The sequence below is a fragment of the Thermobia domestica genome, chromosome 1 (assembly GCF_964235325.1).
Source record: "Thermobia domestica chromosome 1, izTheDome1.hap1.1, whole genome shotgun sequence".
Lineage (NCBI taxonomy): Eukaryota > Metazoa > Arthropoda > Insecta > Zygentoma > Lepismatidae > Thermobia > Thermobia domestica.
Window position 1 is genome coordinate 121,772,190 of NC_137454.1, and position 288,358 is coordinate 122,060,547.

Here is a 288,358-nt window from a genome sequence, read left to right on the forward strand (position 1 = left end):
CTGGACACCGCTGTTCCACTGCGCCTGACGTAGTATGGAGACCGACCTAACACACCACCACCAGCGGTCCGGCGCTGCGGGAGCCACGACACCACTGCCAACCCATACATCTGACGTCTTGCCAACTACAGGTGTTTTCGTTTTTCTGATCACCATCTGTGTATATATATATATATATATATATATATATATATATATATATATATATATATATATATATATATATATATAGTGGCGGATCCAAGGAGGGGCTATAGGGGCTAAAGCCCCCTCTTGACGCTCAGGTATACACTGGATAAAATGAGCTTCAATCTTGCTTTACACTGGACAAAACGGCAAAATATGGTTTAGCCCCTCCCTTGATCATATCCTGGATCCGCCCATATATATATATATATATTGCTGTTCTTCATTCGGAGGATAATTTAAGTAAATTGTTTGTGTAAAAATTTAATTATATTGGTCAATTCTGAAATTAGTCAGAACTTAAATAGAAATTATACTGTCCAAATATTTGACATAAAGAAACGCATTTCTAGTTCCATATAATTTATACAACGTTTATACATTGTAACACTCGGTTGTGTCAGCAATGATGATGGAGAAAATCTGCGCGGACTCGCTGTTCTAATATTCATGTTAAATAATGTTAAAATCAGAGGATTGAGAAGGCCAGGGAGGTGTTCATATTTATTCTAACGTTCCTGAAACTATGCCTGCACTGCCGTAGTCTGGCTGTGTGTATCGACAAACTATCACCTTGGAAGACTATCGTTATTAAAGAACATCTGTGCCATAGATACATTGGACATCTAAAATGTTCTCATAATCACTGGCAGTAATTCGTCCTTTAAGAATACGACCACCGTAATGCCATGAAATTGCAGAACACATAAGCCCGAAGGTGCTGCCACGTTTTAACGGTAATATGTAGACAATTAGGAACATATGCATTTTAAGTAGACTTCCATACGTCAGGACGGTCTGGGATTCAGATCTGTGTCCTGGATATTTGGGTTAGTCAGTGGAAGGCCGGGAAATTTCGCTCTGTTCGTTGAAGCGATTGGCTACGCTGGGCCGCTGAGTCGCAAGTTGCACATTGTCGTTAACAAGCTATCGTTTACTTTCTGGGTTTAGTTGTATGTATTAAACGAGGTATTGCACCCATTAATTAAGGTAGTTTTTTAGAAATATATGTATTTTTTAAGTAATGAAAATAAGTAAAACCATTTTTGGAATTTAAAGTTCGTCTTTTTTATTTCCCTCCCCCAATTTTAAAAAATCTTTGAAATGGGTGTCCAGAAGTTATGGCATGCCTTATTTTAGGGCGTCTGTCATACATAAACCAGACTTCTTATTAGAAATGTAGAAAGATGACTCGTACAATCACATTACAATCACAAATCACAATCACATTACTCTCTTCTAATGATTTGCGGTCCATGTTTTATGCTGCCGGTACAATGATTTTAGCTCTACCGCGTTGGCAGCATTAATAAGAAATTTGGAAATCGTTATTCGACTGTGTATGTTGAGTAGATAGCTTTGTACTCGAACTGTGGTTGTAGAAAATAGGTCATTCTAGATACAGATTGAGTTCTGCCACTAATGACGTGTAAACTATACAATAATCCTTTTTAATGTTCGGCAATTCCTCTCATAAATAATTTCGGGCAATCGCTTTGTTCAGGCCTATTGTTGTTGTTCATGTTATCAATAATATTTTTGCCTTGGAACGAATTTAGAGAATTAGTTTTTGTGAGATATACGAGGGTTGTAAATAAAGTACTGGCGAGGCGAGTATACACACGATCGTGGGCGCAAAGAATATGGAAATGGATAATTCAAATTATCGTCAAGGTGCCAAAAACAGTCGGTGAAGCCAGTAGTTGTAAAGTTGTGCAAGGTTAAGGTGGCCAGTGTCGTGTGAAATGCCCTAAAATACAACATTCTTGAATGAAAATCCAAATAGTCTGAAGTAAAAGTGCACGTCAATGTCTTGAAGAAGCGCAGGAAGCATGTAGCAATCATATATCTCGGAAGATTGCACGATGTATCTGATCCGACCGGCAGGATTCAGCAAATTGGATCCGTAGCGAGGCGTAAGTCTTACTGAAGTTCACAGTCATTGGACTGTCAAAGAAGTATCCGTAGAAAATGAACTTAGTCATCGAAGCGTATGGCACATTCTGAAGGAGGAATTGCAACGCTTGTTGTTATGGCAGCTACAGAGACAGAATTCCTATCCAGGCGATATTGGAACATGTGCGGTTTTGACTCATATCCACGATTGAAAAAAAAAACCCTCCAAAGCATCAAGTTTGTAGATATTCCATTGTTTCTTCCGGCCCACCACTGAGATCAACAAACAGCACATTGAGAACAGCAAGCGACAGCTACCACAAATGTGAGAAATAGTGTAAGAAAATGCAAAAAATACTCGTATATCGAAGTAATTTTGTATTGTCATTGTATGATCAATAACATGTTTGTATTATGTTGCCTGTATAGCCCTCGTGGGGCGCTAAAGTTTCATTGAAAAGGATTCATCTCCCCGCGACGAGGTAGTTAAGTTGATGCTGTTCTACTACGATTACTACAGTAAAAGCTCTTTATTCGTGGGGTATATGTTCCATAAATATGCCGCGAATACAGAAACCGTGAATACGAAATGGTAATTTATATGGGATTATAGGGGATACGTTCCTAGGTGACAAATTAAAAAACAAATACTTATATTTAAAAAACAATTTACTGTAATTGAAGTTTTTGACCATATTGATTAATTATTATTTTCAAGCTTAGGCAATGGTTTGAAGAATTTTGTAATTTTTTCTTGCTGGGCAGTTGTTAAAAGCTCCTTCAATTCAGACTGATATTCAGCAGTGGCATTAGCAATTTGCCTCTTAAAAATAAGACTTCGTCCCATAGACGGATCAATTTTCATAAAGAAATCACAAAGCTCATTTGCCATTCTTAAACCTTCACTAAGATTTTTCAAATTAAATGTCACGTTTCCAGTGCTTGTTGAAGCCTCTTCTTCAATGGGCTGTGAATTTAACATTTCCTCCAAGTCGGTTTTAGTCAAATCTTCATCTTGCGATTCAAGCAATTCCTGAATGTCATTGATTCTATCTGTTCGAACCCATCTCGCCATATTCCATTTGTAATTTCGGCTATGTCTGCAATCAAAGTTTGGATTTGCACACATTCTTCATTTTCCGCAGTCAGAGCAGGCCACAGTTTTTTCCAGCATGACTTCAATGTGTGTGGCTTCAGTTCTTCCAATGATTCTTTTATGTTTACGATGCATTTTGCTATGTCAAATTTCTTCCAGCATTCCATAACATTCATATCAGGATTACATTCCATATTATCCAATACGATTTTGAAGGTTCGTCTAATGTAATAGAGCTTAAAGACCTGGATTATTCCTTGGTCCATAGGTTGAAGCAAAGCCGTCGTGTTGGGAGGTAAAAATGTCACTTTTATATTTGGATGCATAGTTTCAAGTTCGCGAGGATGACCTGGTGCATTGTCCAAAACTAGAACTGCTTTAAAGTCTAAGTTCTATTTTTTTAAATAAGTTTCAACTTCAGAAACAAATCAATTCCGGAACCAGTCACAAAAAATAGCGCTGTTAACCCACGCTTTCTTATTAGCACGCCAAAATACTGGCAGGTCGACCTTGTTTTGATTTTTTAAAGCACGAGGATTTAACGATCTGTTGTAACACGACCGATTATTGATCGCCCGTTTTACATTTTTTTAAATATTTTTTTTTTACTTTTAGTGGTACCGTAAATTTTTCTTCTTTCCGTCCGGATAGCGACTGTTTCTTGTTAGGTTCTCCGCAAATTATGCGTGCGAATCGGATCAGAAGCGAAAATACGAAACATTTTCGAAGGTAGCTTGGGGACTGAGCGCGAGAGTAGTGTTAGACCGACGCTATGATTTCTAACAGGACGGAGGAAGAAATATCATCAACGCTATTCCATCGGCGTAAAGAAAACTGAAACAATGCCAAAATCTAGTGATTCTTGTGACTTCAATAATACAATTTCAAAGATTATATCGTGCACCTATTGAGGTAAGATTCTGGTAATCAATTTGAGCCAAGCACTGGAGATTCTTTAATGAAGAAAACTGGTCTGTTGGACACACCATGTTGGGCTATGCTTTGTGGAATTTAGAAAGTACAACGATTCGCCTTAAGAAACAGTAAAAATTGATATTGAGGATTCCTTCCCTGTGATAAAAGTTAAAAGGTTCGGGCTACAAATTAACATAATAGAAATTATAGGGGCTTGGCTTGTAAAGGTATATTTATCTGTGAGAGTGTTATGTCATGTTAAGAGTGTAAAATGCCTGGGAAAATGTTATACAATTTTAACATGGGTTTCTAATTCGGTGTGCTTCCTCCCTTAAGCATTTCAAACAATAATATATATATATATATATATATATATATATATATATATATATATATATATATATATATATATATATAATGATATATCATTGTAATTATCGATATGTATAAACGTATTTATGTTTACTTTTCCTATTTTTTTCCAGTTTTATGTAATAAAATCATATATATCTTGTATTTTAATCCATTTTATTTGACTTATAAAAATACTAGATACTGCCTTTACCTCTGATGTGGTTCAAAGGTTCTAGATTTAACTGATGTTTCTAATAATCTTGTTCTATCGTTAGTTAATGACAATGTGCTCCGAAAAAAAAAATCGTTTACTTTGTTGATATCTACATGTGTTGGTAACTGTTTTATTTAGGTACCCACTGGAATTCAAAATCAATTACTTAACCACGAACACGAGGAAGGAAGGTCTCAAAGAAATTTCTCGACTTCGTCAATATTTACAACACATTGGAAACTTATATTTCCTTTTTTTATTTCAAAATTCAAAATTACTTTTTTTTTTAAATTTCATTTTGTGGTACTAACTCCCCTCTTCAATTCTTCTTGAGGCAGCACGGTCAGTTTTTCTTTAATATTTTGGTTATCGAAATTCAGTTTTATTATATATATATATCTTTTTTTTTTTTTTGGTTTCTAAATTTCTAATTATCCTTAGGTAGCTAGATTATAGTTACCTTAGCGACGAAACAAATCTCGATAGGAGAAAAGAAGGGGGAGGTTAGTCACACATAAATTGGCGACCGTAGACAGGACGCGTTTCCTTAGCAACGGTGCTTGTTACTATGATAACGGGCACCTTGCTTAAAATAAACCGAGAATTAAATCTCTGAGAAATGTGTTGTAAATTTCTGCGTCGTTAGAGAATTCGTAACCTTTTAAAGTAATATGTTAATTTTTACATCTACGTAAAAAATGTGAGACTGGTGGATACTATATTGCGACTGCGTCATGGGTATAGCTCGAAATGCCTGGGGAGGTGCACTTATGTAAGAGAAAGTAAAAGGTTAGGTTTACAAACCAATTTAGTATTAAGTTTTTTCATTGTGTATATTAAATAGATAGATGGTTGCAAATGAAAATAATATGTCGGGAAATGGGGAAACTCACGATAGTGAAGGAAGGAGGTACGCATGCTGTAACGTCCCGTACAACGAAGAAAGTACAATAGACAGAGGAAGAGTAGTGGAATGTATAGACTGTAGGCGTTGGTATCATTTCCTCTGTTTGACTTCTCCGAACACAACCAGTATCATTGCGATCCTAGAGGATAGTGATTTTGGTTGGCTATGTGAAGCCTGTAGTAGGAAGAAGTCACTTGAGAAAAGTATAGAGGGTCGTACAGACGGCTTAGAGGACCAAGTGAGTCCCACTGCAGCGTCGACTCCTATCCATAGTCAAGGTTCTAAGCAGAACGGAAATGACATGGACATTTTTATGGCTAGAATAACGCAAATGTTGGCTGCTACCAACGCAGCGATTGCCTCTTCTAATGAGCAACTAAGACGAGACATTAGTACTGTCAGTGCTAATCTTAATACCAAATGCGATTCGATCACGATCTCTCTCCAGACACTTTCTTCTCAGCTTGAGGCTGTAAAGATTGAAACACGTGAAGAACTTACAAAGGAGATAACGAATGTAAATAATAAATTTGCAGTAGTTGATTCACGTATAGATATATGTACCGGTAGTATCTCTTCTTTGGAAGAGAATATACAAAAGGTAGAGAACCAGTTAAGCGCTCACGATTTCCTGTTACAGGCCGTACCCGGCAGGTTTTCCAAACATGATGAGAAACTTCAACAACATGATGAATCGATTACTAGTTTACGAATACATGTGGCTGAATCCGATGATAGGAATAAAGTTGCATTTGCTAATTTGAATACTAAAATTCATGCTCTTGAACTCAAAGTCAAAACAAGCAACCCAGAGAGGGTTGGAGAATCGGGAATTCCCCATAAGCGAGCACATTTCAGTGTGAGCGAACCTAACGTCTCTTCTGCAGAGGACTCACCTCTCTCTCTGAATCTTAGTGATTCTACAAATGTAAATATACCTGTCAATACTAAAATCAGTACTCTTACTTTAACGGAAGTTAGTCCCAGAATGACTCCGTTGCCCTACTGTAAACCAGTGTGGCCAACTAGTCACCCTACTGTTCCTCACTATCAAGCTCCAGTATTAGAGAATTATAGCGTGAATACTTCGGTATTCAGTTTTGGGAATTCTTCAAATTGTGGTCCGGTTTATCCTACGTCTACGGCTTCATACGCTGGCTATCCTGCCTCCAGTCAGGTAGTCTACAGTGAAGGTATCCCTCGATCATATCCGTATGGCACAGGAGGAAAATACCCAGGTTACTCTGTAAGATTGGAGGATTTAGATAAGTTTCCTGTTTTTAGTGGGGATATTTCTCCTGGGGTTCCCAGGCGATTTTTACGTCAATTAGAACGTTACTTGGAAATGTATCCACTGACAGATGCTGAACGAATTCAGACAATAGAAAAATGTTTACTACGTTACGCCGAAGCCTGGTTTCAATCTGTAAAGTATAAGATTAAAACCTATGATGACTTCGTAAGATTATTCAAGGAGATGTATTGTAACGACCGTATCGAACGTTCCCAGAAAAGAACTCTTCAGTCCCAACGATATGATAAGAATAAACATTCATCACTGTTAGATTTCGCTTGGAACCTAGTGGAAATGTATTTTTCAATTACTGATAATCCGAACCCGGCTGAGATTATTGATATCGTATTGAACTGCCTTCCACCTGAGGAAGCACGTTCTATATCTACTCATCTTTGTACTGATATTAACGAATTGTTATCAAGAATTGCAGCACTCTCGCCTCAGAAAACAAGTTTCAAAAATAGGCCCCAACCAAGACGATATTATGCTAGACAGGCTAAAGTTATGAAATCGCCATCTTCAACTGTAGAAACTAGCTGTCAAACGGATTTCCTGACTTACACTCAAGCTGGTTTGAGATACCCTAGCAATTTCAGTTTTGACCAGAATAATTATGAAAGTCGTAATAATAGTGGATCGAGGCCGGCCCCGAACTTCAATAGGGGTAATGGTCGTTTCAATTCGTACCGAGGAAGGCCTAGAAGAAGTGGAACACCATTTGACCGGCGAAATGTCAATCATCAAACCGAACAAAGTACTGGTGAGAGTAACAATAGGTCGAATGGACGAGGTTCGACATCAAACCTCAGAGGGGAAAGGCGAGAAGAGCCCAAAATTACCATCATGACTAGTGAAAGCGAAACCCCAATTAAGTCGTCAAACTAATAACGCAGTCTCTTTTGATCATGGGGGAAGATGACTGCGATGAACGAAAGATTCCCATTGATAATACTAACAATAATAACGTAGATCAGAAGCTGGAAAAAGATGTACACTTTTCGGAAAACCAACCTTCGATTTAATTTGGATTCGTTTGTTGAATTTAAAGTAAATTTCGTGGTGGAAGAAGAGCCCAAAGTCGATAAAGAAGAATATTTCTCAACATCATTGCCCAGGGAAAAGGAATTTTGTAGCCGACACATTGAGTCGGTACCCACCCGAAGTTTTCGTTGAGTCCGAGACTCACTATGTCAATTTCCTTTTTGTAAAAGACTTTGCGGATATAAATTTGGACGATTTCAAAATTAAGCAGGAACAGGATGAACTTTGTATGAAATTAAAAGCACAATTAGCGTCTGGTAATACAGACAAAATCGCATGTCAAACGGGTTTATTGTATGTCAAAAATCCTCGTACTCTACGATGGCTTTTGGTGATCCCTCTAGCCTGTGTCAATGACATAATTCAGATTGTACACTCGAAAGGACACTTTGGAGTGCGGAAATGTTGGATATTGTGTCGCTCCGTCTTTTATTGGAGAAAACAAAAATGGACCATCAGAAGATACGTCCGTGATTGTGTAGATTGTGCCCAGACTAAATTTGCAACGCGAGCTGTGGCGAAGGAAGAATGTCACATTGAGTCTAGCGCTTCGCATATCAAGTTAGGTATGGACATAGTAGGGAATTTGCCCCCTAGCCAAGGATATTACTACATACTATCCACGATAGACATTTATTCTCGATTTATCAGCTTTCTACCGTTGAAGACTGCCCATGCAAAGGAAATAATTACAACTTTAGAAAGGAGATATTTCCATATGGTCCCGTATCCTGCTGAGATAGTGACTGATCGTGGAGCACAATTTGAGTCCAAGAGATGGAAGGAGTACTGTACGAATCACGGCATTAAACATATCTTGACATCAAGTTATACTCCGAATTCAAACGGCTTGACCGAACGAAGTCACAGGGAATTAAATCGATTCATTAGATTGGAGTGCCACAATGACCATACTACTTGGACGAAACATCTGGTTAGAGTTCAGGAATTACTGAACCATTCATACTGTGATAGTATAGGATGTGCACCAGCTGAACTCTTCTTCAATTACTCAGCGGTAGAGACGTTCAGGAAATCATTCCCTTGGCCACCTGGATTAGATGAAGTAGATGACAGAAAGATACATTGAAGTACACTCTGGGGAGAGGAAACATAAATCCGTACCGAAAGCTGGCGTAGAAATTGAACTGAAGGAAGGCCAACTCGTAATGTTGAGAACTCACTTCCTATCTTCAGCTCAACAATATAAGATAAATAAATGGATGAAGTGTTATGCTGGACCATATTTCATCAAGAAGATACTCAAGAACTGTGCCGTCTTACATACTTTAAATGGAGAAGGCATAGGAACTCAGAATTTCCGGAATCTGAAGCTTTTCAACTGTTCCGCAGAAAAACGTGAAGAACTATTAAAGGACTATCTACTCTAATTGTATATGTATTTCAGGAGAACTCGTCCCACTGCTAATCTTCTGGCGCAACATGTTACCTTAGGATTTTTTTTGGGAGAGTGTATCGAAGCATTACTTTAAGAATAAAAGTAAAATATTACTTTTATTTTTAAAGGAGGCCGGTAGATGTAACACGACCGATTATTGATCGCCCGTTTTACATTTTTTTAAATATTTTTTTTTACTTTTAGTGGTACCGTAAATTTTTCTTCTTTCCGTCCGGATAGCGACTGTTTCTTGTTAGGTTCTCCGCAAATTATGCGTGCGAATCGGATCAGAGGCGAAAATACGAAACATTTTCGAAGGTAGCTTGGGGACTGCGCGCGAGAGTAGTGTTAGACCGACGCTATGATTTCTAACAGGACGGAGGAAGAAATATCATCAACGCTATTCCATCGGCGTAAAGAAAACTGAAACAATGCCAAAATCTAGTGATTCTTGTGACTTCAATAATACAATTTCAAAGATTATATCGTGCACCTATTGAGGTAAGATTCTGGTAATCAATTTGAGCCAAGCACTGGAGATTCTTTAATGAAGAAAACTGGTCTGTTGGACACACCATGTTGGGCTATGCTTTGTGGAATTTAGAAAGTACAACGATTCGCCTTAAGAAACAGTAAAAATTGATATTGAGGATTCCTTCCCTGTGATAAAAGTTAAAAGGTTCGGGCTACAAATTAACATAATAGAAATTATAGGGGCTTGGCTTGTAAAGGTATATTTATCTGTGAGAGTGTTATGTCATGTTAAGAGTGTAAAATGCCTGGGAAAATGTTATACAATTTTAACATGGGTTTCTAATTCGGTGTGCTCCCTCCCTTAAGCATTTCAAAGGGCTCCCCGCGATGTAGTCGTTAATCTTGTCTATTATCACCAGTCTTCACATTATTTGATCAGAATCATAGGCGTCTCTGGCGGGGGGGGGGGGACGAGGGGGTCGCGTCCCCCCCAATATTTTGAAGTACAAAATATTCAATATTTCATTCTAATTTAATTTATTTACTAACGACAGAATAACAAATAAACTTTCTGCTATGTCCCCCCCAAATTTTACATGCCAGAGACGCCAGTGATCAGAATGAAGGGTGTAACATAATATTTTTTTCCTTCCTGGAGCACATTGTTCGAAGTGAGTAACATGATGTTTTGATCAGAGGTTGGCAGTGGTTATTGTTTTGAATAGGTGTTATAGTATTGGTTTTCTTATACATATCAGGACATACGTGTGTGTATTTTCAACTAGTGAGCTTGCATTCTCTCACGTGCCAAAGCAAATGTGTTATTTTGTTTATAGATGTTCCAATTATAAATTTTCGCCTTAGATTTGGTTAGTAACATAAAGTTAATAAAATCGAAATAGCAAAGAATACGAATACGTAATATGTCGGATTGTTTGGACAAACAAATTACAGTAGTCCCTTTCTTAAACGTCCTACGGTTAGTGCACTTCCGTTCACCGTCCTAGTAAATATAGAGAGTCGAAGAAATTGAAGATGGCAATTCTGTTGTTTTTCCTCTTTTTCAATAAAGTAGTTACCTAAGTTTGGAGAGGTTCTGTTTAGGCATAGGCCTGACGACCTATTTAAGACGGAAACTTGATTCCGTTATAACTGTAGTGCACTGTATAAATCATGACTGGAAATTTTCACTTATATTTTTATTAGCTAACATTATATCTTTGTGTATGTATTATGCAAAGTTTATAGACCTGTGGAACTAAGTATCTCCCATAAACATTACTTCATTGCATAGAAGGCGAGGGAAGTAGATAATATCTCGGGATCATATTTTTTTTTCTAATATAAAATTTATGGTAATTCTATAGTAGTTACGATCGTGTCCTGGGTTTATTTATTTTACGAATTTAACATTCCCCTTTATTTTCTCTCTCTTTACCTAGGATGCAACTACACTAGATTTAAGAGGTCTATATTTCTTTTATAAGAAGATTTTGATTTATATAAATACCGATACATCATACATTCACTCATTCATTTATTTATAGTCTCATATTTACTTATAACAATATTAGCTATTTTTTGTGCAGAAGTTAAGTTTATCCTAGTTACATCGTACATGTGAAGGTGCGAGTTTCTTCCTTAGTCGTCGTCGTCATATCGTGTCAACGTACTACTCTCTAATCTTCCTGTCAGTCCTAACACCCATTATTGCCTGTGGTTTGTCTTTAATATATCCAGAGTTCAAGTAGAGTGGATTGCCTGTTTTAATCTCCTTCGATGCTTTGATAACTGGTTTATGCGTACGAGATGAGCTCCGGAAATGAATATAGTTATAAGATATTGTCTGAGTCTAGTACATAAACATTATCACACTCATCAAAACATCACTACACAAACACACATACCGCATCATATGTATATCACACTAACATCTAAAGTTAATCCTCATTCGATACATACATACATACACTTTAATACAATTATATAAACGTTAAACAAGAATTACATAGGATTACACACATTACATGGATATTTTTTTTTCTTTCCACGAATATTCACCTTTAGCAAAGAAAACGTATTAGAGAAGATTTTTTTTTTACCAGCAGTTTTGCGTAAAGAACTTCGAGATCCCGGCCTGCCTAGCAGGGTATAATTCCTTAAAACTTATTCTCTTTTAATCCCCGTTTTGTTTTGTCCCTGCCCTAATTTTGTTTCGTCTTAATAAATTAATAACTTTCTTCCCATTAATTTGGAACTAAATTATATTAGTACGCGAACGTAAAAATTATTAAAAGGAAGGATTTAAAATTAAATAACTTAAATTCTGAATATTCAGCCACTCATTTAAGAATTAAGAAATATTCAGGTAATAGTCTGGCCAGAGAAATCGATTTTTTTTTATTTTATGATTGGAAAGAGTGTTTTATTATGCTTACAAATATTGTTACATGTCAGGTTGACTTTGTGGTTTGTGAAACTAACTATATGTTCAATGGAGTATGATGTTTATTTCAGTAGAAAGCTGTATGTAATCGGTGTCAGATAGGGTCGGCCTGAGATCTTGTGTTTATGATAATTTATTAAATGTTGCATTTGTATGAAGATGGAAATTAGATTTCTAGAGCGCTTCATAAATGGCAGGTTCTTTAGAAACTCCATATGTTTATAGTCACGGATGATAAAACATAAATGCTAAGTAGTATTTCATACATTTATGAATACGAAGAAATAATTGTAAAATAATTATGCCTCCGTGGAGATGGGGTCTTTATAAGTTTTTTTTATATTATCTTCGTTGTACTTAGAATATTGTAAAGATAGATCGTGATCTGGTGAGTTTCTCGAATTCCCTACCACGTTGTTTTGTTCTCTCGACTATAGCCATCCCTCTGTAGATAATATATATATATGTAAATTAAATGAAACTTTACAACTTTGTAAAGCTAGGTCCCTTCTCTGATACTGCAATTATTAAACTTTATCAGCTTTGAATTAACGAACTGTTTTGTAACTGGTAACGAAACGCAATGCTTTCATACCATAAGCCCAAGTCATTCTGTCTGTAACTAAAGGAAAGTTGTGGAATGAAATCGAAATGGGAAGGTTCACATGTATTTCATACGAAGGATAAAATTATTCGTAAAATATCACTATTAAACCAGAGAGAAGAAATGACTATTTTGGTTTTAAAGTTAATCACGGCAAGGCAATGTCATAATATTTCAGTTCTTGTTCATGGAAGATAAGTAAGGTGAACTGCGGAACTACTTAGCCATCTTTGGATATCTTCAACTTTTACTCTCTTTTGCCTTACCTCAGTGCACATGTACTTAAAGTACGAGAAGTGGAAAGTTTGACTAAGTTCTTTATAACATAATAAGTTTCAAGCTATTTCAAATCCTAAAGTATTTAATTTTAGATATACAATGATATCTTCTTCAGTGATGTGACGATATGTTAACTCGGCTTCAGACGTACAGTCATTCGTTTTAAAGTCTTTCCGTTTCGGTGAGGATATAGTTGACCACTTTCATCGCTTTTGTGCCCCTGAAGTGAGAATAAATTGATAGTGGAAGGTGTTTCTAGTAGTAACAAAATATTTTCAAGTCTTACGTTTCAACGGCGAATGAAAAAAAAAAATATTGCAACGTATTACCGTTATTGTCAGGAGATTCTATGATTCAATATGATTCTACATCCTAAATATCATACTGGACAAACAAAATAAAATTACACGATGTGGACAAATTAAAACTACCTATTTTAATTATAAAACAAACTATATTCTGATCCACGTTACTGTATGTTATTTTTTTTCTTTCCTTTTTCGTTGTATTAAAGTTTGTAAGCAATTTAATTATTTTGAGTACTAAACAGCGAAAACATAATATAAAGTAGAAAATTGAGAATTGGGACAAAGTGATTTTAAATATATATATATTGAGGAGATGAAGAAAAATATGTGAAGAATTTCAAAACGTATTCCGAGAACGTATATAAACATTTAAATTTCGTACTTAAAGCTATATAAACTTTAATATTCTAGTTAATGTTCGAGTTACGAACAATAATATATATATATATATATATATATATATATATATATATATATATATATATATATATATATATAATGATATATCATTATAATTATCGATATGTATAAACGTATTTATGTTTACTTTTCCTATTTTTTTCCAGTTTTATGTAATAAAATCATATATATCTTGTATTTTAATCCATTTTATTTGACTTATAAAAATACTAGATACTGCCTTTACCTCTGATGTGGTTCAAAGGTTCTAGATTTAACTGATGTTTCTAATAATCTTGTTCTATCGTTAGTTAATGACAATGTGCTCCGAAAAAAAAAATCGTTTACTTTGTTGATATCTACATGTGTTGGTAACTGTTTTATTTAGGTACCCACTGGAATTCAAAATCAATTACTTAACCACGAACACGAGGAAGGAAGGTCTCAAAGAAATTTCTCGACTTCGTCAATATTTACAACACATTGGAAACTTATATTTCCTTTTTTTTATTTCAAAATTCAAAATTACTTTTTTTTTTTTAATTTCATTTTGTGGTACTAACTCCCCTCTTCAATTCTTCTTGAGGCAGCACGGTCAGTTTTTCTTTAATATTTTGGTTATCGAAATTCAGTTTTATTATATATATATATATCTTTTTTTTTTTTTGGTTTCTAAATTTCTAATTATCCTTAGGTAGCTAGATTATAGTTACCTTAGCGACGAAACAAATCTCGATAGGAGAAAAGAAGGGTTAGGTTAGTCACACTGTAAAGCATCAGTGGTTTAATGATACAATCTCCAGATGTATTAGAACATAGCAGCAGTGTAACTCTATCCTTTGCTGCCTTAAATCCAGGAGCAGACTTTTCGCTTTTAGAAATGAGTGTTTTGTTTGGCATTCTCTTCCAAAACAGCGCAGTTTCGTCTGCATTAAATACTTGCTCAGGTTTGTATCCTCCATCAGATACTAAGTTTGCAAATTCTTCTGGATATCGTTCTGCTGCAGCAGTGTCTGCAGATGCAGCTTCTCCAACGATTTTAATGTTATGCAACGATTGTCTCACCTTAAATTTATTGAACCAACCTTCCGATGCTTGAAATCCTCCATCCGTACATTCACCACTAAAACTAGCATCAGGTTCTTTAAAATGAGCGTAAAGACGCTTTGCTTTCTCCCGGACCATTGGACCACTCAGGGGCACCCTTTTTTGGTTGCGGTCTTCGATCCATAATGACAACGCAACTTCCAAATTTTCTATTGCTGGATCACGAACAATTTTCGCTGACAGTGAAGTTGAAGCTACAGACGACCTTATTTTATCTTCGGATTTTTTTTTATCGATCGTACAGTTGATTCGTTGACATTGAATGAGTGTGATATGGATGCAAACAACTCTCCAAGGCGTAAACGATCAAGCATTTCTATTTTCACTTTAAGCGGTAACAGTTTTTTTTTTTTTTTTTTTGTCGAAACTCGTTTCTCATGTTTTTAGTTGACATTACTGTATAAATTAGGAAGACAGCGGTAGTTACGTGTTACTCGATCACAATTTTTGTAACGAATGGAAAGACGAAACAATAAAACACGCAAAGCGGCTCTTACCAAAGGACGAAACGCCTAATAATGTGGCGGCATTTAAAAGTATACTTTATTCATTGAGTAATAAGGTTGCTTTCATTCTGTTTGTTTACATTCTCAAAAGCACCGATCGCGGCGAAGGCGGCTTATGTCAAAGTCCGAACCAAAACACCGGCGATATCATTTAACAACATACTTTAGGCAAAGTTGTAATAAGGTGTATTTTACATTTTATTAGTCCATTTGACGGCGTTTACAAAGGATATTGGGTTGGATACCTATTGGAATCCTTTTTATTATTATGTATGTACGTACTGATTAGATCCGCGAATAAAGAAATCTTTAGCCGCGAATATAGTAATTTTTTTAATTCGCGAATAGTGAAAACGCGAATGAAGGAAGCGCGAATAAGGAACTTTTACTGTATATACTTTAAATAAGCACGTAAAAACAAAGTATTCCGAGCGTGATTGTAATAAGTTAGAACGGAAATATTGACTCTTAATAGGAAACGAGCTATTAATGTCTAGCTTTCTGACGTCATATTTTCTACGTTTTCAAGAATATAAAATGATGCAAATAAAATGTTCAAATGTCTTCCTTTTTTCTCTAAATCATGAGCTGAAGAAATAACAAGATTGAAAAACTTTTTTTCTTTTCTTAACAAGAAAACTAATTCTCTAAAATTCTTTAAGAAACAACTAACTGCCAGCTTATATCATGACCATGGACATCCGAAGGAAGGAAGATTGTATCCCCTTTCCTGGAAGTCAGTTAATCATAATTTTTAATTGAGTTTCCGGAATCGAAGAATATTTCCTTAACTTAATTCTTCAATGTTTTCCTTATTTCCTGATGTTTTGAACTTTTGTTATACAGGAAGCTCGCAGTTTAACATAATTTTATGTCAAGGTCTTGGAATGCTCTTTGACACATGTAATTTCTAAAGAGTTGTGATGTTTATAATAACTGAGCGTTAGGAAATAGTTCATCAGTTTATTAAGTTGGTAATAAAATATGTGCCACTAGTGCATCATTTTCAACAACCAAAACAAATAAATGACTAAACAAGTAAGACTACTCAAAATAACCACACACTCTCTTTCCATCTCTTGTTCAACAATTGCATTCCATGATGAAGTAAGTCTGGAGTCTGAGATGCGAGAAAAGTCCTCAATCGCACGTTTCACCACCCGATCATTAGGGAAAGTCTACCCTCACAAGATGTGATCGAGATGCCGGAAGATGTGGTAGTCGGTGGAAGAGACGTCAGGTGTATATGGCGGGTGAGGAAAGGTTTCAAACTACGACGCCCTTCGAGCGGCATTTGTACGTGCATTGTCATGCAATGTGAGGAAATCGTCTTTTGAATATTTATGAATGCTTGTGGGCAAGTTGCGGTTATATTTCAAGGAAAAATAAAATAAAATCGTTCAGTTCAACGTACCACAATTATGCCCTTTAGGCTAAGGAAGACGATGATTAAAGCAAGTGAATGATGATGGAATAATTCGCGGAATGAGAATGTGGGAGGAAAGGGAGTACAGCGAGAAAACCCATGGACACGATGTTGTTCACCACAAACTTACTTGGTTGGGGATAGAACCAGAGACCCCACGAACTAGAAGTGAGCGCTCTACCACTGAACCACCGTGCCTCCCTACATTTCAAGTTTAGAGTTGCAATGATTAGAAGTGATGGATCCGCCATAGATTATCATATCAGCAACATCTAGGGATTTTCGAAACCTTCCTGGAAGTAGTCAGACCCGTGACCACCAATCCCGATGACCCAGTGGTTCGGATAGACTCGTGACCGGGTATGACTCTGATAGACTCGTAACCCGGTGCGACCAGCGGAAGATGAAACTGCCATTGAGCGACATAGACAATATCTATAAGATTATTAACGTATTTGTAACAATCACAATTCTCTATTCTCAGTGAATGATAATTTTCTTTCTTTCTTTTTTGTGTATCTGAGTGTGTCAAAGCATTGCACTGAAAGATAACTTCAAGATCTATCAGAGTAGAAACGAATGAAAATCACAGAAAAAAAACAAAACTATATGGTTTCCCTATAAAAGATCATCAAAATTTAATTTGAACGGACTTCTAAAACTTATAGCATAGAACATTGTTCAGTAATTACCGGACAATACGTATGCATACGATCGAATGGAAATTTCGCACACTACGCCCGATGAAAAATTGGTCATTGAACAATGACAGACTTAATGGTCTCTGTACGGTGAGTATCCATCGTAGAGAAAATTTTTGTTTGAAATATAATCACCGGTTTCTCTAAGGAGACACCCTGAAGATTGCAGTTTCTTTTTCAAGATTAAAATAGGAAAATTAAGATATATCGTATTATGACCACAATATTATTTGTGCCTATTTTTTATTATTAATAATTTCTATTATACTGTTTTTGCGCGCTGATAATTTAAAAGTGTGTATTTTTATAATTTTATGTAATAATAATAATAATAATAATAATAATAATAATAATAATAATAATAATAATAATAATAATAATAATAATAATAATAATAATAATAATAATTTATTGACTAAAATTTGTGATAAGATTTGAAAGAAAATGCAGATTTTGTTTTTTATTAGGCTCGATAAAAAAAAACGTATCTCTATAATTCTTCCGGTGAGCAATTAACGTTTCTGTGTCATTATCTGCTGTTTATTTTTAGCTAATCCATGGAACACACAAAAAAGACCACAGACTTTGTATTCTTTTTTAATTTTCATTCATTATTCCCTTATCTCTATGATACAACGCTGATTTCACATTCGGGTGGCTGTCGGTTCAACTTCTGTGTACAGGCAATCCTGATTCCTCCTGATATCTTTTTTCGCTCCTCTAGCTGAAGCTGAGCCTTAGATGGCAAAAGGCAATAAAGAAATTTTAAAAGCATCAAAAAGACGTACAACTACGAACTCGACCACCTACGAAAAATAATTCGGTTACTCATTACGAATGACTCATAGAAAGTTGCTCCATAATCTTTATGGTTCCATGGTATACACAAAATACATTTCCTGCTTCATAAGTTACTTCTTCCTTCAAATAAAACGGAAAAACCATGCAAGAAATATAGGATTGATTCATTATATGACGCTAACGTTTCCGCTGTTGGATAAACATGTATTGGTGGTACAACTTAAAACTATGATAAGCCATCGTTTATCTTATCATCTTGCTCTCGATTCTCCCTTCAAAATGGTTGTTTGCAATGTAAACCTTATTTTTTCCCTCTTCGGGAGGTTTCACAAGAAATCGACAGCTAGTTCCAAGATTCTCCGTTGATGGTGTGATATTAGAATATTTAAGTTTGTCAATTAATCATTTCAGTCTCAGTTGCGAAGTGAATTTCATTGAAGCATCATGGAGAAAATTTTGTTCTGTTTGATTTGTATAGTAATAGTGGGGGTTAAATCCCAACAAAAATGTAAGTACATTGAAGACATTATAGAAGAAATGTAATTGTATTCTATTAACGACCAACAAAATTAATGAGGTTATTTCCAAAATGTACTACACCGACTTTTGATAACAGGATAAGCTTAAAGAAAGAAAAGTAACCACAGTGAATTATGTTTAGTGAACTTTATTTAAATTATTTTTTTTTTAAATTTATTTCACCTAGATTTCAAAAAGTATAGAAATTGTGGGCCCTCTCTTCTGGTCTAGTAGCTAGCGCGTGTGCCTTTCGTGCATGTGGTTCTTTATTTGATTACCGGTGGATGAACATTTTTTTTTTTAATAAATACATGACAGTGGTCCAGATTCCATTGTAACCTGTAAATCATCATCTCATATAACCTGGTGTTGCAAAGGAAACTAAAATGGAACAGTATATTTTGACTTGATAAATGGCTATAGTGCAGTTTGAGTTTATAAATGAATACAATACGAATATATTATGATAGAAATCAAAATAGATGTCGCACATTTTGGAATGAAATTGCAGGAGGAAAAAAAAAAGATACTATAATTCTTAAGCATATAAGTTTGTACTTCTTAATTTTAATATTTTGATCTTGTCGGAGTGTACATCCTTTCTACAAGTTGTCTCACATTTCGTTGTATAAATTTGCACCCACAGCAGGCCGGTAGCCAGCCCAAAAATGTAGGGGGGCGGTTGAAGTTAGTGAAGCCCGATCCAACCATATTATAGTTTATCACCATAGTATAGTTCATTTTACAAGACTACCGTGAAAATTTTAGGGGGCCAGCAAAAATTTGGGGGAACCCGGCCCCCTAGACCCCCTGGATATAGGCCTGCCCCCAGTACGGCTTATCTTAATGTATTGCCCGAAAGTAGATTTTAACTCACCCTAAAGTGACTAAGTGACACTACCAAATCAACAGAACAGTGATATCGTAGTCAGTGTTTACCCTTGCGTTCAAAACAAAAACGGATACTTGGCAATTAAGGGCATTTACTATCCCCCACCTTTTTGAATTTATTCAATTATTTAAATACAACAAAGTATATCAAATAATACCCTTAATAGAGAAACTTAGCGCTTTTATAAAACACACATAAAAGGAGAAAATATTCTTTTGGTGGGATAAATTGAAGAAACTAGACTACGACTAAAAAAGTATTGAGCACTCCAATTGGTTCACTAGTCCATTATAATCTATTGCGCTCAATGCGTTTATAGTCTTAGTCCAGGTTCTTCATTTTACCCTCCTCCTCAAAATGTATAATATTATATATATATTCTTGTTTATTCTGCATTTTTTAAAAGCTTTGCTGCAGTGGTTCCATGTAGTGTAGTCCCTAATATTCTCATGTTTGGTGTAACAGCTTTTTAGGCCAGTCATTCTGAGTGAGATTTTCCTGGTTTTCTCTCATTCGCACCAGGAAAATGCCGGAACGATACCTAACATACTGATCTCAGGCCACTTCCTTCCTTCTTTTCCCATTCCTTTCTTCCTCCCCAATTATCCGGACAGTAAGATCGCCGAGGAACATCATCCTTTATATGTGATGGGCTTACATGGCCATAGATGCCGAAAGCCAAGAACTATAATTCCTATTCCTAATCTAAAAGCACTGCTTTTAAAAGTGTTTTTTTTTTTATATTTATTATTTTTTTACTTTTCGTTATGTTTTCACTTTCAGTTAGTTCTTGGGGTCGGGGTGATTCGGTGATAAAGCGTTCACCTCTGGCGCGTGAGGTCCCTGGTTCAATCACAGGTCCTACCAAGTTTGTTTTGTGGTGACCAAACATCTTGTACACAGGTTTTCTCGGGGTTATCCAGTTTTCCTCTCACTTTCAGTATTCCACCATCATCATCCATTTAACCATTATCACCTCTCCCTTAGACTCAGCACATAATCGTAAGAAGTTAAAAAAATCACTTCTTGGAAGCCTATAGTAGTTTTGAAATGTGAAACTTAATTCGCGAATGGAGCTCCTTCGTAGCTAAACGGTTAGTGTACGCACGTTTGGCGTGGAAGACCCGGGTTCGATTCGCGGCGGGAGCTCATGTGGTTCGGATTCCACGTTAATCAGTAGGTCCCGTCTCATACAGTCTCGCTGTTGAAAGGGACATTAAACTCAAAATCAACTCAACTCAATTAATTCGCGAATGTCTTGTGGGTGTTATACTGTACATGCCTACTTCAGAGCATTTTTGGTTGCATAGCAGAACAGGATATATGTACATTAGTAACTAACTCCATGGTTATGGAGCCTGGAAGCAGTGTTGCCACGAGACGAGACGAGACGAGACTTCAGGGTGTCTCGTCTCATCTCATGCAAAGCATGTCACGTCTCGTGTCTCGTCTCGAAAAAATGTGCTCGTCCCGTCTCGTGTCTCGTCTCGAGAGGTTCTGTCCCGTCTCGTCTCGTTTGTCTCGTCTTGACTCGTAAAAATATAGCAGCATACCATGGGAACGAAAGTAAAATGTAGCAGGCTGCACCATGCTAATCAAGATACAACTAAGTTATTACCCAGAGCACACAAGACAAGAAATGTCACGGTAGCTACACCGTGAAGACTTCACCTCTGGTGTATGTGGTAGTCGGTTCGATCTCGGTTAGTGCCATGTGAGCTTTGTGGTGGACAAACATTGAATGTGTGTGGGGACCGCGGTGGCTCAGTGGTAGAGCGTTCACCTCTGGTGCTTGAGGTCTCGGGTTCGATCCCAGCCCCGCCAAGTGAACTTTGTGGTGGACAAACACCATGTGCGTGGGTTTTCTCGGGGTTTCCCCGTTTCCTCCCACTTTCTTCATTCCACTTTTTCATTCATTACTCATCATCACCGTCTCCTTTAGCCTAACCGGCATAACCGTGGGACGTAAAACTCAAAGATTTCATTTCATTTTTCGAATGTGTGTGTTTTCTCGAAGTTGTCTAGTATCCTACTACTTTCTTCATTCCACTAATTTCCCCATCATCATCCATTCGGCCAAAGTTGCCTAAAGGTCTTAAAAATAAATTCAAATAAGCTCACAAGGCAAGGACAAATAGTTTACAAGATAATATATCTCTGATGTTAGTTGTCTGAGGCTTCTCGACCTTGGCTTTTTTTTTTTTTTTTTTTACATTCTGAAACTGCACAGTTCGATGTAAAGGTGTCACCATCCCCGACACTACCGTATACTATCAACCCACTTGCTTTATAGTGTCTGTATATATATCTCAGAGAGAGAGAGATGGAAAGATACCGTATTTATCCGTGTGTATGCCGTGCACCTTTCCTGCACAAAAACGAAGTCAAAAAACAGGGTGCGCGGCATACACGAGGAAATGTAGAATTGACTGAGCCACCAAGCATTTAAAATCACGGGGAGTTTTTATTAGCCTAATACTGGAATATTGTGAGTAATTTTACAAGAGTAGAAAAGTTTTAATATAAAATGACAAGTTGCAGCTCATCTTTCCTCTTTGCATCAACCGGCCTTTCAAGAACTACTTGCGGTGACTGTACACTGAATGGATGGCAACTGCAGTACACAAAACTACGCCAACTGGCCGAATTAAGAAACCTGCACTCCGCCTTTTGTGCGAATGGATTATTGAAGCATGGAATTCAATTCCAGAGGATCTTGTCGTCCGCAGCTTTAAAAAATGCTGCATTTCCAATGCCAGCGATGGGAGCGAAGACTTTATTTAGTCCGATGGTGATACGTGCTCCAGCTCCTCGGCGACGAAGAAAGCTAGGCACGGGAGTGATTTCTGTTAATGATCACAGTATTGTTGGATTGTCTCTGTGTATAACAATTTTAATGATTAAAAGTAGGATGAAAAATACATTGTACACCTTGTCTCAAAAAGGTTGAGCGCATTCTTTATTGGTGTTTTGAGGCAAAAATTTTCTAAGTCCAGCTTCGGGTATCTTCGGGAAAAAGTAAGCCAGGTTCGAACCTCCAAGCCAGCCTTTGCAATCGGGAAAAAGTTTGCAGATTTGTTTTTCTTCTTTTAAATATAATAAGACTTGTTACCAAGTGTTTAAAAAAGCAACATTGATTGAAATACTTAATGATACAATATTTCGAAACCCCTTTTTTTTTTAATGTCAGCACATGCTTGTTTGTCATTTAGCTCTCCATACGTAATGGAACATTTAAATACGTTAAAGAATCTTTCCATATGTAAAAGAATGCTCAAAGTTAAGAAATAGAACATAATTATCGCCTGAGTACTAAAATAAAAGTCAAAGTAGAACAGAAACAGCGTTTGTAATGGATATGAATGTCATAATTATCTTGAGATCCGTTATACATCGCTAGAAGCATAATTCTAGAAGTCCTTGTGTTAGCTCATTGGTAAGCTGTCGGATTTCAAATCTTAAGGTTGAGAGTTCGAATCCCGTCTAGGTTAGCCCTTTTTTTCAAATTATATTTTCCGCAATGCATGAAAAATTATATAAAATAATTACATTAGAATACATAAGTTGTGTATATATAACATAATCATTGCAGAATATAGTAATTATTATGTTTAAAATATAACATCTGAGATAATTTTCACAGTAGTTCGGTATTATATATGAGGATGTAAATACAACTTAAGAAACTCGTTCAATAGCAATAAATAAGTCATGTAGTGTATTTATTTGCATCTATTTGTCATACAGATGTAACTTCTCATTATTCTCATTACAGCATGTCATTTACATTCGTGAAATACAATATATTCCTACGGATATAGAAAGTGTATAAACAGAGTATCCAAAGTCGTATCCTGCTTCAAGACACATAACTTTTCCCGATCCCCTTAACGTCACGGGAAGAAACACAAACTCTCTTTAGAACGGAATGTCGTTACTTAGAGTCTCATTCGAATACGTTGAATATGCTTTTGTATATTCATCTCTCTCTCTCTCTCTCTCTTTCGCTTTGTTTATGTGTGTGTGTGTGTGTTGCGGAATATCCCAAGTTGAATACAACATTTGCCAAGTATATGAGCATCATTGTCATCGAATACCAGAAATTGAAAGTCGTGTTTCTTCAGGTTGGGTTTGCGTGTTCATGTTAGCTCACTGGTAGAGTACGGACTTGCCAATAAAGAGGTCTTGAGTTCAAAGCCTACAGCTAATTATCATTCTTTTGTTAGTAGGATTGCACAGAAATCGGATACAAGGAGTGGTTTACTTCTAGAAATATTTTCAGAAGCGTTTAGGTAGCCCTGAAAAGGGCTGTTTTCGGGAGTTAAGGCGGGGACATTAATATTGTGTCCAAGACCCTTCTGAATTTATTACACGCTCCATTCTTCTGGGCATAGAATCTATTACATGGGTGACAAATCTATCTCCTTCCCCTACCTCCAGCCATGCTTCGGCAACAAGATGCCACAGGTCATCCTGAGTTCTTGGTGGATCTGCCTCAGGCCAACTTTCCCTTAGAGTACGCTTCACTTCTGCCCACATATTTTCCATGAGATTGAGGTCTGCTCCACGAGCGGCCAGTCGATTAAATCAATCTCAGGGTGCCCTGCGAACCATTCCTGAATCACACGGGAAGTATGTATTGGCGACTGGTATTGCTGGAACTGAATTACACCATCAGGCTGAAATACTCGTACAGATAGCACCATGATATTACTGATAATGTCTAAGTACTGAGCATTGTCCAGATGTCCTTCAATTCTATGAAGCTGTCCTGCTCCGCGACTGGAAATCCAACCCCAACATAAAATAGATACATGGCCACTGCGATTGCAAGCAGCCACATAGCCATGGTCATATCGGGTGCCTCTCGGACGATACACAAAACGGCGTCCCTCCTTTGATGTTGTGAATATGGATTCATCTGAGAAAACTACGTTTTCCCAATTGAGACCCACATTCGCCTGTGCAAACGCGAGACGGTAAATTTTGTGGTCGTCTGAGAGTTTTTCCTTCACGGCAGCAACACGGCCACGTAACCCAGCATGACGAAGCCTTCGCAGAGCTGTATGCTTTCTACCAGGAAAGAGAGAAACTTCCCTTAGCTGTCTAGACGTCCTTAGTGGGTCTAACCGGGCTTCGTTTACTAATCTCGCATCTTGGGCTTCGGTCGACACATGCGGACGACGAGGAGATCGTAAATTATCAGTCTGACCTGTAGCACCATATTTCCGAATCCATCGCCTTCCTGTAGAGGCCGGGACACCTACTCGCCTGCTAGCTGCAGTTGCAGAATAACCTTCCAACTCCCATAAAGTAATTACTGCTGTACGTCTATCCATAGTTACCAATGTTCTGAGCTGTGAGAAGGAAGCAATAGGTAAAAGCTAGTACCTGACGTGTGATTGGTTACTTGCACGACACGCCTATTGTGGGGAACAGCGTTGCCAGATCTAGCATCATTATGCTAGATCTAGCATAATTTGCATGTCTCTAGCATCTAGCATCTTGCTTTTAGCATCCTGCCCAAATCTAGCACAATTTCAGCAAGTTTATCAGAAAGCCGTAAAACCTGGAGATGAGAAAGAAGTTGGTCGTGGGAAGAAAAAGAACGGCAGAAATGTATCCTCTTCCATTGATTCATACAGTCGGTAAACCATACAGGCAGTCTTATTTTCCGAAGTAAGTTCGAAACGTCTTTGGGATTTTTTGTGGCTCCACCCAGGGTTTTCTAATCCTTTAACTCCGAGGCATGGGTGGAGCTATGGGGGCCATTCTCCCCCCAACTTTTTGACAACTTCACCATCTTTATTTCTGACTTCATGATCATATTTATTCCTGAAATGTCAGCTCCGAGACCGACCAAAAATCTGCCGCCCCCCCCCCAGCAGACGATTCCCAACTCCCCTTATGCTGCGAAGTAATTTTCTTTCAAAATATGTAAACAAAAACTTTGCATTCATTTATACGATATATACGCCATTGAGTCTGGCAACGACTGCATTAATTTAGCTGAGTTAAAATTTTGGTGCGTGAAGTATTGCATTCTTGCTCTCTGTGTATTTTAAGTTACGTTATCGTATCTCAACTTTTTTTTTAAACTCCTGAATTAGTAATTATGAGGATCTAGCATAATTTGACCGAATCTAGCATAAGTTCGATCAGGTTTTGGAATAATTCCGAGCTGTGAGTCTGGTGGGGAACGACTTGGTCAACGACTCGCGAAAGAAATCTGAAAATGGTGTGCCGTAATAATAATATCAAAAACAGTTTTTATAAAGGAATATTAATACATACGAAAAGCTGTTTAAAGAATGAATTGTTATACTGACTTTACACGTATAAAAACATATACCATATACCAAACAGATTGAGCGATATGATGATAGCTTTTTTGAGACAAACTCTTTCGAAGTCCAACTTCGGGTATCTTCGGAAAACAGTAAACTAAAGCTGCTGGTTCGAACCTCCAAAGCCAACCTTAGTAATCGGGAAACGATGTACAGATATGTTTTTCCTTCTGTTAAATATAATAAGACATGTTGAAATGGTATTAAGTGTAGAAAAAAGTAACATTGAAATACTTAATGATACAATATTTCGAGACTATGTATTCACACTCTCGTTTCGTCATTGTGATTTCCATACGGAAAAGAGCATTTACGTATGAGCTCAGTTATATTTCAGAAGCAGCTTCCGAAAAGCGGTCATGTTAGCTCAGTGGTACACCACCGAGCGTTTAAATCGTGAGTTCGATACCCGTTCAGGTGAAATTCTTTTATGATATTCTACTTTCCTCAATGCATGAAAATTATGTAAAATAGTTACATTACAATTCATCAGTTGTATATATCAGTTGAATATATATATTCATATCATCAGTTGTATATATCAGTTGAATATATATATTCATATCATTTCACGACATAAGTAATTCTTATCTTTAAAATATAACATCTGAGGTATTGACAGAACGTCGGTGTGTTATGTGTGAATATTGAATACAAATTTAAAAAATCGTGTAATAGCAATAAATAAGTTATGTAATGTATTTATTTGCAGCTACTTTCATCGCAGATAACTTCCCAATATTCGCATTACAGCATTTAGGTAGAGCATATCGAAAATCGGATCGTGGTCCAAGACAAAAAACTAGCTAGCCCCAAACTGTCACGTAAGAAATTCGCGAATCGCAAAAGTAAAGTGAAGAGATTGAGAGCGGTAATTCCTTAATCGCTCTCTCTCAACTCTCTCTTATCTGCATTTATATACATAAAAGTGTATGTATGTATGTTCCAACATAACTCATGTATGCCTAGGGCAGGGTTTCTCAACCTGGGAGTCGCGGCCCCTAGGGGATCGCGAAAATAGGCGGAAGAGATAAATATAGTTAGAATCTAATACCAGAAATTATTTTTAAATATTATTTTTAATTTTGTTCTGATAGGCATACTTTTGTTTTTTATACACACTGTAAAGAACAATAAAAAATAAGTCTACTGAACATTTTCAAAGGGTGTAGAATTCGTGTTAATATTCGGTTCAAAGTCTTGTCGTCGCGAATTCTGTCGAGAAATTTGAAGCTTAAAATATACAAAACGATAATCATGCCTGTTGTTCTGTATGGTTGCGAAACATGGTCGCTTACTTTGAGGGAAGAACATAGACTGAAAGTATTTGAGAACAAGATCCTTAGACGAATATTCGGACCCAAGAGGAACGGGAATGGGGAATGGCGGAAACTTCATAACGAGGAACTACATAATTTACACGGTTTACCCAACATTGTTAGGGTCGTCAAGTCTATAAGGCTTAGGTGGGCAGGTCATGTAGCTAGAATGGAAGAAAGTAGAAACGCTTTCAAAATCTTGACTGGAAGACCAATCGGAAAACGACCATTAGGAAGACCTAGGCGCAGATGGGAGGACAATATTAAGATGGATTTCGCTGAGATACGATTGCAAAGTAGAAACTGGATCCAATTGGCTAAGGATAGAAGTCAGTGTAGAGCTTTTGTGAACGCGGCATTGAACCTCCGGGTTCCATAGGCCATAGAGTTAGTTAGTTAGTAGAATTGTTTAAAAATGAATTTAAATCAAAGAGGTATGATATAAAACTAATGAGAACTGTATATAGAAATACTAGAAAAATACACATGCAACAAAACCTGCACATTGAAATACAATTAAAATTAAAACCTAATGAGACCCCTAAGCATGGTGTAATTTCACTAGTTCAGCAATGTCCGGTTCAATCTTCATGACGAACATTATCAAGCCATTTTCAACTGATAAGCGATTTCTTATCTTTGTTTTAATGTTTACCATAAAAAACACACTTTCGCACAAGTACGATATAGCAAATGGAATTATTACTTTTAAAGCAGCAATCCCCAGACCAGGATATTCTTCTCTCCTCATCAGGCAGAACTTGTCCAAGTCTTCGTTACAAAAAACCAGTTGCAAAGACTTGTCGCATGATCATTCTATTATTTGGTCAAGAAGTTGTGGGCTTAGATCGGATACGTTAATGGCCTCTTCAATGAAGGAGTTTAACATCCATCTTGAACCAGCACCTTCGTCGTTGGGAATATAGATATTACAGTTACTGTATCCACTGTCAGTGCCGGGCGCCGAAAAAAGGGGCCACACATTTCGGAGGAAGTGTGTTACTCATGTTAGGAAAGTGCATGTGCACATGTGTAAAATAGAAGGAAAAACGTAATAAAATGTGCTCAAAATTAAGGAAAGGTAGGGTTTATTTTGAAAATGTTATTGAGCTTCGTGCCAACCATGGTGGCGCTTCGTAGCTAGTCTGTCGACGTCACTCATATATACGGTGACATCGTACTATACTCTCGCCCCGGGCGCTGATTTTCCATGGCACTGTTCACTATAAACAAAAAAATGGATTCTACTATTATAGAAATAGGTATGTTAAAAATCCCACACAAGCTTATTATAAAACAAATTATAAAAGGGTCGCTGGCAAGAGCGTGCGATAAAAGGGGATCGTGATAGGAATTAGATTGAGAACCACTGGCCTAGAGTAATTTTAACCACATTTCTTATAGTTTCGAAAAGAGTGCTGTCGGGTTACCTATGGTGAATGGGAGGGGGATACATATAAAAGATTGGTAGAAAATGATCGATATTAGATTCATAGTTTTCGGGGTCGCTTAGATAAATAGTGAGACTTTCAATTTCGCTTAACTCCGATTAAGCTCTCATTAGTAGGGATGGGCACGAACGACTTTTCTTTGAAACTCGACTCGACTCGAAACAGACATCTTTGAGGTCTACTCTTGGACTCGGCGCGAAAAATATCTTCCAACTCGACTCGGATTAGAGTCAAGTCGAACCAAAACGAGCAAAATCCTGTGTGTAGTCCTACCTGGACAATACATAGACAATAATTATTCTATCATCAATTATACTACTATTACTACAAATAATAATAATAATAATAATAATAATAATAATAATAATAATAATAATAATAATAATAATAATAATAATAATAATAATAATAATAATAATTATTATTATTATTATTATTATTATTATTATTATTATTATTATTATTATTATTATTATTATTATTATTATTATTATTATTATGACAACACCGTGTACAAACATGAACAATAGATGGTTAGTAAAGGAATACTAAAAGCTAGTTGACTGCCGACGTCGGTAGTCATGAACTCTACAAGGCAAAGACATCGTTCATTACTCTAAGCTGTAACCGTCGGTGGACTACAGATGGTCAACTATTGACCTCTCGCCAGAAATTGGTGGCCCCGCAGCGACGATCCGTGGTGGCCCAAGTTCCATTTTGAAAACTTTACTACCAGCAGCAGAGACGCGATGAAATGCCAACGAACCACAAAATTACTCTCCCAAAATATGTCAAAATGCCTATATGTGTGATTTGTTTATATTTAGGTAAATCAAAAAACACAAAACAAATACCCGGGGTGGACGCAAACTATCAATATTACGATTACTAGGCACGTGTTCTTCTGACTTCCCCACGGAAACGATCATAAAAAGCTTGGTTGTTGAAGGATAAATCATTGACGTCTTAATTTAGCCAATCAAACAAACCCCTACATCTCGAGTTCTAGAAGGTGATACCTTGAACCGTTTCAGATTTATTGCTTCCTGGTGGAGTACTATCCATGAGCAAAATTTGAGCATAATAGCCGACATGCATCTTCGGTGCCTCTTATCTTTAGTACAATTTTAACCAGAGATGGTGTGGGTCAATGAAAATTTGATCCACGACCCACCATGACCCACTATCACCCACCACCCAAATGCCTCATTGGCCCACTCTGATCCATCAACCATCGTGATCCACTCTGACCCACCACCAACTATGAACCACTCTGAACCATTGTGACCAACTCCGACCCACCAAAACCCATCGACATCAACTCTGACCGATGGCCCACGTCCTCCTCTCCATTGGCTAAAGAGGTTACACTTGTAATAAAACAAGACTGTGAAATTATCACTTATCGGAGTTTGAATTTCTACCGTTAATGGCTCAAGCACCTCTCTGTTACAATACTGGTGGGTCTGACCTTTACGATATATAATGGCAAAGTGTTTCTCATCTTCCAAATTAAAATGAATTTAAATTTATCATATATAATTATTTCTTTGTTGCCTTACAGACACATTTCAGTAGAAAATAGGGTGAAATTTGAAAGTTTCAAATCAAGGAAAAGTAGACCAACGTATAAAAAACACACACAGAGAGAGAGAGAGAGAGAAACTAATTTTCTATATAATTAAGCATGCCGTACTAATTGAAAATGCCCATGTAATTAAGTTTAGAATACAAATTTTATGGCCATTTTTCTCTAACTTTATGGCTTGATTGCCTTATGCTCGGAACGCTCCATATATTAAACACCAGCTTCAGCAATTATAAATAGAAAGTAGTGGGTATAAAATTCAAAAAGAACTTTAATTTGCATTACTCAATTTGTTTCTCAACTAATATCAATCGTTTTCGATTATTTTTACAAATCAACCCACTACCAATTTCCAATATATAGAAAATGCACCCCCGTCCCCCCGCTCATAAAAGATAATTTTAAAAAATGCCAGGACATATTCTCTTTATTTTTAATAAAGAGTTATATGCTGAATTTCAGCTCTCAGTTGAACGGCTTGTGAGATACTCAAGTTTTCGCTCATGTGGTTCGGATTCCACGTTAATCAGTAGGTCCACGTCTCATATAGCCTCGCTGCTGAAAGGGACGCTAAACTAAACTCAACTCAACTCAATTTTTCGCAAAAATTCGGACTTCTACTCCCCCTAAGGATATGTATTATAATGAAAGTGACACGCGTATGATAACTTCCCAGTTGGGATTGGAGCCTGATTATATACCAAACGTCAATTTATTTGACTTTGCAATTTGACCGTGATGATTACGCAGACATAGTTACTTTCAATTTTTTATGATACATATCCTTATTTCATATGTTACAGATGATTCAAAAATACTTTTTCAAGCAAAAATACTCCTCTAGAATCTCACAGGCTGCATCCCAAAATCCAACTCCTACTATCCTATGACAATCCAAAAGTGACTGAACTGTTTTTATTAGGAACAAATGACAAAAGAAAAACGGAGATCTTGAAAGTAAAATGTAGAAAAGCTCGGTGCCCCCAATAACTACATATTTCTCCGCCCCTTCATCCCGAACTTAAAAATAAAACTTAATTCGAATATGGTTAATTAGTGAATTTATTACAGTTAAATTCCACTCACTACATGCTACAGCTACAACTATGTAACAAAAAATAACAACTGTGAAACATGTTCTGAATTACTATTAGATTTCTTACGCTATTATTAAACATATTAGAATAGTAAAAGAGGATTGTTCGTGAAATAGTATATTTGCTCTTGATTTATAACTTTTTCATACGGAAAAAAATAAAATATTATTCAAGTTTTAAACTTTGCACTCTGCAAATATGTTGCCCTCTAGGCAATGGGACTAATGTGAAATGTGGACTGTTGTGGACTAATGGGAAATGCTGCACTGTTAGCGGCGCTGAAAACTTACGATTCGATTCTAATATCGAATGATTTCGATATCTTTATGTCGCTACGTAACCACCCTGGGTGCTAATGGGAGCTTAGTTGGACTTGAATTGAAAGTAGAACCATTCACCTAAGCGACCACGAAACTATGGATTCGATACTAATATCGACCCGTTTCTAGCATTTTTGATATGTATCCCGACAGTACTCTTTTTCCAGACTGTAAGAAATATAGTTAAAATTGCTCTAGATATATCAGAATTATGTTGAAATACACACATAAATCCACTTTTATATTCTGTATAAATAGAGAGTGAGCGAGCGAGCGAGCGAGAGAGGGCGACTGAAGGCATCACCACTTCCACATTGCAAAAGCATATATCAGGAATTGAATTGAAAATCTATGTAAAGACTTTCTGCTGTGGCATGCTTCATAAGGACAATTCCAGTCTGCTCACGTGACCTTTGGGGTTCATGAATTTTTTTGTGAGCGTTCCGACTTTGGATTCTCTGTTTATACCTTCTGTTTATGCATCGAATAACTTTTCAAGAACATAAATGACATTCTGTATTATGAATGTTGAGAATTACCCTCTATATGACAAATAGCTGCAAATAAATACACTACATGATTTATTTATTGCTATTGAACGAGTTTCTTAAGTTGTATTTACATCCTCATATATAATACCGAACTACTGTGAAATTTATCTCAGATGTTATATTTTAAACATAATAATTACTATGTTCTGCAATGATTATGTTATATATACACAACTTATGTATTCTAATGTAATTATTTTATATAATTTTTCATGCATTGCGGAAAATATAATTTAAAAAAAAGGATTAACCTAAACGAGATTCGAACTCAAAACCTTATGATTTGAAATCCGACAGCTTACCAATGAACTAACACAAGGACTTCTAGAATTATGCTTCTAGCGATGTATAACGGATCTCAAGATAATTATGACATTCATATCCATTACAAACGCTGTTTCTGTTCTACTTTGACTTTTATTTTAGTACTCAGGCGATAATTATGTTCTATTTCTTAACTTTGAGCATTCTTTTACATATGGAAAGATTCTTTAACGTATTTAAATGTTCCATTACGTATGGAGAGCTAAATGACAAACAAGCATGTGCTGACATTAAAAAAAAAAAAAGGTTTCGAAATATTGTATCATTAAGTATTTCAATCAATGTTGCTTTTTTAAACACTTGGTAACAAGTCTTATTATATTTAAATGAAGAAAAACACATCTGCGAACTTTTTCCCGATTGCAAAGGCTGGCTTGGAGGTTCGAACCTGGCTTACTTTTTCCCGAAGATACCCGAAGCTGGACTTAGAAAATTATTGCCTCAAAACACCAATAAAGAATGCGCTCAACCTTTTTGAGACAAGGTGTACGTCTTGTAATGCTAGTGAAGAACTGATAAAAATATTTCTTTTCATAAAAGCATTTATGAGGACGGGATGACTCAGTGGTAGAGCACTCTGGTGCGTGGGATCACTGCTTCGATTCCAGCTCTCGCCTAGTAGGCTTTGCAACGAACACTGTATGCATGGTTTCTTACGGGTTCTTCTATTTCCTTCCACTTTTTTTACTTCACATTTCGTTCATTATCACCGTCTCCCTTAGCCTCGGAGCATATTCGTAGAACGTTAAACAAACAAAAAAAGTTAACTATAATCTAAATCTTTTGAGGTCTGGTTGAGTTTTTCCTTCTTTCTATTTTGTTCTTTACCGACCAAGTTTAGTGGTTGACGTTATTGGTTCGCAATCGATAGGTTCCGGGTTTGAATCTATTCGCCCTGTCTTGATTTTCCCAGAATTTTCTCTCTCAATTTCACCAGAACGGAAGCTGATATGGTATCTATAAATATATATTTTAGGCGACTTCTTTCCACTTCCTTTCCAAATAGAAGAATATCAAACATCATGAATCATAGAAGTATAGTAGGAAAAAATTCCTCTGTTACTTCAGGAACTAATCTCTTTAAATTAACCAAGCGCTGAATTTAAAAGAAAATACTGTTATTCTTACGGAACATGTGTGATTAACAGGATTCCCTTTTTTTTCTCCCTCTTTCTCTCTTTCGATATGTTGTGTATAATATGAAAATGCATCAAAACTGTTTCTGTACTGATTTTAATCTAAATTCAAGAATATTATCATTTTACCAAAACATCCTATACTAAAAGATGACATGAGTTAGTTAACCCTCTTGTTCGAAATTTTAGAATATTTTTCTCTTCGTGACACAAAAATTGTCAAGAATTGAGTTTAATACGAGAATATCTAGATCCGTCAACCAGTTCCCCGGAACCCACCAGTGAGTTTTGACCCGTAAGTTAAGAATTCCTATTTCAATTTAAACAACATAGAGCTTAATTTGTAGTGTGGATGTTTCAACTTATTTTGAATGTTTGTTGGACAGATACACACTCACACACGTTAAATAATCACTTTTCTTAATAATGTAATATAAATGTAAAGTAAGAAAGTAATTGGTTGACTGTCTTGTCGCTGTAGTTGGCAGCAGTGTAGGACAACCCTTCCAACTGACTAGGGCATCTATTCCCAGAAGAAATATTCAACTTACTAACATTATGAGATGGGAGCCCGTGGAATTATCTCAAAACGTAGTGGTTGATAACCTTGGTTTAGTTCGTTTTGAAACGAATGTTCTTTTCCAGAGCCTTAGAACAAATAACTCAGTTACCCAGAAAGCTATCCAAATCCAAGGTGTTGTTGATGATAATGATTTTTCAGTTTAGCATCCCTTTCAGCAACGAGGCTATATGAGACGCGGACCTACTGATTAACATGGAATCTGAACCACATAAGCTCCCGACGGGAATCAAACCTGGTCTCCCATCCAACTCTATGTATGGTCTGGTTGGTGAAAAGGATATCTGAATGTTTTCCGAACACTAACTTAAATCTAGCCCTAACAGTACAAGAATCTGAACAAACGTAGGCAAAACTAAACGTTTCACAAGATATTAACGAATGAAAATAAGATTTTCTTATTAGTACTCGTATTACTGATGCTATTATTCTCCTAACAAAAATATATAGCTTTAAGTTGCAAATATTTAATACTTTATATAGTGCATGGGTTTTTTTCAAAAGAAATTGACTCAAAAACCATAACTTGTTTCCATTTGTAAAAATGTCAGCTTATTTTCGTAATTACTAACTCGTTCTTTAAATTATATCTAGTATATTGTGTACTGAACAACAATATTTGTCTACTGAAAAATATCAGTATAATCCTTTTAAAACGGCGGCACTATAATATACAACAAAAGCAAATAAGTATGTATCAGTTTTAAAAGCCTTCCTTTTCAGATGCCTAAAATAGACTGGACCAAATACGTACTGGTAAGACCAAGAGTTCGATTCCGAATTGCGATACGTTAGTTTTCATTAGATAAATATCATATAGGTTGATTTTCTTGGACTTTTAATTCCTTTTCTTTTTAATTTATTACTACTTGAACCTGCTCTGTCCTCTCAGAGCATCGTTCTATTATGACTATGAACCTTCTTCCCACTGTGCATGTCTCCTTACTCACACAAGCAAAGGATGGGAGACTCACAAAGGAAGTGCATTGCAATGAATAGATGTTCGAGTGAGTTTGTAGCAAATTTGTAGAAGTAATACGATATCAAGTGGAAATCTTTTTGTAATAAATCCGTATCCGTCTGAGTACGCCTCATTACATCTCTTGAGGCCATTGAAGTTACCAGCTTGCAATAGGTTTTGCCATTTAGATTTAAGCAAAGTGCCTGAAATATCCGTCAACCCGCTATACGTAACTTCTCTACTGGTTGCCTAACACCGTAGTTTCGACCTGCAACAATGTTTATCTTATGGGTTCAAAACGGCCTCTAAAATGTTGAATACAATAATAACGACACGGTTTTTGAAAATTTAAATGAGAACCGGACAATTTACACAAAATTTGGAATTGCCCAGTCGAAACGTCACGTTTTTAGGACTTGTGGTTTTCGAGATCTCATTGTCGAAAGGATTGCGGACAACATATGAACCTAGCATTTTAATGTATAGACTAGCTGAACCTGCGCTCTCTACACAGCGCATCACATATGAGCATGAATCTCCTTGTTATTCCTCACATCTGTACATGTCGGTTTACAGACACAAGAAAAAGACGTCTTGATAAAAATTGGCAAGAGATACCATAAAGGAGAGATTTTGTCGATTACTTTTTCAATATCTCTCACCGTTTGCAAGGTTTCAGCCTACTTCCGGTTGGAGTTTTTTATTCATGTATGATTAGTGTTTTATTTCTTATTGCATGCAGTATTCAATAAGCAAATACATTAGGCACACAATTAAGTATAATGTCAGTGATATATGGTGTTCATTGGGCAAAACACTCCAAACAATAAAGATTCATCTTAGACTGGAGAAATTGTTATAATTCTTTTTCATTATCATTTGGTCATGAAACAAACGCCTGAGAGGTATTCAGCCTCTGTATACAATTATATAGTGTTGGAATGTATAACGTGTAGGATATGATGCTTTAGTTTTTTTCTTTTTTCATTTCAACACTTCCAATGTAGCCGTAAAAATGTAATAAAGAAATAACGGCCATGTTTCTTAAATATTCAATTAAAACTGGACAATCTACACAAAATTTGCAATCGATAAGTGAAAACGTCATCTTTCTAGAGCCTGTAGTTTCCGAGATCTCATTCTCAAAAGATTGGCCATAAGCATATAAACGCCCACAAACGTATAGTTTAAAAGAACTCCAAAGATGGCAGCACAATTCATTTGCATTTTTTTTGGAAAAAACTTATTAAAATACAAAGCCTTTGAACAATAATTAAAAAAAAATAAACTTTATATGAAAAAGGGTCTACTTAAATAATTTATTTAAAGTACACATAGTTTAATATATTTTTTCTGTTGAACGTGAAATCACAAATAGAATAACCGTAAATCAAGAGGTGGAAATCAAAGTTTATAGATTGGAGCTCAGGCGCCTTTGTTGCTACTGTAGCATTTCGATAGATAGATTCTGCTACTTCGAATTTCTAATTGTACCCACTAACTTCAAGTCAGACTAGAGACTTCCCGTTTTTCAAGTATTACACTTACGTGTTTGGCAATTTTATTTTCATAAGTAGAACTTTTGTACAGGATATAAAAAATGGTACAGTATTGTCAAAACGGATATTCGATCTTTTGTTGATCTGAACATGAATAGAACTATATAAATTTGATGAGACATAAATATACAATATAAGATCTGAACTACGATATGTTCAACTCAGAATCGAACTAAGAACTACAGGTGACAGTTAGTCGTGTTTTTGGAGCCAGTGGCCATTTTAAATATATACTTTTCTTATGTAAATTAATTGTAATATGAAGATTAATTTAATTTTAATAAGGTTAATTTAATTTTAAATTATTGTACGGTTCCATTGAGTAATGTTACAGCAAATTAATGCTGCTATAGAATATTATATCGATAAGACAAGATAACAATTTAGTGTTATATAAGAAAACAATTAGGAAATTAGATAACACGGAATTAATTGTGAAAATATCTATATACTTTAATGAGATCCAAGGATGCTGAAGATACAAATATTCAGATTTGTTTTCCTTAACCGAATTTAATGATGACGTATTCCCTTATTCCTAGCTTTGCACATACTGTACTTTAGATTTGAATATACATGGAAAAAAGATACAGCAAACTGCGTCCAAATAAGATATACAAACACAGTATATCAAGATACTTCATATTTAATTATTTTTAATAAGATATTTGTACTCGTAACCTCGTTACCTGTAAACCTCGTTAATATAACTACATCAAGTTCTGTTTGATGCACCTTTTGTATCAAAGACAAATATAAAATCGATTTACTTTGATGCTCGCATAATAAATCATTCCCAAAGAAGGGAATTGTTTTCTTACATAGTCTATTAGAGTTGTAGATTCACATCTGTTACTCTAGTTTTCTCTTTTAATCATTTGATTTTTTTTTTATGTGATCTATCGTAAATTTGAACATTTCATGTCACTTGTTGAATTAATTAACTGATTAAAATTGTTCACAGTCATACTTGTATCGATGTAAAAAAATAAAATAAAATAAATAATAATAATAATCATTAACAATAAAGAAACCCATCGAAAGCTGTTCCAAGGGAAGTACGTATTAAAATTGCTTTAGTTGTTGATTTGGAATTTAACGTTCCGTTTCAGCAATAAGACTACATGAGACACACCATCTATAGCTTAATATGGAATCCGAACCATATGAGTTCTCACTGGACCTCGAATCTGTGTTCCCCAAGCAGAAGGTACATTAAACATATAATCACAATAGAGCACAAATACATGAGTTGTTTTCATGGCATAATTTTACTCTCTTATGCGGTTATATAGTTCGCATTGCCATCTTTTACGCAAGAGACCCAAGTTTGACATTCGGAAGGAGGTTATATGATTCGGATTCCACGTTAAATTGTAGGTTCACAAGCTTGCTGGCATAGTCGTGTGGTGTAAAGCGTTCTGCTGGAGGACGTATAAGTAGCGAGTTCGAGTGTCGCTCAAGGCACGAATGTTATGTATTGTTATTATCACTTAGTCCATTATTATCATTTGTTTCTCATCTCTCTTTTAGTCTGAGGGCAGCAATACTATGTTGGAAAAAAATGTATTTTCGGCGTTGGAAAACAAACACTGAAGAAACACATATATATTTTTTAACTCTATCTATTTTAATCTTCACCAATAAAATATAAAGCAAAGACAAAATTAATAATAATGCTTAACGAACTCTAAAATTTAAGAAACTCGAAAATTCATCATCGATGAAAGAAAACCTCGCTACTGGATGCTGTCTTGTGCGTAGCGAATCCAGTCTGCTTAACCATAGCACTTTCCTGAGATTCTGCTAAGCATTCTCCAATATTTTGGGTTTACCATTGGTTTACCTTAATGGACTCTATGCACTGGATGTATTTTCCATGCAAGTGACGTCAACAGCCCATCTTAGATTTCTCGATTCCACTATCCAATATTATTCACTTTACCTGTTAACCAGCAGCGGGCCAGTAAATAGTTACAAACAATAATACCAAAACCAAATTACATCATTCATAAGAATTCAAAACTCATTGATGTATTAAAAAGTCTGTCTTAAGCAAGAATTAGAACACAGTGCTAAGGTCACAAGTCCAGAAAACTGTTAAAACAGATAACACTTAATATTTCAATGGAACTCACAAATCCGGGGATAAAAATTGAAACACATTATTTGAGTGGCTCGGAGGAACATAAAGATAAGCGCCACTTCCGGCAATACTGAGTAATTGGATGGAAAGGTTGTGAATGAACCACATAATAATATATAGGTAGTTTAAGTTCGAAGTTGTACCTCCATACGGCAAGGAAAACTTGTTTAATATGTGACATTGCATTGCATCGCATCGCATGGAATTGTTGAACTTCCTTTTCTAGCTTTCTCGAAAGTTAGAAAATGGTGCTTAACATTGTGTTTCCCCGAGCCGCCCATTTTTCACTACAATGTTCTCTCTCTCTCTCTCTCTCTCTCTCTCTCTCTCTCTCTCTCTCTCTCTCTGTCTCTGTCTCTCTCTCTTCTCTCTCTCTCTCTCTCTGAGGTTGTATCTCCGGTCACGTATTCTCGTGGATATGGTGCTAGCATTTACGCCTTTGACGCGCAATATCCGGGTTCGATTCTCGGTGGAAGCTCATGTGGTTCGGATTCCATGTTAAATTGTAAGTCTATGTGTCATAAGATCAGGTGGTTAAACGGGACGCTAAAGTCCAAATCAACCAACAAGCAATCAATCCGGCCATTAATTAAATATCTGTTTGTACAAAAGCATTTGGTGATAGCCGTGATTGGTTAGTTTGATGTTGCCACCTCCCTTCACTTTCTATTCAGTAGCTTTCGTAAACGAGACTACACTGAAGTGAAAGAATGTAATTCCGCATATGCTCGGTGTTCCATGTTTAATTATTATAGGAATAAAATTTTGAAAAGAAACCAAACAAAAAAGTTTTAAAAAGTGTATACAGATGGTAACATTGAGGAAAGGTCCAAAAGGTGGTTCCGTTGAAAAAAATATGAAAAAAGTCCAACCAAAACAGTCAAAAGTATTTAGTTAATGTTTCCTTTGCAGGAGAAGCTAATTTGCAGATTTTAAAAGAAAAAAAAATTGTAGGTGCATCTTCTAGAATTCCTAATTTTAATTATTAAGTCATATCTACACTTACGTTGCAAGTTTTTGGGAAATTCTACGAATTCCAAGAACCCAAGCACTTTCTTGGAATCCAAGAAAGCGTTTCCAAGGTATTGTATAACCTATACGTCATTTATTATACAGCTATAGATTGCGTGTTAGTATATAGATAAAATTTATTTTTCGTGTTAAAGAAACTAAAAAAAATGTCTGATTCTGCAAAGTTTACAAACCGAACGAATAAAAGAGAATAGTGTGCTTATGTGTGTCTATGTTCATGTAGAAGCGTATGACAAAGATTTGATAGAAGCCCTTAGATGCGATTAAGACTAGCAATACAAATAGAAAACGGAACTACATGATACAGCACAAACATTTTCTTGAGAAACGATTTTAAAAAGATTTCAACACAAGAATATTACTTCCTCTCCATAATCTAAGCGATAAAAATTTAACAATGAGATATGGTATTTTTCGCTTTTCTTTTACTCTTGAAAGAACTTTAATTATGTAATATCCGCTGAAACAACCTACATCCTGATTCACTTGTATAGGCTGACGTAAAGGGTGTGATATTTTTCTGTTTAACTTTCTACTAAATGCAAACACAAAAGAAGATTAATTTTGAATTTGTATAATAGCGACGGTAATATACTAAATAGTCGTATACCAACGTTCTAAAAATTTTGCTTCTTACGACGTAACGAACTTTCCAACAAATTTAAATAGTAGTTCATAAGATTTTAATAGCATTCTCAGGAGCGAAGCACTATTTATTAAGGTGAACATGAAATAATAAAAATGAACAGAAAATGAAAATCAAAGTAGAAAGAAATAATAACAATAAACACTAACTAACTCTATAACCTATGGAACCCGGAGGTTTAATGCCGCTTTCACGAAAGCTCTAAATCGACTTCTGTCCTTAGCTAACTGGATCCAGTTTCTACTTTGTATTCCTATTTTTGAGAGATTCATCTTAGTATTCCCTCATCCGCGCCTAGGTCTTCGTAACGGTTGTTTTCCGATTAGGTTTCCAGTCAAAATTTGAAAGGGTTTCAACTTGTTTCCATTCTAACTACATGGTCTGCCGTTCACCTGAGCCTCCAAGACATAATAACCCTAAAAATGTTAGGTAAACCGTATAAATTATACAGTACCTCGTTATGAAGTTTCCACCATTCGTCATTCCTGTCCGTCTTAGGTTCGAATATTCGCCTTAGGATTTTATTTTCAAATGCTTTCTTTCTACGTTCTTTCCTTAAAGCAAGCGACCACACAGCACAACAGACAATTATCATTTTATATATTTTAAGCTTCAAATTCTTCGACAGTATTCGCGAAGACAACGGATTTTAGACTAAGTAATAACACGAATTCCTTGCTTTCAGTCGACATTTAATTTTTTCGTGGATTCTATATATGTTAAACTATCTACTTTATCGAAAGTATTGTTTGATATTTCAATGTATCCATAATTTGCAATATTACGGTCGCTTGAACTTCCAAGTATTTAGTTTTCCCTGTATTTACTTCTAAATCCATGTCCCTGGACACGTTTAATAAAACATATCCAATTAGTTCTATTGTTCTCATATCATCCACTATCAGATTTACATACTTAGAATAAACCATAACCTAGAGAGTGCTATTTAGCTCTAGGTCCTAGTTGCTATCTTAGATTTTCTTTATAACGTATTCTAGAACAAAATCTAATAATAAGGGAGATAATACACCTTCTTGTTTAGGCAATTATCGATGTGAAAGCTCGTTGACTCGGACCTTACTTTGGGATTCATTTCAACACATATTGATTAATCTAGCTTTTCCGGTATTCCAAATTCGGCAATAATGTCATATAAAGGTAACAAAGAATGTTCTGTAGCTTTTTCACCTACCACCTTCGAACATCGATATGTCACCTAAAAAGTACCTGGAAGATAAAAAATAGTCCCCATCAATATCGACGACCTTCTGCCAACGTTCTGGAAGGCAACGGATTTCATCGCGATAGAACTTGGTAGGCCATGAAGCGAAGAAGATATCAAGTGCATTTTGCATCTCTACGAGAGATTTGTGCGTTCTCTAAGGTGATTGTCCAAGGAATGGAACAGGTGATAATTGGACAGTTCAATGTCCGGGGAGTATGGCGGATGCAATAATGTTTCCAATCCAAGGCGTAGAATGCTATCCCGGATTATCCTAGCCACGTAGGGATTAACATTGTCCTGTAACAGGAGGACTCCTTTGCGACTCAGAAATGCTGGCTCCAGAGTTTTGAATTTTTCTCGAACACTGCTCTCAACTGCTGACAGCACACATTTGCATTGATGCTCTGACCAACTGATAGCAGTTCCCGATGCATGATGCTGCGAGCAGTCCACCAAATATATAGGAGGAACTTCTTCTACTGCAGTACTGCTGTTTTGGAACCGGTTCATGGAATGCTAGCCAATGATGACGTCACCGTGGAGCTTCGTACAGGAACCACTTCTTATCGCATGTCAACACCATGTTCAGAAATGGCTCCTTCCTCAGAGAAGACAGCAAAGAAATACAGGTGTCTGCTCGCGTTGCCTTCTGGTCCGGAATCAAATCATATGGGACCCATCGACCCAACTTGTAAGCTTCCCAAGTTGATGAGGGTACTGTCGAATGGTTTCTCCACTCACATTGAATTGTAGTCCCAGTTCTTCACATATCTGGCCACTGTTCGCCTCACGCTGCCTGAAGATCTTCATTTTGTACATGTGTTGATCTTCCGGCACGTGGTGTGTCTTCGAGTGTTTCGTCACCGTCCTTAAACTTGCTTAACCACCGCTGCACTGTCCCCGTAGTCACGATACCTTGAACAAAGGCCTGGCATATCTTCCGCCCCGCTACAGCGGCATTTGATCCCAGTTTGAAATCGTACAGCATACACGCCCTTATGACGCTCTGTGGAGGTCCAATATTCACTCTGTCCTTACGCAAATTCACGGTGTAACTGAAGTGCCACAGCCAAGTAGTATGTTGGATATACTCACGCCAACAACTCACCTTCGACTTATCTCCATTCGCATTCAACTCATGGTGTGAAGGCCAATTAAACACAGATATCCACAAAAAGCGACAGAACTTTCTTGATTACTTTTATACAGTGTTTACCTCGTAACAGAGTCGTAGGCCTTTCTAAAATCAATATGTAATTGAGGTACCGGAGTATTGCTTGCTCCTATTTCTTTTCAAGTATTTGACGAATGGTAAATATCTGGTCGATACTTCATCGATTTGGCCCAAATCCTCCTGATAATCTGCAATAAAAATTTCATATGTATATGAGGTCAATTTTACTAACAGTATGTTTGAGAGGAAGAGGTTCTTGTGAATTGGAGCAATGATTTATTCTTTCCACTCTTGTTGCACTTTCTCTTTATTCCAGATGAGGAGAATGAATGTGTGTATCTTGTTCCATAGCTTTTCCCCTCCGTCTAAAGTTAACTCAGTAGAAATTTCGTCTATATCGAGAGATTCGTGTTTCTTTAATTTCTTTATAGTAATTTCTATTTTTGTTCGGTTAGGCTCTGGAATATAGTTCTTCTGTATGCATTTCACTTTCTCCACATACATTATGTTTTCGGCTGCGTGTTGAGCAAACTGTCAAAGAAATATTTCCATGAATTCAAAATACTATTCGTATTCGTAAGAATTGTACCGTCCGCTTTCTTTGATGTATATGCTCAAGGTTAAGAGCCTTTTTTAAATTCGTTGATTTCCTTCTACATGTACCGAATATTTTTGTTTTTACTGTTATCTTTAAGAGCATAATATATGGGACATTAAACTGAAAGATTTCATTTTCATTTCGTACTATTATCTTGAAGTTCAACAATTTTAACTTTCAAAATATCACGTTTTTTTTTTTTTGTTTTAAAAGTTTTTGAAGTTCTCGCTTGATATCAAAGAAATTTTGTGCAGTTCTATCGTTGGAATTTTATAACAAACGCAGTTTCGCCTATTTTCTCTTCTCTCCTAGTTTAGTGCATTCCGGGTAAAACTATGGTTTGTTTCTATGTATTTCTGCGTGCTCTAATTTTTCTTTTACTGAAATTTTAATGCTATACCTAATTTTTACTCAAGTATCCTCAACACTAGCACTAGCAGATCCAGTAGATTCCTAATACTGAACACTCTTACATTCCGAACTTCTTAAAACTGAGAATCTATTCGACACTTCAATCTGATATTTCCTTCTAGCCGGAGGGTCCTCTAATTTGTTTAAATTAAACCTCTCCGTTTTAAGATGCTGATATTCTTTTTTCAATGATAATATCGCTGCTACCAGGTAATGGTCAGTGCCATTCCGTTCCTCTAAACGAACGAACAAGTAATGATATAGTAGGCTGTATTGATTCTATCTACTACAACGTGATCAATTTGATCAAGTGTTTTCCCATCTGGTGAGATTCACGTATATTTATAAATGTTACGGTATGGGAATTTTGTACTCTTCACGATAAGATTTGTAGACAATGCAGAGTTCACGAGTCTAATGCAGCTGTCATTACTTTTCTTATGCATACTTTCGTTCTCTATAATCAGTTTTAAAATATTCTCTCGAACTTACTTTCACATTGAAATTCCCTATTGAAATTTTCATAATATAAGTAATATCGCGCTAGTTGGTCAAATACATGTTTTACTTCTTCGTAAAAACGTTCTTTTATATCGTCACTAGCTGAACCTGCGCTCTCTACACAGCGCATCATTCACATATGAGCATCAATCTGTTTGTTATTCCTCACATTTGTACATGTCCCTTTACAGACACAAGTGAAAGACATCTTGATATGATAAAAATTGGCAAGAGATACCACAAAGGGGAGATTTTGTCCATTACTTTTTCAATATCTCTCACCGTTTACAAGATTTGAGCCTACTTCCGGTTGGAGTTTTTAATTCATATATGATCAGAGTTTTCTTTCTTCTTGCATGCAGTATGTAAAAAGCAAATACATTACACACACAATTAAGTATAATGTCAGTGATATATAGTGTTCATTGGGCAAAATACTCCAAACAATAAAGATACTAGTTACTACTGTTAGAATGGAGAAATGGTTATCCTTGGTTTTTCATTATTCGGCTATGAAACAAACGCCTGAGATGTATTCAACCTCTGTATACAATTATATGGTGTTGGAATGTATAATGTGTAGGATACGATGCTTTAGTTATTTTTTCTTTTTCAATTTCAACACTTCCAGTGTACCCGTAAAAATGCAATAAAGAAATAACGGCCATGTTTTTTAAATATTCAATTAGAACTGGACAATCTACACAAAATTTGCAATCGATCAGTGAAAACGTCATGTTTCTAGAGCCTGTAGTTTCCGAGATCTCATTGTCGAAAGGATTGGCCATAAACATATAAACGCCTACAAACGTATAGTTTAAAAGAACTCCAAAGACGGCAGCACAATTCATTTGCATTGATTTTGGAAAAGGCTTATTTAAATACAAAGGCTTTGAACAATATTTAAAAAAAATAAACTTTATATGAAAAAAGGTCTACTTAAATAATTTATTTAAAGTACACATAGTTTAAAATATTTGTTTCTGTTAAACGTGAAATCACAAATAACCGTAAATCAAAGGTTATAGGTTGGAGCTCAGGCGCGTTTTTTTCTTTTTCTTTTTTCTTTTTTCTTTCTTTTCTTTTTTTCTTTTTTTTGCTATTGTAGCATTTTAATTTTAGTATAAAAAATAAATATAAATAAAATATAAAATAAAATGAGGCATGCACATTTGGAAGAATAATATCGCACCGCCCACTCTGAACAGTAATAAAATAAAGTCTATCCTTAACAAATTCAACTCGTTGTGAACGAGAAATCCTGTTTTATTTCCTCATATTTTGTATTTCCTCGAAATAATGGTAAAGTAAATAAAAAGTAATGATATTAAAATAAAGTATTAATTTGTCATTGTACGAATTAAACTATCTTATTTTTTTTTTTATTAATTGCTAAATCCGTAATGTCGTCAAAAAACGACGAGGAATTGGCATTATGCAGTTCACAAAGTGAACCTTCGTGTTTTATCAGAATAACACAATAACTTAATCTCATACAAACATTATTTTCTTAACTCACGTTGTGACCAAATGCTACTCGGATCAAGTTCGTATTTCATATCTTAAACGTTCTAAGCCGAACACTACTTTTCTTTCGCCATTTTATTTAGAAACAAGAGTGCATGGAAAGAAAATAAAAAATCTGGGCCAATGCTCTGAAACAATATAGACATAATTTGAATTGTCATTTAAATGTTACTTAATAAATGTTCTTGTTTCGCAATTGGCTTTAACATTGTGAATTAAATTAGACCAATATCATCACAAATTATTTGAATAATTATCACACACAGAATTACAATTTGACACGCATTGAAATGAAGTGAAATCTTTGTGTTTAATGTCCCACGATTATGCCTGTTAGGCTAAGGGAGACGGTGATGGAAGTGAGTGATGATGGAAGAATTGGTAGAATGATAAAGTGAGAGGAAACGGGAGAACCCCGAGAAAACTAACAGACACGATGTTGTCCACAACAAACTTACTTGGCCGGGGGATCGACCCAGGGAACTCACGCACCAGAGGTAAGCGCTGAGCCACCGTGCACATTTAAAAAAAAAACAGACAAATAACTCCACACATAAATCAATGCGCAAAAAAAAAAAAAAAAAACAATGATTGTGCATTAATTTAACGTACTTTTATATTTCAAAATGCCAGGTAATAAAAAAGACAAATTGTTACTAAGAAATAGGTTTATTCTCTTGGATGACGAAAGAAAATGTTGCTATCTAGAATGCTTGATACATTTATTTTGTGTGGTGACAGAAAACGTTACCGTCCTCTCCTTCAAGCGTTGCACTTAAACGTTATCGTTCAAATATTCGTGCAGTTATCGAATTTACATTAGATAAACGCTGAAAAAAATTAGCTGGATGCCAAGTGAAGTTCTAATTTTTCAAACGAAGTTGATGTCAGCAAGCCAAATATTGACAGATGATAAACGGAATACGATAAGAATATTGACCATGTGATTTTATCCTTGTCAGTAGTAACATACAAAAAAAAAAAAAAAAAAAAAACCCTAGACCCTCGTTTAGCGTTGTTGAATCAAACTTACATTGCCCAAACTAATATTAGTTATAGTATTATGTGATCGCAAATTTGTTTTACGTTTGTGCTCTGAAATATGTTCAGCAACATGTATGATATACATTGAATATAACTTAACAAACTGCAATTTAACATTACCTAATTTGATCTAACTTAACCAAAACTAATTTAAGAAGCATTGCTACTGGAGCGCAAAAATGACTGCATACGTATTGTTTAGGAGAGATTATACAGTATGTCCGTAAAGTTGCGCAACCCAAAGTTTGATTGTGTGTATCTTTTGAATCAAGAACGATAAAGACCTGAGACTTGAAACAAATGTAAGCATGTTCTCTGCAGATATTTTCGAGATCATAACCAATGTTGGAATTTGTAACGTTTTTGTGTAGTAACGAAAGAAAGTACCGGAAGTATAAAATAAAAAATGTACCGGTACTAAATGCCGTGTAACGTGGGTTCCTGTCACCACGGCATGGCGCGTCCTCAGGTTGCGGATCGAGGAGAAGGCCTCTAGATATAGAGGTTAGCTGCGAATATACTGAATAAGCAGTTACGGACAGACGACTAGGAGTGGTCCTCCAGCTTGGGAGTTTGGGTAAGGCTAACACCCTCATCCTGTAAAAAAAGGTACTTGTTCAGAAACATTCACAAAAGCCTCGGACAAGGACTGATAACTTGGCACGACATCAGCAAAAGAAAATGGACATGAGATTTGGAACATGGAATATTAGAAGTCTATAGGGCAGGCGCGTTAAAATCTGTAACGAGTGAGTTAGAGAAATACAGGATGGACTTAGTAGGAGTTCAGGAAGTTAGGTGGGAAGGAAATGGATCTGAGAATTCCGGAAATTTTACGTTCTTTTACGGGGAAGGAAATAAAAATCACCAGTTAGGAACAGGGTTTTTCGTTCACAAACGAATATTACCAGCAATTAAACGGGTTGAATTTGTTACTGACAGACTTTCTTTTATTACTCTTAAGGGACGGTGGTGTGATATTATTGCTTTAAATGTACATGCTCCAACTGAAGATAAGGGTGACGATATAAAAGATAATTTTTACGAAGAAGTGGAACGGATATTTGACCAACTCCCGCGATACCATATGAAGATTCTATTAGGGGATTTCAATGCGAAGGTAGGACGAGAGGATATTTTCAAACCGATTATAGGGAACGAAAGTTTGCATAAGGAAAGTAATGACAACGGTGTTAGACTCGTGAACTTTGCAACATCCAAAAACCTAATCGTGAAGAGTACAAAATTTCCACATCGCGACGTTCATAAATACACTTGGACATCACCAGACGGAAAAGCACATAATCAAATTGATCACGTTTTAGTAGATAGAAGAAGATAATCTAGCATAATTGACGTCCGGTCGTTTAGAGGGGCTGATTGTGACACTGATCACTACCTGGTAGTAGCGATAATACGGGAGAGATTATCGTTGAATAAAGGTAATATTCAATGTCCGAAAACGGAGAGATTTAATTTAAAGAAATTAGAAGAAAGCCAGGTAAGAGAGGAATACCAGATTGAAGTTTCGAATAGATTCGCGGTTTTAGAAGACTCGGAGTGCACTAGTGTTGAGGATACTTGGATTGAAATTAGAGATAGCGTTAAAAGTTCAGCAATAGAAAAATTGGGACACGCGGAAATACGTAGGAACAAACCATGGTTCGACCAAGAATGCATTAAACTAGCAGAGAAGAGAAAACAGGCAAAATTACGCTGGCTACAAAATCCGAATGAAACAACTACACAAAATTTCGCAGATATCAGGCGGGAAACTTCCAAAACTTTTAGAACAAAGAAACGGGATTTTTTGAAAGCTAAAATTAAGGAACTTGAAGATAATAGTAAAAATAAAAATATTCGGGACATGTATAAGGGGATCAGCGAATTTAAGAAAGGCTATCAACCTCGTGCTTATATATTAAAGAAATCTGACGAAACAGTTCTCACTGATACGGATAGCCTCTTAAATAGATGGAAAGATTTCTTTGACGATTTGCTGAACACGCAGCCAAAAACTAATGTGCGTGGAGAAAAGGAGATACACACCGCAGAACCGTATATTCCAGAACCCAATCGAATAGAAGTGGAAGCCGCTATAAAGAAATTGAAGAAACACAAATCTCCGGGTGTAGATGAAATTCCGGCTGAGTTAATTTTAGCTGGAGGCGAAAAATTGTGGAACAAGATACACAAACTCATTCTCCTTATCTGGAACAAGGAAGAATTGCCACAAGAGTGGAAAGAATCAATCATTGTTCCAATTCACAAGAAAGGCGACAAAACTGACTGTAATAATTATCGAGGCATTTCTCTTCTGTCAACATCCTATAAAATCCTTTCAAATATTCTGTTAGCAAGATTGACCCCATACGCAGATGAAATTATTGGAGATTATCAGTGCGGATTTAGACGAAATCGATCAACTATCGACCAAACATTTACCATTCGCCAAATACTCGAAAAGAAGTGGGAATACAATACCCCGGTACATCAACTATTTATTGATTTTAGAAATGCTTACGACTCGGTTAGGAGAGAAACATTATACAACGTTCTTACAGAACTTGGAATACCGAGAAAGCTAATTAGATTAATTAAGATATGTTTAAGTGAATCCCAAAGTAAAGTCCGGGTAGGAAAATTTTTGTCCACGAGCTTCCACGTCGAAAATGGCCTGAAACAAGGAGATGCGTTGTCGCCATTATTATTTAGCTTTGTGCTGGAATACGCCATAAGGAAAATCAAAGATAGCAACCAGGGCCTAGAGTTGAACGGCATTCACCAGGTTATGGCATATGCTGATGATGTAAATTTAATAGGGGATGATAGGAGAACAGTAGAAATAAATGCAGAGATCTTATTAAACGCTTGCAGGGACATGGGTTTAGAAGTAAATGCAGAGAAAACTAAATACATGGAAGTGCGTCGGGACCGTAATACGGCAAATTGTGGAGGCGTTAAAATATTAAATAATGCTTTTGATAAAGTGGATACTTTCAAATATTTAGGATCAATATTAACAGACGAAAATCATATTCACGAAGAAATTAAATGTCGACTAAAAGCAGGGAATTCGTGTTACTATTCGGTTCAAAATCTCTTGTCGTCGCGAATTCTGTCGAGGAATTTGAAGCTTAAAATATATAAAACTATAATTATGCCTGTTGTTCTGTATGGTTGCGAAACATGGTCGCTTACTCTGAGGGAAGAACATAGACTAAAAGTATTTGAGAACAAGATCCTAAGACGAATATTCGGACCCAAGAGGAACGAGAATGGGGAATGGCGAAAGCTTCATAACGAGGAACTACATAGTTTATACGGTTTACCCAACATTGTTAGGGTCGTCAAGTCTAGGAGGCTTAGGTGGGCGGCTCATGTAGCTAGAATGGGAGAAGGTAGAAACGCTTTCAAAGTCTTGACTGGAAGACCCATCGGAAAACGACCATTAGGAAGACCTAGGCGCAGATGGGAGGACTATATTAAGATGGATCTCGCAGAGATAGGAATACAAAGTAGAAACTGGATGCAATTAGCTAAGGATAGAAGTCAGTGGAGAGCTTTTGTGAACGCGGCACTGAACCTCCGGGTTCCATAGGCCATAGAGTTAGTTAGTTAGTTAGTTAGTTACCGGTACTAAATGAAGAAAATCAATATTCAGTTGCAGAAAACTGATTATCTATATGTGCAGTACACATCAACATTCATCCATTGGTGCAAAAATGTGGCAAAGTTGATGCAGAGTTGCCATGGAAAAGGGTATTTAATGCAAGTCGGTAAAATGGGTGTTTTTTGACAGAAACGCGGCTCCTGCCAACACTGTTCTCGTAAAATTACTGAAACAGGTGTGTTTTAGGTTAATTAATGATAAGCAATGAGAATTTTTACATAATTGGTATAACCTGAGTTTTTATGCAAAAATTTGCGATAACAGAATTACTCACCTACAGATGGCAACCCTGGCAACACTTCCAACGAAACATTTCTAATATTAGGGAAATTTTTAGTGACCACATTATCTCAAAAAATTTGGGCCCTCCCATTCTTCGAACTTAACACCACCTGACTTTTTCTTATGGGAGTTACCTAAAAATGTGGTGTACAAGAATAACCCCAGGACCATTGAGGAACTGAAGACGAACAATAAAACAGAAATTCATTCAATCACTAGGGCCACTCTGGAAAAAATGTGAAGAAACATGGTGAAGCGTGTAAATTTGTTTTTACAAGAACACGATAGCCACTTCAAGCATTTGTTGAAAAGCGCTATTCTCTTTCCACGATGATTCCAGGGTTCTTGTGCTTCTTCTCGGATAAAAATCTGATAAAACATGTCTATGTTGCTTTGTTTAAGCAAGATTTAGAATCTGAAAACTAGAAAACAAACAAACAAACAAAAAATAGTTATATGTATTACCTATCCATGCAATACCTTTAAATCGAAGCAAAAATATGATTTTTCAAGATGGCGGACAAATACTTGAAGTAAATAAGGTACAGCACTTCTAAAGTGATATTTAGTTGAAAATAAATACCACTTTAGATGTATCATTTTTGTTGAAATTCTTGTTTAACTTGTTATTTATTTATGATTCCTTTCTTCTTTTAAGTTACCTTAGTACTGTTATTCTTCTACAATATACTTGAAATACAGACGGTATTTGTCGCGTTTTAGCGTTTCCTTCGATTGTGAATATCCTATTAGCAAATTTTCACTTTTTTGTTAGGACCAATGGTGATAAAATGAAACATAATAGCTAGCAAATATCACAATGGTTCACCATATAAGACAACGTTAAATTGCTTTCTGTATAATCTTCTAAAATGGCAGAATGAACATTATTGTTCGTTTTGAATATAGAATAGACAAACACTCTCTCTGCTAGCATACTCGTATAAACTCTATGTCTGAGAGCATACAGAGTAGAATTAAAATTATGGTAGTTCCACTACTTGGAGTTCAAAATGTTATGGATAGAATTCACATGCTATTTACTAATTTTCAACTTAAAGTTTTAATGAGACTACCACAGATCTTTAACTTCTCTCTCAAGTTTCAAAGTTAATATATATATATATATATATATATATATATATATATATATATATATATATATATATATATATATATATATATATATATATATATATATATATATAGCTTGTACTCTATTGATAGCTTGTACTCCAAATATATTGCTGTATAACTGTAAAAGAAAATTGTGTAAGTAGTACTTCAATGAGAAGTCTGTTATAAACCTATCACTATAGTACCTATCACGTCTGGTTAGACATCCCTCCCTCTTCCGAATTTCACCAAATAGTCTCAAAGGTTTGTGCATCTTTTGTGTACGCTTGTGTACGCAAATCTGATATTTGTAGACAGACCATTTCAAAGTATTCAAACATTAATTTGGGGGGATGGCTGTCTAAAAAGGCCAACCTCCGCATTCGCCGATTGGTGCCAAAACGGTCTCAATCATTAGTGCATCGTTTGTGCATGAAAAAGTTTTGTTTGTGTACAACAGACAGCGTGCTATTTTGGCGTATCTAGTTTAGGCACCGTCTTCCCACCAACGCCGATTGGTGACAAAATGGTATCACTCGTTTGTATATGCAAAAATTTCGTTTGTGCAAACAGGAAGTATATAGTTTAGGCGTCAGCACCCCCTCCCAACAACGCCGATTAGCACCTAAATGGTTTCAATGGTTAGTGAATTGTTTTTGCACGTTTTTTTCGAAAAAAATCTCTTTTGTGTACGAAATCGAGTATGGGAAGTTTTTGCGTATTTCTATTTGGGTACCAGCTTCCCCAAACCTACCGTTTGACCCAAAATGGGTCTTGTTAGGTTTTCGGCTCTTGTACCTAGTCTAGAAAAACTGGATGATAAAACCAAACATACACTATCCACAGCTCTTTGGCATCCGATTAAAAACCAAAGAAAAGAACTTATTAATTTATATATATATATATATATATATATATATATATATATATATATATATATATATATATATATATATATATATATATATATATATATATATGTAGGTACAGGAGGTCGATGGGTAACCGTTAAGATAGTTTTCAAGACGTTGTATTATTGATGCTATTATTTGTGAGGAAGAAAGAGTCTATAGGACTCATAATTTTCGAAACACTGAGGCCTACATAGGTTGATTGTAAGAAATGCTAAAGGTACGAACGAAATTTGATTTGTGAGTCTTTTGGCATTATTAGTCGTATTATGGACAAGAAATAAATAGTTCAGACAATTTTCTATTGATGGAGGAACGGGAAAATAATTCTACAATGACTGAGTAAAGAGGCGTTACTTCAATTCATATTTGATAAGGTCTAGACATTAATATGTGAAGACATGTATTGAGTATCCTTCATATTAGGATATTTCACATTACGATTAAATAGGCATTTTCAAGGTCATTTCTCGAAGACCTACGTAGTCAACAATAGTGGACTAAACTGCATCGATTGCTTCATTGAGTCAGTAACTATTTCTTAACGTATAAAATATTCAGTGAAAAGTGTTTTAAATTCGGATTAAATTTATACAGGAACTCACTGAAAGATTCTTAACAATGACGACGCCAGTTTTAATTAATTGGGTGGGAGTAAGCGGAGGGACACAAAAAATTGGGAAATAGTAAATTTTTGTATACGAAAAGGGTAATTATATATTACTTCACCTGCATCATAATACAATTTGTCTGTGTGTGTGGGGGGGGGGGGGGAAGGCGTCGTGACCGGTATCGGATGCTCGATCTCCTATTCCCCTTTGGTATTGTCACTGATTCTTAACTTTTACGTAATTCGGGGTATCGCTAACGTATTAGGGCGTGAAAAGTGGAAGAGCATCGCGAACGAAACGTGTGTATGAAACTCGTATTATAGTGAGTTCGTATGATAGAGTTCGTGAGTTAGAAGTTCGTATGATAGTGAGCTCAATAGTGAATTAGTTGAGGAATGTAAACGCATAAGGATATTCTAAAATTTAAAATATGAAATAAAAATAAAAATAAGAGAGATTAAAGTAATCTATTGGTTATAATATACAACGCATTCTTGATAATTACACTTACAAAAGCTATGCTCTTGCATGTAATATACATGAACCGCTTACTGCAGAAAGCAAACATGTCCAATATTTACACATTTCCTTTTGTGGGACGATAATGGTTTATAATAGGTCAATGGATCGTTTAGCACCGAAATGGCATTTGTCTGCTCAATAACAATGGGCATCGCGACGTTTCCAATTTTCATGTTATGGTGGAAATATCGTAAAGATAGTTTTCTTCAGTTTTTGTCTCTCCTACAAACATTAAGAAATGTGGACATGTTTGCTTTCTGCAGTAAGCGGTTCACATATTGAAGTATTTTCCAAAAATGATAAATCATATACTCAAAGAATACGTCTGTCGGAAGGCAGTTCCCCTCGAAAAATTTATTCTGCTCTGAGGCAAGCTAGATTAGTCAAACATGTGTATCTCTTCTTTTTATGAATTATAACAGCGTTTTTCTAACTTGGACAATGTAGCACAATTTTTGTTCGTTGATGTAATGTAGTTGGTTCTAGCCAATTTTCCTCAGTCAACTTTTGATAAAAGATCCCAGGAATTCCACAGTTTCCTTGAGAATAACTCTTGAGCCGCCCCTGAAACACATCGAATTGTGCATTAATGGAATCTACGACTAAAATAATAAACTTTTCCTTTTACTAGACTTCGATCCGACTTTTGTTCTCGAATTATGGCTTTTTTTTTTTTTTTTTGCATTTTTCCGACAGACTTTAGGCTGGTCATCACGCCGAAAGGAAGCACCCTGATTCCTTCCTGGATATTTGTGCACCCTGGTTTGTTTACACTTTTTGTCTTACCTTAGTGTCAGGAATCAGCTCCCAAACATTGTCGGTATTGTTTTGAAACACCCTGTATATTTTTAATGAATTGTGCTGCTGATATATGAAAGTAGCAGATATTCTTTATAAGCTTGTTCTAAACATGGCTGTGACTTACTTGCAGAGTATACGCGGTGGGAAGTTAACCAAATGCAAAACAGAGATTTCCAATATTGATTGAAACATACTGAAACTAGGTTATTGAAATTCTTATGTACGAAAGATTAATACATAGAGTACCGGTATTTCTTTTCTGAAATGTACGTATGATTTCACAATTTCTTAGTTTTGATGGTTAAAATGCTAGCACAGGAATTCCCTCTAGTGCAGACATTCCCTCTTTGCATCTTACCGCCATGTTAGGCGACATGGGATTAGGTAAGATGGGAATTCCCATCTCGCCTAAAATGGCGGACTTTCTTATCTTGGAGACATCAGTGTCTGATAAATCGTTAGGCGAGATGGGAGGACACCACCCAGGTATCCGACGCCAAAGGTACGTACATTAACCGGTTAGCCACGAGGAAACTCCTGTTTCAGATTAACAGTATTATATGTTACCGGTAACATTATTAACATGGCCTTATTACGTTTTCTTTAATATTACGGTTAGAGTGCTTGCTGTCGGTGGGCGTGGTTTCAAGTTCATGTGCTGCTGGGGTACAACCACTGGAATGCAAAACTAAGAAATGATTAGGATGCCATTTTAGTACATACCGTTTATTTACTAGTGTTAAATAAATGACGTAAATCAAAACTATTTTGTATCAAAATTTATTCATCATTTTCTGGATTAGTTTGTTTGCTAAGCTATACATTATCGCTAGGAAAGATAATGTGTATTGATGATGCAATCGAGAGCTTTGCTGCTTGCTTTGATGATGTACGTGTGCATATCTTATTTACAAAAGTCTGATACTTGCAGATTCACTTGAACTTTATATTTTGAATATGAGACAGCACATTGCATAAGAATATAATTTGCAGAGATTTTTTTTAAATATTTATTTGTGCAAAAAAATGAAAGAAAAAGGAAAATGAAGAGAAAAATCCTATGTATAGACTATACAAGAATTAATTTATGAATTTTAAAATGGTACATTTATTTCGTTTCTTATACGTAACAAAACCCCATTTTGAAATCCTCTCGCTAAGCCTTTGGTTTGATACCCTACACTTACTAGTATAGCATATGAAATTTTTTTTTTTAGCGCGAATCATGTTGAATTTTTCCTGCCTCTGTTAAGCGCTTTAGGATCTAAACGGGAACTGGTGCTTAAGAACTATAGTGCCCATATTGGTGAACAACAGATGAAGCATCGGTATATCACGTGACAGAACCAGAGACGTACGCAGGGGATGGGTCATGAAGGGTTCGAAACCCCATAATCCCGACTTTTCTGTAAATTTAGTCTAATTTTAGGAGGGATTTTACAATTTTTAATAAATTTATTCTACATTGAATTTGGAGCCACCCCCAAAAAGCTTTGAACCCCTCCTAAAATAAATTTCTGCACATGCACCTAGTCAGGACTATATCTATTACGCAAAAATCACCGCGTGCGTGGGTTTCCTCGGGGTTCTCCCGTTTCCTCCCACTTTCTTCATTCCAGCATTTCATTCATTGCTCATCATCACCGTCTCCTTTAGCCTAACCGGCATAATCGTGGGACGTAAAACTCAAAAATTTCATTTCATTTTTTACTTTCCTCAACAGGAGCACATTTTCCTACCATGTAACCGTAATTGTGAAATTATCAAACGGGCTACTTAAAAAAAGACAGTGTGTAATCTCCAGTAGAGTATTCGACATTGATAAACGAGAGCTCGAGAAGTAAAATTGAAACAGTCTTATTAACAAACAGTAACATCATATCGAATTTTGATACCTGATATCTTCAATATTTGGAATGTAACTTCAACTGAAACAATGATAATGAAAAGAAAAAGAAAGACAGACACAGGTGTTTAAAGTATCTTAGCTATACTACTTTGCAATGGACAAAGGAACTTTTAAATTTAGTACATTTATCAATGCACTGAATCAAAGTACTTTTTGTCTTAAGAAACTTAATGTAACACGTATTACTTTTCCCACTGAACGAACTTTTGAAAACAAAAAAACGTATTAATGACAAAAAACTCAATAATAATAATAATAATAATAATAATAATAATAATAATAATAATAATAATAATAATAATAATAATAATAATAATAATAATAATAATAATAATAATAATAATTGAAGACATCAAAAAAATTCTGAAACACGTAAGCAAAGAGGCCAACTACAACTCTACTAGATCATTGTGAAGTGGCTAACTACAACCCAAGATAATGCAGAGTAAAGACTGCAATGCCAACAGAAAAGTTAAAATATATAGGTCTATATATTTCCATGTACATTGCTATTTTGTACACTTATACTTATTAAAACATTCATTGAAAGTTAATTGTACCCGATTTTCTACCATGTTCGCTGTTTTCTCTTAATTTTTCCTGTGTTTATTTATGAAGTGGCACATATCCACGACCCACAAACATCCACAAAATTATGAAACTCGAGTGTATTTTGGCATTCTTCCCAAGATAACATAGGAAGGACTTGAAACCAAATTACCATATTTCAATTAAAATATTTTTTGTGTCTACTAAAATAATTTAAAAGCAAGAATTTTAGGAATAATAAAAAAAATGGATCAAAAGATTGCGATCTTGGCCAAGAATTAGTTTTTGGATCAGGGACCACAAAAGTTTGGAACGTCTCCTAAATCGGATTTTCGTATTTTTTTACGGAATAAGCACATCATGCTGAGTTAAGTGATAGTTTGGGTTTGGCTACAGTATATGTAGTTCTGCAGATATAAGGCGTACAAGAAAATGTTTCATTGAATGAAATATATTGAAGTTTTCGGATCAAGGGCTACAAAATTTTTGAACGGCCCGTAAATCCAATTTTCATGTTTTTTTTTTTTTTTTTTTTTTTTTTTTTTTTTTTTTACGAAATAAGCACACCATACTGAGTAAATTGTTAGTTTCGGTTACGCTACGCTTTATGTAGTTTTCAAAATATGGGGCGTACAAGAAAGTTTGATTATATGAAATATATTGAATTTTTTGGATCAGGGGCCACAAAATTTTTGAAAGGTCACTAAATCGAATCTTCATATTTTTTTACGGAATAAGCACATCATACTGAGTAAATTGTTAGTTTTGTTTTGGCTACGCTATATGTAGTTCTCAAAATATGGGGCGTACAAGAAAATGTTTAATTGTATGAATATATTGAATTTTTTGGAGCAGGGGCCACAAAATTTTTGAACGGGTCCTTAAATCAAGTTTAATACAGAGTTCAGTGATAGTTTGAGTTTGGCTACACTATATGTAGTTCTCCAGATATAAGGCGTACAAGAAAATGTTTGATTGAATGAAATATATTGAATTTTTTGGATCAGGGATCACAAAATTTTTGAAAGGTCACTAAATCGAATTTTCATATTTTTTACGGAATAAGCACACCATACTGAGTAAATTATTAGTTTTGTTTTGGCTACGCTATATGTAGTTCTCAAAATGTATGGCGTACAAGAAAATGTTTGATTGTGTGCAATATATTGAATTTTTCGGACTAGGGGCCACAAAATCTTTGAACGGTCCTTAAATCGAGTTTTCGTATTTTTTTACGGAGTAAGCACATCATACTGAGTCAATTAGTTGTTTTGGTTTGGCTACACTATATGTAGTTCTCGAGATATAAGGCCTACAAGAAAATTTTTATCTGAAATATACTGGATCTTTTGATCCAAAAAGTGGTTTCTAAAAAAAACGATTCAATTATTTAATATACTGAACTGAGTTTAATAGAATGCAACTGAACAACTAATGTTAATTTTTCCAGTACACACGTTTTATTGTTTGATATATATATAACTTTTGGACTCCTGGTTATAACTTTTAAAAGTATCAACAGTTTCTGGTGCAGCTACAAACATCTTTTTCCTACAACTTCTGACTCATGAAATACTCTTAGAGAAGCATACGTGACTATTTTTAGGAAATAAAATCGTTTTTAAAACCGCATTTAAAGGACAATTTCCGAAATAAAAACAACTTCAAATTATCTTTCAAATCTAACGTTAGGTTTTCAATTCTATAAACTCGTTATTTTATTGGTTGATCACCTGTTATAGACTGGAAGGCTCAACATTGATTTTGAAAATTACTTTTGTTTACTATTTAGTCAAAACATTCATAAAATATCAAGCTCAATATGTATGGATATTATCCCCTTTTAGCAACAAATGTGTCGCTAAACTTGAACTCAGAGCTATGGTTCTATTTTAGGAAAACACTTTTGAAGTAATGTGTATATTTACCTTTCCTCTTGCAGATCGATTGTGCGTAACACCAAATAAACAGCATTTATGTCATCCAGCATTAGATGGTACTGACAGTCAAGTTAATTGTGTTCATGTTGATGACAGGTATGTATTAGTAGATATTACCATAGAAAATCACTAGTATTACGCATTTTATCTCCTTTAATTTCTTGGGTTGGTGCACAAAGTTCTGTCCTTTACGAAATGAAGTGTAATATCTCGTATTAACTCTTGCTTTTGGTATTTCGTGTGCACTGAATAACCTTGTACCTGTTTAATCCATGTCAGGAGGATACATCGACATTAATCCTCACGTTTCTCTGTTGCCGGTAATTGAACATAGAGTGTCAAGTAAAGAAATGCGATCATTTTCAGCATATTATCTTATTTGAGATTTACTAAGGTATGCCTGTCTCGGGAGTCTCTAGAAACGCTTGCGCAGTGTATGGAAATAATGTAATTATTGAAAGGCCTGCCCAAATGTTAGTATGCTCATTTTAAGAAGGGACAGTTCGATATCAACCCCCCAAGTTCTGGTGTGAAATCGGGCTTCGTTAATCCATGAAGATCCACATTAAAGGACATTGGAATTGGTGATACAGATGGACTATAAACTATAGAACCGTCGGCAGACATTTGCATGCCACGAGGAAGGTGCAGAAGCTTAGTGCGTGGTTAGTTGATTAAGTGACCCATTTCAGTGCCTAGGCCCCATGATGCGTGGACCTATCGTTTAAGGTGGAAGCCGAACCACTATAATGCGATCAAATTGCAAGGTTGTCTCACCTGGAATCGAACCCGAGATCCCTTGCACCAGAGGTGCGCGCACTAGTCAGACCAGCAGGAAGGGGGTTTGTGCGCGAGTTTAACGGTAACGTGCAGTCTGCCTGCTTACTTTCCTGCTCAGAAGTGTCATGGTTCACGAAAAATCGTGCCTCTACTTCAACATTACACTCAGAAAACAATTTATCATCCTAGAGAGGGAACACCTTATATGAAAGGTGATTGCATTCACGCAAGGCATAATTGTCCATATCGTGGAACGAAGAAAGCATCATTCACTTTGAACTGCTCTCCAGAAATGTGATGATAAATGCTGCCCTGTTTTGTGAAGCACTGAATCGAATTCAAGAAGCTATTGCGGAGAAATGACCAGCAAGACACCACTCAGTGATTCTCTAGATCGGCAATGCAAGGCTTCGCACAGCAACTGTAACGAAAATGCTCCTTCACCACACTCTGCATACCCCCTTGACATCATCTACCCATGTACTGTCAAACGCAATATATGGCACATCCTTCGCCGACCACGAGACACTGAACATTTGGTCGACCTTCTCTCAGAAACTACGGAATCTTTTGTAGCGATGTTTCGGGCGCGAGGATTTGTCTGTATACTTTATCAAACATATGAATTGGGGGACTAAACAACGTAAATGTATTGTTTTCATTATAAGATTTTATTAAACACACCCTATTATCAACTCCTATGTGAGGAACTGTATAACTTTAACATATTTTATGTAAGATAAAATTTTCAATTGTACAAAATTGAAACCAACCTTGAAACAACTTTAGAGTAGTTCCACTGAATCAAGATCTAGAGATTTAAAAAGGAAGAAAAGAAAAGAAAAGAAAAGATTATTTTACCATTTTGGTGAAGCAACAATATTTTGATCAGACTTGGTCATCCCTTCTATAGGAGAGAGTACAACAACCTTGCTACGTGAAACGTCTTTGCTAGAAATTGGGAAAATTTTCGCAGCTTTATTATTATTATTATTATTATTATTATTATTATTATTATTATTATTTTAAATCAAGAAATGTGTGCTAACGCACAGGGTGGACCATTTATTTTGAAGCTCCCTTGTACGATGAAAATATCATGTGTAATTTCGGAACAGCTATTACTTTTTGCGCGAAGCTAGTCTGCGAGCCGGAACATGGGAGGGGAGTGATAAGTTGCACACAGTGAAAGCACTGTGGTCAGTATGTGTAAGCTCTTAGCCAATTGTTTTCGCGTTGTTGTGGAAACGTCATGCTGTGCGACTTGATTCAGAGCTGCTCGTACGAAAGTTCACAGCTGTTCCGAAAATAATTTACCTATACTACGGTGTTAATTTTCTTTACATAATGGTCGCTTTTCTTTGCTTGTATAACATCATAGCAACTGTTTATAGTTGTCAAGGTCTCGCAATTATATAAATTTAAATAATGTTGCAAACTCTACCAATATTTATCATATCTCCGGGAAGATTTGAGATACCAAATTGCTCTAAACGGTATAATGATCGTTACGTGTATTCAGAGACGGGGAGTACAAGGGTCCACCTGGAGAATGATGCTTAAGAGCCTTGATGAATACCGAGTTGGTCTGAAGTCTGGACTGTTCTTTTGGGATTGAACCCTTAGCTGGAGACTTGGATGGCTAAATCCCTGCCCCCACGAAATGTTAAGTTGTGTATGCACATCTATAGCCAAGTATTATTGCGCTTTCTTTATTTCCTATATTCTGAAAATCTTTGCAATAAATCGTACATGTGCCTTCAAAGCAGCGATTGTTTATATTGAAAGAGATCTGAAATGATACGATTCCAACTTCAAAATTATGAGGAATTTAATTTTCATGAATGGTACATGCAAATGAGTGAATAAATTATAATAAACTTAATTTTATTGCGTAAAATAATAGTCTGTCTTCCTAGATTTGTTTACATGATATATAATGAAGAACGTTGAGTAACCATCCAATTATGGAGGTGAGAAAAAAAGAAAGTAACATTTTGAAAACAGAAAGTTTAGAGAAACAGTTTTAAAACATTTCTGATAAAACACCCCGAGTTTGGTTGACTTCTTAAACACTAATTAAATTGGAACATTACTACAACATATTAGCATTACAGCCTACAATATTTTTTCTATTAACGGCAGTTAGGAATCACCCTCTCAAGATCAAGAAAGAAAAACGGAACGAACCACACGAACCTTTGATGTAAAAATTCGCATATTTATTGACTACACAGACCGCATTTGTTAGTCATGTTTTTGACGCGTTTTGCAATTCTTATAAAATACATGAGTAATGAAGTTCATTTATCAAACCAAATTTTATAGCAGCATTTTTCTAAAGACAGATTTCCCAATTTCATCGATAATTTCATCATTAGAGATTTTTTGCAGAACATCCCTTTCAATGGCCATAAGCATAAATCTGATTCCAGAATATGATTTGACAAGGACGAACGCGTACGAGTTTTAATTAATTTAAGATAACTAAATGCTCGCTCACACGATACTTGAGTAACTGAAAGAGTTATCAAAGAGTGTTTGGAAAGTGGAAATAGTATTTTCTAGGAATTGGAAAGAATGAGATTATGCTTTATTGCTGATCGCTGTGAAATGAAGTGTTAAGAAAATACCAGAAAGCTCATCGTTAATTGGGTTCCAAGTTACGACAATGATTAATTGTAATATCTTTCCGTGACCTGTTTACTTCGGGGGCCCCTTCGTATTAAAGACCCATATGACCTGTGCAATCCATAGGGCTACCTTTTCCTAGGATGAATTATTCCACATAAGACACACATAAATACAATTCAAATTACATTATTTTTAATGTTAGTATTAGTAGCATAACTAAGATCGCGTGCCGCCAATCCCCGCAATATTCGCAAATGGGTCCCCGTGAATATTCGTGCACTATTGTTAGGTATCCCGAATTAGAAACCCCATCTTGCTAGCTTCCTTCCTCTTTATCGATTCGCTTAAAAAAGAAAAAAAAACTATGCATCAGCAATGGAGATCTCCTACCCGAGTTTTGAAAACAAGTAAAATAAATAAAAAATTAAAAAAAAAAGTCATAAGTTAAAAAATAAAGATTTGCAAGAAAGGAATGCTGCGTTTCCATTGTGGTTCACTATTTCCCGTGTACTTTATATATATGATAAAAAGAAATTGTCCCAATCTAATGCCCTATTAATTCCCACAGCTTTGTAACGTGTCTTTGTTTTTCTTGGATAAGAACATGGAGAATACTCCATGAAAATCCTCCTACAGGAAGGAAATGTTAGACATGAAGTTGGAAAACGAAAGTTGTGGCGTTGTTATGAACCGGGTCCCCTGAGCACAGCGATGATGTTAGAAATCGGTCCCATGGCACGAAACCCAAGAATTCGGGCCCCACATGTTTGGACTTAGGTCCCTTCTATTCGATATCAAATATATTGTGCTGTACCTTACTGACATGCAGCATCACAGTATTGTCTTGTAATGTTCATTAAGTGTCTTCACTGTACGCCTTTTCCCATTTTGCCTTATGATTCGTATCCCAGGAAACGTCAATCAAAATTGGTACTTAATGATTTGTTATCGTAAGGCAAAACGAGAATTCCCGTTTCGCTTTACAATAATTTTCATATATTGGTAGCCCTGCTTGAGCAAATATAAATGTAATTAAAATGTTCAACTGAAGGATACTAAGAAACTGGAAAGAAACAAGTTTCATTGAAAAAGAAGGTAACAATGTAATGAATTGGAATTCAGGACTTAGAATTAATGATCAGAGGACTGGCGAACTTTGGCCCACCATGAAAATTTTGACTCATGAATCCGACCATCGTGTGTCACGAATCTGCATTTTTGATGCCCCACTACAATTCACGGGAACAAACACAAAAAAGAAGAAAAAGAAAGAAAGAAAAACGGCATAAAAATGGTCCTACAAGTTCTGGTGTGCGTAAGAGTCTGTTTTCGTACGTATAATTTACATGCAGATAATTATAGCATGAAAATTTCCTGCTTCGACAAAATCTTTTTCAGTATCATATTTTGGTCAATCGGCGATGGCATAAGGCACGAATATTCCCTTCTTGTTTCGACTTGCAGGTTCAAACAAACGTGTTTGCTTCGAATCTGCTGCCACTTTCTCAAATTCACGTTGTCATTTTTCATTTCTCTTTATCGGATTTATTTTTTCCTTTCGTTGTATATAAAAACAGTAGAATCACTTTCAACACTATCTACCTTACCTATACTTTATTTATTTTAATCTCAATGACAATAATTTATTCTGTCTACAGAAATAGAATTGCAACTCCGGAAAAACAACTAAACTCGGATCAGGAGTGAAGAAAAGGTTGGAATAGTGAAAAAAAAAATCCTCGCGGATGCTCACTACTTATGTGTAAAGAAAACGGACAAATTACAATGATAGTTCTTATAACCATGTTTCATTTATTGCGTAATGAAAACAATTTTGCAGAAATTCCGATTCACAAATCAAACAGTCTGAACCCAATGTTCATTAGTGTGCAAAAAATTTCAAGCAAAAAATGTGCGACTATACTTACGTAGATAGAAAAAAAAACCTCTTCTACAACCAAAAGGAAGGGTAGTTTTATTTGGTAAAGTAGACATTTAAAAATATGGTAGCAACGAGGAACTTACAATAGTGATATATACAGGGGTAGCCGGGGAGAGAAATGGGGAGTTGGCCCTCCAAACCATATCCTGCCAAATGGGGTTCGCTTGTTATATGTTTATTAAACTTGTTTAATACCTACAGGCAGGGACGTGAAAAATAATTCATTTCGGGGGAAAAGGTATCCACATTCAATATGAGGACATATTGTACTAAAATTTGTAATATCGTCCCTAAAATTAGAAAAAAATTACAAAAGAGTTTGGATTTCGGGGAGGAGGATTCGCACCCCCACGGCCCACCCCTTGCCTACAGCAAATGAAGAATGTTTGTAATATAAAATTAAGTATTTTTTTTAAATGACAATGCTAATACGTTAAAATATTTTTTTAATGAAATTAATCGTCCACTGTTATACTCTGATTTGTCTAACTGGATGTACAGTTGCGAATTTATTGCTATACTATATATTGTATAATTGTATCGGAGTTTAACCTTATATTCTCTTCAAACATTATTTTCTTTCTTTTATACCCATAAAAACGCTATCTCAAGCAAATTGACTTTCATAAATGACTTTTGCTTCCTTATTAATAGTTTGTAGGTACATTTTGTACAACTTATTATTCTAAATTCACGTACTGCAAAGACCAAAGCCTCAATAAGGTAACATACCTAACACATAATAATAAATGTATATGAATAATAAGTATTTCCAATAATTATCGAAAATACTTATTATTCTTATACATTTTAACCATATTTTATACATTATAATTAAACCAACCCTTCTTTGATTATTAAAAATAGTGCGCATGGAAAAAAATTAAACAAGTCTAGCACTAGAAAATGCTGAAAGCATCTGTCTAGCATTAGCGATTAAGGTCAAATTTTCAAACAAAATATTATTCCTAGAAATATATACTTTCTTCTTTATCATGTTGGCGATTGCTGGGTAGCCAGGAGGCAAGTCCGTTCTTATATTGCCCGCAATCAAATTGTATCTATGAATGTATTTGCAAGCCTACCAATATAAAGTTCGTAAGGCGAAACGGGAAAATGCACATCGAGATTTCCCGTTCCGCCTTACATCTAGTTGGAAAGTAATTACAGGTTTTACATGTAAATTTCATTGCGAAATGAGAAAAGGCGAACAGTGCAGGAATCGTTCGGTTGAATAACATTCGGGCAGGATAATAAGGAAGGAAACTTATTTTTGTGAGCAAAAAGCATGGAGAATATGGAATTAACATCCTTTGGGGCCCGATTTCTTGGGCATCGAGCCCCAGGCCAGATTTACGACATCACTGGTGTACTCAGGGGAAACCGACCCTTTGCAATGAAACTATCCACGTCCAGAAACTCTACTCTTCATTTGTGAATAGAAGGGACCCGACTTTATATTTTCAGGGCCTGCTATCTGGGAATATCAGGCTACGAGCTCGATTTGTGACATCAGCGCTGTGCTCAGGGGACCAGGACTTTTCCATTGCTACTTCCCACGTTCAAGAACTACATATTTCATTGGTGAATAGGGGGAACCCAAGCTCGAAACTTCGGGGCCCGATTTTCTGGGCTTCGGGTCCGTTTTCTGACATCACTGCTGTGCTCAGGGAACCATTATTTATCGTCATCACTCGCGTCCAACAACTCCATGTCTAACACGGTTTCCTTATCATAGGTCAATCAGCTCCATGCTCTTTATATGTTATCGATTGCATATCGCATTATTGAATACATAAATTATGGACGAGATTACATTTTCGAGTTAATAACTTACATGTCTTTTTGAGACTTTTTTATTGTCTTATTGAGTTTTTAACAAACAAGGTTACGGGTTAGGCAGGGCCCCCTTTTCCTAGTGCCCCCCTTCGCTAGCACTGCGTGTCCGTTAGTTACGCCACTGGTACTTTGAACGAGAACGGAGTTTTGAATTAGTTATAACTAATCGAGTATGATTTTGCAGAGGGCAGGGCTCACCCGGAAATTTCCAGGTATCCGAGTGGCCCAGTCCGCCTCTGCGAGTATTGAAAACCATCTATGGGATTGGATGTTATATTTGTAAAAGCTTTTTTTTTTTTTTTTCGAAATAAAATATTTTGAAAGAAATCCATTTTTCAGTGCCTTGTAACTTTGTTCGTATTTATTCTACTACGTCATATAACGGTTATAGTATTCGATGCTGTAGTATATCTTGGACGTGCTTTGCCCCCTCTGTCTCAGTTGCGTTATTACTCCTGTAGAGATTTCTAAAATTTGTATCCGAGAAGATGCTAATGATACTGGAACGTCCTTAGTTTCAAACACTAAATAATAGGTACATTATAAGTTTTTTGTTTAAAATGTCAGGGCAGGGAAGCAAACTGGGCCCCATCTTTTTTCGCTTGATTCTTGTAGTATGTGACGAGACAAACACGATGGTACCAAAATTATCGAAATTGCACCGGGGGAACATGGGTAATTTGGGTAATTTTGTAGCTTAGTATGGAAAATGAAGGGGAGGGAGCAAACTGGGCCCCATCTTTTTTCACTTGATTCTTGTAGTATGTGACGAGACAAACACGACGGTACCAAAATTATCGAAATTGCACCAGTGGAACATGGGTAATTTGGGTAATTTTGTAGCTTAGTATGGAAAAGGAAGGGGAGGGAGCAAACTGGGCCCCATCTTTTTTCACTTGATTCTTGTAGTATGTGACGAGACAAACACGATGGTACCAAAATTATCGAAATTGCACCGGGGAAAATGGGTAATTTGGGTAATTTTGTAGCTTAGTATGGAAAATGAAGGGGAGGGAGCAAACTGGGCCCCATCTTTTTTCGCTTGATTTTTGTAGTATGTGACGAGACAAACACAATGGTAAAAAAATTATCGTAATTGCACCGGGGGAACATGGTAATTTGGGTAATTTTGTAGCTTAGTTTGGAAAATGAAGGGGAGGGAGCAAACTGGGCCCCATCTTTTTTCGATTGATTCTTGTAGTATGTGATGAGACAAACTCAACGGTACCAAAATTATCGAAATTGCACCGGGGGAACACGGGTAATTTGGGTAATTTTGTAGCTTAATATGGAAAATAAAGGGGAGGGAACAAACTGGGCCCCATCTTTTTTCGCTTGATTTTTGTAGTATGTGACGAGACAAACACAATGGTAAAAAAATTATCGTAATTGCACCGGGGGAACATGGGTAATTTGGGTAATTTTGTAGGTTGGTATGGAAAATGAAATGGAGGAAGGAAACTGGGCTCCAACTTTTTTTCGCTTGATTCTTTACTATGTGATAATACAAACACGATGGTACCAAAATTATCGAAATTGTACCGGTGGAACTTGTTTAATTCGGGTAATTTTGTAGTTGAGTATGTAAAATCAAGGGGAGAGAGCAAACTGGGTCTATCTTTTTTCGTTTGGTTCTACTACTATGTGAGAAGTCAAAGACGATGCTTCCAAAGTTATCGAACTTGCCCGAAGTTTTCGAATTATCGAAGTTTTCGTGGGAACATTCGAAATTGTAGTGGGATCAATCGGTCCGCACAACTGTCATACTGGCTGACAGTGAAATTACACAGCAAATGGTTAAACGGAACGGGTGTGGTGCTAGTGAAGTTTGAGATATCTTATTCTCATTAGGAATTTAAATATTTTTCACATGACGGACTCCCTAAATCAAATCTTAATTTCTTTCCTATAACGTAATGAGAACAAGTAAAAGTTAGCATTTAGTGTTCTGGTTTCAAAATCGCTGAAATCCAGGGATCAAATCCTACGATCGTCTATTTGTAGTAAGAACTGTTGTTCCACGAATTAAAAATTATATATCAATTTTACCATCCGACTAAATTTTTCAAATCCCTTCTCAACACATTATTAAATAACATTGCACAATATTATTAAATTATTATATATTGAATAGTATTTCAAAATTCCTGTACAGTTCACACTACATTAGATCAAACATTCCTTTGTGGTATTTTACTTGGGGCGCAGATTATTGCAGCACATTCTGTATTTGGTAACCCTGGTTCAAAGGATGTTTTGCTGTTAGTTCCACTTGCGGCCACGACCCGCTCACCGCTCGCTCTACCTTTAAAAAAGATGGTGCCCAGTTTGTCATATACTACAAGAATCAATCGAAAAAAGATGGGGCCCAGTTTGCTCCCTCCCCTTCATTTTCCATATTAAGCTACAAAATTACCCAAATTACCCATGTTCCCCCGGTGCAATTTCGATAATTTTGGTACCGTCGTGTTTGTCTCGTCACATACTACAAGAATCAATCGAAAAAAGATGGGGCCCAGTTTGCTCCCTCCTCTTCATTTTCCAAACTAAGCTACAAAATTACCCAAATTACCCATGTTCCCCTGGTGCAATTACGATAACTTTTTTACCATTGTGTTTGTCTCGTCACATACTACAAGAGTCAAGCGAAAAAAGATGGGGCCCAGTTTGCTCCCTCCCCTACATTTTCCATACTAAGCTACAAAATTACCCAAATTACCCATGTTCCCCCGGTGCAATTTCGATAATTTTGGTACCGTCGTGTTTGTCTCGTCACATACTACAAGAATCAAGTGAAAAAAGATGGGGCCCAGTTTGCTCCCTCCCCTTCATTTTCCATACTAAGCTACAAAATTACCCAAATTACCCATGTTCCCCCGGTGCAATTTCGATAATTTTGGTACCATCGTGTTTGTCTCGTCACATACTACAAGAATCAAGTGAAAAAAGATGGGGCCCAGTTTGCTCCCTCCCCTTCATTTTCCATACTAAGCTACAGAATTACCCAAATTACCCATGTTCCCCCGGTGCAATTTCGATAATTTTGGTACCATCATGTTTGTCTCGTCACATACTACAAGAATCAAGTGAAAAAAGATGGGGCCCAGTTTGCTCCCTCCCCTTCATTTTCCATACTAAGCTACAAAATTACCCAAATTACCCATGTTCCCCCGGTGCAATTTCGATAATTTTGGTACCATCGTGTTTGTCTCGTCACATACTACAAGAATCAAGTGAAAAAAGATGGGGCCCAGTTTGCTCCCTCCCCTTCATTTTCCATACTAAGCTACAAAATTACCCAAATTACCCATGTTCCCCCGGTGCAATTTCGATAATTTTGGTACCATCGTGTTTGTCTCGTCACATACTACAAGAATCAAGTGAAAAAAGATGGGGCCCAGTTTGCTCCCTCCCCTTCATTTTCCATACTAAGCTACAAAATTACCCAAATTACCCATGTTCCCCCGGTGCAATTTCGATAATTTTGGTACCATCGTGTTTGTCTCGTCACATACTACAAGAATCAAGTGAAAAAAGATGGGGCCCAGTTTGCTCCCTCCCCTTCATTGTCCATACTAAGCTACAAAATTACCCAAATTACCCATGTTCCCCCGGTGCAATTTCGATAATTTTGGTACCATCGTGTTTGTCTCGTCACATACTACAAGAATCAAGTGAAAAAAGATGGGGCCCAGTTTGCTCCCTCCCCTTCATTTTCCATACTAAGCTACAAAATTACCCAAATTACCCATGTTCCCCCGGTGGAATTTCGATAATTTTGGTACCGTCGTGTTTGTCTCGTCACATACTACAAGAATCAAGCGAAAAAAGATGGGGCCCAGTTTGCTTCCCTCTAACCGAAATTTGAAATATGCAGTGTGTCATTTGAGAACTAAGCTTTAATGGTGGGTTGGCAACCTATAATATGGTGATATTAAAAGTACCCTACTGATATATATATATATATATATATATATATATATATATATATATATATATATATATATATATAAAGTAGCCACAAAGTTCCGTTACGCCTGAAAATAAGTAACACAAACAACTAAACGTACGTAAATAACTACACAGAAAGAACTGAATGACATAAACAACAATGCCTTCGAGTTTTATTGAGATAGGAAACATTAAGTGTCCAAAGAATCAGTCTATCCATCGTCATTCTCATGACAAAGGATAAAACCAGGCAGGTTCTGTGCGACATTTTGTGTAGCACTGTAGGTGTAACTTGAGTGAAAGCTTGTTTCACAGCTTCTGTCAGTTCGGCAGTGGTATCGTAACGGTTTTGTGCAACGATGCCCTTTATGAACCCCCATACCACATTATCACAGGTGGTGAGGTCTGACTTCGTGATGACCAGGCACGTTCTTTAATATTTTAACTGGAAGTATCAGCCATCGTTCACACAATCTGAAACAATGGAAAACCTTACATTAGCATTTAAGAGGGATAACGGGAAAACTTACATTAGCATTTATCAAGGCGTGACGGGAAAACTTACATTAGCATTTATTAAGGGGTATTGGGACTTTGTGGCCACCCTGTACTAAGATTTCCATATCTGGCAACAGTTTCCACACAAAGCTAGAGGCAACACTGAGGAACAGCAAACGATTTATAGATGTAGCATATTCTTTTTGTATCACATGTTCTGTATTACGAAATCAAATAATGTCCGCTGTCGATACTTTCATTTTTTTACGTATTATTAGCCTAAAAATGACAAGGGTGTTTCAAGATAAACGATTTATCCTGTATATTCATCAGCATAAATGCGAGGTTTGGAACTTTAATAGTGACAACTGTATATACGCAATGAAAGGAAAACCGTGATTATCACTTACATAATACCACACGTTAGATCAATAGCTATACCTAATTCACGCAAATAAAGATTGCTTTCGAATGCCACGTGCATATGTCATGACGAAAAGAACAATCTTTCGTGTTGTTAGCTGGAAGTCTAAAATAGTAATCTACAACAAGTATTACGATATTTTCGGCATACCTCCCCATTACTTGACCGAACAATGTTCTGTAACAAGAGGGCAATTTTTAGAATGTTTATTTGCTCTGGAGAACCGAGAAATATTCTTCTATACACTAAATTCTTCGGACGTAACTTTTTTGACTGTAATTTTATTCCCAAGAACTGGCTTCATTTCGAATTGGCAGTTTCTGTAATCTTACAGAGATTCTCCGGTCAATACACATCTCCATTAGAGCCTTCAACAGAACATATACTGCTACAGATGTAACTAAGGTTTCCACATCTGACAAAAGTTTGCACCTAACAACACTGGAAGCAACATTGAGGAACAGCAAACGATTTATAGATGTATCCTGCCTGTATCACTTGTTAAGTAAAGTGTAGTCATTATTGAAGTTCTGACTCTCGTGTCATAATCTGTATTATTGACTTATTTACTTACCTTAAAATGTTATAAAATAAGTTATTATTTTTATTATTATTTCTAGCGTGGAATGTGCAATAAAAATAATGAGCAACGGAGCAGATTTTGGTGTGTTTTCTGCAGAGGAATTACTTCTTATGGCCAAAACATACCCGGATAACTCCGATTTGCTGGTGATCAATGAAATTCGTCACAAAGATGTCCCCTTCCGTAAGTGTTTTTAGTAAATACTTATTTCTCTACTATGATTAGGCTTCCAAACTATGCTGTGCATAAGTATGATATGTCTTATAGAACTATGTCCGGCTGATGTCGGAGGTATCAGAGCAAAGTTGGCCAGAGACAACGAGATGCTTTTGGTATAAATTCAGCATCCCAAAAATCAGGGTCACCCAGATTCTCCCCTAGCTTTCTATTCAAACTGAAAGTAGCAGAAATTTACCATTTCGATCCATAGAGCAAAAATTGTAATAAATACGGCTTTTTTAAATTATGGACTATGTTTTCCAAGAATAGGTTCCATCTCTAGACTAAAACTAAAGGAAATAAAAATATACTATCACTTTCGGTTTTCAATTTGGATCTGTATAGAGCCAAAATGGTTTGCTATTCGAGGTGTGTTCAAAAAGTGTCGAATCTTTAGAGGGCAAAAAATTACATTTATTGATTTATAAATTCGAAACACTAATCCCCTTCAAAGTAGTATCCTTCTCCCAGCTCTCCCACCACTGTTGGAAACACTTCTGGAAAGCAGTTTTTGGAATGACGAGAAACAGTGCCGTCGTATTCCGCATGACGTCTTCTCTTGACTCAGGTCGGGTCCCTTTTAGTGGCATTTTCAACTTGGGAAATAACCAAAAGTCTCAGGGAGCCATGTCGGCTGAGTAGGGAGCCTGATGATACACAGGAATGTTGTGTTTGGCGACAACACACAATGATGATGAAAGCTTGAACCAAATTTCGCGGACCCTCTCCTCATGTCCAAATTCTCATTCAAAATTGAATGTATCGATTCGATTGAATGGTTTGCGATTGGGTATCTCCAAGCTTTTGGCAAAATTTGATACAATATCGCTGCTCAACTTTTTCTATCATTTAAAAAAAAGAAAAAAGAAAAAAAGAGAAAAAAACCTGAAATCCGACGACCGCTTATTACATTTCATCACTCATTGACCGATTGCCAGTGACTGACGCTTTCTGTGGACGGGAAAAAAAACCACGACTGCGCATGAGTGTCCCCTCTACTCTACACTGAAGAAAGTATCCCGCGCCTCATTGATTTACGCGGGGGAAAAAATAAGGTTCTATACGTTTTGAATACACCTCGTATACACTCAGAGCCCCAAGAATAGGTTTCATACTCACCCTGATCTCCCATTGGGCCTGTGGTAGTATAAAGTACTATTTCCAGTTTCAACACTGATCACCATTAAGCAAAAACACAGTAATGAATAGCGAGAAGTGGTTTCTTGCCTATGGATTCAGTGTTGCAAAAAGAAAAAAAGAAAAAAAAGTTCTTTCTCCGCCAAGTTTTTGACTTTTAAACTATGCTATGCATTAGAGAAGTAATGTAAATATGTAGCGATATCATACATTCAATCAACAACATCTACATTTACAGGCTAATGTAAACATTTAATAGAAACAAGTATTTCCTTGTACTCTTTATTGCAAAAATCCTGTATTGTATTAGAAATACTTATACACAGTACACTACATTAATATCAATATAGAGGGTGTACTAAAAGTCTGGGGCCATATGCCAGCTCCATTTTAAGTAGAAATACAGAAAAGAACGGAAAGTTGTTGGAAATAGATAGTTTTCAATCTAAAATGGAGGGATTTTTCCAATCGCATCAGCCGTTTAGGCTCCACTCTGATAAGTTGCTTATATTAATTTAAAAAAAAAAAACTTTCAAAAATCCGCCATTTTAGATCGACTTCTGTTTCTCTGATTGAAGTTCTTTGAAACCTAAAGTTACATGTTTAGAGGATATTTATCAAGAATGTGTGGAGCTATGCAAAGAAATCACTAATGAAATTTCAGTCACATGGGGGAAAAAGTAGAGGAATTTCTCACAATAAGTAAATAATTAAATAAGAATTTAAAAAATGACAACAGTAGTCAAAATTGTAAAAAAAAAAAAAAAAAGAATCATATTCATTTTTTAAGTAAAACTATTCAAAAAATAAATGAAACTTTCTGTGAAGAGTCAAAGTACCAAGCAATGAATTAAAAAAGTTATTATTTTTATTTTTTTGTTCATGCAGTACAATACTTACATACGGGGCGTTCAGTGCACATGAGATTTAAGTCCACTTTCTTGTCATTTTGGACATATATTCATCTTTGATATCTGTATCTGAAGCTTGTTTCAGAGCTTAAATATTCATGATCAGATATTGTAAATAACTCTTATAATCTTTTTAAAAAATAACGTTAATTTTTCCATGCTTTTCCTCACAACTTTGGTAATTGGATATGATTTCAAAATGTTCTGAACGGCTTACATGAAGTGCTTTCCCTAATTATTTTGATTTCTGAAGATATTTAATCTTTGACAGTGCACTTCAACTATCACTTAGCAAGCTAAAATTACAATACTTATTTCCCATTAACTATTTAAAATATATGTGATATCGAATTCAACTTCCGCGAGTACTAAACTTTTAACGTATCATCCTAGTCTTCAGTAGTTTCCATCAGCGGCGCAAATCTGTCTTCAACATTGAGGTAACAAGTAATATTTTTTTTTTTTTTTTTTTTTTAGCGTTGTTCAAAACTATTTGTGAACTTGAAAAAACAATCCTGTGGAGGATCAGGGAGCAGAGTTGTCTTCAACATTGGGAGGCGGGCAGGTTTGAGGCCTATTCTGGGGGACATCAATTTCATCTCACTTTCCTTTGTGGCAATCGGACACAAATATAACATTTCCCCCCCCAAAACACATTTCAAATCGGATTATTGGGGAGGACAGTCCCCCAACTCCAAGATTGGAGGGGACATGTCCCCCTCATTTCCTCGGGATTTGCGCCAGTGGTTCAATATATAAGTAGAGAATATAAGAAACAAAAGTCGTCTTTTCTATTCTTAAAAAAAAGTGTTCATCAAATAGCTTGATAATACTGTTTTTATAACTGTACCAGTGTATATAGGGATTACTTGAGAAATACTTAAATTGTGTCTTTAAAAGCATTTTTTTTTTTTTTTTGAAAGTATAAATTTTTTCTTTTCAGAACCTTATGCTTTTCAAATGGTTGCTTTAGTAAAGCAGAGCTCTCAAATTAATTTATTACGTGACGTTCAAGGAAAGAAATTTTGTCATCCAGGATTTGACAAAAAGGGGCAGATGACAGAGGCTGTACTTAAGGTAAAAAAAAAAAAAAAAAAAGTTTACAAAATTGTCTGCTTTTAATGAAATTTTCATTCTTGTGCTTTAGGGTCATAGTTCATCTTCTCGTCATTCTTTCTGATGATGACTGAATTGGTTTACTTCCAATTGTTATGGGAATACTAAAATTTATAAGTGCATACTAAATTATAATCTATTATATTCATAATCAAGTTGCTTCTTGAGTTTTAATTATTTACAAATTATAACTTTAATTTGACTCCATGAAGCTTAAATCGGTACAGCTACATTAATACATCTGTCGTTTACGGAGGCTATTTTTTCAACCTCCATTAAGCCACCAGAGAGAAGTCACATGAAATGAAGAAACAGAGATAATACAAAGCTGTTCATTGAACGTCACACACCCCCAACGCTGATAAATAGGATTTGCCATTCAATCATAACAAGTAGTGAGCGTCAAACCATATCGAATACAATGGAAGCGCCCTCCAAGTATGATCTACAGGTATATGATGTAATACGATTTCTCCTGGCAGAAGGGCATAATACAACCACAATTCAAGGTCGAATTAGTAGGAATTACGGTGGGAACTTTGTTAAATGATGTAATGAAATCACGAACTATGAATTTTTAAGAAAATCATGATTAATTTTTTTTTTCATGAAAGTCATAAAGTTAGTTCTATGGATGAAACTGAACTAAGACTTTTGTAGTATCTTAAAATTTTGTATACGTGCATACATTATTTCTAAAAATCACAAGGACAGGATTTGTAATCTTTCTTAAATCGTTGTAAGCAGAAGCAAGGCGATTGCAAATAGTCAAAAAGCACCTGTGGTAATATAACATGGTGTTTGTCAGTAGATAAAATTAACAATTCAGATAAAGTCATGGAAAATTGAAAGCACAGCTTTGGGTGAATTAGACTTCAAAATACTTCTTATTTTTCCATTATTCGATAACAATATTTTGTCATTAGGACTTTTCTAAGATTTGTAAACTTTAAAATACAATATAATGACCTTTTTAGCAAATTAGAAAGAAAAAAATAGTTGAAACAAACAAGGACAATAATTCATATAAAAAGATCAGGTTTTCAACCGACAAACCATTCTGCACTAAATCTTCGAAATGAAAAAATGAAATCTTTGAGTTTTACGTCCCACGATTATGCCGGTTATGCTAAAGGAGACGGTGATGATGAGTAATGAATGAAATGGTGGAATGAAGAAAGTGGGAGGAAACGGGAGAACCCCGAGAAACCCACGCACACGGTGTTTGTCCACCACAAAGTTCACTTGGCTGGGGCTGGGATCGAACCCGGGACCCCGAGCACCAAAGCTGAACACTCTACCACTGAGCCACCGCGGCCCATACACTAAATCTTCGAGTCGCAATGGAGAAGTCTCTAAGAAGTTTCCACGAGCGCATAAATTTTACATTCAGAAAGAAAGACCACTGATTGGTCAAAGCTAAACTTCAGCCTGCAATAGGTAAAGTATGACAATAGAAAACGTAAACTGTCTATTTGCATGTAACATGAGTTTGGAAGGACTTTAAAGTAACAGGCGGATTTGAATACTTGAATATTTAGCCTATAATCGGGCTGGTATTGAGTAAGTTTATAAATTATTTGTTATGTAATTAAGCTTACATGATGTGTCAAATGTCGAACACAATACTATTAAATGTTTTCAGTTAAATGACTACATTGTTACAAAAGATATCTACTATACTACTGTACTTTCTTTCTACATGTACCAGTTCCTCTGTAAGTCAATTGGTTTTTCAATAAAATATTGTCATTCATGCCAATAAGAGACTGTAACCACCACTTGTTTAATTTGATTCTTTAATTTGATTTACTAATTCATTGTACACACTTAGTTATTAATATGACACTTAATTTCTTTCGTTCTTATGCTAAAGTGATGAATGTCTGCACGAGTACTGCAGAGAGTTTTAAAGAAAGACACGACAACGAGAATAGCCAAGAATAGAATTCTGCAGCGGCAAACGGCTCCGATTAACGCATGAATCATATGGTTTGTAAAAATCATAGACTATGATTTCTGAACTGTCTGACCTTGGAATTTCAGGAAACTCAGTAGCCATTTGGAGAAATAAATCGAATTACATAATGTTGTTATGCTTCTCGGGGGCATCGATTGCATTCGATGTGTTTTGGTATTCTTACTTCACAGTGATTGAATGGTAGAGTCTGTCTGTCGATATGAAGGATGCGCGATGTTTAATAAACTACTTTGTCTTATTTCCGTTTCGTCATATCGTCGTTTTCCTTTAATGGCGTAACGGAGGTCAAAATTATCTCTCATACATTGAACTATTGTCATTTTCTACCAAAAAAAAAAAAAAAACCTTCATAGAACAGATATATGCAATAAAAAATGGTTGTGCTAACTCAACTCAATTTTAACACAGGACAGTGGTTCCAGCGTGACTACCATTATGTGGTGTTAGTTCAACACAGACCCCGCGGTGTTGGCGTTTAACACAGGGGGTGTGTTACGTCTTTAACACACAACCGGTGTTGAGCAGTGTTAAATTCGGATCTGTGTTAGTATTTTCGGTGTTGATTTGACCCATGTCAGGGTTGATAGTGTGGAGAAAAGTGTTGAGTGTTACTTGTGGTGGTGTTGCACCAACACGAAGAAAGTAACAGTATGTAGTGTGTTAATTAATTTGTGTTAATATTACACCATGTCAAGTATCAGTATAACATAGTCCCTGTGTTACTTCAACATCATTTTCTTATTATTTCAATACACAATCTTTGTCATAATTCAAGGTCAAAACCATATATATAATACTATTTTGGTGTTAATTGAACACTTCCTATGTTAAAATTCAAGGTCAGACCACTAGATTAACACCGTTTTTGGTGTTAGTTCGACTCCAATTCTGTGTTGCTACGACACCTATTTCGGTGTTGAAATACTCCGTGTGTGGTGTTGATGTAACCATTTTTCAGTGTTGGAAAACCATGTAGTGTGCATGCTTACGCTTACCGAAGATTCTAGTTTTAAAATAAGAATAGTAAACTACAGAACACATCATACAGAAAATCTTCATAAAAATTTTTGTCGTCCTCCCCAACATTTATTGTGAAGTATTGCTTGATGGTGCGAAACACAACCTTCACCAACATCTTGTTCAAGAAAGATAGGAAACCCTTACCTATATCCTTATAATATATTTGCCTCTTAATCGTGATTCTACTTGTTTTCCGCCATTTTTGAAGCACAGTCCCTGGTGCTGACTGGTGAGCTGTAGTGCAGTGTAGAAGTGACACAGTAATACGATGTTGTTTCTCGCTGTTGACATATTTCTTCAGAAACATTATGTAAAACAACTGAAAATACATCGCGCGGTTTTCATGTTGAAATTTTGCGTACCTGGATTTGTTTAAGTATTTCTTTCTACTGTGTTTGTTTGTAGCTTCAATTCATAAGCCTTTATAATTAGATGCCCAATATATTTGGCAATCACGCAGAAAACAACACAGAAGATTCTACACTTGTGTTAATTTAACACACAGGTTGTGTGTGTCATTCAACTGTCATTCAACTCCAAATGGAGAGTGAGTTGTTCCAGCCAACGGTTTGGTTATATTTTAACACAATCGTGTTAACACATAGGCATGTCGTTGAAATAACACAACGATTTTTTACAGTGTACAATAAGAAGTGTTTGTGACCCATCTTAAACTGAAGCTCGTAATGCATACAAGCTGTGTGCACTCTTATTCCTATTTTACAATATCAACCCAATCCTTCCCTTTGACTTCCCCACAATATTATCAATAATCATTCATGAAAAAGAATAATTTGCACATGCGTCGTTTAACCAATATTGTTTCATAAAATGTAAAACAATTAATTTTGGATTAAGTCGTTCGCAAAGTAGCTTCATAATACAATTTATCGTTGTGCAGGAATTCGAGAAAAAAATCATTCAGTCGACAATTGAGTACAGATGTGACTCTAGCATGACCACTATCGAAAACGAACTGGAAACGGTGCAGAACTTTTTCGGAGATTCATGCAGAGGAGGCGATTGGGTTCCTGGAGACAACAATACCCTCTTACGTAAGTATTAATATAGCTAAAATATTTAGGTAATTTATGTAGGCCGTGTGTCAAAGTCGAATTGATTTCACGTAAAACTCTTCAGATGCACAAAACGTGTACGGCATAAAATGCCTATAAAATCTCTATTAAATATCGTAGTATACAGTCATGGTCATAAGTATTCGTACAGTGCAAACTTTGAAGAAAAGACACTTGTTTCTGCCATTAGGTAAATAATTAGACGCATGTGTTGTGCGAGACATATGCTTCATTCAGCAAAGAATATGCACAAAATAAACGGAAAACAAAACATAGATTGATTTGCTACAACAATGAAAAGAAACAAACAATATGCACTGTGTGCTGGACATAAGTATTCGTACAAAAAACGAAAAGTTCTCTAGTTATGAATGGCAAACCATAAATATCTTCCATTAATACTTCGTATACATGCCTCGCTTTCGAATAACCTCCCTCAATCTGTTGGGCATTGAATGAACAAGAGACGAAGTGGTTTCACGTGTAATATTCTGCCACTCTTGCAAAAGTATCTCTTTCAGTCTAGTTTTATTAGTTATTTCATGTTTTCGTATGCGCGTTTCCAATTCACTCCACAAATGTTCAATGGGGTTCAGGTCTGGGGACTGCGCTCGAGTTTTCAGGGTATGAGGCGTGTGGTATAGTAACCACATACGCACAAACTCGGCGGTATGTTTTGGGTCGTTGTCCTGTTGGAAGTAATAATCTTGTCGAACACCCAATTTATCCACACTCTTCTGCAAATTTCGTTCTAGGATGTCTAAATATACATATTTATCCATTGTTCCGTCAATAAATACAAGCTCTCCAACGCCCGCGGTAGACATACAGCCCCAGACCATCACCCCTCCACCACCATGCTTAACTATCGCTTGTATATTCTGAACCTCAAGCTCAGTATTGGGTCTTCTCCACACTAAAATTCTGTCATCATTGTAGAAAATATTAAATTTACTTTCATCTGTAAACAATACCTTATCCCAAAAGCCTGTACTTTTACTTACATTCTCCTGTGTAAACGTTAAGCGCCATTTCCTGTTTTTCTTATTGCTGAATGATTTTCGTCTCGGTACCCGCGCTCTGTACCCAGCTCGATTGAAAAGTCGCCGAATAGTTCGTGAGGACACTTGTTTCCCGAAGTGTTCATGTACATATGCCGCTATCACTGACGATGACACTTCCGGCGTTTTCTACATAATTCTCAACACTACCCGTGTTTCCCTCGTAGTGAGCTTTTGTTGACGACCCACCCTTTCACTGTTTATGTATATTGTTTTCCCTTTATATCGTTCTACTATACACTGTACAGTCGAACGACTTCTGCCCATTATTTCTGCGATTTGTGAATACGATTTGTTCTGAAATAGTGATAGAATCAGTTTCCTTTCCTCGGGTGTGGTTTCTTTCCTTTTCCGCCCCATTATCTCTTTCTAGGTTACAGCGAATACCGCCTCACACTTCACCTGACACTTCGAGCGTCTCAGTAATGACTATCTAGTCTCTGCCTGCTGGCACTACTGATTTGATGGTACTTCTCTAGTATTATTCTGCGGTGTACGAATACATATGTCCAGGCAAATATCGCTCTGCCCACGCATTTCCTTTATTTGTACATTCCATAGTAAGGATATTTCTACGAATTCGTGTTGCGTCTAGTCTTCCAACTCCAGGGACATGTCTGTGTTGGAGATGTAACTCTCTCATTCACCATTTGCCTGTCAATGCATTGTTAATTCTGGCGCAGGTGCTGTATGAATACTTATGTCCAGTACTGTATATATTGATGATTGAGTGAAAATATCTATTAAACTAACTGGTCTCCGAATTTCGGAAGCTTGTAATATTGTGGCGTCCATAGTTTCTAACACTGAATAAAGAGTGCGATGGTAAAAGTTTTTATTTAACACGTAGATTTGAAATACGTAATAACCTCATGTAGTTCCATTTAAAAAATGATTTTATGTTCGGTTGGTAACACTATCACCTGGTTGTATTGTAGAGTATGTCAAATAATGTCCCTCTGTCGATACGTGTATGGTACGGTGTTTAAGAGTTTTTTTTATTTAGTCTATTAGTTTAAAAGTTACAAAGGGGTATCGAGATAAATGGTCTTGGATGTGGAAACCAGAATAATCCTGCACGTTTCTATTCTCATTCATCTTTTTATTCCTCATCAACCATGGCTTACGTTTCTCCAATCTGACATTCATTCCTATGTTTCCTTCTACTGCTTTCTGCCTAGTATCCCGGTTGCTTTCTGAGTTTAGTCAAGTTCAGTGTTAATTTCATCACTACCGCCATTTTCTCTATAGATTACTACAAAACTTATAATCGATTAGTGATGCTAACAGGATTTTTTCAACCAGTCGAATTCTCTAAGTTTATATATAACACGTAGATTTGAAATTTGTTACATATTGAACAAAGAAAATCCTTGGAATTATTTCCAATATTGGTAAAGGTACTAGATGTGTGTTTTGATTGTATTTTCGTAGTTTTCATTATTGAAGCTTATTTGTTGCACTCGTTATAAAGCTCAAAGTTAAAAGTATTGTTATTATTGAAAAATTCAAATATACAATTTTAACGAATATTAACTGAAATAACGAACTTATGATTTCGATATACCGGTATCTGATATTAAATAAAAACTGTAAGGAATTTCACTCATCAAAGGAAGATTTCACTTCATTTTTGCTTGGTTCACTTCAATGTCACCCAATCCCTCTCCTAAGGGAATACCATTTGAATAGACTATAAGAAGATAGCACACTCACCAAAACCTTCCACCACCTCCACTCACCAAAGTCCGTGAGAAAACTCACTCTTGAAACTCGAGCCCACCATCCCACTACATGTTGCAAAAACCGAAGTTACTCCACACGAACACCAAATAGGCCTATATCCCCAAATTAAACGGAATTCACGGAGCACATAAAACGCGTGTCAAACTTCCTTGTTAGTTCTACAATTCAACAACTCCATATATATTAGAATTTTCTCCATTTACAATTTTTGCGTTTCACCCTTTTTACAGAGAGTCTTTTGTCTTCTAATGACTAAATTGTGTTCAGAGAGTTACAGTCTAACCTGTCCTTCTACAAGACATATGTAACGTTCCTCTTTGAGCGTTACATTTTCTCAAAGAGATTATTCGTAGAAATGTGTAATTAGCTCTTAGTAAATGTTATTTTCTTTTATATTTTCTCAATTCTCGACCCTCATGAAGGATTCAAGATGGTCGACAATTGGACTAGTGTGTGTAGTCGTAGTATGCTACTTTTCTTTTGTATGTCTATGACTTGCGTCGAGCGGATATCTTTCAGCTTCTGAAGATAGCGCTGACTGCTTGAAATAATTTGAAATTTGTGTTTTGTTTAAACAGAGGGATTATTATAAATGTGCATATATAAACATTGGCTTATGTAAATTCTATTTTTATTTAGTCATATATATTTTATTATTAAAGTTGTTTCCATACTACGCTCTGATGCGTAGTAAGGAGCGACCAATCAGAGAGCGAGTTGGATGCAGGCGCACGCTCCCTTTGTCTTAGTTCTTTGTACCGGGAAAAATATGGTGGTGGTGAGAACGGAGGTGTAGTTTTCGTCCTGTCTTTTGACCTGATTACTGCGTGTCATGCAGTGAAATGATTGTTTCCCATCACAAACCTTATAAATAGGAGGTGCTGTGACTCAATAGTGATGGTAGATTAGTGTGCGTGCAGTGAACTACAATAAATTACCTACGAACACTCAGCTCGTGCTCGTGCAGGATATTACTAGGATAGTCTTGATACTCGCTAATCGTTTGCTGTGAGGTAAGTGGAAGTCTAACAGTCCTTTCCCAAGAACTGTCTCTGGGACCAAGCTCGATCATGTATGGCCTCTTCTTTTTGACGTAGCGATTCCCCGTCCTCTGCTTTCCTTAATATGGGACTCCGTCCTTTGTTACTCGTCGTCTGATTCCACCTGCTTTTGTGGGACTTAAATGCATCTTTCAGTGAAGTTCCCGTCTGCGGTCGTTGTTGTGGACGTGAGTGTTTCAGCAACTTTGCAGTGAGATTGTCTACCTGGTGAGGGAATTGGTGGAGTGTATTTGATTGCTATAAATCAAAGAAGGTTGCCATTTGGTCAAGCTGTGCCTATGCCTATGATTACGACCGTCATGTACCGAGATGCCTGTGAGGTCGTTGGAGACCGGTTGCTACCCTAGGACGCTGTCCGAACTGAAGCCCTTTGAACTGGCCTGTGGTGTCGGTGCTGTCCACTTTTAAGCAGCGAAAGGTTGGGTAAGCTTTGGGTCACCGTCCCAGGTAACTATGTTTCATTATCTTTTATCTCATTCTATAAAAGGAATAATGTCGTCCCGGAACTGTGAGGGAATTTGTCCGCCGTTCATGTAATTCGTTCAAGTCGTCTCCATTTACAATATCCAGTGCTATACTATTATCGTCGTGTGTTTATTCTGTGTTTTGAATCGTTTATAAACTAAAGACAATATCTATACATCCATTAATCATTGGTTATTCAGTGCATTTACATACTATATGTATTTCAGTTCTACAATGTCTATAATGTCATTTCAAGTGAATCTTGTCCGTAACATGTCCGAGTAAACGAAAGTGAGTCTCTATCCAGTAAGTCGAATCATACGCCGATGGGGTAGTCTGATATCAACACCATTTCTCTCTTGCTTTAGATGGAATCATTTCCCGAGGTGCGTAGATGTATAATGTATCACTCGTTACCATCTAGCTTATGTTCGTCTAGTAGCGGGCACTCCGTATTGTCTATTTACGACGACTATGTTGGTGAAGTAAAGCTTGATTAGCAACCGCTAGCTCATGTCCGTCCGGTAGCGGACACTCCGTATTAGTTATCACAATATATAAACATATACATACATATATATTTCATGATCTAAGTATTAAGTTGCCACACTGCAAATTTTATGTAAATCCTCGAGTTGTCTTCATGTCATATCTTAGCTATAATGCTATTCACTAGTTTAGCAGGACGCGTCGAAGACGGTGGGCATACGCTAGTACTCACATTTCCGATATGAGGGTGTCAGGGGTAGAGTCTAATTTACTGGTTGGTCTTGTACTTCCTATAATGTTTCTACAGTATTATTATTATTACCGCCGCTGTTAAATGTTAAGTTGTGCCGAGGGAAATATCCCCTTAACAGTTGGTTGCGGAAGTAGTGGAAACGTTATGTGTTTGGGGAGGAAGGTTAGTCGACACAGCCACATGCTTACTCCCTCTGCTGTGAGATGTTTTGTGAACAGTAATGTATCTGAAATTTCCTTCACTTGCTGTGATGCAGCCTACCAAAGATTATGTCCTGATATTTATTTGAAAATGTAAACAACTCTTGTTATTGAGGATACTGTTCAAATATTGCTGTTACTCATCTTTAGTTGTGTTGATGCTAGAAGTTTTCTGAAATCTTTAAGGATCGAATACAGATGATTTTTTTTCCTTTTTCTTTTCTGACAATTGAGTTTAGCTGTCTATGTTTACTAATGCCATTTTCAATATTATACGTTGTTTGCAAGAGAGTTAAATAAATATGATTGCAAGGTATGTGTTGTTGTTTCGAAATGATTTTTTTTATTCTTCCTCCTCCATACCGGTGATGCCATTAGTGTGCAAGAGTCTGGATTTAAGTGACGTTGTGCTTACTGGTCTATAATTGTAGCGTAAGAAAAGAATATATCGGCGACCCAATATTTTTTCTTTTCCTTTCCCCTAACGTCAGCTCTGGATACAATTTAGAGTAAATGTTACGCCTCAAGTTGGCTTCCCGTAGCCTAGGATTATTTCGCCTCAAGTTTGGCGAACCCAGCTGTAGGATTATTTTATTGTCTAAAATGTTACACTATTTGGTTGTTCTCGTGTTATGCGGGAAGAAATGAGTGATACAGACTGTCGCGTTGGCGTTGATGAGATGTGCTGGATAGAGCTCATATATGTTTATGTTCATTAGAGTTACAAGTAAGTAAGTAAGATGTCGGCTGAGTCGAGGAATCTTCCTCCTAATGGAGATGATATTATTTGCGTTTTTTGTAGCGAGCCTCTTGCTGCCGCGGAACAAATTGATTCTGATAAGAAACGTGCTATATCTTGTGACAGGTGTCACGAATGGTTACATTTTGTTTGTGTTAAATTAAAGGATACTTCTAGTGCTTTTGAAACTGTTAGCTCAGATTCTTTCGTTTGGGTTTGTCCTAAATGTGACGCATATACTTCTCCTGAAGTGTCGGAGCGTGAGAATGAATCACCTCCCAAACATTTTTCTTCGCCTAAGTCCACGCAAGGAAGCGAAAAAGGGACAGACCAGGTGAGTGAACTTGCTGAAATGTTCGCTCTTGTATTGAGCAAGTTAGAAGAAAGGAATGCTGATATCAATAATAAAATAAAGGAAAGTAATGAAAAAGCTGAAGCTAACAATGCTAGAATTCAGGCGTGCATTGTTGAAAATGTACATAGCCTTTCCACTACAATTAACAAAATTGATGAAAGAATAGGTTGTGTAGAAAATCTTTGTAGTTCTCTAACTGTTAATCAAAAGGATTTGCAAGCGCAATTAGAAACTGTGAAAACGGAAGTTGAAAATAATAAGTTGTGTATTGACTCTGTGGAATCTCGTGTTGATTCTGTAGAAAAGGAAACAGAATCTCACCATAAAGCATTAAAGGTTGTTTTTGATAAAAATAAAGAAACTTGAAAATGAAAGTGATGAGGTAAAAATTGAACTAAAAGGGTGTAATACTAGTCAATCCAAGCTTTTTTCTGAAGTGTTAACTTTAATCAACAAAGTGGATAAATTAAACCGAAATTTACGTCAGTTGAGTGTGGAAGCCTGAGTAAGGAAGGTGTTCCTTGTAAACGCCCTTGTACTAGTGAAAATTCTCTCGTGTCGTTTTCTGAGTCAAGGGATAATTTGCCTGTTAATACTTTTGTTGGTACGTCTGCTGAATGCAATGTGTTTGTCACTAGTTCTATTAGTCATTTAAGTAAACCTGTGTTTGTGCAATCAGAACCAGATATTAAATATGAGTGGCCAGTTAGCCCTAGTGAAACTAAAGTGGTTGCCAGTGCTCTAAATACTTTTCCAAATGTCAATTCTTCTGTTTATAATAGTAATGTAAGTAATAGTACTCGTACTACTGACACTGTCACATGGTCAATGTCGAGAGGGATCACTTCTCATGTTGGTAATAGCCCACCGGTGTTTAATACCAGCTATTTAAAGCCTAGTTATGATCCTAGTGTTTTTCACACTACTATTGTACCGAATAGTCAAGTACCGCGTAACAATGTTGCCACCTTCAGTGGTATAACACCTAGTTCATTGCCCTTTGCGATTTAGCAGAAAGATTTAAAATCTTTTCCTTCGTATTCTGGGGATATCAAACCTGGAGCCCCAAGGAAGTTTTTAAGGGATCTTGAGAAATGTTTAAGTATGTATTCACTTACTGATGGAGACAAATTACGGGTCGTAGAACATTGTAGGGTGCGAGCTGTGTTTGCTTGGTATAGCTCAGTAGCTCCTGAAATCAAAACTTATCAAGACTTTGTGCGTCTTTTTAAGAATCAGTATGGTTCGCCTCAGATAGAGCGTGCACAGAAGAAGTCTTTGCAATCTTTGCGTTATGATAAGACAAAATTCGCTTCACTGTTAGACTGTTTGGTTTGTAGTTGAAAGTTACTACAATATATGTGAAACCCCGAGTACTTCTTAACTTGTGGAATTAATTTTGAATTGTTTACCGCCTAGGGATATGCGTTTGCTGTCTGTTCAGCAATATAATAGTGTTGATGAATTAATGAGTAAAGTAGCGTTATTATCTGGGATTGAGGATACTTTTATGCATGAAGTTAGGCCTCCGACAAAGAAAGTATTCGCTAAGCAAGCTAAAATTATTAATCGTAATTCAGAACATGTTGACAGTAGCTGTCAAACTGAATTTTTAAGCTATGCTCAGACTGAAAGTAGAAATAATAACAACAATAACAGTAATAGTAATAATTATCAGTATAATAATCGATATCGAGGAAATGGTAGAAACTGTTATCGTGGAAGAAATCGAGGACGTAACGGAAGATATCAAAATAATGATAGGAGACGAGATGAGGCATCTTCCAATCCAAGGGAAGATCAACCTTAATCTACTTCGGAAAACTAAGGTTGCAGTCTTTTCCGAACACGGGGGAAACGACTGATGTATCTCTCCAGTCCCCGTAGATAATGATTCTGAAACTAATGTCAAAACTTATAATGTCTTGGTTGAGTCATTATCTGGAGATGTAAACAATAATGAGAGCAATAATGCTATGTCATTTAACGTAAACTTTGTAGTCGAAGAGGATGAAGAAAAAGAAAAGCCTGACTATTATTTTTCTTCTTCCCCTGTTGTAAAAGGGAACATTGGAGGAGTCCAATTAACTTGTACCATTGACTGTGGATCTGAGTTATGCCTTTTGGACTGGAATATTTGGAAACAGTTAAAATTAAAATTTTCATCTGCTAAATTGCGACCATATACTGGTTTATCATTGGGTGCCTTTGCCGGTACAGAGAAGTTTTCAGTTCAAGGTGTCCAGATATTTAGTTTAAATATTCAGGGTCATTTATTTGATATTCCGTTGTTTGTTATAAAATATCTTCGAACAGACCTTATCTTGGGTTGTCCATTTTTAGACAAATTTAAAGCTGTTGTCGACAGGGAGAGAAAGGAAATCAGATTGCGTGATAATGCTGGTAGTCTTGTCGTGATTTCGACTGATCAACTTAGTATTCTTATGGTAGCTTTGTCTTCAAACAAGGTTGAGATCGGGAGGACTGAATGGCTATCCGATAAGCAGGAATTACTCCCTTCCAAACTTTCGTGTTCTGATGTTAACATTTTAGAGGTTTCTCCTCCAGTAGAAAATTCAGCTGTCCTTTCTGTGTCAGATGTGCATATAGTTCCTGAATCCAATCTTTCAGAAGCTGAAATTCAGGACTGCATCTCATCTCGAGAAGATTTAGATAGCAATGTCAAGCAACGTTTATATAATTTGTTACTCCGATATCGTAATATTTTCTGCGAGTATCCCCGTAGAATACGAACGCCTTTGTACAAGATAGAATTAACCGATGAGGAACCTGTCGTAGGACCGTATTATTCTGTGCCAAAATCCATGGAAATGGAATTTGAGGCAGAATTACAGAATTGGATTGAATTAGGCATAGCCCGTGAACAGACCTCACCGTACCGGAACCCCATGCATTGTGTTCGCAAGTCGTCTGGTGCTGTTAGACCTGTAATTGATTTTCGCCTACTGAACCACCGTGTTCGGGCTCCTAAGGCTCAAGTGGAACCAATAGGTGATATATTGAACCGTGTAGCGAAAGCGCAATACTTTTCAAAGTTTGACTGTTCGTCGGGATATTATGGCGTAGGTCTCCACCCTTCGTCATATCCCTGTACAAGTTTTGTTTATAAAGGACGCCAGTACGTAATGATGGTTTTACCTCAAGGAATCAAGAGTGCGCCCGCCATTTTTCAGAGTGTAATGCATAGTTACTTCGATCAAAGTACTAAAGATTTTGTTACTTTGTTTCTGGATGATATTTTAATCTCTAGTACTTCTCTAGACAAACATTTCGCCTATTTGGAGCGTGTGTTCGAATTTTTTGAGCGTGGAAATTTTTCCCTGAATTTCCGGAAGTGTTGCTTCCTTCTGACGGAAGTGAACTTTCTGGGACATCTCATTAGTGGTCAGACTGTTAAAGTTGACCCACGTCATAATGAGCCAATTTGTTGCTATCCCATCCCGAAAACCAAGAAGAAAATGCGTCAATTTCTAGGATTATTGGGATGGCGACAGCGGTTTATTCCCAATTATTCGACTCTTACTTCTCCGTTGTACGATCTCATTAAAAAGGGTGTTAAGTACAAGCTCACTCCTGAAGTTTTGGACCTCTTTTATAAATTGCGGGAAATCGTCAGTAATCCACCTGCGTTGGGACAACCTGATTTCAATTTGCCGTTCCACATCCATTCGGATGCTTGTTCAGAGAATTTGCTGGTTTTCTGGCACAGTACCCTGACGGGTCTGATCATCCAAATGTTATTGCCTACGTTAGTCGTAGAGTTAAACCGCACGAACTCTCATTGTCTTCTTTTCAGTTGGAATTGCTCTCTGTTTTGTTTCTGTGTGAACGCTTTTCACAATATATTCTTGGAAGAAACACGTATATTCATACAGATAATGCTGCCGTCACTCATTCCTTCTCTATGAAGAACTTAGACACAAGGACGACTCGTATGCTTCTTAAATTACAAAGGTTTGATCTTGTCTTCGAGCATTGCCCTGGGAGTCTAAATTTTGTAGCGGACACATTGAATAGGAATCCACCGGAAGTGCCTTCTAAGTTAGAAGAGTATCATGTCAATTTCTTGTCTGTTCAAGATTCGTCTCTTTTCAACCTAAAGAAAGTCAGGGAAAAGCAGCAGTATGATGATTTTTGTATTAAGTTAAGGTATTTATTGGATAGTTCTCCAGAACATGTCACTTGCTATCAAGGTTTGTTATATTTCAAGCATAGGAATTCGAACCAATGGCTTTTGGTTATTCCTCAAGAATTAGTAAAAGAAATAATTGGAATAGTCCATTCGCGTGGTCATTTTGGGGCTAGGAAATGTATGTTTCTATGTCGTTCTTTATTTTACTGGAAGAAACAGACTGTCAGTTCTACAGTATATCAGAGATTGTCTTGATTATGCTGAGACAAAGTTCGCCAATCAAGTAATACATAAAGAAGAAATTCATATAGAAGCTAGTCGACCTCACGACCGTCTAGCGGTCGATCTCGTGGGGAAACTCCCAGTTAGTAATGGTTATTATTATATTTTGTCTATTATCGATATTTATTCTAGGTTTGTTTGTTTCTTTCCTTTGAAGACTGCTCATGTTATAGGTATAATTTCAGTGTTGGAAAGGAATTATTTTTATTTGTTTCCCTATCCTAATGCTATTGTCTCAGACAAAGGTTCACAGTTCGTTTCGCGCCCCTGGCAGGACTATTGTAAGGAGCATAATATGAAATCAATATTAACGTCCAGTTATTCCCCTTCTTCGAATGGCTTGGCGGAGAGGAGCCATAAAGAACTCAACCGAATTATTCGTTTGGAGTGTCATAGTAATCATTCTAAGTGGAGTACTGTACTTAAGCGATGTCAGGAACTTCTTAATTATTCGTTATGTAGTAGTATTGATTGTACGCCTGCCGAGCTATTTTAATCTTATTCTGCTATTGAAGCATTTAAAAAGAATTTTCCTTGGCCTGGTTACTAATAAAACTAAGAAATTTTTGAAACAAAGAGGAAAGGAGGTTAAGTTAGAAGAAGGAGACCTAGTAATGGTAAGACTTCACCATCTTTCCTCTTCAGTTAAAGGAGAATTTGCTAAATATATGAAATGTTTCTCGGGCCCTTTCTTGGCTAGAAAGATTCTGAAAAACTCAGTGATTTTACATACCCTCACTGGAGAAAGTGTGGGAACGCAAAATTTTCACAACTTGAAGAAATTCAACTGCTCCAAGGAAAGGAGAGATGAACTTCCTCGAAATTATCCACATAAATAATCTTCTGTTTTTAAATAATGATATATATAGGGTGTTCAAAAATAACTGACCCTTTGTATCATTTATTTTTTCCTGTCCCCTGGGTGGATGTAACGTTCCTCTTTGAGCGTTACATTTTCTCAAAGAGATTATTCGTAGAAATGTGTAATTAGCTCTTAGTAAATGTTATTTTCTTTTATATTTTCTCAATTCTCGACCCTCATGAAGGATTCAAGATGGTCGACAATTGGACTAGTGTGTGTAGTCGTAGTATGCTACTTTTCTTTTGTATGTCTATGACTTGCGTCGAGCGGATATCTTTCAGCTTCTGAAGATAGCACTGACTGCTTGAAATAATTTGAAATTTGTGTTTCGTTTAAACAGAGGGATTATTATAAATGTGCATATATAAACATTGGCTTATGTAAATTCTATTTTTATTTAGTCATATATGTTTTATTATTAAAGTTGTTGTTTCCATACTACGCTCTGATGCGTAGTAAGGAGCGACCAATCAGAGAGCGAGTTGGATGCAGGCGCACGCTCCCTTTGTCTTAGTTCTTTGTACCGGGAAAAATATGGTGGTGGTGAGAACGGAGGTGTAGTTTTCGTCCTGTCTTTTGACCTGATTACTGCGTGTCATGCAGTGAAATGATTGTTTCCCATCACAAACCTTATAAATAGGAGGTGCTGTGACTCAATAGTGATGGTAGATTAGTGTGCGTGCAGTGAACTACAATAAATTACCTACGAACACTCAGCTCGTGCTCGTGCAGGATATTACTAGGATAGTCTTGATTCTCGCTAATCGTTTGCTGTGAGGTAAGTGGAAGTCTAACAGTCCTTTCCCAAGAACTGTCTCTGGGACCAAGCTCGATTATGTATGGCCTCTTCTTTTTGACGTAGCGATTCCCCGTCCTCTGCTTTCCTTAATATGGGACTCCGTCCTTTGTTACTCGTCGTCTGATTCCACCTGCTTTTGTGGGACTTAAATGCATCTTTCAGTGAAGTTCCCGTCTGCGGTCGTTGTTGTGGACGTGAGTGTTTCAGCAACTTTGCAGTGAGATTGTCTACCTGGTGAGGGAATTGGTGGAGTGTATTTGATTGCTATAAATCAAAGAAGGTTGCCATTTGGTCAAGCTGTGCCTATGCCTATGATTACGACCGTCATGTATCGAGATGCCTGTGAGGTCGTTGGAGACCGGTTGCTACCCTAGGACGCTGTCCGAACTGGAGCCCTTTGAACTGGCCTGTGGTGTCGGTGCTGTCCACTTGTAAGCAGCGAAAGGTTGGGTAAGCTTTGGGTCACCGTCCCAGGTAACTATGTTTCATTATCTTTTATCTCATTCTATAAAAGGAATAATGTCGTCCCGGAACTGTGAGGGAATTTGTCCGCCGTTCATGTAATTCGTTCAAGTCGTCTCCATTTACAATATCCAGTGCTATACTATTATCGTCGTGTGTTTATTCTGTGTTTTGAATCGTTTATAAACTAAAGACAATATCTATACATCCATTAATCATTGGTTATTCAGTGCATTTACATACTATATGTATTTCAGTTCTACAATGTCTATAATGTCATTTCAAGTGAATCTTGTCCGTAACATGTCCGAGTAAACGAAAGTGAGTCTCTATCCAGTAAGTCGAATCATACGCCGATGGGGTAGTCTGATATCAACACCATTTCTCTCTTGCTTTAGATGGAATCATTTCCCGAGGTGCGTAGATGTATAATGTATCACTCGTTACCATCTAGCTTATGTTCGTCTAGTAGCGGGCACTCCGTATTGTCTATTTACGACGACTATGTTGGTGAAGTAAAGCTTGATTAGCAACCGCTAGCTCATGTCCGTCCGGTAGCGGACACTCCGTATTAGTTATCACAATATATAAACATATACATACATATATATTTCATAATCTAAATATTAAGTTGCCACACTGCAAATTTTATGTAAATCCTCGAGTTGTCTTCATGTCATATCTTAGCTATAATGCTATTCACTAGTTTAGCAGGACGCGTCGAAGACGGTGGGCATACGCTAGTACTCACATTTCCGATATGAGGGTGTCAGGGGTAGAGTCTAATTTACTGGTTGGTCTTGTACTTCCTATAATGTTTCTACAGTATTATTATTATTACCGCCGCTGTTAAATGTTAAGTTGTGCCGAGGGAAATATCCCCTTAACAGTTGGTTGCGGAAGTAGTGGAAACGTTATGTGTTTGGGGAGGAAGGTTAGTCGACACAGCCACATGCTTACTCCCTCTGCTGTGAGATGTTTTGTGAACAGTAATGTATCTGAAATTTCCTTCACTTGCTGTGATGCAGCCTACCAAAGATTATGTCCTGATATTTATTTGAAAATGTAAACAACTCTTGTTATTGAGGATACTGTTCAAATATTGCTGTTACTCATCTTTAGTTGTGTTGGTGCTAGAAGTTTTCTGAAATCTTTAAGGATCGAATACAGATGATTTTTTTCCTTTTTGTTTTCTGACAATTGAGTTTAGCTGTCTATGTTTACTAATGCCATTTTCAATATTATACGTTGTTTGCAAGAGAGTTAAATAAATATGATTGCAAGGTATGTGTTGTTGTTTCGAAATGATTTTTTTTAATTCTTCCTCCTTCTCCATACCGGCGATGCCATTAGTGTGCAAGAGTCTGGATTTAAGTGACGTTGTGCTTACTGGTCTATAATTGTAGCGTAAGAAAAGAATATATCGGCGACCCAATATTTTTTTCTTTTCCTTTCCCCTAACGTCAGCTCTGGATACAATTTAGAGTAAATATTACGCCTCAAGTTCGCTTCCCGTAGGCTAGGATTATTTCGCCTCACATATGTGAGGTTAGTATGTCTGCATTGATCCAATAAAACACGGTTAAGTTGATTTTGGTATAACCGTACGATGAAGACCATACACATTGTCCGTTATACTTGTGTTCGAAGTGGAAGGTAGAATTAATTTATCTTTAATAATGCAAAAACCCACTAGGTTTACTCTATTATCGTTGCTTACTTCGTGGTTGCGGAAGTTTCCTTTATGGATTATGGGTATGTATTATATATCGCAACTTTTCCTATCTTTCCTTTGAAGTCAACCACTTCCATACTGTACTTAGATATTACGTAGAAAATTTGCTTTGGGTCTTTTTGAAATATGTTTACACGGTCTTCCACTTCTTGTGTAGGCACTAACACTTGTAAGATTACCGTATCATACCATCGCGCTTTCAGGATCTTGTATAATTAGTATATTGTTTCCAAACTCAGATTTAGAACGAAGTGTCTTTAGAATATATTCTTTATGAAGAATTCTGTCCCTAAATATGAACTACCGTTTCCGAGTAGAATAAATAGTTATCTGCCCTATTACGATATTACATTACCCGCCCATCTACTTTTAACTTCCTGAGAAGTTGTTATATCTTCTTATATAATATATATATATATATATATATATATATATATATATATATATATATATATATATATATATATATATATATATATATTAATGTTTTCTATCCTTTCTCTTAATGTCTGAACCCTTCACACTTTGTAAGGACTTTTAACTCCACACATTTCTATCCCTAATTTTCTTAATTGTTCACTATACTTTGTTTCTTCCGCAGTTCGAGAAGAATTCAGCATCAGAGATCTGGTTAGGTGACTGTTTTAACTCTGTACTTTATTACAGAAGAGGCTCTGATATATATATTTCTTTTTTGATTCTTGATAATCACATTTTACTAGTAGGATTGCCAGACTTAAGAGAAATAATATTCATATTCATCGATTATTCTCCACAAAGCCACGCTGGGATGCTTAGTAGCCCCACTACAAGTTTGAAGTTCTTCTGTCATTTATCTGAGTTCTGTGTGTCTCGAAGAATTGTGTGTTAGGTCCGTAATATAGATTCTATTCTCATGTATAATCAGATCCTTGGATTAGAGGCGATGATAAAGCTTCTCATGATCGAGCAATTTTAGATAAAACGACGTGAATATGTTTGAAATAGTGTGTATTCAATAGTACTTTTTAATGTGATGCTAAAACATTAAAGAATCATATTCTGTCTTAAGAACACATCTATGGTTCAATTATATGTGAGCATTTCAAACTATTGAAAATTAGGTTTTGGAAAGGTTTGGACACAATGTCAAATCTTTAATAGGACCTGCATATTTCTAATGTAAATTTTTTATACAAAAAAATGAACAAGTTTAGCTGTAAATAGAAACCTTTTCTTTATAATTCTAGAGAAAAAATACAATCGCCTTTGTGTTTTGTGCGACAATCGGAACAATTGTTCGTACTCTAATAGCAACCGAAGTCCACACCACAACGCCCTTCAATGCCTTTCGAACAAAGGAGATGTTGCATTTGTTGCTTATGAATATGTAAAACAGGAGCTCACAGTAAGTTTTTTCTAACTTTCTTTTTTTTAGATAATAACAATTATCTATAAGTGTATTATTTTGTGTGTATAATATTATCGAACTCATTTCCAAACCCAATTATATCCTCTTATTTATTAAATACGTTCATCTCAGATTTCTGAAAACTAGTTTACACAATTCATAAAGTAATTGTGTAAAATGGCGGACCATACACCTCTGAAGAATGGTAATATCTATGTCTGGTTGCATAATGATTAAGAATTTTCTACAGTTGTAAAAAAAAAAAAAAAAAGCTTTAAGTAAAAACTTGTTATTAAGAACAAAAATAACATATTTTTAGCCTGTGTGAAGTTGGCCACCCAAGTGTTTGGGCCAGAAGAAATTTTATTGGGCTGGATAGTACTTCATTTGGGCTGTTTGGGCTACCAACTTTTAGCGTTTGGGCTACTCTGGAAACAAAGTTACAGCCTCGCAAAGTTTGAGGGGCCAACTTCACATTAGCCCCCCAAGTGGTTGGGGCAGACGAGATTTTTATTGGGCTGAGAAGTACTTCGTTAGGGCTGATTGGGTCAGCAACATTTAGCGTTTGGGCTATTATAGTTTCCGAAATATGGGCTATTAAACTTTTTGAAAAGTGATTTTCCTGCTTCTTTTGTCGGGCCAACTTCACTAATATGATATTTCTGACAAACATGTTTATTGGAATTTACAGTACTTTGTGTCGACTAGCAGTTTAGGAAGTTTCAAGATTTGGGCTGCTTTTGAAACAGAATTAGAGCTTCACAAAGTTTGGGGGCCAACTTCACATTAGCCCATAAGTGATTGGACCAGACGAGATTTTTATTGGGCTGGACGGTACTTCGTTTGGGCTAATTGGGTCAGCAACTTTTATCGTTTGGACTATGATAGTTTCCGAAATATGGGGTATTAAACTTTTTGAAAAGTGATTTTCCTGCTTCTTTTGTCGGGGCCAACTTCTCTAATATGACATTTGTGACAAATACGATTAATGGAATTGGCAACACTTTTTGTCAACTAGCAGTTTAGGAAGTTTCAAAATTTTTGCTGTATTTGAAACAGAATTAGAGCTTCACAAAGTTTGGGGGCCAACTTCACATTAGCCCCCAAGTGATTGGGCCAGACGAGATTTTTATTGGGCTGGATAGTACTTCGTTTGGGCTGATTGGGTGAGCAACTTTTAGCGTTTGGGCTATTATAGTTTCCGAAATATGGGCTATTAAACTTTTTGAAAAGTGATTTTCTTGCTTCTTTTGTCGGGGCCAACTTCACTAATATGATATTTCTGACAAACATGTTTATTGGAATTTACAGTACTTTGTGTCGACTAGCAATTTAGGAAGTTTCAAGATTTGAGCTGTTTTCGAAACAGAATTAGAGCTTCACAAAGTTTGGGGGGCAACTTCACGTTAGCCCCCCAAGTGTTTGGGCCAGACGAGATTTTTATTGGACTGGATAGTACTTCGTTTGGGGTGATTGGGTCATCAAGTTTTATTTTTTTGGGCTATTAATATTTGATCTGTATTTCAAAGGGGTTAGACCTTCAGATATTTTGCTGCCGGAAATAATAGGTTTTAATGTAATAGGTAAGGATTTTTCTTACCTTATAAACTTTTGGACTATAGATCGGTGGAACACCAAATGGTGAAGAAAGATGCAATGTTCCACACATTATGCAAGAGGTTTTGACACAGTTAATAATTTCGTCATTATTAATATCTACGATAGTACTAAATTTACATTTGGCAGAGGTTGGAAGTGGTCACCCAAAACCATTAAAATGATTCGTGCGATTTCGCACTGTACAGTTTCACACAGTGCTCATTATCGAGCAATTTCACACCGTCTTCTTTATCGGATTAATCATTCTGCAGGTGTGGTGCATCTCGCACGGTCCACCTGTCAATCATTTGATTCATCCTGAAACCGCTTTCACTATAGGGGCAGGGAGGACAGAAAAATGTCAACTAAATAAGAACAGAAACTGAGCAAACACAATTTAAAATAAATACGAACAATTGAATTAATACTATCTCAATTGAGCCGATGGCTTGAGCAGGTTGGGTTGAAATGAGTCCATCGGCTCTGTTTGACTAGGCTCAACTGAGCCCATGGCTCGAGCCGGCTCGGTTGGATGAGTTGTAAGCTCGGCCAACTTCTCGGTTCAGCTCGATAGTGAATGAGCTGTGATCTGGGCAGCTCGAGCCGTTGACAGCCCTAAATCCGGGCCGAGCATTTTTGGACATGTTTGCCCGATGCCCTATAACTTTTAATGATTTTTGGTTCGAGCCCGAATACTTGCTTCTCCGGAACTCAAACCGAAAAGCTCGTAAACAGTGTCATTGCCTCTTAGACTCGCCTTGGATTTTGCTATTCAGATATAAACCGTCTGTCTTTCCTCTTTATATGCTGTGTTGTTGTTGTTAATAATAATAATAATAATAATAATAATAATAATAATAATAATAATAATAATAATAATAATAATAATAATAAGTTCTAGCAGTAGTAATATCATTGATAATAATTATATTGTCTATGTAGGATACTTGAAGAAAGTACTTGAAATTACACACAGGATTTGGCTCGATTTAGCTCAATTCGACTCGAAACTTAACCTCAATTTGTTGGAGGAAATTGTTCGAGCCGAGTTCTCGACTCAAGCTTAAAGATGTCTGTTTCGAGTCGAGTCGAGTTTCAAAAGAACTCACTCGAACTTGCTCCTACCCATCTTCAAAAGCTGGAATAATGATCTATGATTTGTACAAAATGGATTGACGATATACAGAAGTATGAATGTTCTACCTCAGCAATGTATTGTTCGCTCGGAAAATATCAAGACGACAAGGTTCGTCTTCAAATTGCCTTGGAGTATACAGCTAATGTTTTGTGTTTCACAAATAACAACATTTTTCTATGCTTTGGGGCGGGCACATTTTTTTCGCTTTTTAAACTTCCTGACTGAATTCTCTGATGTGCTGCTTATTTTATTATTTATTTATTTTAATTTGTGATTGTTCTATCTCCTATTTCTGATGATTACAATTTTTATGTTCCTTTTCTGTTCTTATTATTTATTTTCATTTGCTATTCTTTTTTGTTTTCATCTATTTCAATTTGCGATAATTTTTGTTATTATTTTTCCTATTTATTTCAATTTCATATTGTTTATGTTAGTATTTTCTCTCCTTCCTTACTATAACTTTGGTTTGCTTATCTTTTCTTCTGTCTTGTTCTTAAGTTATTTTAATTTCCGGTTATTTTGATTATTCTTTTTGTGAAAGTGAAACATTTCCTAAGCTGTCCTCCCGTAGTATTAATTGCAATTGTTCATATTTAACTTGTGTTTGCTCTTTTTCTGTTCTTAGTTAGTTGACAGTCGTTCTGTGTCCTCCCTACTCCTATAGTGAAAACGTTTTCAAGATGAATCAAATGATTGACAGGTGGACCGTGTGAAAGTGCACGACACCTGCAGAATGATTAATCCGATAAACAGGACACTGTGAAATTGCACCGTGAGAAACTGCACGTCACCATTAAAAGGTAGGTCTTGTAATTACGACTTCCATTTATTTACGACTGTACCTGCGGGCACCGTGATCGCCTTTGGACGGGGGCATCACGCCGGTTGCCCCAGGCTTGTTACGCTCCTGGACCGAGGATGCATATGCAAGACCAAAACCAAGACTAAATGTGTAAGAATACCAAGACTGCCAAGACTCCAGCAAAAACTTGACCCACCTGCGTTGATACTTTTATAAATAGGCGAAAAATATAGAAAAGCTTTATACTTCAAATTCATAATTTTGTATTTCGTTTTCAGCAAGGTGGAACCGACAAAAGGAGCAGGAAAATCACTTTTCAAAAAGTTTAATAGCCCATATTTCGGAAACTATAATAGCCCAAACGCTAAAAGTTGCTCACCCAATCAGCCCAAACGAAGTACTATCCAGCCAAATAAAAATCTCGTCTGGCCCAATCACTTGGGTGCTAATGTGAAGTTGGCCCCCCAAACTTTGTGAAGCTCTAATTCTGTTTCGAAAAGAGCCCAAATCTTGAAACTTCCTAAATTGCTAGTCGACACAAAGTGCTGTAAATTCCAATAAACATGTTTGTCAGAAATATCATATTAGTGAAGTTGGCCCGACAAAAGAAGCAGGAAAATCACTTTTCAAAAAGTTTAATAGCCCATATTTCGGAAACTATAATAGCCCAAACGCTAAGAGTTGCTGACCCTATCAGCCCAAACGAAGTACTGCCCAGCCCAATAAAAATCTCGTCTGGCCCAAACACTTGGGGGTTAACGTGAAGTTGGCCCCTCAAACTTTGTGAGGCTGTAACTTTGTTTCCAGAGTAGTCCAAACGCTAAAAGTTGGTAGCCCAAATAGCCCAAATGAAGTACTTTCTGGGCCAATAAATATCTCGTGTAGCCTAAACTTTTAGGGGGCCAAATTCACACAGGCATATTTTTATCCTAATTTCTCAAAATGAAATGTTAAAATAAGTGGTTATATAGGCCTATAGGTTAAACTGGTTTTGTTAATAGTATTTGTAGAAACAAGAAATAAGAATAAACGAAAGGTGTTGCAAATAACATTAAAATAAAAACTGAGAAACAAACGTTGTGGTTTCTAAATTTATTAATCATTTATTAAATGATTCGTTCAATTATTTGTTCAGTTTTACGAGCAAAGGCGTTCCGTTTGGCATTTCTTCACTGGAAATATTTCATGGACATTTCACTATGTATTAGATTTTAGGAATATAGCATTCGGCATATTGGATTTCATGTGACGTCATACATCTGGTGTCATTTTAAAAAGATTATGATGAATCCGTTGAATTTCATTCGTGAAATTCTATCAACGCGTTTTAGTTCTAAGTGAAATAAGGAACGTATATACTTCCTCACTCATATATATATATATATATATATATATATATATATATATATATATATATATATATGTGTGTGTGTGTGTGTGTGTGTGTGTGTGTGTGTGTGTGAGAGAGAGAGAGAGAGAGAGAGAGAGAGAGAGACAGTTTTGAGTTTCTTTTCAGCAGTTATGCAATAAAAAAATATCTAATTTTGAATATGATTGATAGATTGGAGATATTTAGTTGAGAGTTAAAAAAAAAAATAGTGCAGCATATGTCATTTTAGTGTATAAATCGGTGATAATCCGTTATTCAAACAAGTAAACATTCAAAGCTAGTAAGAACGTAATGTACTTTTAATGTAAAATAAATACGAAGCAATGAGATCAACAGATCTTATTGACCTGATCAAAATGATATGACTGACTAGTGAGTGTATATCATTATGCATAGTTTTAGAAAAATCGAGATTTTTTTTGGTGATAACCAATTCCCGAATTTTTACTTTCCGGAATCCGGAAAGTAAAATCGGAAAATCCGGATTTCGGAAGAAACGGAATTTGGAAATTTCCTTGTTTCAGAAAAAATCCGGAAATAGGAAAAATCCGGAATTTAGAAAATTTCGAAATTTAGAAAAATTCCGCAATTCGGAAAATTTTCGGATTTTTTTTTAATTTCGAAATTTTCCGAATTCAGGAATTTTTCCGAATTCCACAAAGGGAAATTTCCGATTACGGAAAATAAATTTTGCGGATTTCGGAAAATTTTGGCCACCCTTGTTTTTTTAATTGTATATGTACATCTAAAAATTGCACCACGCTAAGGCTATAAGGTAACCATGCTTATCTATTAAGATGGAACTGTGCTGAATTATACCTTCATCAGGCGTTTCATTATGACTAGCAAGATGTCACTACAGATTAATGAGATATTACCCGAAATTGTGATAAACACTAAAACTTTTTGTTTAACTGTAATATTTTGTGCAAAGATAATATTTATATCAATCAATAAGATCACATTGACCTACAAATGTGACATGCTTGAGGTTAGTAATTCTCATGCTTAATTTTTTGAGAAAATCGAATTATTATGGTACTAAAGAGTATATTGTTCGTTGTCAACAGTAATTCATAGTTCCAATTCTGCTGGAATAGACTATTTATTTACTTACTGTATACATAAAACAAATACATTCTTAGGTAGCAGATTGTATTTGCTGTTGTTTTTCTTATCCTCACGGTGACACACAAATACTCTTATCACTGACGTACTACCTGTAATAGTTTGTCTTACAGTTCCGGCAATTTATCATTGCCTTAATCATATCATCACCATTAGCAAGATATTGTGTCTGATAAAGGGAATGATGAAATAGTCAAGAAGCGTTTTCTGTAAAATCGAATCAGTGTCCCAAGAATAAGCTCCTATAGGTTTATATAAACTTTCTGGTCTATATACGTAGGTATATAAGGTTTATATGGTACATTAGGTGTCCAAACTCAAAAATGATCTTTACGTGCTTTGTGGATATTAGATACTTCTTTATTGCAGCAATCGCCAGGCAGAGGGAATGGTCTTTCTAATTTATCATATCTATGTCCGAATGGTACCGTTAGCCCAGTTATAGGATCGACGCCCTGCCCTTGGCTGAGACAACCTTGGAGTGCAGTTGTAGCATCAAAGTAAGTTTTTCTGAAACTTTAATCAGATTAGCTGACATAGTTGCTTGTTCGGATAACCAATATCAATAACATAATTGCATCACTATGTCCTTTTGATGCTGTTCTGTCTGTAAATAATATTATCTTTAAGTTACTTGTATTTTCCAAATTACAAGATCTTGGACACTATATTTTCAAAAGTTTAATTTTGTATTTTAGTATTGTTTTGAGTGAAGTTTATTTGAGCACTCTCTTTTAAGTTTTTCTTGTGATCGAAGCAGGTTAATATAATCTTTACATTTTGATTATGGTTGCTTAGAGAAGGGTATAGTAATACAAGTTTAAGCAATAATAGCAACCACAGCAATCAACATTGGATCTTCAACTATGAGTTGAAGATCACTTTCAAACTAGAAATAATAAATTTTCATTCCACAAGTTGCCCGATGATTAGCTAAAACTCTTTTATTTGTTGGCGTAAGAGAAACATGTATTAATACCATTAGTATGAGCTAACTGTTTATTTGTCCACTTGTAATACTATTTCATCCACTTGTATCACTTTTCGAGACTTCAATTAATATTTTTGATTATTCAAATACGCATATGGGCAAAGTTGGAAACTGTGGTCCCCTACAGTAACTCAGCATCTCTGGTCCCAAATACGAAAGTTAGAACTTTAATAGTGGCAAGTATTTATTTACAACTGACTCAAACTAGGCGCATGTCACAAAAGTTTAAAGTTGTTTAATGTGGTTACCAGCATTTTGGGTAACCCTTTGTCAGCGATGTGGAAGTAACCGGATTCCAGTAGCAACACCTGTTCAGTTGATAGTTCTAATGGACCGGTATATTTCTGAAGAATCTCTTGAACAATTCAGAAACGAATGCCACGACGAGGTTTCTTCATCGTAGGAATCAATTCGAAGTCAAGTCACAAGGGCTTAAGTCCGGGAAGTAGAGTGGACGGTACAGCACTTCCTACCCCCATCAATTGAACAAATCAGTCAACCTTGTGCTCATCCATTGAACCTTGGCCTATTTGAGCCAGAGCGTATTCCAGCAAAATGATGGGTTGGATCTGAAAAAAGTGTTTTCGCTTCTTTCTCAAAGCTGCTCGCAAGTTTTGTTCCAGAAACTAACAAAAATACTGCGCATTTACTGTTTGATGTGAAGGAATGGTATGAGTTATATAATTACACCACCACAGTCGTACACGAGAATCACCATAACTTTCACATTGCTGCGGCTCTGACGAACTTTGGATTTTTGTGGTGACCCATAATAATGACGACATTCATTTGATTGGCACTTCAATTGTGGCTCGTACGATTTGGCCCATGTTTCATCCAGCGTAATGATACGCCGTAAGAAAGCCCCTCCTTTGCGCTCATAGTGTTCCAAGTGGATAGGAACAGCGTCATATCGTAGTCATTTCTGCATTCCGTCAACTCATGCGGAACCTATCGTGATGCAATTTTTCTTATGCTCAAGCATTTTTTCAGAATGTGCAGAACATTCGTATGCGCCAATCCTGTCTCTTGGACCAGCTCACGAATAGCATGGCGTCGATCAGTGTCCAGTAACACGGTGTAGCGCCCCAGAGGGCCCAATCCCTGGCAGGCCACAGCTAAGTTTGATTGCTCAGTACCGGAGCACTGAGATGATAAGTATATGGTAGGGGTCGCCACCTGTGATCAACCTATGACACAGGAGAAGAATAAAGCAAGATGCTAACACAGGAATAAACTGCGCTAAAGTAATGCGATAATAACAAAACAAGGAAAAGAAAAGAAAAAAAAACTTTAGTACAACGGCAAACGAATCCAACATGTGCGAGACTGCCCCCTGCACACTCTACGAGTGCACAGAAAACAGCCCTTCCCTTGTGCTGTGATTTCCTTACCTATGCGTATCTCATGAGAATGCAGAAGCTGAAAGAAGAGACAGTAGTGTTGATCTCACAAATATAACACTTATGGTAGGGTGTTGCAACATTTATTTAACTGAAAGAATTTTCACAATTTAAGAGTAGTCAATTTTGCTAAATATGACAACAAAATTATATCGAGATTACGATTGCGACTGATTTCTGAGAACCCTCTGCAATGTTATACTTCGTAACTTATTCAGGTACATAACTGAATAAACTTACACCCACAAAATTACTACACCTGAGTTGAAAATAATGATACGTGATTAAACACACACATCAAAAGTATTAAAACAAAATATATATATATATATATATTAAAATGGCATAATGAGTAATTTATTATCACTTTGACAGATAATAGGACCAATGGCTCGAGCAAAGTATAGACTTACTTACCACGACTAGTCGGGTTTACACCAATTATGTAATACTTAAAAATGTAACATGACATACTTATGAGTAACTACCATAGCAATAATGAACCCCAAAGAAACATCATGCTAGATAAAGTTTCATTACTTCGCGTATAAACATAAAACAAATGACTTGTCCTAACTCAATGAGGACATAAAAGTGGGCTAAGGATGGACAAATTAGACAAATGTAGTTGTGAAACATTATAAATAGACCGGACAACGAGTTGCTAAAAACCAAGCCTCGGTCAAGATGCTAGGTACAAATGAACATCATAATTATGTAGACATAATGATCTGATTAACAAAAACCCATGTAATCGTCATGTAGTGGCGCACTCGGACAAAAATTAAAAGAGAAAGACCATAAAGTGATCAATATGAACTGACAAAAGTTAATTCCATGGTGACCTTAACATAGCAAACCAAAAGGACAACATTCCTGATCAACTTGTGCTAGATGGCCAAGTGCCTCTTAAATACGGAAAACGTATTCATGCTTCAGACAGTGATAAACTCAATGAATAGCGGTTAACTAGACATTCATGTAGCTAGTGGTATTCCTATGACGTACTTCCGCGTTGATAAGTGCTAATAGACATTTGTAGAAAATACATTCCTAAGACGTGCATCAGCAAATCCACATAAGGGTGCTATGTAAACACGATTCCATGAATCAGCAATAGTAAAGATAATTCTGTACAAAGCAGAATTATGGTTAGCCTGCTACGAAGGCGGGCACTCATAACACAGGGTACTTATCCCTTTGACAGGTATTAAACAAGCAGAAATTATTATACCTTTCACAAATGCACTTTCACTATTAACGGAACACATTCCTATAGGAAAATAAATGATATACACACTGACTGCTGCTCAAAGCACACACGATGCACAAAAACTTGGACAAAATAAATGATCACTGTTGTGGAGAGGTTCATTTAAATTATATGGCCTAGAAGATTAGACACAAGAAGATTTCTTCATTTTTACACAACCCCGGTCTGGGCAGGTGGGAGCTGGTGTGCACCCAATCCATGACGTTCACTGGACGGCTTCAAAAACGATGATAATATGCTTATTTATGATTATAAACTGAAGTCTAACTGATAGGTAGTAAGATTATAACATCATAACGATAATATAGGAACTGAACGCTTTGTGAAGATCACAGATAGTGGATTAATGAAAACATATATATATCAACTCTTATTGATTAACACTTCATGTGTGAGCCTATGCATAAAGTTCCACTTTAACCACTTGAAGCGATGATAGGTTCTTAACTTCTTGAATAGCCACCCAAAAGTAATGGATCACATAGATTACGAGGTTACGTGCGATTAAGTGGCTAAACAGCATGAGCAAGATTAGTATGAACAAATGATAACCCTGTAGCCATACTTGCCACTCAAATAACTCACAATGATAACGATGTTCTGGATTCCACTCCCAGAGTGTTATATTATTATAGGCAAAGTTACTATAAACTATTGACGCTTCCATGTTAAATAAAGGCACTGATATCACTGAATAATATAAATGAAGAGAGTGCTTACTTTCGCCTCGCTTCACGGACATTGCGAATGAGTTGGGGGCCCCGCTGCTAGGAATTTAGTTGGACATTAAGTACATTAGTTCAAACTGCAAGTTAAAAATACAGGCCACTAAAAACATGATGACCAAGCCGCTTTGCGAATGGTTCACACTAGATATCAGAATATGATGATATGACAGGATGCAGTCCAACCTAAAAACGTGCACCTACACAATGATGGCTCACGTGGTAGCTAGGGCGAATGAGTATTACCCAACTCCATTCAGAATTTTATACTATGCAGATTAGTGGCACATATGAAAAACATGTGAAGCAGTTCACTAGAGTATGAAGTAGATCAAACACACTTTTAAATATGGCGATGGCCAATGTAACTAGAGATTTGACATAAGTTTTGCTAACACACAAAAGTTAATGTTACCATTGCGTCTTCTTGTTCAGCTTCGAGTACCCCGAATCCCTTGCGCGAACCCGCGAACATGATGTTTCGGCAGGGTTGCCAAATACAAAAGGATTACAAGAGGTAAGTAGTAACTTGTACTAATGATACAATTGTAGAATCGTTTATATAGGGGCGTTACAACCTCGCCCTGGCTGAAGAAAAAAAAACTTTGACCAAACAGTTTTTTTTATAAGTACGTATTCACCAACAATTCTTGGCGCTTTTCCAAGGAACAGTTAAACAATTTAACATTATCTAAATTATGAGTGCCAATCCATTCATTATTTAAATTTACCAAACTTACTGCATTATTCTCTACACCTATGACCAAAAATGGACCCAAATATTTCAAGAAAAATTTACTAATAGTCTTATCCATCATAGAGCTATGCTTCTGATTCTTTACAAAAACAAGATCACCAATTTTAATTTTGACACCTTTAGTTTTTACTTTAGAATTATTTTTTCTAAGACTTTTCCTTGTATTTAACAATACTGATTGATGCCTAAATTTGTGGTCCACTTCACCAAACTCTAAAGGCCAATCTAATTCTTTCTTGAAATTATCTAGAGCTGAGAAATTAAGAAAAAGCTCTGAAGGAGCGTAACCAGTAGTAAGAGACACAGAGTTGTTTAGCAGTGACTGAACCTCTGATAATTTTTGACTCCATTGAGTATGATCTTTGTTAATAAATACCCTTAACAAACGAGAAACTTCTGAGTGATATCTTTCTACAGGATTGGATTTTGGATTGTACGGGCTCAATAACAAGTGTTGAATGCCAGGCCGGCGACAGAAACGACGCCACGAGCAACAAACGAACTGTGCTCCCCTGTCAGTAATGAGTTCCTGGGGAATAGGATAGTGATAAAAATACCTTTTAGTAAAAATAGAAATAATCTCTTTGGCATTAGCATTCCTTACTGGATACAACACAAGGAATTTACTATAGACATCTAAGACAGATAATATGTAAGAATAAGAGTTACTTTTTGGTAAGCGCCCTATAAGGTCTACACTTAATTTACAATGTGGGCGATCAGCCTCCACATGACAAATTTGATGCACTTTGGCCTGTGAACATGGTTTAGTCGTTGCACAAATTTCACAATCATTTATAAATTTAGCAATGTCACGCTTCATATTCGGCCAGTAGAAAAGCTTTCTACAATGTAAGTAACACTTCCTGGACCCAAAATGTGCTTCCTTATGAATTTCGTCTATTACTATGTGCACAGGGTTTAAATAAGGTGACAATCTTTCTTCAATCACTCCCCATTCCAGCCATTTCTGCAAGAGTCTTCTGAATGGCTCCCGCATTGAGTAGGCTATCGGGTATGGCTTGCACACCACTGGCTCATTATCAGTGAGCTCGATCTTCAGAGGCTTTATTTTTACTGGTCTAGGTCGCTCGGAAAATAACTCCCTGTAACGAACTAGTAAATCCACTAATCTGGACTTAACGTCCTCGGTTAGGTCAGTTCTGGACAGGATGGTATCTCGAATTTCGCTCACTGGTATCAAATAATCATCTTCTTGGTTCACTTCTTGTATTAAAGGTTCTGGTTCCACTGAACTTATCCATAAGGAGTTCAGATTCAATTTGGCTGGCTTGCCATCTAGGTCTTTGAAGGTAAGGATACGGTTAGCAAAGTCTACAACACAGCTGTATTTACTCAAGAAAGGAGTTCCTACGAGAACGTCTGACTTCATACCTTCCACAATGAAGAAAGAAACTTCGAGAACATGACCGGAGAATTCCAGATATAAAGTCTTTTGGCCTTTAACTCGGTGTTTATTATCACCCACGAAGGCTTGCAAAGTTACATGCTTAGCTGGCACTAGCTTGGCGGTAGGTAACACTTCTACAATCCTTTTCCAATTATCATAACTCAAAAGGTTAGCCTCACAACCACTATCGATTATACAAGATAGAGATAAACCGGCTATCTGGCCTGACAGATAAGGTGACTTTACGAAAGTACTATTTTCATTGACACTGTCAAGAGAATTTTCATTTAAAATAAAATAAACTTGAAGAGGGGACTGAGTAAACCAGGTACCATTAGTTCTGTTAGATAACGTAGCTTCTGGTCGCTGACTACAATCTTGGCGGGCTCCAGGCGACCGATCAGGAGTCTGCCCTGTTAATTTAAAGCTGCATTACATTGAGCATAAGGCTCAGAGACAGTTTGTGAAGTTACACCCCTACTTTCATGATTATTTATAAAGTTAGGACAATGACTACAATTACAACAAGAGGAAATAGGTTCAGCCTGTTCACAAGAATTTCCTGACTGATTATTAGCATTTCTACTAGAGTTTCTATTTCTAACGTTTACTCTTCTAATGTTACAATTAGCCTGTCGGTTGTTAAAATTACTCTGTCTATTGTTGAAATTGTTACTACTATTGTTATTATTACGGTTACCAAAACTAAACCTTCTACGGTTATTACGCCTAAAATTGACATTATTGTTACTACTGTTGTTATTGTTACTGCCAGGAGGATTATTGCCTAAGTAATCCTTTACATTGGCATATCCTACTTAAGCCCATTTCTCTTTAGTAGGTACTTTATTTTCAGAATTTGAGCTGGCACTAGAACTACCTTGTTCATTATTGTTTTCATTAATCATAGTAGTAGCAAGGTTAACATCAAAATGCACATTGCGTTTCTTACTCTTACTAGGAGTGTCATTATCATTACCTGCTTTACGTTTAAAACTAAATGATTCTAAAGACACTAGAGGACTGTTTAGCAACTTAGTCTTATCAGGTACTTCTAGTCTCATTAGGCGCTCAGCGAGTTCAGAGACAGAAGTGATTTCTACTTGACTTAAAGTAAATTGATATTCTGGAGGTAATGTATCAATAGATAATCCACTAACTCTATTTGTGACATATTATTCTTAAGCATTCTTAGACCTTTAGAAAGTTTCCAAACAAACTCCGAAGCTTTTCCATGAATGTTGGGGTTATACTTGGTGGACAGCAAATATCTCCACTGGGCCCTACAGACCTTTGGATTCAGATACTGCGACAAGAAAAGACGTTTAAAGTCATGATATGAATGAATTTGATCCGAGACCTGCGAAATCCAACAAGCAGCAGAATCTTTCATAGCTCTCATAGCAACTAACACTTGATATTCGGGATCAAGATTCAACAACCTGAAGTTCTGTTCTAATTGTTGTAAGAAATCAAGTGGAGAAATCTCCAACACATTACCTGTAAACTCAGGGAAATGACTCAAATCTGACAAACGTAACGATTTTAGACCATGATCATTATTATTATTACCATTGATGCTAGACAGTGGACAACCGTTGGACAAGAAAGAGGGGACGTCTGGCTCCAAGGTGGAAGTTCTTGGGTAGGCAGAGTCACCTCGACCAATATTGACGGACGAAACACGTGGCAAGTCATTTCTATCTTTAGCATGCTGCGAAAGAAAAGGGTTGAATAAATTATTTCGTTCATAACTAGGAAAACCATCAACTTTCCGACCATCTAAACCTTTATCATGACCAGGTTGGGAATGAGTACAATGACTATGCGGCATACCATGAAAAGAAGCAGTGGAAACACAACTAGCGTTGTTAAAGAAATGCTGTACCTGGGACAGATTGACTTGGGCAGGGCGAAGACAAGAAGTAGTGGTTACGGAAGTAGTTCCAATCAAAGGACTGGAAACAACCACTGGAATTTCAGATTGGCTACTACCTTCACAAGTACTAGGCTTAACAAGACCCAAAAATCTTTCAAAGTCTGTGAAGTGTCTACGCTCCACATTAACAACATCAGAATTGAGCTGGTTACTTTGCTCTTCCACTTCCTCGTCGTAATCCTGATCAAAGAGGCTGTCAACCTTCTCCTTCAAGGCTTCAAGTTCGTCCCGTAGTCCTAGACAGGAGTTGCTGGTCTGATGAATTTCTTTCACTTGGGTAGACAACGCTTCCAATTGACGCTTACACACACTATTGTCTCTTAAGCAATTAAGCAAGGTTTCTTCTTGAGAGGCTAAATTTTCGTTCACCACCTCCAGCTGATGATTCAATTCCGCCGTGTTATTTTCCAATTGGTTGCTTAATGCTGCTATACGAGCATCCTGCTCTTTAATGTGACGATCCACGGTGTCCTTCAGCTCCGACATTTCCTTTTCTACCACTTCAGAAATTTCAGTGATCACTGTTGCTTTGACTTGAGAGGTTTCCTCTGTCACGACCACTTTGATAGAGTTTATTTGGGTAGTGAGCTGTGCTAGCAGCTCAGAAAAATTAGAAGCAACACCAACTTCACTACTACTTCCACTCTGACTCTTCTCTACTAAAGATCCAGTGTTTACATCATCTATTTCAATAGTATTATCTGCTACTCCTGGGAATTGTACCAAACATGAATTACAATCCCACGAAACATTGGGCTTGCCTTTCTCGGCAAAAGCTTCCTCACTTAAACCTGAACACTGTTTACAGTACCAAGTGTTACAAGAAGTACACTCTAATAAAGTGCCTGAATGGCCACACTGACGAGCTTTCCTCTTAGACTTGTTCATTCTGGCACTAACAGTTTAACACATGCACTAAAACTAAAAGAATACACTGAAAGAATAGTTTATCTGACGTTAAACGCTCAATTGACTTTTACTTCACTGACATATGGTGCGGGTCCCCCAACCCAATCCGACATTGTCAACAGAGAGCGCTGCACCTCACCTACAATGAAAGTTGATTTAAAACAGTAAGGCTTTTTTTTTTTATGAAAGATTCAGAGATGACGGTATCCATCTTCAGAAGCTAAGAAATATACAAAATGTACAAGATACTGATAAACAAAATTGCAATACGATACCGGCAAGATCCTATATAGAGAAATAAAATAGAAATCACTTAAAACACAAGAAAAATCAAAAGGTACCAGCTGATATCCTGGCGATCAGATCGCCAAAAACAAACAAACCCGTATCCTGATGCTGGGTTGCCAAAAAAAACAAACCGCTGTAGCGCCCCAGAGGGCCCAATCCCTGGCAGGCCACAGCTAAGTTTGATTGCTCAGTACCGGAGCACTGAGATGATAAGTATATGGTAGGGGTCGCCACCTGTGATCAACCTATGACACAGGAGAAGAATAAAGCAAGATGCTAACACAGGAATAAACTGCGCTAAAGTAATGCGATAATAACAAAACAAGGAAAAGAAAAGAAAAAAACTTTAGTACAACGGCAAACGAATCCAACATGTGCGAGACTGCCCCCTGCACACTCTACGAGTGCACAGAAAACAGCCCTTCCCTTGTGCTGTGATTTCCTTACCTATGCGTATCTCATGAGAATGCAGAAGCTGAAAGAAGAGACAGTAGTGTTGATCTCACAAATATAACACTTATGGTAGGGTGTTGCAACATTTATTTAACTGAAAGAATTTTCACAATTTAAGAGTAGTCAATTTTGCTAAATATGACAACAAAATTATATCGAGATTACGATTGCGACTGATTTCTGAGAACCCTCTGCAATGTTATACTTCGTAACTTATTCAGGTACATAACTGAATAAACTTACACCCACAAAATTACTACACCTGAGTTGAAAATAATGATACGTGATTAAACACACACATCAAAAGTATTAAAACAAAAAATATATATATATATTAAAATGGCATAATGAGTAATTTATTATCACTTTGACAGATAATAGGACCAATGGCTCGAGCAAAGTATAGACTTACTTACCACGACTAGTCGGGTTTACACCAATTATGTAATACTTAAAAATGTAACATGACATACTTATGAGTAACTACCATAGCAATAATGAACCCCAAAGAAACATCATGCTAGATAAAGTTTCATTACTTCGCGTATAAACATAAAACAAATGACTTGTCCTAACTCAATGAGGACATAAAAGTGGGCTAAGGATGGACAAATTAGACAAATGTAGTTGTGAAACATTATAAATAGACCGGACAACGAGTTGCTAAAAACCAAGCCTCGGTCAAGATGCTAGGTACAAATGAACATCATAATTATGTAGACATAATGATCTGATTAACAAAAACCCATGTAATCGTCATGTAGTGGCGCACTCGGACAAAAATTAAAAGAGAAAGACCATAAAGTGATCAATATGAACTGACAAAAGTTAATTCCATGGTGACCTTAACATAACAAACCAAAAGGACAACATTCCTGATCAACTTGTGCTAGATGGCCAAGTGCCTCTTAAATACGGAAAACGTATTCATGCTTCAGACAGTGATAAACTCAATGAATAGCGGTTAACTAGACATTCATGTAGCTAGTGGTATTCCTATGACGTACTTCCGCGTTGATAAGTGCTAATAGACATTTGTAGAAAATACATTCCTAAGACGTGCATCAGCAAATCCACATAAGGGTGCTATGTAAACACGATTCCATGAATCAGCAATAGTAAAGATAATTCTGTACAAAGCAGAATTATGGTTAGCCTGCTACGAAGGCGGGCACTCATAACACAGGGTACTTACCCCTTTGACAGGTATTAAACAAGCAGAAATTATTATACCTTTCACAAATGCACTTTCACTATTAACGGAACACATTCCTATAGGAAAATAAATGATATACACACTGACTGCTGCTCAAAGCACACACGATGCACAAAAACTTGGACAAAATAAATGATCACTGTTGTGGAGAGGTTCATTTAAATTATATGGCCTAGAAGATTAGACACAAGAAGATTTCTTCATTTTTACACAACCCCGGTCTGGGCAGGTGGTAGCTGGTGTGCACCCAATCCATGACGTTCACTGGACGGCTTGAAAAACGATGATAATATACTTATTTATGATTATAAACTGAAGTCTAACTGATAGGTAGTAAGATTATAACATCATAACGATAATATAGGAACTGAACGCTTTGTGAAGATCACAGATAGTGGATTAATGAAAACATATATATATCAACTCTTATTGATTAACACTTCATGTGTGAGCCTATGCATAAAGTTCCACTTTAACCACTTGAAGCGATGATAGGTTCTTAACTTCTTGAATAGCCACCCAAAAGTAATGGATCACATAGATTACGAGGTTACGTGCGATTAAGTGGCTAAACAGCATGAGCAAGATTAGTATGAACAAATGATAACCCTGTAGCCATACTTGCCACTCAAATAACTCACAATGATAACGATGTTCTGGATTCCACTCCCAGAGTGTTATATTATTATAGGCAAAGTTACTATAAACTATTGACGCTTCCATGTTAAATAAAGGCACTGATATCACTGAATAATATAAATGAAGAGAGTGCTTACTTTCGCCTCGCTTCACGGACATTGCGAATGAGTTGGGGGGGCCCGCTGCTAGGAATTTAGTTGGACATTAAGTACATTAGTTCAAACTGCAAGTTAAAAATACAGGCCACTAAAAACATGATGACCAAGCCGCTTTGCGAATGGTTCACACTAGATATCAGAATATGATGATATGACAGGATGCAGTCCAACCTAAAAACGTGCACCTACACAATGATGGCTCACGTGGTAGCTAGGGCGAATGAGTATTACCCAACTCCATTCAGAATTTTATACTATGCAGATTAGTGGCACATATGAAAAACATGTGAAGCAGTTCACTAGAGTATGAAGTAGATCAAACACACTTTTAAATATGGCGATGGCCAATGTAACTAGAGATTTGACATAAGTTTTGCTAACACACAAAAGTTAATGTTACCATTGCGTCTTCTTGTTCAGCTTCGAGTACCCCGAATCCCTTGCGCGAACCCGCGAACATGATGTTTCGGCAGGGTTGCCAAATACAAAAGGATTACAAGAGGTAAGTAGTAACTTGTACTAATGATACAATTGTAGAATCGTTTATATAGGGGCGTTACAACGGTAACTGCATTCATGTGTTCTTCATTGATACAGGGACGACTAGGTCGTTACATGTCTTCTACATTTTGGCGTCCTTCTTTGAAGGCGTACGCAACTTGCCACTGTTCTGTAAAGCAATGCAGATTCTCCACAAGCCTCTTAAAGCCGTTGATGACGCTCTCGTGCTGTATGGCCTCTGGCACATTCAATTTTTATCCAATTATGCGTAACGTCGGAAGGGCTAATCCATTTGCGCTTAAATACGGTAGGAATGTAACTAACATGTGGTACGAATGACATTATTTGATTCCTATACGTAGCATCTCTAAAGCAGTATTGCCACTATTAAAGTTCCAACCCTCCTACATCATCAGAATAAAATTTTCTTTGATAATTCTCGCCAATTTTAACTAATAATAGTTATAAAAATGTGATTTAATGGGAATTCAATGTTCATTAACTGCCAATATTTTGCTGTATTGCCTTCTATCAAATATGTATCTTTTTGATCCTAGGTTTTAGAAATCAGACTGCCTTTTTTCATTGATCGGAGGATTAAACATATGTAAACAACGATAGTATTTATCTCGGAGTTCCTTTATGTTAGAACAGGGCCGGCGCGAGGGGGGACGAGCCTTGCCACCGCCCAGAGCGGCAACTCTAATGGGCGGTAAAATTTGAAAAAGAAAAGAATATTATCAAAATATAATGCTTTGTAATAGGCTCACATGGAAAAATAAAATTGTCTTCACCTGGGAATGTAATTGAACTTACTTCACTCACATTCAGGAAAATACTCAGGAAATTCAGAGCATTCCCCCTCATTTTCAATTGTCAAACTACTAGCAACAGGTATCTCGTTCAATATTTCCCTTGCAGCGGCGTAGATAAGATTTTCAACTAAGGTGGATAAGATTATCAAGGTGTCTTCTACATTTTTTTCTATTCAACGATGTTCTAACGCTTCACTTCAAGTATGCAAAAGGTACACTCCCATTTGAGACAGGCTATTCTAGCCTACAACATCTAGAGACATTTAGGTTCTAGCAGCGAGTTTTTAACCAATTTACAAACTGTTCATTCCGAATATTAGAACCACCCTAATCAAAAAAGTTCCTCCAAGACAATTAACCAAGTTTAACAACTGTCCCAGAGATAATTTCAACCGTTGGCTCGCAGCCAGAGATGGAGTGGGTCAGTGGGTCGGTGGGTCAGTGGGTCAAGTTTTCTGAGTGGGTCGTGGGTCAACAGCATGTGACCCACTGTGACCCACCATCCACCGTGACCCACTGCGACCCACCACCCATCATGACCCACTGCGACCCACCACCCATCTTGACCCACTGCGACCCACCACCCACCGTGACCCACTGCGACCCACCGACTCAGTATGATCTACCGACCCTCTCTGCTCACTGCATTGCAGACAGTATCTTCTGAAGACTGGTAAATTTGTCTCCGTTTTACTTTCAAGACCTTCATTTCCCTTACTTTTCCACTTGTTTCTGTCTACTTACCTGAGGTGAGTATATCTAACCAAGTGAAAAAAGAACTTCAGGCACTTCTGGATATTGATATTTTTAATTGTAATAATAGCAATAGGACTTACACTACAACTTGGCTTTCGAGACCTGTGACTTTTTAGAGCTAACTACTGGAAAAAATACATTTTTGAATCACTGTAATATATAAATTATTATATAAAAGATTGAATGTAACTACGTGTCCCGGATCATCACGGTCAAATTGCAAAGTCAAATGAAATTACTTTTGGTATATAGTTAGGCCTTAATCCAAATTGGGATATTATATTGCTTTTATTATAATGCATAATATCCTAAGGAGGTAGTGAGGATCCGAATTTTTGCGAAAAAAATGAGTATCTCGCAAACCGTTAAACTTATGGAGCTAAAATTCAGTGTATTAATTCTTTATTGAAAATAAACAGAATGTGTTCTAGCATTTTTTTAAAATTCTCTTTTATGTGTGAGGGGGGGGGGGATTTCTATATATGGAAAATTGGTAGTGAGTTGGTTTGTAAAAATGATCGAAAACGATCGATGTTATTTAAGAAAAAAAATCAGAAATAAAAAATAAGTGCTTGGCTTCATATATCCATTGTTTTCTGCTATAATAATTGCTGAAGCTTATGTTTATTATATGGAGCACTTACAGCACAGGGCAATCAACCCATAAAGTTGTAAGAAAAATAGGCATAAAATTTGTACTGTAAGCTTAATTACACGGTAATTTGAGGTTTGGATTGTACGCATAATTGTATGGAAAATTTTACACTTTTTCCCCTTTACGTTGGTCTACTTAGTTTGATTTGGAACTTTGAAATTTCATCCTTTTTTCACTGAAAAGTATTGATAATTCAACAAAGAAATAATTATATTATGATAATTTAATTGAAATTCATCGTAATTTGGCCCATGGCAAACAGCAGTGTGGTAATTGAAGGGGAAGAAGGAGAGAAATTCCCATTCACCTCTGAACACTTTTCAGGATCCTCGTTCTTTTTCGCTTTCTAGAGGGGAGAGGAAACTTGGTAATGGCATCAAACCTTCATGTGCAATTACAAAAAATAAATTTATAAACAAATAATAAATCATCAAGTTATAATTGCTCATTTATGCACAAGATTCCCTATCGAAGGCGTGGTAGATGAAGTTTCTGTTCTCCATGAGTCGACATTGCCAACTGACATGGTCGATATGGAAAAGATTTTGTATGGTGATAGAGAGATGATACTTCTTTCTGAGTGTTTCAAAACTGACCGAGAAAAATCGTTATCAGACTTAAGTCTAACAACTAGATTGTCGATGAGAAGTTGCAGAACTCGGGTAGAAGTATTATCAATTTCCACGACAGAGTGCGAACGGGGATTTCCCCTTATGAATTTACAGATGACTGATATTAGAAATAGACTAAGTGCTCAAACATTGTCTAACTTGTTGCTCATCATTGTTAATGGCCCACCGCTAGACATGCTCAAAGTAGAAGAGCTAGTTATTTCTTGGCTGAAGGATGGACATCATTCCACTGCGGATGATTTACCACCAAAAAGTTACCAACAGGAAATAAATCCGATTTCAGATTTGTTTTAAGGTGGAAAATTACGAGTTACGGAAAATGTATACTTGTATTACTAATGGCTTATTTGTGTTATTCAACTTTGTACCTAATTTTTAGTAAGTCTCTTCTTTGCTTTAGGTAAACTACTTTGAATAAATGTTCATAATAATTGCAATTATGCATATTTGTAACTTAAATTTAACGTGGTGTTTTAGTGATTACACAAATTACAATTATGAGCATACTTTATGGAAATGCTCTCACATAGGGTACTCGAGCACCTTTATACCCTATGAACAACTGGTTTTTCAGGTCTTTTGTGAGAAAAATACTATGAACTGAGAAACCATAACCTTTTCCATATTGTACAGGGGTATTTCCTTGCGAATAGAAGTTTCTTGTGGAATACGTTCAGAAATTAACACTTGCAAGAATACTCTCTTAGTACAAGTATATTTTAGGCACACACTAATTTCCCCCCACCTCGAACTGTTTCAATTTCCTCACTGACAAACATTTTACCATTTTATATCGTAAAGGTCAGATCCACCGTTATTGAGCGATTGACTAGAAATTCAAACTCCGATTAGTGACAATTTCACAGTCTTGTTTTATTACAAGTGTAAACTCTTTAGTCAGTTTCAGAAGAGGCCATGGATCGTGTTCAGAGTTAATGACGATGGATTTTGGTGAGTCTGAGTAGGTCAAAGTGGATGAGAGTGGTTCATGGTGGGTGGTGGGTCACGGTGGGTGGTGAGTCAGAGTGGGTCACAGTGGGTCATGGTGGGTGGTAGGTCAGAGTGGGTCACTGTGGGTGGTGGGTCACAGTGGGTCACCGTGGGTGGTGGATCACGGTGGGTCGTGGGTCAGAGTGGGTCATGGTGGATGGTGGGTCGTGGGTCACGGTGGGTGGTGGGTCAGTGGGTCGTGGGTCAAGTTTTCATTGACCCACGCCAACTCTGAAAGTACACATTATGAAATAGTGAATTTGTGTTCAGAAAGTGGTTAGTTTATTCAGAAAGTAAGAATGCTATTTTCGGTTTTTGTTGCAAATTATTTTTCACAAGTAAAATATCTTTCATAGTTGATGACTATAACAATTGGTGCCACATTTCTGAAGCTTTGGCTAGTCATAATAGGTTTCCTATTCAGTTTGAAGCGCAAATAAGGTGGATGGAGCTTTCGATAAGACTGAAGAGTGGTCTTACAATTGATGCAGAGAGCTCTTTGGTGGCTAAGCGGTTAGTGTACGCGCCTCAGGCGTGGAAGACTCGGGTTCGATTCCCGGCGGGAGCTCATGTGGTTCGGATTCCACGTTAATCAGTAGGTCCACGTCTCATATAGCCCCGCTGCTGAACGGGACGTTAAACTCAAAATCAACTCAAGTGATGCAGAACACCAGAAAATGTTAAATATCGAAGCACAACATTGAAAGAACGTAATGGAATGACTAGTTGCAATAATACAGTTTTTAGGTGAGCAATGTCTACGCGGAACATCAGGTAAACTTAACACAAGTAATAATGGTAATTTTCCCAAACTGGTAGAACTCTTTGCAAAGTTTGACAGCGTCACGGCCGAAGACATTAAAGGAACCATGGGAGGAAAAAATAAATACCACTATTACTTACAAAAAGATGTCCAAAACGAAATTATTCAAATTCTTAGTGAACAAAGTAAAAGTAAAATCCAGCCTTTGTTGAGAGATACAAAATATTATAGTATAATACTTGACTGCACACCAGATATTTCTGACACAGAGAAAATGACAATACTAGTTACTTTTGTACAAATTACATACAGTAATGGAAAATGCCTTGTAAAAATTTGCTCATATTTTCTTGGTTTCGTACCGGTAACAGACACCACTGGTCTAGGACTGACAGAAGTAATAATTAAACAGCTAAAGGAAATTAACCTTCCTATCGAAGACATGAGAGGCCAAAGATAAGACAATGATTCCAATATGAAAGGCATTCAGGTATTCAGAAGATAATTTTAGAAAAAATTCCCGAACCTTCTATGTTTCTTGCAGTAGTCATTCACTAAACATTGTTGTTAACGATGCCGTTTGCCATCTTAGTATGCCTTTTCTTTCTTTTCTTTATTTTTTCTTTGTATAGTTAATGTCTTTTGTCTATATCAGTTCAACGTTGGGCTATACTAAATGAACGTAGTAGCAGTTTCACTTTAAAACCATTAAGCACCACAAGGTGTGAGAGCCGAATTGATGCTCTGACTCCACTTAGATATGAAATAGGGAAGGTTTATGATGCCTTACTTCAAATAAGTAACGACAATAGAACAGATAGAATCAGTAGCGTAGCCAGGATGTGTGTTTGGGGGGGGGGGCAAGTGCTGTTATAGGTATACATAGAAAAAATTACAAACAAAAAAATATATAAACATAAAAATATATAAAAAATTACAAATATCAAAGTACCAAAGTACATTGTCGGACCGCTTTGGGGGGGGGCGGCCCCTCTTCCCTACGCCATTGGATAGAATGGTCGCCAAAGATGTTCTGTGTATAGCAAACCAGCTGCGTGACTTTCCTTTCCTTTGCTTACTCGTTATCTGGTATGACTTTTTACTCCATATAAACATAGTAAGCAAAAGTCTTCAAAGCATTGATTTTCATGTGTTGGATGCAATCGGATTTTTTGAAAATATATCTGAGTACTTTGAGATGAACAGAAATGGTGCAAAGTTTCAATCTTATTTAATTGATGTGTACTAACTTAGATGATGTGTACTTACTTAGTTGGCATCAGCATTAGATATGGATGATCTACGAATAGGTAATGCAGTGGAAGCTCGAAGTCGAAAGAAGAGAGAGTTTCAGTGCGAGTCAGAGGATGAAGCTATTGAAGATCCACAAACAAGATCGATTTTTATTACAAAATTCTAGACGTTGTTGTGTTAGCATTAAGAGAAAGGTTTGAGCAACTTAAACACCACAGCGAGTATTTCGATTTTCTTTACATGCCACCTGAACTTTTGTCTGAAAAGTGTACTAAAATTGCCAGCATTTTAACACTCAAACAATCGGATGATATTAACCCTAGTGATTTGAAAGACAAACTGAAAGTGTTATCCGCTATAATTAAGCCTAAAAGTTCACCAAAAGAAACTTTAAAATTAATTAAGGAACATGATTTTGCTTCCAATATCAGTGTTGAACTTAGTGTTTTGTTAACCTTACCAGATGTCTGAAACACACATGAGTAGTCTAGCGGTATCAGTGGAACACGAATTGGCTGAAACATTGGACTATGCGAATGTGATAAAAGGAATTTGCTCATATCAAAGCAAGAAAAGTTTCTTTCAATTAAGATATGTTAAATTTATGTATCTCTATTGTATTAGTACATTATAAGGCTTAGGCTAATCACTTAGTTTTGCCGTAATATCTGATTCACAATATACTTTTAAATGGCCGTTTAAATATTACTTAAGCATTTAAGAGAGGCAGTTTTTTATTTATTTATTTATTTTACTTTCCATTTTATACATGCTTTTAAATGGGGCATCTTACTTTTTCGTGACACTTGAACGTCTTTTGTCAAACGACGGTTTGTAGATTAAAGGGGCGGCATGTGAAAGTACTGCCCAGGGCGGCAAAACTGCTAGCGCCGACCCTGTGTTAGAAAGGCATTAGTTGAAACGTACAAGTAATAAAGCCGTAATAACTCAGTTCTAGTATATGCTGTAGACGAAATCATAATTCTCGATCTGCCCCTGTACCAAGGTCATATTTATGCACGGGTAACAAGAGCTCGGGCTATAGTAAGGGGACTACAGGCTGGCCACGAGAGAGAAATTTAAGGGAGATTTACTCTGAAAACAATGTTGGTACAAGATACTACAGCACAACCTATAGTTTTCTCGTTTCGATCCTAGTGGCGCAAGAAAATGCAAAGAATATTACTTACTGACTGGCAGTATAATATATATAGGTCTATTTGGTTCTGTACGCCCGACCCCGCTGCTGGTGGCTGCGTCGTATTATTCAGGCCTATACCGAATACGAACAAATAAGGGCAAAATTTTCTTGCGCCCAGAGGCCATAAAATACTCCTCCAGTGAAAGCCTTAATTTGTCGACTTTCATAATTTTCTGGCCAATTGGCCGTGCTCAGTTCGCTTAGAAAAATTTCATCAAACTATTATAGTTAAGTAACCTACAACCTATCTTTGGGCAGAACACGAGAACAAGACAATATTTATTGTAGTTATAACATCATTGAAAAATACATCAATATTGTGTCCATGCTTCCTAACAAAAACTTGCTATTCTATATATATATATATATATATATATATATATATATATATATATATATATATATATATATATATATATATATATATATATATATAAACCTAAAGATTTATTTTTAATAATATTCATAAGCTATAGTTATTCATTATAATACTGAACAGTTCTCGTAGATACCAAATCAGGGGTGTAGCCAAGAGGGGGCCCATCGGGGCCAGGCGCCCCCAAATGGTTTCCTGGCCCCCCAAATGACCAGCTTTTAAAATATCATAGTAAAATTATCTCGCTTGATTCATTTAAAAGTAATAAAGTTTATTGACAATTAATAATTTATGGTAAAATAGTATGGAGAAATATTGTTTTTCCATACCGATCGAAAAATAGTACCTACAGTATCTCTTCCTTATACCGATCGAAAAATAGGATACTTTTTTGTGACAGCAGATTACACAATTTACTGCGATTTATATTTGACAGTTTGAAGACAAGCGTTTTAACAAGGTACTACAAATACAGCCATAAAACAAAGGTACTTAACTGATTTGTAATACAGTTTATTTTTATATGCTTTAACAAGTGTTTTAAAAGACATAGAGGATGGAAAATTTTGTGAGAAACAATGCTTTTATTGAATTTGGATTTCATAATAATAAATAAATAATAAATAAATAGTCACGAATAATAAATAAATATTTTTTCAGGAAACCGTAAAGAAATTAAGTGAAATTTCAAAGAAAATCAATCTTGTGTAGATAGGTTCTGTATACAAAATCTTAAATTTAATTATAAAGGTAACCAAGAACAGTGTTGTTGCTTTTTCACCCACCACTTTGAACATCGATGTGTCACCTAACCTGGAAGATCAAAAATAGTCCCCATCAGCATCGACCCTTCTAAAAACGTTCTGGAAGGCCATGAAATCCATCACGGTAGAACTTGGTGGGCCGTGAAACGAAGAAAGTATCAGGTGCATTTTGGACTTTTACTACGGATTTGAACTGACGTCCTCTGAGTTGATTGTCCAAAGAATGGAACAAGTGATAATCAGACGGTGCAATACCCGGGGAATATAGTGGTTGCAATATTGTTTCCCATCCAAGACGAAAAATGGTGTCCTGAGTCATCCTAGCCACGTGGGACTTAGCGTTGTCCCGTAAACGAGGACCCATTTGCAATTCAGAAGTGATGGCTCCAGAGTTTTGAGTTTTTTCTTGAGCACAGCTCAACCGCTGACACTACACAGTTGCATTGATACTCTTACCAGCTGGTAGCAGTTCCCGATGCACTAAACACACAGAAGGACCTTCTTCTGGTACAGTGCTGATTTCGGCTGTTTTGAAATCGGTTCATGGGATGCTAACCAATGATGACGGCGCCGTGGAGCTTCGTATAGGACACACTTTTTATCACATGTCAACGCCCTGTCCAGAAATGGCTCCGAAACAGTAAATAAACACAGGCGACTGCCGCGTTGCCTTCTGGTCCGGAGTCAAAATATGAGAGACCCATCGACCCAACTTGTAGTGCTTCACAAGTTGATGGATGTGCTGCCGAATGGTTTCTCCACACACTGAATCGTAATCCCAGTTCCTGTTTGTACATGTGTTGGTCTTCTGGCACGTGGTGTTTTCGGGTGTTTCGTCATCGTCCTTAAACTTGTTAAACCATCGCTGCAATGTCCGCGTCGTCACGACACCCTCACCAAAGGCCTGGCATATCTTCTGTCCCGCTACAGCGGCGTTTGACCTCCATTTGAACTCGTTCAGCATACATGCTCTTATGACGCTCTGTGGATGTCCCATGTTCCCTCTGTCTTTACGCAAGTTCACGGTGTGTCTGAATTGCCACAACCAGGTAGTATGTTGGATATACCCACACCAACAACTGACGTTCGCCTTATCTCCACTCGCATTCAACTCACGGTGTGAGGTCCAATTGAACACAGACTTCCACGAAAAGGGACAGAACTTTCTTGGTTACCTTTATAGTTATGCACAAAAGTATTGCGTTTGGTCCCGGGCAGTAGTTCTTGATTAAGCATAATAAAAACTATCTTGAATATAATTTATGGATAATAATAATAATAATAATAATAATAATAATAATAATAATAATAATAATAATAATAATAATAATAATAATAATAATAATAATAATAAGCTAAAATAGTGTTTTTAGTTTTCCAGAAGGAAACCAAAATTTTCCTTTCTTTCAGGCCTCAAAAACACTAGCAGCAACACTTTTTTTGGCTTAGTACATTGTAGCTGCCCCCCCTCAAAACGACGGGCTCCCCTACACAAACCTGCTGGCTACACCCCTGTACCAAATTAATTTATGCCTGTTACTTCTATCTCTGTCTTCACTAGGTTTACGGCTTCAGATCTGAGTACTTCCCTACAAGCGTGGATAGCCGGCGATAATGCAAAAGCAAACTGGCAAGATTATCTGAAGAAAATCATCTTGGGAAACGACCATGTGCTTGAGCAGGGGCAGTACAGTGACAGTACATTCATTAGGAGATACGTGGAACTTGGAGGGAATGGTAAATTATTATTAATATTTAGTAACAGTAGTATTTTGATAACAAAATGTGAATTGTCATCTGCCACGAAACTTAGAATAAAATATAAAATATGTAGAAAGTAAAGAACCGAAATTATGTTGAGAAGTTATCTTCAGAATATAAATATACAAATTAAGTAAGAATTAGTTCATGACGCTCTTTCTTGTCTTTCTATGCCTTTTTTTTCTTTTTAAGCGTAGAAAAATACGTTTCTACCATTTAATACTAGTTATTTGTTTTACCATTGTCTGTATTTATTTATTTTTGTTAAAAGCTAAGTCAGTGGGTTACATTTTTATCTTATCTTCCAATGTTCAATAAGAGAGCAAGAAGCAAGTTCTTTCCTGTGTTCGCTAAACTGAGAAATATCGCAATCAGATAAGGAATTTTACAGGTCTAACAGGATAAGGAATGTTACATCATGCTGTTGCAGGATGTCTAAGGTCTAACAGTCTTCCTTATATTACATACATATATGTATGCTACCTTCGTCAGCTATATGTTATATACGTCCATTTGTAAGTGAGATCCTGACCGCTTATATTGTTTCATACGGAAAGTACGTATAGATGGAACACTTATACAGAAAGTATTATAAAACATGCGTTTTCAGTTATACGTTTCCTGTACGTTATGTCCAAAAACTACAGGATTTACAAATGTAAATACGATTTTACGTACGCCACATACAATTTTTTTTCTCTGTGCTTAAATACAATCCGTCTTAAATTAAATTAAAAAAAACCTCTACTTTAAGCCACAATATAATCAATAATAACCTGATTTCTTTTCATACTTAATTTGCATCTTTATTTAGAACAAAGAGTGTCACACCACTGCAAATATTAAGTATATCAACCGTGGTCTCTGACAATAGACAACATAATAATTTCATTAAAACAGCTTATTATTTTTAACCAACTTCAAAGAAAGAAGGATGTTCTGAAGTAACCCGTTTATAAAAAGGTTCTGGGCATGCTCACGCATAACTTTGTCATAGGTGTGCTGATTTTGATTATTCTTTTGTTTGTTTGTTCGAAAGAGTATACCTTCCCGATGTTGTTCCATATAAATTTCTTTAGGATCTGATGGTAGTCTTTGAGCTAGACTATGAAACACCTCAACAAAAACTGCGTTAATTATGACAAAGTAACATGCCTAGAGGCAACCAACCATACATTCTTTTAGCGTGACAGTTGCATAACATGACAGGAAATAAAGTGCAAAGTTTCGGAACACTTTCATATCACATTATAGTGTAAGTAGTGGCAACACTAGAGGGATCAAAGTGCGGTTTACCCCGTCCGTCCCTCGACTACCCCCAAACATGGTGGATTATATAATCTAGGTCAAGTAATATAAAACTATTATTTGTGATATATATATTTAAAAAAATGCTTCCCCAAAATATCTGTCCCTCAAGTTAGCCCATCAAGAAATTAAAGCTGGCTTCGTCACTGTTTGTAACATTTAAAGCATTTGGGTTACCTGTATGAACTCGGTGAAGATTTTATGAAAAAAGTTTCATAATTAATACTGCAATCCATAGAACAACTGTCTATCTAATTACTAGGTGGACTACCTCCAACTAATGTATGTATACACTGATGGAATACTTTTTATGTTTTTTGAATCTCCAACCCCTTTAAAACAAATTAATGTTCTTTAAGATCGATTAACGAGAACCTTAGTGCATGACAATTTCTTGTTTCGTGAAAAAGTACGCTGCCAATGTAAGCAGATTACTTATTATTACGAGATGTTAATATATTGTAATGTTTTACTGGTAGAGTCAATGATGAACCGAGATATATTCCCTCACCCATTTTATTATAAAATTAATTCTTTTGTGTCTACAGAAGTTCTTATAACAAAGTCTCCATAATGACCCAGGTTTGAAGGTTATAAAGCTCTACACGGGCAACCCCTTAGCTTCATAGCAGCCTCCAGGGTTATTCAAGGATTCGGTTCTAGGGAAGCTTAGCTCATAACAGCCTTCACGAGGTATGGTAATGTCTAAGGTGAACCCCTTAGCTTCATAGCAGCCTCCACGGTTTGGTTGTGGTTAGGATAACCCCTTCGCTTCATAGCAGCCTCCAGGGTTTAGGATAGATTGCGATCAATTGGTCGACTGAGGAGGGCTCTCGGTGGTCCCTCTTTTATGTGTTCTCCGCGGGTGGCTCGTCCTCCTTCGGATCCTATCGTGTGGTCCGTCTTCTTTCGGTTTTCTTCGTGTCGCCATATGTGTTTTTCTTATGATGTGGGGATCCTTACAATATGTATAGTATATACAGGATATATCAAGAGCCTGAGGCCATAGGCCAACTGCGTTATAAGTAAAGATAGGAAATAAATGGAAAGATTTTAGAAAAACATGGTTTCAAACTAAAGTGGTAAAAAAAAATTAAATACTAGATATTTGGTCTTCGCATTGGTAAGGTACCTCAAAAGCAACATTACCAGGTCAGTAGGCTCTTCCCTTTAGGTCCTCACCATACAAATAATACAGCATTATTGCAAAACAGGAAATAATACAGCATGGTGTTGCAGATTTCTTCACATAATAATGTGAATTTTCCCTTCTCATATTTGCATACCTTTACGTTGGACTCGAATAGCCTGCAGAACTGGAAATGTTGCTTTTTGATTTAACACAGGGAACCTTATCACTGTGGAGCCCAAACTGCTGGTGAGATTGGAAAAATCCCACGATTTTACATTGTAAACTATTTATTTCCAACAATTTTCATCTTCTTCCATTGTTTTCGCATCTTTGCTCATAATGGGGTTGGCCTATGGTCCTAGACTTCATTTGTTTATTATTTATTCTTAGCCAGATAATAATAAAGAATATTTTAATACTACTAAATGTTTTTCAAAGAAGTTCTTTCTACCTCTAAGGTCGAAGGATACCGACTGACGACTCAGTGGTGTGTCCAACCAGAGACTGGTTAAGATGGTGTACATCATCTCCTGAAGAAAACGAAAAGTGTTTGTGGCTGAAGAACGCTGCTGTTACTCACAATATTGGACCTGCCATTAAGTGTGTTAATGTCGATGGACCTATTAAATGTATAGAGAATATTAAGAACAAAGGAGCCGATTTCATTGGAGTTGATTCAAACTTTGGATATCTTGCAAGAGCGTAAGTATAAATTAAGCAACATGTAATACTTGCTACTACAAAGAAGTTCTTTCTAATATGAAATACTACAGTTCAACGCAGGGGTCATCAGTATTTAAGTGGTGTCGTGTCAAAGTAATCCAATATTAATGTTACATTGAGGTTCAGGGACGTACGCAGGGGGTCAGTCCTGGAAGTCCGAACCCCTTTTTAAAATCCCGACTTTTCTGTAAATTTAGCCTAATTTTAAGATGATTTTACAAATTTTAATAGAATTTATCCTCATTGAATGTGGACCCTCCACGAAATAACACCCCGTTTTGCGTGCCTACTTGTTGAGGTTGCTGGTGACCTATCTAAAATAGCTTTCTTGAAGTTTACTTTCTCTATGTTGTAAAGTTTGAAAGTCCATTTTCATAGCTGTCATGTTTGGAATTCGATACTACCTTCAAAACAATTAGAAACATCTAAGTATTAAGAATATCTACATATGATAGTAAAAAAATTACTATAATGAGGTTAAAGAAAATTATGATCAGTTTAAAAGTTCTGTTTCCGTTTTATTTTTAACACTCTAATGTATCTCTTAAAGTTCATCTGTTTTGAATACAAGCTTAACATCATAGCACATATCCTCGAGATGTATTTGGACGTCCCATAGGTCCAATACTTGTTCCTCGACATTAGATCCACAGTAGAAACTTTAAACATAGTGGAAATTTTCCCTGCAACGAGTCCAAAGTTTCCCACCGGAACCCTGCAAAAAGTTCTGCTTCCTAGACATAAGTGGACGTCTTGGTATTCACCGGATATCCACGGGACTGAACGTGCACTGGTAAAAGAGGGCTATCCCGTAGACATCGCGATATTTCGGAACTGACGTTCAAGGGAAGTCACTGTGCTACATGGACAAGCTTTGGAAATATTTCCAGATCTCTGTACCATATTACAACATGTACTGAATATGACAAAACTATATCCAATATTCGTAAAGAATCGAATTCTCTTTGTCAATTGACTAATAAAACCAATTATTTCATAATTTAGATGAATATCAACTTGTTCAACGAGATTCGTTATTAAATTCGTAATATATCAAGAAAACTGACATAAATATGCACACTTCTATGACTTAACAAATAATTTCACTTAATACATGTTAAAATGTGTATATGTTTAGAACTATAATAGACGCTTCTTAAGATAGCACATATATCTGGAAGTCTAAAAAGTAACGAGTCAGTCTAAAACGGCGCTACATTTTACAATTTTATTTAGATAAAGGCCCAAAAACTAATCACAGCAAAAGTAGATGATATTCTGGCAAAAATCAAGAACGAAAGGCATGTAAGCAGTTGTGAATTCTCATCAATGATCAAATATCCATCACCAAACAATTAAACCACTTGGAGAAATCTGGCTACAAAAAGTTGCTCGACGTTTGGATGTCATATGATCTGACTCAAAAACATTTATAGAAGCATTTCTATCTGCGAATCTCTACTGAAACGTAACGAACTCGAGCCGTTTCTGAACTGGTTAATCACGAGTGATAATCTAGGACAACAATGTGCGAAAAAGATCGAGGTCAAAACGAGGAGACGCTCCACAGTCTACTGTGGGGAGCCCATATTGACGCCCAGGAAAGGTATACTGTGCATTGGTAGGATTTGGTGTTTATTGTGCATCACGAACTGCTGTTGCTGCAACTGCCGGCCAGACCGCTAGACTTGGACCTATACTGTCGACCAGAGATGGAGTGGGTCAGTGGGTCAAGTGGGTCAAGTTTTCTGGGTGGGTCACTGGGTCGGGTCAACAGCATGTGACCCACTGTGACCCACCACCCACCGTGACCCACTGCGACCCACCACCCACCATGACCCACTGTGACCCACCACCCACCGTGACCCACTGCGACCCACCGACTCAGTATGATCTACCGACCCTCTCTGCTCACTACATTGTAGAAAGTATCTTCTGAGGACTGGTAAATTTGTCTCCGTTTTACTTTCAAGACCTTCATTTCCCTTTCTTTTCCACATGTTTCTGTCTACTTACCTGAGGTGAGTAAATCTAACCAAGTGAAAAAGAACTTCAGGCACTTTCGGATATTGATATTTTTAATAGTAATAATAACAATAGGACTTATACTACTACTTGGCTTTCGAGACCTGTACGTTTTTAGAGCTAACTACTGGAAAAAATACATTTTTGAATCACTGTAATATATAAATTATTATATAAAAAATTGAATGTAACTATGTGTACCTGATCATCACGGTCAAATTGCAAAGTGAAATGAAATTACTTTTGGTATATAGTTAGGCCTTATTCGAAATTGGGATGTTATATTGCTTTTATTATAATGCATAATATCCTAAGGAGGTAGTAAGGATCCGAATTTTTGCGAAAAAAAATGAGTATCTCGCAAACCGTTAAACTTACGGAGATGAAATTCAGTGTATTAACTCTTTATTGAAAATGAACAGAGTGTGTCCTAGCATTTTTTTAAATTTTCCTTTATGTGGGGGGGGGGGCACTTTCTATATATGGAAAATTGGTAGTGAGTTGGTTTGTAAAAATGATCGAAAACGATCGATGTTATTGTAGATGTGGTAGATGAAGTTCCTGTTCTACATGGGTCGACATTGCCAACTGACATGGTCGATATGGAAAAGATGTTGTATGGTGATAGAGAGATGATATTTCTTGCTGAGTATTTCAAACCTGACCAAGAAAAATCGTTATCAGACTTAAATCTAACAAGCAGATTGTCGATGAGAAGTTGCAGAAATCGGGTAGAAATATTATCAATTTCCACGACAGAGTGCGAACGGGGATTTCCCCTTATGAATTTACAGATGACTGATATTAGAAATACACTAAGTGCTCAAACATTGTCTAACTTGTTGCTCATCAATGTTAATGGCCCACCGCTAGACATGCTCAAAGTAGACGAGCTAGTTATTTCTTGGCTGAAGGATGGACATCATTCCACTGCGGATGATTTACCGCCAAAAAGTTACCAACAGGAAATAAATCCGATTTCAGATTTGTTTTAAGGTGGAAAATTACCAGTTACGGAAAATGTTTACTTGTATTACTAATGGCTTATTTATGTTATTCAACTTTATACCTAATTTTTAGTAAGTCTCTTCTTTGCTTTAGGTAAACTACTTTGAATAAATATTCATAATAATTGCAATTATGCATATTTGTAACTTGAATTTAACGTGGTGTTTTAGTGATTACACAAATTACAATTATGAGCATACTTTATGGAAATGCTCTCACATAGGGTACCCGAGCACCTTTATACCCTATGAACAACTGATTTTTCAAGTCTTTTGTGAGAAAAATACTGCGAACTGAGAAACCATAACCTTTTCCATATTGTACAGGGGTATTTTTCTGCGAATAGAAGTTTCTTGTGGAATGCGTTCAGAAATTAACACTTGATAGAATACTCTCTTAGTACAAGTATATTTTAGGCACACACTAATTTCCCCCCACCTCGAACTGTTTCAATTTCCTCACTGACAAACACTTTACCATTTTATATCGTAAAGGTCAGATCCACTGTTATTGAAACAGAGTGGTGCTTGAGCGATTGACTAGAAATTTAAACTCCGATTAGTGACAATTTCACAGTCTTGTTTTATTACAACTGTAAACTGTTTAGTCAGTCCAGAAGAGGCCGTGGATCGTGTTCAGAGTTGATGACGATGGATTTTGGTGAGTCAGAGTAGGTCAAAGTGGATGAGAGTGGTTCATGGTGGGTGGTGGGTCAGAGTGGGTCACCGTGGGTGGTGGTTCACGGTGGGTCACGGTGGGTCGTGGGTCAGAGTGGGTCACCGTGGGTAGTGGGTCATAGTGGGTCAGAGTGGGTCGTGGGTCAGAGTGGGTCACGGTGGGTCAGTGGGTCGTGGGTCAAGTTTTCATTGACCCACGCCAACTCTGCTGTCGACCACTAGCGCGAGTGCACCTAGGAACTCAAAAGAAAAAGCCGGAACTGGCCAACACAAACTGTGTCGTATACAACGCTGACAACGTCAGACCACATACTTCTTTTAACGATCCGCAACAAATTGTAGAACTTAGCTGAGAAGTTTTATTGCATCCACCGTATAGCTCGGGCCTGGCACCGTCAGAGTATCATTTGTTTCGGTCTCGCAGACCTCCATGAATTAAGTTAGTTTAGAAAGAAATCTGTGAAAACCACGTGTTACAGTTTTTTGATGAGAAACTACAGAAGTTCTATAGCGACGAGATTATGGTGACGCCGGAGAAATGGTAGATCATCAAAGAAGATGGTGCATATATGGTTCCATAATGTTATTTTTCAAATCTCAATTAGTGTATTCTCAATTTTTACCTCCAAAAGCTCATTACTTTTTGGACTACCTGATATAAGAATAGACAAAGTACACACTATTTTACTATAGCTACATGTTTAACTGTGCGAAATCCGAATTACGCACCAATCTATTGTACTTTGTAATACTAAGACAATTTTTTTGCAGTAATTTTGCAATACATACTACCATATAGTACAAATGCTTAATTTGATAAATGCTCTTTTATATACATAAATGACATACCTCAATATTCTCAAGATGTTATTTTGTGGTTCCATTCACTTTAACTGTATCACTATTATCAGACAGGAACAGACTTTTCTTATTTCATTGGAATTTCAAATTTTCGTTTTCAATTGGTGCATATCGCTGTTTAATTAGCTTGTTTTTGACATGTTGTGACATAACTTCATCAAAATAGTATTTTTGGAAAATGAATGCGTGAGTATAATCATGTTAAAATTGCAACATAATACAGTAAAATCTGCCTTAAACGAACATATGTCTTAAATGGAAACATTTCACGATCCCACGCGGAAAACGTGTTTAACTTCATTCATTAAACGAAACAGTTTACTAGGACAACGATAGTCAAAATGAGCTCGTTAACGGGAAATTCGAAGTTCCCGAATGCAACATTTAGAAAGTTTTTTAGACATTCTATGAGAGGTGATGTACACACAATACACTGTGTTGTCAATGAAACAGTGATGTGCAAGCCTAAACAGACTCAACGAATATAGATTCTTTAATTACACGGAAAATCTGAAAGGGGAACGGGAAAAAGAGTAATATGACATTAAGCTGGAAAAAGAGTGTAAACTAAAAACTTATCCAAGATGCTGTCGAAAGTTTAAAAGAACTTCAACAATTTTCCTTAGGTCGAAATGACACTGATGCAGTTAGTGAAGTGTCTCAGGCTAAAGTGTTTGTGGAAAATCGACCAGTCAAGCAGTAATGTGTACAGAAAAGAAAAACTCCTTCGCTATTGGAAAAAGTCGAGTTAAGGCGTGTGTTAAGTTTTACGTGTATTAATTCGTAGTAGAATTAATACTGTAAACCGACTAGGGTACGTAGAGTATCTTATTTTATCTCAGCATAAATCTACCTTCGTTAGCAGAAAAACTATCTTAAGCGGTAATGTTTGCGAGTACCATTATATTCCGCCAAAGACAGATTTTACTGTATAGAGTTTGCAATATTTCATTGAGTTTTTTTTAAAGAAAATAATTTCCCAACAAAATAAAACAATACAACCCATCCTCTGTGTACGTCCCTGGTCCATGAGATAAATTTAAGGGTGGTATACTGAAAACAACCTTGGAAGCATAGCGCAACCGAGTTTTTTTTCGTTAATACACGTACACTACTGGCATTAGAAGAAGTTGAGGCTTTTTGCTAATGGGCTATGAGGAGTGTAAAACTACTCGTATAATGGTTTGACTTTTATCAATTTAGTGTTGTTTTAGCTTATACAGGGTGGCCCAAAAGTATGTATACGGTACACCCCTGCATTTATCAAGTATAACATTCTAGTTTATGGGTTTATTTGTCTCGGCTCTTCCTAGCTTAAGATGTAGGTAAAAATACATTAAGAATAAATAATAAAGCAACATGGATAACAATAAGAAATGGTATAAAATACAATGAGGTGATCAGTACAGTATTGTATACCTACTTTTGGGCCACCCTATACATAATTGAATAGAAAGAAGAAAGGAAGAACGGGGGAAGGATGCAAAATTTTCTTCTGCTTAAGGGCATAGGGGTATGGGCGCCCGAAGGAGGGGTAGGGGAGCCCGCCCCCTGGCTCACGAAACTGTATAAATAATACAGCAAACCACGTATATTAAATACCGGTACCAGATGCAATATAGCAACTATGAAGATACCTCCCCCCTAGAAAATTTTCTTTGGGCGCTCCTGCAAAGGGGTGGTAGTTTTTAATAGTCCGGGCCGGCAAAAATGTTAAATATCGCATTAGTATTGTCAACCCTCTTCATTTGAGTATTAAACACTTACAGCGTTATAAACTGCGCACCTATATAGAGAAGTCTTTGGAAATGTTATTAGGAAATTTGATGGAAATTTCTACGGTACATGCTGGTTCACTTTCGTCATTGTCATTAAGTTATTGAGTAAAATTCAAGAAAATAAAAAAAATGTCTAAGCTTTTCTTATATTGTAAAATTATGTATTATTCTTTACAGCTCGTATAATCTGTCAGCAAAGTTGTTCCAAGATGACAATCAAGGTGCTACATATGGAATTGTCGCTCTGGTCAAAAACGGCGGTCCTATACAAAAGTTTCAAGATATCAGCAATAAGAAAGCTTGTTTTCCCGTTTATGGTGGACTAGGTGAGTTACCAACTTTCATATAGCTTTGGTGATGCTTCTAGATTCAATTTCAGGTACAGACAATTTTTTTTTTTTTTAAATATTTATGTAGACCTAGTTTCGTGAGGCAATTCGGATCTCCATAAATAACGTCATAGAGAACTAATATGCTGACGAAACTACTCAATTAAATGCCATCTGGTCAACAGTAGCCCTTTGTAGGCCGGAATGAGGAAGTTAAAGCATTTAGTTTTAGTGTGCACGCATGTAAGATGTCTCATTATAATACTTAAATCTACAGATGTACCCAGGCCCTTATTTATATATTGTGCACCCCTGTGCTCTAAATAACTTGCTGCCTCCGAACAAATTTGCCCCCCCCCCCCCGCACGAAAACTACCAATATTAGAGTTGAATTTATAGTTTCTGGGGTCGTTGAGATGAACAGTGACAATGTTAATCCAATTCAACTTCAAGGTCATACTCCAGTCCCCAGGGAGAGGGCGAGATTTTAAAAGTAATCGAAAATGACAGATATTACAGATACAAGATGTCTATCGGTCATGAAAGTCATGAAAAATTCACGAAATCAGAAAACGGTCAGAAAAGTCAAGAAAAAGTCACGAAATTTAGATTTTGGGTCACGATTTTTTAAATCTGTACAAATATAAGCATATAGACTGGAAAATTTTGTTGTATAAAACGTCAAAATTCACCACCAAAAATGTCTGTAGTTCTTTAGACGCTACCAAATCGCAAGCAAAGCACTCTTCTATCGCATGCATGAAAATTCGGTCTAATTCACACCAACATTCGCTCTTCAGAATGCTACAAAATTTTATGGTTTGGTAAAGAAAAGGTCATGAAAAAGTCACGAAATTTCATTATGGAATTTTAGTAGACACCCTGTCTATTTTCGAGGTCGCAAAGTTTAGCGGCATCAGTTTTCATAATGTTCAAGTTCATCCTCACCCCTTTGGGTGGGGTGGGAGGTGTTGATTTTTTTTTTAATCAGATAAGCTAGCTAATTATTAACTACTGTAATTAGAGCGAATTAAACACATTAACATATTTTCTCACGCTTGCGCGGGACTCTGCGGGTTGCTAATTTTAAATATTACTTTATTGTGAATCTTTAAAAAGATCCTGATGGCCGCGTTAGCTTAGTGGTAGAGCATTCACCTCTGGTGCATGGAGTCCTTGGTTCGATTCTAGCTCACGCCAAGTGAGCTTTCTGGTGGACAAACACAGTGTACGTGGTTTTCTTGGGGTTCTTCCGTTTCCTCCGACTTTTTTCATTCCGCTATTTCATTCATCTTCATCATCACCGTCTCCTTTAGCCTCTCCGGCATAATCATGAGACGTAAAACTTAAAGATTTCATTTCATTTTAAAAAATCCAAAATTTTGCCGCCCTCTCAGTTACTTAGTACTCCTTAGGAAATTTTATCAATATTTCAATACTGTGTAACTAAAGAAAACTGAAAAGAATGTAACTTCTTTCTTATCCACCTCACTTTTATGTACTGAAAGAAAATACTGAATTTCGTGTCAGAAGAGCCCATGAAGTACTCTGTTTATTTTTGTGAAGTGATATATTTTGAATACAGTAAGGTGCTGGTAATTCTGCAGGAATACAAGTTGCCCATAAAACCACTGCAGCTGTACTATTGAACCATTAATTTATCAGTTATTACGGAATCTTAAGTTTTAAAGGAAAAACAACTAAGGAAACCCATTTTAAAAATGTGCAATTCAGCATTGACTAATGTGAAGATTTTAGACATAGGAAGGCAATTCTCTGACCACTCTTTTCAACACAGCAAAACCTTCTAAATGATTATTAAATACACATCCACACCACTTCCCGGATTTTTATTCTAGACAAGTATTCTTACCAGAAAAAAAATATTGGCTACCTCTTTAAGGCACGGTCTTAAGAGGACTCATCACGGCGAAATTAAAACATTGCTAATTTTACAGTAATTATGTAATATCTTCAAATAAATAAAAGATAATCAAAATGTATAACAAGAGCGCCCTAGACAATATTATTTTATGTGAGATACCGTTCTCAGGACTCACTTGTCTGCTTTCGATTTCCAGCCATTTAGAAAATCAGCATTTATTTTAGCATTTCTAAATAACTGCAAACGGAAAGCTGCTAGGTGACTGGTGATAACGATACCTCAAGCAAAATAATATTGTCTAGGTTACTCTTGTTCCACATTTCGATTATCTTTTATCTATTTGAAGATATCACATAATTACTGTAAAATTTGCGGTATTTTAATTTCGCAGTGATTAAATATCTTAATTTAGTTCCATATCTTCAGGAAGTATGAAAATACGAGGCATATAGATTTGATGTGATTTAATTTTCAGTTTTGCGTCCCTTTCAAGAACGAGCTTATGTGAGACGTGGACCTATGGTTTAGAAAGACTACTTTTTTGACGCGGAACTGGGAGTACTAACGAAGCTGCACATGTGTGGAAACATGCTCTAGCCTTCTGTGCCTGCAATAGTGGTATAAATTCTCAATGTAGAGTTGCGTGCGAGTAGCAATAAGTTGAAATAACTACCGTCATATAAAATACTCCTAATATTTTTCCCCCTTCATCTGAAAAAATGGCTTCTCAACGTTTCAATAACAATGAAGTTCTCAACTGGCTGATGTCTCAGGTGGAAGATTTCTAAATAGAATGTCTAGCCAAGGATGTCTTTTGCAATAACCAAACGGTTTTATTTTTGACGTGCGCCACGTTGTCAAGTACTATTAGGTGTGCTACTCTGTTAGTTAGCCACTTATGTGGCTTAGCTGTTATGTTTGCGAACAGGGCCAAGTTGCTGACGCAATTTAAGTATATCGTTTAAAGAACTGAAGAATTGTTCGATTTGTATTCGCTTACAATTAGGGTACCGCTGATTATAGCGAAATGTTGATGGTAGCTACAAGTTAGTTTTGGGACAACTAGAACGTCATAGATGTTAACAGATTAGAAGAATCATATAGTATCTTGTAAAATAGGAAGGACTTATTTTGCAGCTGTAGAGATTATGCCCGCTAGCTGATTCGTTCATAATGCTGATAGCTGTTAAGACGATTGCATAGGCTATAAAGAAGATCTCATTAGTGTGGTGGAATCAGTGTAGAAGAGAGTAATTCAGAAACAGTTTTCTAATGCCAAAGAGTGATTTATAACTAAGCTAAACGACAGTAGTTTGATAGCTTTCATTTCTGAACCTTAACAGCTATTTTTGACGGCACCAAGAACAGACAACTTTGGTAGATTTTACTGTGCTTTATAGCCTATATGTTATTTTTATTTTCAAAAAGATTTAAAAAAGAACTTATAAGACGTTCTTGTTCATTTAGGTTGGGTGTCCTTTATTCGAACTGCTAAAGAGAAGAACATACTGCCTGCTATGTGCCCATATAACGCTTCTGTAGTCAAGTTGTTGTCTGAAGCCTGTGCACCTGGAGCTCGTATTTTCAACAAAAATAATCCTGCGAGCCTGTGCTCTCTTTGCAAAGGAACAGGTACTGGAATAGGTAAGTGATATTATATACATAACTTTTTTCTCTTTTTCTCTCTCTTCTTTTGTTTTGTTTGTTACTTCAGTGTGGAAACAACGACTGTGACACTATCTTAACAGTAAAAATGATTGGGTCAATGGTGGAAGATACATAGTTACGGAATGATGATGTCATAAAATGAGGGTTGTGATTAATGATGGGTAAATCCCCGGGAAGATATTTCCAAAATGGGAATTTTCCGGGAATTTATGTACAATCACAATGAAAATTGCATTCTGTTACTGTATTATGATTTCAAAGTTAAATTCGTTTGTATATCACAGTATATTATTACTGTTGTCCCCAGGGGAGTCTTTAGAATGTATATTCTGAACGATGTTATGTTATTTTATTAATATTTTATTATATTTAAAGAGTACACAAAATGGATATTTATTTACAATATGTTCTATGAAAGTAAATATGTTTCAAAAATGGTACAGGAAGTCCACATACCTTTAAACCGCTAAACAGTTTAAATTTACATGTTAGTGGATTTTCTAAACTTCTACTATTGATATTATAAACATATTAAATTTTTAAATGTTATAAACAAATTAGGTTGGGTAACTGCCAGAACACACATGTCCCACCATTTTGTCAACATTTGCGCATACATATGTATGTTGACAATATTTGCAAGATACTTTCCTGTCTTTATAATTTTGCATGTAACATTGCCACACACGACATTTCTTCCTGCCCATTTCTCGAAATTCCATGCGTTAATTCACATGTGAAAGAAGTTCGAGTACCTCTTCAGAAATTCGAGTCAGAGAGAGGAGACAGACTGACGTCTATTACTAAAGGTGGTTCAGGGTTAATTAATAGTACTTCATTTCTATTACTACATCATTCTACATTACTTTACAAAATTGCTTCTTTCCATCATTTGTAAATTAGTACTTTGTTACTTTTGGCGATTGTTTAGCTTTGGCAGGTCGGATTTTGCATCTACTTTTTTGTGATATTCTATTCCGATGTTGTTGTTTTATGGTTCTACGTTAAATTACGTTACCAACAATAAATTTAGACACCATTGCCGAGCGAGCGTCAGCGAGAGAAGACGGGTTAGAGCCCCGCAGGTCACGTTGTTTTCTATCTTCGTTACCAACAATTCACTTTCTTTTCTCACATAAATCACTTTGATTTACCTTTACGGTTTGTACAAATCCCCTACTGCCCTCCCTAAAATGTATTCGATACTTTCTTGACTACTTGAACATTACTATCAACTCATTTCTTCCGTAAATCATCCTACTTTTTGCTAGTGTTGGCCCCCTAATACTAAACAATTACCCTTTTTTTAGTGTAAATGGAAATGGAACTTTAAAAAAACATATTATTAGTTATATAAAGTAGACCCTACTGTCAAAGAATTTTAAATTTTGTAACCTCCAAATTCTTCAAAACCTAGAAGTCATAATATATAAATATAAAGTAATTATTCATATAGTTCTTATAATTTGGAAGATAAAGTAAAGAAATGGAAATAAATTCCTTCCCGGGAATTTATAGGCCAGGGAAAAAACCCGAGAATATTCCCATTTTTAAATTCCTTCCCACCGGGAATATTCCCATTGCCTATCACTAGTCGTGATAGGAATTAGGTTAAGAAACACTGCTATATAATATCTCTGAAGCCCTTCTAGTTATACAACCCAAACTACTGTATTGTATTATAAGCTGCATACCGTTGGTCAGTGCGAAGAATGGGTTAGAATATTACAGTGTAGAATATTTTGTAAACTGAGATGGAAGTTGTGAAAATCTAGGATCTGAATAATATCCTGGAAAGTCTAACAATTAATCTGGATTATTTTGCCTCATATTTGATTTATTTTTTTTTAGCCTTTACATTTTATGTGGACAATTATATTTTTTTCCTGTTTTCCAGGAAATGAACTAGAATATCAGCGGTATAATTTTATTAGTTTCTTTTCCAAATTGATTTTTAAAAAATCTCTTGCTTTCTGAATATTACGTTTCCCAATACATAATTCGTATATTTGTAACTGAAACTTAATTTATGTAATATTAAATTTACGTGCAAATTGTAAAGCAAGAGATGTTTAATTATACTTGAAGGAGAAATCAATAAAATGTCATCATTCAAAATTCAGTTTATTTCAGAGGAAACAATTAATAAATCATTCCTCACACAAATCTATAGGGTAAGAAGAATTTTAGAAATGATCCCAGAAATGGATCAAAAGATTGAGATCTTGGCCAAGAATTAGTTTTTGGATCAGGGGTCACAACATTTTTGAACGTCCCCTTCCAGATATAAGACTCACAAGAAAATTTTTCATTAGTTCTTCCAGTGGTTCCAGATTTTATAGTCACCATGATGTGGAATAAATTGATATGTCGAACATTTATATCTCTAGTACATGGTAGACTGTATTTTTTTAATATGTAGTGCAGACTTCATTTGATGTATATCAGTATGTAAATTTCTCACTTTATACATTGTATATTCTGTATATCAGGTTAAATAGACATAAAAAGAAGTGAAACATTTCTTTTAGTAGCTACGAAAGGAAGCCCTTGACAACGGCGCCGACTTTCCAAAATTTATGTGGGTGCAAATCAATGGCGAGACGTGTTATATCTTTTCACGGGAGTCTCGATATTTTCGGATTGATTTCCTTTCAGTTAAAATCTTTTATGAACACTGTCATAAAGGCCTGTGCTGTAATAAAGTAAAATATACTGGTACTATAACGATAAGTTGGGGCTGTCCTAGCTCAGTAGGTAAGACGGTTGACATAAACGTTAAGAGAAACGGGTTCAAACTCGGGTCCAAACTAAAATTCTTGTGGGTGCGCCGCACCCACAAGATTATTTGTGTGGGTGCTGGAGCCTCGGAACACCCACGTAGTCGGCGCGTATGGTCCTTGATATAGAGAAGCTCTATCAGAATAGCCTATTATTCATTGCGAAAATGAAACAAGTCACAAATTTCCGAAAGATAGTTAAGTTGAGCTAAGTATGCGTAACTCCTATCTGTTCATTTTGAATCTTTTTATAAGTTCTCGAAGACTATTTGAAATAGATAACATTCGAGTGCTTCTCCTATTAACGATTACGTGGTAGCGACATTTACAATATTTACTACTCATTGACTTAGTTAGAGGTGTCACGTCTTTGAAGAATAGTGGTCAAAACAGCTTCCACACAATGCATGGTGTCACTTGTCATTTTTTGAGGATTCAGTTAAACAGTATATATCATTTTAATTACCTAATGGAAATAGTACAAAATAAAATGACCTTACAAATATTGAAAAATCAATATTTTTTGAAGGTACAAAGCCACCAAAGTGCTTGCTCAAAGCTGAAGAAGAGATCTATTTTGGTGATGAAGGAGCAGTACGATGTCTTTACGATCAAGAAGGAGGTGATATCGCTTTTGTCAACATCAACACAGCACTAAAAATATTCGGTAAGTACAAGCAAAATCGTTTTAATGTATTTTTATTCCCGTAGATAGATGGTAACGCACATCTGGCCCAAAGTTGATATACAGGAAGAAGGTGACAGTAGGTGGTAGTGATCCGAACATAGTATCCACGGTTCATTCCAAAAGTGTTGTATAGGTTGATTAAAAAAAAAAAACATATTCACTTTAATAGCATACGTAACCATTTCAAGCAATCATACAGCTATTATTCGGACAAGGAGTCTATCGTACAGATGTGTGAGGTACAGTGCTCCAGATTCACTGTAGATCGTCACGTGTAGGCAATGGTTGTTGTGGAGTTTCGCTGGTCATCACACCAGTCCAATCATGTCTCACATACAGATGGTGATCAGAAAAATGGAAACACCTGTAGCTGGCAACACGTCAGATGTATGGGTTGGCAGTGGTGTCGTGGCGCCCGCAACGCCAGACCGCTGGTGGTGGTGTGTTAGATCGGTCTCCATACTACGTAGGCGCAGTGGAACAGCAGTGTCCAGTGGCTGCAGCAGACGGAGGGAGTGTAAAATGGGAGACCTCTCAGATTTTCAAAGAGGGAAAATTGTTGGTGCGCGGTTATGTGGAGTGAGTGTGACGGCAGTGGCTACTGTGTTAGGTGTGTCGCGTGGGACAGTGTCGAAGGTGATGACGGCCTACACAACACACGGGAAAACCACATCGGAGAAGCGGAACAGTGGGCGGAAGAAAATCATGAGTGACAGGTCACGCCGGGTATTAAAGCGCATTGTCACGCAGAACCGTCGTGCCACTGCGGAGCAAGTGAAGGAGGAACTCAATCAGCAAATCCCCCGCCCTGTTTCGACAATCACAGTCCGCCGCGAATTACATGACATGAACTTACGGGGTCGTGTTGCACGGGCCAAACCGCTCATCAGGGACCATAACGCTTTCGCACGCCGCAAATGGTGCCGCGATCATGTAACTTGGACCGTTGAGGACTGGAAACGTGTGATATGGTCGGATGAGTCATCCTTCACCCTATCCCAAACCACGGGCCGTGTTTATGTGTGGAGAACGCCCAAAGAAGCTTATGATCTGCGGTGTCTCCGCCCAACTGTGAAACATGGCGGCGGCTCGGTGATGCTGTGGGCCGCCATATCATGGTTTTCATTGGGTCCTGTGGTCACACTTAGCGGACGAATCACTGCCAACGATTATCTCGCAATTTTAGGAGACCACTTGCATCCTATGATCCGGATGTTGTTCCCGGAAAATGACGCCATCTTCCAGGATGATAATGCACCCATTCACACAGCTGGCGTTGTTACAGCGTGGTTTGAGGAACATCGGGATGAAGTTCAACACCTCCCCTGGCCCGCCCAATCCCCAGATCTCAACATAATTGAACATCCGTGGTCCGTCTTGGAAACACGACTCCGGCGACGATTTCCACCTCCATCCTCTCTCACAGAACTGGCCGATACCCTGCACGAGGAATGGTGTAAAATTCCACTTGCTACCATTCACGACCTCTATGCCTCCATCCCACGTCGCATCAAGGCTGTTCTGAAGGCGAAAGGTGGCCCGACACCATATTAATCTGGTAAGTTGCAATTTCGTTCAGGTGTTTCCATTTTTCTGATCACCATCTGTATATTCAATAGTGTTTAAATCCGGAAGACCTAGCTTCGGTTATTGTACAGCCGAATGCCTAGTATAAAGCATGCAGAAATGCCTTGCCTTTATGAGGACGCGCGTCATACTCTGGGAGTTGAGGTGCCAAAATAGTACGTCTCAATGTATGACACATAGTCCCCTGATTAAAGACTACAGGCGAACAGGATGAGTAGTTTATTACCCGATATACCATAATGCCAAGTGTGGATCTCGTGTGGCGTGTGCAGGTACATGTTGGGGTTTCCTGCTTACCTGTATGCCTAGGGACGTATACGGCCATCACTGTGTTCGAGACAGGAACTATCATCAGTGGCGACGACCATCCACCATCTCACGAAACTACCGAGGACGTTTTCGGCGATAAAACAGGTGCAGAGGTGATCGTGCAAGAGGAATACGGTAATGTAGATCAGACTTCAACCTTTGATTGTTTATTATTTATTTTTTTGTGCATTCGTATGGGAGACTATATTGGCAGGCGCCATTCTGTAAGATAAGTCGGCCCGCACGATTTTCTGTCTAGGTCCCCCTTGATGTGTCATGGGGCACTGGAAGGTAGCCTGCAGCAGATGCCTCTCTCTAGAAGGCTCAGCTTTGTGTTGGGTGGTTGCCATTTCATAGTATTCCATTTCTGCTACTGCTACTCTTCAAAGGACGAATCACACTTACAGTGACTCACATTAATATTCGGACACTTGCATTTTGTTAAAAGTAGGAAGGATTATGAAATAAATGAGAGCCGTGTGAGTGAAAAAATTAGGTATTTAGATATTCATATACTTATAGAAAGAAAAGAAGTACAAATACGGTTTCTTGAACGAAAGAAGCAGAAAGAACTTACAAATACTGATGACATTGTGTATTTGCAACGTCACTTTAATATTCGGACACCTACTACATAGATGTTCTGTGTGTGTTGTTGCTTGCTCACAAACGCTTCACTAGTACTTAGTGGGAAACCTACGACGTTTCCTGACTTCCTGTAAACGGTTGGACATGCTTCCAACAAGTTTATTGGTAGAATGGGGCGATATGTCATCCCATGCTGCGCGGAGAGCCCTTTTCAAATCGTCTCGTGACGTTACTTGTACCCGTTTGACCTTATGCTGTAGCTCATCCCAGATATGCTCTCTAGGGTTAAGGTCGAGACTCTGCGGTGCTATTTCAAGCACTTTCGAACAATTATACAGCAACCATTCGCGCACCACATGCGCTTTATGCTTCGGGTCATTATCCTGGTAAAATTTAAGCATCTCCATAATTCCTAATTTTTCAGCACTTTGGTGGAGATTTTGCCGGAGAATATTCAAATAAACCTCCTTTGTCATAATCCCTTCAACAAACACCAGTTCTCACACTCCCGATGCAAAAATACACCCCATACCATCACACTTCCTCCCCAATGCTTTACGTTAGGTTGAAGATTTGCAGAATCTAACTCTGTATTTGGCTTCTGCCACACAATTACCTTGGCATCGGACTCATGGAGGTTTAATTTTGATTCGTCCGTGAATAACACGCCATTCCATCAAGTTGCGGGCTTCTCAATATGAACTTTAGCGAACTTAACTCTTTTATCTTTGTTAATTTTACTAATAAAAGGCTTTTTCCTAGCTATTCTCCCATTGAACCCCTCACTTCACAACACTCGCCGCACAGTTTGGGAACGCACCATCTTCCCCGTTTCTTCATACAGCTCTACTGTTCATTTCAGCGCACTTATTCTGGAATTTGTCTTCACTTTCTGAATCAATTTGCTTTTCTCTCCATCATTCAATTTCACGGGTCGACCGTTTTGAGGCACTGACTCGATTTAAAATCTCTATTAAATCTTTGTACAATGTCAAAATGGTGCTTTTGCATATATTGAGTAAATCTGCAATTTCCCTGTATGATAGACCTTCCGCATGGTGAAAAATTACTAAATGCCGTTGGTTAAACGTTGTATTTGGTCCCTCCCGCCCCATTTTCCTTCTATGCTTTCTCCCGGTCACACTAATCACTTGTAAACTAAGCAGATACACATGTCCTGTCTCGGGACAACTTAAACTGCAACTGGAACTCTTCCGCTGTCTCGTTTACTATTAATAAACAAACGTCAAAACAACTGTCCGAATATTAAAGTGGCGTCCAAAATACGGTATATTGCAATCGCGTGCTCATAAAGTGGACTTAATTTGCATAATTTAATTAACTGATAGCATATTTGCTCGACCAAACCATTGCCTCTTTGCTTGTTGTCCGTTGGTTTCCCATTTATTGCTTTTTTCATGTTCAGCAAGCAAATTATGTGTAATATCTATGGTGTCCGAATATTAATGTGAGTCACTGTAGAAACGATGCGGAAATTTTAGGTGAGCAGGTTACATATGTTAATCCTAACAACGGTGTAGTCTTCCAAAATGTTAATACGCAAATATATGCAGCCAGACTTGTTCAGGCGCTATTTAAAGAATGTCAAGGTATAGGTGAACACCAACATCTCCTTTTAACACTCTCAACCCCTCGACTTGAACATTATTCTTTGAGCATATATGGCTAGTCTCTGAGCACCGAGTCCAATACAGAAGGCCTCCTTCATCACCGCTGACGCAACTGAGTATTGCACTACATGAAGGACGGTCTACCATTCCTCTCGAATCGATTCATGAATTACATGCCTCGATTCTGCTACAAGCTATGTAAGGTGATTCAATACCATAATAATCAGATTAAATTCTATTTTGCGAAGGCATTCCCATTATTTTTGTCCTCTTTCTCTCTCTTTTTTAATCAGAAGTTTATGTATACATTTCTATTTATGAAAATTGCAACATCAAGAAAAACGCATGTAAGAGTGGCACCCATGGGCGGCGATTAGGGGGGGCAAAGGGGGCAGTTGCCCTCGCACTTTTTTGAAGTAACCCATTAATGTATATACTTTCATTTAAAAAAGTAAAGTTTTTGTATGTATTTACTGATTCACAGAAAAATGGTGCCATATATTTGCCGTTCCGTGAGTATGCATTCGTTATCTTCCCGTGAAGTAAAGAAAACTACAGGAATTGCGTTTTAATTGCCACAGAAAATACGTAGCCCCAAAATTAACCTATTGGAGCACAATTTCAGCATACTTTCACTTCTTACAAGGGCTCGATATATAGTCAGCCGCTTTGAAACTAATTCAGAGAGCATTTCGCGAAAACAGAAAAAAAAAGTCTTTCACAACTTAATTTTAAATTGCACAAAAATTGACTGTTCCTAAAATGTCTTTTCTTCTTCCTAAAGTAAGGGAAAAAGCGTAATAAGAAACAACAACTATCTTTTCCATTGTTTTGTAGTGTAATATATGAGTGAAGTGGTGTTAGGAGTGTACGAGTGTATATACAATTATATATTTAGTGAATTCAACATAATTCTAGGTTTTAGTGTTATTTTGTATAATTGGAGTATGGAGTAATTCTAATTATTGTTGTGTTTTGATGTGCTCCAAGAAACTGAAAACTGCACCTAATGGCTACGAACATGTTTCGGGAAGTTGCAAAAGCAAATATTTCTTTAAATGTCGTAGCATATGCTTGTAGTATTTACTGCCTTTCATTTTCTGAGTAATAACATACATTTAATAGCATGTGTGGAATTAAAAGTTAAGTTGTTCATTAATCCCTGTTTCAATATGACTTTTGCAAAACAAGCATCATTATTTATTACTATGATTAATATTATCCTTTCTATTTATTTGTTTTGCAAATTTGTTACTCAATAATTTGATCACACAGTTATCCAGACAGAATTTTAAGATGTTCATGAGCAAGGAATCAAATCTCTTCTTACACTTTTGTTGTTTAAGAGTACAAAGGGCTACTACCTACTGGCGTTGATCTTGGTCTTGTCAATTTATTTAATAAAATATGAAATATCTATATACGGTATTTTAACTGAAAAAGATAGTATCCTATTAGTTATACAACCTTTCGTCAAACAAAATTATTAGAAACAAGCAGGAAAACTAACATTTATATGCAAATATTCAGATCATGTCTTGCCCCCCCACTTTTAACGTCCAACCGCCGCCACTGGTGGTACCTAATGTTTGTTACATGACTATGCAGAAATGATTACGATCCCAGAATCGTACAACACCTCTAATGTTGATAGATCTGCGTCAAATGAAGCATCCAAGTGCTCCAATCGGAACTCTATACGTCAGGGCGTCATATCTAACAAGTATTTAAAAAGTTCCCAAAGAATCGCGGCCACGCTGTTTGTATGTGACTCCACAGGACATCGATACTGTCCACTTAGTGGTGGATTGGGAAACAATTGAAAATGACAGTCTTAGAGATTTCTCACACTTAAAAAAAGGAAGATCTTATCTAAAGAACAAATGTTATTACTTGATTTATGCTTCTTTTATTCCATGGTATAATGTTTCCGTAATGGCTAGTTTATTCAGTGTATAGGATTTAAACGAAGTGACAAGTAGATTCGATTTCCTTTCTTTTCTTCCAAATTCTGCCGGTCGACATCGTCATGAAATTGCATTACTGGCGGAGCATTAGGGGGGTACCATAAACAAGAACTCCTTAAATAGCTTTGTGTTCAGCGATAGAGCGCTGAAGGTACCTCACATACCACGAACTTATTACTCACACTGCGTGTATATTGTGAACGGGAGGAAGGATGATTGCATGTGATGAATAAATTTAACAAAATAATTAATATGCTAGAATGGAAATGTGGGAGGAGACTTCACATGCACACTCAAAATTACTCTAACTTAATGCAACCTCCACTCACAAAGTTAATTTAATGAATTTAGATCAGTCGGTAGAGTCTTATTTAAAAGAAATTAAAATTTTGAAAAGTTAAACAATGTTCTCTGTAGCATGAAACTCTAATTTTCAAGGAACCCGTGGTTTTAACAACCATCCTGAATGTGAAAGTTACCCAAAATACGCACATCGTATTCACGACTCATTGATAGTCCCAGCATCTGGCCTGAAAAGGAAACAAATAGACAGCAAAAGGGTAACACATACCTTGCAGCCACACTGTTGTAAAGAAAGAGAAGCTCAAAATTCCGGTGGTAATCCTTTTAATGCACCTCTCCAACATTCCAAATGCACAGAATATTGTATTATACAAGAGCACACGCGCGCGCGGTCTCGCACTGAGACCCGAAAATAAAAAAAAAATATTAATATTTCCTTTTGAAATTTTAAATCACACTTTCAGAGATCTCATTTTTATTGTTCGTGCACGTTTGTTTTACTTGCGCTGATCTCTTCTCTCTTGCAGTGTCTCTGCATGTCAACACTTCCTACTCTTCACTGTAGCGTTTCTTCCGTATTTGGTGACCATCCTCCTTCTTCCTCTGTTGTGCTGCTAGGCTCTTTTACCGGTCATTCCCCCTCTAACATCAGAGTTCTGCTGCATCAGTTGCGGTTCAGCGGGTAGTCCTCTGTGCGATGGTACTAGCGAATCATTGAATATGTGATGAAAGTTCGCACTAGTCTGCCATTATATGACGCACTGCAATTTATTTTCGCTAAACGCGCCTAAATCGTACAAGGATAAATGCTCAGTTTCTTGTACCAAACGTTATTTAAATAAGCTGAACGGTATTATAGCACTGGTCATTGCCTAAAGAATCAGGCATAGAGTTTGTCTTTACCAATACTATAATTAACTTCAGTAATCACTGCACATAATGTTAAACATGTGACACGGCGCATGACGTATGACTGAAAAAGTTAATACTTGTGCGAAGCACTTCACAAAATATACTATGAAGCAATGTCTCTTCACACTTGCAACTTTTGTACATGTTTCACTTAATGTAATATCAACTCGCTGACATTTCCGCAAACCGCACGTTCTTAACTGTTAGGAGTACTTCCTACACTCTCATTCCACTAGAAAATGAGTTCAGTGTAAACGAAGATTATATGACAGTAACTAACTTTTAAGTGCTCATTTCGTAAAATACACTCACAATGTATTTACTTTTAAACTAACACACTGTCTTTTCGACCACAGAGCTGAACGCGACTAATGTCGATTCCAAGATTCCAAGTTAACGGTCGGTTAAAACAAAAACTAAGAGATTTGTGACCGATGTTCACGATTCGAATATTCAAGAAAGACTGCCTCTCTGGTTGTGTCCCGTACTGTTTTATTCAACTGAAGTTCATTGTTTGCTGGAACTTCGTGTTGGGCCAAACCACTATTGCCCGCTTTCCCCAAAATAGGTGGGGAAGGAACATCACTCACCTGTAGGCTTCCAATGACCTACTTATTTCCGATATTCAACAGTTTTTCATGTTTTTCTGCATTTTATGACTCACTCCAATTACATTGCAAAATGTCACAATATGTGTTTAATAGCTTATTTACTAAGCTTTAATTTTGTGTATAACACTTACTAACACTGTGCTGTACTACTTGGCAATATTTAAATAAACAACAAAATTATTTAAAATTTGGTCACTCCACAGGTTCACGTACTCGGCTTGACAAGTGGAACCACCTAGTGGCGACACTTGTAACCTTTTGTCCCAATGACATTGAAAATTGTATACCAGTGAAATTGATGCATTGAAGGATTTGATTATTATATGAATTCTCATGTTAAATACACAATTTAAATATACTACACAGAATGCTAATATGCTAAATGAGCCCTACACAAGGCTGTCGTAGACTGACACATCAAAATAAGTATTATAAAACTATTTGAGAGTTCTCTTCTCTATCAAACAGTAGCGAATCTCGTCGATGTTAAAAAAAACTGAGGTTTGTGTTAGTCTTTTGAATACTTCTCACAACCATCAACCAGGCTTATAACTGCCATTAGTACAAGCCATTAATACTATTCAAATTACATATCGATCTAAATATAACTAAATACTACGGGTACATCCAGAAAGTTTATTTACATATCATCACACATACTATTATAGCAAATCATGTACCAGCGGAGCAGACGAAAATAATCTTTTAACAGAGACATCTGACGGATGTTTCGGTACTATTACAAACACTATTCTGGACGACTACAACTAGGACTAAAATGAACTCGTCCAAAATTTCAAATTTGTCAACTTCTTCCTCTCTGACGGCAGTTCGTTGACCAAGGGACGCTTCCCGTGACTAGAACGCGAAAAGTAGGCGTGTCTTGAAAATCTAACACCTCTTTGTATCATCAATTTTGCCACAGATACGCTAAAAATTTTATTGCTATAAAACCATTGTACTTGCGGACATAGTGTCTCTCTAGTGTCAGTGTATGTTCCTACCTATAACTACACTAGGAATTGAGACTAGCTCTGCATATATGCGAAGAGTGGAGCTCATAGTTATTCTACCCCAAATAAAGATAGCTACATTGATTCACTATTTCTTCCCACGCTGCGGTAGACCAAGGCTCCGTTAGAAACGCAAGCTTTCTTAAAGTTTTTTTTTCTCTGAGGCCTTCTCTGCCTCTCTGCAAGCAAAATAGCGTATCTGAACTTCAGAATGTTCTATCTTCTTCGAAGTAAATCTTAGATAATATTAAAATATCGCTGCACCAATATGATGTCCCGTCCTGTTGTTAGTCAATGTTCAATTACATACTCTAAATAAACAATACATATACATAAAAATACCAATAAAAGTTATCTGCTCCCGCTGCTACGTATGCAAATTCCAATAAACTACATATGTAAATCCTTAATTAAATGATAAAATATTCATAAATTGACGCAAAAATTTAGTATGCAAATCTTATCAAAACACAGTTCATGTGCTGTTCACAATATTTATCCTTAATATTAGACTACACTTATCTGTTTATAAACTACTAGCAGCGTTCACCCCGCTTCGCTGCGGTCACCCCGGAACGCAATAAACTTTGTTACTTAGATAATTTTTACTTTTTCGCTTTCAAGTGATATGATAAAAACCATAGAAGATTGCAGTAAATGTTAACATTATATCGCCTGTCATTTATGTTAACCCGCCCCGCTTCGCTGCGGTCACCCCCGAACGCAATAAACTTTGTTACTTAGATAATTTTTACTTTTTCGCTTTCAAGTGATATGATAAAAACCATTATAACGCCTGTCATTTATGTTAACCCGCCGAGTGACACGGTCATGCGGGTTGCATATACATACGTTTATTTTTATACCTATGATGAACTAACAAAGGAGGACACTTGAATGGTCAATTATCTCAAGACACTGGTAATTAAAAATTAAAGTGATATGATAAAAACCATCTAGGGTCCAAATCCTAATAACCCCCCAAAAATGAAAGAAATTGGTTCAGCCGTATTAGCGTGATGAGCGGACAAAGGATTTGTACGTTCTCTTTTATATATATAGATTATTATGAAAATTTATTGTGGAAATTGCATTAATTCAGCATTTCATGTTAAATTTTAAACTCACTACACTTGCATCCTTTTTTCAGAAAATCCTTCTAACTACCATTGGGCCCAACAACTAAAGATAGATGATTATCGAGTGCTGTGTAGAAATGATAACTTAGTCCCTGTAAAGGAAGCAAAAGGAGATTGCTTATTATCAGCTGCCCCAGCAGGAGAGGTAAGAAACTAATCCTTTTACAGATGTGTGTACCGGTAGCCAGGAATGCCGGCTTTTAAACATCAATGGGGGTCAATAACTGGGGAGATCGGGGGTATGGAATGCTCCCTTAGAGGGTCCTTCCGCTGAAGATTTTTGAAAATTGATACTTCTAAAAAAGTGATTTTAGGAATTTTTAAATTCTTTTTTTTTTCTTCACAGCGGAAAATGTTCTTGAATGAGAGTATCATAGAGTAACCAAAAAAGTTCTAGGGTTCTTCAAATCCCCTATCTTAGTTCTCGTCACGTCATTCTGAACGCTAATCTCTGAATTCACAGATTTTAAATATAAGGTTACCACACAAAGAACCTTAAAAAAGAGAGCATTTGTGGATTTCATACACAAAAACAAGTAAGCTCTTATTCAACAAATCTTTTAATAGCATAAAGCGACAATACTAATATTATTACAAACACAGGGTGTTTCAAAATGAATATCGGGAATTTAAGGTTTCGTAGTATTTATTACAATTAACTTGCAATTGGAAATAATACATCTTAATAAAAGATCAACTTAAACAGTTTTGTACGCATGCATATGAATGCACTGTTTCCTCTGTCCGCCCTTAGAAAGCACTAGTAGCAAAGATGGCGACTAGTAAGCAGAAAGCTTTTTGTGTTTTACATTTTCAAAGACTGAATCTGTAGTTACACTGCAACCGTCTGTGTGGAGAAATTTAAGGAGAGGCTTACAACTACGTCCTTATAGTTTGCAGTTGCTACAAGCTCTAAAGCCTACAGACTACGGTTTACGTACCAACTTTGCAAATGAAATGTTGTTGCATGACGATGAAGATTTTCTGGATCGTGTCGTCTTCAGTGATGAATTGACATTTCACTTGAACACTCATAATGTTCACATCTGGGGGTCAGAAAATCCTCACGAGATGGTACAGTTGTAACGAGACTCCTCTAAATTGAATGTTTTGTGCCATATCTCGGCGGAAAGTTTCTGGGCCTTTCTCGATTATCGACTCGGTGTGTGCCGTGTGACGAATGGTGCTCACATTGAACACTTGTAGCAAAAAATGAGATGCTCTTTCACTGGACTGTATTGTTTATAATTGTACGTTAAATGTAGTAAATACTACAAAGCTTTAAACCCTTATATCCATTTTAAAACATCCTGTATATAGGAGACAGACAATGTCAGTGCCAATTTTATGTATCGAAACAACATTATAGAAATTTCCCCTTTACCCCGTTAGAAGCAGATTAAAAAAATGGGGAACATGTCCATATATTTTAAATTAGAGTTTAATATGCCGAATTTCATCTCCTTAAGAGTAAGCCCTATTGAAAAGAAACTTCATGGTTTGGTAGCGTTTGTCGCTGACGAATTTTTCGATATAGCGTAAATGTTTTCTCATTCACTAAATGACTCTCTTCTGAGAGAGAACTGTTTATTGTCTGTACTCATCTGTCAACCACATCCCGCTGAAGCTCTGTTGCAGGGTTCACGACTCATAAATCAACATTTAACCGACCAACTGAGGTAACATATTGAGAAGGTTGTCTGCCATCCTTGGATTTCTGCGAGTTTTGCACACAGAGCGAGTGACTTCAGAGGGCAGTGGTATTGGATGAAGGGAAGGGAAAGGGATTATCATCTGTTTTTGGCAAGAATTACATATTAGAAGAAAGAACGTTATAACTCATATTGACCTTGGAAAAAGATTATATATATACCGAAGCAATACCGTAGAATACTGTCATAGTGAAATGCCATGCATTTAAGTTGGAGTTGGTTCTCTATGTGCACGCAAAGAATATTACAACAAATATCCATATAAACTAGGCAAATTTATTTAGTTATTAAATTTAAGACAATTAAACCCGAAAAGTGTCTGTATATGTACATACTATCAATCAGTGGTGTACGCAGAATTTCTTAGTGTTGCCCGTGAGTCTGTGTCAGACTCGTGACACAGACTCGAACCCCTACTGGACTGCGTTTATGATCCAAAGTCCAACTCCCGAGACCACTCGGTTATTTCCGCCAGCGCAGAACACTGGACCCTTGCTGTTGGTATCATGCTGGCCTGTGTTAAAGTTGAATTTTACTAACACTATTATTTTTTTGTATCATACACTAGATGTGAACTTGATTGAATTTTGGGGGTGTATAAATTATATAGGTTCAAAACTTTTTTTAAAAAAGATGAAAAGTGGTTTAAATATTTCAACTAATTTTCTCGACCCTATAAAATTTCAATGACGCGCTTTGCGCCATGGTCTCTCTTGTTGAAGCACCCTTCGTTTTTAAAATAAATACAGCATGTCATGAAACAATCTTCATGAAAATCTTAAAAATTCAAAATATAATCAGCAAAAAATAGTTGATTCTGATATAGTTTTAGTTCCATCTCTTCCACTAGCATGAAACTTAAGATTTACAACTTCTAAAGCTTTGTTTTTCCTTTCTTTTCGCACAGATAATCACTCATCCTGATTTACCTCAAGTGCAACAGGAGGAAATCGATATTACACTAAACAGGCTAATCGAATGGTTTGGTTCCGATCCTGCCAACAGGGAAAACGCATTCCACCTTACAGGCGCGTTTAATGGAACAAGTGATCTGTTACTTGAGGTAAGTTATTTAATCGAGTTCGTAGTTGATCTTAGTATATATATATATATATATATATATATATATATATATATATATATATATCATATGACGGAGGGAGTGCACAGTTTCACAGATAGGGCTGTCCAAAATTGTGCAAAAGCTAAATTTCAACACGCGCTATTTCGAATTTGAGAAACCGTGAAGTGTCAGTCCATATCAGCCTAGAAGAAGTCACATATGTGGAATCAAAAAATGCATATTTCATCAATGTGTAATGGGTGTGCAAGGAATTTTCTACAGAGTATAACTTTCAGACATATCCTCAACAGAATTCCAACATAGGGGAAAGTCGTCTGGTATCGGACAGCGGGTGGTATCGGACAAAAGCAGTTTTCGTTATTTCCTGCTTAAGGCGGCACCTGTCAAGCATACAGTTAGTTGATCGAAATGAATTAGCCAAGCCCACGCCATAGTGGATTTGTCCGATGAACGGTGTATCTCGTGCTTCAAGGTTTTTGTATTTTTGCGAGTGATCAGCTGCACGGAGATAGATTTGTGTGGCTGCAACTTCTCACAAAGTAAATGTATTGATATATTATTGCTATCACAGCATTTATTAGGGTGTATATATTATAATTTAGGCGTATAGTTGCCTTCGTGTTGTTACAAGCTGGTAGATAGCCATTCATAAGTTACAAGTATTTCGGCTGGTATCGGACAAAAGGGAATCGGGTGGTATCGGACAAAACACTTGTAAGTAAACTTGACGTTTTTAATGGTTTCTGGCCTTTTCAGGAAATCATGGGGAAAGTACGTGGCAATTGGAATGTAGAAAATATGAATTTGGCCATGGACAAAATTATTTCCAAAGAAGCATGTGCGGCCAGTGCTAGATATAGTGTTCCTTAGAGTACATTAGGAGATCGTGTCGAAAATCTGTCGAAAGGGAAAGAGGTAACAGCTAAGCCTCGCTGCTCGGATAACAAAGGCACGTCTAGTAGAACGTGACCAAGAAGAAATACTATACAATCATGAAAAGGCTTTGTATAGTTAACTCACCTAATGCCACTAAGAATACCAGAATTTTTAAAACTAGTTTAGAAACTTGCTGAGATACTAAACATTATAATCTGCGGGGAGTCTTTTGATGATTGGATAAAGTGCAATATATGTAAAGACTTGGTACATGAACAATATGAAAAGTTTGAAGGCAGACTGTTTTATCATGGTGATTTATGTCTGAATAAAAAATAACAACTCTTGATGAGACTAAGAATTTTAAGATATATTGTTTACTCTTATTTTAGGCTATATTTCAAAGCGTAATAAAACTCTATTTTGTGTGTAAGAACTCCTGTAAGTAAACAGCTAATATTTGCAATTTGTTCTGTTATTAAACTACTTCAAAAGACCAATTCTCTATAATTTTATGTTTGTCCGATACCACCCTCCGCTTTTTAAGAACGCTAATTTGTGTCCCTTTGATTTTTTACAAAAATATATATTATTAGTTTTTACCTGTCTAAACACCTTTAACACGTTGTGTGTAAGATACCAACCTATCATTTTGTGCATTAAGTAATTTGATATAGCTATTTTTCAGCCTGGTAAACTAAAAAAAGCTAAGGTGTCCGATACCAGACGACCTTCCCCTATGTTCCGATTTCGAGGTGGTTTTAAAGTAGGGAAAATATAAATCTTAACAACAGTAGACACAGAATGTTTCAACAGGAAGTCGGAGGTGTTCGGGACTGCTAGCACCACGGTCTCCTGTGTTTGGAATAATGAATTCTGCGATGTATTGTTTCACGTTTATACGTGAAAAATAACGTGAAATATGCCTTGACAAAATACATCGCAGTACGCGTTATTTCAAACATGAGTTTACTGAGCATTTCGAGTTTACTGCTGTCAAAAATTATATTTTGACTGCTTTGAACCCACCTTGAAATCATTGCATATCTGAAAATTTTGTTGGGAGCATATCTGAGAATTGTACCCTGTAGGAAATCCCTTGCACATTTATTGCACATTGAAGAAATGCGCTTTTGGATTGCATATGTATGACTTTCTTTAGGCTGATATGGACCACCACTTCAGGATTTGTCGAATTCGAAATACTGCGCGTTGAAACAAAGCTTTTCTAGAATTCTGGACAATCCTGGTTGTGACACTATGCACTTTATCTCACAAATCTTAATAGTAGTATGTTAAGAAATATGCCTATCTTAATGGAGGACCAGTTTTGATTTTGGTATCATTGCTGGTAATTATTGTTTTATGCTTTAAATTGCAAATTTTCCATAAATTGAGCCATTTTAGGGAGCCATCTTGAGATTTTCAGCACTTTCGGTATCAAGAGAAGACAATACTGCTACTCTGAAACTCAAATGCTGAAGACAATTGATGAGCCAAATAATTTCGTCACTTCCGATGAGAACTAAAATTCAAGATTCAGACAAAAATTACAGTTCCCTCTTGCATTATAATATTTACAGGTCAGCACAAAACATAACATTGCAGATTTCAGATGTAGGACATTTGTTTGGAACTCGCTGGTAACAAATACACCGAAAGTACTTGCGGAAATATATCATGCTGTCTCAGTAGCCATTGTAAGTTCCACATGTAGAACATGTCTTTGGAACCCACCGGAAACAAATATGCGGAAAGTACACTCTTAAAAATTTCCTTGCTCAGAAATGAGAAAAATGCATGTTCAAAACAAAATAAGTAAGGTTTGCTCATATTTGAGGAAAAATGTCTCATTATTTCCAAATGTGTTTTCATTTATGAGCTCAAGGCAAATTTTCAGGTTCCCATTTATGAGATTTTCTCACTTCTTAAAAATGAGAATGGAATAGTGCGTGATTTGCAATATCATAGATGATTTTAAAATAACGATAACAATCTTACCGAAATAATATTACTATGTTTTACTAGGGAGTAATATTGCTAGGGCTTAATTACTATTCAGGAAACGAGATAAAGGATTTCAGCTGTAGCAAAGTGCGAATGGATATGAGTACGCAGTAGGTGATGTAACTGAGGTGGCGTATGAATACACGTCATGTGAAAGCGGTGAGGAGCAGCATACATATCAACTTTCGAACGTAAGTTTGGGTGAATTGTAAACATACTACCATAGACTAAACGTTACTGTAGTACATTCGTTAGGGTGTAGAACGCTGACTCCCTCATACAGGTTATATAGGCTATAGAAGTCAGGTTGGCTCCTTATATATCAAAGCTCAGTACTCAATTTACATAATAACAAGTGCAGCAATAACAAGTGAAGGCGGGTTAAAGCCCCGTAGGGTACGTTGTTTTCTATATTACAATGGAACGGGGAGGCATGTCAATGTTTTACACCCTTCGTCATTCGTTATAATGTGCAAAATAGCTTATGTACGGAAACAAAGAATACATAAGTCATCTGTGTAGTTAGAAACAGCGTTACAAAAGTGTGATTTATTATTATGGAATTGTAATACAAAGGTACTTTGTACTGATCACCTAGCATAGATTGGCGCCTCCGTTTTTTCACTAAAAGTAATCGTTTTAATGACACGCGTTTGCTGGTTATTTGTGGCATAGTACTGTACTCATTTGCTCTTGATTTAACGTAGAAGCTGCGGTAGTTCAGTGGTAGAGCGCTCACCTCTGGTGCGATGAGGCCCTTGGTTTGATCCCAGGATTCCCAGCTCGCGGCAAGTGGGCTTTCTGGTGGATAAACACAGTGTGCATGGGTTTTCTCGGGGTTCTCCCATTTCTTCCCACTTTCTTCATTCCACTATTTCTTCATTCTCATCATCATCGTCTCCTTTAGCCTATCCACACAACTGTGGGAAGTAAAACTCAAAGATTTCATTTATTTTTTAACCCAACGTACCAGAATTGTGCTCCAAGGCTAAGAGAGACAGTGATAGAGATGGATAATAATGGTGTAATGAAAATGTGGACGTACATTTCTTGGCAGTTTTTGCATGGGTTTGTGACCTTGTTTCCAATCTGAATTGAATCCTAGCAGTGGAGTTTCAGCACATTTATGAGGGGCACATACTGTCGCATTCCCCTGCATAATGAAGAAGGTGGAAAGTAGAGGGTGAGTCCTGGAGCTCCGGAGCTTCCCCGAAATCGCTACTTTTATGTAAATTTTATGTAATTTTAGGTGCAATTTTACATATTTTAATACAATTTGTCCTTGTATTGAACTTGGAGCCCCTCCGAAACAAATTTCTGCGTGCGTTTCTTGTAGGAGGAAAATGAAGAATCCTGGAAAAGCCCACGAACACGGTGTTTCTCATGTAGGCAACTTTTTTTATGGTAGAGAAGTAGGCATATTGGACTGCGATGACTCAGTGGTAGAACTAGCCTCCGATGCATAAGGTCCCAAGTTTGATTGCACCTCCGTGAAGTGGGCAGTGTGAGTAAACATCTTATGTATGTTTTCTCAATTTCTTCATTATAGCATTTTCGCTCATTATCATCATAACGTCTCCCTGAGCTTCGTAGCATGAACGTAGGACGTTACACTCCAGCAGAAATTGTTGCCGTTGTTCTGAAGTAGGCGGATAATTCTTGAATCAGAATTATCAACAAGTTGGTGTAATGTTAGATAAAACAAGACAATCTTGAGTAAACCACGTTGATGAAAAAGAAAAGTCTTGAGAAAGTGGACAGTGATGGAAAGGAAAATGTTCAACTGTCTGATGCAGTAGGAATAAGTAACGAACCTAAAATACAAGTCATCGTGGTATCCGTGTAATTTTCTTGAGTTGAAGTGAAGATTTAAATGTGTTATGTTTTAAACAATATCTATAACTGTAGGTATTTATTCAGTATAAATTCTGGGTCTACTAATAGTTTGAATTTTTTTGCAGGTTTATATTTTGTTTATATCCTTTTCCGTCTTCTCGTATTTGAGAACCCTGTTTCTGTGCACCGTTTCTCGCTTTTGAGGAAGATATTTCTCAATTTTTTTGAGAAATGTGTTTCTCAAAATTGGGGTTAAACGTCTCATTTCCTCAAATGTTACTTTCTCAATTTTAAGAAAAAATACATTTTTTCTCAAATTTAAGAAAGCATTTGCACCCTCAGAAATGAGACATAATTCCTCGCATTTGAGTCATTATTTCTCAAAATGATTTGAGAAAATCGAAATCTTACTTTTAAGAATGTATTACTCGGTGCACAGATAAGAAACGGATGTTCTCAAATACGAGGAATATTTTCTCGAATTTAAGAAACCATTTTTAACAGTGTACTTGCGGAAATACGTAATTCTTAGCCATCTATCATGAATGGTAAGCTCTTTATGTAGGACATTTTTTTTGGAATCCATCGGAAACCAATATGCCGGAAGTACTTATGGAAGTATATCATACTTGTCCCAGCATCCATTGTAAGTTCCATATGTAGGACATTTCTTTGGAACAAACCGAAACAAATATACAAGAAATATTGACGGAAGTATGTCATGCTTGACCCATTCATTCACAGAAACATGGTGAAACTTGTGTTGAGAATGATACCAGACATAAATTATGTAGGATATTCTGCTCTGAAAAAAAGTGTTATACTACATACATCATTTTTCCCATTAGTTATAGGTATCTAGAGCAGAGTCGGATTTAGATTTGGTGGGGCTCTAAGTTAGTGAAGGTAATAGGGCCCCTTTAAGTATCAAGATGAACGTAGCCACCGTATATACAGGAATGAAGAAACTAATATTTTAGAAAGCAGGTTAGCGGAAGGGTCCCGATTACTTTCATCATAGGAGCTTACAGAACACGAAGCACTGTTGCTATATGTAGATCTTATTTTATTTATTATTTTTCTTATATTTTGAATATATACATCCAGCTGTTTCCTTTAATTTTTGGTGCCCCCAAGATAGTGAGGCTCTAAGCTTTAGCTTGTTTAGCTTATGCGTAAATCCGACATCGATCTAGAGTCATATTCTGCTCAGAGTTTAGTATTGAGATTTGAAAAATCGTGAGAAAGTAGCTTTCAGTGAAAGAAGAGTACTTCTGAAACATTAAAAATAAATAAATAAATAACTAAAAATCTATCTTCAGGAAATTACCTTCTGATGTATAGGTTCACACTCAAAATCTGTCTATATCGATCATCCGGTCCCTTCAGATTTCCGACACGGATTTTGGAGCACATTTTCAAATTTCACGCGTTGGCGCACCACTGTTTTCTAGAGAGACGCTGTTTATGTTTCGATGGCACTGTTGTTCTGAGAAATTAATTTATTTGAATTAAAATTGTATAGGGCGATCTTTATTCAGTTTAAGTTAAATTCTGTAGATCTGTTTTATTTACTTATTAAACATATACTTATGTTGATTTTCCCTATCTGTTTTTCTAGGATGGAACACAGTTTCTGCTGGATGTAAATGATATATCAACAAAACCTGAAATAAAAGACTACATAAATTTGATCAACGAATTATCCACCTGTAGCAGCGCAACTGCACTTACATTCTCAATTCTTACAATAGTTTTCACAACACTTTTTACTTACGTAATTTATTAAGTATACAGAGTTACAAAGAAGTTGTGTGTATACAGTATTTGTAAAGTGTTAACTATGTGCATAAGTTGACGCTGGTGTGTTCTTGAGTGCATGAAAAACATAAGAATAAAGAAAAGTATTTTCATGTGTCTTCATATTTTGTGATAATTGAAACTACTATCCCCAAGATTACTGTATTGTAACATGTCTCGTAATTTTAAAGCAATTTAAAGCAAAGTAAAGTAAATTAAATAAATAAAAGGATTTGAACAATTTTATTTGAATATTAAATAGATCTGAACAAAGCTCTACAATTATGATAAATAAATATATTATTATAATGTACCGAAAACAGTAAAAATTATTATACTACCGAACAGAGTTTAACAATATATTTATTATATTCTAGAGCTTTGTTCAGGATTTTATTTATCTAAATAAGAAAAATTTGGAAAGGAATAAAGTGTGTATAGCACTCTTTTGTTTTTAGAATCAGGAGATGTTTTGATGTACCTACCGTATTTATTTTTAATAAAGACTTTTGTACGTAAATAAAGACTGTAATATTTTTTATCATCAGTTTTCTTAGGTAACATTTGTCAAATATCTAGCTTCTCATCATTGAAAAACAGAGAACCTTATATCAGAGAGATATTTTGTATGTAAATGAATATCTAAGTAATGAACCCATTGTTTCTAAATTATTGTATACGGAGAGTCTTTAATGCTAATTCTAAATCCATCTCTGTACTCCACTTCCTTAATTTCAGCCTTTACATACAGTATATCCCTATGAACCACAAAGAAACGGAACTGGCTGTCCCACTCCTGTTATATTGCCCTAGTGGCTTCACATATAGTTACCTTAAAACCTTCTTAAGACAGAACAATAAGACGAAATTCATTTGTGTTATTCAGATGATGATATACTTGATTTGTAATCAGGTGAGATCTCGATTCGAACACTGTGGCCGACCATTCTCAATATGTTTTTCTAGAGTTTTTCCTCAGTCGCACTAAGGGAATGTTAGAGTGATACGTTTCAATACATTATATACCCTTACTAATCTAAAATTTCGTACCTGATTCCTATTCTCAATGCTTTTGGTATTAAATAGTACTACGGTGAAACGCATTTCAGATTTCTATAGGAATTCGCAGGTCTGGACCCAAATTGGTACATACGAAGGTCATAGAAGGTAGCAGTGATTGTACAGACGTTGAATGTCTGCCTAGTCTGTAGTGTCCAACGCTCACTGTCTATTTTTGCTAGCAAAGAAATCTCAGTTGGTGACAAGGTGCAGTCAAATCATGCTCCACACAAATCCGATAAGGTCTAGTATTTGCAAGTAATGATATAAACGAAAAGTAAATACATAAACAAGTATATCCAAAAGATTTTTCTTATTCATTTCTCGTTTCATTACAGGCAGTTTGTTTTTAGTTATAATTGAAAATATTCAATTTGTTCGGAAAGACTAGAAATAAGCTAATTTAACTCAATCTCTATTTTCTTTTTAAGTTGTTCGTAAACAAAAATGTTGTCCTGTAATCTATCTGTCTCGAAAGGCGAGATAGTGTGGTGGGAAACGGCCTATCTAATGAGGATTTATTTCCATCCTTCATAACCTTGTGATTGCGTAAGACTATAAAAAAAGATAAACTCAAACTCGAATCCGCGGAGAAAAAATAGAAAAGGGGCTATGCGTTTCTGATAAATTTGATTTTAGTGAAACATAGATAGTCAGTATACTTTTGTCTTGATGCTTCATGTGATAAATTCATTTTCGAGAAATAAGTAGACAAACGTTTCAAACACCTTATGTTGGATTGATATGTAGCATCAAATTTTATATTATAAAACTTATAAGAACAATTGTGATATTTGAACTTAACACTGAGATACAAATTCTAACGAAATATTGCATTAACAAACAAGATACAGACTTAAATAGACAGAATAATGCGTACATGTACTGAATCAATACTTACTCTTATTACACTTTCGGCAAACTTAAGTTTCTGTTTAATATTCAGTTGTATAGTTGCATGAATGCTTAGAAACAAAATTTAAGAATAATAATCTGAAATGTCAAGGGAAAAATATTTCATCATGGTCTTTTCTTGTGCTTCCACCAAGGACAAATGATTTCCTGGCCTTTCTTCTAACATTCAATTCTTTGTGGCTGAAATATAAGAGGCACATGAAAAAGTAAAGCTTTTAAAGAAGGAGAACATATTCTTCACATGATAGTTATTAAAAATAAAACCTTATGAAATAAATACCAATTTATACAGACAATAGATGAAAAAACCCTTCAGACTATAGTATAAGTCAACCGGAAACGCATACGCTATTTAGTAAAAAGCAGACACCAATGAACCTGACATCATCATAACATTTACGGTTTACGCATTTTAAAAACTGACGGATTCAGGTCTGTGATATTTAGCCGACAAGACCATCGTGCTGCTTATTACAACTGAAACCAACAAGAAGTCCATTACAAGCAATAAAAAATATTAGTAGTGTCAAATTTCACCTTATGTTATAGAAAATACTCAAAAAAATGAACTACTTTATTTTACGTCTAATAGGACTAATGATCCTTTCACTAATAACAGGTGAGTACTTTTATCGATTTTTATGGAATAACTTTTGCACAAAATTTAATAGTGAAAAGTGAAATTGGTTCATTTATGTTCTTAGGATTTTAAATTGTAATTACGGTATTCGTACCTGATTTGTCTCAACAAAAATCAGCTCAGGAGAACACATTAATAACTAATAACATTTCTCAACAAAGCAAAGCTTTACATATATCCCTTACGATAGTCTTTTATGAAAACTATAAACATATAGTAGATTCAAAACTATGAGTAAAAAGTTTTAAAAAAGTATCATATGACACATTTAGATCCTCAATATCATAATTTCACATATGTTATGTTGTGTGTGTGTGTGTGTGTAGATGTATGAATCGCTTTCTGGTAATTTTCCATTTTTTTTTAATTGTAAGTCTATCTAAACTTTCTTGCAACACTATGAATACGTTGGCTCAATGTTAGAGTGTTCATCTATGATAGACGTCCTGGTTCGATCCCAGTCCATGTGAATTTATGGTAGACAACATCATGTCTATGGATTTTCTGCAGTTCTGGTGTTTTTCCTCCCACATGATCATTCCACCAATATTTTTTTATAACAAATCACTCTCATTAATATTCCGTTTCATTTTAGGGTATAACTATAACGTTAAACTGAGAAAGTCCATTTCATTTTATGTTTCTTTTTTTTCTTTTTGTGTATGCGTGTGTGTGACCGAAAACACAATACATCTATTTTCTTTAACGGTTGGAATACTCATAAGAAATTTACGTGTGAAGCAACGGATAAAAGAACGAATAGAAGAGGAAATAACAGAGAGAAGTGACATTGGGATGTTTACCAGAGATTTAACCTTACCAGCTTTTCTGAATAGCCTATATTTATATTTAGTGGAAAGAGACAAGGTTTGTAAGAAGTATATGCACTTTGCAGATGATGTTGCTATTATTGTTCTTGGAATCTGAAACGAAAATTATGATCTCAGAAAACTTTAATAATAATAATAATAATAATAATAATAATAATAATAATAATAATAATAATAATAATAATAATAATAATAATAATAATAATAATAATAATAATAATAATAATAAACGGTGTAGGATGAAATTAATTACTAACATGACGAAATCAGTGATGACTGAAAGAAAGGAAGTTGCGTTGACTATTAAAGTTAGATTATGGAAAGTTCAACACGTAACTTGCTTTCACGGTATCTCGGTAAAAATTAAGATGTGAAAAAAAATTCATATATAATTATATATTATAATGTATAAGAAGTATTTAAGAAGAAGAAAAGCGTGTTTTAGAGGTTACTAGCTAAAGAGTACTGGAAGATATTCATGAAATGTTTCCTGTGAAACATTATGGGGAGTAGAAATGTAAACAAAACAGAAATGAGCTTTTTAATTGTTGTATGGAGAAGAATAAAGAAAATTAGCTGGGTCGAAAAGAAAGCCAATGAGAAAGTGTTAGAAATAGCAGGAAAGACCAGAACAATATTAAAGACAATTAAGAAAAAGAAAAGAAACTGATTATGACACTGTTTACAAAGAAATTGTATTTTAAAAGATGTGATAGAGTGTGTAATGAAAGAAAAAAAGAAAAGAAGTAGTTGTTATTGTTTATTGATTTTTTTTAGTGTCTCTTTTCAGCATCAAAACTATATGAGACGTCAATCTACAGTTTAAGGTAGAATCGAAACTACTGTAACGAGTTCAAACTGCAATTCTCTCCAACCGGGGATTTAACCCAGGAACCGTGCACCAATGGTGCTTTTAGCCACTAGACTAACAGGGAGGGCTAGGGGAAGAAGAGTCACACTAGCAATCTATCTATTTATAGGTTAGCTTCCCATGATTATGCCCTGTACACTAAAATAGGTATATGATTAATGAAAATGAATGACTATGTAGAAATTAGTGGAATGAAAATGCAGAAGGGGACGGGAGAATCTCGAGAAAACACATGGACAAGATGTTACCGATCACCAACTCAGATGGCCTGGGATCGAACCAAGGACCCATTAGCACTAGCATTAGAGGTGAGCGCTCTGCCACTGAGCCATTATGTCTCAAAAAGCGGTGGTTCGAACTCCTATGTCAAGACCAAGAGATTAGATGATGATCTTAGTATATAGAAAAGGTAAGTGAGACCTATTTATTTAAAGTAGAATGCTATTACGACGAATAGAATAAGTTGTTTAAATTATTTAACTATGTTATACGTACTTATTTTTCTCGATAGGTAACGTAGATGAGAGACTAAAATACGTCAACTGTAAGATGTTTTTATTTACTTTTCTAACACTTAACTAAACCATTGCATTAGCATTTAGATCATTTGAGCATTCACCTAAAATTGTTTTATTCGAAGCTCGCAAAGAAGAGCATCGTGTTAGTGATTCTGCAACATGTTCAGTATAACATCATAAATATTGTTCTGACACAAGAAAAAAGTTCTAAAAATCGACTGAAAGTGAAGTTAGTTGTCTCTTGTAAATGTGGGACCTTAGGAAATGTCAAATATTATGTATACGTGTATATTGTGGCACAGAACATTCTTAATTTTAGAGTTATATATTTCAAAGTTACATTATCATGATAGGCAGTACTGCCCACAAAACGAAAAATACTTTCTCCGTTCGTCTCATAAATTTTGTAGAAGTCTCGTTTCGTCTCGGTTCTCGAAAAATTCTTTCTCTTCTCATCAAGTTTCTCAAAAAAAGCTTTTGACGTCTCGTCTCATTTTGTAAATTTATGTACTATTTTCTTTTTTAAAAAATAATTTCATCTAGAAATTATCAGAACCTTTCCGCGTTGCAAGAACCCCCCAAAGGGTGCGATATAATAACATGTAAACTATACTTATTATTACAGTATATTGTGTAATGGTTTGTGTTATCTTTAAACGTTGATAAATCCTATTCATTGTGTTCGTAAAATCACTTTATTAATTTATAGTTTTTATATTACGAACCATGTAACACCAAAACAGTGTTTGAGATCTAAGGCTTCGGATGAACTAGTGTTGCTCACCCATCTCGTCTCAAATTTTAAAATGGTCTTTCTCGTCTCATGAGTAACACTAATGATCGGTATGAGTCGTATTGATAACAACGAAAATCTATTGGCTTAGATTGAGAATACTATCAGAAAGATCGTACCAAGGAAAATTTGCTATTACACGTAATAATAACTAGCAATCATCTACATAGTACTGTACTTTTACTTTTAGGTCTTCTCATTATGGCTTGCCTTAGGTAATCCGCAATAATACTTCCGTTTGTCTTATCTTTATTCTTATGCCATATGGATCAGTACAGACTGCATTTCAATCGGAAATCGAAAGCAAACATTCTAAACAAACGGTTACTCTAAACTAGGGTTTCTCAACCTGGGGGGCGCGACCTCTAGGGGTGTCGCGATTATAAGCGGAAGAGATAAATATAATTAGAATCTAATACCGAAAAAATATATTTAAATATTATTTTGAATTTTGTTCTGATAGGCATATTTTTATTTTCATTCATACTGTTAAGAACAAAAAAAAAGTCTACTAAACATTTTCAATAGGTGCAGAGATGTTTAAAATTCAATTTAAATGAAAGAGGCGCGATATAAAACTAATGAGAGCTGCATATTGAAATACCAGAAAAATACAAATGCAACAATTCCTGCATATTGAAACACAATTAAAATTGAAAGTTAATGAGATACGTGAGCATGGTGTAATTTCAGTAGTGCGGCAATGTCCGGTTCAATCTCCGTGACGCACATTATGGACTGATTTAAAATTCTCAATAACTTTTTTAACAACTGTCCAAGCTTTTTTTTTAAACGAAAATTAGAAATCACTTTATTTTTTATCATATGACCCAAAATTAAGGGAGTTATGAAATTTTAAAATTTTCAAACGGCCTCCATTTTGAAGCAGTATAACGGATCGGATTCGATATTTGTAATATGAATGAACTGACCAAATTTGGTCGCTTTTACTGTATCCATTATGATACTACTTAAATAGGTTACATTATGTTTCAGAAAAGACTCCAGTTCAGATTATACTTCCGAAATTAATCTCATATCCTTAACTCTTAGAACAAGTTGTATACGCCTTCCATACGTATCACTGTTACCATTTACAATTAACCCTATCTCCAATCATACACATTTATTCAGTACTCTTTTCGTACAGTTCTTTATATCAACTTACGAATGGAACTCTAACATTCTTTAAGCCACTTTCTATATTCGGTTCCTTCACAAAAGCATTCAAATACTATAGCACTCAATCAGGGCTGGATTAAGAGAGGGGCTTAGGGGGCTGTAGTCCCGGACCTCAAGGTAAATGCGGGCCTCCCCTGATCAAAATCACAACTGGCTTCCTGAAAAGGAATCATACGAGATACAATCATCCTCATAAGATAAAATATGACCAAAAATGTGAAATATATTCTCTTAACTTTCCTACTGAACTTTCACAGAAATGTATTAGGCGAAGTCAGCAGGGACCACATATTTTTAATAGCCCCGGGCCACCAGATGGATTAGTCCGGCCCTGCATTCAATAACATTACTACGTAACCAACAAACAACAAACATTACTCTTCCTAAATCAATAATTATTCTTTTTATCTTTTTAACATATAAATTCAGTAGCACTCTAAACAAGGCCTTTCTTGCCACTATACATGTTTGATCCATTTATTGCTCATTTCTTGCACCTACACACTATATGCAAGAAATGGATTCTACTGTTATAGAAATAGATGGATGTCTTGAGATCTCCGCAATAAGTATATTAAAAATCCCACACAAGCTTATTACAAACCAGAAATAATAAAGGAGTCACTGGCAAGAGGATGTAATAAATTAGGGGTCCTGATAGGAATTAGGTTGAGAACCACTATTCTAAATGATACAAAAATAACATAAAACAATAATAAACCGGGAGAAAACAAGATTCTAAATACAGTTGTGTGTATCAGGGTATAATGTTTTTTTTTTTTAATTATTTCTCGCTTTCTGTAGTATTGTTTTTCAAATTTGCCTACGAGATAGATAAATACTGCAAAGTAATTACTTGTATTACAGACGTGCATAGTACATTTCAATGTGATGATTATAGTACGATTCCTGCGTGGAAAATATGCGACGGAAAGAGAGACTGCAAAGATGGATCAGATGAAACTATCACCACCTGTGGACACAATACGTAAGTTTTTACATAATAATTTGAAATTTTATTTTAAGAAATAAAACCTATCTATTAATATTTAGCTATTTGAAACATACATATATATATATATATATATATATATATATATATATATATATATATATATATATATATATAATGAAAGCATCAGAAAACTTTGTTTTATTAGAATATACGAATTAACATGTCATTTGACGAAGATCTGGCATTAAAATATAAGGTTAATTTCTCTTACATTTCGGGAATCTCTTAAGTTGCAACTATAAGACATAAGCTATTTGACTTTGGCTACTTCCCGACTATTGGACATCACCATTCATCAGTCTTCAAGCTTGAAAGGTGTATGGTGCTGTTTGTGTTCATCATCGTGAATATTAAAGTTATGAAGTAACCAATGGCGGCGGTTGGACGTTAAAAGTGGGGGGGGGGGCAAGACATGATCTGAATATTTGCATATAAATGTTAGTTTTCCTGCTTGTTTCTAATATTTTGTTTGACAAAAGGTTGTATAACTAATAGGATACTATCTTTTTCAGTTAAAATACCGTATATAGTATTTCATATTTTATTAAGTAAATTGACAAGAGCAAGAGCAACGCCAGTAGGTAGTAGCCCTTTGTACTCTTAAACAACAAGTGTAAGAAGAGATTTGATTCCTTGCTCATGAACATCTTAAAATTCTGTCTGGAAAAATGTGTGATCACTAGAGACCGGATGTTTAGGCACTAAAAACCTGGAAAATAGGCAGGCAAATAGGCACTTAAAATTTAAAAAATAGGCAGTAAAATAGGCACTAAAATATAACTCGAAATAATAAAGATAAAGGCTCAATACCATTAAAAAATAGATTCAAGTCATAGATAATGTTGAAAGAATATAGAAATATACTTTTTTGTTAAAGAATATCTTCTTTTATTGTATATACAAGAACGAGGCATGTTATGCATTCCACATACTGGGTGAACCTGAAAGATGTGCACATACTTCGGGAGGTGATTCGTGACATGAAAAGAAGACAAAAAGTGCTGTTGCATGTTGTCGAGTTATGCGTCGTGTGCAAGTGACAGGGGTGCGAACTCGGAATCAGAAATCGAATCCAGACAATTGGAAAGGGACATAAAGGTGCGCACATACTTCAGGAGATGATTCGTGACATTCAAGAGGACTTTTGTCTGCTTTTCATGTCACGAATCACCTCCCGAAGTATGTGCACATCTTTGAAGTTCATCTTGTATAGCTTATATTGCAACGTACCACATGCTTGTGTTTACAAATACATAATATATGTAAAAATGTGTGTATTATGTTACATAAATTATATATTTTCCCAATGAAGGCTTATTTTGAAGAAAATGCATAGAATAGGCAATATTAGGCACTAAAGCCATTATTTAGGCAGTAAAGGTCAAAATAGGCAAAATAGGCAAAATAAAATTGCCTTAAATCGAAACTATAACCCCCCATATAAACATTAAACGTTATTTTTGATCATATCTTTAATATTAAAGAATAGGCATTTTGCCTAACATCCGGTCTCTAGTGATCACATTATTGAATAACAAATTTGCAAAACAAATAAATAGAAAGGATAATATTAATCATAGTAATAAATAACGATGCTTATTTTGCAAAAGTCTTATTGAAACAGGGATTAATGTGCAACTTAATTTTTAATTCCACACATGCTATTATATGTATGTTATTACTCTTAGAAAATGAAAGACAGTAAATACTACAAGCATATGCTATGACATTTAAAGAAATATTTGCTTTTGCAACTTCCCAAAACACGTTCAGGGAGCACATCAAAACACAACAATATTTAGAATCACTCCATACTCCAGTTATACAAAATAACACTAAAACCTAGAATTATGTTGAATTCACTAAATTTAATTGTATATACACTCGTACACCCCTAACACACAACTTCACTCATATATTGCACTACAAAACAATGGAAAAGATAGAAGTTGTTTCTTATTACGCTTTTCCCCCTTATTTTAGAGAGAAGAAAAAACATTTTAGGAACTGTCAATTTTTGTGCAATTAAAAAATAACTTGTGAAAGACTTCTTTTTTTCTTTCGCGAAATGCTCTCTGAATTAGTTTCAAAGCGGCTGACTAATATATCGAGCCCTTATAAGAAGTGAAAGTATGCTGAAATTGTTGTGCTCCAATAGGTTAATTTTGGGATTATAATCTGTGGTAATTAAAACGCAATTCCTGTAGTTTTTTTTTACTCCATGGGAAGACAACCAATACATACTCACTGAACGGCAAATATATGGCACCATTTTTTTATGAACCAGTAAATACATACAAAAACTTTACTTTTCTAAATGAAACTATATACATTAATGGGTTACTTCAAAAAAGTGCGGGCAACTGCCCCCCTTTGCCTCCCTAATCGCCGCCCATGGAAATAACCAATGTAGATATGCTGTATTCTTCTTTCTTGCATCATGAAACTTCAGCGAGTTTTTAAATGGATTAGGTGTCATTAAAGAAAAAAATAAGAATTCGATTGGCATTAAGTTCTAAAAATCAATCATATAGACAAACATCATGATGAATGGACTGTACAAATTTTAAATTTCTAGTTATGGACGACCTAGGCATTACTACTAGATATTTATCGAACTACATAAAACCTTACTTATGAAGAATGTAGGGATGGTGTAGACCAGTAGCAATTTTATGCATGTAGAATTGGGACAAACGAAAATTATGTTTTACTTACCATGTAAAAGAATTATATCTTTATCAAGTGAAACGATTAAAATCTAGGTGGCTGCCTGAGTGCTTATAGGTAGCAATAAGAAGAAAAAAAGTTTCAATTATTGCGTTTATTTCGTGTTTCTGTAATGTGTAACAAAGCAATTCAAAATCTGATTATCTACTTTATGCAATACAGCAGAGAAGAATAATTCTTTAGACAATTTTCTTGTTATTTTATTTATTTATTTATTTATACATATTTCTAGGTAATAAGGGCAGCTATGGTCTTAAGCCCCTCACGTATGGGGGATGACGTCCCTTAGCGAGCACACTATCCGCGAAGGTAAGGAAGGAAGAGAAGAGGAATAATTAAGGAAAGACCAGTAGCTATGTTAGGTACTATCCCGCTATTTGATAGGTGTGAATGAGGAAAACCTAGGAAAACCTCACTCAGAGTGGCTGATACTCAACTAGGTAGCTCTCAATTTTAAAATGAGCTGGATACTCTCACTACAACATATATTCGGAATTGAAAAAATGCATATATTTAAGGAACTAAATTTCTATAACTTATAAATCACAAAAAGACAATTCTAAAGAAAAATGTCTAATGTATTGATAGTTGATGTTATTTTGCAGATGTTCGAATGCATTTCGCTGTCGGTATGGAGCATGTATTAAAACAACCCAAGTATGCGATGGAACAGAGAATTGTGCAGATGGATCAGATGAGGCTAATTGTGGAAGAAAAGCAGGAAGTTGCGAGTAGGAATTTTTTTTAAAATTCTTTCTTGCTTCTTTCTTTCTTTTTCTAACATAGAAGTTTATGGGAGTTTTTAAATGTGGTAACAAAATGTTTTAGATAGCTATATGAAGGATTAGAAAACCAAAGTGAACCATGTTTTACTTCTATGAAATTGAGGATAAGATTGTCTTTGTAGTTGTATAACTATACTTCTAACATTTTCTACGGACAAATACGAGATACTGGATTAAAAATCATTTAAGTTTTATTTCCTCATAAAGGAGATTCTCTTTCTGCGTTTTGACGAAAATGGAGATGGTTCAGTCTGGCTTTCAATCTTTCATATCATATGAAACATGAATCTTGTATTTGATGCCACTTTAAGATACACAAAACAAAATGGTATTCAAAGCCAACCAAGATGTAACAATTAGACTAAGCAGAATATATAGGGTAATGATTTAATTACTTTAATCATAACACAAAGAACAAATATTGCATAAAACGAAGTTTGGGATACCCACTGGGAGATCTTGATGGAATTCAAATCAGTAAAGTAAATAAATCGCTACATGATAAGGGGAGAAAGCTTCCAAATATAATACGGTAGTTCTTGTACACAACTTTCTGAAGATGTATGAAGCTTTCATTCTTTAATTCATAGATATAATTTTTTTTCTAATAGACATGACTTCCTTCAAGACCCGCTGCTGAGGATACCCCGCATATTTGTGCGTCATGTGATACATTTTGTATGTAAAACAAACCATTCAGTTTTGCACTAGAAAAATACAGCAAAATGGGTCTTTTCATATTGTATTTCCAACTGTAATGGACATTTTAATGCATTGCTGTAATTGTTTTATAAAACGATTTCAGCACATAGATACATGGTTTTGCACAGACAGGTAGTAATTTTAAAATATACTTTGTTCACCCTGTGTATATCAATATACTACAGTTTCTATATACTAACAATATACTACAGTACATTCATAGTAGCTTTCAGTTTTCAGATACCGCGTGGTATAGTATAATAATATAACGTGTACTAATTTACATATTATCAAATGTAGGCCTGTGTAAAATTTGGAAGAAATCGGATATCTCTAAATTTCTCCTTGTTACCAATATGTCTGTTAGGTGTAAGTAAAAGAATAGCAAGGTGCTGTGTGAAATGATCGGAAGTGGTATGACGACAAAACTGATTTTTTCGCGTGGATCATTGTGTGTACAAATTTCAGGAAGCGTGACCTTACTTTCCAAGTATGCTGCACCCACTATGAAGCATGATGAAAATCCTAGTATGAGTGCTTAAGTATTACATTGTAATTACGTAAAACTAAGTAATTTCAATAATAAGGAGCTTACCATCAAAAAAGAAAGGTAAAGAGAAAAAAAAGAAAAGATAGAGAGAAGAGAAAAATGAAAAAAGTAAGTCGTCAGTTTTTTTTTTTCAGTTTTCAGTTATCTCAATTTCGGAAGATTTATAAAGGAAGTTCCAGCAAGTGTGTCTTTTACAATGACAATCTAGCATCTCCAATTGTTAGTTATTTCACATTGTAAATTTTCATAGTATTTCATTTACTGAAAAATTACACTCTTATAAGCGTCGAACTTTTACGATGAAATATCTGCCAACTGATTTTTATTGTAAATTTTCAAGGTATTTCCTAAATATATATATATATATATATATATATATATATATATATATATATATATATATATATATATATATATATATATATATAATCTTTAAAAAATGAAATCATCCAATATCCGAAAGCCAATAAAAAAAACAATTAGGGATCCTAGGCGCAGAAGGACAGAAAACAAGCGTTCCGTAAAATATATAGTTTAATAATAATAATAATAATAATAATAATAATAATAATAATAATAATAATAATAATAATAATAATAATAATAATAATAATTTAGAGTAGTGACCAACACAAAAATGTTATGTTTTACATTTTTATTACAGAGTACATGAATTCCGTTGTCAGTCTGGAGAATGTATTGATGTAAACTCTCTCTGCAATGGAACGGTAGACTGCAAAGATGGATCAGATGAGACAAAACAAACCTGTAAATATCACAAGTAAGTTAAAGGAAAATCACAGTGTATGAATACGAATTTTGATTATTAAAATAATGTTTTACTTATATTTTTTTAAAATATTTTTTAAGGTTAGATATAAACAGATAGAGTAGGGCTAGTATAACCTGCATACATACTGTTTTCGAAAACGAGATGTCTAGGTTAAAAGTTATTATCAGGTGAATGAAAATATAATATCTGAAATAAGGGATTTCTAGTTTCTTCTCCCAAAATATATACAGTACCTACCGAGAAAACAAACTTCAACAGAATGGCTTGTAGTTATCATTTACATATTAGTTTGCATGTAAGATCACATTCAAATTTTATAGATTATACACAATAATACAAACGATCGTGATTCAAACTGTGAAAAGGAAGTCCAAACATAGATGATACTTATTGAATAATGATTACAATCGTCCGCCTTAGAAAGTACGGACTACATGTAATTTGAAGATGCATATAATAATACGAATCTTGATTTTCTATTGGAAATTTAAGATCTCTACTTTTCTCAGAATTCATTAAACTCGAAAACAATACATTCAGCACTTTTTCCGTAACAGTTTTTACATTAAAATAAATCTAGTATTCTCTATTACAACTCAGGCATTTTGTATCTGATTTTCACAAGAAAAATGTTATGGTAAGTGTAGGGTTGCCAGAATTTTTTATGTATATACAGGATTGTCCTGTCTTTCACATTCTATCTGTTTTTTCCTGTCCTCTGTGATGGCTGTACAGGACGTACAATTTTCCTGTGTTTTCTTACTATTACAGTACCTTCAGTTCGAGTTTTAAGCCATGCCAAAAACGCGTATTCTCACTATGCTGGCTTTATGTAAAAACCGTATCATTACACTCTCTAAATAGTGATGTGCCACCTGGAAGCGAGCTGGACCTTCTGAGAGGCTCTTTTGGATGAGCGAGTAAGCCCTGGACAAGCTCTCAGAGTAGAAGTCCCAATTCATTATCCCAGCACATAGTGTAGCGTAAGGTAACTCGGAACATTTAACGCTACGTTTTGATGTTGGACAATTTATGTATTGAGAAATTAAAAGCTATTTACTTGATAGTATTCTAAACACTATAGCCAAAAAGATCAAGTTAATGGTATACCTTCGTTGAACATGGCATGAACGTTATCGCATGTTATACATCTATATGTATGTGCGGAGTGTTTCAAGTCACCTCAACTACCGGATAACTTGGAACATAACAACATAAACAATAAAATTGTCGAATAAAATGCAAATAGTCTTAATCTCTCATTCGTTAGTCTAGCTGTTAAACTTCAATTACTTAGGTTTTAAATAATCAACTATTTAATTTCTAATGATGCTTCTTTTAAAGTATCCTGAATCTATTAATTCGTATATTCTACAATTTGTTTACTTCTTTGTATTTGCAAGGCATTAACAAATCTTTACTTTTCGATCTAAATAAATAGATTGTAAGTCACCACATATGATCTTTTGTACTCACTCCTGTAGCTCAAAGTCTGTAAAACTTTCTTTCTCTCCCAACAGATGGGAGGTGTCTGCATTGATATTATTTTTGGACACGTAATATCATACTTCTTAGTATAGTATGAATTACACTCTCTAAATAATGTTGAAGGAAGTTGATAGGTTTCGCGGAATTTATGTAAGATATAAACCTTAAATATGAAACTACAAATATTACATCAGACTATGCTAAATAATGAATATGAATTTTTTAAATAAAACTATTTAACAGGAGCTATTTATAATATAATGTTAATCACATTACCTTTATGAAGGAACAAATGTGGAGTATCGATTTAAATAAAGAAGAAAAAATATCACTAGTCTAACAAGGGAAGGTCCCACAAGTTGTCGCTCAAATTTGATTGCCACATAGCACATTTGATAGAGCATCATGAGAAATGAAAATGAACAAAATTTAAGATGCTATGGACTAGAAGGTTAGGAGCTACGGGGATTCAAAATGTGAATATCCCCCCAAAAAAATTATATAATGGAATTATGTACGTTTAAAGTAAATATCTTGAAAACCGTTAAAACAATCAATACAAAAGGTGCACAATATAATGAGAACAAAATGCCGCATCGAAAACAACAAACAGTGTTGCCGTAGATGAGGTACTGTTGCCAACCCACCATAAAAGTATAAAAGTATTTTGTTTGAAACAGCACCATATACAAATGTGCACAGATTTAAAATGCACTATTATTACTAAACGTAACAGTGAAGTGTAGTGATACAGTGTTACATAGTGTTGCAGCTACATATGCTGAAAATGTACAATGGAGAAGTCTAATATGTGGCAACAAAGGGTAATAAAGATATCTGGGTCTCATATTATGAATTTAATTCAAATGCAGAATAACACCGATAGTATAACGTAACAAAATGTCACCAGTATCATAGAAGATCGATGCATTTCTAAAACGAAATTGAGTGATGCCATTTTTACGTCCTGTGTCAACACCGAAGCTATAGGACGGAACCTACAGCGTAAAGTGGGAATTCCGAATCACCATGAAAGACGAAAGATGACAATGAAATGTAAGGTGAAAAGTACAACAAAACCTCCATGTCCGAGGCGGGATTGAAACCCGCGATCCCTAATAAGTCGCTGGCCTAGCCTTCTAGACCACACGTCTATTCTGGCCGACTAAAAACGAAATGAGGTAGTAATAAAATGACTATATTTCCTCTATGAATATGGTAATAGTACAGTTTACAGTAGCATAATCATATGATGTGTAGGAGAGGAAGTAAAAGAATATGTCGCTTAACACGAAAGACATAAACCAAGAAAGTACTGTACCAAATCTGTACAAGATAGTCTGGAAAAGCAGTTTACAGAATTAGAAAACTCAGGTTTCTTTCCTCGCGTATAACATTTTGTTTTCGCGAGTTGTCTGCTTATTCACCGCTACGGAAGTGTAATGCAAATTCCCCACTATTTTCTAATTCATTCCTTTATTACCCTCTGTTGCCACATATCAGACTCCTCCATTGTACATTTTCAACACACGTGTAACACTGTACCACTACACTCCACTGTTATGTTTAGTGATAATAGTGCATTTTAAATCTGTGCACGTTTGTATATGGTGTTATTTCAAACAAAATACTCTTATGCTGAATTGGCAACACTGCCTCATCTATGGCAATACTGCTTGTTGTTTTCGATACGTCATTTTGTTCTTATTATATTGTGCATCTTTTGTTTTGATTCCTTTAACGATTTTCAAGACATTTAGTTGAAACGTATATACATTTTTTTGGGGTATTCAAATGTTGAATCCCCGTCGGTCGTATCCTTCTGGTCCATAGCACCTTAAATTTTGCTCCTTTACATTTCTTATGATGCTCTATCAGATGTGCTATGTGGCAATCAGATTTGAGCGACAACTTGTGGGACTTTCCCTTGTAAGCATGGATCTAACAATGGATTTTAAGAGTGATTGTGAAATGTCATATTCTGTTTATTAGTATGTTTGCTCTCACCAAAAATAGTATGTTTTATATGTTCAGTGTATCGTATTGAGATTCGAATCAACAGTTGAACAAAATACACACTTATTTAATTCAGAACATAGCTTATACTGTTATATATAAAGAGAGAATTTTTGGGCCCAGGAGACCCCAGTGAGCAGTCTACGTGATAAAATAATAAGTGTGGAATGTATTTTCACTAAGAAGCTCTAGCTAAACTGACAATCCCATAACACACAGAAATTCAATTTATAATGAGTATAACATTATTACATCGATATTGACAACCTGCTCAATTCGTGCCTAGAAATGGGGATGCGATAGTTGAATCGAGTAGATCACCTTCCACTCACCATCTAGAATGAGTGGGTAAGTTATTGTTTTCTAATCGAGAGGTTATTGCATAAAGCATAATTCTTACGGGGATTAAGTTGAAATGACAACTCATAAATTCAATGAAAGACTAACAGTTATATTTCTTATTTGAAAGACTGTTGCTTGTGTAAATGTCGTGGATAAAATCGGATATCTAGAAACTTTGCCAGAAGAGCAATGCATACCAAGCATTGAGCATTTGAACTCTGAATTTGAAGTCACACATACCTTGATTGATGTCTTCGGTTGATGATCCCTGATGATGCTCTCCTGGGTTGGTCGACATCGCCAAGTTGATATCGTAGCTGACAGGCGTCTCTCTGGTCAATAAATGGTCCACATTGGAGATGGCATCTCAATCCAATGTTCTGGTATAACTGACGTTAAATGTTAGTTGACTGAAGATAGTCGCATTGAGACTGAAGACCGGAGTCTCAAAGTTGTGATTCACTTTGTACTTTCAATTCACATTCAAAGACTTTGCTGCGTTTAACTTCTCCTTCTAATGACTCGGTACTACTCGATGAATAGGCTCAGTACAACTCCATTGATAGGCTCGGAACTTCTCTCTCTAAAGGCTCAGCACTTCTCTCCCTCGAGACATCCTGTCCCCTGGTTTTGTTTCAGAATTCACTCCAGGAATTCGGTGGCGTCGTCTGACGTCAGGCACGTGTGTCCTCCTTTCTTTTGGAAAAACAAAGTTCTTCCTCATTTCGAGAACAAAAACTGCAACACTCGGAATGCTCTGATCTCATGATTCTAGGCAATTTCTACATATCCGTGAATGTGTCTCGTGTTCACAAACATTGTACAAATGCAACTCATGATTTAACAGAATGTTATTGCCGACGCATTTTATAAATTTCTTTCCTGCATTCGCAGACTACCAATTATGTGCTATTTTTTTTTTTTATTTATTCGCTGACGGCAAAATAGTATAATTTTACAAACTTGCATTGACCTGAATTATGACTGTTATTTTCCTTCACCAAACAACAATTTTAATATCTTACATAAATCCAATATTCTCAAAATAAATAAAATTAATCATTAAATTATAATTTTGTCAATTAAAATACTGGCTCTGCCACAATATGAATATTTGTTGTTTTTCCTATCTTTAAAAAATCGTTAATACTACTTCTTTATGTGCAGCTGTTTTCAGTTCCTACGAAAATGCTCCCATTAATGTCTTCCCTTCCAACGCAAGGCACACAAAGTTAACTTATTGTTTGTTCTTCTATCTCCGTTAGATGTGCTCGGACATCGTTCCGTTGCAGCTACGGAGCATGTCTTCCGTCAGCGCTTGCATGTGATGGGATATCAGACTGTGCTGATGGATCAGATGAACTGCGCAACCATTGTCCTAAAGTCAATTGCAGGGACCCGAACAATTGTAAGACACTTGAAGGCTGTGGGTAAGTAAGAATTACAAATTCATATGTATACAATGGATCACTTATCTATGTGTATCTATTTATCACCAATTTATGCTATAATTTGATTAGCTTAGTAGTGCTTAAAGCTACTCTGGGATAGTCAAAATATAAGATTTTTAATTATTATTTTTTTCAAGCACAAACGTGAAATGTAATTTCAGAAAGAGCTTATCGTATGTAAATAGGACTGAAAAGAGAAACTGCGGAATATTATTTCTCATAGCAGACAGTGTAAATAGAATTCTTATCCACTTTCATGTGAGAAAATGGAATGTTAATGTTCTATTTCTATACTGCAATGCGAAGGCACAATTTCTACCTTATATTGCGATTGAAGTTGATTTTTGAATCTTAGTCAGTCATTTTATAAGGCTTCCACAAAGGTTTAGATACTTGAATTGGTAGAAATGCTAGAAGGGTATCCAGGTGTAACACGCCGATTGTGATAAGATTGCACAGACATAGAGAACATTGAAAAAGAAGCGACACGTATTTTTTATATCGGCCAACAAGCGCATTGAAAGGGTAAAATAGGGACATAAAAATGAGGTCAAAATGAGATTATATGGAATATAGCGAGAATGAGAAGAGATGTTGGTAAAGGTTAAATGTACGAAATATTACCCATATTCGACGCAAGGCATTGAGGTAGAACACACCAACAAAAATGCATAGCGCAGTAGAATGTAATAGCAGGGTATGCAGGTAATAGCACATACGTAAGATAAACAGCAACAGTAATATAAGTACTAAGGATGAGTATCAACATTACACCATTACGAAAATACGCGTACAACATAACAGTAATAATATCATATTTGTTTCTGTGTTACTATTGCCTACACACATTTTCGTTTCCAACATCCACCTCATCGTTGTTCTCATTACGCGATATATGGAACCCACTGCGCAGTACTGTCTCGCTGGCTGTCTATACGAACGGCGTTTGCATCCTTTCTGCGTGTTCTACCATCTTCGTGCATTGAGATGAATCCGCGTCTCTTTCGCATACGTGTGACATATGCACCCAAAGCAAAAACACGTATTTTCTGCTTTCGTTTCTTCTTTCTTCCCGCTCCTTACCACCCTTTTCGCCCATTGGTCCATTTCCGGATGTTCTGCTTTCTTCCCATGGATGTGTTCTACCTCAATGCCTTGCGTCGATTATAGGTAGTATTTCGTACATTTAATCTTTACCAATATCTCTTCTCGTTCTCGCTATATTCCATATAATTTCATTTTGACCCCATTTTTATGCCCCTATTTGACCATTTCAATGCGCTTGTTGGCCGATATAAAAAAATACGTGTCGCTTCTTTTCCAATGTTCTCTATGTCTGTGCAATCTTATCACAATCGGCGTGTTACACCAGGGTACCCTGCCTTGTAAGTAAAGCAGCGTTTCGTAGGATCTATTGTTCGAGACAAAAAAAAAAAAAAAAAGTGCAATACGTTAGCTCCGATTCATTCATTTCAGCGAAATAACGTGCTCAGTTTCAATTATTTATTTTTATATGCATTTTCTTTTGTCTTATTGATCACTGAGGAAAATCTCGTTAATACGGCTGTCTATTCACCATTTCCTAGTAAGATTTAAAATTGAATAGTATAATTTTGGTAAGTATAAGATTAAAATGCTTACTGTTATGTTTGAAAGCTTATTAGTTAAGTAAAATGATGGTTTAGTTGTCATCAACATTTTCTTGTTCTTAGATAAATTTTTGTACTACATAAAAAATTATTACATAACTATTGCATTAAAATATCTTTTTTTCTTCAAAATTTACGAATCTTTGTAAGATAGTTTTCTCAGGTTGTTTTTAGTTCTAGACAAGTTGTGTTAGAAAAGCAACTTTTCTACTTGGTATGTGAATGTTTCTGTCAATAAATAAGTAATATATTATTCCACATACACTTAGGTATAGTTACATTTAAAATGATGATAGTTTGTTTCAAATGTACAATATAGAATATGTCTCTTTCTAAACTCGAATCTACATTCTTTTCGGAATTTATACAAATTGTGATTATTTACACAATGAATACTAAAGACAGTACTAATTGCTATGCCATAGCAACAACAACTAAGCGTTCTCTATAGTTGCAAATTATTCTTCAGCTTATTCAATTTTGAAACTTTCATTTTTATTACGAAGTTTTAAAATTCATTGTTACAATGTATTTGTTAGTAGTTACCTAGCAAATTGCTTCGTTTAATTTCTGGGTCGTATTTCTTCAGTTTAGATTAACACATAACAAACCTAACTTAATATGTATATATGTTATAAATAACATAAACTGTGGGGATGAAATAACATAAACAGTTATATACTGGAGAGGAAACGAACCAGAAATTAAACGCACCAATCTGCTAGATAACTAATTATAAATGTATTGTATAAAACTTAGGAAGTATAAGTTAGTGAAATCTGACAATTACTTTTGAGTTAACCTGATATCAAACGGCAGGTGAAAAGATAACGCCACAAACAATAAGATGGAGAATGAAACACACTTGGATCAGTCATCCATTTTGCAAACCACATAATGATATATGATGTAGTCTTCATTAAAATTTAACATTTTTTTCTTTTCATTTCAGTCTAAAAGAGCACAGATGTAGATCAGGACAATGTATCCCCTTGAAGCTTTTGTGCGATGGAAAGAATGACTGTGAAGATGGAACAGACGAAACGAAAGATTCTTGCAATGAACAAAAGTCAGTAACACTCTTTTTATTTCTCAAGTTTCCGGTCAATAGAACCAAAAATAACATAAATTAGCAGTATTACCAACGTTAGTAAATATTCATGATTAAAAATTATAAGCATGATCTGAATCACATCGGCTAGTAGCCTCCATAATAGTCTATGAACCAATTCACACCAAATCGAAATACTTTGTAATTAATTTTAGCTTTGAATATTTCTAGTTCAAATACTTCTTTTTGAAAGTGATGTGCTAGGATTGTCACGAGTATGTTGAATAGTTTATTTACATTTATTCATTTCATAAATTTGAAAATTTGTTGAAACGTATCACTTATTGTTTTTGGTATAGAATTGTGAAGTTCTACTGTCAGATTACATAATCCATTCACGGATATTTACTGATGTTGATCCAATACGGAATAAGACAGGAAGGGGGGATATTGGTCCATATAATCACATATAGTTTTAATCTTTCAGATGTCCTCCCTTTTCATTTCGATGTGCCTACGGTGCTTGTATTGCTCGGGGCCTCCTCTGTGATGAGACACAAAATTGCGCAGACAATTCTGACGAAGACCCAAAACTTTGCAACAAAACTGTTCCTGGAAGTTGTCGTCTCCCGCCAAAGCCTGTCGGAGGGAGATACGAAGTTGTTGGCTGCAATTCTGATCCTAACTGTCAAGAAGGACCTCACACTTTAGTCAATGAATTCACATCCATTAGTTATACTTGTGACCCTGGTTATGAAATTGAAGGTGAAGACATTCTGTATTGTGTTGGTGGTGTGTGGAGTCCTGCAGAGCCAACTTGTTTACGAACTTCAGGTGAGCAGATCCGTGTAGATCTAAGGAAATCCGTACTTTGACTTCACAATACCCTCAACTGACCCTTATTTCCTTAAAATTTAATTTTATTATATATGGTTTAAATATTGAATAATCAAATTTAATTTAAGTAATAATAAATGTATATTCAATTTGAAAAGGGAATAGAGATCTCTTGAAGAAATCAGCAAAATCATGTCATTAAAACCCGAGTTTATTAGAAAAAAATAAAAAAATAACTCTCTTAGTAAATCAAGCTAAAAGAAAATAAAGATGGCATAGGTAATCAACCCTTACCTTTCATCAGAAAAAAAAAATCGTGGCAGTGATGGCAACCCGTTGGAAAATCCCATTTTGTGAGATTTTTTTGACAAATTTTTCCGAAAGAGATACAGGGAATTTTCCCCGAAAGTTACAACATATATGGAACTTTTCGTATATATAAAAATCAACGCCAATAAAATTCCATATGGGTGAAAAATAGCTATAATGAATGATCAAAGAGCGTGAAATTAGTTGTTAATTCTCAAATTTTAATAAATTTTTCTTCTTTTTATCTCGAAAGTTCATGCTACTGGAAAAGTAGTTTGTGGAGTGTATGATAGTGAAAAAAAAAATCAACCACGAAGGAATGAAAATTGTGATCTGGTAAAATAAAATTATGAGCAAACGAATGAATGAATTAAAGAAAATATAAAACAAGAAACAAATGAAAGAATGTAAGTAAAATATCAAACGAGAAACAATACACTTAGAAAATTTTTCACACAAAATGTGAGAAAACGAAGTTTTTCTAGTATTATTAGACTCAGCATGAAATGATGACACAAAGGTCTGCTGGACAGACTACATTTCTGACAACAGGCAACACTTGTTTTCAATTAAGGAATACTTATTCACAAACTATTTTATATTCGTAGAAAATTGAATAGTTTCGTTTCACATTTTATTATTATTATCTTCTAATTAGTATGACATGGGAAATGTAAAAGCAAAATGGAATTTCTTGACTCTAGAGATCGGATTTTATAATTTTCCAGGTTGGCACCACTGATTCGAAGTAATATTTCTCTTACGAATTACGAATAATGAATATTTTGCTTTCCGTCATTACTTAAAAAAAATAATAATGAGCCAGATTTTTTGTGTGAAAAACAAGATGTGTTGATGGTCAATGTTATATGGTAGGCCTTTGTACGATTATTATTGCTATATAATGTTCATTAATTAGAAAAGCCAACACATGCTTAGTTAATGTCCTTGTTAAACGGTGTTGGATTTATAGAAAATTGAAAAATAAATCCAGGAGAGATGAAAAATGCAAGTATTCAACCTGAATCAAATCTGATTGTATCATTCGTGAAATATAAACCATATTGTCATATAAATATCGAATTTAATAAAAGTTTTTAATAATCAAGAAAAATACGCAATAAAACTCAGGAATACAAGGTAGGACTAACAACTTGTACACCACCAATTCGTCCACACTTATTTTGGACATCTAAAGAATATTTAGATAAATGCCTCTTATATACATCTAACATATAAATTCATCAAATTTACATAATCTTTTTACCAGGAACTGCACAACAACAGCCAAATGGGACTCGAATAGCTGAAGGTGGATTTTGTCCTCCTCTTCCGTCGTCGCAGCGTCTAACCATCAGTTGTGTGAATCCTGAAACAAAATTTCACGTGTCTTGCACCGAAGCTGTTCCAATAGGAACAATTGCTCGCTTCGAATGTCCACAGTATTACCATACAACAGGCTCACCAGAGGATAGGATTAGTGTATGTAACGAAAATGAACAGTGGGACAAGAAACCACTAAATTGTGAACCAGGTATAAGCATTTTCTATTTTCCTTGTAATAAACCTAACATATAAAGAAAATATTGTAGATTTTTAAGTTTTAGGCAGGGTAACCAAGAAATTTGTTTGCATAATCAGCATAATGCTACTCATGTAGATATGTATCTAAAAATGATATTATTGATAAGCAATATTATAATATTGAACTGTATTTAAATTTTTAAAAAATACATTTCTCTCTTATTGCATATGAATAAAATAAGCATTTCTATACACTTTCTATATTTTTAGATTGTGGAAATGTCGTATCGGAGGTAATGCCACTTGTAGTCAATGGATTTAGAGCAAACTATGGACAGTGGCCTTGGCAAGCAGGTCTCTACTTTAGGAAAAACAAAGAATGGATATTTTGGTGTGGAGGAACACTGATAAGAGAAGATATTGTTTTAACAGGTAATTTCAAAGTGATAAAGGAAGAGAAAACTGCACTGGATCTTTCAGCATAATAAGATATATGGAAAGGCTTTCGATATGCAAATAGGAACAAAACCATGATACCTCACAAAAAATATCAATTTCATTTTGTTCGAGTTAATAATCTTCGTTATTAATTTAGTCTTGGATTATTAACTGTTAATATTTTCATTTACTAACACCAAAACTGATCTTTTGATAGTATATTTTTTGTCTTCTAAATATTAGGTGACCATAACAACATTGTAATTTGGGATTCCCGGATTCGATTCCCGATGCAAGCTCATGTGTTCGGATTCCACGTTAATTAGTAGGTCCACGTTTCAATTAGCTTTGCTGCTAAACGGGACATTAAGCTCGAATTCAACTCAACATTGTAACTGGCGTTTTTGACGAGCATTCGCCAAGCAACTCAATGAAGATATCCACTTTTATTATTATTATTATTATTATTATTATTATTATTATTATTATTATTATTATTATTATTATTATTATTATTATTATTATTGATATAAAAGAATTGCAGAGATTATACTTGGCAAAGCGGCTAGCGTACGCGCCTTTTTCGTGGGAGTCCCGGGTTCGATTCCCTGCTGGAGCTCGCGTGATTTGGATCCCGTATTAAACTGTAGGTCCACGTCTCATATACCCTCGCTTCTGAACGGGACACTAAACTTAAAAAATCAAATTAAATCAATCAAAAGAATAGCATCTGGAATATACCTTGTGAACGCAATATTAAGTAAGTTACTGGATTTCGGGAATTCTTTAAGTTACGCCCACTGAAAACCTTCAAGTGTCATGTGTATTCGGAAATAGCGTAATAGCTGTCAAGAATCTTTCAGAAGTCAGAGTGATCGCCTGCTTATGAAGCATATTGTACACAGCAAATAAAATGAAGTGAATCTCTCTCATCCATCATATTATCCCACCAACTACCATCTCTTCCGGCGTATTAATCACTTCTTAGGAGGCAGTTCTCTCATGATTGGGCAGTCCAGCGTGTGGCTGAGGGCTTCTTCACAATGCAGACATCTTATGCCACGGAATGCAATCGTTGGTTGAGCGAGGCAATAGTGTTTCGTTACAGATGCAGACTATTTTGTTAAACCAGGTAATGTAGTTTTGATCTCTTTGGCCTTTGAAAATGATACACTTTCCAAGCTAACCTAATACATATGGACAAATACTACAATAAAATCAAATTAATGTTTAAGTCCGTTTCCAAATTTGAAAGAAATTACCGGTTTGTCTATTGCGAAGAACTTAACTTTTTTTAAAGATATAAATAAAGTGAAACTTTTGTCTTCTGTATATTAAAAAGAAAATATTAATTTACTAGTAATTAATACGCTAATCAACTCGCTGAACGATTGATACTAGTACTATAATAAAAGGTCAAACAAAAAGTTTTCTTAGATGGTTGTTCTTAATTCCACAGGAAAATTATCAACAAATCCAGAAATAGTTGAAGTCGAACAACAGTATGACTAACCAATTTTACTGTTTTTCTCACATAATCATCAATGACACATGATTTTCGAGAGACTCAATTGCAACGAGATACTAGTATCACATATTCATGTATTAAATAATTCTAGACGTAACATGCTATCTTACGTTCTATCTACCGTGAATATTACTTTTCTCATTCTAGCTGCTCACTGTACCTGGAGAGTGGAGGAACCACAAATGAGAGTAGCCTTAGGAAAATACTACAAAGATTTTAACAAAACACAAGATCTCACACAAATAAAATTGGTAATGTATTCTGTTTGCTTTCGTTCATTCAATTCGCTAATTTTAACAGAACTATCACAATATTTATCTTTAATAAATCAAGGACATCATTGAATTTTTAGTGGTATTTTTATTCTTTTTTAATTTAAGAATGAAATATATGCATTTTAATCAAGTATATATATATATATATATATATATATATATATATATATATATATAGCGGTAGATAAAAAACACTTCATACAGGACACGTAAGTTTGGCCCTCCACTGTACAACACGTGTTGCGCCGATCCTTTTTTGATTTCAATGTATCATGCGGACCTTCCTCTTCAATCAGTAGTAACCAGTTCACCTGCGAGTGTCGTGGTGTGAAAGTGGTGCGGTAAAATGAGTGACCTGACAGACTTCCAAAGAGGCATGATCGTTGGTGCCCGTCTGGTTGGAGCTTCAGTGGCAACAGTGGTGAACATTGTGGGAGTATCGAAAGGCACTGTGTCCAATGTCACAAGGGCATGCACAATTCATGGGCAAACGATGTCTGCAAAGCACAACAGTGGCCGAAAGACAATTCTATCAGATAGGGACCGGAGACATTAAAACGGATTGTAGCAGCTAAAAAGAAGATCACTGCAATGAAAATTACGTCTGAACTCAATTGGGCCCTATAGAACCCGGTTTCATCGAAAACAGTGCGACGGGAACTTCATAAAATGAAAATTCATGGCAGGGTCACTATCGCCAAACCTCTTATCACAGCAGTAACTGCAAAGAGGCGTATTTAGTGGTGCAAGGACCACAAGGTGTGGACTCATGAGCAGTTGAAACACGTTATGTGGTCCGATGAATCGACCTTCACCTTGTTTCCAACAACCAGTCGTGTTTACGTATGGAGAACACCGTCGCAGGCCTATGATATTGACTGTCTGCTCCCAACTGTAAAGCATGGGGGTGGTTCTATTACAGTATAGGCAGTGATATCGTGATGGTTTTCTGCAGGTCCCCTCATAGGCCTGCATGGAATGATGAATGCTAAGGCATATGAGGCCATTTTGGGGGACCATGTTCTACCCATGGCCCAAATATTGTTCCCTGATGGTGATGGCAACTACCAAGATGATTTGGCACCCTGTCACGCTGCAAAAACGATGAAATCATGGTTTGAGGAGCATGACCAGGAGCTATCACACCTCCCCTGGATCCCACAATCGCCAGATTTGAACATCATTGAGCCATTGTAGCCTGAGTTAGAGAGGCGTGTTCGGTCTCATTACAATCCACAGCATCCCTTAAGGAATTGGAGCATGTTTTGGAGGATGTTTTTGCATATATATACCTTTCATCCTTTGCCTACCAGTGAATCGACATAGATAAACAGGCTAGTTATACAAAGTTATATTTTAAACGTTATTCTTGAATTAGCAGACACCACATTTTTGGAGACCTAAACGAATCTCTCAAGAACTTATGTTGATTAAAATTGTATCAATATGTGCAGAAGATAATTTCCTTTGGTTTTTCTATTATTATATTTGTTCTAATATAATTACAAAATTTTACTTACTCTTTGTATACAAACAGGAGCGGTCAACAAATTATGAGATAGAATTTTGAACTTCGTATCAAAAAATAACTTTACAATTTTGAGTTTTTTTTATAGTTTCATTCCTTCCACATTTCTCTCTTTTATCTTTAAATATATATTTTTTTCGTAAACGATAGTATGTAATAAATATTGTAGAATTTCAACCAAGATGAACTATTTTAAAGAATTGTTGTAAAATATTTTTCATATATTACAGAAGGCATTATTATATTCAGGTATAAAGCTTTAATTTAATTGAAGTACAGAATCTTAATATTTGTTGATTATTTTTCTTCTTGCTAGTTGTATGTTAATATTCCAGGTAAGAAAAATTATAATGCACCCTACCTATCAAGATCTGGTAGGAAACTATGGCTCTGATATTGCACTTCTGATTCTTGATTCACCCGTTGAACTCACTCCAGTTGTCCAACTTGCTTGTCTTGATTGGAATCAAAGTCTTGCGAACACACATCTCATGCAAGGCAACCAAGGGACTGTAAGTATATATTGACATTATGAGCATTATTTAAAATACATAATTGACTCGCATTAGAGCAATATTGTATCATTAAAGCAATTAAGAACTCTATATAAAACAGGGAATATAGTCACGTTGAAATAACTTAGAATACGATTTCTCTTTCATATGATCAATTTTCTTTATAGCTAGCTAGATACGTATAAAAGAAATTTTCTGTTTTGACAGCTGGAATTGTCAAATATCAGTATATAGGCTATTACTGTTTATATCAGCATATGGGCGATCACCTACGCTTCCAACTTCACAGTAGGTGTTTGTCTGTGAATTGGATGACATCTAAACTGAGCTTCTTGTCACGTCAATATCAAACTTACCAGATAAACTAACCTCCTCTTTGTTGTTAAGTGTCTTCAAATAGTAAGACTCTTTCGAGGTTAAAAGGTTAGTAGTTCTCCTTTTGATGTTTAAGGCCCATGTTCGATTTATGGTAAGAGCTCATGTAGTTCTAGAATTGCCTATATTAGACAATTGTTAAGATGGTCTAGTGTTGAAAAGAATGTCGAAAGTAATATCTCGTCTTGAAGAGTGTATTTGTTTCTATTAGAACAACTCTGGGCAGCCCTATAGTGGTTCAAATCTCAACATTAAACTGTAAGCCCACGCTCTGCATAAGCTGAGACAGAAAAAGGATGTTAAACTCCGTCAAATAACAGTTTACAGTTAATCGTGGGCTGTAAGTACCATATGTAAATACGATTTAAAAAAATATATTGAATCTTTGATCGGCAAAAATACATTTTTATTCATATAACATACAATGTTATCTTCTTCAAAGTGCTCTTCTTAGGAGCGCACACATTTATCCTAGTGGTCCTGCTATTATTGGAAACACTTCTGGAACGTGTCTTGCAGTCGGATTCCCTATAATATCTTCTCTGGAATCGAATTGAGTCCCTTACAGTGGTATTTTCAACTTCCAAAAGAGACAAAATTCACATGATGCCAAGTTAGGGAAGTATGGAGCCTGACAAACTACGGAAATCCTTAGTTTGAGTAAGAAGGTTTGAGCATGTACCACTCCTTAATCTGGGAGACTCTCATGCAATCATCCCCGAACTCTTGTTGCACTTGGATATCGCCAAACGTTTGGGCAGCGCTGATCAAGTCGTTGCATCATTTGACACAAATTGCAAATCTACCCATCGCTCACTACCGTTCGCACTCAAAAGCTGACTGATCACGACTAACACTTTCTGCGAGCGAGCAATAATTCTAACATGCACATAATCCCTTTTACTCACCTGCACCTACAAGCAGGGCCCGTATTTCATTTCTTTACGCGAAAAAACATAAATCTGTATTTATTAACACATCTTGTATATAGCTATTATCTTAAAAGCCACCCAACCGAGTTTTTATAAAATGTTTATGGAGTTGCTCAGAATAGTTGCTCAAATTGTTTTATAGGCACGCAAAGTGAACGTGTAACAGTTTCGATTCATTCAACACAACAAATCAAATTAATTAATTTTTATGTTATTTTATTTGAAGATTATATAATTTTTCAAAAGAGAGAATTTGGTTTTAATGTTTTATAAATAGTAGCTAGATATTACCTTTCATTTTAGGTTGCTGGTTGGGGAGTGAATGAGAATGAGACCTACAGCGATCTCTTGCAGATGACTCAGCTTCCAGTTGTCCCATACAGGAAATGCATTTCTGACATGCCAAAAGACTTTGCCAAGTTTGTTGCATATACATCATTCTGTGCTGGTTACAAAAACAGTAAGTAAATACAATATTGTTGATGACTTTTGAGGTTAAAGAATAACAAATGAAAAAGAAAGTTCTAGTTTTACGTCCAACGATTATGTTCTTTAGAGTAAATGAGATGGATGAAAAACGAAGATAAACAATAATGTAGGAATTTGTGGAATGAAAATGTAGGAGGAAACGGGAGAACCTCGCGAAAATCTACGAACACGATGCTGTATGCCACAAGTTCAATAAGCCCTTGTACCAGAGGTGAGTACTCTAAAGTTCGTCTCAACTGGAATATTGTTCTCCACGGTCATCTCATGTACATTCTATGTAATCCAAATACGACAGGGACACGAACACATAAATATCGAGAACAGTTAAAACTCCGACCATGCTCTTCAGTGGGACTCGAACCCACAGTGGATTGCGCTCGAGACCACTTGGTTATTGCCACTGGCTAAAAGTTAACTGATTTACCGAACGTTCCTCAGTAACTTAATTACTCTAGTTGTCATTATTTGCTTACTTTCTCTTCCATTAACCTTTTTTAAATGACAGGGACACGAACACACAAACATCGTGGACAGTTAAAATTCCAAAGGTTCTCCCACTGGGAATCGAGCCCGGGACGACATACACCAAAGGGGCACGACCCACCGAGCTACCGTGCTTCTTACAAATAATAAGATCAAGTTAATATAAAGTTGAATATACAGAAAGGTGAATAATAAATTGAACTAGATTACAGCGGATACAATAGATCTATAATCGTACGTTTTTATTATCGTTGTTTTATTATGAACTTAATATTTTTGTTTAGATAATTAAATCATTAAGTTTGGCTGATCATACATTTTGGCTTCAATGACACAGCATTAACACAATTGCAATGCCATTAATAATAGAGCAGAAAACGGCAAAAATCTACACTCAGAAACTGAACAGTAATGCAATAAAAGTACGAAAATGGACCATAATAGTGAAGAAACTTTCTTAAATCTTCTTAACTATGTATCACAACCCTTAATGTGAGCAATTTTCTCACTCAATAATCTTTGGCTAGTTATTAACCTCGATATTAACTATAAATTTGATTCAAAGATGATTTACAACGTATTCGCCATTGTCTCAACTCATACTTTTGGAATGACCGTAAGAAGAAAGTGATTGAAATTGTGTTAGGTTTTCACATAATCGCAATTGTCGCAGGCCGCTATTGTCAATGTTCCTTTCCAACACTGGAAGTAGTTCGAGACCTGTCATTAATTGATTTCGCAACCATGTCAGCTGGGAAGCAGGCCGGTAGCCACCCCAAAACTGTAAGGGGCCGGTAGAAGTTAGGGGGATCAGACCAAACCATATTATAGTTCATCACCAGATTATAGTTCATTTTCAAGCCTACCGTGGAACTTTTAGGGGGGCAGCAAAAATTTAGTGGAGATCCGCCCCCCTCCTAGACTCCCCGTGGATACGGGCCTGGTGGGAAGCTTTATCTAAGACTTAAATATATTTATGAAAAACAAACTATTATTGCAACTACATTTATATACACATTATGCTTTCTTTCCTTAACTAGACACAAGTGTGTGCAACGGTGACAGTGGCGGAGGCCTTGTATTCCAAGGAGGAAGCGATTCAAGATGGACGGTCCAGGGAATTGTCAGCGTGAGTCCACGCCGTCATGATGCTTCATTCTGTGACCCAAAGCACTACGCAGTTTTCACTAAAGTTGTTTTATACGTGCCCTGGATTAAAGAAATGTTTGAACTTTATTCACATTGAGAAAGTTGGACACAAATAACAATATATAAAACTATGCATATAAAATAATTAAACTATTGTTCACAAACCAAAAGAGTACAAGAACCAAGAACATCGTGTTATTGGATATGATTATGACCTACCACAACAAAGTGTTGTACCGATGTCTCTCTAACTTTTCTCTATGATAGCTCATTTAATCTGTATTCCTGATACTCGAATCACTCATTAAACATTTTATATAAACCATGAGTCTATACGATAGGAAATTTAACTCCTCCCACTAGTATAGGAACATTAATTAAATTGTTTCTAATTAGGAAAATTTCTCTATTTGGAAAATACATAAATATAAAAATTAGGAAATTATTTTTTTTTCAAACCGGAAATATAATTTATATAGCATGGTATTTATTGGTAATATTTTATCTTGTGTTTTCTTGAGAAATATAAAAAAGATATTCGTAAATGTTTCTGGATATTACAGAATATTGTCAACGATCTTTTTGTGAACTACTTGCAACAACAGTGGAGACAATCGGTGATCCACATTGTCTTATACTTTGAGAAATATTCTATTGTCGTTGTACAGTATAAATGATAAAATAAAGATGATCTAGATGAATATCATAGTGTGTAGACGACATAATTATAGGTCGGTAATTATGTCTACTTTAAAAGTTTCATTGCAACACTATTTAGCTTGTAAATTATATTGTAACAAAATGTTGCTAAGTATACTTGTAAAATTGTAACATTAGCAATTTCCTAAAATGTAGATCATATTTTTGTTTACAAATTTACAATAAACAATGCATTGAAACAACTGAATTGGCTTCCCCCCCCCCTTTGTATAGATATGAACTATTAAATACAAATAGACTACACTAACTTAGCGGTAGGGTGCTTAACTCTTATACGAGGGATCTTTGGCTAGGTCGTAGTCAACATGAGTTTGTATTGAATATTGTTTTTTTTTTTTTCGGTGTTTTTGCACTTCATTTTCTTAGTCATCAATTCTTTCACAATCATTCATTTCATTAATCATTTGTCGTTTTGGCTTACAGGACATAATTGTGAGACGTAAAACTAAAAATTCCGTTTCAATACTGAATCATAATTTAACTTAATATACGTGGATACTGATGTGATGTCCAATTGTTCCAATGTTTGTTCTTCTTTCGCGTGTGCAGATTCTTAGATGTTGCAACAGTCATTGTATTGAGACCAAATTTTAAACTTAATATTTTTATGTGGTTCCCCAAGGAAAATTGTATTTTATTCCTACACTCCTAAGTAAGGAAAATTAACTGGTAACCAGAAACTGAACCCTGCTACAACTTTGTGAAAAATGGCTCTAATGATTTTATTCATATTCCATAAATAAATATTTCTCTAATAGCTCTATAATATAGGATAATTTATTTTCCCCCGAAACATTGGAAAGTGCAATACACTTGGGACGAGTTGATTGTGTTACTTTAGAATCCGATATCTAGTCACATGGACAAGATAGTGTTGAGGGATCCATACACTTTACTATATTATTAGCGTTCCAATCAAGTTGCTACATGACAAATGGCCAGTACTTACATCTGGGCTTCTTCCATCAATATCATGTTATTTCCGTTTCCAAAATGAAATAAAAATACATTTTTAGATTATTCTATTAAAATAATGATTCTCGAAAATAAAACGATAAAAAAAAATGCAACCAGTTTCTGTGAAGTGAGTACCTGGCGAAACATGAGAGTAAAGGTGGCCTCAGTATTTGTCGAAGTAATTGATGTATAGAGTCTTACTTTTACACCACCCGTAAGCTACATCGACCTATCTCGGAAAGGGGAGACGGAGTACTTTTATCTGTTATTACTTCAAGATCTATTGATGCCTTTGAATTTTAGGCTTCATGTCCTATACATATCTACCTGTATTCCAACTGCAGGATATCAGATAAGTCCCCACACCCCTAGGTTTGACAAGTAACACTTACTCCTTTAAATTTGGAATGAGGAATGCAACACGTATCCTAAAAGAGCCAGTCCTAATGAAAATGCATATGGATCCGAAGCGTCTGTCAGCAATGGATTGGGGAATCGTAGGTCTGTAAAGTTAACATAGGAGGCCATAGGAAATACAACGTTTAGGCATTTCCTTGACGTCTCTTTCTGCTAATCTGAATATAGTGTAATGCTGTGGACGAAGACGCGTCACAAGAGTCTGAATGTTCCAGGGTGATCCCAAGAACTTGGTTGGAATATGTATAGCAGTTACCTTCGGCAGCATGTGGAAAACAGAGAGAGAGAGAGAAAAAAAAGAAAAATGATGAAATAAAATTAAATATGTTTAAATGAAAGAAATTTGCTTTGGTTCGGAAGGGTAATTGTCATTTAAATTAAAGTGTGTTGTGTCCTGCGAGAAGCTTATGGTAATAAATAAATATGTTAAGATCTAGTAATGCTTTAGGCCTGAAGGTGTCTGCTAACCTTGAGCGCCTCGTATTTTTGAACCGGCTTCTAACTGCATGTCAGATCCGTGCTAAATTGTGCTGGAGTAACTAGTACTGCAGCTTGAGGAGAAAAAATGGAAATAATTCGATGTAAAGCGCGGCCGAGAATTTAAATACAATACGTGGTCTTTGTATTGTCTTGTTATTGGAAGTATATATTTGATTCGTTTGCTCGAAAGATGATTTAATCATTCTTGGTTTTGGTGATCCGTGATTTTCCATTCTGTTAGTAGATTGAGAGAAAAGGAGGTTTAGCTGTATTTTCTATGGATTCATATACATACGTTCTCAGCAGTGCCGGATTTACGTATAAGCTAAATAAGACATAACTTAGGGCCCCACGCTCTTGGGGGCCCCAGAAATTATAGGAAAAAAATTGAATGCACATTTCCAAAATATAAGAAAAACAATAAATAAAGTAAAATTTACGTATAGCAACAGTGCTTCGTTTGTGTAGGCCCCTGTGATGTAAGTAATGTGGCCCCTTCTACTGATATTTTAGGAAGCAGGCTAGCAGTTTCTTTATTTTTGTATCTAGGGTCCTACGTTCATCTGGACATACAAAGAGCTCCATTATCTTCAATAGATTCTCTCTTTTTTTTCTCCACGCCCACATTCCGAAAGCCTACAATTTTTTCATCGCTTTTGCGTAATGCCCATGTTTATGCCCCATAGAGTACATATTGGAATCAGTAAAACAAAATCTCAGTATTTAATTGGAAGTTTGTTCAATACAAGCATTAGCTAATCGTCGTTGAAAAAAAAACTGACGCCTTTAAAGTGTAAAAATAATTTTGGAATTCATGGTATTTCAATAATCTGTGCCGTCTTGATTTTCTTTCATGGGTAGCCTCCCCAGTTTGGGAAAAAATGGAGTGTTGGATCTGTTAAAAAGTATAAAGAAGATTACGGAACGTTGTGATTTGTCTTATAAGTAGTGAAGCGAGGGCAACCATTAAAAAAAATAAAGATCATCACCTATGTTGTACACTATCATCATACGTACACGAAGGTAAACTATATTACATTTAGAAACAAACATTGCATTTCCGTTACTATAGGCGCATTGTAGAATTGATTATCCCTTATATCCAGAGTAAAATTTACCTATGAAAAGTATAAGATTTCTTAAAAGCAAGACTTGCAAGACTCTTGCAAGCAAGACCAAGACCAAGACCAAGACTGGGTGTGCAAGACCAAGACCAAGACCACCCGGGTCTTGGTCTTGGTCTTGCATTTGCTCATCACTAGATCCGAAATCTCGTATCCGGATCCAATGTTAGGATATCCGGATACTGGATATCCGGACCTAAGTGGATCCGGATATCCAGATCTGACCATCCCTAGACTCTACGCAGGTTAGTGATCTGCATAACTACATCGTAGGACTAACGTTAGCAGTTGATTGGCCCACCGTTTCCCACTGTTGGGTCTACTGCCTATGCTATTACTGTTGAACTCAGCAGTGATCAACTCGCAAATTTGAAAATGTATCAAACAGTTATTTAGTCTTTACTTAAATCTAGACAACCAGACGAGGGGGATCCAAAACAAACCAGACTTTTGTTCTACAAAAATATTTATTTATTTATTTTAACAAAAGTCTTTCAATCGCCTTCAAAATACTCTCCATTAGATGCGATGCACTTCTCTAGTCTTGAATCCCACTGCTTGAACCATCTCTGGAACTGTTCAACTTTGCTATCGTCCAGTGCCCTCTGCGAAGTTCTTTTCAAAACCTCCACATAATCAAACCGCTTCCCTTTTAGTTTTTTTTTTTCATTCTTGGGAACAGAGAAAAAGTCGCAAGGTACTAGACCCGGCAAATACGGAGGGTGGGGAACGATAGCGCACCCTTGAGAGCTCAAATAGTGGTTCACAACCACGGTCTTGTGTGTGTGTGTGTGTGTGTGTGTGTCGGGCGGGGGGGGAGTAGGTGAAGGAATCAATCATCTGATCGCCAGAGTTCCAGGCATTTCCTCCGCACGTCCTTCCACAAATGTCTTAAAACTTCCAAATGAAAGTGCTGGTTAAGTCTTACTAGGGAGGACAAATTCGCGGTGCATAATTCCACGAACATAAAAATAAATAAATAAATAAATAAATAAAATAAAAATAAAATAAAAACCAATGATCATCGTCTTAACATTTGATCTCACTTGTCTTGGTTTTTATGGTCGGCGGTCTTCCATTGGTTTTCTGGACCCTTGCTTGGTTTTCTGGGTCATATCCATAACGCCAACTCACATCACCTATAATGACCTTGGTCAAAAAGTTTAGGTCACTTTCAATCTGACTTTTCAAGTCCTGGCTCAAATTCAGACGATTTTTTAAATCTTGTATGAGCAGGCGAGGAACACACTTAGCGGCAACACGTCTCATTTGCAAATCTCAATGAAAATCCAGTGGAACGAGCTTGAACTCACTCCTATCTGTTCTGAAATTGCGTATGAAGGGCGCCCAGAACGAGCATGCTCTTCAACACTAATCTCACCACGTTTAAAGCACCCAAATCACTCGAAAACTTGTGTGGTTCCCAGCATCCTTCTTGAAACCCTGTTGAAGCATTTTTAGGCTTCTGTTGCCGAGTTTTCAAGCAGAAAGCAACATTTCAAACATACTCTTTGTTCCTTTAAATCTGCCATAACTATTTGGCAGGTGGTAAACTGGAACAGTTGAGAAAATATTACGATCAAACGTTAACCTCCTACGCAGATGCCGCTTGGACAACTAATGGGTTAAGATCCAGGGCAATTTTGATTCAGGTGGCAGATGTTGGAAATTCACATTATCTTTCCCGCACCATTACTGAACCGAAAATTCACAATGGTAACATGCATTGTCGTCTTGAAAGATACCATTGCTACTCGTAAATTCTTCTACAACCACCAGGAGAAAGTTCTTGCCATTTCACATCTCACACTGCACACCCTTCGCCACTGGCCTGCATGTTGACACCACACACGGAGACTTTAGTCTTTCAAGAGTTTTCGTTGATTAAAAATAGTCACTTACCAGAACATCTGATGTTCTAGTCTTTCATCACCCAATTCACATATTCGTTACACCAGAAGAAATCTCTGACATTGCTGAGTCCGGGTTATCAGGACATCTGCCGTAACAACCCGTACGTGCGAGTATGGCAATAGAGAAGGTGGTTTTAAGTTGAGCACAATTACCTAAGCAGTAAGCTGCTCGTGCTGCTTCTGTAGGACTGTACTAGGTCTTTACGTGACGCTTATCACGACAATCAACATTACAGCATTTTCTGCGATTTTCCAGAATTTTCGTTATTTTCTATCTTGACACCAGTTGTGATGCTGCGTACAAGACTTAAGCCTACACGACTAGTGCAGGAGTTTGCGCTATGGGGACATCAGCCCATCCAAACCGGACGATGACTCACCGCTGACTGACTACCTAGGCCTGTAGAATGCATTAGGATTAAAGAGCTGCGTATTGTGTCATCATGAAACTCACGTGGCAAGAACTCAAATTAAATGGTCAGAGATATGTTCGTAATTCAGTGATATACAGGGTGTTAATGAACTATACCAACAAACTGTAAGAGATGATTATTCACATCAAAACAAGAGAAAAAGTTCACATGGCCTGTGGGGAAAAGTGCATAGTTTCAGAGCTAGGCTGTCCAAAATCGCGAAAAAAAAAACAAATTCAAGAGGCCATATTTGGAATTCGAGAAAAACTGGATAGTGGTCCTTATTAGCGTAAAGGAAGTCATGCATACGCAGTCTAAAATTGCATATTTCATTAATATTCAATAGGTGCACAGAGTATTCCCTGCAGGGTGCAATTCCCAGACATGCATCAACCGAATTTTGAGATACGATCTGACTTTATGATTGGTCCAAAGTAGGCAAATGATAAGTTTTGATAGGCGTGAATGCGGAATCCTTTGGCGCGATGTCGGAAGTGTTAATGCTCGTCAGCAGCACGGTCTCTCGTACTCAGGAAAATGCTTGCTGTGATGTTTTCTTTCACGCTTATAAGTGAAGAAAATGTGAAATATACCGTGACGAAATACATCGCATCACATGTTATTCGGAACAAAAAAAAGTATGGAGCTGCCGGTTCCTAACACTTCCGACTTCCCTCGGAAGCATTGGATGTCCATTGTTGTGAAGGCTTACCTCCTATCTACTCTGGACCCTCCTTGAAATCAGGGTATATCTGAAAACTCTATTGAGAGCATATCTGAGAACTACATCCTGTAGGGAATACTATGTAGACCTATTGAAAATTGATGAAATATCACTTTTGGACTGTGTATGTGTGACTTCCTTTACGATGATAACGACCACCATCCACAGTTTCTGGAATTCGAAATAGGGCCTGTTGAAATTTAGCTTTTTCGCGATTTTGGACAGCCCTAGCTCTGAAACTATGCACTTTTTGCCATAGGTTTATATGGACTCTTTCTCTTCTTTTGATGTGAGGAATCACCTCATAGTTTGTTGGTATAGTTCATTAACACCCTCTATACTTATTTCTTTTCCGTAACTGAAATCGTACTTTGGACGTATTTCCGTGTAGTATTTTAGTTAGAGCGCATGGTTCTGAATTCATTTTTCAGTTAAGGACACAGAATCTTAGGTATTGACTCAATGTCATAAAGAGATAAAATATTCAATTAAGAGGTAGCATGTGATGGGTCAGAAAGCAAATGTTTGACCACGTTACACAGGTGAAAATATCATAAGGGAGTAGTTTGCTGGCTTGCAGTATCTATAAGTTGTCTCAAAGTCCAGATAAAAACTGCAAATGGCAAAGGACAGTTAACTGCTTATGTAATAAATTCAACAATTGATTCCTTATATATGACATTGCATTTACCCTAGCCCAGCGCAAGTGGTTTCTATTAATGTACAGGTAATTTTGTATTATCATATAATTCAAGGACTTGCCATATGACCTTGTAAAACAAGTCAAAAAACGATGGCTGAAAAGGGGGTGGTGAAACAATTTACAAGTATTTTCAAATAGCTTATATTTTGCAAAATAATGGCCACATAGTCAAATAAGTTAAAATTTAAGGGACAACTAGTTACCTAGTTTAATGAAATGGAAACACAGCTGTGTGTAGAGCTACAAAATTCGAAGTATCTAAATCTTCAATGTGACGGTTGGAGTAATGTTCGTAATGAGAGAATAATCAACATCAATATTACAAACCCCCATCCAATATTTGTTCATTTTATCAACACGAAAGGTAACCGTCACACTGCTGAGTGCATTAGAGAACAAGTATGTGAGGTCATTGAAAAATAGGACCCCAGCAAGTTCTTTGTTCTCACTGGTGATAATGCAGCAAATATACAGAAGGCTTTTTCTCTTGTCCAAGAAAACTATCTCCATATGCAACTATTGTCATGTAAAACACACACGTTGAACCTTGTCTGCAGTGATATTTTGAAGTGTTCTTCAATTTCATCATTTATAGCAAATGTTGTAGACGTCATTAAAGTGGTTAGAAATACTCAGACACTGAATGCACTTCTCATGCAATTAACAATAAGAAACAAATATTCTTAAGAATTTCGAAAGCAGAAAAGCTACAGCACTGCAACCGATTCACTATGCCGCAGCATTGCTAGATCCATCATCACAGGGGCTTGACTTGACTCCAGAACAACATTCGATGGATTAAATTTCATACACAAGGTTGCAGAGCCTGAAAACAGATCTTGTAAATGTTATAAAGGATTTCGCACATTACAAGGCAAAGAAAAGTTTGTGGGGCAAGAAGTTCATTTCGACAAGTTCTGGTGAAATGAACCCAGTAATTTGGTGGCAAGGTTTGTGTGGAAGTACCCATTATCTGAAGTCGCACAGCGGATATTAACAGCATCGGTATCATCAGTCGCCACAGAAAGATCCTTCAGTACCTTCTCAAAAATTCACACGAAGTCAAGGAATAGACTGACGGCTTCCAGAGCCGGGACAAATACGTATATAGCTTATAACTGGAAGTTGCATCACCGGGAACAGAAGCTAAAAGTATCAACACAGTGTAAAGAGACTTAAAAGACTGAGTCAGAGCAGCTGAAAGACTTAGAAAATAAGTTATCGGGAGGTACAAGTTCATCACACTTGAAATGCACCATGGTACCAAGAAAAAGGAGAATCCTTGAAGATGACAGTGACAGTGACACTTTTTCCGTGTGTGAGGTAGATGGAGACATTACCAGCGATGATTCCATATATTCGTTTCATATATCCTATGAATCTGATGAGTAATCTTGGTAGAAATCCTATCTCATAACGAGATAACGTTTTGCCCTTATGTGTATAGAATATTTCGAGAACGTTACAAAGTTCTGAATGTTCTTTAATTCTTTTGTACTTTTATCAGCTTGATGCTGCCAATTGAGGTGTTTGAAACTAGAGAAAACTAACTGAATAGAACTTTACCCAATTCTAAATTAAAGCATGAAATCATTTGAATTAGGCGTATGAATCTGATGACATCCAATCAGAAACTAATGAAAGAGACTGACGTACCCGTCATATGAAGCCCATTATCCAATGGCATATTATCTATTTTGATTCCAAGAATGCTAATTTCTCGCAAAACATAAAAATGCAGTTTCTTCATTCTGGCTTCAGACAGCTACTTTTTTTAGTATATTTTGATGCCTAGCTAGCAAGTATAGTAAAGTGTGAGAGTCCTCGTATATACTCCTACTCCTACTGTTCCATTTGTAGTTATTAAAGCATGTATGATGTAACAGAAAATATATTTTAAGTCTCGTCAGTTGTAATGACTTGTCGCCCATAGTCACTTACAGAATATGAATTAAAAGGAAAGCACTTCTCCGCGTTCCATGTACTTGTTTAGTTTCTTTATTCGTAGAAAAAATAAATGCAGTCTTTTCCAGAGTCATCAGTTCTTAAAAATATGTTCTTTGGAGAAATATCAGAACAGGAACGACCACATAACTCATTTCTATTAATGAAAATAATAAATTTAATGCCTTTTGGCATTTGTTCTATCTTCTACTGGATCTACTGTTACTTTTTCATTATTTTTATGTGCTGTTCAAGAACGTCTGTATCACATATATGATTGAAAAGAAAAAAACCCTTATATTTTCCCAGTTTGGGTAAATACCCAAAAAAATATTTACCGGTGAAAATCCCATCACTATTCACAACGTATACCTCTCTCTGTGTCTTGTTCTTTATGTGTGTGTTTCTGCATGCCCACGCGTTGAAAATAGACATAAGTTTTTGCAAACCCGTAAAAGAAGTGACACCATTCGAGATGCTCAAATAATAAATCATATTCTATATATTTTAATACAATAATACATAGTTTATATATTAGTAACTTGAGTTGTTCTTATAACTTTGGTCCTCAATTTTGTTTCTTCTCCACATCAAACTACAGATATGACATACTAAATGCTCATATTCTGGATTTGGTTTCAAGGCATTACATGGTCAAGGACTTATGTCCTCCACTAGACAAACGTTTGCTCGACGTAGTATTGAAGCACAAGCATCACGTGGTCAGCTCCAAATGGAAATGATTGAAGTGTTGCCTTTTACTTATGGTTCTTTTTTTAACAAGCATTAGAAAAAAGAATCATAAACCAGGTGTGGCGGAGATTCGAACCCAAGACACCTAATGACTATGTCAATGGTAAGTACGATAGCCACCCTCCCAACAACGCACAACAAAAGTTTTTGTAACAAATGTTGTAATGCTTTTGTTGTATTAACGTTGTGCTAAGCTATGAAGCCTTTTACAGCTTGCTGTGTGAATTGAAACAGTAAAATAAATGTAAATATCTATTTTATTCATATTTGCTACTTGAGTAGCTCTGTTAAACATAATTAAATTACAAAGAGGATGCGTAGTGTATGGACTGCTTTTTCATAACATCGATTTCAAGATGGGTTAAACAATATAGACCCGCGACAAAATTTTTTTGACATATAGTAACGTATTATTTTAGCACATAAGACCCTCCTTTTAGACTTCAGCGTAATTAATTGTATACCTACCAAGACACACAGGTTTCTATGGCAGAAAAGAAATATTGTGCCACACTCAAGATTTCTTTAAAAAGGTTGTCCTCACCGAGACTTGGCTACTTAAGCCTTCGTCCGGCAAACCGAAAGTTTCTATGTTTAATTCCTTTTTTTAAAAAAAATCAAAATTTTGTTTCCGTTCTTTCTCCCTCCGACCATCATATCATGACACATCTCTCAAGTTAGGAGATATCAGCAGTACTGAAAGAATAGTCGAAGTGTTATAGGCACTTGGTTAGAAATCGTGGGTTCAAATCTACTGTAAGTCAATGTAACACTTAAATTTTTAATTGTTCTTGCAAGGTGTGTGATGACTTCTCTTTACTCAAAGTTCTCCATCCAGAGATGAGATGCAAGAATCATGCATATGCTAACCGAAAGAAAAAGAGAGTGGAGATATCTCCAATTGAAATATTATCCGAAACATTCATCGATATCCATATTTTTTATGTTTCAGTTCATTTTTGTTTATTTTTGTTTGCGAAATTAGAGTTCTCGATTACTTAGAATATAGCAAGGGATACTGAATGATATATTATGACGTATTACAAGAAAGAACTCGTATTCTTTTGATATCGTATATACCTCTAATAAAAGTATGCTTGTATTAATAATTAGGGATTAAATTACTCAAACTCATGTTATGTTTACACAAAATATGACTATTTGTCATATAACTAAAGGCTTTGCTGGAGTAAAGTTTTCAGGATCACCTAACATATAAGGATTTCATTTTGAAACATATCACATGTTTTCTACTGGTGCAATCGTTTTCGCAAATTACAGTGACACACACTGTATATTTTGTTTTTACTTTCTTAGATTGTCTTTCTTTTTTCTTTTTCTTTTTCGTTTTTTCATTTCATTTTTCGAACACACTGAAAACTAGTAATATAACTTCAGAAAATATTCTTGTTAGCTTTAATGTGTAAATGAATAATAATAATAATAATAATAATAATAATAATAATAATAATAATAATAATAATAATAATAATAATAATAATAATTATTATTATTATTATTATTATTATTATTATTATTATTATTATTATTATACACGTAAAAATATAAACTACGATGGCTTTGCTGATAAAAATATTCTCGCGAAACAAAGATGGAAGTTAAAACACGTCGACCTGATATTTTTTCATAAAGTTTTACTACAGATATTAAAACTGATAACTAACAAAAGTGAAGGTAACATTGAAACTAATAATGTAAAAGATTCAGAGATTTTACAAAATACTGTAACCTGTAAAATACAGTGAATGTTTGACCAACATTATTTTTTTCTTGGTATTTCTAAGCTTAAATAAGATCTCTTTGTGACTTTCGCATGATATCAATCGCTCTGTAGATACTAGACGGCGTATTCTACCTGATTTTGTTTCGTCGCAGAGGCATGGATATTTTTCTATTTTTTGAAGTTTGCTACACTGACATGTTTCGAACAAACTAGTGCACTTGTAGAGCGCTTTGTGTAGTTCTCAAAAGCGAACCTTAACAGTATTGTTGGTTGTCTAATGTTGCAGGATATGAAAATTGGAAGTGTGAATGCACTTTTGCTCGTGTGTATACATAGAGATGGGCCTCCACGTGCCTGTAAATTTTTTGCCATAGGTCATTAGCGGGGAGGAGAGAAGTAGAGTGAGGATTCAGCAGGGGAATTTCCTCGGATTTCCTCGTAAGCAAGTTGAAAGGTTGTATCCAACATTTCCTGTTATTCATGCTGCAGTAAATAAATAAATTCAAAGATCATTGGATGAAGTGTTGCAGTATGTCTTCGTTGGTGATACGGATAATTAGTTTCACAGGTAAGAATGACTTTATTCCATTATTTTATCTGAATAAGTTTGTTTGTAATGTTAGCTACTTACTGCCAGTCAGTCTGGCACATGGAATGTTTTTTGCGAATCACAGCTCAAGGCCATTTTCCAGCTGAAAGGTGAAAAGAATGTGCAGAAAACGAATGACTATCTACACTTGGCGCGTGTCTATCAAAACAACAACCATCCGTGCTACTTATGTATACGCATGTCTACAGCTTCAACTACAAATCATTTCCAATTTAACTCTCTCTTTTATAGAGAATTCTAAGATATGATCTTAATAGTTTAAATTTATGACACTATATCATACCATTTTTAATTAAATTTGTTTGTGCTTATTTATTTTCTAACACCTCCGGTCTTTGACCTTTTTCAAAAAATCACTCTTCTAAAAAATTAGGCGAGCTTTAGAGCATAATGCATTGTTTTTAGCTAGCGACAAGTAGACAACTAGGCATTTGGAGACTTGAAAGACCATTAGCATAGAGTAACCTTTATTTAATATTTTAGATCAACAAAATGGACCATAAGTGACCACTATAATGAGACTTTTTAAATAATCATCCCCCTACACTGTTGTAGCTACAACTATTTCAAATATTAATTTCTAACCAGTGTTCGAAGTGGAAAAAAGCAGATGCGGTATGTTTTATTATGATTTTAACTCGACATACCGGTTATCTAAATGTTGAAATACAGTGAGGGTATCTCGTCTAAAAGATTGCATTTCTATTTACACAATGACTGAAAACCACTTTAGAGCTTCTCTTTAGTTACGGGGACGGGCGACATGGACAGGCTTTAATTTTTTTAAGTCCCTTTATGTTGTATTGTACAGAATTATACACGAAAATGCTCAAAAGCCGAGTTTTTATATTAATTTCCCACGGGAAATCTCCCGGATCCCCCACTCGATTGACAGGTATTCCAAATCCCGGAAGAATCGCGCCCCGCAGCAGACAACTCCTAAATCCGCTCATGTTCAAAACAACAGTTATACGTACATACACAAGAAAGAAACAACTCGATATATAACGACCACTAAATGTGTATTACTATGAAAAACACCAGTTTGTAATTAGCTTAATGTTTGTTTTTTCATATTTTATATGTCAGTGGTAGAGCGTTCACCTCTGGTGCTTGTGGTCCCGGGTTCGATCCCAGCCCCCGCCAAGTGAACTTTGTGGTGGACAAACACCGTGCTCGTGGGTTTTCTCGGGGTTCTCCCGTTTCCTCCCACTTTATTCATTCCACCATTTCACTCATCTCTCATCATCACCGTCTCCTTTAGCCTAACCGGCATAAGCGTGGGACGTAAAACTTAAAGATTTCATTTTCATTTCATATTTTATATGTCGTTATAGCTCTCAGTTCGTATATTTTTATAATCTATGTTACTGTTTTATCAAAATCCATCTAAACACTTCATTTAGATATTAACTTTTTTATTATAGTACGTAATAAATTAAACATTTACATACTTTTAAATATTGTACATATATATATATATATATATATATATATATATATATATATATATATGTATATATATATATATATATATATATATATATATATATATATATATCACAAGATGGATTCTCTATATATTATTATATGTTTTCCGTTGCTATGACGACTTACAAAACATGTCATATCACTATCACAACCGAACATCAATCATAATAACAGAAAAGAAATTACATCTATTTTTCTTTATATTTTCTTCTTCTTCCTTTTGAACAGCTTGTGCATATTTTAAAAGCACATTTTGCCCATAAATACAAGTTATTATATAAAATTTACACAATACCGTTACATAATGTCGCCCGAAAAATGGGGCTTTTTGTTTAAAAATAAAAAAAAGAAATCCTGGACCGTTGGATATCACATGTTGGCTATTTGAGTTTTCGAGTGACCCTCGTATATGCAATAATTACAATTCATATAATCATATATCATATTTTACTTTTATATCAATATTATTTTCATATTTATCTTAATTCTTATAATTAATTTTATTTTATACAATTCAACATTGACAATAGAAGGTGCCGTACATCCAAATAACGTTATAAAAGTTGTTTAATTTAAAGTCCTTTCGAGGCCATCGATACGTGTTACAAGTTGGAAGTTAACAAAATCTATGTCATTCTCTTGGGCAAAACTAAGAAGATTGCGAAAAGGATATTATGATGTTTGTATGATTGTTTTCTTAAATGAGAAAGGATCAAATATATTATATATTCAAACAAAATGGAATTTATAAATGAAATATCGACTATATCTAGAACAAAACACGATAATCAACATCATAACATAAACTAACATAAATAAAGAAATTATCGTAGAATTAGTTCAAAGATTAAATGTCATTCATGTTAACTTTGGTTACAACTTCAGAAGGTCCAATGTAGTCTTTGTTTGAACATTTATATTATCTTCATAGAATTCAAATAAAGTACAAATAACAAACGAAATCATAACGGTATTTACAGTGAAAATAAACAAAAATCAATTGATTATAGTTTTCTCGGACGTCGTAACTTTAGCTTAAGTTACATGACCAACGAATTCGTTTAGTTTGCATTGAAAATCATAAATCGGAATACAATCTTGCGCGTTACTTACATCTACAATTCTTTGTTTCCTATTTCGAGAATTTTTGCCATCTGTGAAATTTCTACGAAATCCAATTCGAGGGAAATTACATCTAATGATTATATGCTTCCTAAGTGTAGTACGACTACTATTACTGTTGCAACTAAGATTAGGTTCGGTTATACGATTACTATTATTGTTGCTACTAGGATTAGGTTCGGTTACCTTACCGGTAAAATTAGGTTCAGTTCTCATCCGTTTGACTGGTGACGAAATGCCGTGTCTTCTAACAGGGCTGTACTTTTTTTCACAATATTCACGGTAATTTGTCCTACCACGATTTCTGTTCCATGAAGTCTTCCTCTGGTCATCTGATGTGTCTCTGTCCTGCTTCTTAGAAATAGCCTCATCGCTGTCAGGCTGATAATTTTTATCTGGTTTCTTTCCTTTTCAGTCAACCCATTCTTCTCTTCGCCGATCGTTTTGACTTCCATTTCTGTGCCTCGTCCTCTTTCCTTGGATCTTATCTCTCCGCTTGCGATCATGTTCATCGTCGCTGCCTCCTATGGTTAGCTTCACAACATTATCAGAAATAAGTTCTTTGTTTCCATTTGCTTCAAGGATTTGCACAACAGGAACACAATCAAAGCACGGTGAGTCACTGTTTGTTTGTGAACTATCACTGGATGGAATATTGAGACAAATTCCGGAGTCGTGCTGATTGTCTTGGAAACAACCACTGTTCTCCGCATTTCCGTTGTTTTGGTCCATTGCACTCTGCTCTGTATGCTCATTAACTTTAGCTTTAACAACTTTTACGGAATTTTGATGTAAAGGCTGCTTCAATATCGCAACCGTTCCGAAGATATAAGCGTGAAAAGTTAGAAATTGAGCTCCATACTATACATTACAAAGTCAGATTCCGAGTCAGATTTTTTCGGAAACGGTCGGGTAAGGAAACTCAGCGAATACATATCAAATTTGTGTGGGGAGCCCAGTACCTTTTGAATGAAAAATGTGTGTCCCCGGGGCACTCGCACGGTCCCAGGGTCCAACTCAAAATTTGGAAATAGAACCGGGGGTCAAGTAACATATTGTATGAAAGCTATTGTTAAATAAAAGAAGGTAGAACAAATCTCAACTCTATACGATAACCCTGTGCAAACGGGCAACTGGTCAAAATGTCAATACATCCTACATCAGAAAATTTATGGCCCGTTTCTAAATCCGTTAAGTTGTGACAATAACAAGATAGAAAAACACGTTTAAAAGTGCAAGGTATTAAAGTAAAGCAAATTGCTGCATAGTCTCCCACAGAGTCGTACAACGGATCTTATCCAAGTATAAGTGTGACTTCGAATGACCAATGGACCATAGAATGACCTTGATCATTGGACTGCGTGTCCTAGAAGAGATAGGATATATTGTCAATCGCAACCGTCCAAAGGTGAGAAGGTCCAAAGGCAACGGTATATGCTTCGCGCATCGGGACCCCAGATTCACAGATTGCACCATGAAATTTCTATCGGGGATTTGCTGAACGAGAAACATGATGGTAAAGACGAAAATGAGTGACCTTGAAACTGTGAGGCAACTTGGAGAGGAATGGGGTTGGAGAAAAATGGAACAATGGTGCAGAAATAAAAAAAAAATATCGGAGGGTGCTTTCGAGAGAGAAACTCTGCAGCAATTTGCTTTACTTCAATACCTTGCACTTTTAAACGTGTTTTTCTGTTTTGTTATTGTCGCAACTTAACGGATTTAGAAGCGTGGCCATAGATTTTCTGATTGACATCTTGGGAGCCGCGGTGGCTCAGTTGTAGAGCGTTCACCTCTGGAGCTTGGAGTCCTGGGTTCGATCCCAACAGCCGCCAAGTGAACTTCGTGGTGGACAAACACCGTGTGCGTGGGTTTCCTAGGGGTTCTCCCGTTTCCTCGCACTTTGTTCTTTACAATTTCATTCATTACTCATCATCACCGTCTCCTTTAGCCTGACCGGCATAACCGTGCGGCGTAAAACTCAAAGATTTCATTTCATTTCATTTTTTGTATTGACATTTTGACCAGTTGCCCGTTTGCACAGGGTTATCGTATAGGGTTGAGATTTGTTCTACCTTCTTTTATTTAACAATAGCTTACATACAATATGCTACTTGACCCCTTGTTCTATTTGCAAATTTTGAGTTGGACCCTGCCTGGGACCCTGCGAGTGACCCGGGGACACATATTTTTCATTCAAAAGGTACTGGGCTCCCCACACAAATTTGATATGTATTCGCTGAGTTTCCTTACCCGACCGTTTCCGAAAAATCTGACTCGGAATCTGACTTTGTAATGTATAGTATGGAGCTCAATTTCTAACTTTTTCGCTTATATCTTCGGAACGGTTGCGATCGAGAATGTATCCCTTTTCGTGTTATGTTATTTTGGGACAAGGTATCCAACGGCCATAGTCTCGACTCGAAGTCAGAGTTACACTTGGATAGGCTCCCTCGTAAGACACAGCCATTATGGCTTTGAACGCAAGTTCCTCTCGCTTTCTTAAGAGAGCAGCGATATAACAACCCTCTGGGATACACCAATCTTTACTGCCAGCAGAAAGAAACACATATAACTACTTGTGCGCCCACGTAGGTTCTGCCATAACAATGTTCTAGGTGGTAACGAGCTACGGGCTGGTAACCAGGAAAGTAGCCTCTCTGTGTATCGGTTTTCGTAGGCGGAACGAGTAAATGGAAGTTAAGAGCACTACAATAGCAGCGGTTTTGGGGCATCATTTCGTGGCGCTTTGCGTCAACGCATGCAAAATTTGTGTTTTACTTTGCGATTGTGGTTATTGTAGTTATAATTACTTATTATATTATCTGCTTTGAGTTCAATACGCAGCTTTTGCGCCAACTATTATGAATTGAGGCCCGCAGACAGTATTGTATATTGGAGAATGTGTTACCTTCTATTTACTCTGGTGAGCGCTGTGAGTGATATCTAGCGAGGAAATGAAATGCTAAGAAGAAAATTATCATTTTTTGTTACAAAGTAAATTGATTATTGTACGTTTGTAAGGATAAAATCAACACAATAATGGATTTAAGGTCAAATTTCAAAATAATTATACATACTTTGTGTTGATGAACGAAAGTTGAGTTGATTTTGAGTTGATTTTAGTTTAGCGACCCTTTCAGCAGCGAGGCTATATGAGACGTGGACCTACTGATTAACGTGGAATCCGAACCACATGAGCTCCCGCCGGGAATCGAACCCGGGTCTCCCACGCCGGCACATTCCGTAACCGTTTGCGCTAACACAACGCAAAATTTGGAATTTAGGTAGCGATAATTAGCATAATAATTATAATGACTGTCTGCATTTTAGCACTGCGTTGCTGTACTCAATTTTTTTGCGAAAATTGCTAGAGAATGACAACAAACGTCAGTAACAGAGGCGACTCTTGAGGGAAGTGACATTGGTAATAATTAACATTTTATGAATGCAATCCAGGAGAAGTTAATTGAACAAAGGTATGATGGCACTTAATTTACGATGGAAAATATTATTGGTCTCGGAACAAAGGTTCACACAAAACACATCAATCACTATTTGTTCATTGTTATGCATATTTTGTATATTATTATTATTACTAATAATAATATACAAGATCAGTGGTAGTCCATGCCATCAAACCAGTATACGCCACTGTTCATGTGCTATGATTATGAACCTTTATGTGTCTTGCTTGTTTATCTATCAGATATAGAAGATAATCTGCTCGAAAATCCTTTTAAAAATGTTTTATTTCTTACTGTATTCGAAATATGGCGTTTAAAGATAAAAATTTCGCTAACTAAGAGTCTGATTATTGTTTAAGAATTGATTATTGATTATCTGACTTCCAACTTTTTCAGTTATAGCTTCTCTCCTAGAAGCTCAAGTATTTGCGGACATTGCACATAGGATTCGACGTCAGGGAATAGAGAAATGCAAGTAAGTTTAGAAACTTTTAATTATATGTCCTCATTAATTCATGTGTGGCATTGTATATTTGTTTTTGCTTCAGGTATTTTTTTTTTTACATTTATTACTTTTAGGGCTTTTTTCGGCGTATTGGTAATATACAAAAGAAAAGAGAATTATGTTAATACAACTGTTTTAATACAAGCTAGTTACCCCAGCATGACCATCATTTTAATGTGACATTTCAGCACCAAGGATCCGGTGTTACCGTTAACACAGGCCCGGTGTACCGGTTTGGCACAGACTGATAATGAGTAGTGGTGAAGAATTAGGTGAAGGAACGAAGGAATACGAAAATACCAAACACTGCTATGGTGTTCTTTCTGTAAATACGCTGTGTTGTTAGTAATACCTCAGTTAGCATGGTGAATGCAGCTTAAGTTACTAATGTTGATAACAGTCTTGTTTATCAGCGGTAAGACTTGCCTTTCATTCGCCAAGAACAATGACTTAGCAAAGTTAATATAGTCGCTTCGAAATCCTCTGTATCTGATTGATAAAGCTATACTGTAAGAGTACATTGCACGGGTATCACATATCTAACTAAGTAGGGTCACGAAGTGGCTCCGCTGAGATCCGAACGAGACAATTGTGTTTGCATTTGATATGCTATAACTAGACGAATCCCAAAGTTATACCTGCCACCAAGCAGAATATCGTGAGTTACAACATATTTTGTAATTTAAAAACTACAAAAAAATTACCTGGCAGAATAGTTTGAACCGAGTCATTAGTTCGGAAACGGTTGGGTAAATGGAAAGCTCAGCCAACACGTATCCCATCATTTTCAAGGACACACTTTTTTGGATAAAAAAAACTTTTCCTCAGGGTCCCCCGCATGGTCCCAGACGGGGTCCAACTCAAAATTTTCAAACGGCAAGGGGTATTAAGTAGCACACCGTTTGAAAGCTGTAAAATGAAAGAAAATGGAGCAAGTGTCGACTCTCTACGACAACCCTGTGCAAAATGGCGGCGGGTCAAAATGTAAACAAAAACTTAACTGAGAAGTCCATGGCCACCAGGGCCGTAACTTGTGGGGGCAGGGGGCAACTGCACCTCCAGGGAAGCTACCCGCCGTTCAACGGGGGGGGCTCATTTTAAGACAAAATTTTCTTACTCCATATGCAATACGAACATGAAATTATAAATGAAGCACCAAATAGGTTCACTACATTACATAAACAAAACAGCACACAAAAGGTAAATAAAACAAAAATGAGTCGTGGGCCCATTTCAGTAAAAAAAAAAAAAAAAAAAAGTCTACTATTGGGGATCCTAGAAATAATATTTATTTGTGTGGCTTTTAGTTTTGTCAGTATTGTCTCCTTAATTAATTTGTTATGTATAGAACGGGCCCAGGGGCGTAACTAACGGCCCCGCATACCTTGCCGTGCGGGAGGGCCCACAAACTCCGGGGCCTATAAAGAGTAAGAGAAAAATGGAAAGAGGGAGCCCAAGAATTAGAAAATAACTTCTCTTAGGGGGCCCAAATACGCGTAATAATACTAGCCCCCCTCCCCCCAGAAAAATCTAAGTTACGGCGCAGATGGCCATCTCTATAAATCGGAAGCGGTGGGACAAATGTGAAAATAGGAAAGGACTTGTGGCATTATTTTCAAAATACAACGATTTAAATTAAAACGTCTTGTCCCAGGGCCCCCACAAAGTCTCAGGTGGGGTCCAACTAAAAAGTTTCAAATGGCAACAGGGGTTAAGTAATACATCGTTTGAAAGCTCTTGTTAAATGAAAGTAGATAGAGCATGTCTCGACTTGCTACGACAACCCTGTGTAAAATTGCGGCTGGTCAAAAGCAAACAAAAGCTTAATTGAAAATCTATGGCCATGACCACCTTGAATCCAAGATGGGCGCTTAAAACCTATGTCATACGTAACACTACAAATCTAAAACTCTATTTTCCTCTATTATGTATCTAGGAACAATAGGAAGACTAAAGAACAGTTGAATTTCGATTCACTTCAACTATTATTTCATTCCGTAACAACACATATATGTTTTGTTCCTAATCCACGTTCGTCTCGGTTCTCTCGATATCGTTAACGTAAATATAGCGAATATGCGATGAACACACAACTCTCTTCCTACTCATTCTGCTAAACAAAAGTTGAATACCTTCGGGTATTTTTCAAATTTTGTAATACGTAGCTCATACATAAAAGACTTGCTGCAGCACTTAGATTGCGGGATCTGTTGAACATATTCGTGATGATTACATTTGTATGTCATTCGCTGGTTTGATCGTAATGTTTCAAGCAATTCCAAATATACAAAAAAAGAAGAAGAAGAAGAAAGAAAGAAAGAAAGAAAAACCTAATTTACAAGATTGGTAAGCAGTGCCAAACCATGTGTAAGCCATTTCAGTACATCGAGCTGCGTCAAGATTTGTTGGTTCGGTCACAATATTCCAAAAAATAGTAAATTTATATACAAACTCATTTTTCACGCTGGCAGCCATATTGGATTACAGTTGATACTCTTTGATATTTTGTGGATATCTACTATTAACCATAAACGTAAATACCACAGTTTGCTTCTCCAACACCAGTGGTTTCAGCTGGACATGCGTTCGATACATAGTGTTTCATTTTGAACTCAAGATGTCGCGGTATTGAACATTTTGCATCTTTTGGCTAATCAACATTAATGCCAAATTTGGTCTTCGTAGTTTCAGCAGTTTTGTACGGTGTATGGTTATCCTTTCGATATAGGTTTTAAGCGGCCATTTTGGATTCAAAGTGGTCATAGATTTTCAATTAAACTTTTGTTTACTTTTGACCGCCGCCATTTTGCACAGGGTTGTCGTAGAGAGTCGACAATTGCTTCATTTTCTTTCATTTCTCAACAGCTTTCAAACAATGTGCTACTTAATACCCCTTGCCGTTTGAAAATTTTGAGTTGGACCCTATCTGGGACCCTGCGGAGGACTCTGGGACAAAGTTTTTTACCCCAAAAAGTGTGTCCTTGAAAATGATGGGATACGTGTTGGTCAGTTTTCCATTTACCCAACCGTTTCCGAACAAATGACTCGGTTGAAACTATTCTGCCAGGTATTATATATATATATATATATATATATATATATATATATATATATATATATATATATATATATATATATATATATATATTACAAAGTATGTTGTAACTCACGATATTCCACCCGGTGGCACGTATAACTTTGGGATTCGTCTAGTTATAACATATCAAATGCAAACACAATTGTCTCGTTTGGATCTCAGCGGAGCCACTCCGTAACCCTTCCTTGTAAGTAACCGACGTTCTGAATGTGACTTAGTTTATTATTATTATTATTATTATTATTATTATTATTATTATTATTATTATTATTATTATTATTATTATTATTATTATTTGCTGTGAGCAAATATTTGTACGAATATTTGACATTTATATCACGTAACCCGAACAATGTGTTATACTGTCTCTAATCTTTCACGTAAATATTTTCGTGAATATATGAAATTTCTGACGAAATTAACTTGAGCACAAGTACTGCTATCTGTTTTGCTGTTCTTACGCTTATTCTCCGTATATTTCAACCCATAGAATTGAACTAGCACCAGAAATGGATCAAAATTTAACACAACTACAGAAGTAGGGTAACACAGAGTCATTGTGTTAATTAGCGAAGCCATTTTGTTTTTAAATTATGCCCATGTACTACTTCCAATTTCAATGAAGAGGTTGGAATCTACTCTTCGGGCGCTTAATTCACGTGAAAACATTCAAAACATCTTGTTCTCACGTTATGGGGATGTAAAAATGAAACCGGAAGTGATTAAATATACCATTTCGATTTTAATACAAGTATAAGTGAGGAGATAAAATTTATTAATGCAATGCTGAATCAATATCAGAAAATGTTTTCTCACAATCTCGCACCATTTTTGCTCTACGATAGTGGTAGTTCCTAACCTTTCCTTGGCCATGCCTCACTTAGGTCTTTTTAAAATCATGATGTCCCCCTCTGTAATCTTCATGATGTCCCCTTCTATTGCTTGCGCTATTCATTTCACTCAAAGAGTTATTCGTTTCTAAAAGAAATAAAATTGAGAAACGGTAAAATACAAACAACAAAAGAGACAAGAAATACAAAGACGGAAATGCTTAAAACAGAAATAATTAAAATAAAATCAAAATTGTATCTTTCTTTCTTTTCTTTTCTTTTCTTTTTTTTTATATATATATATAGTGAGCTTGTAGCAAGGTACATATTTAAACCAACTGAAATATTGGTGACAACTCCTTTAATTTATGATTTTACAACTGTATTTATGATTTATATGTTATTTTGTTATATTACAAGACTTTGTAACCATTCTTGCAATTCGTTTTATTTCATTGGTAAAAACGATTTCTAAGTGGAGAAATCTTATTCGGTTTAAAATCATAAATTAATCACAGTCCTTCTAATATGTAAATGCATCTGTAAATGAAGCAAAATTAGGCCTACTTATTTTTTCCAATAATTTCTAACGTAGTTTTATAAATTTATAATTTCTGTTCTTTACCTAAATTCTCAAATTTCCTTCCTAAAAAAATCCACGTAGGAAAGCACGGCTATATAGAGATCGGCAATTGAAACCACATCACCACATGAAATAATGGTAGATTTGTACCACATTTGGCTTTATCAGAGGCATAACTTGATTATCTTATTTGTTCTTGGAAAGCTGAATCCATATCAAGAACACATTTCCCGTATCTATTTCCGTTTTTCCTCTCCTATCTGTCAACAAACAGAAGAACGAAATGATAAAGTTATTATGTAAGACTCTTCATACTCAGGCCCGTGCTGGCCCACCGGGACACCGGGACGTGTCCCGGTGCGCCCTCCGAAACATCACAGTATAAATAAAGGTACAAGTTTTAAGTAATAAATTCTTACAGTTTTGTTGGTAAAGAACCCGTGAAAGGTCCAGTGCGCCCTTTACATTAGGCATCCTTGCGAGTCTACATAAAAAATGAACGATTTTATTTACTCTTCTGTATACTACAGTTCTGTATAATAAATACATACAGTTACTATTTTTAAAGAACCCGTGAAAGGTACAGTGCGCCTTTTACATAAGGCGCCCTGCGAAACATCACATTATAGATAAGTGGTTTTAGTTATCTTGTGTGCCAGCTTTATATATAAATTCAAATAGTGATTGTTAATAAAGAAGCTGTGAAGAATACAAGGCGCCCTTTACAATTCATACAGTTACTATTGGCAGAGAACAGATAAAGAGTATAATCACTTACAAAAATATTATAAAGTTCTGTAGCTATAAAACGAACCAACGTGATACATCAAGAATAGTTCGGATAGTCAAACGTACGAGCATTCATGAAATACTACACTGACACTAGTCTCTAATTTACGATTTTTACGGCATCAAAGCTTTCACAGTCTTAATATATCCGAGCATATTGATTGTTCCTGTGTGTTTTAAATCAGTGTTCGAATAATCAGTACCTATTGTAATTCTAAAATATAGCTATATTAATTTCCGTAAAATGTGGTCTTCCTGTCACCATGGCACGGCGCGTCCTCAGGTTGTGGATCGAGGAGAAATCCTCTGGGATACAGAGGTTAGCTCCGAATATACTGAATAAGCAGTCGCGAAAAGACAAGGGGTGATCCTCCAGCTTGGGGATTTGGTGTGAGTCTAACAACTCATCCTGTAAAAAAAAAAAAAAAAAAAAAAAAAAAAAAAAAAAAAAAAAGCTGGTTTAGATATATTCGCAGAATTTTCGGATCAGAACTGATAACTTGGCACGAACTCAGCAAAGTAAAATCGACATGAGAATTGGAACATGGAAGATGATAAGTCTCTATAGGGCAAGCGCGTTAAAATGTGTAACGAATGAGTTTAGAATAGAAGATGGACCTAGTGGGATACCAGGAAGTTGGATGAGAAGGAAATGGACGAGTCAAGGAGGGAGATTTTACGTTCTTTTACGGGAAACGAATTAAAAATTACCAACTAGTATCAGGGTTTTTCGTTCACAAACGAGTACGTAATATCAGCAATTACATGGGTTGAATTTGTTAATGATAGATTTTCTTTTACTTCTCTTAAGGGTCGGTTGTGTAATATTATTATTTTAAATGCACATGCCCCAACAGAAAATAAGGATGACAATAAAAAAAATAAGTTTTTACGAAAGAATAGAACGAGTATTTGATCATCTCCTGCAATATCATATGAAAATTCTGTTTGGTGGTTTCAATGCGAAGGTAGGACAAGAGGGTATTTTCAAACCGATTGTAGGGAATAAATGTCTGCATAAGGAAGGTTGTGACAACGGCGTTAGACTCGTGAACATTGCAACATCCAGAAACCTTATTGTGATTATTACAAAATTCCCACATCGCGACGTTCATAAATATACTTGGATCTCCAGACGGGAAAACACATAATCAAATCGATCACGTTTTAGTAGATAGAAGAAAACAGTCTAGCTCAACTGATGTTCGGTCGTTCAGAGGAGTTGATTATGATAATAAGAGAGAGACTATAGTTGAATAAAGGAAATATTCAATATGTGAAAACGGAGTGGTTTAATTTTTTTAAAAAATAGAGGAGAGTCAGGTGAGAGGGGAACCAGATTGAGGTGTCGTATAGATTCTCGGTTTTAGAAGGTTCGGAGAGCACTAGTGTTCAGGATACTTGATTGAAATTAGAGATAACATTAAGATTTCAGCAAAAGAAATATTGGAACATTCAGAAATACGTAGGAACAAAGCATGGTTCAACCAGGAATGCACTAAAGTAACAGAGAAGAGAAAACAGAAGAAACAGCGTTGGCTACAAAATCCGAACGAAATAACTAAATAAAATTTCACTGTCATCTGGCGAAAAACTTCCAAAACTTTTAGAACAAAGAAAGGTGATTTTTGAAAGCTAAATTTAATTAACTAACTGATAATAGTAAAAAGTAAAAACATTCCGGACATGTATAAATGCATCAACGGACTTTAAAAAGGCTATCAATTTCGTGCTTATAATTAAAGAAAGCTAAAGGAACAGTTCTCACTGATCAGGATAGCATCTTAAATAGATGGAAAGATTTCTTTGACGATTTGCTTAACACATAGCCAAAACCCAATGTGCGTGGAGAAAGTGAAATGCATACAGCATAACCGTATATTCCAGAACCTAACCAGACAGAAATAGAAATCGCTATTTAAAAAATTAAAGAAACACATATTTCCGGGTGTAGACGAAATTCTGGTTGACTTAATTTTAGCTGGGGGGGGATTGTAGAGCAAGATACACAAACTCATTCTCCTTATCTGGAACAAGGAGGAATTACCACACGAGAAAAAAATCAATCATTATTCCAGTTCAGAAGAAAAGCAACAAGACTGATTATTACTGAGGCATTTCTCTTCTGTCAATATCCAATAAATTTTCTTAAACATTCTATCAGCAAGATTGACTCCATACACAGATGAAATTATTGGAGATTATCAGAGCGGATGTAGGTAAAATCGATCAACTATCGACTAGATATTTAGTATTCAACTAATACTTGAAAAGAAATGGGAATACAATATTCTGGCACATCAATTATTGACTTTAGACTAGGGTAGGAGGGAAACATTGTACAATATGCTTACAGAATTTGCAATACCGAAAAAGGTAGCTTATGTTTAAATGAATCCCAAAGTAAGGTTCGAGTAGGGAAATTCTTCTTCACGAGCTTTCACGTTGAGAATAGTCTGAAAGAAGGAGATGCGTTGTCGCCAATATTATTTAACTTTGTTCTGGAGAACACTATAAGGAAAATCAAAGACAGGAATCAGGTTCTAGAGCTGAATTGTATTTACCAGGTTATGGCGTATGCTTATGGTGTAAATTTAATACGGGATGATAGAACAATAGAAAGGAATGCAGAAATCTTACTTAACGTTTGCAGAGATATAGGCTTAAAAGTAAATGCAGAGAAAACTAAATAAATGGAAGTTTGTCGGGATCGTAATACTGAATTTTATGGATGCGTTAAAATACCAAATAATATTTTCTTTCGACAAAGTGGATACTTCCAAATACCTAGAATTATTATTAACAGACCAAAACCATAATCACAAAAAAATTGATGTCAACTGAAAGCAGGGATTTCGTGTTATTATTCAGTTAAAAATTTTTTGTTGTCGCGAATTCTGTTGAGGAATTTGTAGCCCAAAATATAAAACGATAATCATGCCTGTTGTGCTGTATGGTTGCGAAACATTGTCACTGACTCTGAGGGAAAATCGCAGACTGATAGTACTTGAAAACAAGATTCTTAAACCAATATTCGAACTTCAAGAGGAACGGGAATGGGGAATGGCGGAAACTCCATAACGATGAACTGCATAATTTTATACCGTTTACAAAAACATTGTTAAGGTCATCAAGTCTAGGAGGCTCAAAGGTCTGGTTATGTAGCCAGAATGGAAGAAATTAGAAACGCTTTCAAAGTTCGAACTGGAAATCCAAATAGGGAAACGAAAATTAGGAAGACCGAGGCGCAGATGGGAGGACAATATTAAAATGGTTCTCGCAGAGATTGGAATATAAAGTAGAAACTGGGTCCAGTTGGCTAAGGACAGAAATCAATGGAGAGTTTTTTTAAACGCGGTACTGAACCTCCTGTGTCCATAGGCCATAGAGCTATATTAAGTTGTTGATACATTTAGCTTCTTTTTATTTGACAGAAATGTTTTTACAGGAACTAAAAAGTTTTTCTCTAGTAAAGAGGATTTCGATTCAAGGTTTCTACAAATTAGCTATGTACGTTAATACTAAAACAAATTTGATGGTGATTTTGATATAGAAAGGCATCTATACTTTCTTTCAAACTATATATATATATATATATATATATATATATATATATATATATATATATATATATATATATATATATATATATATATATATATTCCCCCGTTTGTATGGGCGCCCTTTTAGTAGACTTGTCCACCGCCCTCATTAGTATCCCAGCACGGCCCTGTTCATACTTATGCACATCACACTTCTCTTCCAATTTTTACCATGCTTCTGCCTCAGTTTGGTTAATTGTAGTAATGGAATTGTCATCCACTTTTAATGTAACGAATTTAAAGTACATAAAATAATTCTTTCTTTGGTGCTGAATACTGGAACATAGGCCACTTCTGTTTAATGCCTTTAAAAAACTGTTTCACAATCCGAAGTTTTGCCTGTATCAGAGAAAGTAAAATTATCTGACCACCAAGATCTAAGTTCTTTTAACATAGAAAAACATACCTGTATTCCCTTAATGTGAGGTAGAGCTCGTTAGAACTTGATTCTCTCTCTCTTTTTTTTTAACTTCCAATATCTTCAATATTTGTCAATGTATCAAATGAGAACTGTGGATTAACCAATTCCCTGTTAACAAATAAACAAATAAAAATGTGGCAAGTTTAGATTTTGTCGACTTCTCTTTAAATAATTATTATAAAGTATAAAATGCAGGAAATTTGGTTAATCCATTTTCTTCGAATTTTTTTCTTTTTTAATTTTTTTGTTTTGTTATCTTAATGTAACTTGCAAACATTTCGGGATTCTGGTGTTAATAGCTATCTTTCGTTGAAGAGTTCTCCCCAGTCGAAGAGTTCTCCCCAGTATTTATCTTATAACTGAAGCAGAATTAATAACGGTGCTGTACAGAATTAATAAAGGTCCTCCTACAACATTAGATCTCCCCCGAAAGGGAGGAGATTGGTTAATGTACTAAATATGCAGTATCGTAATATTTGCTTCTAATCTTCCACCACTTAAGTTTGCGAATACCGATAAACTGGATCTAAATCTACATGGAACAGGCCATATGACTGATGGCAGAATCGGGTATTGTAAGAAGTAACCTTACACAGACCAAAAACAGTCATTCTAATGACGTATTCTTCCTCCATATCATTGTTGTGACAAATGGCATTGCCTCTCCCGACACCAGCTAAGACATTCCGAGTAATTATCAATGTCAGGATGAGCAGTGACATTTTCTATTCGTACAAATCGTACGTTCTCCGTGAACTCATCCAATCTTCATCAAACTTAAAATAATGGTAGAACTTGACCTGCCTAATTACATAAGTGAAATGCTTTCCTGTACAGACTTTTGGTTCCCAGTGCATGGGTGTGTGATTTCCAATTGGTCAAGTGTTTGCAAAAGATTTATCTAGTCGCTATTTAGAACAAAAACTACATAGAAGGAACCTGTTGAAAGTTAATTTGAGCAATAAGAAAGTATATGAAGAGGCGGTTGATTAGTTATGTTGTAACTACAGGTTTATAATAAAGATTTGTTAAAATAACTGAAATAACATCCACACATATAAGAAATTTCTCCGAACTATGCACATACACTGCCCTCCAGGAAATCCTGACGCACTAACCATACTGATTACAAAGCCTCAATCAGAATTATTGTGTATATATATAGACACGTATATATACGTATATTCAAATGGCATATATAGATCTCTAGACTCTTGATGCAAACCTTACTTGATAGCATAGGCACCTCTGGCATGCAAAAATTGAGAGGGACGACTAAAACAAAAAATGCTGGTAGACTGTAGCTAAATTTACGTTAAAATCGTGAGGTAAATGGGTAACCACTTTTAGAGCTAGTGAGATCCGGTATCAGTACACTTAATTATGATTTTACTCCATTACTGGTAGGTCACTTGCTGCATATATAGAAGTTTCCATATATTTTCTACTATGATCTGTAGGGAACTTCGTCTTGATGAAGGAATTATACTATCTATGATTTTATACTTCTCTACTTTCCTTGTTTTCCATCCATCATTCCTTCTATCAACGTCACTTAGAGTACTATTTCTTCTTTATCAATGTCCTAACACGTTTCTAATTATTTCAAAATATATTCTTTTACTTCTTTTATTCCTAATTCCTTACATTGATTTATGGTTCCATTAGCCAAGTTTTTTCCATTCTCCTCAACGTACAAATTTCCAAGAACTCAAGTACAACACCTTTTGTGGTCCTTTCACATTCTCATTTTTCTCCTCCATGCAATGCAATATTCAACATCTGTGTCCTTTTTGTAATCACTTCTCTCGTGGGTTTCTATTTATTGTTGATTTCATACTTCGTTAATAATATTATCTAGAATTGAAAACTAGTCATCTTTTCTACTTTATTTGCTCAGATTTCTATAGTGCCCCTGCGTAATGTAGTCGCTAAAGCTCTCAGCATTGGCACGAAACAGTCCCTGGTTCGATTCCCAGTGGGGATATTCGATCGAAAAGGTGTAAAAGCTTTTTCAGGCCAGTCATCCTGAGTGACATTAGTACCTAACATACATGTCCCAGGTCGTTTCCTTCCTTCTTTATTCCTTTCTTCATTCTCTTCCCCGGATAGTGTGCTCGCCGTGGACATCATCACTTATATGTGCCGAGCTTAAGACCATAGATGCCGATAATGCCCAGAAATATGTATTAAAAATAAATCAGATTTCTATGATTGACACAGCCTCAATCATGCCAGCAACAATTATTTTCACCCTTTCCATATTTATTAAATACATCATCTCAAATTATTTTCACAACTTTTCTTAATCTTTTGTCATAATTGTTAATACTTGATTCAGAATCCATAACAACAGCCATATCATCTGAAAAGCAAATATGCTAGTCTTTCAAGTTCCAATCAAATTAACCTGTTTCCTAATCAAACTCTCCTTCGCTATTCTTTTATATTGTAAACTTTTGTCAGACACTTTTTCCAACTTATTATCCTATATCATTTCTTGTATTCGAACTTAAAATGGTTGATTCATGTGTAAGTTTCTTCCGAGTTTGGTCTTTCATTTCATTCCAAGAATTTTTCAGTTAACCTAGTTCAAGAAGCTAATAGCCTTTTCTGAATTGACGCACACTACATAAACTTCTTTCCCTTTGTCTGAAAAGTATTCACCTATTTTATCCCATGGAATATAATTACACCTTTGTGCTACCTCCTTCCAAATCAAAACTGTTCAACTTCCTTTCTTCTTCCTTCAAATAATCTCTTGTATATTATATTCGAAGCTGAATTTTTACTGTGGGTCGGGTTCAAGAAGTTAATAAATAGGTTTTTCTGAATTGAGCACACTACATAAACTTCATTCCCTTTGTCTGAAAACCTTTCATCTTTTTTATCCCATGGAATATAATTACACCTTTGTGCTACCTCCTTTCAAATCAAAACTGTTCAACTTCCTTACTTCTTCCTTCAAATAATCTCTTATATATTATATTCGAAGCTGAATTTTTACTGTTTGCGATATGAACTAAGACTCTGGTGGAAAAGCACTTTAGATCATTTAGCATACATCACCCCATTGGAAATCCGCACCATAAGAAGTGTGTCAATAGAGGACATGTTGATCTTACTTTATACGTACGTAGGTGCCAGCACAGCGGTCACAACGAACGGCATGTTGTTAGCGATATGAATGTTATCGGAGAACAAGACAAGTGTAGTTAAGTATGGATCGCGTTGTGTGACTACAATCTCAGTACGATGTCAGCGAATAACTGTTGTATACAATTAACTGTCTTCGAACCTGGCCATATACTGAGGAAGTGAGAGATCAGGTGGCCATTCAGTTGAATTGCCTCTTACGTGTCATGTCGTTTCATTTGTCTATCGATGGTCACATGATGAGAAGCATAGTGTTTCCACAGCCAACATGACCTTTCCAATGATTCAATAACATACTGAAGTGCCCTTGGAAAGAAGGATCATTCGGGACTGACAGAACGGTGACTTCCAGTGCAATCAGAGTCATCATGGTTTTCGGAATGTTAAACACAGTGAGAGCACGAATACTAAACAATTGATTGCTGAATGTTGATCTACCATCTTGCGTTACTTTCACACGATTACTCCAGATATCTGACCATCGACACGAAACGTCTTGCGTGATGTCAGAAGAGATTTTAGTGGCAAGATGAACGAGGGTGGTTGTATTAAGCGATCAAAGTAGTCTCTACCTTAGACACAGAGATGGTTCCGTTCACGTATGTAAATCTGTAGGTAAGAGTGAAAATCCAGTACGTTCTCATTCGCCACATAGGACTCACACTTGATTTTCTAGTATTTTATACAAGAAGGGAGAATAAGATACATATCCCGCTCACCTCTGGTTTTCATTCAGGAGAGTATGACTAGTATGTTGTGCATTCGTGATGTTAATCCTATCCTCCAGCCTTACCTGGACACATTTTGGAACAACATATTGCGCGTCCCCATACCGCTCGGTGAATCCAGTGTACTTTGTTCGATAAACGCTTTTTACTCTAGCCTGCCAAGCCTTTTGACCTAAGTCTCCTCGAGCATATGTGAGACATTGGGGATGAATCCTGACCACCAGCCGGCTCCGACAACAATGATCTCCCAGACATAGCCTAAACGAGTCCGAAAAGACATAGCCGCTCGGGGTAGTTACACGATATATTAAGATAAGTAGACCTACTGTATGTTTTGTAACATGTTCAGGAAGTGCCATTGATGATATGTTGGGAATAGTACTTCTACCATGGCCTTTAGAACTCCTCCATGGCAAAGCGGCTAGCCCACGCACCTTTGGCGTGGGAGACCCGGGTTCGATTCCCAGCGGGAGCTCATGTGATTCGGATTCCACGTTAATCACTAGGTCCCGTCTCATATAGCCTTGCTGCTGAAAGGAACGTTAAACTCAAAATCAACTTAACTCAACCATATCATAGTCTTCTTCTGGTGTTACTAACTTTGCACCAGACCTGTGAATTCCTGTTGTGTGTTCTTAAATATGTTTGTGTCAGTGTAGGTTATAATCTTCGTATTTTTTGTTTGATTGCTTACTGAATGAAATATTTCTATCAGAAGTCTAAGACAACTTTTGTCATTAGATTAAAAGTTCCTAATATTTATTTTTTCTTCTTCTGTACATTGTTAGTAAACGTAATAGATATATCATCTAGCTTTACGTTCTTCATTTCGATATATGTTCTTGAACTTCTTCCTTAGTATTATCGCAATTTCCTGCCATTCTCGTTTACTTTGTTTCCTTCTTTTTTAATGCCCAAAATACAGTTTTTGTTTTCGCCATACATCTCAAAGTATCCTTTCCAACTATCTAAAGTTCCATTTCACTTGTTAAAGAGTCTTTTCCATTTTTAATTTTCATATTGCCGTAGTAGTTTCCTCTTGTTACCTTTCTATTTCCATTGAATACTTCCATATACATTATTCAAATTTCTCTATACTTTAATACTCCTCCTATCATCTTTATGTTTCTTGTATATTTCCGTGTCTTTCTCGATTCCCCTTCTTAATTCTCAATTATACAGATTATTGTACATTCTTCACTGCAACTTTATTCCGATACTTTTCTTTCCCTAGATATCCAGCTGTGTTACCTTTGTGGTACTTATCTTTACTTGCAAATTTAGTTCGAAGTGCTCAGCTACTAGTTAGTTCCTACGTCTATTTCCTCCCAACTCATTTACTTTTCATTGAAATTTCAAAAGAATCTGTTCTTACGTTTCGATCTCTAAATTTTCATGTACCTGACTTGCCTCTCATTTCCTTCTAGCCACATTTTTCAGCAGGGTCCAACTTCAGTCAGCACAAGATGGTGATCTGATAACTTTTCAGTTTTTTTTTTTTTTTTTTAACTATTAGCATTTATCACAATTGTCTACCATATTAGTAAGTCATTTGATACAATTTTAAAGTTTCCATACACAAAGACCATGTCTTGACATAGCAATTATATGCTTAATGCTATAAATTAATTGTAAGTTTTCTTTTCCCCTCTTGTTTTACTTCCATCATAACACGGCATTCAGAAGACAAGTTTCATGTAAGTAGTTACATAATGTAGGCCTTATACTGCTACTTCATAATAGATATAATATTCACTTGTTCTTCCTATTTCTTTAGTTCTTCTACATAAATCCTTTCGGCCTTCATCCATTTGCTGCCCTACAAAATATTGTGCCGCCAGAGACTCACGTGCTTGACAGTATTGTTTTTAATCACATGGGCTAGATATTCGCACAATATTTTATTGTTCAGATCAAGAAATCCTGCAAGAGAATATTAACATCAAGAAGATCTATGTGCACGAACAATATATCGCATAACAATTTTCACGAGATTATTTTCCAGTAAACCCAGGTGTTTTCTTAAGGATCTCAGTATTTTGCAGGATCTGAGGCACTATATTCTTGTTTAACACTAGCAAATACAAAAATAACGTTCATGGAAACATTGACAAATCAAAATTATATCACAAGTAAACGTCATGGATAAAAAGGATAGGGATGTTATTTGCGAACTGAAAGTTTTCATTAGACTTGCGTTTTTATAACCGAATCATTGCAGGCTAGTTTAGCACCAAACAATAACAGACCAGTATACTAATCTCTATGAAGAAGATTCCTCTAGACTGGTTGAAAACTTCTTTTAAAAGAACTACCGGTATAATATATTTTTGAATCTGTTTTTGGTATGGTATTGTTACTATAAAATCTATTGTAATTTTTACAGGATATCAGAGTTTCATTGTGCTTCAGGCGATTGTATTCCTCTTTCGAAAGCCTGTGACGGACGACCAGATTGTGCAGACAAATCCGATGAAAGTTACGAAACATGCAAAGAGAATAGGTAAGTTACAAGTGAAACATATATATAATAATAATAATAATTTAAAAGTTAAGACCAATCTACTGAGCATAATATTTGTGAGACAAAATCAATCTTGAGACAGGTAAAGAAATAGTTATGATGGTGCAAATTCCTTGGTTTCATTCCCCGTTAGATAATTGTACTGTCTTGTCAGGGCCGTAATGCTCGATACTAGACCGCATGAACTTGTAAAATAATCAACATACATCGTGTACTTTGATTGTTTTTTTCATTTTCGGGTTTTTATTTTAGCAATTTTCCCTTTGTCATTCGCTTCCATTTGTAGTGTGTTTACTTTCATAGTGGCCAACCAGTAAGTATTTGTGAAGAGCTACCTGAATTGGTTTTCCCTATTGCTTGAGTAAACTAAAAATTTAGTTTACTAAGAATATACTGGACAAAACAAACAAACAAACATGAAAAAAATATTCCATTTTTTCTTCAATGCCTATTCTGAACTTTTATTACACTTTCCCGTTAATGCAGCTAATCGCTTTTTAAATAATTATCTTTTTTCCTTAAATTTAGTGTTTTCCTTCAGCTGAATGGTTATCGGTACTGTGCATATGATCACAATTCGAAGAAGCACACATAATTTTGTGTTCAACGAGTATTGTGAGGCAATTGGGGATCTCCTTAAATTAAGAGTGGCCCTAACACCACAGGCAGTAGGCTCAACAGTGGGAAACGGTAGGCTAGCCAATTGGTAATATAGGCCGCTTTCCTGGAGCATTTGCCAACTAATTCAATTAGCAACGAAACAAATAAAATTGAAATTGGAAGTGCGAACTCCAATTCATTTTAAGGGCGAGGGGACATTGTCTATACCGTACTTAATTTCTTTACATTGAAAGCGATGCTGCCTGTTGTTTGTGACCGCATCACGGGGAAACGGTTGAAGAATTTTAAATGAATTTTTTAACATAGAAGCTATCTTGAACTAGGATTTAATCATGTGAGAGAGGGAAAGAAGAAAGAAAAATTATCCATTCCGGCCGAATCACTGAAATTACCGAATCACTGATATTCAGGATTAAGCAATTCGTCTTTCAGTGAACTACCAATCATTTCTATTGATAGGGCGGCAGTCTGAGTACTTGGTGCCCTCCGACTTCGCTAGAATGTCTAGCACATATTTCGTTTTGACATTTGCGCGTTTGACAATATCTAACAATGTCGCTTTTGTAGGAGTAGGTTGAGGAACGGTAATGCTATTTTTTCCTTTAATGAAATTATATTTGTTTCTCTTGAACTGCTGTTTGGAATTTTCTATAACTAGCGGGACTGGTAGCTAGCGTTATCCATTACAATCACACACTCCTCATTCCTTGGTATCTTTTGTATCAATTGTTCTTTAAACCATCTTTCGAAAAGCTCAGCTGTCATATCTTGGTGGTAATCGGTAGATGATCAAGCAATATTCTTCACAGACAAAAGTAAACATTACGGAACTCATCCATTTTCATTGTCCGCATGAAATATAATAATTTGTTTTTCTCTTGAAACTGGGACATCCAGACAACTATTATGAGATATAATTTTATTTACTAGCAGCTCTATAGTTTTTTACGGCTTGAAAATATGTACAACGTAATCCGAGGAGATTCCGTAATAGCTTGTCGATTCTGCACGTTCTTGTACGATAAACCCAATTTTTTAACAAGCAACCTTACAGTTTCTTCTCGGTAAATAGACATATAGTCCGTACTTTCAGTTTCTACTTTTAGTCTTCTTAAAAGCGTTTCTATCGTAAGAACTTCCTTTCTCTCTGTACATTTTATATATTGTTCTTCGCACTAGATCACACACAAAATCATCTATTTTTCCACATTTTATTTGCCTCGTTTTTTTAGGAGATCTAATATCACACATAACGATACATCTCACAGTTTTCCCACTTACGCCTGTAGCTATAGTAGTTTTTTTATATACAAATTACATACACTTCTTGCATATAACGAAATACATTATATGTCAGAAGTCTCTCGCCTTTAGTTATATGCCTACCTATCCCACCTTTTCGATATTCATTTGAGGATTCTCTAACTTCACACACAATATTTTCCTTTGTGATACCACTGTTTGATGAATTTTCAAAAAGGCGTAGATTTCCATGATCTGAATGATCTGGCTCAGAATTTAATACTGAATTTTAGCAAATTGTTTTCACAAATGAATGAAAAATAATATGATAAGAAATCTGAGCAACATTACGTTGTGAGTAACTGCATTGCAAACAAGAACTAGAGGAAACGATGGATGAAAACAGACACGTTTCGTTTCGTCTTTTTTTTTTTTTTTTTTTTTTTAACAGATGCCAAAGTATCAGATGTAAGCTAATTTCAGAGATAGAGATAAGCAGGACAACTATACCTACTTGTTGAGGATTCTGCTTAATATTAATCTCCTACCTTCTGCTTGATCTGATCAAATGTATCTTTCTCATAGGCTTCTCAACTAGAGCTCCGAGCGACATTCCCCTCCCATTTTATCTTGCAACTATTGTGATTTTTCCACATTGTTGAACTTTCACCATTTAGTCGTTCGGTTATTTTATTTTTATCAACCATGTTTCATAAACATTTGAAATGCATTTTACACTGAAATACTAATAATAAGAGAAAGGGACATATAGGAGGAAGTTAACCAAGGTATATACACGAAGATAGGGCCTATATTATCCCGGCTTCAATTGTTGGTAGCGAGGAAAATTTTAAAAAATCAGCTGCCGGTGTCGGGATTGGAAGTTCAATTTGGAACCCCTAACTTTCACCTACATGATTCGGTCAAACTTCCGTCCTTTTGGCCTTGAATCATCAATGTTTCCTAAACATCCTAAGGTTTGTTTATCCGTTTATTTGTCTATAAAATATCACTTCGCCAGAAGTGTTCATTCCCATGAAGTTGATGACACTCTTCCACTAATTTTTCCGACTGGTAAACTCCTCCGAAAAAAAGAAGAAAGAAAATATGAACTGTACGGTCTTTTATAACCTCCACTGCTCCTTCTGGGCACTGCTTTCCTTAAAATGTGCCTTTCTTGGGTAAGTTATACATTATATACGTAATACGAAGTGGTCAAAATGATGCAAATATTTTTTTTTTCAATCTCGATCTTTGAAAACGCACCTGCGTCATAAACCCTGACTATTAATAACAATAATTGTTTTGGTAGAAAGCTAATTTTCTTTTTCCTTTAATTTTTTCTCACTTGAGATAAAATAATTTGTTTTTGTCTTCATCAGCTGCCCTTCTTGCCAATTCCGTTGTGCGTATGGAGCATGCGTTGATTTAGAAGAAAAATGTAACAATATTCCAGGATGCTTAGACCAATCTGATGAGGAGCCTGTTCTTTGCAATAGTACAATTCCTCTTAAATCAGTAAAAGAGGGCCAGTGTCGACTACCTTTGGTTCCTTCTAATGGCAGATTTGTAGTTCATGGTTGTGATAATCTACCCTTTGAAGAAATTTGTAAAGCAGATACTGGAAGCCCTGTAGCGCCTTATGTGACTATCCAATTTACTTGTAATAGAGGATATAATTTACAAGGAGAAGCTACCATGACATGTATTGATGGAGCTTGGAATCATCCGCCTCCAACATGTCAACCACGTGAGTAAACAAGAAACAAAATCTATTCTTATTTTAAACGAAATGGTAAAAAATGTAGTATACAAGCGATTTCTTTTTATTTGTTTAGTAACTACTTAAGTAGAGTAGTATCATCACGAACCTTGTTATCCTTGACCGGTGCCGAGTTGAATAGAGCTGGTGACCCACACAGATACGTAATTGTGCAGGTTTGGAGACATACATATTTCTGAAGATGCAGCCATCTACACAGGAATTTACTTCGGGAAGTGTCAGAAGCTTTATCAAAGGGGGAGAAATTCAATATGGAGATAAATTATACTAATTTCTTTAAAATCACCCTTACAATTAGACTAAATTTAAAGAAAATTCGGGATTTCGAGGGGTTAGGATCTCCACAACTCACTCCCTGCATAGGTCCCTGTGAGGGAGACTATTGCCTTTGGTATGCAAAGTTCGATGTATATTGACTGAGTACCGCGTTTTTTGGGATGTCAGACAAATGTTAGACGTAGGTTTTTAACATGGGAAGAAGAATACACACGTTGCTACCTACCCAAGCAAATATATGTAACTTTACCGAGGTTGTACAGAACAAATCACTGGTATAATTAGCAAATTCGAAGAAGTCGAAAGAGAAAATGTAGTACTGTAAAACCTTACAGTGTGGATTTTGTTTCGTGCTATTTGTTAGGAGTGTATTGATAAGCTGTGTGTTGGGATGTTGAGCTTGTATTATTTCTCATAAAGTTTAAAGATTGTTTAGAACACATCTGGCAGGAACATTCATGACTCCAATAGTCAAATTTATTCAATATATCCAAATATAAGATGTATCCAATATATCGTAAGATATCTAAAATCATCACTGCATATGCCGTTTAAGTTAATGCATTTTCTGCTAAACGTAACAATGAATGAACGAGTAAACTGAATGATAAAAGCAAAGAATCACTGTAGTCTACAATGAAATCTAAGAAAGAAGAAAAATGCTGGCGAAGTTTTGCAGAGCTGAATATGTATCTTATAATACCAAAACTGTCCAAATAAAATTTCATAAACAGAATATCCACGGAAAAACTGCAATTTCAAAGCTATTGATGATACCTGAATGCATAAAGATGAATTTAACGATGCAAAGAGAACGATATTGTATTCGAGATGATAAGGAACTTGTCTTTTGGTCTGCCAAAGTAGTCTTCACAACACAGAATTAGTTTATGTTTAGCGAACACTTTAATGTATACACAGGAGCAAAAGTACATTCACACTTCCAATTTTTCACATCCTGCAACGTTAGAAAACCAACAATGCAATTAATGTTGCTTGGTTCAGAACTAAATAAAGCGTTCTACAAGTGTACTAGTTTGTTTGGAAGATGTCGATGTTGGTTGGAAAAGGACAAATAACATCTACGGGGATTACCAGGGCAGTTCGAAACTTCATTGATCTGAATTATCCCCTTTTCATGTTATTGATCTAGAAACAAACACTACGTCATTTGTTAAACAAGTTTTGGGTAGAGTAATCTGTAGAGTATCGGTATCGTACTTGACTTCCAACTGAAAAACCTCGGTTCGATTCCACACCAGGTAACATTTTTCGCATAAAATAATGCCTGCAAGGAAGGTAAATGATCAATTCTCTTTGCTCGACGTTCTCCATCTAAAGATGAGATGCAAGAATCATGCACATACTAACCGAGAGAAAGAGAGAGTGGAATAGCTCGCATTGAAATATTATCAGGAACATTCTTCCATACCATATTTGTATATGTTTAGTTCTTTTTGTTTATTCTTCTTTAAGAAATTACAGTTCTCGATTACTTAGAGTAGAGCAAGGGATGTCAAAGATACATATTTTTACTATTTGTCATATTTGAAACATACGACATGTTTACTATTGATACAATAATGTTCACAAATTAAACTTTACACGCTAGACATCTCGATTTGACTTCCTTAAATTGTCCTTTTTTCGATTTGATTTTCCAAACAGACTGGAAACGAAATATATAACACCGAAAAATCTTGTTAGCTTTAATGTATAAATGTCACACAAGAATAATACATTAAAAAATTGAAACTATTACGGCTTTGCGGATAAACTAAATTCTTGCAAAATAAAGATGAGAGTCAAACCATCCCGCACATGATAGTTTTTTTCATAAGGTTTCAGTAGATATATTAAAACTGAAAAGTAACAAAATGATGATAACGTTGAAACAGATAGCGTGAAACATTCAGAGGTTTTACAAAATACTGTAACCTGTGAAATAAAATAAATATGTTACCAACATTGACTTTCAATGGTATGTCTAAGGTTAAATAAGATCTCTTTGTGACCTTCTCATGATATCAATCGCTCTGTAGATACTAAACGGTGTGTTCTATCCGATTTTTATTCGTTGCAGAGGCATGGATATTTTTCTTTTTTACTGTTTGCTACACTAACATCTTCCTAACAAACTAGTGTACTTGTAAAACGCCTTATTTAGTTCTGAAGCAGGCAACCTTAACCTTGTTAGCTGTCTAACGTTGTAGGATGTGACAAATTGAAAATGTGAATGTACTTTTGTTCGTGGTAATACCTACGATGTAGAGTAATTCTTTTCAGCAATGAAACACGGTGGAAAATTATTTAAAATTTGAGCAAACCTAACCTATCATGATATTCTATAGATCAATATTGGCTTGAATGGTAGAATAATTGTGGAGTGGAGAGCTTCATAGAAATTTTAAACAGCCAGATTAACGTAATGATACATACACGATTTTTTGAAGGAGTTGACGTTTTCAGGACAATGTTAGGGTACTACACACAGTAATAAATGGCAAGTGTGCCCTATTACTGATAGACGGCAAACATGTTACGGTTCAGTCCAGAGGTTGTTATTCAAAAAGGCTGACAACAGTGTCAGTGCGGGCATGAACAATGTGTGATGATGAAGCTTTTCGTGAACGGAGACATAATGTCTTTACAAAAGATTTTGGCTCAGTACGATAATTTTCAGTCGTAATAAGACTTTCAAAGAAGACCGCATGTCCGTCAGTGATGGTTCCAGCCATAAATTGTTCTCATCCTGCAGTAGTAATTTAGCGTACAGAACATATGATACTGGGTAATCGATACAACTTGTTGTGAAATATTAAACAAGAGATGAATTTTTCCGTGGGAACGGTAAACACAATCATTCACAAACATTTGCATTTTCCAAAAGTGAGCTCACTCTAAGCACCAAGAACACTTCCTGCTTTTGACGGATAGAGAAGAGTTGAAGTCTTCACCTTACACTGATTGATTTCCATCTGTTTGGAGCCCTATAACTAAGGGCTTGTAAGTTAGCAAAGTTACGTTATATATACATATATATACCTTATTAGTTCCTTGGACGTGAGCATTTCAGGACTAATGACGAAGTAAAATAGATCTTAGGATGGTTCAAGCAACTGATAAATCTTTCTATGGAGAAGCTTTCCGGACATAACTTAAACAATAGGACAAATATATACGTGTACCAGGGGAGTATGTTGAAACGTAAATGCAGTTTCCTCTTCTTGAAATTTTCTCTTTTATTATACACACTCAAGTACTTCGGTTTAACTTGAAGGCCATCTTATGCAACACAATACTGTTCCAGTATTAATGTACAATACGTTTGGATATTAACGTATAGTGGTCTTAATAAAACTAAGGAGCATAAATAATAAATCTATCATTCCTATACAGTATTTTTGGGCACTAAGAAGTCATAGTAAGATTTATGTGCCAATAAGTTAACAAATTCACAAGAAAAAAATCATAGCAGGCATTAATAGCATTCAAACCAGGCAAGGGTAAAAATGAAGGGGGCGGCGTCCTCCCACCTCCAAAAAAGATATACGGCGTCCCTCCAGTTCCTAAAATATTACAATGGGCAAAAATAGGCAGGGGGACGGCATGGCGTCATGCCGCTATCTACGGTCCACGTACTTTTTCAAATCCACTTTTACCCTTGTAACCAAGTCAATTCGTTCATTTAAATTAACATAAACTATTATATTAGCTCTTACATGTTTTGTGAGTCTAATGATGTTCATATTTTTTTAAAATTAAAATTTAACATTTCACTATGCTGTATATCTTAAAGACAATTGCGTTCAAAATAAGAGAGTCATTAAAAATAATCTTTTTTGTTGCAGTTTTTGTGAGTACAAAGTATAATGAAAATTAATAAGATTTAGTAAGTTATCAAAGTTATTATTATTATTATTATTATTATTATTATTATTATTATTATTATTATTATTATTATTATTATTATTATTATTATTATTATTATTATTATTATTGTTGTATAACTTTATTTTCAGAATCAACAATAACTGAAACCACTTGCCCACCTTTAAAAGAAAAATCTGTGGACATCCAATGTTCAAATGCAGAAGGAAATATGATGCCCTGCAGCAACAGTCTTCCAGTTGGAACCATAGCTAAGTTTCAATGTAGAGAGGAATATGTGGAACAGATTTTGTCCTACGATCAAATATTGTGTACTTCTTCGGGTGTATGGAACAAACCACTACAGGCTTGCGCACCAGGTAAGAATAAAATCTATGTATTGCTTCTTTCAAAGACAAAATTTATCTTAATATCCATCTTGAAATACTGATGACCTAGTGAACAAATTATGATAGTATTTTCTGGTATATTACGTCATAATTATGTTCATAATCATACTTCAAATTGAGCCTTTGAAAGTTTTCGGTGACTAGATGAGTTTTGGTTGAATGATGTATGGTCAGCACACTGGCTCCTAACGCTTATATTTCTGACTTTCTAGACTCAATTTCGGTACTTCCAATTGACTCATGATCTTATGCCAACAATCAAAACCGAAAATTATTTCTCCACTAAAAATCGGATCTGAAGCTAAGGATCTCATTATTATTATTATAGAAATCAACAAAATTGACATACTATCGACTACTGATAATTGTTTCTAACATTATTCACTATCATTGCATATGTGAACACTACGAATCATTTTCTTCCGTAGTATTTATTATCATAGACATCAATTCATATAATCATCGTTACAGTCATCACAACATCGCTATATTGATCATATTTTCTTTTATATCTATTTACTATATAAATCGTTTATCTTATCATAATGTACATTTTCCATATTGTCATATCTTAATTATTTCGTAACTCGCAATTATTTCGTACATTTTCTTCTTCTTCACCTGTAGTTAGGTGTATTTAGTTTCGGTATGAAATTAATCCTTCTCACCTGAAACTTTCTTTGTCTTTTTGTTTTCTTTAGAAGAGGTTTAATTAGTTAATTTGTTATTTTGTTCCTTCTTTGCTCTGAGAGATATAATCCATCAACATGTAAATAAATTAATTTCCTTCTCTTCTATATTTCTAATTACATGGCACTACCTAACCAGTAACTACAGGATGGCCACATAAAAGTTGCCCGGCATGGTAATACCGGACAGCAATCGAAAGAGTAGGAAAGCGTAAACACTGGAATACCTGCTCGTTACAAGAGATGCTGAAAGTGGATACCATTTAACGTTGAGACACTTCTACGCACGTCACAGTATATTGCTTGACACTGCCTGTAGCTATTCATGAGTAATGCCTCAGATAGTGTGGGTAATGTTTTGCTGGAGTTCAGCCATGCTATGAAGGTTATTTATATTCACCTTGTGCTGTAACCACCCCTCTGAGATAAAAATCACCGAGAACAAATCCGAGGAACGAAGGGTGTCACATCTTCCTTACTCTGGGTTCTGTAAACAGTTAATGCACCAACACTATTAATTCGTTCGAGATGTGGCAGTAGATCTATCTTGTTGGTGGTAGGAGTATATACTTTCTTGTGGTGTCAGTTCGTCGTGAGACTGTTGCAAGAAGCTACGGTATACTTCACTATTCACGGTTTATTCAAGGAACACGTGTCCCTAAAACTGCATAATAAACACCAATTTCTTGGTCATGGAAGAGTGTTTCGTGCAGGATACGTGGAGTTTCAGCAGATGAGTGCCGCGTATTTTAGTTACTTATATAAGCTAATAAATGAAACCACGCTTCGTCGGATACAAAATACAGTAGAAGGTCTAAATATCTATACGTGTCAGTAACCATCAGAGCATGCAACATGTTTACCTGTGTCCGGCTCCATGAGTTCCTGGACATGTTGCTGTATTGGTTTCAGTTTCAGAAACTTCAGGGCGCACTGACACGTTGTTCGTAACGCCGATATGCTAGGATATTTTCCAGGTAGATTTTTGAGGGCTTCTTGTTATCCGCTGCTGAATATCATGGACAACTTCCGGTGTCCGGACAATATTTGGATTCAGCCTACTCACTTTCGCCACAGACTCGGTTTGATGCGTTTTTTTTTAGCGGGTTCTGAACATGGCGTTTCGCAAGGGGTTTTGTTCCTGGGTAGGCATACCTGGTAGTGATAGTCTCTTGTATGTTTTTAATTTACCCCATCCACATATATGCTTTTCTTGTCACAATTTCTTGCTGCACTGAAAAAAACATCTTCTAGATGTGACTTGTTTACCAGAACTGGATAGGCAGCGAATTCCTGCTAATTTGTAAACTGCACATCACCGCACGGGCGTCAGACAGAAATAGACCCAGCAGGTTACTAAATAATTGCGCATCGGACGGCATACCAGCGTCAGCCAGAATTACTCAGAGAATTATATACGCTTATTTGCTTCTCTGTGGTATTACCTGGCTGGGTTATTTTTATGTGGGTCATCTTGTATTTGTCAAATTTTGATTCCTAGTATTCCAACAATTATTATTAGTATATTATTTTATAGTGATAGATAGGCCTGGATTAACCTATTTGGACGCCCAAGGTTAGAAAAAATATGTACCCCCTGCTGACTTCACATTTCTGTGAAAGTAGAGTAAGGAAGTTAAGGGAATACGTTTTATATTTTTGGTCATATTTTATTTTATGATGATGATGATTGTATCTTCATGATTCTTTTTAGATAGCTAGTTGAGATTTTGATCAGAGTCAAGGCCCCTGTCTACCTTGAGGCCCGTGGCTATAGCCCCCCTCCCTTAATTCGGCCCTGTTGATGGGGAAAATAACTTTTAAAATAGAAAACTTAGCTTGTGATATAGCAAACAGGGATTTCCGGCCTTTGTTTCTAGTAAGTGAACTTTGTGCTTGGTGGAAGGCTAAGTTAATTGCATTCTAAGATCATATAAAGGAGTCGTTTCCAACTGATTGCTCTGTCACGTCACCATTTGCTGCTCCATTTCTCAGCACAGCACACGCAGAGAAAAAAAGCAGATAGAAAACCTAGCGTTGATAATGCCAGTAGTGACAGGCAAACACCGATGACGTAATCGATGATTTTGTAGATACGGTATTCGTGGATCTGTTCATACATTATCAACATTTGTTTATTCCATTCCCCTACTTCATTTCCATTCGTTTGCTCCATGTGTTATTCCTGTCCTCTCTCTTCCACGATTGTAAAAACGTGCTCTTACGTCATACAAGAGTATGGAGTTGGAAATGATACATACAAATATATATATATATATATATATATATATATATATATATATATATATATATATATATATATATATATATATATAACTAGCAAACGCTCGCACGTGTTACTGTGGGCAGTACTTTGCGTTCTTCCTTCTGCATATTTAAAAAAAAAAAAGAATAATTGCTCCTTTCCCCTTAAAACCGGAATTTCAAAAAATATTGGGTCATGTGGACCTATGCGTGACCTTAGTCCATTTTTGTGTTGTGTTGTGAACTAAGTTAACACCAGATGTCAAATCAGAAATTTCAATCACATCAACTTATTATTACTATTATTATTATTATTATTATTATTATTATTATTATTATTATTATTATTATTATTATTATTATATCTGTTAGTTCCTTCAGAACCTGGATAAAAAGAAAGGAAGAACCTCCTGGTACAGTGGAAAAAAAGTTTCTCTACGAATTGCTGCTGTGAATTTCCAGCAACGCCGAGTGGAACCAAAAACTAAGAGCAACGCTTTTGGGCAATGAATAATTAACGGCAACAATTTTATCAATGATCCTGTTAATTCCATGGAAACGCCTTCGGCCACCCAATAAAGAAATAAGTAAAATAAATAACAATTACCAACGAATTTGGCATTGCCTTTGTCAGTTTTGGGGCAACTTGATATGGCTCTTTTTCCTTAAACTTGTGGCTAATTATACTCGACATATAGCTATATTGTTTATATATTTGCATAGATATTACTCCGAAATCTTTTCTGACATGACTGCAATCCACATATCAGTAGAGCAATCTGAGTTACATTATGTACAGGCGCCGTCACAAGAGTGTTTGTTAAGGAAAGTTGTTGCAGTACATAAATTTTGACCCCCAAATACTCCCTCAAATCGAAAATTGAGAAAACGATTTCGTACACCATTAAATCTGGTAAAGATCTTTCTGTATATAAAATTTGGAGGCTTTAGATAACTTATCTCTATGAAAAAAGTTATATCAGGGACACACATACAGTATGTTATTTTAAATATTGCTATTGATTAGTCCCAATAAGTCAACATCTCACAAAACTGAAAAAATAGACGTGTTTGCGGATCACTGTTTCTGTTGAAGAACATAAGATGAATTGATAATTATTACAAGATGAATTGATTGTGGTTCAGTATTAAGTTCTGTGCTCTCTAAGAACAATAAACAAATAATCAAGTCTGAAGGACAGTGTTTCATAAATCATATTTTATCCTCTTTGCTATTCATATTTATTACTGAAAGAAGAAAGGCAGAAATAAGTGCTGTAAAGTCTGGTTTAGATGTTTTCAAAATTTAGTAGCAGTATCAATATGAAACAATCTATTTGTATTGCGCTGTCGATTCCCGAAAGAAGCTGCGAAGACATTCAAACAAATACTGTAATTTTTCTCATGTTCATAGACCAAAATATATTAGTTTAAATAATACTTAGAATACCAATTTGAGTGATCTAAGGAAGAAAACTCTATCATCCTCACGTGAATTGAGTTGGATATAACATACTCATCCGTTCGAATGATTAAGGATTCTTGACTTCGGTGCGAACCTCGCGATCCGGATTCAATTCTCTATAGGAATAAACGTCTTTCGGATTCCACGTTAGACTATATATTAATGTGTCAAGTGATTTACATGCTGAAAAGAAAATGTTAAGCTTCAAAACAACCAATCTTCCCAGTGTTATTGAAACAACATACTTTTTGTTACGTACAGTCCAACTAAAAAGCATTTATATACTTTTGTTTCCTATTGGTCAGATACAGTTAAAACTTTCTGATAATGTTTTCTAGTAGTAATCACCACATGATAAATTTAATTGATGAGTGAAAATTATTATTAGAAACAATATAAAATGCGAAAAGAAAAGCAATAACAGTAATGAGGAAAGAAGCACTTACGAGAAAAGAAAAGCATATCCTATATTTTGTTATCAAATAATGAAAAAAAGTTAAAAGAAGGAGAAAATAGTCACGTTGAGTAGTATAGTCTACGTGTAATCAGAGGAAATGTAAAGAAATATTGTGCAAAAGCGACAAGAATTAAATTAGAGACTTTCAAAATATAGATATGGTGAAGATGGGAGAAAATAACCTGAACCAAACGCAAAAGCAATCATAAAATACTAGAATACCAGACGAAAAACATAATTGGAAATAATTATGCAAAAGAAATGGAATTCGTTAGGGGAAGAAACTGTATTCTGAGGGGCATGATAGCAAGTACATTGGAAGGTAAAAGAAGGAGAATGAAGAACAAAAGTGATGAGCGTCATGAAATTGAACAACTTGTATGTCATGTAGCATGTTCCACTTTATCTTGTCTACAGTTTCTACTCCTCTTGTACTCAGTATGTTTCCTTTCTATTTTTTAAAAATCATGCAGCATTCTTTACAGCTTTTCTTCGTTCTAACATCATATTAATTTTCGTTCCATATTGTCTATAAAAATGCAACTTATCATCTGAAAGCCGTCCATATCTCGCCCTTCTCATTTGAATGAAGTACTGCCTTCTTACTGTATATTCTTCTTCATTTTTTCTTCTTAATGTGTACAGAGTAAGGCAAAAGCCAGGAATCATCCTTATAATTTGAAAACAGCATAGTTTATGTAACCTTGATCAACTGTTACTTGTTTAGGAGGTATTGGAAATTGAATTGTGGATTAGATGTCCAAGAACATGTCTTTTGTGTGCCGAGTAATTTGAGCGACACACAACCCCCCATTTTTTCCTTCAAATTTTCGAGAACTTCGAGTGGGCTTAATGACGTTACAGGCACGCAGAATCCGTTCACAGAAACAGATATCATCCGTTGATAGATGATAAGTGTTAACAACGTTAACATTTCTATTCACGCCACGTCTTTCAGAAGATTTAAGAGATAGCCCTCAATGAGCATGATCGGGCAAGTGTGATGGACACTAGCCGGATGCTCACCGACCGAAAAATACGTTCACCTTCCGGATTTAATTGTGAAAAAAACGCATTTCCGAGAAGGATATCCAGGTCTTGTTCACCAATCAATGCATCATAGATGAACACAATTAATGCATTTCATTCCCAATGGGATATATTCCAAATCATACCTGAGTGATCATATATAATAATGAAATGCATTAGCGACACACTGTGTTATAGATTATTCAGGCCTATACATACTTGAGTGTATTACTTCAGATGCTAAAAAAAAGAGAAAGAAAGAAAGAAAAAGCAGAAAATGTAGTGAGTAATATTGGTTTGTTCAAGCTTCAAAGTTGTTTAATATGAACTGATATTGCTGTTTCTTTTGCTATTGTAAATATCTCCCTTTGAATTCACTTAGCTTAAGCATTGATTACATTACGTTTATATAATTATTGTTTGTACTAAAATTTTTACTTCGTTGAAGATCGCTATAAATAGAAGATAAGTTTGCGTGTAAGATACCAGCGAGCAAGCAATTGTTAAAAGTTCATCTGACTCTCGCTGGCCACGTCTGCGACCAAGATGACGTCATGCGCCAGAGCGACAAGAATGTAGCACTGCATTGCATCCACCTTGTAGTCTTTCCACCATGTCTAAAACTTTGTTGTACTTATCTCACCATTGTTATTTTCTACCGTGATTATTGTTCCTCCTTGCTTGCTATGAATTTGCATTGATTTTATTTCACTAACACTTCCTAACATTTCCCAACGATTTCTAATTCTAACCATGGGTTCATGCATAACTTTAGGAATGTCAAGAATAACAATATATTCCTAATGTTCTGCTCAACAAAAATGTAATATTAAAATAACACTGAAGTATTTTTTCATCATTCTTTTTTATTCATTCAGAATGCAATGTTCATCTTGCACAAGTATAATATCAGCGTTGCCAGACTCACAGCTCGGAATTATTCCAAAACCTGGTCGAAATTATGCTAGATTCGGTCAAATTATGCTAGATCCTCATAATTACTAATTCAGAAGTTTTTAAAGAAAAGAAAACCAAAGTTGAGATGCGATAACGTACCTTAAAATACGCAGAGCGCAAAAATACGAGAATAGAACTCAATACTTCATGCACCAAGCAGTCATTTCCAGACTCACAGCTTTTGGCTTCTAAGAAGAATAAAGAAAGAAAAATATGTCGTATAAATGAATGCAAAGTGTTTGTTTACATATTTTAAAGAAAATGACCTCGCAGTTAAAGGATTAGAAAACCCTGGGTGGAGCTACCAAAAAAATGCATCTCTAGAGTGGACTGGGTCAAAAACATGCCGAAAGGCCTTTGAGTCACCTGCATTTGTGTGCTATATGTTTCATCAAGAAGCTACCGTCTGCACTAAAACTCATTTTCAGAAACACTAAATTGTTTTTATTCGTACGCCCCTTCTCTAAAGGTATCGGTAAAGGGATGACCTCCGGCCCTTTCGAACTTGCTTCGAACAATAAGGCTGCCTGTTTGGTTTACCGATTGTATGAATCAATGGGACAGAATACATTTCTGCCGTTCTTTTTCCTCCCATTACTAACTCCAGGTTTTGCAACTTTTTGATAAACTTGCTGAAATTATGCTAGATTTGGGCAGGATGCTAAAAGCAAGATGCTAGATGCTAAAAACATGCAAATTATGCTAGATCTAGCATCATTATGCTAGATCTGGCAACGCTGTATAATATAGACTCTGTCTTGGTCTTCTGATTTTCATTATTGATAGAAAATGTAGTAATAAAGAGAAAAACAAGCGAATAAAACTATTATTAATTTTGCTGGCAAAATACAGAAGTATTTGTTCGTTGAACTGGTGAGGACTTGAGTACTGAATACCCGCTTGTCTGGCAGATACCGTAGAAATTGAGTTACCAGCGACAAAACCATACAGAAAAATGGCCCTGGTAATGGTATATCACACGTGGAGCTGCCGACCGACAGGCAGAGATAGAATTTAGTATTGTCAAATCACTGAAAAATCTTACTGGTGTTGGTATCGACGAGAACTAAAGGGAAATACAATAATTAAATTCTTATTAATTTTGATTATATTGTATATATTTATTCTTGTCCTAAGAAATAATTTACAAATGTTGAACATTTCCGAATTGCTGTTATAACATTATTTTTGCTAAATGTTAACAATTTTGAAAGCGAAAGAGTACAATACCTTCTTGCAAGCTTCTTTAAATAGGATTTCATTGTTATTATTATGCTGTTGAGAATATCCTGTATAAAAATGTCGTGAGAAATAAACACACAAGTGTATTGCTTGAATTGAACTGTGACTCAGAATTTTCGTGAATATTTATTTGTCTACATTTAAGAGGCAAACACAACAGACAATCAGATTTTTATATTTAATTTGTAGATTGTGGCATTCCTGAACCTAAAGGCGGATTATTCGAGGTCCGTGGACAACAAGCTGAAGTAGGAGAATATCCCTGGCATGCCGCCTTCTATCGCCAACAAAGAAACAATGTATGGTATTTTATATGTGGCGGATCTCTAATTTCTGACAGAACTATTTTATCAGGTCAGTTTTTATTCTAGTATTCTAACATTTATAACAAACAGAGGTTCTATTCTTAATTAATGCATTTGTTTTCAGTTCTTAATGTATCTGTAAGTTTGTATTTAATGTCGTCTTAATGTATCTGAAGTTAAACTATTATCTAAAAGCGAGCAATTAATATCTCATGATGTATTTATATATTATTTTGTGCATCCTTGAATAAAGAGTTGAGAAAAAGACTCATAAAACTTTTCGTGTGAAGTATTGCACTATATAAAACAGAAACATGGGCATTACGCAAAACGCGATAATAAAAAAAAGGACAGGAATCTTTCGAAATGTAGATGTGGAGAAGAATGGAATGAATTAGCTAGGTCGAACTGAAAATGAATGAGGAGGTATTAAAAATAGTGGGGGAGAAAATAACAATTTTATATGTAACTGAAAAGAGTAAGAAAATCTGGTTAGGACATTGGCTGAGAAGGAATTATATCATGAGGTACGTGCTAGAGAGTATGGTGGCAGGAAAGAGAAGGAGAGGGTGAAGGAGGCTGCAGTTCATGGTCGATATTAAAACAGGAAAATAGTTTGTGAAAACTAAGTGGTTAGCTGAAGACCATGGTGTATAGAAGCTTTTCATTTGGAACAGGTGACCTGCCAATAATTGCAGAATACGTATGATGATGATGGTATATTATCTTGCCTAAGTTTTTAAAATTACACTAAACTTACATGATAATTTCAAACAACGCATACTTAACTAACTCTATAGGATTAAGAAATCCTCAGTTTCATAGTCATTGAATCTTACTTTTCTCCTTCTATACAATTCAGTTGGTGATGTTAGTTCTCTGGCTTCCTTAAAATTATATTCATATTATTTTCCCATATTCCTCGTGGTCTACCCAAATATCTATTCCGCAAATGTTTCCCGACAAGAACTATATACACCTTGCCCTCGCCCATCATTATATATTATAATTTTGTGAAAAGGGTCTTTCCTAGTAAGATAGTGAAATCGACCCTTTATCCAAATGGGGTCGTCATTGACCCAAAATGTTAGTTTTGACCTAAAACACCTCAAAAAAGTTTCGACACCCTACCCCCACCCCTATCGTATACAAAATTTAATTTTTAATTCTGGTAGGAGTGATCCAAATAATTTGAAAGTTTCACAGATTGTAGATACTATATAGATGTAAATGCGAACATTTTTAAATATATATATATATATATATATATATATATATATATATATATATATATATATATATATATATATATATATATATATATATACATGTCTTCCTGTTTTTTATTTTGGTGTTGAAAATTTCAAAAAAAAATCGTAAAAAAATTTTGAGAGGGGGGGACATCCTTGAATTTATGTTCAAATGAAATACCCTTAGTTACAACATATATTTATTTCAGCGTCTAAAAGTGATGGCAACATTGTCAAAAATAAATAAATAAATAAAACTCAATAAAAAAAAGTGTTTTCTTTTGGCTTTTTTTAAAGACCCTCAAGGTCAAAACTTCGAACATTTCTTTCCCCGAGTTCACGATTTTCCTTTCTCTTTCGTCAGTAATTTATTTAAAACAGGCTCTAAAGTTGAAAATATTCCAATCAACGAGAACAGCGACGAGGATTGAATGAATTCACTGTGCAACAGTGAAGTTTTTAGAGAAATGTAAATAAGTCATCCTTTATTGATTTTTGATCGCTGAGCAGGTCATTCTTTATTGATTTTTGGGCGCTGAGCATGAAACTGACAATAAAAATGTGGTCCTGGATAAGATTTATTTGTAATTACACAATTTACATGTTACATCTTAACGCTATAGTAATGAAATTGTAAAGGTAAAAGTCACAAAACATTGAAATGATTACGGAAATAAAAATAGCTATTCTTTATAATTTCTTGGACGCTGAAAAATAAAATGACAATGATAATATGCTCCTAGCTCAGATTTAGTGGTAATTGCATAGTTCACCTTTTGCATATAACGCTATTATAATGAAATTGTAAAGGTAAAAGTCACCAAACTTTGAAATGATTACGTAAATAGATATATCCGTCCCTTATAATTTTTTGGGCGCTGAACATGAAAAACACAATAAATACATGTTCCAAATTCAGATTTAGTACTAATTACACAATTTACATTTTGCATATAACGCTATGATAATGAAACTGTAAAGGTAAAAGTAACAAACACTAACATAATTACGGAAACAAAAATAGCTGTCTCTTATAAATGTTTGGACACTGAATATGAATATCAAAAACATAACGTACTCCTGGCACACTATTGGTGTAATAACACTCTTAACATTTTGCATATAGCGCTACAGAACAAGAAATGTATTGGTGAAAGTTACCTAAAGTATCTGTTTTAAACACACCGTCTCTTTGCCTGTTTCTTGTGAGAAACATCTGGAGCATTTCTTGGAATCATCCAGCAGAAATTCGCTAACATTGAAACTGACCACTTTTTTTTTGTAATGTTGTTCCATCGTAGAAATGTCCTGGTGAAATCACTTTCCTTGCTCGTCACTGAAAGATCCACAATTCACTGGAAAGACATCAAGGTGGGAATGGAGGAAGTGCATTTTGAGTGACATATTGCACCCAAGTCTCTCGTAGGCAGATAACAATTCTTCTACAAATTCTTTGTAATTTTCGGCTCGGTGTTGCCCAAGAATCTGGTATAAACATTGTGGAAACAATGCCACGTATAGAGTTCATCAGCACTGAGAATAGATTCAAACACCTCGTCTTGCAATAGCTTGCGTATTTGCGGGCCAATAAAGAGTCCCTGCTTAATCTTGTCTGTACTTAGACGCGGAAACTTTTGGCACAAGTATGCCAATGCACGTTCATTCATGTTCATGGCCTTCACAAATGCCTTCATGAGTCCAAGTTTGATGTGCAATGGTGGTAGCACTATGCTTTGTGGGTTCACGAGATGCACAGTGAAACCTGTCTATGTTGGCCACCGTCGGTTCCATTGAAAAGTGGCCTACTTAGACACGTGGCCAACTTACAGAAAATAAATATGACTGGTGTATTTTTAGAATAGGATTTCTTGTATTACTTCATTGTAAAAAAAAAAATTATAAGCAAAAGTACGACAGCTACTTTTAAACTGAACTGATTAAACAATGACAAATATTTTCTGAAGATACCTTTCGAAAAATAGCGAATCAGTTATTAATAACAAATTTCTTCATGGTGGTTCTTTCTAGACGTATTTCTTTTATACTTTCTGGCATATATGTACACTCTAATTTTGTAGTTAACTGCCTCTTGTTAATGAGATACAAGTGCTTCCCTCGCAGTGAAAGATGTTTTGAGAAAATCGTAAGGGAATTCACATCTCAAAACCTCCGCTACCCTTCGACAAGCCGACAGGTGCCAATAGTTTACAATTAAGATGGTTGGTTCGCTTTAACCTTGAGAATTTTCTGGAATTACTAAAGCTCCCCAGTAATGAAGGAGCCAATATAACTAGTGTTTTTACCGAAACAGGTAGGGAAAACAAATACACAACCATTTCCTGAATTTCTGTACGTGCTTTTTCTTATTCACATCTTCCTTCACCATCCCTTTATCAGGGTAGTATTCTGGCTATTGACTTCCAAGAACAAATCGTAAAAATCCGTGCTTCTTTGTCTCCTGTCACAGATACAGAATATCTGCCTCTCATATGAGAATAGAAAAGAGTTACAGGATCAGGATCACAGTTGTACAGGATCACAGCCTTAAGGCTTGCTTTGGAGGCGTCTATAAACAGTCTCCAATCTTCTACTTTGTACGGAATGTTTAGTTTCTCCATCAAACCTGGAACATCATTGCAAAATACTAACTCATCGGTGCAACAGAAATATTTTGCAAGATCTTTTTGACGATCGCGTAGATTTGATACCCTAACTATATCCTCCAGAAGGTTCTACTGCTGTAACCTAGATGCTAAGAGCGCAGCTTTATTCTCTGGAAGTTCCAAATCTCTAATCAGGTCATGAAGCTCTGCTTGTGAGAGTCGGTGTGGTTCAGGATAGTTGGTTCTCGGCTCAAATGAAGGATCAGTGTCACTGGTATGTGCACTAGGTTCACCTTCATTTTCATTCTCTGTACCACTTTTGGAATGGTAACCGGTGGATCGGGAACAGGCAATCCTTCTCTATGGGCCACTGGACGAATGACAGATGGTATCACTGGGTGTTTGATCTTCCTCTTCTTCGCATTTATACCTTTCTTCAAGCAGGGTAGCATGCAAAAGTGGAAGTCTGTACTATGGTTTGTTGGTTCACGCCAACTGGCAGGCACAGCAAAGAGCATGGAAACATTCTCCCAATTTATCCAGGCATTGAGAATAGATGAACAATTCGTACAACAAATGTGGGTAGCTCATGTTTTATCCTGGTCTTCAACACGACACCTAAAGTATAGTAAATATGCCCTTCGCACTGCAGCGGTCAGTGGCCGCTTTCTGGAACACAAATCACGTCCGCACATATGTAGCACAAACTGTCAACAGAATTTTTACAAACGCGGGGCATTGCTGCACTTTCCTTGAATCACTAATTCTTCGCATTTCAAACTGCTGGCTGCTTTCAAACAGTCTGCCAAACTACTGCTTGAAGCACGCCACGAATACGATTAGAGACGTTAACTGGAGCTAGTTACAACTTGCAATCAGTGTTGCCAGATCAATCAGTTGGAAAAGCAGGAGATTCGAAGATAAAAAACAGGAGAAAGCAGTAGACATATACAGTGGTGACGTTTGAATATAAATCCGGGGGGACAATAAAATTTGCCATTCTTAAGGGGGCAGTAGTCAAAACAAGCAGTCCAGAATTCATTTCCAATGAACTACGTTGAGCAAATAAAAGGGAAATTCCCGATTTATATTAATATTATTTGTTACACACGTGTGTGAAGTAAAACGTAGTGAAACAGCAAAGTGGAGTGGGAAAATGTCTTTTCATGGACGTAACGTAGCTATATGGTACAGTCAGACGTGATCGTGGCGTAAGACGATTTCTTGCTGACGATCGTGGAGAAATGATCTAAGCCACTCTTCCAACCCAAGTCCCAATCTAAACAACACTTACTTGTAAATCTTACAGAAAGTCAGAATATAGACAAATCTTATAGAAGATGACGTAGAGTTGTATTCTTTGCATTCATATATACAGTAAAGCTCTATAACTATATGCTCTACAGAGCGTTGTGTATTATAACAGAGAAATTTCATCTTTTTATGTGAGGAAACCTTGAAAATTCAATATTAATAATCTTCAACTTCTCGAAGTAAGGAAAAAGCAGGAGATTGTTCAGTTTTCGTTTTCTTTCGCAGTAGATCAGTAGAACGTAGAAAAAACAGGAGATCTCCTGCAAAATCAGTAGATCTGGCAACAATGCTTGCAATCATTGCCTCACGTGACTCATGAGACGCTCGCACTAGCTGTTGATAACGTACAACGTTGCCAAGTCGAATATGCAGCAAATACTTGTCAAGAACGACACTTTGTACTGTGTAAAACAATAATATCAAATCATGTACTTATAATGTTTCATATCGTTATATGCAAAATATAAAACGCTAAAATACTCAGAAACCTGAGCCAGGAGAGAATTTTAAGTGCGATTTTCGCGTTCTCTGGCCAAAAATCAATAAATAACGGCTACTTTCCTTTCTGTAAAAAATAAAAAGCGAAAAAATGTTGAACAGTGCACAAATTATATGGTGTTTAATTTCTGATTTGTTCTCATTATCAGAGAATATTTATGTGCACCTTATTGCTTTGTATGTATATTTAAAATGAAAACATATTGATATAGCTATATTCCAAATATCATTTTCTCTTGTTTTCTCTTAAATTATTATTATTATTATTATTATTATTATTATTATTATTATTATTATTATTATTATTATTATTATTATTATTATTATTATTTGTTTTTCAACTTTTAAACTTTACTTTTGTACATTAAAGCTTTAATTTCGTGATTCTTGAAGCTATAAGATTCAACTGTATCCAAAATTGCGAATTGGAAAAACACAAATGCAATTGTGTATAAAATAGATTTCAATTTGATCATAATAACAGGCAAACTTGGGGAAAAATTGCAAAACGAGGTTCAGTACCCAAAAATACGATACAAGGAACGTTCCAAAGTATTCTTTTTAAATGTTAAGTTGGCTTCAAATTTTTGACATTGAGGGTCCTAAAATGGTCAAAAGATACTATGAGAGAAACAAGTTTTGTTTTCTGTTTTATTTTTTTTATAATGTTGCCATCACTTTCATACCCCTAAAAAAATATATGTTCTACATAAGAGTATTATATCATTTTGAACAAAAAGCAGCGGTCCTTCCCCTTCAGATAATCGTAAAAAAAATTGAGTGAGGAACGTCGATGATTTTTTTTTTCAAAATGATATAATAGCCTCAGGTACAACATATATTTTTTTCATGATCTGAAAGTGATGGCAACATTATCAAAAAAAAAATTAAAACTGAAATAAACTTGCTTTTTACAGTTTTGGCCCAAAGAATAACAAATGTCTCATGAGGAAAGCTATGTTACATAGTCGAAACTGTAACACAGATATGTTACCTTCTGCTCAGCATAACGTAACATGGCCCGGTGCTTTTGAGCACCTTGTATATTGAAAGGGAAATTTTAATTTTATTTAGAATGTAAGAAAACTGTTTTATTTTATAGTAGGAAAAACGTAGGTCGAAAATTTTGTGTAATTTTAGTAAAGTAAATCGTTTCAATGAATATTACATGAAGATTACATGATTATTAATTATATTTTGTATATTTTACGTATTTATCCAAGAATATATCATTATTTTAGACAAATAAGTGTATATTCCAGCCTTTTTAATGATTCTCAGTTTATTTTTATTCATATTTCGGCATAGGGAATCCTCACAAGAAAGCTAAAAATTTTATTTCGTAAAATCTTCTTCAAAATTCCAAATTAAGAAAGTCAGCCATAATTTCTTCTTGGTGCATCTCTTTGTTTTCGAAGTAAATTATTTGATTGGATAATCCACAATCACAGCTGCGGCTGAGATTTCGGTTTTCTTTGATCTTCGCACAGAAGCCTATCATCCGATAGTTACGTCACGATTATCTTCCAATTAGGGATCATCTTCATGTATTTCTTTGTCTTACGGCGTCAGCCATTTCAGGAGACAGACGTGCAGTGTTCGGCGTCTGTAGAAATTGTGGAATAATTTGTTGTTACTTTAAAACTGTGATAAATTCTTCGTTTTGGCTAGTGTTAGAAGTTGTCAGCAGAGATAAACGTGCTGTGTTTGGTGTTTTAACAAAATTATTAAACCAGTAATATTCTAAACTGTGAAGTGATTTTCGTCTTGCATAAAGGATACTAGTATGGGATATGCTTATTGTTACGGAATGAGCTCATTGGCAAATTTTACGTTCTCGGTCAGCGAGAGAACGTAGGAGAAACCGGAGGAGACGGTGACGGAGAGTAAATATTGAGTCGTTGTGCAGACATCGAAGAAGAAGAAGTTGAGTGACGCTCAATGGCTTTTTAGATCGGTGCTACAGTAGTTAGTATCCGAAATTATTTTTGGGACCACAAGTTGAGAGTCTCCCAGGAGACTCTAGTGGAGTAATTCATCAGGAAAACTTTTTTTTTTTAATATATCCGTTTAGTCTCTGTCAAAGGAATGAAACTCACGTAAGTAGGAACCAGTGAAAGTGAAATTCCAATCCTGGTATTTGGCATCTTCAAAATTCCTTGTCTCGAGGAAACAAGCATGTGTGATTATATTTTCTGGTGCATGTGTGAAATTCATAACATGATGTGTTAAGTGCATAAAGTTTCCCTCAACGCCGCACACATGCAGATTCGGTCAATGTGACATCGTGATTTCATTCAATGAGGGGGGGAAAGAAAGCTAGATTATCTCAGCACAGAGCGATTGTTGTAACCTCAAGAAAATGTGTGTACCACACACACATTTTCCCCCAGTGAAGAAAAGATGTTTAGATTCCCTGAAATCTTGAAATTATTCATTTTTTTTCGGTAACACTGCTCGAAATTAAGCTTTGTTTATTTTGACATGTTTCTTTGGTTTTGAAACAAAATAATTCTAAACGTTGATTTTGGAAGTAAGTGTTAGAGTCACGGCTACAGTTAAGTGCAAGGGTACATGAAGTTTGCGTACCGGTAACTGAAAACTTTCGACAATAGGCTAAACCTTCGTAATATTTTAATCTGATACCCATCAAATTTTAGAAATTTCAGTTTTTTTTTAATAATTACTAATAAATACCTTTTCCTTCTTTACTAAGAAACTTAGAAATTTCAGAGCGACACTAATGCAAGTAACCACTGCGTCTTCGGTCTGAATGTGGTAGCGAAACAAAAACAAAAATATAAATATAAAATAAGGATGGTGCTTCATGAAATATATGTGTGATTTTTTTTATATATTCTTGTTTAGGTTAAGTTAGTGTAGTTAGAATAGGGATTTAGGTTTAAGTTATGGCAATATGTAAGTGAGTGTTTACCTGTGCTAGATTGTCCAGTGGGTCCGAGCTGTAAGAGAGGTCGCGAAGAGCGAAAATCCTCTATGCCGGCCACAATCTCTATGCACAGAGAAGTTTAAGCACCAAAGAATAAATAAAAGTGAAAGTAGCTAACCACAACATTATGCAGTGAAGTATTATTTTCAATAGTGTAATGTATTTATATTGTGTCTTTTCATTTGTTTTGCGTGTCGATTCAATGTAAATGTTCTGAAAGTCAAGAATATTAAATGAAGAATATTAAATGAATATGAATATTTTGGGAATATATGTGCAAAAGTAAATAATGTTTTGGCTCTGAAAGATATAGAAATTGATCATATTATTTTCTTAGATGGGTATGTCAGTTTAGTGTAAAGATTTTTCTGTTATCAAATATTTTGTCCAACACTACTTTCATGAAGATTTTCGAATAAAACTTACTAGCCGTGAAAACATCTTTCTTTTCGAATACAGAATATAATTATCTTGTAGTTTTAAGAAGTAGTAGAAATATGGAGTTGATGTTTTGGTATGCATGCGAAGCATGATCAAAGCAAAGAGCAGTACGTACATAATAAGTTTACGGGGGAGATGAAATAGCTGTGAATCCAGGGAAGAGACTTTCCTTAGTGTGACCGGGGTTGAAAACAACCGAATCTGTAGAAATTTTCTCATTTTATCCGTTTAAATCAAAATCTCAGTTTGGATTTTTTTTTGTTGCAAAATTCTGTTTTTTCGAGATTTGTAAGATTTTTTTTAAAATTCAGATAGGGCTTTTACAGACAACATCAAGATCTTCATTGTGCTCATTGCCAGCTCCACTCGTAGGTCGGTGTCCTGTGTCTGTAGTCGTGGTTCACAACCTATTTCCGGATGGGATGTGGATGATGAACTGCAGGCCCGGATATCGGACTGTGAGTCGAGATGGAAGAGAGTTTGGAAGCTTTATATTTCGGGCCAGATTTGAGTTCTATTTTCCGTAGATGATTGGCTTGGTGAGTGTGTCAGTGACTGTTGATGACGAGCCCATACGGGCCCAGTAGGTTCGGTGTCACTAGTCAGTGATACATTCAACATAGCATGTAATCTCAAGGAAAGGGAACATCATACAAAACACAACAGACATTAACTTATTTATTTATTCATTTTTTTTAAAAGTAAAATTGGCGACCCTTATCCAGGATTTCTGTTGTTTCAATCCTACGCGAGCGCTAAGGAAAACAGACAATCACAGCAGAGTATTTGTAATGGGGATCATTATGACAATCGCTGCATTGAATGAATCATGGTCACTTCTGGATCTGTATGTGCGTGATGTTGTGGGAAACAAACTTAATGAAAGTGAAAATGTCTGTGGGTAGCAGATCGAGTAACGAATCTCGTCATCCGAACGAATATATATGCTGTAGTGACGAAATTGCAGGGTTCAGTGTATATTGTGACAGTTGTTTTAGATGGGTACATGCCCAATGTTATGGTTTGTCGGAGGAACAAGTTCAGGAATTAGACAAGAGTAGTGAGCCGTGGCTATGTAAGCCTTGCCTGGCGAAACAGGTGACAGTGTAGCCACTTCCGAAATCATCGGAAACCGATAGTGAGGAAGGTGAACGTGTAACGCGGGGTAGCCCGAACGATTCTGACAAGGAGGAAGGAAGTCGAGGAAACGTAGCTTCCGGTTCCAATGTACAATTAACTGACTTTGCAGCCATGATGGAACGCTTCAGTCAAACTTTAACTGTAACGCTGAACGAAAAGTTTGAAAAGGTCGATAGTAAATTCCAGGATATTAATAGTAACTTTCAGGCGATGAGTAATCAGGTTGACAGTAAATTCCAGGATATTAATAGTAACTTTCGGGCAGTGAATCAGAAATTGGACAATGTCAAATTTGAATTGTTGCAAACGATTAATGAAAAGGTAGCCCATGTAAACGAAGACGTAGAGGCTGTTAGGTCGGAAGTTCGCGATATATATACCTCTGTTGGGAACTATCAGACTAAAATAGACGCGCGGGTAGATGCCGTTGAGGAAGGTCTCCGGTTATCGGTTGAGGCGCAGAATCGACGATGTGATGACTTGACTAAGGAGTTCTCACATCTCGAACTAAGTACCCAAAGGTCGTGTCAGGCACTTGAAGCCAGGATTCAGACGTTGGAAGAGAAACAAAACCAAAGAAAAGACAAACGGTGTGGACGTAAACGATCGCGAGACTTTGTTGTCGGTGATGGAATCGAGTCTGACGGGACCGAGTCAGACATCCACGTGGATGTACCGGTCTCTTCAGTTGGGGAGACTCGTACTATTCCCACGGTGACTGTCTTTGTCTGTCAGCCGACCAACATTCACGGCACAAATGTCCTTCCCTTTGAATTATCCTCACATACATTGAAGTTAAGCAAGTTGCGTACATCCTGTGTTGAGACAATAGGTTGTCAGGCGTTGTCCAGGAGGTCGAATCCATTGTTAGTTTCACCTCAGGTGTCAGGATCTTCTAATACTAGTTGTCGGTTGAACCATGTGGTGTCCTCTAGTAATGTAGCAGACATGACTCCTTCGTGTGCTGGAGTTCAGGAGGGAATGTGTGGTCACGCGGTGGTATCGATGCCAGACAATTTAACTTCTGGACAAAATTACCAACACTATTCTATTTTCGGTCAAAATCACTCGGGTGCAAAGAGCCCCGTCGTTGGCCACAATTCTCCCGTGAACCCCAGTAAAAGCGAGGAAGGCTTTGGTAAACGAACTCTAAATTTAAGACTTTCTGAACTAAATCATTTACCTACATTCTCTGGTGAATACGGTTTGGCTAGATCATTCATAGAAAATTTAGAACAAACTTTTAAGGTAATTTCGGCATCAGAACACGAACGTCTAACCTTGGTACCTTGTTGCTTAACAGCTGGGGCCAAGACGTGGTTTCAGACTGTGTGTCAAGACATCAATAGTTATGCGGATTTTGTGCGTCTGTTCCGGGAACACTATTTTTCGGCCAGGATGGAAAGGTTGCAAAAGAAGTTCATTCAAGGAATGAAGTATGATCGAGCGAAGTACAACCGATTGACGGACTTTGCATGGAAAATTGTAGCGGAATATTATGCGGTGGCACAACACCCGGATGAAACCGAACTTATTGAGATAGTCTTGGATTGTTTACCAGCTGGTGATGCCAAGTTGTTGAGGGCTGTTGAGCCGAAAAACATTCAACACCTTATGGTCAAAATAGCCGAGATAGAGGGACATCCGGAGCCGAGTGAACCGGTCACTGACAAGAAGTTTAGACGCTTTCAGGTGCGTCAGGCGAAAGTCGTCAAAAAGGCCGAAAAGTCAGGAAAACAAACCACCAAAGATACTTCGTCTCAGACGGAAGAAGACGAAGGCAAGAGGAAGGAAGGAAATTCCAATGGCAAAGGAGGAGATGACCGATTTTCTGGAAACAGGGGTCGAAGAAGGAACTTTCAGTCTCGAAGACCTTGGCCCAATCAAGGAAGACCGAATTGGGTAAGAGATGGTAATGGAAATCGGAATGCTCCGTATGGGTACAACCAACGCTACTATCCAGCAGCGATGAGTTATGGGTATCCGCGGGGTACATCTCAGACATGCGCGCCAAACGCGATGAACTCAGCAGGAGCGCAAGCCTATCCGGGATACGCGCCGAATTTACTTCCTGGAGGGGGAGTGGCGGCTCCCACGTCCACTTCTTCCCCAGGAGTGAACATGGCGATGTCCACTGGATGGCCTCCGCAATATACGACATTCGTACCTACGATGGCTCAGCCACCGGAAACGAACGGGAATAGTTTGGGAAATGCATACCGCAGCCCGCATTAGGGGAGAGTGTGGACTGCGATGTGGATTCCTCAACTCCCCAGAAAGAACAAGATCGGTTAGCGAGTAGTCAAAATCCCAATTTGGTAACAACCTCGTTCGATTTTGATATCAACCCTCCAAATTCAAAATTCAATGTTTTGGCAGATTCCGAAAATCGGGAAACAAAATTGGGCACGCCTCTGTTCTCGATTCGTTTCGTGATCGACGAGAAGGAGTGTGACTCCAGTGCGGAGAAAGGTATTCTTTTAACTTATCCTTCACCTACGTTAAGTTGTTCAGTTGGGAGTTTAACTTTAGTTTGCATCCTGGATTCTGGAGCGGATACGAATTTGTTGTCTGGAGACGTTTGGAGGAGGATCAAGGAGATTTATCCGTCAGCTAAACTTCATCCAAAATCCAACATTTCATTACGAGGTTTCGTAGGAGACGAATCTTTTCAAGTCAAGGGTTTTCAGATTCTAAATTTTACGATTCAAGGTTACGTTTTCGAGGTTCCAGTATATGTGATTCGGAAATTAAAAACAGATTGTATTCTAGGTTTCCCCTTTTTCATTCGGTATCATGTTCTTCTAAATTGCAAATCGAAAGAAGTCTCTCTTGAGACTGATTCTGGACAGACCATCTCCATCAACATGGAACAGCAGCATTGTTGTCGAGTCACAGTTGCGGAAGTATCATCGGATAAAGAGGAAGACTCTTTATACCAACCAGCTATTACGAAAGAAGACATTCAAAATTTTGTTTCTCAGAGAACTGATTTGGATTCAGATTCTAGGAATCGTTTATTTTCCTTGTTAATCAGGTTTCGTTGTCTTTTTACAGAGAATCCCAGAGTCGTGAAGGTTGAGCCGTATAGAATAGAGCTTTCAGACGACGTTCCCGTGGTAGGAAAGTTGTATCCTGTACCTGTTCACCTCCAGAAGGAATTTGAGCAAGTGCTGGACAAATGGTTGAAACTTGGAATCATCATAGAAGGTCCTTCACCTTACAGATGCCCTGTACATATTGTGCGTAAGGCGTCTGGAGAGCTAAGGCCTGTAGTTGATTTGCGTGGTATCAATGAGCGTGTGATTGCACCAAAGATTCAGGTCGAGCCGATCTCCGATCTAATCGCACGAGTCAGTGGTGCAACCATTTTCACCTCGTTGGACTGTACGCAATCATATCACAGTGTCCCGATCCATCCAGACTCTTACAAATATGTCAGTCTCATTTACAAAGGTCGTCAATATCAAATGACACGTCTAACCATGGGTTTGAAGTCATCTCCAGCAGTTTTCCAATCAATCATGCATACTTTTTTCGGCTTAGAACCTTTCAAAAATTTTCTCATTGTGTATCTTGATGACGTCCTTTGTTTTTCATCATCTATTGACGAACATTTTCAACATTTGGAAAAGGTCTTTGAAACTCTTCGTTCGGCAAATCTTTCGCTCAATTTTCAAAAGTGTAATTTTCTTCAATTACAAATTCCTTTTCTTGGCCACATTATTTCGGGATCATCAGTCAAAATTAATCCAAAAAGTAACGAGGCCATCCGTCACTTTCCTCTGCCGCGGACTAAGAAAGCTTTACGAAGATTTCTTGGTCTCGTGGGATGGCGAAAGCGACATTTCTCTGACTTTGCGGGGTTAACAGCTCCATTTTATGATCTTCTGAAAAAGGATCGAAAGATTGAATACTCTCCGGAGTTACTGGAAAAATTTGATCAGTTGAGAGAACTTTTAAGTAGTCCTCCCGCACTTGCGCAACCGGATTTCAATCTTGACTTTCATTTGTACAGCGATGCATCTGCGGAGTCATTGGCCGGCTATGTGGCACAATATCCCCCGGGACAGGATGATCCGGAGGTTATTGCGTATGCGAGTCGGCGAATAAAACCGCACGAGGCCTCGTTGTCAGTGTTCCAGTTGGAATTAGCTGCAGTTCTTTTCCTCTGCGAAAAATTTTCATACTTCATATTAGGTCGACGGACTACGGTCCACTGTGACAATGCAGCAGTCACATATGCTTTCAGTTTGAAAAACCTAGATGCTCGAACTACTCGTCTTCTGCTCAAACTGCAACGCTTTGATCTTCAGTTTATTCACATCAAAGGTTCGGACAATGAAATCGCAGACCTATTGAGTCGCTATCCTGCAGAGATTCCTCAGGCAGAAGAGGATCATTTTGTAAATTTCTTGACCGCGGAGGACACTGACTTCTTGAATGTCACGGAACTGAGGCGAGAACAGCGGAAAGATCCGTATTGTAGAAAATTACATACCATTTGGAAGGGTTGTCAAAACAATACTAGGGTACATGTGGAGAATAATTTAGTTTACGTCAGAAATTCTCAAAATTCTGTTTGGTTGCTGGTCATTCCTTCCAGCTCAGTAAAAAATATTGTTTCGGCAATCCACAATAAAGGCCATTTTGGAGTGAAGCGATGTTTGTCGTTCGCTAAGGCCATGTTCCACTGGAGAGGTATGCGTGAGGCTTTTACAAAGTATATTCAAGAGTGCCTTCTTTGTGCACGAACCAAGTACTCCTACAGGGTGATTAGAAAGGAGCCCTGTCATGTTGAGGCGTCTTCTTCCTTTGAGAAGCAATGCCTCGACCTGGTCGGGCCTCTTCCTAAGAGCCAGGGATATAAATATATCTTGTCCATCTTGGACGTCTACAGTCGTTTTGTGTGTTTCTTCCCTCTTCGGACGGCACACACAAGAGAGATTGTGGCGGTCCTTGAAAAGAGATATTATTATCAGCTACCATACCCGAAGTATTTGGTGAGTGACCAAGGTCCGCAGTTCTTATCGGGCGTCTGGAAAGAGTTTTGTCAAAAACACCGGATAAAACATATACTTACCACGCCATACCATCCGGCTTCTCATGGCATTATCGAACGCAGACATCGTGACCTTCATCGCATTCTCCGCCTATATTGCAGTGACAACCAGTCCAAATGGAGTAATTTTCTAAAAGCCGCCCAAGATTTGTGCAATCACTCTTGGTGTGATGCTCTCGGATGTACTCCAGCGGAGCGTTTCTTATCGTATTCAGCATCCAAGAGCTTCAAAGAAAACTTCATTTGGCCCAAAGAGACGGTGCAAGTAAAGGAAGACAAGAAATTTGTAGTTTCTATTCCGGCAGCAGAACCGAAGAAAGAAAGAAAGCTGCGGAAACAACAAGACATCGTCACAGAAGGTTCTTTGGTGATGGTGAAAACTCACCATGTGTCGTCGATACCAAAAAAGGTATTCGCTAAGTTTATGCATACCTACGTCGGACCTTACAAAGTGGTATCTCTAACTCGAAATTCAGCGAGATTGCAAACTCTGAAGGGAGAAAACATAGGAGTTCAGAGTTTTGACAACCTAAAATTGTTTCGTTGTTCCGAAGAGAAAAGAAAGGAATTATTAGAAGGATAAAAAAAAAACTTAGTTTATAGGTTAAGGTTAGGTTAGGATATTATATTATATAGGGTGTATGTATAGTTGTGATTAGAATCGAGAATAAAAAAAATGTTTTGTCTTGTATAATCTCCAGTAATTTTTGTAGTAACAAAAAAAAACAACTTAAGAAGAACTCATAAGTTCAGATTTTTTTTCTCCGAAGCTCCCGGAGGAAGTTACCTTATGCTCAGCATAACGTAACATGGCCCGGTGCTTTTGAGCACCTTGTATATTGGAAGGGAAATTTTAATTTTATTTAGAATGTAAGAAAACTGTTTTATTTTATAGTAGGAAAAACGTAGGTCGAAAATTTTGTGTAATTTTAGTAAAGTAAATCGTTTCAATGAATATTACATGAAGATTACATGATTATTAATTATATTTTGTATATTTTACGTATTTATCCAAGAATATATCATTATTTTAGACAAATAAGTGTATATTCCAGCCTTTTTAATGATTCTCAGTTTATTTTTATTCATATTTCGGCATAGGGAATCCTCACAAGAAAGCTAAAAATTTTATTTCGTAAAATCTTCTTCAAAATTCCAAATTAAGAAAGTCAGCCATAATTTCTTCTTGGTGCATCTCTTTGTTTTCGAAGTAAATTATTTGATTGGATAATCCACAATCACAGCTGCGGCTGAGATTTCGGTTTTCTTTGATCTTCGCACAGAAGCCTATCATCCGATAGTTACGTCACGATTATCTTCCAATTAGGGATCATCTTCATGTATTTCTTTGTCTTACGGCGTCAGCCATTTCAGGAGACAGACGTGCAGTGTTCGGCGTCTGTAGAAATTGTGGAATAATTTGTTGTTACTTTAAAACTGTGATAAATTCTTCGTTTTGGCTAGTGTTAGAAGTTGTCAGCAGAGATAAACGTGCTGTGTTTGGTGTTTTAACAAAATTATTAAACCAGTAATATTCTAAACTGTGAAGTGATTTTCGTCTTGCATAAAGGATACTAGTATGGGATATGCTTATTGTTACGGAATGAGCTCATTGGCAAATTTTACGTTCTCGGTCAGCGAGAGAACGTAGGAGAAACCGGAGGAGACGGTGACGGAGAGTAAATATTGAGTCGTTGTGCAGACATCGAAGAAGAAGAAGTTGAGTGACGCTCAATGGCTTTTTAGATCGGTGCTACAGTAGTTAGTATCCGAAATTATTTTTGGGACCACAAGTTGAGAGTCTCCCAGGAGACTCTAGTGGAGTAATTCATCAGGAAAACTTTTTTTTTAATATATCCGTTTAGTCTCTGTCAAAGGAATGAAACTCACGTAAGTAGGAACCAGTGAAAGTGAAATTCCAATCCTGGTATTTGGCATCTTCAAAATTCCTTGTCTCGAGGAAACAAGCATGTGTGATTATATTTTCTGGTGCATGTGTGAAATTCATAACATGATGTGTTAAGTGCATAAAGTTTCCCTCAACGCCGCACACATGCAGATTCGGTCAATGTGACATCGTGATTTCATTCAATGAGGGGGGGAAAGAAAGCTAGATTATCTCAGCACAGAGCGATTGTTGTAACCTCAAGAAAATGTGTGTACCACACACACATTTTCCCCCAGTGAAGAAAAGATGTTTAGATTCCCTGAAATCTTGAAATTATTCATTTTTTTTTCGGTAACACTGCTCGAAATTAAGCTTTGTTTATTTTGACATGTTTCTTTGGTTTTGAAACAAAATAATTCTAAACGTTGATTTTGGAAGTAAGTGTTAGAGTCACGGCTACAGTTAAGTGCAAGGGTACATGAAGTTTGCGTACCGGTAACTGAAAACTTTCGACAATAGGCTAAACCTTCGTAATATTTTAATCTGATACCCATCAAATTTTAGAAATTTCAGTTTTTTTTTTTAATAATTACTAATAAATACCTTTTCCTTCTTTACTAAGAAACTTAGAAATTTCAGAGCGACACTAATGCAAGTAACCACTGCGTCTTCGGTCTGAATGTGGTAGCGAAACAAAAACAAAAATATAAATATAAAATAAGGATGGTGCTTCATGAAATATATGTGTGATTTTTTTTATATATTCTTGTTTAGGTTAAGTTAGTGTAGTTAGAATAGGGATTTAGGTTTAAGTTATGGCAATATGTAAGTGAGTGTTTACGTGTGCTAGATTGTCCAGTGGGTCCGAGCTGTAAGAGAGGTCGCGAAGAGCGAAAATCCTCTATGCCGGCCACAATTTCTATGCACAGAGAAGTTTAAGCACCAAAGAATAAATAAAAGTGAAAGTAGCTAACCACAACATTATGCAGTGAAGTATTATTTTCAATAGTGTAATGTATTTATATTGTGTCTTTTCATTTGTTTTGCGTGTCGATTCAATGTAAATGTTCTGAAAGTCAAGAATATTAAAAGAAGAATATTAAATGAATATGAATATTTTGGGAATATATGTGCAAAAGTAAATAATGTTTTGGCTCTGAAAGATATAGAAATTGATCATATTATTTTCTTAGATGGGTATGTCAGTTTAGTGTAAAGATTTTTCTGTTATCTAATATTTTGTCCAACACTACTTTCATGAAGATTTTCGAATAAAACTTACTAGCCGTGAAAACATCTTTCTTTTCGAATACAGAATATAATTATCTTGTAGTTTTAAGAAGTAGTAGAAATATGGAGTTGATGTTTTGGTATGCATGCGAAGCATGATCAAAGCAAAGAGCAGTACGTACATAATAAGTTTACGGGGGAGATGAAATAGCTGTGAATCCAGGGAAGAGACTTTCCTTAGTGTGACCGGGGTTGAAAACAACCGAATCTGTAGAAATTTTCTCATTTTATCCGTTTAAATCAAAATCTCAGTTTGGATTTTTTTTGTTGCAAAATTCTGTTTTTTCGAGATTTGTAAGATTTTTTTTTTTAAATTCAGATAGGGCTTTTACAGACAACATCAAGATCTTCATTGTGCTCATTGCCAGCTCCACTCGTAGGTCGGTGTCCTGTGTCTGTAGTCGTGGTTCACAACCTATTTCCGGATGGGATGTGGATGATGAACTGCAGGCCCGGATATCGGACTGTGAGTCGAGATGGAAGAGAGTTTGGAAGCTTTATATTTCGGGCCAGATTTGAGTTCTATTTTCCGTAGATGATTGGCTTGGTGAGTGTGTCAGTGACTGTTGATGACGAGCCCATACGGGCCCAGTAGGTTCGGTGTCACTAGTCAGTGATACATTCAACATAGCATGTAATCTCAAGGAAAGGGAACATCATACAAAACACAACAGACATTAACTTATTTATTTATTCATTTTTTTTAAAGTAAAAGATATATAATCTTAAAATATACTTACTGCTTTGGTCAGTTGGAGTTCTATTAGCAATTTTGAGTTTTTCAAAGCTGCGATGAATAATTTGCAATATGTGTACAGTATATATGATTTTTTAGAAGAATGAGCACAAAAAAGTAATGATTCAATGAGGTAAGAAACACTAACTTAGCTATATATTACACAAATTATGAAATTCTAAAAAAATAAACCTATTAAGATAATTTGCTATTGCAGCTTTGTATTATTGTTTTATATGTTAATATGTAGTTTATTGTACTTCTGTTATCTTTATATTAACATTTATTTATTTATTAGTGTTAGAATTACTTAGTTGCATATAATTTACTACAACAGTAGTCTACTCAAATCAATACTTCGTATATCCGCTTTAAGCTTGTTTATTTTTTTATCTATATCTTTATACTAGCTTCATATAAATCTCATTCGTATCTTCAATCCAATTAAATCATATTTCTCATCAATGTAATATATTTTGTAATCTTGAACCTTAAATCATAACATCAATAATCCATATCTTCATTACATCTTATTTCTTACTGTTTGCACATATTCATAACTATCTTAGCAACGGCTAGTGTCACATTTTAAAACACCGTTCACCTACGTACTCTTATATCCCAACAATTAGATCTTGTATCTCTATTTCCTATTATCAATATTATGATGAAACTTTGTAAACCTAAACTTAGAAGCTTTCAAACATTGTTAATATTTCTGTTCATATTGAGATCTAACTTAAGTAAACAAAAAAAATTAGGTGCATTTTCCAAGTGATTATCGTAATTGGCATTGTTCCTAACAAAGTTCCTAATATGTATAAAAATACTTTTTCTTAAAACATGAGAAAGTAATAACTTAAATTTTATGAGCTGCTTTTTTTTTTTTTTAACTTTCCTATAGGAAAGCTTGTCTTTATAAATCGGAGTTAACTTAAGAACGTTAATCGGAGTAACACACGTACAGGGTGTTAACGGGAACTTAATTTCTTTAATAGATCGATTTATTTACTTCAACTTAATCTTTGGTAAATTTTAATACATTTATAAGTTGACTGTTTTTCCTCTTTTCTGTTCTTGTCACTGTGTAAATTGCCACATTTTTTATGTTATTTTTTTTAGCACGAATATCTTATGGCCGCGCATTTTTCCCTTATGGCTTTCACTGGCATTTAATGAAGAGTTAGCGAACTTTGTTTAGATAACCTCATATATATGAATATTTGTGTGAAGTTATTAAAAATATATTAAATTTTATATTTATGTATACTTTTTGTAGTGGCTCATTGTTTCTGGGACACAAACCTTCAGAGAGTAAGACCAGCAAATCAATTTCGCGTCTCTCTCGGCAGGTACCACAGAGATTGGAACACTAAGGACAGGTATACACAGGAAAGAGCAGTAAGTTTCTTCTATTCTCTCTGATTTTAATTTTATTAAACATGCTGATAGCATGGGTATGCTCAGTGTGCGAATTAGATAATTTATATTGTGTGGGGGAGGGATAAAATTAAGCCAACAGGACGTAGCGTCTGAAGATGCAATAATTCAAAACGAGACAATAATGCCTACCCCGCCCTACACGTACATAAATATGACATGACATCTGTAAAAAGATTTATAGATTCAATAAATCTACCGACAATAACTATGCAGTGCCGTATTTAGGTTTGATGGGACCCTAAGCTATTGAATGGGGCCCTTTGTACTCTATGTCTACTTTTTATTTTCAGCGACAAAATGTCGCTGGTTTTTTGAGTTTGAATATATGCTATATGTAATTAATGGGCCTAATAGATACCTAAATACGTTTACACAGAAAATATGTATTTTGTTAACTTACATATTGATAAGTTTACAACATTTACAACACATTGCAAAGTTCTTTAGAAACACAACATACAGACTCATAATCCAGCCTCTGGAAGCTTCTTTTAACATGAAATAATAGGAAGTGTCAATACATTACGTAAACCACCAATAATTATATCAGGACGCAAAATTTTAGTCAGACGCACTCGCAAATCCAAAATGATGGTCGCCAGTATCTCTCACGTACACATTGTGGCCTTTGGTTTGACAAAGAAAATGATTACATCAGGGCACAAAATTTCAAAACCAGACAATTAGCTTTAGGATAATCAATTTTGAATTGGACAACTCATATACGTATAAATCATTCCTACTGAACACTGGTCGCTACCTGTAAATGTCTAGTCGCCAATGGCGACCTGGCGACCGGAAATTTTGCACCCTGATTATATAAATCATTATTAATATGAGATTATCTTATAACCTGCACAAAACGCAATTGTAATTAATAGAATTTGATTCCAGCTAGAGTTTGATTCCAGCTTGCGCGCTAGATGGCCTTTGCGTATTTTTCATTAGGAAGTGAAATGTATCTTTCAGTTTTACGTCCAACAGTTATGCCTAAAGGAGACGGTGATGATGAGAAAAGAATGCAATGGTGGAATGAATAAAGTGGGAGGAAACTGAAAAACCCTAAAAAAAAAAAAAAAAAGCTACGCACACGGTGTTTCTCCATCATGAAGTCCATTTGGAGCGAGGTGGGATCGAACCAGGGCCCCAGCGCACCAGAGGTAAACGCTCTACCACTGAGTCACCGCATATATCTCAATACAATTAGCATATACAAACTCGTTAAAGCATAAATTAATAAGCGATGGAGTCCTGTCTAATGTCAAACGGGCAAAAACATAAATCCACTAAAATAGCTAGCGAACAAAGTCAGAGGATACGAAATGGAACATTCAGATGTAATTCAAATTTTGAGAATAAACTAAACCACTCCTAAAGTTACGGAATAGAAGCAGTAAACGTGTTTGGGACCGTTTGTATTATATGTATTCTGCTTATAAATATAATAGATTTGATTGCTATAATAGTCATCTGGCAACCCTCAGTTTGAGTTGATTTTCTATAAATTTTCACAATTATGATATAAGATAAATCAGAGAGAGCAATACCGTGGCAAACAACACAAAAATGGAGTCATGGCAAACAACACGTAATCTTCATAATGTACATACTTTGGGTACAAACCAGTTTTCTTGTATGCAATCATTTTTTATTTTATTTTATTTTTTTTTTTCAATTTCAACTGTTTATTTTCTATTGCATCAGAGTATTTAGTGGCATTTGGTGTCCAAACAGCAAAACAGTATTCTAATTTTGACCTCACATACGAAAAACATAACCTTATAAATGTTGATTCTTTGTAGAAATTCTGTCCCATCCTATAAATTAAACCTAGGTTTCTATATGCACTACTCGTCAATGTGTCTACGTGTTGAGCAAGGGTTAATTTCCTTTAAAATATAACTCCTAGATCTTTGATAGTATTTGAGGTAGACAAGGAAGTGCCACTTATTGTATAGGTAAAGTTATTTGGATTTTCTTTCCTCGTGAAAGATACAGATTTACATTTGGACACATTCAGGACTAATTTATTCTTATCACACTATATTTGAACTCTCTCTAAATCCTGTTGAAGTTTCATACAGTCATCAATTGAGTCGTACATTTCCAAAACGGCTCTTGTCCATTTACAGAAAATACCAGAAAAAAAATATGTAGGATCCCAGAGAAACCTTAATATCCTCAAATATTTCCAGTTCTAGAAAACGCATCGATCCTACAGTTTTGCTCTGTTTTCTGGGATTTTCTGTAAATGGACAAGAGCTGTTTTGCAGATGGACGAATCAGTTGAACTCACTTTGATGTATAATTTGAGATCGTCGGCAAAAAGAAGAACCTGAAAAGTTTTAATACGCAGAGGAATATCATTAATAAGAAGAAGAAACAACAGAGAATCTAGATTAGATTTTTGAGGGACTTCCGAATTGAACTTGAAAATTATCGGTAAAGTAAAACATCGTCTAGGATTATTCAACTGAAACTCTCTCCAGCTCTTGTAAGAAGACTTTTTTTTTTTTTTAATCGTTGATTAAAAGCACTTGATTTCAATAACTCAAAAACCATGTTTTCATTAACTTTTATGTTTTAACTACAAAAGCCATTCAATTTAAAACATTGACATAGCACCAACCTCTTTTATCTTACATTGTGCTCTTACATTGCATATTTAAATCTAAGAGTACAGAATAAGCCCTTGTTATTTTTCGTAATACACCTGGGGGAGGGGCGCCTTTGAAATCACGCCCCGGTTGCTTACAACCCACGCGAAGGCCCTGGTGTCAATAATAAGTGTACACATGTGTTCTTGTCAAACTTCAAAATAACTTTCAGACTGGTATAAAAACTAATAGTTTAGAACAGTCAGCATCATTCGATCATGGATCATCCAACGATCAATCTTCACTTGGCAAGCACCGTTCACCTCTGGATCATCAGGTCGCCTAGCTGAGTGGTGTGATCTAAGCTGACGAATATGGAGAGACTTCACCTATTGTGAATAAGCTTCTCGTGTGCGCATTATTTTTGCATGACATGACTTGTTACTGTGCAAAGAGAGCACTGAATCCTGGCGAGCTCACGAGAGAACGAAAGGACAAGGTCCGTGTTAATTTGAACCTCAAATCACTGTACTACCCAAATCCTATTGTTATTTTATATTATACTACCTGTATCGTATCACATCTTTAAGTCATAATGGTATTGGTTACATATATATTCTTTACGTACTTCAATAAAATCACTCTTATACGCAACACGACTTGCTTTTTAAGCCATAACCCAGATCCTGTGAGTTATGCATGTATTAGCAGTTATGGTAATCACCCATGTCTATTAGAACATGATATAATTATGGTGAGTGAACGAAGTTCTTACGAGAATCCATTTTATGACTTACTTTCTCAATTATTTACTCCAAAGGTGATTATGCGACTATTTTCTGCTTTCAGACGTGCAAAATTTGTCGAATGCATCAACAGCTCAAGCCATCTCAAGACTAGTTTGATCAGGAAAGAACAGCTATAAATTATTTTATGCTAGATGATTAATGATTATGATCAGTCATTTCTTGAAGAATAGAGGCGGGGAAATCGTGTTGTTCTATAGGACAGTTTTTCGAAGAAGACTGTTTGAGGTAGAACGAACAGCCTTTCAATTTTGACAGTGGTTATGATGTAAATGATCTTAAGATGAGATGTATATGATCGATGAAAGGAAAATTAGCGTAGCATTTCTTAGTACAAGAACTTTCTAGTCACTACACGTCACAATTAAATCCAAAATTATAAATTCTTATCATGATATTTCTAAAACTGTCCATTTTGCTCCTTCATTTGCATTCTACAAAATAATTCAATCATTTACTTTATTTAATAGGTACGGCAAATTGTTGTTCATGAAAGATACGGGGATTTAAAGTTGAATTATGTAGCAGATATTGCCATAGTCTTTCTTGAAGAACCTGTTACACTTGGGCCTGCTGTACGCCCTGTATGTGTTGATTGGAAAGGAGAGTTTGCTAGGACACAACTCGTTCATGGAAACAGAGGAGTAGTGAGTACTGTGTATATAGTATATAAAGATCAATCAAGAAAATCACGTATTCTTTTAAGTTCCGTGTAATCATAGAATGAGAAAGGTATTGTAATGGTGAAAACAAAGAATTATATATAGTTTCTTCCATGTAGTACACCTATTGGTAATATGTATCTATACAAATACATTAAAAAGTATATTTCTGTCTGTCATGAGGTTTTCGTATAGAGAAGAATCACCTAGAGCGTGGTTCTCAACCTAATTTCTATCACGGCCCCCATTTTATCATATCCTCTTGTCAGCGACTCCCTTATAATTTCTGATTTGATTTTTAAACAACTCTGCACCTGTTGAAAATATTTAGTAGATCTATTTTTGCTGTTCTTAACAGTATGTATGAAAATAAAAAATATGCCTATAGATCAAAATTCAAAATAATATTTAAAATATTTTCCGATATTAAATTCTAATTCTATTTGCCTCTTCTGCTTATCTTTGCGACCCCCATGAAACCCTCTCGTGACCCCCAGGTTGAGAAACCATGACTTATAGCCGCGGGCGTCTCTGGCGGGGGATACAGGGGGACGCGTCCCCCCCAAATATTTCGAGTATGAAATAAATGGATCAATGCTGAAAGTATTTAGAACTATATGGAAGAAGTAAAAACAAAGGCAGAACAAATTAAAGTTACGTCTGTTCTTAAACATAGGTTAATGTGATTAGAATGTCCGCCTGAGGTGTGACACTTTTAAAGAAGTTTTTTTTTTTTTAAATTACACTTCTTGGTTAGTCAAAGTAGTCTCGGCTGCAATCACACGATTTTTTCATTGCTTAACCAGCAACAATTGGTTTCCCTAACAAAGGGAGACTGAAGAAGAGAAGGAAAGGATGTTTAGAAAGTTTACCTGCAAATTAAGAAGGAAAAATCTACAAAGACGGGGAAATATACAATGGAAGCGAAGATGACAAGAGAAATTGAAAAAGATAGAGAAATTTGAATATTATATATGAGAGTAAATTTTATGCGAATACTATAGAAGGGCAGCAAGGGACAACTACTATGACAATATAGAAAATAAAGATAGCAATGAGTGTTTAATGAGCAAGTTGAGTTTGAGGAAGATGGAAAGAATACATTGAGGAGCCGGATGAGAGCGAAAATAGACTGTCCATTTTAGACAGTAAAACGGAAAGCAAACAGCTAAGTAAATGAAGATGGTTCATTAAACAAGTTCAAAAACATACAGCGAAATGAACAAAAAGGTAGATAATATACCTTTTGAGTTTATTAAGAATACATAAGAAGAATGAAAATGAAAAATTTGAAATTCACAATCAAATCAAGTATCATCGTAAGACTTCTTTCAAAGAGTTAAGATTTTGTTAGCTAAACAATCGAAATATGTGAGGACTATAAAACTACACTGCTGCAAATGCGTTTACCCCTTGAAGGCCTAAGGGGTGCCTCTGAGACTCCCTGCTGCGTATACAAGCTACCTGAACCCATCGCGACTATTTGTATTTTCCGTCATTAATAGGAAATGCTAGTCACTACTTTGCTATGAAATCATTTGTCAATGGCAATAAAAGATGAACAGTATCAAATAACACTATGTAACAAAATTTAACTTTTGTCTTGTCCTTGGGATGGTATTGTTATTTTTCAATTTAGAGTGCCCGAATATGATGGAAATGGTTTTTTATATGTTTCAAATGTTGGTTTTGTAGTGAATACATTGGATTATTCTCTTTTTAACACGTTTAAATTCCTGCATTTCACAGGAATTTTAGTTAAGTAGCTAGTACCTCAGCACTATTCATCCGATAATCATGGCTCATACGTCTTTCTCTTTAGAATAAAACAGACCTTCAAATAGAAATACGCATACGCATACATGGTGTACCCTAAAAGGCAAATATCGGGATTTTTGGAAACAATTCTCTAAAAAGCAAAAATATCAAATCTCAAGGCCTCTGGAGTGACTGTATATAAGTAACCAAAGGATCTCTACCTTAGAAAATACTTATGCTCTATAAGTAATTCTTCCGCCAAGCTTCATTGCAATATATTTAATAGGTATGAAGAAAATATTTTACAATCCTTGTTCAAAATACAAAATTTATTACCTAAATAGAAATAAAAGACATCATTTTTAAACAGTAGAATGAAACAAGTTTTCTTTACACATATATTGTATATATGCTTTTCAAAGAGATTGAACCATTTAAACTTCATTTTCAGTAAGATCTGCTGTTGGTGACAGTGGCTTGCACGAAAACCATATTTTATTGCGTTCCAATAATGTAAAACGTTTTCAGAGTTTGAACACAATCACTTTCAAAAACGTGTGCGTTTTCTACATTGACGTTTATATAGTACAGCACTCTCACGAATCATGGACAAGATATAGTCCCCCATCACGTTTACATTGTACCGTCGTTCGAAGTTTAAAATGTCCTGATGGAAGTGCTCCCCATGTTCTTCGGAACACTCTCTTATGTTTTCCTTAAATACTTCCAGGTGTGAATGCAGAACATGAATTTTGAAAGACATCCTGCACCCCATTCTACCCTAGCTTTGCACCAAATTGTCTATCAGCTCCGTATAATTTTATGCTTTATGATTGACAAGAAATCCTTGAATCACTGCAACACATTTCCAAGTATCCCTTTCAATTTCGATATATATCTGAGGAAATATATACTTCACACTGAACAAACTTTTTAACTTGTGGGCCTGTGAAAACTCCGGTTATTATCTATGTATTTGACAATTCGGGGAACATGCCTTTTTAGCAAACTGTTTAATAACGCTAACTTGATATCCAGTGGGAACATTAGTTCCTTTCGAGGGTCTACCAGTGGCTTAAATTTCACGTTTTCCTCTCCTACCAAAAACTCTGTCCGTAGTGGCCAGTTCTTCTTGCAGTAATACGCACCAGCGTCTCTACTATCCCAGAAGCAAAGGTAGCATGGAAAATTTGTAAAACCACCGTGAAGATCAACTAGGACTGCGATAACTTTGAAGTCTCCTACAACCTCCCATTGATATTTTTCATAACACAGGACCTGACATAGGATCTTCACACTATTATGTTCCTCCTTCAGATGTACAGAGTGAGCCAAGGAAAGAGAGGATACTTGTTTCCATTATGGAAGAGCACTGTTTTTAATCTCTTAGAGGAACTATAAATGAAAAGCCGCCACTCACGAGAGTTACAAGGGACACTAATTGACTCGAACAACTCGGTGACGTTGTTACAGTAGCACAGTCCATCTTTCATCGTGAAAAACGCGAGAATGGCTTGTAACATGACGTCTGAAACGATACATTTACGGATTCATCTACTAAGTTCTACTGTTTCAATCTTGAACTTGAAGCTCGCCATTGGCTTTAGTGAGACCAAGATCTGTGGTCAAATCGGTAATATCTTCCTGATATGGATAGTACCTTTCTGATGGCGGAAAATCACACGCGTAGTCCGCATCTCTCATATCTTTATTATCAGTATCTGACGAGTCATGTTCTTCAGAGCAATTCGGTTTCTCTGCGCGAGACGGATCAGAATACTGGAGGGTGTGTGAAACTAGAGCCATCGACGAAGGAATGTAGGGATATATGACTTTAGGTGCATTTTTACCACTTCGTCGTTTCGATGGGTCCACAATGTAAAAATAGCAGTTGGTATGTGGTCAGTTGGTTCCCTGCAAATTCGTGGTATTGCATACTTCATTGATCTTTTTCCCCCTGTACCATCCTGTCAAAAAAAGAGAAACAAAATATTTGCACCAAACGAAAAAATCCTATACGGTACATTTATAGTGCAATTAGACTGTACAATTAGACTTCTGTTCCACATTAAACACAATATTACACAGTTTAAATACTTGCATTCAACCAAGAACGAAGATTGTTTCATATCAAATCTTAGCAAAATACTCTTCCCTTACAAACATGAAAATCCTGCAGTGAGTTGGAAACACTGTTAAGCTTTTACATTTTATCAGTACTGCCTGAATAAGTTTCCCTTGTCACCAATTCGAACAATCCCTTTACGTAATAAGATACAAACACATTGTTTCTTACATGAATTTTTAGTATTTGTATCATATACCTATATGAATGATTGGAATTCTAGGTAAATCTGACAAGGTACATTCGCGAAGTGTCCCCTCAGGATTCATGTAAAACTGATTTAAATGCAAAGTTCTCCATGGTTCAATGTGTATTGTACTAATTTTAGCGGCCCATATGGGTAATTTGCATATTTATGAGCCTTCATATACCCGAAATTTAATAATACACTTTCATACACAATATACTATAACGCTCGGTCACAAAATTGCTTTTGGTTTCTTTAGATGTAACTGAACATGAATGTGGACATATGCAAAACAAATTGGATCAAGTACTGCTTCTCTGACACGTATTGTTCACACCGGCCGCCATCTTGTATCCGCCATATTGGATTCAACTTTCAGTTTTTCAAATGCGAATAGGTACATGTGATACATCAAATTCATATAAAATTTTCTCGCAAAATCATTGGTGTTGTGAGTTTTACGGTAGCTTGTACCATTCCCGTAACTTTTGGAAAATAGCTTAAGAACGGCAAAGGGCATATTTTCAAAGAAAGGTCCCCTTGATGAAAAGGACCACTTTATAGGAACGAAACTCTGATGATGCAAAGATGACTTCAAAGTAGGAAATACGGGTTTTGTCGTTTTTCCGAGAAAATTGTTGCAGGGAAAGTCTCCTTCGAAATGACAAAGGACCACGCGCAATCCTTACGGAAATTGGATTTCGGTGGAATTACTTGAAACCGTGATATGTTGTAGATATGGTGTTCCGGGAAAAAATCTCAGTGGGCACAACCACAAATCACTGACCCTTTGGCCACTACAGGGCTACTTTTTTGAAAACAGCCGAAGATAACGATCTTCTGGATTTCTGTAAAAATGACTAAAACCGTGATGTGTTGTAGATATTGTAATCCTGAGAAAACGTTTTATTGTGCATAACCACCAATCACTGACCGTTTGCCCATTATAGAATCGCATTTTGGAAACAAAAGGAAAGTTTCTGGATTTCGGTGAAATTCGGAAAGCAGTCGAGTATAACGTTCTGGATTTCAGTAAGATTTATTAAAACTGAGATATGTTGAAGATCTTCTCATCATGAGAGAAAGTCTTAATGGACACAACCATCGAATTATGGCCGTTTGGCCACTAGAGGTCCATATAGAGGCAAGATGAACATCTGAATGTTGTCTGTGCTTAAATGATGTTGGCCGCTAGTTTCCCATCCCTTTTCCGAGTTGCGGGATAGGTCATTTCAGGGTTTCATACAATTCTAAAAAAAATCCAAAATATCCTTACCTTCTGCTGTTTTAAAAATGTGGCCTAGTTGTTGCCAAATGATCACTGATTGGTGGTTGTGTCCATTGAGACTTTTTCTCAGGATCAATTTGTATCTACAACATATCACAGTTTCAAGCAATTACACCGAAATCCAGATAAATGTTACCTTTTACTCATTTAAAAAAGTGACCCTATAGTGGCCAAACGGTCAGTGATGGGTGGTTGTGCCTCTTGATACTTTTTCTCAGGATCACAATATCTACAACATATCACGGTTTCAAGTAATTCCACCAAAATCCAGAATACCATTACCTTCAGCTCTTTTAAAAATGTGGTCCTGTATTGACCAAACAGTCAGTGATCAATGGTTGTGCAAATTGAGATTTTTCTCAGGATCACAATATCTACAACATATCACGGTTTCAAGCAATTTCATCGCAATCCAGAATATCACTATCTTCGGCCGTTTTCAAAAATGTAGGCTTGCAGTGGCCAAACGGTCAGGGATTGGTGGTTGTGCTTATTGAGACTTTTTCTCAGGATCACAACATCTACAACATATCAGAGTTTCAGTCATTTTCATCGAAATCCAGAATATCACTATCTTCGGCTGCTTTCAAAAAAGCGGCCTCGTAGTGGCCAAATGATCAGTGATTGGTGGGTATGCCCATTAAGACTTTTTCTCAGGATCGTAATACCTAAAACATATCACGGTTTCAGTCATTTTTACAGAAATCCAGAATGATGTTATCTTTCGGCTGATTTAAAAAAGTGGCCCTGTAGTGGCCAAACGGCCAGTGATTTGTGGTTGTACCCACTGAAATTTTCCCCCAGAGACACCATATCTACAACATATCACGGTTTCAAGTAATTCCACCGAAATCCAATTTCCGTAATGATTGCGCGGGGTCCTTTGTTGTTTCGAAGGGGGCATTGCCCCTGCAACACTTTTCTCGAAAAAACGACAAAACCAGTATTTCCTACTTTGAAGTCGTCTTTGCATCGGCAGAGTTTCGTTTCTATAAAGTGGCCCTTTTAATCAAAGGGACCCTTTTTTGAAAAGGGACTCTTTGTTCCTTTAACCTATTTTATGAAAGAAACAAAAAATACGCGTCGATTTATTTTTGATCTAGTATACTGTATAGGTGCCAAGTTTGAAGAAAATCGGATGAAGAGAAACCCTTGTTGAGCTATCTTCTTTACACTTTCACTTTTTGGACTCAACGGGTTTTTGCCCCAGTCTTCAATTTTTAACAAATTTTGGCACAAGCCGGAATACATGCTTCTTCGAAACTCAAACCGGGAAGCTCGTGAATGATATGTTTGCCTTCTAGACTTCTCGACAACCGAGGTCAGCATTCAACCAGTAAAAAATACTGTACTTTTTAGTATTCGCAGCAAAAAACAGCCCATCTTTCATATTTATATGCAGTGTTATACTAGAAAAGAAGAAAGATAGGAGGATATATGAAAGACAGTAACGAAGATACAAAAACTGAAAGACGGGAAAAATCTTTTCCATTTTCTTCTTCTTATTATTATTATTTTTATTATTATTATTATTATTATTATTATTATTATTATTAATAATAATAATAATAATAATAATAATAATAATAATATCATTGGTATAATTGCAGTGCAGTGGGCATTAAAATCCCGTATGATCCTTTGTATTCTTGTGCCTCAAGCCCTTATATCTTCTTGCCAGAATACTTAACACTAGATCCAGAATTTGCTTCGTTTTCAATAGGCTCAACTACAGTTGGAGAAAATTTTTCGAGTCGTTTCAAATAAAACTCGCTCCAACTTGCCTATACTCCTCCTTGAAAAGCAGGATCCCAGCCAGAATTACCCCGGGATAGGAGACTTATATTTAAAAGATATGACAATCTTAGCAAAATGCAGAAGTATTTAGAAGCATATTTGGACCACTTCAGATGGATTGACCCTTATGTCATCCATTGTCTTCACGATAATAAAATCGTCATTCTTAACAATTTATTTTATTCTCTTATTTGCAGTTTGCCACAACGATATATTTGTTACAAAATTGAGGTTTGGTCCAGCGCCTTTCGAATTCTCAACCAAGCCAACGTCCGAGGTTTTTGGGTTCCCTACCATTGCAGGAAAAGGAGAATTGCAGATGGTAATGCACTTTTTGAGTCATCCATACATAAATAAAATAAACTGACGATTTTGGTAATTTAAAAATAATTTCACAATTTTATTTCAGTACCTTTGTGCCCTTGATAGTATTTCACTTTTTTTAGGCTTTAGAGGGAGCTCCTCAGTTTGAGAAGTGCTGTTCTATTGTATCTGTATTAAAAAAAAGAATAAGAGAAGTTGTGATTTATCTTATGTGCTGAAGCGCGATCACTTATTAAAAAAATAATAAAGGTCAGCTGCTATGCTTGTATCTATTTTGCAATTTTTCTTTCCGTTTATATGTTGAAGAAAAAAGTAACTATTGTGCTCACTTCTGTCTGTTCCTGTTCCACCATTATCACATTGTGTCACCAGAGAGTAGACAATGTTTTATTGGTGTTAGTTTAAACTGAAAACATTGTTTTACTGTATATAATTAACTGAATGACGTAGTTAAAATATCCTTATACAATCTAAGACTTCAACATTTTTCGACCTCCAACTTTTGCTTTGCATGAGTAGAAGAAGCCTTGGAGAACTATTCTATCCCTCCATTTGTGTATCGACAGATAGTAGAGCTATCTATAATTATAATGGATTCAGGGTTTCAATCTGAAAATGCTAGATTTAACACGTACAAATTGAATATTGGGTTCTTATAGTTTGATTTGGGAGTTTTCTCTAGTTCTACACAGTGAACTGAATCTCACTTTTTCATACTATTGCTTAGTTGTCGTTTTATTCGTAGCTTATAAGAGCTATGCCAATATATGCTCTGAAACTGGACGTTACTTTCTACAGCGTATTTTTATATTCTTCAAAATTCTGTAAGACGTGAAATGCTATTTTACAACATAACTTTTTTTCGATTTAAAATATTCAAGAAATTTCTTATTGTTGAGCAATAACGATAGCCAGGTCCGTTTCACAAAATTTACAAGTTCACACGTAGTTTTAAAGTTGTAAAACATTATAAAACAGAAACGGTATAATACTAGTAAAAGTCATTCGTACATATTAGTGCTACGTCCCACGATTATGCCGGTGAGGCTAAAGGAGATAGTACAATTGTAAATGATATTGTATACAGATATGATAGCCAATGACGAAATTAATGAGAACAGCATTTGTTCCATAATTAAGTAGCAAATCAATTGTCAAATTTTCGTATTATCTTTGATTTTTTTTTGCAAATGTTTTGAAAGCTACGCTGAAGAATTCAAAGAATACGTTATAGAATCCAGGATCTCGCGACGAAAAGAGGTCTAACTAGAAAGTTTAACACACATTATGGTAGACCATAAGAATAACAAAATTTAGATTAAAATTATATAACTACAATAAAACTTCAAACGAAAACTCTCTAAGTGAAAAGTGGAAACACATTGTATATTTCATGATCTCTTGTAATTAACGAACAACTTTTATTTGTAGGTGTCAGGTTGGGGTAACACAGAAAGCGGTAATCTAGGCGATGTTCTTCAATCAGTTGAATTACCTTATATTGAATACGCCAAATGTGTACAAGCTGTTCCAGTTGATTTTAGACCTTTCATTACGCTGGATAAATTCTGTGCTGGATATCAAAATGGTACGTAATTCATAACATTGTGTACTGAAGTACATATTATTAACTCTTTAATATATATTCACATTTGACTGAAGAATACATTCGTAAGTATTGAAGGCTTTCGGTATATCGGAACATTTTGTTACAGTGATTGCTCGTTACTGTGAATGGTCTTGTTCTTTGTAAACTCTTCAAAATAACTAAACCTTGATAACTCTAAGTTACTTACTTGAGATGTATATTTTCCAAGGATGTTATAAATAGAGGATCTGCCCATACAGTATGTATCTTCATCCTGTTAAATCGATGAAACCAGAAAACAACCGAGCATCGGCACATCTGATTGGCTACTCTTGTATCTGCCATCGTCTGATAAGCTACTTTCGTTTCCGCCATGATTGTTGGCTCAAAACATTGCGATCTTATTGGGCGGAGTGGGCAGAGTAGCGGTGGCGAAACTGTGACGTATGGCTTCAAGATTTTGTTGTAAGGCCAGATCCTCTATTTTATAAGATCCTTGATATTTTCCTTACGATATTCATAAAGGTTATTTATGTCAAGATGGAAAACTCATACTTTTTGAACTTTAAAATATAAAATTTTCTATTTTTAAAATAATATTAACAATTCTGATATCAAGAGAAATAAAATCGAATTGTTTTAAATTAATATTATTGTAAACTTTTGCGTAGTTTATTTGACCAAATATAAATTATAATTTTTGATTACGTAAAAATTGAATTAAAAAGAAAGAAGAAATGATTGTCTGTGACAAGATTATATTTTAGAGGTTCAAGATGGCGACCGGCTTCTAAAGTATTGGAGCGTTATGCTCTTCAATTATTTCAATATTAATTTAGAAACTAATTTTACTTTCAGAAATAATTTAGTTTTTGCACTCTTTATATTATATTACATAATTATTATATGTCCAGCGCTTCTACGCCCTCATTAATTTTTACAAATTAGTGTAAAAACACATCTACCTAGAACAAGCCAATTCGTCCATGTTGAAACGAGCCACCTTTACATATAAAATTTTATCAAAAACTCTTAAAACAAAACTAGTGAAGCAGTCAACTGGGCCTTAAGACTGTGACTTTCTTTATAAAATCATCCGTAAAAGAGATAATTGGAACTGGAACTGGAGATTATGTTTAAGTGAATGAAGTAATCTTTTGAAACTTTAATAAGTTTGGAAGGAAATTACACTCAATTTACCCTGTATTGATAATAGTTCTTCCCAGGTAACATTTGGTAGTCAAACTAACTGATAATTCTAAAGTTTATGACCAGAAGAAGAAATATACGTACAATATTTGAGTAAAAGTTTTAGGTTCCTGCAATAATATTATAACTTGACTTATTATGTAAGTTAAACATCTCAAATCAGATTATGATGAAATTCATAAAATCTTTAATAATAAATGTAAATATTAATATAGTACATGGAAATGTTACCTAATCGAAATCAGTAATGGATGTAGTACATTTGATATTTCTCTCTCTCTCTCTCTCTCTCTCTCTCTCTCTCTCTCTCTGAATTGCATTAAGTTGGTGGCTATGGCCTAAATCTGGCTGTGGTGTGTACCTGTGTGAAGTTAGCCCCCCAAAAGTTTGGGCTACACAAGATCTTTATTGGACCAGGAGTACTTCCTTTGGGCTGTTTGGGCTAGTAACTTTTAGTGTTTGGACTACTCTAGAAACAAAGCTATAGCTTCACAAAGTTTGGGGGGCCAATTTCACGTTAGCCCCCAAAGTGTTTGGGCCAGACGAGATTTTTATTGGGCTGGATAGTACTTCGTTTGGGCTGATTGAGTCAGCAACTTTTAGGGTTTGGGCTATTATAGTTTCTGAGATATGGGCTATTACGTTTATTTTTAAAAAAGTGATTTTCCTGTATCTTTTGTTGGAGTTAACTTCACTAGTATGACAGATCTAACAAATACATTTATTGAAATTGGCAGTACTTTATGCCGATTAGTAGTGTAGAAAGTTTGAAGATTTGGGCTGCATTTTGAAGAAGGGCCAACTTCACGTTAGCCCCCACGTGTTTGGACAAGATGAGATTTTTATTGGGCTGAATAGTACTTCGTTTGGGCTGATTGGGTCAGCAACTTTTGGTATTTGGGCTATTACATTTGTTAAAAAGTGATTTTTTCTGTTTCTTTTGCAGTTCCTAGGTTCACTAATATGACAGATCTGACAAATTCGTTTATTGGTATTAGCAGTATTTTATGACGAGTAGCACTGAAGCAAGTTTCAATATTTGGACTACACTTAAACAGTAGTTAGACCTTCACAAATTTTGGGAAGCCAACTTCACGTTAGCCTCCCAAGCGTTTGGACCAGTTGACATTTTATTGGGGTGGATAACATTTCCTGTAGGCTGAATGAGTCATCAACTTTTAATGTTTGGACTTTTATAGTTTCCGAGATATGGCATTTATTATAAAAGGATTTTCCTGCTTCTATTGCCGTGGCTGTCTTCACTAATGTGATCGGTCTGACAAATACGTCTATTGGGATTCGCAGTACTTTGTGTCGACTAGCAGTGTAGCAAGTTTGAAGATTTGGGCTGCATTTGAAACAGAGTTAGACCTTCACAAAGTATGAGAGTCCAATTTTCCGTTAGTCCCGCAGGTGTTCGGGCCAAACGAGATTTTTATTGGGCTGGATAGTATTTCGTTTGGGCTGAGTGGGTAATCAATTTTACGTTTGGGCTATTATAGTTCCCGAGATCATGGGCTATTACATTTTTTAAACAATGGAAATTCGTGCTTCTTTTGTCGGGGATATCTCCACTAATTTGGTTGATCTGTTAGATATCTTTATTTGGACACATAAGACTTTTATTGAGCAATATAGTACTCCGTTTGGAATTAATTGAGTCAGCAACTTTTTTGTTTGGGCTATTTTATTTCCCGATATAGGGTTATTTCAATTTTTAAACGTGATTTGCTATTTATTTTGCCGGGTCGGGACTTGGAACTATCTTCACTAACATCACGGTGTAATAGATATATTTAAGTGATCCCGCATGGCGTAGTTGCTAACGCTCTCGCGGTCCAGGGTTCGATTCCCTGTGAGGCCTCTCGGTCGAAAAAGTGTAACAGCTTTTTCAGGCCAGCCATCTTGAATGAGGTTTTCCTGGGTTTTACTCATTCACTCAAATGCGGGGGTGGTACCTAACTTATAGGTAACAGGCTGCTTCCTCCATTTCCTTTCCCCGGATAGTGTGCTCGCCGAGGGACGTCATCCCTTATATACGTGACGGGCTAAATGACCTTAGATGCCCACAGCCCATAAATATAATTCCTAATTCTAACCTTAGATATATTTACTGGGCTGTAGACTAGTAGGCTAGGAAGTTTGAAGATTTCGGCTGCCTTTGAAATAGCCACAGTTTCAGAATCTTCTTGGCTAGACTAGATTTTTGTTGGGCTGGATAGTACTCCATTTGAACTAATTGAGCTACTTTTGGTATTTGGCGTAAAATGAGATATTCTTCAAATATGATTTTTTTTCGGTAGTATCTTCACTATGATCTACCTTTCAGATTTCTTTATTGGGTTTGATTGTATTCGTGTGGATTAGGAGAGTAGTAATTTGAAGATTTAGGCTGCATTAGAAACAAAGTAAGAGATTCAGAAAATTTGGGCTCTGACTTCACATTAGCCCCAAAGTATTTGTCCAGAAAGATTTTTTTGAGTTCGTGTTTTATTTCGTTTGGTAGAATTGGGCTAAGAACTTGAGGCGCTTAGGTTATTAAGATGCTTGGTATATTGCGTACTAAATTTTCTAAAAAATTGTAGTTGCGTTTAATTATCTTGAGTACTGACGAGCAAACGTGACACCAAGATCATCACGGACTTGGTATGTAATCGTATACGAAGAATTGTGTACTTTCGTATCTTAATACGTCGTTTTGTATCCTGCGTATCGTACCTGTTATGCTCTAAAAAAAATATAATAAAATCACTTTGTTTTAGAAACATGAATATTGTTCGCACTTACTAATTCTAAGTTCTAACTATTGTTCGCACTACTAATTCTTACTAACTCTTACTAAGTGACTAATTCATACATATTGCGATAATTGATTCTCGGTTCTAAGTTCGAGAATACCTATGCTCGGAAATCAAAATAATAATAAAGTCTCTGGTTAAATACAGGGATGCCTTTAAAGAAAACTATACGTACATACTTTGTCACTATCTCTAACAATAATAGTGGTATGCTTTATCAAACTTTTACTAATTTGTGTTTTTATATATATATATATATATATATATATATATATATATATATATATATATATATATATATATATATATATATATATATATATATTTACAATAGAGATTAAACTTGTGCCCACTAATTTAGGAGATTAATTAACAAACCAGTTACTAAAAATTCAAATATACGATGTCTTCTTCATCATCATTAGTTCAAATTGGATTTTTTTTTTTAACATTTTGTCTAGTACTGTCCAATATCGAATATCCAGATTTCGATATTTCATTATCCGAAATCCAGATTTCGGCTTTTGACATTTCATTATCCGAAATCCAAATTTCGGCTTTTGACATTTCAATATCCGAAATCTGTTTTCGGTTTTGACATATCATTATCCGAATTCCGAATTTTGGTTTTCGACATTTCATTATCCGAAATCCGGATTTCCATTTCAGTTAAAATTCGAAACTTGTTACTTTAAGTCTTTTACGGACACGTGCATAATATATCTGTGTTTGATGAAGAAAGCTCGAGGTGAAATTTCCAAAAGGGTCTCAAGGAGCATACAATCTTGTAACTAGTCTCCATTATATTATTATTATTATCAACAATTCTTTGTAATTTTTAAGGCGATATACTCATCCACATAACGTATATATATAGGAAAAGCAATAAGAAAGCAATAATTCTTTTTTTCAGTTCGGTTATTTCAAACGATTACGATAAGCACTTCTTCATGTTTATGGGGGAGTACTTGAATCCTTCTGTACTCTCTTGCTACGCCTATGGCTTAAACTGACAAACAAACTAACTAACTCTATGGCCTATGGAACCCGGAGGTTCAATGCCGCGTTCACAAAAGCTCTCCCCACAAAAGCCCACCTAGATTTGATAACCCTAACAATGTTTGGTGAACTGTATAAATTCCTCGCTGAGTATGTAATTCCTCGTTGAGTATGTAATTCCTCGCTATGAAGTTTCCGCCATTCCCCATTCTCGTTCCTCTGGGTCCGAATATTCGTCTCAGGATCTTGTTCTCAAATACTTTCAATTTATGTTCTTCCCTCAGAGTAAGCGACCATGTTTCGCAACCATACAGGACAACAGGTATGATTATCGTTTTATATATTTTAAGCTTCAAATTCTTCGACAGAATTCGTGATAAGAGATTTTGAACTGAATGATAACACGAATTCCCTGCTTTTAGTAGACATTTAATTTCTTCGTGAATATGATTTCGTCTGTTAATATTGATCCTAGATATTTGAAAGTATCCACTTTATCAAAAATATTATTATATATTTTAACGCATTCATAATTTGCCATATTACGGTCCCGTAGTTTTCTCTGCATTTACTTCTAAACCCATGTCCCTGCAAGCATTTAATAAGATCTCTGCTTTTCTTTCTATTGTTCTCCTATCATCCCCTATTAAATTTACATATCCGCATACTCCATAACCTGGTGAACACCGTTCAACTCTAGGCCCTGGTTGCTATCTTTGATTTTCCTTATAGCGTATTCCAGGACAAAGTTAAATTATAATGCCGACAACGCATCTCCTTGTTTCAGGCCATTCTCGACGTGAAAGTTCGTGGACAAAAATTTTCCTACACGGACTTTACTTTGGGATTACTAGATTAATTAAACTACACTGGCTTTACTAGATTAATTAAACATACCTTAATTAATCTAATTAGCTTTTTCGGTATTCCAAATTCTGTAAGAACGTTGTACAGTCCGCAGAAAAAACTTGCAACATGAGCATGTAAGTTTATTGTGAAACGACGGAGTCTGTTGCTCCAAAATAAGTGTGCAGAGGAGGACGCCGAGGTTTCTCCTGGCGTGATTCATGCCACTTAGACGTTATGTTGATTCCCTGCGCTGTTAGACGTAGTTTCACAATAAACTTACGTGCTCATGTTTCAGGTTTTTTGCAGCGGACTGTACAGTGTTTCTCTCCTAACCGAGTTGTAAGCCTTTCTAAAAACAAAAAATAATTGATGTACCGGGGTATTGTATTCCCACTCTTTTCCGAGTATTTGGCAAATGGTAAATATTTGGTTGATAGTTGATCGGTTTCGTTTAAATCCGTACTGATAATCTCCAATAATTTCATCTGTGTATGGGGTCCATCTTACTAATAGAATGTTTGAAAGAATTTTATAGGATGTTGGCAGAAGAGAAATGCCTCGATAATTATTACAGTCAGTTTTGTTGCCTTTCTTGTGAATTGGGACAATGATTGATTCTTTCCACTCTTGTGGCAATTCTTCCTTGTTCCAGATAAGAAAAATGACTTTGTGTATCTTGTTCCATAATTCCTCTAGCTAAAATTAATTCAGCCGGAATTTCGTCTACACCCTTAGACTTGTGTTTCTTTAATTTCTTTATAGCGATTTCTACTTCTATTCGGTTGGATTCTGGAATATACGGTTCTGCGGTGTGTATCTCCCTTTCTCCAAGCACATTAGTTTTTTTTCTGTGTGTTAAGCAACTCGTCAAAAAAATCTTTCCATCTATTTAAAATGTTATCTACATAAGTGAGAACTGTTCCTTCAGATTTCTTTATTATTTAAGCACGAGGTTGGTAGCATTTCTTAAATTCGTTGATCTCCTTATACGAGTACATATCCCGAATGTTTTTATTTTTACTATTATCTTCAAGTTTCTTAATTTTAGTTTTCAAAAAATCGCCTAAAAGTCTCGGAAGTTTCCCGCCTGATGTCTACAAAATTTTGTGTAGTTATTTCATTCGGATTTTGTAGCTAACGTAACTTTGCCTGTTCTCTCTTCTCTGCTAGTTTAATGCATTCCTGGTCGGACCATTGTTTTTTTCCTACGTGTTTCCGCGTGTCCCAATTTTTCTTTTGCTGAAATTTTAATGCTTTCTCTACTTTTAATCCAACTATCCTGAACGCTGGTGCACTCTGAATTTTCTAAAGCCGAGAATCTATTCGAAACTTCAATCTGGTATTTCTCTGTTACCTGGCTCTCTTCTAATTTCTTTAAATTAAATCTCTCCATTTTCAGATATTGAATATTTCCTTTATTCAATGATAATGTTTCTCTTATTATCGCTGCTACCAGGTAGTAATCAGTGTCACAATCAGCTCCTCTAAACGACCGGACATCAATTATGCTAGATTGTCTTCTTAAACTGGCTTAAACCTCAAAGCAAAACGAAATACAAAATTAAGGATTTGAAGTTTCAATTTTTTTCGTATTTTTCGTCTATTTATAAAATTATCAAGACCCTCGCAGGTGGATCATGTTTTGGCTGGAGTTTTGGCAGTTTTGTGTTGTATTTGCACATTTAATCTTGGTTTTTGTCTTGCATATTCATCCTCAGTCCAGGGGCAAATGGGGCAGTGCTCTGGGTCCAACGACGTCAGGGTGCCCCGCCGGTACTGTAGTGAATAAATGGAAATAGTAACTATATGATATACATTTTTAATGGTTCCCGGTGACCACTGCCAACATCTGCCAAAAATGATTTAATAATATCGTAGAAATTAATAATGACGTAATTCTGGGTCACAACCTCTGGCAAAGTGTGGAGAGCTTGGCAGCATTGCATCTGTCTTCTCCATTTAGCGCTCCACCAATTTATAGTCCAAACAGATTATAAGAAATATTATCACCTTATTACACTGAAAATCTATTATTTCCAGCAACCAAATTTGTGAAGGTCTAACTATATTTCAAATGCAGCCCAAATCTTCAAACATGCTACACTGTTGTCGACACAAAGAACTGCCAATTTCAAATAAACGTGTTTGTAAGGCCGCGTTGCCAGGTTACATGAATCTTGTAGCTGTCATTTAAAAAAAATTTGAAACCCTACTATATTTCCCCATGTGAACGTAGTCTTCAAAGGGACATACAACATTCTTTTCAACTTGCAAGGAGTCAAACCATGTGGAACTTTCTGGGTTGTCTGGCTTGCTACAAGCTATCGCCCTCCCGCTGACATAAAGGAAAAACCCGTTTCGCCGCTTCCGAAACAACGGATTCTTTTAGATGAGGAGGGGAAGTGCGCCCAAATACACGTTTTTAATGAGGAGGATTACTATTTGTCCACTAGAGTGCAGTACTGCACGAGTGGAAATATCTCTCTTGCTTTCAGAAAGTTGTAATGTGTAAACACTAAATAGAAAGATCGAGTTGCAAGATGTTTTTTATGGCAGCTACAAGATTCATGTAAAATGGCAACGCGGTCTTACGTTAGACCAGTTATATTAGTGAAGTTAGCTCCGACAAAAGAAGCAGGAAAATCACTTTTTTAAATAAACGTAATAGTCCATATCTCAGAAACTATAATAGCCCAAAGGCTAAAAGCTGAAAATCCAATCAGCCTGAACGAAGTACTATCCAGCCCAATAAAAATCTCGTCTGGTCCAAACACTTGGGGGAAGGGGGGCTAACGTGAATTTGGCCTCTCAAACTTTGTGAAGGTCTAACTCCTTTTCAAAATACAGCCCAAATCTTGAAACTTGCTACACTGCTAGTCTACATAGAGTACTGCTAATTCTAATACGCGTATTTGTCACATCAGTCGTACTAGTGAAGTTAGCCCTGACAAAAGAAGCAGTAAAATAACTTTGTAATAAATGTAATAGCCTATATCTCGGAAACTATAATAGCCCAAATGCTACAAGTTCCAAATCCAATCAGCCCAAAGAAGTACTATCCAGCCCAATAAAAATCTCGTCTAGCCCAAACACTTGGGAAGGGGGGTTACGTGAAGTTGGCCACCTCAAATTTTGTGAAGGTCAAACTCCTGTTCAAATATAGCCCAAATCTTGAAACTTGCTACAGTGCTGGTCGATGTAGAGTACTAGGGTGGGTCGTTTTGCCACTTTTTTTTTCGGAACGAAATGTAATACCTGGCAAAAGTGGCCCACCCACATGGACATTACAGGTATTGATTTTTTTTTCAAATCAGATAATATCTTCTGTGAGAACTGTTGCCTCAAAGTTTCAAAATTCCACTGAAAATTACAAAAAATACCAAAATTGTTCATTATTTTTAGTTATGTTAAAGTAAACATATTTTTGGATTTATACATGCCAGATGCTATGAAAACTGACATTCAAGTCTCAAAATGTCAGTTATATGCCCCTGTGGTGGGATAGGGGTGCCTACTCTGGGGCCGGCAAAGGGGGCAAATTCAGTACAATTAAGCGTTTCTACAGCTATTTTCGTCCTTGCCTTTTCCTTCTACTGGTGGTTCATAGTGGTAGCAGAGCATTGTTATTTTTCACCATGACACTCCCACCCCTCCACCTCACAATAATGCAATGCCCTTCTCCTGTCCCAATCTGCGTAACTCAGCGTCACTATCAGGAATGAGCCGGATACGCTTCAAATTGGGCGCCATTTCTCAAGCGCTATATTTGGTTACTGTTGCCTTCAGCTTATATGAATTGGCCGTTACAGATAATAGTTTGCTAAACACTATTTTCACAGAAAATTCTGTATTTCTTTTTTTTAAAAGTCAATATTATTTAATATATCACAAAAATTACTTCAGTGACAATGAAGCAGACCTTGAAGAGGAAGTAGAGGAAAGCTCTTCTGAGGAAGAGACCAAACCCAGAGAGAGAACATCTAAACCGAAGCTAAATTTGACTGAAACTGCTATGATTACTCAGAGATACAATGTAATCAAAAGGGCTGTGGCACATATAACATCAACTGTGCTTCAGGCAGCTTTAAAGGCTGGAATTATAACCTCTCAACAATCTAGCAACATAACTCTTCTTTAATTGTGGACAGGAGCAAAATAAGGAGTGCGAAACTTAAAGTTGCTCGGAATTTAAAAGTAAGTTCTTGAAATGATGATCCCATTAAAAGCCTATACTTTGATGGTAGGGAAGACACTAAAACACACGCAGGCATCGTTAGAGAAGAGCACTTATCACTTGTGGCTGAACCTAACTCTCAATACGTTGGTGACGTGACACCATCATCTGGCTCTGGCCATGACAAGACCACGGCTTTTTTCGAGTACATCATGAACCAAATCGAAGGTGGCTTTAATGAAGTAGTTCTTGGGTGTGATGGAACACTGGTAGGAAGGGAGGTATACGTCGAAAATTAAAGGAACTAACAGGCTATTTGTCTCTTGCATTTTAATGAACTGCTTTTCCGAGCTCTCTTCACGCATATTGGCACTAATTCAAGCCCCTATTCTTACACAGGTCCCATAGGTTCAAAACTATCTGACTGTGAAAAGCTTCCAGTGGTGTCATTCAAATCAGCAAAATGTGACTTACCTCATCATAGTCAGAAGAGCTCAGAAAACTCAGTAAAGACCTGAAATACTTATCTCAAGTCTCCCATTGCTAATGGTCCTCGTCACGTCTTTGAGACCATTCATAGGTTTAGATAATTACAAATGAATACCATACAAATTACAAATGAATACATGGTAGACTCTGGGGCGCTTGGACAGCCTATATGACCAGGTGAGCGAGGACCTGCAT

At 36.0% G+C, this 288,358-nt stretch overlaps 2 protein-coding genes across 2 annotated transcripts in view; both read left to right on the plus strand.

Moving 5' to 3' along the window:
• The first annotated feature begins 18,699 nt into the window (after positions 1 to 18,699).
• LOC145688503 (transferrin-like) lies at positions 18,700 to 161,232 on the plus strand. Its single transcript, XM_081762845.1, has 15 exons — positions 18,700 to 18,864; positions 59,621 to 59,714; positions 72,307 to 72,452; positions 75,480 to 75,613; positions 79,555 to 79,708; positions 95,621 to 95,778; positions 102,211 to 102,341; positions 124,272 to 124,447; positions 127,370 to 127,613; positions 134,161 to 134,309; positions 137,665 to 137,841; positions 141,175 to 141,312; positions 151,405 to 151,538; positions 154,013 to 154,168; positions 160,530 to 161,232. Exons 1-15 carry the CDS (start codon positions 18,801 to 18,803, stop codon positions 160,695 to 160,697), a joined length of 2,223 nt encoding a protein of 740 aa, XP_081618971.1. The 5' UTR covers positions 18,700 to 18,800; the 3' UTR covers positions 160,698 to 161,232.
• A 4,178-nt stretch (positions 161,233 to 165,410) lies between these two features.
• LOC145661684 (uncharacterized) overlaps positions 165,411 to 288,358 on the plus strand; it is a 130,958-nt gene continuing 8,010 nt past the window's right edge. The window contains exons 1-22 of the mRNA XM_081727028.1: positions 165,411 to 165,432; positions 168,321 to 168,504; positions 171,867 to 171,992; positions 173,963 to 174,079; positions 179,203 to 179,367; positions 181,990 to 182,106; positions 182,576 to 182,922; positions 184,505 to 184,768; positions 185,029 to 185,190; positions 186,872 to 186,975; positions 188,863 to 189,039; positions 190,653 to 190,809; positions 192,362 to 192,545; positions 204,863 to 204,930; positions 211,449 to 211,527; positions 227,150 to 227,266; positions 230,533 to 230,900; positions 235,232 to 235,459; positions 243,783 to 243,947; positions 264,350 to 264,471; positions 268,387 to 268,563; positions 277,489 to 277,645. Coding sequence (XP_081583154.1) covers positions 165,411 to 165,432; positions 168,321 to 168,504; positions 171,867 to 171,992; positions 173,963 to 174,079; positions 179,203 to 179,367; positions 181,990 to 182,106; positions 182,576 to 182,922; positions 184,505 to 184,768; positions 185,029 to 185,190; positions 186,872 to 186,975; positions 188,863 to 189,039; positions 190,653 to 190,809; positions 192,362 to 192,545; positions 204,863 to 204,930; positions 211,449 to 211,527; positions 227,150 to 227,266; positions 230,533 to 230,900; positions 235,232 to 235,459; positions 243,783 to 243,947; positions 264,350 to 264,471; positions 268,387 to 268,563; positions 277,489 to 277,645 — 3,607 coding nt within the window. The remainder of the gene's footprint in view (positions 165,433 to 168,320; positions 168,505 to 171,866; positions 171,993 to 173,962; positions 174,080 to 179,202; positions 179,368 to 181,989; positions 182,107 to 182,575; positions 182,923 to 184,504; positions 184,769 to 185,028; positions 185,191 to 186,871; positions 186,976 to 188,862; positions 189,040 to 190,652; positions 190,810 to 192,361; positions 192,546 to 204,862; positions 204,931 to 211,448; positions 211,528 to 227,149; positions 227,267 to 230,532; positions 230,901 to 235,231; positions 235,460 to 243,782; positions 243,948 to 264,349; positions 264,472 to 268,386; positions 268,564 to 277,488; positions 277,646 to 288,358) is intronic.

Coding starts and splice junctions, on each gene's coding strand:
- LOC145688503 (XM_081762845.1), top strand. CDS start 18,801: ATGGAGAAAATTTTGTTCTGTTTGATTTGTATAGTAATAGTGGGGGTT. Junction 102,342..124,271: donor AGTGCAGTTGTAGCATCAAA/GTAAGTTTTTCT, acceptor TGTCTTCACTAG/GTTTACGGCTTCAGATCTGA. Junction 151,539..154,012: donor CAGCTGCCCCAGCAGGAGAG/GTAAGAAACTAA, acceptor CTTTTCGCACAG/ATAATCACTCATCCTGATTT.